The following is a 263891-nucleotide window of genomic DNA, read 5'->3' on the forward strand; positions in this document are numbered from 1 at the left end:
GAAGTTGTAAGGTGGTGAAATTGCAGCTGTCACATGGTGCTCTGGAGCCTGAGACCTGCTGCTTGAATAATTACGTGACAGCTTCCCCAGCTTCGCAGGGTACCTTGTGTGCTTTGGCACCACGCACCCAAGAGCCGGCACCTTTCACCTCAGCAGCTTTCTCGTGCCCCGAGGCGGCTGCGGGGAGCAGCTCGGCCGTCCTGCCGTGACTGACCCCAAGCATTCCCTCAGCCCTGCTCTGCAGCCGGCTGCCCACACGCCCTTGACCTTCTGAGGAGGGGCTGAGCGCCGCTGCCTCGCCCGGCGCGCACACGCGGGTGAAAGGCTCGCCCGCCCGGCAGCGCTGCCCCGAGGCCACGGGGTGGCCGCGGGGGAAGAGCCGCCCTTAGGCGGCGGTGCTGCTCTGGGCTATCTTTGCCCGGTGGCGTAGCGACCACGGCCGGTGGACGAGGCGGGGGGGCGGAACGGTGCCGCGGGGGTGCCGGTGCGTACGGCCCGGCTCACAAGAAAGCCCCGCGGGCGGGGCGCGTTCCGCGGGAGGACTACAACTCCCGGCGTGCCCCGCGGGCCGTGGCCGCGCGGGGCACGCCGGGAGCTCGGCAGCACCGCGGCCTCCATGATCTTCCCCTGCCGCCGGCGCGGCAGCGCCCGCTTGTCTCGCGGTGGGCGGGGCTTTCTTGCAGCCGCCGCTCTGAGCGACATCCACACCACTCTATCAGCGCTGGCTGTACCACGGCTGTAGCCAATCAGCGGCGCGGAGGGGCGGGCCCCCGCCGCGGCCGGAGGTAGCGGTAGTGGCGGCAGCCGGAGTGCAGCCCTGGGGAGCGTGGGCCCCGCGTTGAGGAGCGGTGAGGTCGCTCCGGAGCTGTGCGGGTTCGGTGGGGCCCGGGGGCTCGGTCACCGGCCCCGGGGGGCCGCGGCGGCGACGGCATGGAGCAGACAGCGCCCAAGAGGTAAGGACCCTTCGCGGCGGCCCCTTCGCCGCCCGGGAGCGGTGGCACGGCCAGGATGAGGCCTCGGTGCTGGGGTGTCTGAAGAGGCGGTGGGACAGGGACGGTGCTGAGCCTTGATTAGCGGCCGGAGGGCTCTGTCACGTGGGGAAGAGTCTTCTGTAGGGTGGATGCCCCGAAATACAACCTCCAGTAAATGCCCCGACGGAGGCGAACCCTTGGGGGCTGCTTGAGTTCACAACAATTTTAACATGAAGTGAGGGAAACTTGGTCGCCGAGCAGAGTCCCCTGCCCTGAGGGTCCCTCACTCGATGTTTCAGGTCTGTGGCAGGAGCACACATGAGTCGTTCTCTTTTCACGCTGGAAAGTGTCCTTGTGCTCTGCTGCTGGAGGGACGGATGCTTGTGGGGGTGGGCGTTGCATAGTTGCAATTGCAAATCAGGGAGTGGGAAGAGGCAAAACCCAGGCATATTCCCACAGTAGATGTATTTTCTCAAATATATAGGCTATCAGGTTATATTAATTACTGTGCTCGTTTTTAAAAATAATTTATCATTTGACTTCTTAGTGCATAAAACAATTTTGCTTTGTGTTAAATTTAAGTTTAATCATATATTTCTATTGGAATGAGATATAGTTGTACAATACACAGACTGTAGTTGTGTAGTGTACAGAATGTAATTATTTGGTTGACATACGTATTTACTGTCTTTGAGCTCTGATTTTAGTTTTACTTCCTGATAATGAAAAAGTCTAGGGGCTACACAATATAAATTTGTGATAAAGGATATCAGTTTTTGCATTCATCTTTAAGACCTGTACATTCCCCATTCAGAAAAAATTCTTTAAAAGCAGCTTCCTGTAGGATGATAGGACTTAAAAAGAATGTAGTCTTAAACATCTGATGACTTCTCCAATAACACATCAAGTGACAGTACCTACTGTGGAAAACTTTGAAAATGGATTGGTTTGTAGTTACTATCTAGGGTGGTTTTAGCAGGCACTGGGGTAAGAAGGGACAGGCCTACACTGTACTTTCAGGCTGACAGTGCTGCATGGCTCAAGTAAAGGAAGTAGGAGAGGCACCAGCAAAAATTTAGGAAAAGAAATGGAAATGTCTGGGGAGTAATCAATGTCACCAGCAGCAGTGGAAACCTTGGGAACTGGTGGTATCACAGGACAGAAAATAAACTGTGAAGTTAGCATAACCTGCCAAATGTTTTGGGGTAGATGTGGCATTTGCTGTAACTTTATTGCCTAGCTGGAGGTGTGTGGCTGGCATAACTGAAACTAAGAGATTTTTAAATCTTTGGATTAGGTCAGAAAGAACTAGATTTGGGAATGTCTAAACTCTGGCATGTTTTTATATTCCACATGGGTTTTTAAGCTTATTTCTGGAAATTTGTGATGAGAACTCAGATTTGTTTCTTTAGTGGAAGGGAAAATCTGTACTCAGTTTTTTGCAAGATATTAACTCATGTTATTTCTTAAGATTAGAAGCAAATTTTTTATGGCTGTGCGTAATATCTGCTTTATTGGCAGTTTTGTACAGTTTCCCAATTGTTGGTATTCCCAACTTTATTCTAGGCTACCCCCTTTTTCTGCAAGTCCAGAAGAGATGCAGATTATTTTTTGTGGACTGAGTTTTTGGTGCTGTCCTTAGAGGCGGTAGTGGTGTGAAATGGACCATGTTTACTTGGCAAAACAGATGTGAACACCAGAATTCTTTACTTTGGTGCCTGTTGTTCCCAGGAGCAGTTACTGAGAGGGATCTCTTGGTATCGTATCTGTGGTGCATCTGTTTACAGGTAGCAAGAATTTCATATGTACACTAAAAAGCTGCAGGGATGTCCTAGAATCCCAGTGTTGCCTTACAGGTATAGGGCACTTTTATCTCCACTTCCTTGTAGAGAAGGACACAATGCAATTGTCTGTTGCATAAATCTGTAATACAGCCCAGAAAGCAGCAATGATGATGCCCAAATGACATTCTAGGCCATTTTGACTTTTCAATGGAGGTGCTGTCAAAATAATTCAGTTTTTTCCCTTGACTAACGCTGCACTGCACTGCAACAGTTACAAAAGACTTTTAAGGAAGAGTTCTTTTCAGAATACTTTCTATTTTAGAAATAATTTAGAGTAGATGTTCTGATTTTATGCTGAACAATTTGCGCAGTAGTTGACACAGTGTTTTCTTGCATCTTGAATCTTTAACTGTACTTTAGATGTGCTCTATAGTTTTTTTCTCTCACTAGAAAGATTCGCTCTTGAAATAGTTACGAAATTTGCCTCTTAGTGTTGTAATTTTTGTTTGTTGTTATTGTTTAGTTTTTCTATATCGTTGGCAAGCTCACATGTGAGGATACAGGTTACATACAAGGGAAAAACAAAGTAGTTATAGACAGAATTTTCTCAAGTACTTAGTTTTTAATCATGCCTATCTCCTGCATGCTGCTGCCAAATGAAAGGCTGCTTAACAGGCATGGGGAGTGTTAATGAAGGTTTTCCAGTCCTTTCTTAAAAAACTTGAGTTTAATGTTCACTGAAAAGCACAACATTTCAGGTTTTGTGAGAAGAGGAAGAACTTGTTCTTAGAATATGAACTGTTTGTGAAAAAATTGTTTTTTAATGTTTGTGTCGGTGGACATGTTGGCAGTTGTCAAGTTCCTCCTGAAAATGATGGGACAAAAATGTTTGGGCTTTATTGGCAGAAGGCTAAATGTAAGTACACAGCACAATGGTGTTAACTGTCTTCATCTTGCTTCTCCTTGTGTGAGTGCTGTGAAGCAGAGCAAATGTCTCAAGGCTTCCACGTGCTGCCTCTACTTCAGATGACTGCAGTGATTTCTCCTGCTGCCTTCTCTTTTAATATATCAGTATAATTGATCCCAGCCATTCTTTTTAAATGTTTCAATGTGCTAGTGCTTCTGCACAATAAACCACATTTATTCATGTTTCTTGGAGTGGCTGTCCAGGTTTTTGTAACTCATGACAGTAATTGATGGCTTTCTATTCTTTATTCCAGCTTTATTTTTATTTTTGAGCTTTCAGGGACTTTTTTTATCCCTACCTCTATAGCATACCACCAATTTATTTTGTGAAATCTATATAAAATGACTGTGGAGTACTGTAGTCATACTTTTTCTTTCATTTTTGGGGAGGAAATCTCTTGCTCTTTCATGTTGCAGTTCAGATTTTTCTTTATGCTGGGATTGAGTGCCTCTTAGGTTTTCCTTTGCTAGAATTTTGCTGATGTACTCAATGGCAAATAAGATTCTGGTCAGACTAGGAACTAATGTTTTCTCATATAAACTGGATTTATAAAAGTATAATTATCTGCTAGGATGTATTTTCCTTGTTAAGAGACTAGATGTTATGTGGAAAGTCAAACCTTCTTGGAACAAGAAAATAATTTTCACAGGTCTTTCCCAGAAGTGTAGTTTACTTAGTCCTTCTGATTTAAGGAACAGCTTCCCTTCTGGAAGACCTCTAAAATAGCTCATAACCACCACCTCATACTTTAGATTCTAGAGAAAAAAAATAACCCAGAAGAACTTTCTGTCCAGGTTTTATACTCAACTTCTTTGCATCTCCTTTGGACTTTCTCATATATGGAGATCTATATCTCACACACACATATGGCACTTGAATCCTTTGGTCAGAGTAAAGCAGTGCCTGGATTTACTGATTTATTTGTTCTGTTTTAAATGCTTGTGTTATGAAAGTAGAGGCTCAATGAGGGAGAGGGGAGTGAGACACATTCTGTCCTTCTCTCCTATTGCTCCTGTACCCTTTGTCTCTTCATTTTTGCCTCCTGCCCCCTCTTCACCTTGCCCCCTTCCCCCTGCCAGTAAGAGCTGATGCTGAAGTCTTAGATGTGTTTCTCTGTCCCAGGATTGTTGCTTGCTTTTAACCAACAAGATACTATTTCTGGTCTCCTCTTGTATGCTGCTTGGTGCTTTGCAGCCAGTTACACCAGTCACCACCTTCTTCCTCGTTTCTCCCAGAGTTTTCATAAGTGCTGTCTTCACTGCAGCCCTTCAGGATGTGTCGCGTGGTGTTCTGGAGTTCAGGAACTGAATATTCTATTGAAACATCCCGAAACAGAAATCATTAGAATGTCTGAGTCATTAGGGTTTTTCTATGGTTCAAAGACCTGTGGTTGTTGATGCTACCACTTGAACACCGGACCCAGCATCTGAACTGTTACAGTGCTTGTGAAGGAGTGGGAGGTGCTTTGAGCAGGGTATTTGGTGATGACATTCCTGAGGCCACGTACCTTTCTCACTGGAAATAGGCTTTGTATTAAGCTGCCTTAGTGTTAAGTGTGATTCGGTACTGTAACGTGTGTCAGGGTTGGATAATATGAAAATAATTTAAAGCTACAGAATGCTTATTTTTTTTGTCTCCTGGTTGCTTCTCAAGTACTCCAGATAAGGTTATTTGACAGTGATGTTGGTTTTGATCAGTTTATGGCTGTTAGTGATTGTTTCACTAACTCTTCTCAAACACTCACAATGCTTTGCCATTAATGGTGCTGTTGGAACCCTTTTGGTATGCGTTTTTCATTTTTTTTTCTTCTTTCTCATTTTAGCAGGTGTTAATGAGCAGGTGGAAGTGTTCTCTTTGTGGGCATCTCCAGTCAGGGGTGCTGTGTACTTTCTCTTTTCTTGCTAAAAAGTTCAGGCCCTCTGCTTTTCTGTTTAGTACATCTTTTGTTACACAGCTCTTTGACTGAGAGTCAGCTAAAGGTTATGCTTTTTATTTTTCAAGGCTCTGCTTATATTATAAACATACTGTGCATGGGGTTTTTTGGTGGCAAGAAGGGGATGATGGCAGCGAGTTATTCTTGAATGCAGTCTTTAAGGCTGCATATATTCTGTTCAGAGAGGAAAAAATTTGGAACAAAGAAACAAAATGAATGATTTATTACTTTAATACCTACCAGCAAAATATTTTTTCCTCTTTGATTTATCTCAACATATGCTTTTTCAGTAATGAAATATATGCTTCTCTGCAAAGTATAAGTTCTGTCTTTCCACTTTCTAGTGTCTAGCCAGCAGAGAGTGAAAAAGAAGACAGTTTTGTTCTTGTAGGGCAGTTTTGCAGACATTACTTAGTCGTTTTCATTTGAATTTTTTTGCTGTTTTTCTCCATGTTGATGAGTTGTGCCTTTCCTTTGCTGTGAAGAGTTTTATTTTCCCTAAACACACAGGCTTTCCAGCTTCTTGACTGTTTGCTGTAGCAAACTGCATGGTCTTTATTGTAGTTAGTCCACCTTTTCTTACTGATTGTGGATGCTTTTTGTGTTCATGTAATTACTACATCTGTGAAATTGTTCCTTGATGTATAAATGTGTGCACCCTTGTTTAACACCAATCCATATGACTTGTGTGCTTTTACAATTACTTTAAATTCTTTGCTTTTACAAAGAATGGTTGGCAATTACAAATCTATTTTGACTCATGAGTTCCCTCATTGGTCACTCACATTAATTTTTATTGATTTTGTCTATCACAGAATTGCATCTCCTAATATGAAGGGTTTTTTTTTTTTCAGATCTCTGTTCTTCCACTATTAAGACTTGTCAATCTTTTCTGTCCATGCCCTTCTTCCTTCCCCTCTTCCATATTTGTTTCTAGAAAGTGTTGTGGGATAACTTACTTTCCATAAGTTCTTAATGATCTGCTGTTCTTCAAAGTTTCCTTTTTTTCATTCCCCTTTTCCTCCTCCTGCATATGGAATACATTGGCTATATTTAACACTACAGCACCAGCTTTTCTTCAGCTCATCTTCTACTTTATTAGAAGAAGGCTGTCACGTAGAGTCAACTTGTTACTTCAGTCTTGCAGCAGAATTCCCTAGAACTTTACGGTGAAGGATTTACATGTTGCAGCCCCCCATCCCTGGTGCAATGTGTGTGTGGTTATATTTTCCTGTGCTGTGTTCACTGTTAGCTCTAGTGCAAGCTTGCAGCTGAGTTGTGTTTTGAGATTTGCCAGGAGTCTGGAGGCCTGGAGAGCTGGGAATGCTAGAGACCAGGGAAAGGCTAGGACTGCTTGTAAAGGCTAAAAAATGGTGGTAAAAGGGAGTTCAAAGTGCTGGAAGAAATCATAGGGTGTTACTGAGTGATTTGAGATTGTATGAGAGAGAACTAAGGGCAAATACGGTGGTGTTATGTAATTAGAGATTTTGTTGCATCCTGTCCCTGTGTGCATTTACTGAGATGCAAGAGAAGCTGCCCCAACAGCTCTTACAGTACTCAGCTTTTGGAATTTCAGTCTTCTGCTGCTACCTGGGAAGTGCTCCCATATACTCCCAGAATCATCTTGACTTCAGAATTCTGCTTTTAATGACGTCATTCAGTGGCTGATGACAATTTAGAAACTGAGTACTTCATGTGGGTGAAGGATTGGTTTATAAATAGAGAACAGTGTGGCATCCCCTAAGCAGTATGGGGCATGTGTTTGCATGCTGTTTTTTGAGGGAAGGTAAACTTTCCTGCATTCTTTGTCTGTTTCTATTTCAGCAAAGGAAGTAGTTTGAAGAGTGAATTGGTCCCATGCTGTGTTGAATTGAGCAAACATTAATGGGAAAGTGATAGTGACAAAAAATGTCATAACTTAACCAACTATCATATAAGATGAATTAAAATTTGATTGCTGTTACACATTAAGTATTTTATTTTCATTGGAATATATTTTTCTTTGTAATAATTTATTCTGTCTGCTTGCTTGTGTGAAAATTTGCTGGAGTTCTTTCTCCCCCCCCCCCCCAAAATAAATAACTTTTGTCTTTCTTTTAGCAAACTGAAAAAGCTAAGTGAAGATAGTTTAACTAAGCAGCCTGAAGAAGTCTTTGATGTTCTGGAGAAGCTTGGTGAAGGGTAAGTACAGCTATTTACAGGGGCATAGGATCAGAGGGAAACAATACATAAAGCATATGTTGGAATATTGAGTTACAGAGAGAGAGACTGTAAATGCCTCTACAGACAAGTTTTACTACTAAAGCAAATGCATGCATTGGTAGATTTCTACACTTTCCATTATATATTTATGCATTTTTGATGTCTGTTGTTTGTTAACACAGCAAATGTACTTGCACCTGTAATGGAATTAGAAACTCTTAAATCTTGACAAAAATTTCTGCTGTCTTGACAAAGCATTCTTCTGTCTTTCCTGAGGTCTTGGTAGAACTGATCTTTTTGCAGCCTGAAAAATGCTCACACTTCTGCATGAACATATGGCTTCTGTGGCTTTTTGTGCATAATGGAAATCAGGAGCAGTTTGCCTTGTTTTTTAAAAAAATTGTCTCGTTTTTAGGTCTTATGGTAGCGTGTTTAAAGCAATACACAAAGAATCTGGACAAGTTGTAGCAATTAAACAGGTCCCTGTGGAGTCAGATCTTCAAGAAATAATTAAAGAAATCTCTATAATGCAACAATGTGACAGGTAGGTATGACATTTCTACTCCCTTTCTAAGAGTCTATGTGAAAATGTATTTCTACTTGTGAAAATAGCTGAAATATAAGCAGCTGCCAACTTTTTAATGGAAAGTAAATTGTCCAACATAGACTTTTTTAATTAAAGGAACCACTTTGTCGATCTCCTTCTCTCCTTACTTTGAATTGAAGGAAGTACAAATAGTGTACATAGCAAAAACTGTTGAAAGAAGAAATACTGGCCTCTGCTTAGAATTCTCCGTCCTTGCTTCATTTTACTTGCACTCTGAAGGCCAAAGGTTACTGTTTCCTTTAAATGTCTTGGGCTTTGTGAAATTCTGTCTGCCTGTTTCAGAAGATTGATAAAGATGTTTCTAGCAGAAGATGAATGGCTAGCAGTTAACTTCCAGAAGAATATTTTCTTGGCTGCCATTTCCCTGTGAGAGCATCCCTTTCAAAATGTGAGCAGTCTTGTGAAAGTGCTGGTGGATTGTTACCTTACACTTGTTCACAGATTTTATGATTGCGGGTCTTGTAAAAGAGGAAGCCTTAATGCAAGGATGCAGAAATTACTTTGCTATTTCTGTTGTCTATGGAGTTTTGGGCTACAACTTCAAAATCAAACTTATTAGTGTCAGTCTTTAGGCAAATATGAACAGTGTTTTGAGATTTTGCAGCACTTGATGTTTTGAAAAGATCATCTTGTCCTGATTGATAATAATACCCAATTGTTGCTGGGAATCCTGGCATAGTGTAAATCTGGTAAGAGATGGTCACAAAAATCAGTGGGTTTTCTTTAGAAGTAATACAGCCTTCCTTACTTCATGAATTTATAAGGAGCAAGATCAATGTGTCATGCTTGTAAATGGTGGACATTTGGACTAGTTAGGAGGAGACTGACCCACCTTTCCTTCTGAAAAGGTAAATTCATTTAGTGCTAACAGTTGCTCTTAAATGAAATAGTTTTTGATAGTGTTGACCTGTCTTTTTGTAAAAACAAAATGGTGTTTGATTCTACCCCATAATGTAGGTGTTCTGATGAGAAACCACTGTCTGATATCTCAGTATCTCACTTCCTGACTTTGTGGGTGATAGATGACAATCGAGCTGTAGCCTTCTTTGTGGGTGATAGATGACAATCGAGCTGTAGCCTTCTTTGTTTCAGTTCCTGCCAAAAACCCCACCCCAAACCTTCAGTCTTGTATTTCCCTAAATACACCATCTAATAACTTCTGAAGGATGATTCTTTATATGGTTACCACATCTCTTTCTGTCTTTCTTGTGCAAGTGACTCCAAGGAAGCATTATGTTAAGTGACAAACTCATGAGTAGCAAAGCAGTACTTTCTGTTTGTGACAATACTATCACTTCTCATGAGATGCTTGAGTATGAAAAGCATTTGCAAATCCAGCAGGCTTCAAACCAGCACTAGATTCTCTTTAATAAGAAAGTCTAGTTCTGTCCTTGAAATAAATTCATTCTTGCAAAACTGGGAAAACATGGTTGAGTTTCCATGTGATTTTGCTCTGGAGAGAAGAAAACAAGGCAGTCTTTCTAAGAAGAGAAGCATTCAAGAGAGGTCTTAGAGGAGGGAAAAACAAAGCTTTTTATCAGATGACTGATGTTTGGGAAAACTTGGTCTGTATTTGAAGATTGTGGTAAACTTACATACATAGTAGTGCCTTTATAATTTTATTAAGTAATCATAATTTACTCTAAAAGGGCATTAGTTAAGCTAGTTACAAATTTAAAATGTATTTGGTTGCATTTTCTCTTTAGCTATGTCAAACAATTTTTAACAACAGGTGTGCTGGTGATTTTTTTTTTTTTGTCTTCTACTAAGAATTCATCTATTTAACCTTTTTTTTTCCATTTAGTCCTTATGTTGTCAAGTACTATGGCAGCTACTTTAAGAACACAGATCTATGGATCGTTATGGAATACTGTGGAGCTGGCTCTGTTTCGGACATAATTAGACTGCGTAATAAAACGGTGAGTTGTTTTTTTAAAAAATATAGATAGCAGTTCATAAAATCAACTTGTGAATTAAGTTTGGAAGCCAGAATAAAAGCTGGAGTTACAAGACAAGATCTTGGCTGATACCAAGGGGCCTATCTGTGCCTTGCTTCCCAGGAAAAAAGCTCATGCAGTTTGACTGTCATTGTGCATTCCTCTCTGGGAGAGGAAGCAGATACATTTTGAAATGTATCAGCAGAAGCAAATACATTTTGAAATACAAAGATCTTGGGAATTTCTTAAAAAGTTACTGCTTTGTAGAAGGCAAAATTGTGGCTTCTTTCCCCTACCCCTTCCACCTTACAGTCTGTCAGCAGCCACTTAGTAGCTGCATAGTTTGGAAACAGGTGTATAACTGTCTTGCTCTCACTCAGTGGTTAGGGAGCATGAGAAATAACTGGTATTACTCAAGGAATGAGAGGGGAAAAGATGCCAACTAAGGAATGTGAGAGAAAACCAAAATGAGGGTTGTATGGAAGTGTCTTCATGGACTTATAACAGCAATAATATAGAGGAAGCCTGTAGGAAGCAGGTATTGTTAGTTCTCATGAAGAAACAGCTTCTCTGAAAAGTGTTTTGTTGTAGGTGTCAAGCAGCCTTGAATTCCTTTGAGTCCATTGTTTTCAGTAATAAGTTGTAACATGAGGTATTCTTTTTACCAGTAGGTACCCTGAGGTGACACTACTTGCTGGGCTTCACATTTTGTAAACACTCCTTGAGATGTTCCTTGCACCTTACTTGGGAGCAGAGGGGGAAAGTAAAGGAGAGAAAAGCAATGTTTAGAAAACAAGACATAAAAGAAAATAGAATCAGGTTTATCAGGAAGTTGTGGTGATGTCGAGACTAAAGGGAGCCCCTTTGGAGAAGGTGGATTGTATTGGGGCTGCTGTGATGTTGAAGTGATGGGGAAAAGACAAAACCAACGTGAGATTGCTGGAGTTCTGCAATCTTCAAAATTGGTGTTCTTGCTGTTGTATGTTATCCAAGGATCAGTAGCTCTTGTAAGAAATGGCACAAGCTACTCGAGAATTTAAAAAACCAAAACAAACCATAATCCATTTAAAACAGAATTTAAGAAAAGAAAAAAAGGAGCAAACTTGTTTGTGCATTGATAGAAAGTGCTTGCATTTTTATTTTAAAAAAGGTGTCCAAATGAATGTGTGTGTGTACTTATATAAAATTGGGCTATCTAGTTTTTCTTAGATCTGTTGTAGGATATTGACATAGTAGATGAATTAAAGATTTGAGGGGAAGGGATATTGGAGTCTAGGAGCAAATGCATACTGATGATCAGACAAACTATGTCTTCTACTGCTGTTAAGGTCCATATGATTAAATAGCATGAATTCTGTTTTAAGACACAGAATAATCAGTAAATGCATGGATACCAATGATAAAGCTTTTTTAAAGGCAAGTCATGGAGTGCATGGCTAGTAGAGTTCTGGGAAGGAGTTGGTAAGGACACATTTAATACTGGCTGATGTAAAGTTGGTTGGATGTGCTGAAAGGTTTATGGACAGACTTCCACACCAGAGGCTCTTCAAGCAAATACAGCTGTAATCTGGAGTAAGTGGGAAGTTCTGTCACAGGTGGGTGATTGTTTCAAATATAAGAAAGAGGGTGTTTTGGCCTACGAAATGGATCTGTGCTGTCCTGTTTCACAAAGAGGGTAGAAATACTGGTGACAGAGGTTGTATTCCTAGCAGTGGAAACTGGCAAAGACTTGCAAGGTTTTGTGGTACTGAGAAAATAAGCACAACTAAGTGTGAAGAAATAAATTTGGCTTGGTGAGGAAGGCAAAGCCTTTATATTGAGGTTCATGAGTGCTTGAGCTTAACTTTCAGAAATAGTTGAATAAGTAAAGTGGTTGTCAGAGGTTACAGTGGTATCAAGGACACAACAAAACTATGGAAGTTAAAGAAGGTAACAAGGGTGATCAGAAGTAAAGACTATTTCTCTAGAAGCAGATAGCCAGATGCATTTGAATATTTCTGTGATGAGAAGAGGTACCTGGAGGGAGAAACATGGTGAAAGGTTTTGAAAACGAGGTGTAGCACCAAGAAAGTAAAATATGGGTATCTTACTGTTTATTACAAAACAAGAGCTCACTTGTCACAGTAGATGCAAAGCAAAAATTTTTTCTTTGCACATGATGATGAGGGTCACTGTATAGTTGCAGAAGTTTGTGTAGGTGCTGAGAGTTGATTTTCAAAAGGCAGCTAAATAAGACCAGGAAAAAATGACTGTGCACTCAAATGGGTAATGACTGGAGCAGGAAGTCCATGTGCTTCAGATCTCTGGGAAGACACAGCAGAGAACTATGACAGTTTACTTGGCATGTACTTATATTCAGGAAGGTTACCAGGCTGGACAGAATTTTCATTCTAGTGTAGAATAGGGAATGTTTTAGTGCCTATAAAAAAAAAATAATAAGCAAAGCAAACTCCTTAATTTCTCCCTTGCTATGCCTCTGTCTTGCAAGTTTTGGAATGTTTAGGCAGAGGCTTTGGATGTGTTTGAATGCTCTTGCTCTTTGTGGAACAGTGGCCTGATCACTCAGACTGTGTGGTGGGAAGCTTGTGACTATTACTAGAATGAGGCTGCTTAAAGTACTTGAACATTCTGTTGATGACCTTACATTTTATTTATTTATTTATTCATTCATTAAATGGAAATAAGAAATAGTTTTGTAATAAGAAAATAAAGATATTTACTTGCAAACAAGGAGAGAGTTGTTTCTTATTTTAGCAGAATATTTACTGAATATAGTCAGACACATAGAGTTATGTATTCTGTAACTTTCTTAAATTGTCAAATGAAGACTGTGGTTGGGCCAAGGAAAAGTTTATTTCCTGCTTCTCATATTTAAGGAAAAGAAATAAAGAAAGTTGAAGTAAGAACCCTTTAGTGCAATGGCCATTAGGATTATCATTTGGACTTGATCTTAAAGATCTCTTCCAACCTAAATTATTTTAGCATGATTATTAAGTCAGGTCATAGGAGAAGATGGATTTCTTCTCCTGTTTGGAGAGGAAACGTTAATACATGTTTGCCTTTGTTGCTTGTCTCTAAAACTAAGAATTTATTAATCATCTTCTGTTTTAGTGGTTTCTGTTTTTCAAAAATTGTGTTTGTCTAGAAAGCGAGCAACACTGGGCTTTTTTCCATTGTTCTAGTGGAAAGAAAACTGAGGGAAACAGAATCCAAAGTTAGGGTAATTTTTAGTGACTGTTTGGAGCCCATTCATATGGAGAAGTTTTCAGCTTAGCAAGAGCAGGTTCATGTCCAAGAGGCCTGAGCTATTAATTTGAAGTTAAATGGACCCCCGCAATTCTGCTGGAGTCTTCTAATGTGCCAGGCAGATTAGCAGCACTTCAGCAAATCCTGGATGGTGCTTGTTAGCTCATCCAGGGTGTGGTGTTCATCAGTCCTGGGCAGCAAAGCTTAGATCTAGTTTTGTCTGCTTTTCTCAGAGACTGGTTTGGGAGGTACATGTATCTTATGCATTCAGACTGTGGGCTGCTGCCAGGAAGGGCAGTTCTGCTGCTGTCCTCCAACCTGATTGGTGTGTTCCTCCTGCCTTTTCCATGCCTCAGATGCAGCGATTGTCTGTGGCTGCAGGGTGATCTTCGATAAGCATGATGATATCATGGGGAAACTTCCTCTCTCTTCTGTCCTCCCCACCCTCATGAGCTAACTCTGGACTTACTGTGGCAGCGCAGTGGCTTCATCTGATGCAAGGAATGAGCACTGTGGAAAGGGAAGGAAGAGCGTGTCAGAGACTGACTTTCAGTGTCAATAGATGAGATAATTACAGTGTGAAGCAACACTCACCGGCTGCCCTTAACATAGGGGAGAGTATTTACAGACAACCATCCTTGTCTCTCTAATAATTATTGAGGGTGCATTTGCTCATCCACTGATCATGATTACTAAGTCATTCTAATCCTGACTCTTTGGGGACCAAATTCAGCTGACTGAAACATACCAGGTAGTGGCTATATTGTAGGGTTATCAGACAAACCTGTCTTACTTGGGTCAGTATTTTAAGTCACGAGTGTAGGAGTGGATCGCTGTGCAGTTGGGCCCAGAGATTGTTCATTTTGTATCTAAAATTATTTCCTTTACATGCCACTTTTTACATATGTAATGCCTCATGTACTCCTAATGATTAGCTTCTGCCATGTTTTCTTAGCTAATTACTTTTTTTCTGTGTGTTTAAGCTCCACTAATTCGAGTGAATAGTGTATCCAAATCCCTGGATGCTGTATTTAAATGTCCTGCTGGATTTTCTTTCTCTGTATGTTACCATGGGGCTCCAGGGTAAATCTTTTGTTATCTGGACTAAAGGCATTTTGCTCATAAGGATGTTGTTTTGCAGTTTTAAGCAGTCATGTTTCTCAGTAATTTCACAGTTAAAATATTTCCAATTTGTAGGCCTTTGCTTCACTAAAGTTCATGTGATTATTAGCTGTAAAGCAGCTGTCTAGGGCCTAGTACCTCTTGTACATTCTAAGTAGCATCTATCGCAGTATCACTTCCTCAGTTGAACCCACATGGATTAATTAATACCCAGACAGTCCATACACAAAGGTTGAAATTCCTTCTGCACTGGCTCACTTGCTTATCTCATCTTGATGTCCATGGACAAGTCCTGGCTGTGCTGCTGACCATGTTCTGGGCCTTTCAGGTGATGAATTGACTCAATGGGCTAATCAGCTGTGTTACTCTTCAGAGACTGAGCTTTAGGCCAACATTCTTAAACTACTTTTCTTTGCAGGTTGAGGAAAAGGAGGAAAGAACTTGATCACAAATGTCCTGGTTGCCTTGTTCTGTGTTTAGCCTTACAAAGCAGGTTAGCTTATACTAGCTTCAGCAGTGCAATGCTGAGATTATTCAGTGCTTGTCTAATAAAATCCTTACTATGGCTCTGAATGATTGACTGCTATATAAATGCTGGGAATTATTTTTCCTTAGTTCTTTAGAGTAGCATTGTAAGTTCCTTAAAAATGGATTGTACTGTCTGACTCTCAGAATGATAGATCATTCTTTCAGTGTTGCATTAAACTGTGTTTATCTGCTTGGAAGTTTGCTCATGAAAATTATTTTTTTCCCTGAGCTGAAAAATCTTTGTATGCCAGAAATAAGATGCAAGTTATGTGTTGGCTAATTTTTATGAAAGAAAAAGAAACTTGAGCTACACTGGTATTCATCCATTTCCAAAATAACTATGTATGTATTACATGCAAATGGGGAAGTTTCAAAACAAAGATTGGCTATGCAGCATCCTCTGGTAAATGTGCTTTGGGATACACTAACTGTCCTCTCTTCCCCTTTTTCTACAGTGTTAGCAGATCATGCTCACTCAGTGAGGACTAGTATGCTATTAAATTATACATCCTCTGAAGTCCTGTGTTTCTTTGTAAAATGCTATAACAATTGCTCTGAAGACAGAATTATCTCTCCCCAAACTTTATCTGACCTTCCTCTTTCCATTAAAAGAAATACTGTTATTAACTTGTGCCATGAACATCTACCAGTCAGTTCTAAGAAGAATTTGATTCCTGGATGATTTCTATATTTCTGTGATTTCCTACAGGTGCATAAAATGTTGCAGTTCATTTTATGGGCTGTCTTAAAACTAGCCATGTAATACTAAAATGCTCAGCATCATATAATTACCTTCCTTTTAAAAAATGTACTTCTTGGAAGAAAGTTTACAATACTACTTCAGTTCTAATGGTTGTATTTCCTGGGTTTCACAATGTTTATATTTGCTACTGATCTCTTTGCTGTCAGGTCACTGCTAAAAGATGAGCAATGCTATGGTATGTTGAGGAGGAGGTAGGATTTTCATATTTTTTCTGATCTGAACAGTCTGGTTAGTTGCACCGTCAACAGATCTCCTTTGCTTCTTCACCCATGTTTCAGAAAATCTGTGGAACTTCTGGGAGAATAGCAGAAGTTGCATCTGTGGTTTGAAGTCAGTCACTCAAATAATTTTTCAAATAAAAAATTGTTAGAATTATTCAGTGCAAGCAGCAGCTTTTTTCCCATCTTGTAAATAATTTTCAGTTAGTGCCAGTTTTAAGTTGCTCAGACAATGAAATGACTGTGTAAACATAGAATATGAAGAAATTTATAATAAAATCTTGCAATAAAAGGTAGCTGTTTAAATGAATGTTTCATCAGTCATCTACTGGTACCCTGTATATAACTTGCATCACAAAACACACATAATCTTATTCCTATTGTAGTAAGGAGTGGAAGTTTAACCTTATTGCCTTCCCACACTGCTCTTTCCTCTCAAAAGAACCCCATCATTGTTTGCGTTGGAGAGACAGAAATATCAGCTGAATTTTTAATGTATTTCCAGTTTGAGTCAACCTCTCTGCATATGAAGTTGTAATTTGGGCAATAAAATTTGTCTCCATTCAAGGAGTTGAGCCAAGTTTCATTATGGTCTTCCATGTGTATTTTATTTTACAATAAAAGAGTCTTTAAAGTTTAGGTGGGTTTATTGCTATATATTATTGTGGTGAGGAAGCAGATGAAATGTCGAAAAACTGCAGGTAAAAGAAAGGCTACTGTTTTCAATTTGGATGTCTGTTTTAGAGGTGGCAAGGAAAGAGGTGAACAGTGTGCCACTGATTTGGAATAAGTGATAATTTTAATTTGAAAGAGACCTCTGGAAGTCAGCTAGGTGAATCTACTTTTCCAAGAAAGGAAGTCCAGTTGGTATTTAGGGCCTTGTTCAGATCAGTTTTAACAATCTGAAAAGTGTGAGACTCAACAGTCTCTTTCTCTAGCCCCGAGAACTTTTATTTCTTCTTGTATGCTCAGTGAGGATTGTTTTGGTTTGTTCTAGCCCCTCTAGTCCAGTTCTAGCTGGACTCTCCAATATGTCAGCCTTTCTTTTATTGCAGCCTGGAACAGCGTACTGTGCTCCAGATTTGTGTTCACAAATGCTAAATAGAGGGGGATTTTTACTTGACTTGACTGTGCTTTCCTAATGAAGGCCAGTCTATGTTTAGGGTGTATTGCTGATGTTGCTGACTGATGTTCAGCTTGTCTTCTGGGGCCACCCAGAACCTTTCCTGGAGGAATGTTCCCTGCCACGTGGATTCTCAGTCCCTACTGCTCATGGCATGGGGTGGTTCTCTCCTGGTGTGGGACTCTGCCGTTGTTGAACTACTGTATTTGTTGTCAAGCTAATTCTTCCAGCTTGTTGAGATCCCTCTACATGGCAGCCCTGCCCTGTCTGTAGTGTATTGGCTGTTTCCACCTTGTTTCATGTCATCCACAAACCACGATGGGGTGTGTTCCTCCTCATTGTTCAGGTTCTTGATCAAGATGTTGGGAGTATTCACCCTATGATCAGTCTCTGAGAATATTGCTTAGAGCTGGCTCTTGGTTACATGTTGAACCACTGCTGAGCCTGGCAGTCCAGCTGGTTGTTCCTCTACATCTTCTCCATGATTCCCCAGATTTAGTTAAAAACATAGATTGGAGGCTGCCAACAGCCTTGTTAAAGTCAGACAAAATGACATCCTCAGCTTTCTCTTCACCCTCATAAGAAAGTGACCAGGTTAATTTAGCATCATTTCCTTCTGGTTAACTTGGCTGGCTGTTCCCAGTCACTTTTTTATTGTTTGTGTCTAAAAACACAAACAAAATTAGCTTCTGTGTGGATTTACCCCATAATACCTTGGGGTCTGAGAATGAGCTGATCAGCCTGTAGTTGCTCAGGTCCTTCTTTTTGCCCATTTTGAAGATGATGGTGTTGTAAGGGACACCCTCATTGCTGTAATCTTTTAAAGTTGATAAGAGGTAGCCTTCAGTTGACATTAGCCAGCTTCTTGGCACCTTTGGATGTATCTTATCTGTTCTCATGGACTTGTATTTGTCCAATTTACTAGAGTAATTCCTAACTTGTTCCATTTTGCTACTAGGCAGAGACAACTGAGAGTCAGAGAAACCCTGCTAAAGACTGATGCAAGGAACATGTTTGGGAGATTTCTGCATAGCTTGTTAACAGACTGACCACTCAACACAAAGTCCCTCCCTCCCTCCCTCCCTCCCTCCCTCCCTCCCTCCCTCCCTCCCTCCCTCCCTCCCTCCCTCCCTCCCTCCTCTTCCTGTCTCCTGTTTTGCTCTCCAGATGCAAGTCCACACTATTCTTGGCCTTTGTAATTCAGCTCTTTACTATCCAGGCAGTGCTTCTTTATTTATCTTTAGTAATCTGTTTTTGTGCTTTGCATGCCTTATTTTCTGTGCTTCAGCTCAGTTACGAGTTCTCATCTCTCTCTTTGTTCAAGATGGCCTTCTGCTGTATTTACTTACCTTGCCTGCCAGGAAAGACTATTTTCATACTTCTAGGAGGTTGCCCTTTATGCTCAGCCAGTTCTTTGTTGGCTTATAAGATTGTGCAAGGTCTCTCTTGGTGATGCTGTCAGACCCAGTGGGGATGGTATGAGCAGGTGTGTAGCTTGTGAGCCAAGTGAGCTGTTAGCAGATGTGTTCCCTATGATGGTAAAGTTGATTTTAAACAGTGGCAACTTAGATAGGTGCTTCCTGTTAGAAAGGCATACAGTTGTATTGTTTTAGCAGACCTGTGTTAAGGGCTCCCAGTGCAGTTCTTGACCTCATTCTTGTCAGAAGAAGACTTTGCACAACCAAATTAACTACATTGGTGCTGATCACAGCTCTGTGTAGACATGCCAAATCATGTGCTACTGAGTCATAGTTAAAATCTGCACTTAGTGCAGTGCTAAAAGGGTTCTGTACTTTTCTGCTTTACTTCTAAGGTTGTGCTCAACATCTGGCTCAGTACTTCATAGATATTTTCTAGGAAGCTGGGACTAGGTAATGAAGGGCTGAAGAGTCTGACTTTCATATTCTGATCAGTTCTTGATCTGCCTGTGTCTATGTATTAATGTTAGCTAATGTTAAGCATGAGATTTCCTGTAATAGTTTTTCCTATGAGCCACTAGGTATGTTTTAGGTAATTTTATGCTGCTGCTAGGGTGTAGTAATTTTCAAACTACACATAGAAGACTGAGGTGTTAGCACTACCTTTAATAATCCAGTACAAAAATGCTAATTTAAAGGAAAGAGAAGATGAGGTCTCCTGCATATTATAGTCATGAAATACTATTAAATTTATGTTACTGGGATTATGAAAAACAAATCTTAAAAATACTAACACTGATCATCACCTGTACAGTGAATGTTTGTAGTTATATTTATTGCAGCATATTTTCTGTATGATTTTATTTGCAGCTTGGGTCTTATGGCAGTGAGTTCTTACTCTGTCCATTACTGTAATATTGAGGTGTCTCCTTAGATAGTATAGGATTAAGTGAAGATTATCTGGCAGATTTAGACCAAACCTTGTTGTCCTAAGTAATGCCATGATTTGGTACTTTACTCCAAGACAGAGGCTGTGGTTTTGTTTGAAGAGCACTATATTTACTCATAGCATATACATCTGCTCAAAAAAGGGTCTAACTGTCCTGAAAGGGAGGCTCAGGGAAAGCAATTTCAGGACAGTGTAGTTTGTAACAGGTAGTGGCAACTTCTTCAGGCTAGAACTGTAACAACTCTTTTTCTCTCTGAAGATTTCTGCCTACTTCCTAAGTGAGATGTCAAATACTAGAAATGGGAAGGGTATTGTGGGAACTGTCATCTCTTCTTCCCAGTTTATTTGCCCTTCTCTCCTGAATTTCAGGTTTTTTCTTAGTCTGGCCTTGTCTTTGTGTAAATGAAGAACAGGAGAGAGGTGTGTGATGATGATAGGATGTGAAATGTTTGAGCTTCATAGCTTCTGGTGGAAGAATGGCTCCTTTATTTGCCATGAGAGTGGATCTACCCAATGTGTTCAATCTAATCAGAGTGTTTAGATGCAGTAATCTGATACTTCCTGGAAGCATCAGATTTAATGTGCATGTATTAGTGTAAAAAGAGCAGCTGGGAATGGACTTAGTCAGTTAAAACAATTCAGCTGACCCAGACCCCTTTAGAGGGGCCTCAGGAAGGAGAATGTGTGCAAGACAACCTGTGGATGAGTTGTCCCAACAGCTGCATGGATTAGGTGGTGTGTGATGGACTGGATAAACCCTCATTCTCCCTTGTGTGTGGCATCCATAGCCAGTTAGATATAAATATGTGAATTAGATGTCTGTTATAGTCTCCTAATAGATGTGGAACACTAGAATTTGCTGCTTTGCTCCAGATTTTGATTTTTAAGATTGTCCTCATGTCTAATGTATTTTATGTAGGCTCTAGAGTTGTTCACCTTTATCATTCACATTCTTTTTAATATATAATCTGCATGTGGTTTTGATGGTGAAGGATTAGAAGCTTTCCATGGCTGACTCTTATTTAGAGGGTAGCACCAACCTGTCAAAGGGACAGCATACAGGATTAGAACTAGCCTAAGATACCAAAGAGATAAGTGTTCCACAAGGGTTTAAGTGAGGATCTTGATGTGAACAGAAATCAAAAATGAAGCAGAAAGATTGTGACTGTGAGATTATACTAAGGTGCAAGGTATAGAGCTGTGCTGATGGAAGAATGATGCTGTGCATGGAAAATCTCAGAATAAAATTGACCAACTTGTTTAGGAAAAATACTGCCTATACAGATTGATCAGGAATAGAATAGTGTCAGAACCATACATCTAGATCAGGATAGCAGCATTGACTGGAACATAGTTTTATATTAATATGAAATAGTTTTGTTTCTTTTAATTGTTCTGTGTGGTGATTATCAATGGTATTGCATGTATGTCAATATCAAACTACTTCTAGAACTAGAGAGTACTGGGTATTGAGTAGATGGCAAGTTGTGTGCTGTGACAAAGCATGTAATGGTCTGGTTCTGTACTTAGTGTTTGTATGTTGAAAGTTGCTTGTAGGGACACAGACATGACACTACCTAGAGAGCGACTTCTAACCATGCTTATGAGGACAGATTCTGATTTAAAGAAGGGAAGAGACATAATTAGGAAGCATTTTGATGTGGATTTTAAGAGTTTATTTGTGGTTTTGTGAATAAATGAATAGTTGTAGGAGCTTTGGATCTGTTTTTATGTACTTTGGTCCCTTGTTACTTCCAACAATTGGTAGGCTATAAAAGTGTCCTCCGTTTATTTCCACAAATTCCATCAGGTTTGCATTAGTTTGTGTGTCAGCTAGTCTCTATGCTCTAAAGAAGAACTGTATGTTATTTTTTATCATGTTAAAAAAAAAATCATTATTTCCCCTCCTCTGGACACATTCTCATCCTTCACCCTCATTCTTCAGCTGTGGGGCCCAGAGCAGCACACAGAGCTCAAGGAGAGGCTGCACCAAGGCTGTACAGCAGGGCAGTCACCTCTGTCACCAGCTGGGGATGCTGAGTTTGATGCACCCCAGGAAGGGGTTTGTCCTCTGGGCTGCCAGGGTGCATTGCTGGCTCCTGCTGAGCCTGCTGCTGACCAGCACACACAGATCCCTTCCTGCAGGGCTGCTCTTGAGCCATTACTCTCCCAATTTATGCTTGTCCCTGTGTTACCCATCCCAGATGTAGAATCTGTCATTCAAGCTTGTTCAGTTTCTTTCTGTTCATCATTGCCCAGTGCTCCATTCTGTCCAAATCCCTCTGCAAGACTTTTCGTTCAAACAGCATCTCCCACTTTGGTATCCTCAGCAAACTTTACTAATGGTGCATTCAATTCCTGCATCCAGATTATTGATAAAAGTAGTGAACAAAATTAGCCCTAGAATTGAGGGTACATCACTGGTGACAGGTCACCAGCCAGATGTAGCTCCATTCACTACAACCCTTTGAGCCCTGCCCTTCAGCCTCCAGCTCACTGTGTGTCTGCTCATCTTACAGAAGGATGCCATGAGGTAAGTAAGCCTTACTTAACTAAAAACCAGTGGATGGGTGACCTCATCATAGAAAGGTATCAAATTAGACAGGATTTCTCTCTGTGAACCCATGTTGACAGTGCCTCATGATCTCATTGTTCTTTTGAAGCCTTTCAGTAGTACCTAGTATGATGGTCTCCATCAGTTTTGTAGAAACTGAGATTAGACTAACATATACATAGATTCCTGGGTCTTCCCTCATGCCCTTTTTGTAAACTGGAATAACACTGCCTAGCTTTCAGTCAGCAGGGACCTCAGCCACTAATTTTTCAAGAACTAAAGCTAGTGATTTTACCTCCTTAGGAACACACACTTGCCTTTTGTTGTTCAGACAGATAACTAACTTACTTATTCTTTAGTAGTGATATATTTTAGAATTTGTTTATTTTGGGATGATATTCAAACTTTAAATATAGACAAGTCAGCTAAAACAAACCACCCATGATTTATTCAAATTGATGTAAAATGCACCTAATTTTGTTCTATGGAGTTGTAAATTCTACTAATACAGAATCATGGAATGGTTGATGTTAGAATGGACCTCTGGAGGTCACCTGGCCCAACCAGCCTGTTAAAGAAAGGCCATCTAGAGTTGGCTGCCCAGGGCCATTTCTGCATGGTTTTCAAGGAGGGAGACTCCACAACTTCCCTGGGTAACCTGTTCCAGTGCTTAGTCACACTCACAGAAAAAGTTTCCTGCTGTTTAGAGGGAACCTCCTGTGTTTGAGAGTGTGTCCATTGCCTCTGTTCCTGTCATTGGGCACCACTGAAAAGAGCCTGACTTCATGCTCTTTGCACCTTCCCTTCAGTTATTCCCATAAATTTTAAAAATTCCCCATGAGCTTGATCTTCTCCAGGCTGAATGGTCACAGTCTCAGTCTCTCCTCCTGGGAGAGATGCTCCAGTCCCTTGATCATCTTTGTGGCCCTTTGTTAACTCTCTCTGGTGTGTCCATGTCTCTCATACTGAGAAGTCCAGAAGTGGACCCAGCACTCCAGGTGTGGTGTCAGCAGTGTGGAGCAGAAGGGAAGGATCACTCACCTTCCTGCACCTCCTGGCAACGTTATCTCATGCAGCCCAGGATACCATTTGCTTTTTGGCAGCCAGTGTACAAAATACTTAAATACCATTATTGTGTGCAAAAACCTCTGCACAAGATGTTGTGGTCTACAGGAACAACATAATGGAACTTTTAAAACAATGTTCAGTGCATCCAATAAGGGAAGAAATTATGTACTGCATTTAACTGTGCAGTATAGCTCAGATGCAATACTGCATAGTTAAAAAGTGTTTCTGGATTTAAAAGTATACATGTGGAGAACTTTGTAATTTATATGCTTTCACTGTTATCCATAGATGGTATGGGTTCTGCAAAAAGTTTAAATGGCACAAAAATAATGAAATTAATGATTTTGAAATCTTTTTTTTAAATACTTTTTTTTTTCTGATGATTGCATGGTAATGTTCAATATGGCAGTGCATTATTTTCTGAAAAGGTAATTTTGTCTAGGGAAGGTTGAGTGTACTTTCTTTGCTTCTTGTGTAAGGCTGGAAATTCATTGCATCCTTCTAAATAATAGTAGGTATTAAAGCCAAACATTTTGTCTAAGTATTATTGTGTACATACTTGGCCATGTTCAGCTACAGTATAAGCAGGAGTGATTTTAATGACTGCATCATGTTATATATATGATGATTATATGAAGCACAAGTGGATAAATCTAGGATGTCTCGAGCTGGAATTGATGTGTCTTGGAACATCATAAATCTGTTCTTCATTCTTTTTTCCTGTGCTTTCCTGTTACTGCTGTTTGTGATAAACATGACTTGTGCTCTCTGCCTACTTCTTAGAGGTGGTATTCACTTCTCTGGGCTTTTTTGACCACTTTGTGTATTTGGATGTGTAAATACTTTGTTCTTCTGTAATATTTAGCCATGGTAGAGCTTTACTTTGCTGAGGATCCCCAGATAGTGCATCAGGTTGCAGTACTCCAGGATTCTCTTTTGGTTTGCTGGATTCTCACTCCATAGCTTATTTGCCAGCTTTTGGTTCCAGTCTTCCATTAGCCTCTCCTTTTGAGAGCTGGACTTTGTCACGCAATTACAAAACCACTTCTCCATCTTGAGCTGATGATCCAAAGATCTTCATGTGGTTAATTTTTCAAGAACTAAAGCTAGGTGTTTACCTCCTTAGAAGCACAACATATTGAGGAGCGATCTCTGCCATGTCCTCTAAGCACCATTTTTCATAATACTTGTTTCTAGATGAAAGTGGGAGGGAAGTTGTATGCTTATCTTGCTATACATTTGTCAGTGCTAAGGGTCATTTTCTATTGCATGTTCAGGATTAGCTGCATGGAAGGCTTTGGAGATTCACGACATTGGATTGTTTCTGAAATTGGGTGGATTTGGTAAAGTTTGGGCAGAAAGTGTTACACTCAGCATGTCTTAAACCATTCGAGATACAGTGTTCAATAGCCAGGGTTTAAATTGCCTGAAGTGTGAGTCTGCAGATAATTACAGTTTTAGTGATTCACCATAGAATTTTTAGCTCACATAATGAGGATTGTCTCTTTCTCCAAATATCTTTTTGACCATACTTAAGTTTATCTTACAGTTGATTTGAAGTCCCTTCTTGCTTGACTCCAGATCAGGTAAATGGTTTTACTCCCATGGCACAATGCCAGGAAAGTTGTGTTATTTGAACTGTGTGTAACAGGGTTTTCAGTTCTTCTGGCATGCAGTCCTTTGAAGCAGCATAGCAGTCAGCATAAAGTAGCACAAGTGAAGGCTTTGAGCCGTGTGCTGCTGAATAGAAGCAGTGAAAGATCTCAGAGATAAATGGTGGGCAAGGAATGCATAATGCACAGCAGAGGCGGTAAGTGCTTGGCTTGGAGCTAATACACCACCATCAATTTCATCCTCTGCTTGCATAGGAAAAGGTTTATAAAAGTCTCTGGAACTCTTGGGGTATATCAACACATGCACTTTTTTGAAAGCAATGCCAATTTGAGCAGCAGCTACTTTGCTTTGTCCTTCTTTACTGTGCCATGAGTTGAATCTAGGAACCGTTTTGTTGGAAAAATAATTTGGCAGACAGATTTGTTTTCAACTAGGATCTGTCTGTTACAATTGTTCAGTGGAAGGAGGGCTGAGATACTGTGAATTACTGCAGTAGGTTGCAGGGAAAGGAGGGACTGGAGCTTGGGACTCCTGTTTAAATAAATGTGCAACTGTGCCCTTGGGCTCCACACCTAGGTTTTGTGAGACTGGATAGAAGCTGCAACAGGGAAGTGGTTCTGGTTATTAAATAATTAAAACTTGTGAGCAACTCAGGTGCAGATAATCTTGCTGACTAATATTTTTTTTTTCCTTTTTGTTCTTTCATTCTTTTGGCTTAGAGTGATCACAAGTGGGTTTTTTGTTTCTTACGGGCTTTTGGTGATGGTTGCTTTTTGGAGGGAGGTGTGGATGTCTACCAACACTTTCTGAACTGAAACTGGAAGGAATTGCTAGTGCTTAATTTATTTTTTGTGTAGGATTGGAAAAGTAGAGGAAAGAGGGGAAAAACGCAACCCAGAATTGCAGCCAAATCAGAGTATTCATCTTCACTTTTCCAGTTTCTTGCATTTCTGAGAATGTGTGAAGTTCATTTTAGTTCTTCTATTGAAGCATCAGTGTAGTGTAATTAATTGGCATTTCAGTTGTATGGATAATTTCTTTGTATTTCCTTGAGCAGTTGCATCACATGGAATGAGTTTTATGTGCATGTTTGTGCTTTTATTTGAGAACAAATGTTGATGAAGAAGTGTTCTCAAGGGGGTCTGGTACCTGAAAAAGAGACTCTTGCTGTTTCTCTGATAATGCTTGTTCAGGAGCTTGTGTTCCTATTTTGTTGATCGAAAGTGATGAAAATAAACAACTGTTAGCTGATGACTTACTCAAGAGTTGGTGTTATTTATGAAGCAATAAAACAAAATATGTCTCAGTTTTTTTCACGCTGTTGTGTTTTCTTTCATAAAGAAACGTCTGTCATCTTTTTGCCAGTTGACTTGCAATTTATTGTAGCATTTGTAATGGCATGTGACTCTGCACTATATTAGAATTAAGAGAAGCATTTTGGCCTGCCAAGTCTACACAACACCTTTTTTTCTCTATAGTTGGCATTTAATAATTTATTTTTTATTCGGGGTTTTTTAGCTTTAAAATGCAAGTTTTTCTGGGCTGCTAAAAAAATAAAGTCAAGCATTGTGCTCCTTACAATAATCACTACGAAATGATCATGATTTAAATAAGTCAAATATATGGACCCTATGTGTATACCTGAAAGTGGTTTTATGTTTTCTTGCAGCTAACAGAAGATGAAATTGCAACTATTTTGAAATCTACTCTTAAAGGACTTGAATACTTGCACTTTATGAGAAAAATACATAGAGATATAAAAGCTGGAAACATCCTTCTTAACACTGAGGGACATGCAAAATTAGCTGATTTTGGTGTGGCTGGCCAGTTAACAGTAAGTAACTGTGGGAAGATAATTTTAAAATGCTATAGTGCTCCTAACCTTGTTCTTTCACCTTTGTCCTCTGCCTTGAATTTTGTGTCTGAGCAGTCTCACTGCCACTAGTGGTAGTGGCAGAACTAACATTCTTTATCATGGTGAGTATTTAACATGCTGCAGGGCTATTTAGTTTCTAGTTGTTTGTTTTTATAGCCCAGTGCATCAAGTGCCTGATGATCTCTTTAAATTTTAGTATGAGGTTGATTGTCACCTCTTTGGCCTCTGTAGGCTGATGGGCTGAATCTGTTTGGTCTTAATTGGAAGTCACTACCATTTGACCTTTGGGTGGATAATTTAACTTGAAATATAGAATTGATATAAAAGTAATCTGAAAATAAGCATCCCTGGTTTAATGTCATAAAAAATATAATTACAGGATACAATGGCAAAACGTAATACTGTTATAGGAACTCCATTTTGGATGGCTCCTGAAGTCATACAAGAGATTGGCTATAACTGTGTGGCAGACATCTGGTCCCTTGGTATAACTTCAATAGAAATGGCTGAAGGAAAGCCTCCATATGCTGATATTCACCCAATGAGGGTAAGTGTGTTGGTGGCATTTTTTATTTTTGTATTAAAAAAAAACAACCCTCAAACCCACAAAACATTCAAAACCCCCTAATACTGGAATCATAAAGCTGTAAGTTTATGAATAGAGATTTTAATACTAACAATTTTTACTTTCTGTATTGCTTCCTCTTGACTCCAGTTTGCCTGTGTTTTAACACATTTCTGTAAGGTTTTTTTTCTGTATCTCCACTTGAGAGGGAGCTGCATCAGGATGCTCTTAATTGGCTTTGAGGTAATATATAGAATCTGTTTCATACTGCACTTGGAAATTTGCATCACCAAGACTCAGTCTGCTTTTGAAAGGCAGTTTTGAAATAAAGATGACCTAAAGAAGAATTCAGAACTGTCCTATGGGAGTAGTGCTAATATTATTATTATTACTTACACCTGACAGCTTTTATTTATTAGTGACTCCTAAGGTCTCTTAATGAATGAGTTTACTTTTTGCAAAATAAAATGTAAATAGAATTAGTTGCTTTATGAGGAGTAGCAGTTACAAAGGAATTACTTAGAGAAGCTAATGGGGATCAATGTTTATCTAGGGATAACTTGACACTGTTAGTCGTGCTGCTGTTATAATGCTGCTTTTGTAATAAGCTATAGAACAGCTATGCTGATTGCACTGATGCTCCATTCTTAAATTGTTTAAAACCCATTTTGAATTAAGAAGGCACTTTATGTTGCTTAAAGCATACCTTTCTCCAGAAGAATCTTACAAATTTTGCCGCAAAATTGTAGTGCATATTAAATTATTTTATTCAGTTTTCTTTTGCTGGTGCCTCATGTATCAGAATCTTAACAGAAAGAAATCATCACTATAGAAAGAGAAGGTACTGTTCATATACAACTACTGTAAGGTGATGCACATCTGAATTCGAGTGTATTTAGTGCTATTTTTGTTTGTTAGGTTCTTGATTTTTGGTTGTGTGTGCTCTTTGGAGGAGAGGTGTTTCCTGAAATTTCTGTTAAAGCTAGTGAGTGATTTTCATTTAGAACCATTACATAATTTTGGAAGCAAAGTTTAGTTGTTTTCCTGCAGCATATTTTTCTTCATGTAATTAACTGTTTTAAAATTACAATTCAAACTAAAAATACTCAAGTGAAAGCTGAGAACAAAATAAGTATCTCTGAAGCTGGATTTTGATGGGAATTTAAGGTGAAATAACCTGTAAAAATATTTTGAAGAATGATGACAAATTAACTACACTTGATCATGCTGGGATTTTTGGTTATACTTCTAACAAAAACTCCTTAATTACATCTGAGTAACATCACTGTATGTAGTTGCACCAGTTATTGAAAGGTGAAGACTACATTATCAGAGAGGATTTTTATGTGCATGACAATAGCTGCTTATAAATCAAAGGTCATTATGTTTGAATGCTTGTGGATCTGTTTAATTCTTGCAATCAAGTGAATGCTATCAAAGGCCAATGTAATCTAACACAATTCTGGATTACATACAGCATGTGTTCTTGTTAATGAATTACATTTAAATTACATTGTGGTTTTTAAGGGCTTGTATGTAGTTAGTACTCTTTCGTATATTTGATACCTTCAGTTTTTCTTAATTTTTATTAGTGAGTTGTTACAGTGGTTAACAAGAAATACACAGATTTAAGTTGCAATAGTTTTTCTGGTGTCATATGATACAGCTTCACAGGACTTTTGGCCATATGTAGATGCTTTGTTTTAGTTATGATACAGAATTGATACAGGCAAGCATGAAAGCTTGGGCAAATTTTCATTGCTTTTCCTAGATGTTGCTGGAGTTCTGTGGTATTTATGTAAGGCACAATTTTGTTGCCTGGGAATGCATAGTGAAATTACCATGCACACTATTTTGCTGTAGGCTGGTTGGCACTGCCACAAAGGTAATGCACTGCCAGTAGGCCATTTCCTTGTCAACTGTATTTACAGTTTAATAGAAATATTACATGACTTCTTTAAACAAGTGTTTTGGCAGAGAGGAAATAGCAGATTCCATGCAAACAAGCATAGCTTCCTCTGCTTAACCACACTCTGACTTCTCCAAAGATTTGTACTAGTTTCAGATGGGAAAGAAGTAGTGGGGGGTGCAAAATGGAATTTCAGGTGGTTGGGGGAAGAAGAAGCAGGTTTTTTCTGGTTAAGCATTTCTCTCATAGTGTATTTGACTGTAAGTGTCATCCATGCTATTTCTCACAAGCTTGGAAGAGACCTTCAAGATCATCAAGTCCTACCCAAGCCCTAACACCTGAACTGAACCATGGCACTGAGTGCCACATCCAGTCTTTCTTTAAACACATCCAGGGATGGTGACTCCACCAGCTCCCTGGGCTGGCCATTCCAATACTTTATCACTCTTTCTGTAAAAAACTTTTTTCCTGCTATCCAACCTATATTTCCCTTGGCACAGCTTAAGATTTATTTCGCTTCTTCCTGCTGCAAACTTGAGTTCAACAGGAGCTGTAGTTGTCACACTTGGTTTGAGGCTCAAAGGTCAAGAGCAATTGCCAGCTCAGTAGTTTTAATGCTTTATTCACCTAAGAATTATGGGCTGTCTCAATACTCGATGTCAGAGTCCTTTTCTGCTTTTGCTAATGATGAAAAGTGAAACCTCTGTGTATTTTCTATGTTTTTTTAAAAGGAGGAGTATTTTCAGGTAGTTGTAATGGAGGGAGAAATAGAGATGTCCTCAAGGTTGCCTTAAAACAGGGTAATACAGCTGCTAGAAATAGCAAGGAATTTGCTGATAAAAAAAATCATTCAAACCTAAATAATTTAACCCATCTAGCAGGACTACAAGCATGTTGATTGCAGCAGACTGTGCAGCACCCAGGGTTAATGTGGCTAACAGTGTCTGCATCTGCCTTTGATTGCTCGGCTGTGATGAGCAGTTAGCAATTTATAGTGGAGCTAATTAAAGGGGACTTCATTGTGGTTCTAGGTCAAGACTCAGTCTCTTCCTCTGAAACTGCAGTGATGTTCTAACAGCTGAATTCCCATGTCCCCATTTACTGCAGCATATATGCTGTCCTGTCGTGATAAAATATGTATGTCCTACCCCAGACAAAACTTAATTCAAACCATTAACTGTTTTGTTCAGTCACTCCTCTGCATGTGATATCTATCCTTAGTATTTCTAAATTTGTTATTTTTAATCTGTGACGAGAGCACAGAGAATGGGCTGTTTTAGTGTAACAGTTGTGATTTTGCTCTTTTTCTAAAAAGTGTTAACATGCTTGTGAAATATCCTCTGTCTTTGCTAAACAAACCATGATTTCAAATTTTCATGTAAGAATTTTTTTGGTGGAACATCCTTTAAGCTGCATAGTTTTCATATGATCCTTCTGCTGCTGGTTGGCTTTAATAACACTTTGCCATAAAGCTGGTCTTTAAACTTAAGCATGGCTCTTTTTGAGATCTTTCTCTAGGCCACCCTTACTAAAATTTTTCCTCATATTCATGCAGTGATGCGATCAGTTATTCCTGCAAGGCTGAGATTTTTATGATCAATTTAAGTGTGGGCTGCTGCTGTTAGAGGAATCCTGTCTGTAGCCAGGAGTTCCTGACCTTTCTGTTAAGCAAACACTAATGTTATTGTGTCCTCACATGGAGTTGGATAAAGCAGCTGATGTTCTGAAAAGTTAACGTGATAGAAACCTCCTAGAACTGGGCCAGAGAAGTTGTAGGAGCATGTAGTGGACAGAGGAAGTGGGCTGAGGGGAGCTGCTGCTTTTGAGCCTTTTAGAACAACTGTAAAATGGCAACGTGTGTGTTTTATAAAATTTCCTCTTCTTTGCAAGGTGAACAGTTACTGACAGGTTGGTGTGCTTCAAATAAATGCTGGTAGCTCTCTTACAAAAGACAAGGAAATAAAAAGACTAAAAAAGCCCAAATGCTTTTCTTTCATGCTTATCAGGCAGCTGCAGTAATTCACATTGCTGTGGCATGGAAGAAGCTGGTGCTAGATGTGTTTTTCAACACTTCACAGTATTGGTCTCTGTTTCTTTATGGTGAAGTTTGTTGGAAATGGACATGTGGGCATCACATGTTCTGCAGTGAATTGGAGGAAGCCAATCTGAACTGCTTCCATTTGCCTTAAGTTCAATCATGATATTTATTTTTCCATGGCACTTACCCAGATTATCCATGCCTCCTGCTTAGCCTGTGTCATTTCCACCCTGGACTAATCTGTTTGTAATAACCTTTTATTCCTGATGTATCTTATAACAAACTACAATTTCCCTTTTTTTTATTCTCGACATATTGCATTAAAACTGGAGATTGAAGTGAGAATTGTTGCTCTGTAGGGCTCTAAGAAAAAAGAGGTGTTGTGTGGAGCATGGCAGTCAAATTGGGACCAGTTTTTCAGCCATTAAGAAGACACTTTTCTATATGCCTTTTGTGCCAGAAATTGAGGAAAGGAAAAAAAAAAAACCAACTTCTGTCTTTCTGTACAGTCACTCTTGCATTTCTTCTCTCCAACATGTGGTGTTATCTCATTTCTGTTATTTTCTTTAGGAGTTCACCTATCTTATCTCAGCATTACTGCTTTTAAATTAGACTAGGTTTGTAAAACTATATGGTTTTCTTTTTTTAGTGCTTTTGCTTATCTTTGCAAAAGACTTTGAATTAACTTCTAAAAGTCCTTTACCTTTTCAGAACTTTCTATGAGATGCTGTTAATTTGTAACTTGATGTCTTCTTGCCTGATGTATCAAGATAGAGTGAGCTAATATTTAAAGAGTTTAAAATATGGATATTTGATTGTACATTATTGTTCATTATTTTACTACTCTTCACAATCTTGTGGAAGAATGACAGTGAGCTGTGCTGTTTTAAGGTGCAAGAAACATGTGTTTGCTGTGGGGACCCCAAGGCACTGATGTGATAGGGCTGTGACAGTAGAGGAATTGGAGGAGCATGTGTTCTGTTTTCGAAGAGCTGTTGTAAGACCTTTGGCCCTCTCTAGGCTTTAAACGGTATTTTTGTATTTGCTTTATACAGACCTAAATGCAGGCAGTGGGTGCAGAGGGGTGGTATTCCTGCCTGTTTCCATGCATTTCCATTTCTGCTGGAATGAGTGTTTAGGTGGTCACATGATAAGCTGGATCAGAAAACTAACCAAGTAACAAGAAGTAGCTTTCAATGATATTGTTAACAGGGTACTCCAACTAGGTGGGGACAAAAATGTGTGGGTGGTACTGGTAGAAGAAATAGGTCATCTATTTTTGGGCATCAGCCAAGTTGATTTAAGTAGTTGCAAAACCAGAGTCTCAGCTGGCCATCTGTAAATTTATTATGATTAAAACTTAGTAATTATTAAAGGAAACTGCAGAGCTTTTCTGAAGTTGACCCTTAAAAATGCTTGTCCTAAGGGACAAACTGGTATTTTTGTAGCTGTCCTAATTGTCCTTTGAGGCTTTTTCTGGTTGGGCATATTGATAAAATTAGACAGAATTCTAGATCTTTCATGGCTGAGTGTTCCCCCACAAAGCCTTCCTCCTTCTCCAGCTCATTCTGTTCTTCCATCTTTAAATGCTATTGCTGTGATACAGCAGAACTTCTTGGAGGGAAACTTCCAGTGGTCTTCAATTTGCATGCAGCTGAAGTCAAGTTTTGATTCATAATACATTTGCCTCTGGTACTGTTTGTAGCCAAAGTTTCAAATAGGTGTTACAACTTTATTAAAGAAAAAAACCCATAAGCATTGTTTACACCAGACTGTATTTGTCTAACAGAAGATAAAGTACGTTCTCTGTACAGACTGAGGAAAAAAAAACGGTTTTAAAGGAATTGCTTTCCACATAAATCACCATGAGAAATACAATACATATTCTAATGGCATATGGAACATTTTTGCCTGGAGTGAGTAGTAGTAGTAGTAGTAGTATGTGGTTCTGATCAATTGCAGCTCTGCTAATACCAGTGTTGATCTGTATCTTTGGTAGTTTTCAGTTTTTGTTCAACAACTTTTCAGGACTTAACTCTAAGGAAGTTGACGTACTTAAGAGTTCTTAACAAAGGAAAGCTTTAAATTTTAATTAAATATGCTGCTAATTCAAATTAGTAAGCAATCTATCCACCTGCTCTGATCAAAATATGAATAAGTGCTGTGCAGGAATTTTTGTATGAATCAAAAACCAAAACAGATGAAGCAATACATTAAAAAAAAAAAGGCACTAAATGCTTTTTTATTCAAGATTTATTTTATTTGTCAAAGTAAGTGTATTCACTTAATTTACTTGTCAAAATAAATGTATTTACTTATTTTAAATGAATGGTCAATTTTTATAGTGTGTGAACAGACCTCTTTGCCTGAACTGCTGATGGTGTGGTAAGTAAAGGCTGAGGTGCAGACCAGATCCTGATGCCCTGTTCATGATTTGACTCCTTTCAACATGTCCTGTTCATGATTTGACTCCTTTCAACTCATCTGGAATAAGATGATAAATGTTGGGCAGAATAAAGTGAGTGGTTGTGTACATTTGAACGTGCATATCTGTGCATGTTTCCATTTTTTGTGAGCAAATACCTGAGGTGCTACCTAAGTGAAATATTTGCATAGAGTTCGCTGGAGTCTTAATATCTAGATAATAGATCTACTGATCACCAGGAGAATTGCTATAATCGTAACAACAATTGGACTTGATAACTTATTTCATTAACTATTATTCTTTAATTAGGTGCATGCATGTTTTTGATGCATTGTTGTATATGCCTTAATGTGAGGAGATTGATTTCTAAATTTTCTGGAATACAATTAAGGCAACTGTTAACTATTACAGTAATGACATTTTTACTAGATAGAAAGAAGAGTTTTTAGGTACTTTTTTCAACTTGACATTACTTTTCGTTGTGGTTGAGTTATTTTTAGTAGTGAATTGAAAACTAAATAAAGGGCAAATTGTGGTCCCACAGAAAAATAATTTTCTGTCAAAGTTTCACTTGTGGCTCTTGGGCAAGTTGATCTTGGAGGTGCAGAGATCCTGCTCTGTAGATTTTTAAAATTCTTTTTAATTTCAAAGTGTGTATAGGTCTCCAAACTCAAAGTACGATTTATAATTTTAGTTAAAATATGTTTGGTGTTCACTCATATATGTAAGGTGATTTCAAGTGCTTTCTTCCTTAAGCTCTTATTTTTCATGGAAATGCTAGTCATAGCTACAGACATAGTACCCTTTGAACATAAGTTCTTTTTTAATGTGTAATGCCTGCAGGATTAATGCAGGCAGTGAATTTCCAAAGGATTTAATTTGCTTATTTGTTTGTGATCAGCCCTCCTATGGCCTTGCTGTAGAGGTGAAGGGGAAAAATTCTTATGAGTGAGGAAGTCAACCCAGGGAAGTGCTTTAGGGGTATAGTCTAGTTTCTTGTGATACAGAAATACAATTTCTTTCAGTTTTTCAGTGTGCCCAGCATAGAATTTTAATGAAAATTCCTATGGTATGGCTTAGTCAAAATATATAAATGGACTGAAAAGAAATGATGTGTGAATTCTCCTCAGATACTGAAGACAAGTTTAGAAGTATCTGGTTGCAAAACATATGAAATATAGCATGTGATATTTTATTTATTTCCTTAAATTGCAATCAACAGTTCATTGCTTGACTTTACCAGACTCAGTGATGAGTATTTAGCCTCCTAGGGAATGATGTGCCAGCGTGGCAGCTTCCAGTTTCCAAGACTGGACAGCTTGCTATGCAAAGGGACTGTATGTTTAACATCAGCCCATTTTATGTGAAAGAAAGATTCATAATACCACTGTGAAAGCAAGATAGGAAAAAATACCATTTGTTCTCTGGCAAAACTTCAAAGATAGTAAAATTTTTCTTCCTAATAGGCCAAGGAACTTTTCAAAGAGGTTCTGCCACATGGCTTCCCAAACAAAGGATTGATAGATCTCTCTGGTTTATTGAACTCTTTAATGATAAGGCATTAGCATTGATTTGCAGTGAAAGCACTAGATTACTTGAGGTGTGCTCAGTGATTAAACTGGAGGATGATAGCATCCTATTCCTGTTCACATTAAAGCTTTTCAAACAGTCTACAATCTGATGTGTGTAATTGTTGTCTTCCTGCCTTTATTATTTACCCTCCTTTTTTCTTGCATCTCTCTATCTTGCTTTTCTTTTCAGTGAGGAGATGGCTTGAAAGTTCATGTAACAAAGCTATATAAATAAAGTGCAATTAAAACTATGTAAACTGCAAGTTTATATAGTGCAATTAAACTATATAATTAAAGTGCAATTAAAGAGTAGTTGCAGAATCTAGCATACATGTTTGATTGTAGCTTAGAGAATGAGTTGTCACTCCTTCACATCACCAGAATTTTCTTTATGTCACTAGAATTTTTTGAAGTAGAATTAATGTTTATTACTGTTAAAAATATAAATTCCTTGCATTTTTAAATTATGTTGGGTTTGCTGGTGCATATGTGCAAAAAGGAAATGTTAATCTGTCATGTGTAATAAAGTAGCAGAAGCAGAAAATATTTGAAATTTGTACTCGAACTGGAGTTTAACTTGAATTAAATGGGAAACATTTATTGCATGCTTCTAAATGAGGATTTAATTAAATTAAATTAGTGCATCTTTTTAGACTTTCCCCTGAATAGGAAATTTGAGACATGCTTCAGTTGATGGTTGGTTTTCTCTGACTTTGATTAATCACTTTCAAAGTAAGTGGAGGATCAGTACAGTAATTTCACAATTACACACAAGTGAGTTAACTCGAAACTTTTAACTAAAAATAACTGTAAAGGGAGTTTGATCTTGGTTAGTTTCATGTAATGCTGTGCATCTTCTGTGAGTGATTCAGATCCTTAGTAGTGCTAATCTGAATAAAGGACACATACCATGATGCTACCTGTTTATTTACAAGATGCTTCGGTGGTAAATGTTGGACCTGGAAAAATTATTTTTCTAAGATATTGGAACAGTAAACAGAGGTGGAATGAAGCCATGAAATTAATGAAAATATGCTTTATGACTTGAGTGAGCACTGGCTCAAGCCCTATGCCTGTAAACATTGTTAAAGGTTATTTGGTAGAACTGTTAATGAAGGTAAAGCCCGGAATGCGTTCGGCAGACGTAGCATGGCACAGGATAACACTACCCAATGTGGCTGAGCTGGCTGCTTTCTCCTGGGCAAATGTTAAAAGCAAACAAGCTGACAACCTTCTACCAAAAGGCTTATTCAGAAGTTTTTTAATTGCTATAGATTTGCTAATTTGTGATGTAATATTGTAAACATAGATCAGAGTGCAAAGCAAAATTGGTTTGCAACTTGAAGATCTCAATAAAATTTTATTTGGAATAGGCAATCATCCACAGTCATTAAATCTAAAATGACAATTTTATCATAACAAAGCTTTTCTATTAATGAGCTTTACAGCCATTGTTATTTAAAAAAACCAACTTTCCATTATTTGTACATGTCATTGTATGCTGAATTTATTCAGTTTCTGTTTAACCTGCACTATGGATGTGGAAAATAGTTCAGCAAGGTGTTTATGCACAGATTTAGGAGAATTAATTTTATTAGCAATTCTGTAATATCTTCCAGGATATTGTCAAGTATACCACTTTTAAGTCAAGAGCTATACATATTAGCTACAAATATACTTCCATTTCTTTTTACTATTATCTTTCAAGTTCTAGGGTTAGCACTAAATATACAAGGTTAATTTTTATGCAGTCTGGCAATTAGCTTCATTAAAGAGGAGGGAATCTGTATATTGCTTTTAATTGAAATGTCTGTTTGAATTTTTTGTATACAACTAATGTCTTTTTAAGCCAAAAAAGAACTCGGTAAACAATTTTAAGACATTCTTAAAATGAATGTCTTGAAACTTGAATTAATATTTATTTATTTATTGAAGTGAATTGTATGTTCACTTTTTTAAAATATGTTTTCTGTCAGTATAGCTATTTGACCTGGATGAAGTGCTTTAGAGACTTGACTACTGTATTGTCAAATTCTTAGCTCATTATTACAAGTTTTAAAAGCAGAAGTGTATTTACTTGGGTTTTAGTTAAAGTGATATTTAATTTTTTTTTTTTAATATGTGGGGGAAAACCACAATCAAATTAGGAGGAAAATATTAAGCTTCTGTTGCTACTTACCAGAAGATTTTTATATGCTTTGAGCCTATACTGGTTGTTTACTTCATAAAGAATCTGAAAAATTGCTTAGGTTGGGAGGTGGATAAAATTTGGAATAAAGAAAGCTTATTAAGACTGCATGTACCCTGTTTCTGTCATGGTATTATATTGCCTTAAAATGTACACTAGGTAATTTTTAAAGAGGATGATGCATATTTAATGAAGAAATTTATTTATTTAAAAGGAAGGGTTGCCAATCAGTCTAAATTTGCTTCAGTTAAAACTTGATGGTCTAAAGACTACTTATAATCCTTTTCTTGTTGTAAAGTATTGTCAAGTTTGCAGTAGTATCAGTTAAGTTTATGGAAACTTTGTTTTAAGGTGGTTTAAAATAGAAGTAAATCTTTAATTTGTATTTGATGGCACCTGTTTTCATTTTGTTTCCCTGGCAACACCAGTGGTATCAAAAATTGCCTGTAGACCACCCTGGTTTTAGAGAAGAATGAAATCAGCCTGGCTCAGCCTTTGATTTTACTTACTAAATACTTAGACAAAGCTTTAATACACAGTCAGTACTTTACAAACTAACTCAAATTATTTGGGTATACAATTTGTGATTTTTTTTAAATTAGAATTTTCTGTACTAATGCCAGTTTTTATTGTTCTGCTGTTTTTAAAATGTACTGAAATACAGGAAGTATTTTTGATACACTGTCTCAAAAAGTGTGTTTGAAAGCTGTAATAACTACCTGTAGAAAAGTAGAGCAAAAATTCATAGTTTTTAGATAACACAATTTGTCTGCTTTTAAACTCTGTGGATCCAGGGTTTTCTTCCAGATGTAAGTTGTCATTTGCAGTCCCACAGGAAACAAAAGCAACGAGTGTTACCTCCAGATTCTGCTTTTGTCTGTGCTTCTTTACTATGTCTGAGAATTCACCTTATTAAAATTACGTATGTGGTGTTCCAAATGTTACAAATCTTAATACATTATCAGTTTGTGTTTCAGAAACACAAACATGGACATAATTCTTCCGAATACTGCTTATCATTACCTACTTGCCTAAAAAACTACTGACAGAAGCCTCACCTGTTGTGAGGAGCTCCTCCTCTGAGCTCCGTGCTATACTATTGACAATTAAATAAGGAAAAAGTTGTTGTTCTGGTGGAGCAATTCAGATTTTTAGTAATAGTTACAGGAACACTGGACAGTCTGAGAAGTTTAAGATGTCTTACATTTTCCACTCTCCCCCAGAAACTTAGAATAATTTTGGAAGATAATGAAGTAATCTGTTCCCAGAAAAGAGAGTACCTCTGATGGAGTTCATGGGTACCTGTGGTGCAGTACTTCCCAGTGTCCTGCTGCTGGGACTGGAGGCATTAGAGATGGCAGCCCAGTATTTTCTCTGCTGCTGCTCCTTTCCTCATGCTATGAAAATGTAAAACAGGTAGCATCAGCCGGCACAGGATTTGTTGGCAAACTGACTTGCATGTGTTTAAACAGTCATCTGTTTCAAGTGGGATGTTCCTTAAGAAATGTAATAATCATGAACTCTAACCTGGGACACAGGGCCCTTCTACACTGGGCAGGTACATCCAGACACAAGTGAACTTTGCCTGTACTGTCCCCCTTTCAGTTTTCTCCAGGAGTGTCTCTGGAGCAACTGTGTGCATACTGTAAATGTCTTGCTTTTTGTTTGTTTCTCTGAGTAATATGACTAATTTGTGCAAGCTGTGTTTTTTGATGTTTAGAAGTAGCTAGCATTTGATTCTTGTGGTGAAAATGAGCATATGCAAGTTCCTAATTTGTAAAACATGCTGTTGTTAAACAGTCAGAGTAATTAAATTATTTAGAGAAATTGGCACAAAGTTTCTTAGAACTTGATCCTTCTAGCAGTCGTGTGAATTGTCATGTATAAATTGTGACTGTGGAGCAACTGGTTGCATTGCCACTTCCTGGTGTGAAAATATGTGGAGTGTGCAGTAGCTGGAAGGTTCTTTTTAGACTGGAAATGTTATGGTAAGCTGATGGTGCTTGAGAAAGGTCTTACTGCTGTAGGCCTGGGTGAGCAGTAGGACAGGCTAAAAGCCAGAGGATATGTCTGTCTGTCTGGATGGGTGTTGAAAAGTTGGGGGGTGCTCTCTCCGACTGCCGTGCTGGCTGAGGGCAGGACGTGATGTGGCTCCAGCTCAGGAGCAGTGCACTGCCCTGCCATGCCTCTGTACCCAAAGTCATGTACCTGGCCTCTGAGCTTGTTTCCATGTTTACCTCTCTCTGTGTGGAAGATGCCTTCTGTTTCAGGCTGTAATTCATAGCCTTTACTACAGAATTCATTCACAGTGCCTGGACTGAGTGTGGACACAGAAGTGCATTTCACCAAGGGGCTAAAGCATATGCTGCAGGATTTCTGCTGCTGGCTTGTTGACTTTGTGCATGTTCTGGTTAGATTAAGGTTCAGTTCAGCATTAAGTTAGCTGATGCAAAATTTAACCTATTAGTTGTTTTTTTTTTAAAGTTACTTACTGCAGGAGAAGTGGAGAAGTGTAATCTTCTGCGGTGTTTCTGATCTAGCATTATGATTCCTAAAGCTGCTTTAGTGTTGTCTGGAAAGAACTTTGATAAAAATCAACTAGACTAACATGCCCATAATATAAGAGTTTGTTCTTGACCCCTTAGTACTTATAGATTAAGTCAGTAGGTATAATGTTCATTTTCTTAAGCCATTAAGTCATATATGTCTTCCAGGTATTGTTTCATACACTGACCATGTTCTTTTCCTACTGCTTTTTAATAGTCTATCTGGGATGCTACCTTAACTCCTTACCTGTATTGAGAAAACAAAAACATTGGCTCAGCTTTCTTTCACACCTGAAGGGAACTTTTTTTCTGTAAAATTGACCTTTAATGTTAACAAAAGAAGAAGGTGTATCCTGAACATCATAATTACATTTGTTAGGCATTTAATTAATGACAGTTATGAGAAGACACATAGTGAGTAGAAGGAAACTGCCAAACCTGGCATTGACACAGGACCTTTTTTTTGCCTTGTGCAACACAACTTTGATCAAAAGATGCTCTTGATGCATGTTGCTAAAATAACTAACTTTCACACTCCAGAATTGCAGCAGTTGACAAAAGGCTCCACCTTTATTGGTTTCCTTTGACAGTTATATTTATAAAAATAGCCTCTCAGAGGGACTTTAAAGGCAGTAAACTGAATTACTAGGGGCCAAGACAGCACATCAGGAGCTAAAAAAAGACACTGAAAATATCTTGCTTTGTGTTTAAATTTGAGAATTGTTACCTAGGCTCTGCTACTGTAGTGTACACACAGGATGATTTGACTTCTGCATTATTCCCTTCTCTAGCTTTGTTTTGCTTTCATGATAGTAATCAAAAGCTCTATCATAATTTCATAATTGCAATGGCCAAGATGGGCTTTAGTTAAAAAAAAGAATTTAATTATTTATTTGTATTTCACTACTTATTTATAAACATCTGGGGAATTTTAGTATTATGTTTGTAAGAACTCTACTAGATTTTTGATGTTGAAATGGGAGCTTTTGGTTGCTATTGAGGCTTCAGAATTTATTAACAAATTCATCTGTAAGGGAAATTTGTTTAACAGAGTAAAACATTATGTTTCTAATGCCTTTGCATTTCAGATGGTGATGGTTTAAATTATGACACCAGCCCTGTGCCTTAGGGCTTGCAATTCTGTAACTTTTTTCAGATGCATCAACTAAGCATTGCCTAATTTGTTATGAAATTGGAAGAAAAGTTGTTCAGTAATTCTTACTAAGTTGTGCTGCTAACATCTGTTTCCCATAAAATACTGGTAATATGATAAGAATTGAAAGAATTGTGTGATTACCAGTTTCAAATAACCATTCCAATGATGGTCAACCAAAGATGGCTTTTCTTTCACTGAGGGAGTCATTTGAATGTATGGGGTGTTAAGTCCAAATGGCAGAGAAAGCTAATGCTGGTGGGGTGATATGCAAAGGTAAGCTGTGTTGGTTTTGGATGCTGTTCTTTACAGAACCTCTGGCAAATTTAGGAGTTAAGTTATATGTTTTCTCTTCTTAAATTTATCATTAAGTGTATTTATAATTTAACTAAAGAAATTGATTGAGTATTCACTAAAAAATGAAGTTGACTTCTTGTTACAGACAGTTTAAGTATGTGTGGTTGGATTTTTTTATTTTTAATTGGTGTTTTTAATATATAAACAGTGGTTCTTAAAAATTTTTTTGCCATTTGGCAGGTATAAGGATCTGTTTTAGAAACTGAAGGTTTTAAGTGGCCCTGTTTAGAGCCCAAGTAATGGTTGGCTGGTCCCCTACCATAAGTTAAAGCCAAATTTTGATACTTAGTCTGGATTGTTTAGGTCAGGCAAGATGTGCTCAGGAATATTCTTTCTTTTGCCGATTTCCACATGAATTTTCATCTCTTCCACCTCCTTTCATGTCCCCAGTGCTTTGGTCAGGCAAAGGGCAGCTCTCCAGCATGCAAGCAGAGAAAAGGTAAGTCAAGCCACAGGAGTGAAGCTTGGCGAAGCCTCCTTGAGAGATTGGAGTTCTGTTTCACAGAGAAAATCAGAACCCAGCCATGGCAATCCCTTCACTGGGGGAGCCTCTGCTTTCAGATTTTTCTGTAGTAGTCGTTTCACTTGTATTTTGTTGTCTCTGCACACCAGCTTCTTAAAGAGAAAAACCAGTGAGTTCAGGGTGTGCATGTGAGTAGCTAATGGATGTGACTGATGTGTTTTGAGAATTCACCATTCCTTAACTGCTGTACCTTGTGCTCATGTAACCTAGAGTTATGCTTCATCTCCAGTACTAACAGCCTTGCTAGGGAAATAAAGGCAAATCTTTCTCAGAGGCAGAGCAGTAGGTGTTAAAAACTTGCATCTAGAAGGGGATCAGGAACTTTAGTATTTTCAGACAAAAATGAGCATTTTATTCTTTGTATTTTTCCCCATGATTGCAAGCTATTTCCAGACTTGTGGAAACCTGCTTCCATTGAATGAAGATGAAGAAAATAAATTTTTATTGTTACTGGGTTGTTTTTTTTAAATATCTTTATCTGTGGAGTTAGTTCTTTGAGAGGAATATATGTGTATATATAAAATCCATAAACATATCTCAATATCTATAAAGAAAGAGCTTAGTTTTTTATATGCAGGAATACATATTTACATATTGATTTATCTCTCAGAGAACTCTGTATAGATACACAGGCACACAAACACAGAGGAGTTCTTTCATTCTATATATTTGCAAATAATGCCCTGTTAAAAATGACTCTTTTCAGTCATGCAGAAAATGAGTATTTGTTTAATTATTTTTTAGTGTCCATGTTTAATAACACTTGGAAGGCATTGTTTGTTCAGCAGCTTGCAGATGTCTCCTTGGTGATCATATAAGTGCAAACTGTTGATTTTTATACAGTCCTTCACAAAATGTTTATACCTAAGAGCTCCAGTGGACTTAAAGCTGTATGTGATACTAAACCAAGACACCCTCAGTTTTACTGCCAAGAGTGGATGTCCAAGCAATGCTTAACTACTGTGTAGAAAATGAGTCTTCTTATGCATTTTCTGGATCAATTGGACATCACATAGGTCATTTGGAGTGGAATTAGGCAGAGAACCTGGTAAATCATCCTGTATTTATCTGTACTGCTAGGCAGATTCCCATGAAAACTTTCAGTCTAGCAGTTTTTTTTTATGAAAGATGTGATTACAGGCTTTGAATTTCTGAAGGAATTTATCCTGTATTTATCCTATCTAAAACTTTTGTTGCTTTTTAAGATCAGCTTCTTAGTTTAATGTGTGCTTGAATTTCAGCTCAAGCACTTGACTTTTCTCTTTATATTGTTGTCTTCTAAATCATTACCTGTGTTAATCTAACATAGGGATTACATAGCCCAGCAGTCTGTAACAGGTATGTTCATAGTCCCTCTATTTTTCTGTGTAAAGAAAAGGTGGAACAATCTCCCATCTCCCTTTCCTTTTGTATGTCAGGTGACTTTGACTTGACTGTGGAGTTTGCTACTGCTTTAAATAAAGGCTTGTTTAAAGTAAGTGAATAATTTCTACAAAGTGAGTGCTCTTTATTTTGGTTGGGTGGCTTGTTTAATTGTCTTTATGCCATTCCTAGTTATGCTTTTATGTTCCCTTTAACTTATGAAGGCCAAGTTCCTTCTTCAGTGGGTATATCCATTTTTGGACAAAGAAAATAATTCACTAGACCTGGGACTTGGTGGTGGTCTTGGTTATGCAGTGCTTGGGGCTCTGCTACAGGAAAGGTCCTTTAGAGTGTGCTGTGCTGCTTTTGAGTCATTGTTTCAGTCCATCACCCCCCATAGTTCCTTAAGTAGCCAAGAGAAACTTCAGGAGGAGTGATTAAGATACCACCCTCTGCACTTTCTGGTGTTGCTGTCTGTTCTAGGGAAACTTTGCTTTGTGACTTGCATTCAGTGCTTTCAGGTTGAGTGCTGTGTCTTCAAGCAGTGTGCCCAGCCTTTCTCTGCCTGAAGTTTGAACCAATAGCCTTCAGCAGCTTTCCAGCTCTTGCTGTCTTCCAAATCAATGGCTCTCATTTCTGATTTGAAATAAGTTTGGGTGCACTGTGCGATCTGGTGTTCAGCTAAATATGTAGGGGTGCAGAGACCAGACATAAGCTCTAAATACAATGATAGAGGAAAGAGTGTTCCTGAAATACATGGCATTCTTCATGCAGAGTTGTATGATGGCCCTGTTTTATACTAGCATATTGCTTTGGCCTGGATGAGTGGGCTGTATGTCTGGAATTTGCATTCACCCTGTGCTAGCTTATAGGTGACTTTGAGAATTTATCTGAGACTCTGGTTGCCTGGTATAGCTTCAGTCTTTGTCCTGTTCTAACAGTGAGGACATCTACCTCTCATCATCCACATCAGAAACTTTAGACATAGGAGCTCCTCTGTGGTCTGAGGACACTGTATGTACAGATGACCAAGAGGAGTGATATTGTGAGAGGGATTGTTTTTTCCCAGGTGAGGATCAGTCTCCTGAGAAAGAAAGAAGTCAAGTGAAGTTCAAGTCTCTGTGAAGGTCTTTGTTCCTTAAGCTCAAGAGTGTAATATTTGTCAGGAATAGTTTTTGACACTTTTCAGGAAAACTTGAGTCTGGAACAATGCTTCAAAACTTACCCTTTGAGATAGGGGACTTCCAAAGGAGGTCTTTTTGCCTTGGAAATCCACAGGAAATAATGATTCTTCCTGTTTTATGTCAAGCTTTTCCTTTAGGATTTTTATCACTTGTGTTACTTCTCCGTGTTTTAGCTGCCATGAGGAACTGCTAACTCAGTCCCTCTCTATTTGAGTGCTAGGAGCCCTGTTCAGCTAGGAAGTGTTCTGGAGCATACTTTAAGTACTCAAAAGCTGTCTGGACATAGTCCTTGGCATCTGCCTCTGAGTGGTCCTGCTTGGTCAGGAGGATTGAACAAGATGACCTCCAGAGGTCCCTTCCAGTATCAACCACTCTGTGACTGTGGTGTCCCTCAGAAATCCTTGTATCCATAGTAATTTCCTTCAATCTGCACCTTTTAATAGAGTCTTCCTTATTTGTTGACCTTGGATCTGAGGAGGAATGGAGGAGTTTGATAACCTTTGTGACTCTGTGTGGACTTTTATAGGGATTAGCTTATTATTTTTTTATGCTGGGAGTCTACCAGCTGATACTCCTTTCAAATTCCATGTGTCCCTCAGGTAACATAGATATCATTCATGCTTTAGTTTCCTACTTTGCTTAGGAATATTTCTTGCCTCTATTGTCTCTGCTCTAAGGGAGCTTTCTAGATACTCTTAGGCTGGATAGAGGAATTTCTGTGAAGCTGCTTGAGTGGAATGAATACATACAATTAGAGCAAGAGAGATGCAAGTTCTTCACCATTTTCAAAGTGTACATTTCTCAGATCTACAAAGCCTTCACTTGGTAGTTGCATATATATGTTGTAAAGTATCCTGCTATTCAAAGGCTGTTCAAGCAAGATGAATCTTGAAGATGCTTTTTGGGATGCTTCATGTGAACTATGCAGTTTACTCAGTGAATAGTTATCATATTGCTGGTGGAACCAGGAGTATGATTGCTAACGTATCGTTTGTGGAGAGGAAAGGCCATCTACATGTAACTGTATATGGCTGCTGTGTCTTGAAGAACCCTTGCATTCAGAAATCCTTTCCCCTGTCTGCCCTGAGGTATTTTGGATAAACTGGGGACAAGCTGTTAGAAATTAAGGGTATGATATGGCCCATTTATACAATATCAGCATTTCTGGTCAGTGCTTCAACTATTGCTATATTGTTTGCATACTTGAGTGATTGCAACAGCCAAATTGCTAACCTGTAATTTTTTCAGCAATATAGGCTATAGATTTTTGTTCCTAAACAGTTTGTGAAGGAATGTGATTTCTGTGTGTACCTGTAGTAACAGGGCTTTGCTTTCACTTGTTTTTTTTCTCTGCAGTGTCAGTCATTGTAGAAAAGCTATGATACATGCCTTGAGGTGGAACAAAAAATGAAAATATGATCAGTAAGTGTTTGGACAGGGCAGTAAAACAGAGGCCTTCTACCCAACCCCAACACTTATGAAATTGTTAAAAATATTCCAGGCTAAATAATGTAGGCCTCTTGACTGTAGATACTTGCTATTCTTTTCATCTTTCTTCAGGTTTGTTTATAATTTGGTTTAAGCAAAGAAAAATAGAGGCAAGGCCAGTTCACATTGTTGCAGATCTTTTCTCTCAGTGTCTGTATGTTTCTGGCTTCCAAAATATCTTATGCTCTGATTTTTTTTTCTTAATTATGAAGAATTTTTCTCTTCTGTGTCCTTGATATCCTGTAGAGTGAGAGATGACCAAGTCTAGTGGACACCTAATTAGCATTGGATGCCATTAGCGTAATGCAATTTAATTAATCTGTTGTGTTGTGCTTTGTTTTCCTCTGTTGGGTGAACTTTGTTGAAAGTGTAGCAGATCATATTGGTAGGAATAAGAGGTGGATACAAAACCTTGAGATGATACAAATAATAATTAATTTGTATAATTCAGGGTGTTACAGAATACACAAATAATGAGGCTACTACTTTATAATATGCACTACATTTTATTTTAGCAATTGATAATAGGGCTTGAGAGGTGGATAACTTCTGGGGGAAAGAAAAGATGCCAAGGTCCAGCAGACATGATTAGAAAGAATATCACTAACTGATTTGCAGTCAGGTGCACTAAGTCTAAACTGTTTTTTTTATTTAATAGCATAGATCTTAACTACTGTTTTATAGCTAGTGTTTTTGTCAAAAGAGAATCAGCCCTTGATCACAACTAAAGCATTAAGAAAGACATATTGTTTATTTCTTTCTTGGAGATAAGCTTGATGGTTTTCCTACTCCTCTGGAACTAGTTTCTCTTCATTATCAGTAAAAGTTATTGTATGGCTAATTACATGGCAGTTTGGGTTGATTGGAGAATACAGATGTTGCAGAAATAGAAGAGGCTTATTTTTAGTACTCAGTAAATCTAGGGTGCTAATGTTTTTCTTTTTTACTGTGGTATGTTCAAATGAGCAGGCTTGAAAAGGTTAGTTAGCCACTGGGGATATTAAAAATAAAGTGGAAACTAAATTGTTTGTACTACTTAGACTATTAAAAATGTATATTTTTAAACTAAGTAGAGAAAGCAGGAAAAACAAAAACTTTGAATCTGTTCGCATCTATCACCTCAGGGTGGAAAGAGGTGACTTTTAAATTAGTACATTTCAATATGGGAAATCTAGAAGGCATGCAGAAAAAAAATGGTAGTTTTTAGCTTCAGTTTTGTGTTTGATGTAAGTCAAAATGTAATTCAAGCAATTGTGTTCTGTAGCCACTGTGTGACCTACCCAGCGGCAACCAGCCCCCACCTTAAAAAAAAAAAAAAGCCAATTGGCCTGTGTTTAGCTTACTAAATGTCATCTGGATTCAGTAAAATGCAAGTGACCTGCATTGAATTAGTATAATTGTAATACAAACAGAACATCTCATAGTTTTGGTCTCATACAGGAAAAGAGAAAGTTGGAGAGATTTTTCAGTTTGATAAATAAAACTGAAGATACAGAGTTAACTTTGGCTCACAGTTCATTTTACTTTTTACTGTCTCTTAAAAAAGATACATGGCATCTGAATCTTGTGTGTACATTTTCTCTTTAGAACATTTTCTGGTTTTGGAAGAATATTCCTGAGGATGTTTATCATATCACTTTTTAAATCATGAGCAATTGTTAACAATTCCAGTTTCCTCAGACACAGTGCTGTTTCAGAGATTTTTTTAAAAACTGATTTACCTAGCATGTCCAGAATTTGGTATATTGCTTTATCTCTGTCATTTGGTAGGAATTCCATGGCTTTTGAATAGACTTCTGAATTCCATGATGCAGTTTATATTTTTCACACCCTGTACCAGAGAGCAGTGCTTACACATACCAAGCTAACACAGTGCCTTGAAGAACTGAAGTATCAGCTCTGGCACTATATGTTAATCTTAACTCTGACTATGACCTTGTACTACTCAGTTTGGTTTAAGAGTGTTAGTTTTTTCAAATGTAAGATCAGTGTAATTATGAAAGTAATACTATGCCTTGGTTGTACTTCTCTTTTCATTTGGACACTCCCATGTCCAGATTTTACTTTGTAATGCCTTCCACTGCATCATGGCCTATGGAATAGCAAAAATAGTTTTACTGTAGTAACTACATTTCCTTACAGGAAAGAATGTGGCTATTACACTAATCTAGCAATGAAATTTAAGGCTTTACAATATAAATGACATTTATTTGAAACTAGTAGGGAGAATACTGGAAGCACTAGCAATGCAAGGACAATAGCACTGTTTTTTGTATGTACCTGGTAGATGGGAAAGCAACACCATTGAGTCTTGTATTCTCTCAGTACCTTGAGAGTCACTGTAGCAGAAACAGGAGGGGTTTTCATTCTTCTGATGAATGTAGACTGTGCTTTAAGATGTAAGAACTCAATTACTCTTTCATAGACTACAAAATCTGTAATTAATTAGTTGTTTTCATTATGTCTGTAGGATGTTGGCATTTAATGTCTGGAATTTTGTAATCTGTCAGTTTAATTTTAGTTCTTAGTTTGCATATTGCAGGTGAATGAATTGTTTTGCTTTGTGCTGGTGGTCAGCTTTTGCTGTCACCTGTTCATCTGTTATTGTAAAAGGTGAAGTAGGAAGCAGCAAACACTGTTGAAAGGCATTGTTCCTTTGTATTTCATGTTTCTTGTGTTAAACATAACATGGTCATTCTGTTTCTGTACCTGGGCTGACCAAACATGATAATCCCCCCCCGCCCTTTTTTAAAATACTTTATTTTTAAACTTAATTTTATATGAACACAGGGCAAATGGGAAGGTGGTGGTGCTGAAAATTATCTTCAAAACACATGATTTTGATAATGAAGTTCTGAAACTGTGTTTGTTTATATTTTTTTGTAGAATAAAACACCAAGTTCTGGAACTTCTTGGGTAGTTTATTGGCAACTTTCCTACCATGTAACTTGAATATTCCTTGTTAAAATTTAAACTCATTAGCTCCTCTTCGGTTCTTTATAGACTTTGTCCCTCTTTGAAGTGGCATTTAACATCTTGGGGACTGTTACCATATCTCTCACTGTATCCTCCTCTTTAGACTGAGCAATCCTAATTCATTCAGTCTTTTCTTTCCCAGTGTGCTTTTTTAAATATCTAAGCATTGTAGTTACTCAATTTCAAACCATCTGAGGTCGGTTCACATCTCTGAAAGTTCGATGCCTGAAACTGAGCACAAAAGTGCTGCTGGAGGTCTAACATACCCCAAATAAAGGAGAACTGCCACATAGTTCTTGAATGCCTTCTTTCATTACTACTATGTGTGGTTATGTCAGAGATTTCACATTTAAAGTCCTGTGAGTTTGCTGCAGCTTTTTCTCACAAATATAAGTTACTCACTTCTTGATTCCTCTACTAGTAAATATAATTGCAAATGCAGTTTTTCCACTTCCTGTCTCATTAAATGTTAGTATGTCTCTGGATGTAATCATTGCCTCGTTTTCTCAGAAACTGCAGAAAATAGTGTGGGAAGAAGACAAAATATTTTTTTACTAAAGTAAGGTCTATCATTGAAGTTTTCTTGGCGGGAAAGTAAGTTTCATATTCGGGTAAAAACTTGGAACCTTCTAGGCATAATGCGTATGAATTTTCAAGATAGTACTGAATCAGGAGTAAAACAAACTATGGTGAAAGAAGACTAAATTAATCACCAGAGTATTCCCTGGATTCTGTTATACCGTGTGCACTTTCTGAACCATTTCCTTGTTCTGTAACTGATAAGAAAGTAGTTCAGTGCTGAAAAAAGTTGTTCAGTTTCAAGTTCATGTTCTTGATCTCATCTATTCTGTGATGGGAGTGATAGCGGTGATTATGGGATAGCAGGATGCTTCTGGCTGAGAGGTACCAACATTCACAAAGACATCTCTTTTGATTCCTGGCCACCTGTGTGGCTGGGAGATGTTGTCCTTTAGGCTGTGAGGTGCCTAGCTCTTGAGCAAGGATATGCCATAATGCAGGATTTAGTCTGAGAGACACTTTAAGTGTTGAAGTCTGAGGGTTTGAATTGAATTGGGCAGTGGCCTGAAGTGGCCCCATATCTCTGTTACAGTGATTTTGATTTCCTCACAAAGAGGAGGTGTTGCTCGTCACTATCAAAAGGAAATTTCCTCCTATACAGCAGTATTTAAAAATACTTGTTTTTGCAAGTCTGTGTTAAGTAAAAAATCAATTAGAAGTTTAAACCACTACAACAGATACTTCTTTCTAAACTAAAGGTAGTTTAATATCTTTTTTTTTTCCTATCTCAACCCCCTTATTCACAAACACTTCCTCCCCTCAAAAAAACCCTTAAAAACCCCACATATACATACATGCAGTACACCCTTCTTTTCTTTCTCTCTCTGATAAAATGAATCTTGATCACCCAGTGCTGAAATTGAAGGTACTTTTCAGAATAAGAATAATGAAATAAATTTCAGCTCATTTAGGTTTTCCTTTTGCTGAATGAAATTATTAGAAATACTGTCCTAGATGGTGTCTGAATGCTGCAGTTCCTTTCAGCTATTTGAAACTTCTGTTTTTTTGTAAGATTTGCTGACTTTCACTGTCTTTTTTTGCACTAGTGCTTGGATTTTTTTAAGTCATCAGGGTTCAAATTTTTTTTTATGTCCAAGAATACTAAAAATGTGTAGGCTTTTAATTATTGTGGATGTGAACTTTCAGTATAACCTGTCAATAAAATGTTTAATACTTACACTTTTTAGTACCTGTAAGGGGTTATTTGCAATTAGGTATTTTCTTCTGAAAATACCTGTAGATGTCAATAAAAATTCAAAACTGGTAGCTGACTGGGTAGTGTAAACACAAATCTTGAGTAGCCTGAAATTATTTTTGTTTTCACTTGAAAAATTTCACTTATCTAAAACACTTGCCCCCCTCACTCCAAAAAGAAAAAAACATGGAAAAAACCAAAAAACCCCAGTGAAACCAAAGAAGGATTCAGAAACCTCCACACAATTGCAGATTTTTCCATGCTTTGTTTTTCATTTCTACAGACTTCGAAAAGGCATTTGTTGCTCTGCTTTCAAGGATCTAAATTGAAGGAGGGAAGAATTTTGAGGAGCAGGTTGCTGACTGTGTCTTCTTTCTTTTGAAATGTCACTGACACCAATGACTTGCACCTTGCAGATGAAATGGGAACTTGAAGGTTACATCCCTAAACTAAAAGGACAACATTCAATTGAATGGCAGAATTCAGGAACATTTTCTGTTGAAGAGCTGAGCTCAGGAAATCAAAATAACCCTACTGAATTGGACATAAAAACTGAAACATTCATTTCAGAATAGAAAATGGAAATCTAGGACAAGATAATAGTAAAAAACAACAGGCAAAAGTAATGAAGAGTTCCTCAAATATTATTTAAATATATTTGAATAAAACCTGGAGAAATACTGATAGGTCTGCTGGGCTTGAAGGGAGGGGGAGAAGAAAGAAACAAACATAAGGAGGTCAGTGCAGATAAACACAGTTCTTTCTTTGCATACAACTCCTTTTTTTTTGTTGAGTAGCTTTCAGATATCTTTGGATAATACAAGTGATGGGTGTAAGAGTTCAAAAAGCTTTGAAAAATGAAAAAAAGAAATAGATAAACTCGTAAATTATTCAACTGGCACTAAGTCAGCATGCTGAGGTGATAGTTCTGGGAGCAGATTGGTGGTAATAAATATTTTTGTTACTCATCTGATAAAATGGTTTGATAATGAACAGGCATATATGCAGATACCATGATCCTTTTAGCTGAGTTAGCAGGGGGAACTTACTCTTTGTCTTGATAATTACATAGCAGCCAGTACAAGAAATTCTGTCCTTTAAATATATCACTGGAGGATATGGTAGAAGTCAGGAAATGTGATGGGACTTAAAAATCAGTTTTGTAAGTAAGCGTGTTTAAAACCAGTTATGAAAGACCCCAAACCGAAGGAACTTGTGGCCATAGAATGCTAACTTGTTCAAGCTGTTGTCACATAACAAATGATCTGTAATACTCTTTTGAAATTGAAAGCAATTTTTTGGCATCAAAGAATATGTCAATTTGGAAGGGGCCCATAGGGTTCATTAGTCCAATTCCCCCCTCAGTAGGAAGAGTAAACTCAGAGGTGAATCTGAAGGCACCGTTCTGTTGCGTGACGGTGCTAACGAGGCAAGGGTTGATTCTTTTCAATATATTTGCAATTGCACTTACTATTGCAAAATATTTCAGATCTGTATCTTTACATTCTTGACCTGTTGTAATGCTGTCAGTATGTTATGAGCTTACTAGCAATAATAAATATGCAGTCAATGTAAATAGCTTATCTTTCAGTAACCCATCTTTGCTGTTAATTGTGAGAATAGTCTTCCCATTATGTATCTTTTCTCTCTGTTTATTACTTTATTACTTTACATCTTAAGTGAATCATACTTTGATTTGATCATCGGAAGGTCATTATTCCAGAGAGAAGCTTATGATAGTGAATGGCTGTTAAAAGTTGGGGTTTGTTTTATTCAGTTTGGTTTTTTTTTTTCCTATGGTGTTTTATTTTATTTTTCAAGTGCTCCTAGTGTTAATACATGTAATTTTATAATAAAGTCATTTAAATGTAATTTTAACTTATGTAGTGTTGTGTACATGGTTTAATCAGTGGCCATTACTAAAAGCTGTAAAAGTAAGCACAGTAGATTGCATTTTAAATGTCACACATATTTCCCCTCATTAGGATGAAAAATTTTGTCATTTATTGTTTGTCCAGAACTTGCCCGAACTAAAGCTTCACTTATCCCTTTCTGCATTTAATCCTGTATTGATAATTCTAGTAAGAATCAACTTGGATCAGGGATGCAATAGATGTTTGATGGAACCAGATTTGTTTGTAGTTCTGCACAAAAGGTGTGAGTACACTAGATAATCTTCATCATCATCTGTGTTTGCAGATGGAGGAGGAAGCAGTGATTTTTAGGATGCTTCTAACAAATAAATCTATTATCTACTATGAAGCAGATTATGAACCGACCTTCTTGACTTTAAACACGTGAGATGTTGTCCAGTAACTTTTATTTTTCACTGTGTTGCAATATTGTAGTTCTGAATGAATAAAACCAAAACAAAGAGAAAACCTCCCAAAAAGCCACACCAAGAAAACATGCTCAGCAAAGAAAATCCAGTTTAGAATCCTGCTAGTATTTCACATTCTCCATGCTGATGCTTCATTCTTAGACAGCTGATGAGTTGTGCAACTCAATCAATGGTGTTTTAGTTGTCTTTTTGAAAGCTGTTCAACAAAGGACGGAGGTTCTATGATGTGCCTCACAAAGAAGAGAAAAATGTCTTTCAGGTGATTCTTTGTTTCCAAAGTTATTAAAATTTTGCAGTAATCAATATTTAACTCTGCCGGATTTAAATAGGTTTTTGTACTCTGAAGTGTTACAGAGTTTAAATGTGCTTTGGTGTTTGTTTCCTATTGCTGAACTAAGTAGTATAATTGTGCTTCCAAAAGCAATGAAGTCACAAACTGATGTTATGTATCCTTATCCTATTTATAAAAAAGTTTTTCTCTGTAGATACTAGCAATGAAGCTTCACAGCATGAAAATTATAAAATCACCACAATATAGAAATCTTTGTTGTCCTCTTCAGTAGCATTTATGATAGTGGGGAGATTTTCTGCTTTTTATTACAAGCAACTTATTTCATCTAAATAATAAGAGATAAGTTATTCAGGGAACTAAAAGCCAGAAGACATGGTACTGCTACAAAATTGCTGTTGATCACTTAATGTGTTAGTGGACTGTGTGAAATACAGATATATTACTCTGACTGACTAGAAGAATGAGCTGCAAGGATTTTCTGATTAGGAATTTCCATGTGGGGTACATGAGCATCTCATTTTTCTTTTGGCGTTTCCTAATTCATCATCATCACCATAATTATATTTTCACGCCAATAAAATTGTCTGTAAAGGAACCTTCATACTAAAAAAGCCCCTGTTTTCAACCTGGACTTAATTTAAAGTACTAGGTCCTTTAAGAATAATAAAAAGAAAATCCTGGGCTGACTTGTGCATTTCTGCTCTCATTTAAGACCTGGTTCTCAGTCTGGTATTCATTCAACTTAGTTGTAACTGCTGGTGATTGAGCATGGAAGTGCTACCTGGGAACAGGTATGGTAGAAACTGTTGGATTGTCCAGTGCCCAATTCAGAAGTGGCCCCAAAAGCTGCCCTGGATGATTTTTTCTTCCCCCCATCTTTTATCATACATGTATTATAATCTGCCTTGAATTTTGGTTTCACTGCAAGGTGAAGGATTTGTCTCTTACCAATGTGTGAAAGATGATTCAAAGTAGAATTGGGCTCAAGGTTGAGAGGGGGAGGGACCAGTTCAGGACAAATTTGAAATTGATTCTATATTATACACAGGTGAAGACAAACACAGATTAAGGTGATCCTTCTTGCATCTTTAGAGATTTCTTTCTCTTTTTAAAGATGATTGAATGGTTAAAACTGAAGACTGAGTCATACAATCTAATTCTTTGGTTGTATATTTGCTATGTTAATTGTGTAAGATTTGTCCTTCTGTCTTAGAAATGTAAGGCAATGTGGAAGGTGATGGTGAGGGTGGGAGAGAGAAAAGAATCAGCCTCAGCTCTTTTATAAGTATGTCAGAACCTGCCCCATCTGTTAAACAATTTCCTCCTAACATTTCCTGCAGTTGGAACTGCCAGTTCAGCCCATGTAGTTGGGTGGATAGTAGCTTATATTTGGTGTTTCTTTTTAGCAGCATTTGTCTAACACTGGCTGTATGAGACTGTCCTCAGCCCCAGTGTGAGAGCTACACTAAAACAAATAGCTCTGGGAAACTTCTGAGAAAATTACAAGTGGAGTGGAGGTAAAAAAAATACTACAAGTAATAGTTTGGGAAAACACAGGGACTGGAGAAATCCAAGGTAAGATGAAAGAAACTTGAAAAAACCCCAAGTATTTCCTGCTTCCATTGGCACCCAGAGTGATTGAAATAGCTTAGTTTTGTTTTAAAATAATATATAGTTATTTTAGGATAGAAATTACCTTTTGGACAAGAAGTGGAAGCAAAAATGAGGAATAAGTTCCTGTCAGATAAGTGTTTTATTTTTGTTCCTGGAGATTTGGGACTAGCTTTATAATTCTCCAGTAATTGCTTTGCGAGCCTCTTGAAAGGAAACAAGGTAGTGAAAGCTAAATCGTAGACTGTTTTGAAAGAGGAAAGGAACTTAACTTTTCTGCTGAGAAATAGGCAAGCCAAAATTAGGTAGTAGAGAGGGAAGATGGAATTGAAACCCAGAATTTTAGGTTGGTTAATAGAATGGAGTGATGAGAGCTGGAGGGAGCTAGCACGCACTAGCAAGTGCATGGCATAATTACCAAGTTGGACTGAACAATAAGTAGTTTCTGTATGGTTTCTTGTATTACAAAAATGCATCTGATTTTTCTCTTCAGCTAATACAGCTCATGTGGCATAGTAGGATTTAAAAAAGCCTACAGTATAGGCATTACATAGATATACAGATTTCTGAAGTAGGTGTTTTCAATGAGCGTACAAAGCATACCTGTGGATTTAGAACTCCTAACACTTGAATATCTCCTTTTGTGGCTTTTGTTGCCTGGCATAAAAAATGATTCACTAATTTCCTCTTTCTTCTCATTGTCCTTTGTGAATGACAAAGAAGTCAGTTCTTTGTCGTGGTTCTTAACTGCTGTGTATTTGATGAAAATAATTGGCCAAGGCAAACATTTTTCCTAGAGCTGTGGAGCTGAGTAGGACTCTGTAACTTATGATTGCTTACCTGTGGGGGGAGAGGTCAATGTTTATGATCAAAGAGGAGGTACCCATTTTGACACCACATAAACAGAAGTTGGTAGCCTTCTTTTATAGCTGTGTGTTTTCAATAGCTACTGCAGATTTCGCTGTTAAGAGTAGCTGAAGATAAGATCAAAAGTCATCAGTTCAAAGTTCAGAAGAGATCATTAATTTCAAGGACAGAAACTGCTGAATTTGTTAGCCACTGCTTTTTGCCAGAAGTACTTCACGTGTACTGACAATTAATCTTGCATCACAAGTGAATTAGATAAGGCCAGTTACTGAGTGCCACGTTTCCTACCTCAGTCTATATATTTGTTTGGCATGGCTGCCCACTGAAAATATAAAGCTGCTGTTGTAGCATACAATTTTATTAAACAAAATGGCAAATTTTGTAGATGTTTAGCAACTATTCCGTACTGAACTAATTTTTCATTAAAATGGTAGTAAACAGTTTTTACATCATTTTGCATGGATTCCACTTTCTTTCAGAATATGAGAAGAATTTTCTAATGAGGGTTTGATTGAGTTCAACCAACTTTCAAGGCCAGTCAGACTTCTTTAGAAGTTATGGATAGAATCTCATTAAGTTCTCTCTACCTTCTGCCTATGTTTCAGACACAGGCTGAAGCTTCTAGTGCTTCTAGTATATTAAAAGTGTGTAGAATCAGTTTTTCCCCCTTTTCTGGGTTTGTATTTCTGCCTATGCTCATAGAAAAACAAATGAAGAACTTTCACTCCCTGTGAGTTTGGAAAATGTGGTTGAATTGAACCTGGGTTTAGAAGACAATAATAGCCTGTTCTTGTCAATAGACCTAGTTCTGAATAGTCTGTTGCTATCATGTGTAAGTCTTAAGTGATGATATTGGATGCATTTATTACATAAAAAAGTTCAAAAATTTTCATTATTTTGCAGTAGTCTGTTAGAGTTGTATGGCTGTTTTTCTCCCTGCTGCAAGTGTGTATTTTTAGAGGAAAACCTGGAAATAATCATATAAAAAATGGCACAATAGATAAAATCTTAGAGTAGGAAAAACTTTTTTAAAATATAGGATGAATATTTTTTCCCAGTTGAAAAATCTGTCTGCATATGGTTCTCAACAGAAGAAATTTTTGTTATATAGGTAAAATGGTGCATTTTCAATTCTGTGTAAGTTTTCAATACTGTAAGACTTGTTACTTGATTATTTTTTTTTGTCATCTTTTAGTGTTACCTTAGGTCTTTTAGCATGTGTATCTAAATCTTACTTGGCCAAGCAAGTTTTAAAGCTCTGTCTGATGAATGATGAGTGCAGAAGGAAATAGCATTCCTCCCAAATTTCCGAAGCAATTCTCAAATAAAACTAAGTTCGCTTAAGGGAGGAGAAGGTGAACTTGACTGTTCACAGCAATTTTATATGTGTGTTTAAACAAGCAGTGCTGTAATTTCTGCTAAGAATTTTTGAAATAATACAATCATCTCTTCAGATTAATGTACAGCAGTAGATTAAATAAGGAGTCTTGTGCTCAATGGGATGCAGTTTAAATAGAGAAAATCTAATGGGAAGTAGTTATATTAGTAGCAGATGGATTTACTTTCTGAATCTTGATCTGAGTAGAAATCCTTGCATACTTAAAATTTGTCTTCTAGATTCTTAGCCTGATAAGAAAGGTGGATAAAGCAATTTCTTTTTTTTAGCTTGGCTTCAGCTGCTGTGGTGATGTGTTTTGTTTAGACTTGCTATTGTTTGATTTTTATCTAGGCTATTTTTATGATTCCTACTAATCCCCCTCCAACCTTCCGGAAGCCAGAGCTCTGGTCTGATGAATTCACAGATTTTGTGAAGAAATGCTTAGTGAAAAATCCTGAACAAAGAGCTACAGCAACCCAGCTGCTACAGGTCAGTACTTAAGTTACTGAGGAAAAGCACATTTTATGTTTGGTTTTTGTTTTTTTCCCTCAAACACAAAATGTTGTGAAAATTTGTAAGTGAAAATCTTATTTTAACTATTATTATGCCTTATTTCTTTTTCACTTTTACAGAGCTCCTGTATCTCTGCCCCCATTTTATTTCTCTTCTTGCTGCTTCTAAAATTAATCATTAAATAGTTTATGGCTAGTTCTTGCAATTAATATTGGATCCTTGCTTTGTGATTTGAGACCCTCGGTAGATCTCAGGATTTAGACAAGTGTTTAGTAACAGAAGTGAGCCCAGGTTACCCCTTTGTGTGGACCATGCATGGGATATATTCAGTCCTTCCTTCTGGTCATGTCAGATTGAGCAGGCAGGTGGCTCTGTGTCCTAGAAAGGTCTGATGCAGTATCATGAGTTTGTTCCTGGGCTGAGTTCAGCCAAGTGGGCACTTGCCTGTGTGAGCCACAGTTGGCAGTGTAGACCTTTGGAGCAAGGCAGGGCATGCCAGGCTCTCACTTCCTGTATTACTCTCCTACTAGATATATTCCGTGTTGAGCTAGCAATAGCAGCTGTTAAATTTTAAGTTCCAGTGAACTCCACTACAAAGAGAACAAAAATTTTGCAAAATACTTTTTGGTAATAAATCTGTCAAACTGGTAGATCATGCCATGAAATTGGTAGGTTGTGCTATGAATATTTAATTTTATACATTGAAAAATACAAAAATGTAGACCACAAGATAAGTAAAAATTGAAAGTTATAAGTGTCTGTGTGATGTATGAACCAGTACTTGAGACCTTCAGGATGTGAAGTTTGTATGGTTAGCTGAATACAGACAGCTGGATAGAAGAGACTTGCATTAATGTGGGCAAGCAAGGAGAAACAAACAAAAAAAGCTTCAGTGTACAGTTTCTTTCCCGTGCTAACTGACCAGAAAACCAGATACTGTGTTTGTTCATCAGGAGTCAGTGTTGTCCTTTTCCTCAGCTGGAATTGGAGCATATGTGATGGAGCTGGAGATGCTGTGAAAATGTTTGAGTAGAAATGAAAGTACTGCTTCTGAGCAGAAGTCCTGGAATGAAAAAGAGAGAAATTGAATTAATATATCAAGGGAGAAGATAGATAATAGATGTAGTGCATGAGGCTTCATCAATTCTGTTCTTCATGGAACAGTTTTTAAATATTTATATTTTTATGAGGTGCTTAGTTGTCTTTTGCCTAAATTGTATTTGCATATAATGATGCAAAAATCAGATTTTTTCTAACAGCAGGTGTTTATAGGCAGCAAAATGTGCAAATGGTATAATAAATATTGTCTTAAATTAAGAAGTAATGTTTTAATTGACCTTGAATTAAAAATTAAACTTCCTGCTAAAAGTTAGGGGTTTTTTACTTGTTCCACTTTTCAGCATCATAGATCAAGAAATATTTTATGACATTTAAAGTATAGGTTTGTTGAAGTAAGCAGCCACAGATGCTCTGGTTAGAGCCATTAATTTATGCTCTCAATTTGTTAAGATTAATTAAATTATGAAACTGAATATCTGAAAAAGTTTGGTTTTCTATGTCAGATCATCACCACTCTATTTACAATTTTCTGCATGATTTCTTTGGAAAATTGTATCCTCAATCATGAAACAGTTATTAAGTGATTACATTTCCCAAGGCTTGAAGTTATTAAAAATAGTTAAAGTAAAATTTTAGTTACTAAGGGGCTGAAAGATACTATACTGTGTATATTGTGTAGGTGTAGATTTTGGTTACTGTGAATGCATGATACTGTTTATCACTGAAATCTGTGGTGTTGAGTAGGACTTGTAATTAAATCTGAAGCACAACTGCTTTAATGATATTACATATTTCAATGATTTTTTTCCCCCTAGCATACATTTATTAAGAATGCTAAGCCAGTTTCAATTTTAAGGGACCTGATCACCGAAGCAATGGAGATAAAGGCAAAGCGACACGAGGAGCAGCAGAGAGAGCTAGAAGAGGAGGAAGAAAATTCGGTGTGTACCCATTTTTCCTATAATCACCTATACTTTACAGATAAGTTGCTGGTTTTCCCCTACTTCCTGTAGTTGTGTTCAAATACTTTTTTTTATCAGTTTTCTGTGTAGTTTTAAGCCTATGAATTTTGAGTATGCCACTCTTTAATTATGAATTAGGCTGTATAAGCCAGCTTTCAGCACTATTCCATGAAATGTCTTAGTAAAAAGCTTTTTTAGGAAGTGGGAAAAGAAACCATGTCAACTTCAGCTATTCAGACTAATATTAAAACCCTCAAAATTGTTTAAGGTTCTACTTTCACAGGTGGACTTCTAGACAAGTGGTTTAGTTTTTAGTTCAGAGCACTTTGCTTGGTGTTTTGGTTTTTTGTTTAAGCCTAATGCACAGAATAATTAATGATGACACTCAGTAAGCAGTGATTGCAGTGTGGTTTGAACCTAGTAACATGAAAATGGTGACAGCACTTCATTCTGCAGGTGACATTGTCAGCATATGTTTGAGGAGAGAAGCAGGTTGTGTGATAAGTAGGTTGCATTTAAAATTGTTTGGCAGTGTTCAGAATAAGTCTGTGTTCCTGACACTATTATTCTTCCCTACATAATTTATTTCAGGTTAGTCTTGTGCAGTGCAGCAGAATGTGCTTCAAAGAAGTGTACTACCATACATACAGTATATGGTCATTCAAAAAGGGCACAAAGAGAAGATGGAGACTGGAATGTTACAGCTTTGAGCAAACAGAAAAGAGCAGTGCAGTAAATGCAGTTTGTCCTATAGCAAATGGTAGAATCCTTGTTACAGAGTGCTATGTGATGATCTATAGATCATCACATAGCACTATATGTGATGATCTATAGGAATACTTTCAAGCAGATTCTGTGCAATCTTTTATATATCCAATAATCAGTGTGGTTGGCTGCATTTTCTTCTGTTCAAAGAGTGTGTTCTAAGAATATTGATAACTTATTTTTATAAAGGTGGTTTACTCTGAATTGTATTTACTTACTCAGTAATAAACAGGCAGGGAAGGCTGAGATTATTTTTGTTATGTTAGGAAATTTTCCTCTGTGTGACTTGACATGCAGAGTTGATGTTTGTGACTTATTGAATAGTTGAAGATTACTGATTTATTACTGACATAAAAATCTGATATCTTTACTAGCTTGCTTTCATCTGTGCTATTTCCTTCTGAACTGGAAGGAAAATCTTATTTTAATCGTCCTTATTTGGGCAATGTTGATGTCTTTTGCATTAACCCAAAATTAAGTCTGATTACATCTGATTACTTAGTCTGAGGTTCAGATCACATTGCTGGGCACAGTCTATGCCAGCTAAGGATGTGGTGTATACCTCCCTCTCCCTCCCCTGCATGGAAGGGTGTAACACAAGTTTGGTTCACCTCAACTGAGGCGCCATTTAGCAACTCCTCATGGTTCTTGCATGGTACAGAAGTCAGAACCTAACACTGCACTCCCCACTCTGCCAGCCCCCCAGACTCCTTCCTTTCATACTTCTCCCAATTTAGTGTTCAGTGTGAGAGAACCTCAAATCCAGGATTGAGGCAGCAATCTACCATTACCATTGTAGTCGCTGGGAATTCTGCCATGAGCTTTTGTGGTGCTATAAGGGAACAAGTTACAGTAAAAGTTATAGTAAAAAAGACAGCAAGAGTCTGCTGGTCACTAAGTACAGAAGATAAGTGCCTCAAATCTGAAAGTAACAGGACTATCTTTGGTTTACAGGGCTGAGAAAACAGAATCACAGAGTGGTTGAGGTTGGCAGGTACCTGCAGAGGTCATCTTGTCCAATCCCCCTTGCATAAGTAGGGCCACTGAGGTTTGGCTGCCTGGGACCATGTCCAGACAAATTTTGAATATCTCAAGGAAGGAAACTCCACAACCTCCCTGTGTAGCTTGTGCCAATGCTCCATCACCCTCATGGTACAAAGAATGTTTCCTGATGTTCACAGGAAAATTTCTTTTCATTATATGGCCATTGCCTCTCCTCCTATCACTGGGCACCACTTGAAAAGAGCCTGACTTCATCATCTTTGCACCTTCCCTTCAGATATTTACACATACTGATGAGGTCCCCTAGAGCTTTGTGTTCTCGAGGTTGAGCAGTTCCAACTCTCAGTCTCTCCTCCTGGGAGAGATGCTCCAGTCCCTTGATCATCTTTGTGGCCCTTTGTTAACTCTCTCTGGTGTGTCCATGTCTCTCATACTGAGGAGCCCAGAAGTGGTCCCAGCACTCCAGGTGTGGTGTCAGCAGTGTGGAGCAGAAGGGAAGGATCACTCACTACTCTGCACCTCCTGGCAGCTTCGTCTAATGCAGTGCCTAATTTGTCTAATTAGCCACTATTGTTAAAAGGTTGGTTTGCTCTTAAAAATGAGTGCTGTTGTAATATATAGAAATGCTAAGTCATTTTTTAGCTTACGCTAATAGAATTTTAGGGGCTATGAATCATATAGCAGTGCATGAGCAACAACAAACCAAGAGCCAGAGGTCAACCTCTGCTTGAAGAAATTGCTCTTCAATATAAGGCAGAAGGTCAGAGCAGTTGGCAGCTCAGCATTTGCATACCTTGCTCAATTTTTTTTGTGATCATGATGTAGAGGAGCTCCAAAGGCCAGCCTTACAGAGGACTAGAGGCAGCCCTGACTGTAGTTGCACAGGATGTGAGAAAAGAGTAAAGGTTTGAAAACTTCACAGGTGAGAAAGGGAAGAGGCAAATTTGAGGCAGAGCTGACTTCTCAGTACTAAATTGTGACAGAATTGGAGAAAGCCATGAAAGTGGGCTTGTGAATGAGACTAGCTAGTTCAGAAAAGAAAGGTAGTAGAAAAACAGAAAGAAGAGCATGACTTCAGCACAGTGAAAGACAGAAAGAGAGAAATTGGAAAATGAAGCTTTGTAGTATTTACCTTCAGTGGAGGGATCAGTAGATGAGATTTTAAGATGACAAAAAGAGAAGGATGATAGAGTCTGGTAAAAACTTCAGCAATATGTTCTTTCAGAATGCTTTTATCATCTTTTGTTATATGATGTTGTGTACTTCTTTTTATTTTTCACTGCGGATGCTGACTTCCAGGCTGTAATTGTTTAACTAATATTAATAATTAGCACCAAATGATTTTTACAAGGCCTATTAAGAGACATGCAAGAATATCTTATAATGGACAAGAGGATGTCCAGGTGTTTTTGCTGTTAAGTTTATATTGAAGAATTAAACATTTTCAAGTTTCCCATTGTAAAAAGATCAAGTAAAAGAAGATTTTTATACCTACTATAAAAAATAATTTTGTGTATTTTTTATGCTATTGAGATTTTTTTAATTCCCTAAATTTTCCCACAGTTTTATGGTTTAATAAAATAATCTGTGACAAGATTTGTAGTTAGGATGAAATATTTAACAGTTATTAAAACTGGTGGTATTTGGTAGTAAATGTGTCTTTTGCAATCAGTAAATGTATCTAATAATTTTGTGTTGCTTAGTAAGCCGTGAGTGAAAAAAGTTTTGAAATACTTGGCTTTAATAGAAAAAGTGAGCATACAAGTGTTTGAAATGAAGAATATTGATGGTGAAGTGAGGAGGGATTTCCTTGTTGACAAAAACAGTTTTTGGAGTGACCTATGAATATATTTTGTGTGTTACAATGCAGAACAAATTTTGTTCTGGTTTGGTTATAATAGTTGTTTGGTTATAATACAGACTTCCTATGTCTTCCAGCAGTTTCAGTGCAGTGCATTTCTTACATCATTGTAAGAAATTCCAGTTTCATTTGAGAGATAACCCAGAATCTTCTACAGTTGCTGTCACCAAAGGTTCTGATCAGCCAGAAAGGCGAACTCATCCAAACTAGGAAATGGCAACATAAACTTGTACCAGTGCCTAGGGGGCCTACAAGAAAGCTGAAGGACATTTTTCAGGGGCATGTACTATAGGGGTGATGGCTTTTATCTGAAGGAAAGTAGATTGAGGTTAGATATTAGGAGGAGTTCTTTGTGGAGAGGGTGTGTTACACACTAGAACAGGTTGCTCAGAGAAGCTGTGGATGCCCTATTCATAAAGTGTTGTAGGTCAGGTTGGATGGGAGCAGTCTGATCTAGGTGAAGGTGTCCCTGCCCGTGGTAGGGGAGTTGGTACTAGATGGTCTTTAATGTCCTTTCCAATCCCAAACATTCTGTGATTCTTTGAAGCTGTTACCATTTTCTTTTCAATTAAAGACATTCTCTGTAAGATGTTTCTTGAATGCATGTTGCTCATGTACTGCATAGTAGAAAACTCCTGAACATGTTGGCTGTAAGTGAAGCCTGCAATAAGTGGTATTCTGATTTTAGTTTTGTAAGCATACCAGGCAGAGGTTAATCAACAGACCCACCAATTATTAGAGGAAACCAGGATAAAAATCTGGAAGAATAAAATGAAAGCATTACAGTATTTGTGTTTGTCATTTTAGAAAAAGAAACAATCAATCCCCCAACCCCACACTTCACTTCAAAATAATGTATAATTTGACAATAAGCTCAAAGGTTGTGTCTTTCATTTAATTTGGAACTTGTTTATGGAACTGCCAGAAGAAGAGAAAACCAATTCTTTCTGCACTTCTGAGTGTTTATGATTTTGCTTTTGGAAAGGGAAGGCAGATAATACAAGTACCAGTTCGGTATAGTTGGTATACAGTTTGGTAGTGGATGGAGTCAGCAGTCCAGCATTCAGGGAGGGATAAAGATAAATAACCCTTGCACATGTCTCTTCCTTATATATCAGTTTCAGAGAATCCCATAAGAAATCCAGGGCTGCTTGTATGTGGTTTACATGACTACATGATCCTATAGTTCAGATGATAATACAGGTCTTGATAAGTCTGCAGTGATGGCAACAGTCCTAGAAGGAGCTAACGACAGTCCCTTATGTGTTACCTTATGTAGTAGTAGTGACAGTAAGTAATAAATGTATTTCTTCATATTTTAATATGTATAAATGGTTTTAGACTGTGTTTAGAATTGGAGTCACTGTTCAGTTGCAAAGTAATAGCCACTTGGCACTTCAGTTTTGAAAAATAACACCTCAAAAATGGATTTTTTTCCCAATCATACTACTGTAAAAGCCTCCCTGTAGAAACAGACTGGAACTTTGAGAAATATGTATTTAACAACATCTAAAAGCAAGAGCAAATATTGGTGTAAGTAGAGTCTATTGAGGTTAAAGTTCTCTCATGGGCAGTGAATTGAGTCCATATACTATTGAAAAAGAATGGTTTCAGTTAACCTGTCAGGGGCTTGAATTTATTGATCTAACCCCCCAGGAATTTCCTATGTAAATTGTGAGGAGTTCAGCTTGTTACTCCCTAGTACATGATTTGAGACCCATCAAGAAGGTGTAAAGTGTTCTGACTGTGAAGTTTCTTATGTTAGGAAACATGTTTAACCCTAACAGTTACATTTGAATACATTTTTGTGCTTTAATACCTTCTTAAAGTCACTTATTGTACAGTAATAGGCACTCAAGTTAAAAGTGACTTACCTAACTGGAAGTAGTATGGATTGTGTGGATTTGAAGAAATAATCAGATGCAAAGTTTTCACAATTATGTGCTTAATTTTCAGGATCAATTCAGTTGTCCTTCAAGTGAGGAAGAGTCACTTTCCCCGTAAAAATTTTTTCTTTTTCACCACCGTCTGTGAACATTTTATAGCATGAGAAGTTGTAAATTGTACTGTAAATATTTTTTACTGTTCAAAACTTTGTATTATAGACCTGTAGATAGCTATCCAGGCTGAATACAGTCTTCATGTCTGTATCCTTCCTGAGAGATATATCATTATAAATAGCGTGCTCAGAATTGATTTTATGCCTGTTATGAGAGCTGCTCATGTGATGAGAATGCCTTGTGACAAACTGACATGTTTTGATAGGTGCTGAGGTAGTTGTACAGCTTTTTTTAATTAAGCAAAAACCGTAAGTGTTGTGTTCTACAGAAGGTTAATCCCAATATCAAAGTTTAAATGTTAGTTTAGGCATTATGAGACGTGACCAATCTCTTCTCATGCATTTTTGGAAGTGTGATGTGAAGTGGATGCTCGGGCTGGGCAGCTATATTATGGGAATGTAAAGTAACTCGTTGCCTGGCAGCTTACAGAAAACATGTCTAAATATTTGTTTGTGTGGACCTTTAAAGGAGTGAGCTAACAAGCAGCTCTCTGTATCTTTTCTTTTACATTTTAATGTTGCTATGATGTGAGAAACGTTGAAGTCTTTTAGAATATTAAATCAAGGAATTACTACTTCAGTGATCCCTTTTTTCTTCTTGGGTACTTGATGGTTGACAATTATCAACACCAAAGCCAACTGTCAATAATCAATTGTTCCTATATGTAGAATTATTTATTCATTCAGACAAAGGGTTATTTTGTTAATCCTATATTAATTATGAAAATATGTCATCTGTATTTTGAGACTCTAAGAAATAATTGCTGTAATTATTCTTTTATATTTTTACAATATTTTTAGTGTTGTTGTAAAGGAACTAGTGAATCAGATGAGTTATTTTGTATTTTAAATCTGATACACTGTGCTTTACTTTTCTGAAGGTTTTTACATTTGCTTTCATGCTTCTTTCATGCGTTGGCATGTATATGTTGTAGCTATATTTGTCTACATATACATGTCATTTTACATGAAAGTGTTAAAACTTTCTCTTTCCCTGCCATTTTTTCTTCATGCCAAAGAACACTTGACATATGTGTTAATTAGATTTGATTGCAATCCTTTAGGTGTCCTGAAGTTAGAAATACAGCATATTGTTAAAACCCACAGCAGTGTGGAGCCAGAAACTGGTTATAGGAAGAATAAACCTGGGGAGGTACAAGCATGCAGCAGGGCTTCATTACCTGTAGGTAGAAAATGTGCTTAAGTGCTGTTTTGTGACAGATGTCTGTTGAATGTGGATTTGACTGTGTGCTGAAAGTTAAGTTTTTACCTGTTTTACTAATGGGTCTAATCTTTGTGTGCTCAGTATTAATCATATACACAGGTTGAAGTTTGGCTTTGTACGTTAGGAGCTATTACAAAATCCTTGTGCTTGACCAAACTAAATTGTGTGTTTATGTAGCTACTGCAGTGATTTAAAAAAAGATAGCTGTGACTACAGCTACATTTTTCAAAGGTGATGATGAGGTGTTAATAGTAAATGAAATTATTTTACAGGATACTAAATTTTGCCAGCATGTAAATAAATCTTCCTTTAATACCTTGCAGCCGAGTTGGCCGTCTTTGCTGCCCTCTAGTGTTCTTTTAACATGCCAAACCACAGGCAGAGAGATTTTAGCAGTAGCTGCTGCTGTATTTGCTTCTCTTGTTTAGTTTTTTATCAGTCTTCATCCCTACTGATGTTTAAAAGGCAACAGAAAAATCCTTTAATCTTTATCACCTCGGCTCATTCACTTCTGTACTGATGTAGACTCTGGTATGGTCTGCAAGGTCAACTTCTCCGAGAAAACTTCTTGTGTGATGAGGTCTTTTATTTTACAAGTATATAATGGAGTCTTGGGTGTGGTTTCTGCTGAAGTCTTTTTGAATTTTCTATCCTGATAATCAAACCTCTGTGATTGCATTTTTATGCTCTAAGGGTTGATTTTGTTAATAACATCATTGTGGTAAATAAGGAGATCTGGACGGTTAGTCTCATAGGATTGCAGGTTTTTGCTGGTACTTTACTTGTACTTTACATTATGATGTTACTCAGAGTTTCTGTAGTCTGTTGTTATTCTGTAGCATTTCAAGAGATTCTTCCTTGTGCCTCACCTTCTGTTGCTGTACAGTGGTGTAATTGAAACCCCTTCCAAATACAAATTTGGTTGCTTATTACTTGTACACAGGAGAGCAGCAGACAGTTTAACTCCAGAGTTAGTTGTTTTTATTATTTGATTCTTGTATCTGTTTTCATAAACAGTATGAGAACATGACACTTCAGCTTTAATACTTCTCTTTTTCTTCCTGCTTAAAATTGCGATTGTGTTTGTTTTTATTTAATCAGTGTGTTTACCTTTATAACAACAGATCACAAATTCTACACCAATATTTATGTACCGCAAAGCACGAATCAGAATTTGTATGAAGAAATCACTTTCATCTCTCATGTAAATGTGCACATCCATAACTTGGATCCACTGCATATTTTTATTAAGTTACATTTTCAGAACCAGTGTAGTCTACTGCCATATTAGCAGAATCTAATATTTGTGAGAAATACTGGAATGACAGTTCTGGAAGCAATCTGTGTTAGCTCCAAAATTACATATTCTGGGCTGTGCACAGGCCACGAGAAGTTTGATATTGTTCTGTCTCAGTACATCATTCCTGATATAAGGAAAACACTATTCATCAAAATTGTGTACTTCCCTTTTTATGACAACTGTTCTTCTAGTACTAAGGTGGGCTTTTGTGATCCTTATTCTCCTAGGGGCTAAAAGATAACTGTTTTCTTTGCTGAGAGACAATACTAAGACAAAGGCTTTTGGCAGTCAGACTGGAAAATGAAATGCTATTCTTTGGGCCAAGTCCAGGTAGTTGATTTGACTGAAGAAATAAAAGATATTTTTTCAATTAAGCAGAAGTTATGAAAATGGTAATTTAGGACTCCATTTCATAGTTGTTGATATTGTTAGCCATCACCTTTTCCCATTAATTGTACAATAAAAGTTTTGAGCTCCAGGAAAGTGTTTGTTTAATTTCTTATTTCAGCTTAGGTAAATTTAAGGCCATATGCACTGCAAGTGCATATTAATATGGATATTAATATTAGTCAGCCTGGTCTGTAAATCAGATGTAACTGTGCCTTAAACTCAGGGATTTTTATGTGAGAGATGCCACATTTGTAGTGATTAATAGGCGAAACACCAGTATGTTGTGAGTCAATTTTATGTTGTACTGCAGTACGGAAAGAAACACTTGTAGGTTAACTGTTCTGGCCCTTTTAAAATACGATGCAAAACTACTTTTTTTTCTGAGTACCCTATTTAGAAGTGGGAAAATGCAATTCATAGAAAATACCGGGCTTAACAGTAACATTTGGTGGTAGATAGTAAAGAAGATTGAAGCTGCCACCAGGAGGAGCAGTACCAAAATATTCTCATTTTTTCACTGTCACAGTTGCCTAGTGCTGCAGCTCTAAGCTGTCTGTATCTTTGGGATTATCACAATTTTTTTAAGGGTAGGGTGCTAAATAGAATGCAACGAAAAAAACCAAACCAACAAACCCAGAAAGAATGCAAATGAAGAATTCAAGTATTTTTGTAAATTATAATCTGGAAAATAATTATTCTTTTGATATTTGGAAGTTTTCTTTAAATCTGTTTAGTCTCTATCCTGGCTTCATTATAGTATGCTGTTAGCCGGACTATCAAAATTAAATCTGATATTGTGTCTCTTAGTTGAGATATAATAGAATAATTTTCGGGAGCTGGTATTACTGCACTCAATTTTCTATATCTACCTAGACCAGGCCTTAGTGAAACAGGCACTCAGGGCATGCAGCTCATGTGTCTGTGCGAGAGGCAAATTGTCTGCCATGCCAGGGAGTGAGTTCAGTGAGAAACAGAAAGTGCCAGACCTTGCAGGGGTTTGAGTCTGGGCTTTAGTTCTTCTGACATTCTGACTCTGTTCTTCCCAGCCCCTGCACTTAGTTACTTCATAGTTTAACATTTAAAATCTATAAAGCAATGCCAAGATTTAGGAAAAAGGGGAAATTTGTTAGTGGGTGAAGACTTGTTTTAATGTTACATATTATCCTGAATGTATTTAGAAGTCTTGTAGATGTGACATTTAGGGTCATGATTTAGTGGTGGACTTGGCAGTGCCAGATTAACAGATTGATGATTTTAGAGGTCTTTTCCAAACTAAAGAATTCTGTGATCCTATGTAGCAACAACATGTTATTTGTAAGGGGTAAATTAAAAAAAAAAAAACAAAACCAAAAAACCAAGGGTTATGTAATAGTCTTCCAAACTATGTAGCTAAAATATTTTGTTAATCAGGGATAAAATTCATTTATCAAGGAACTCTAATGAAATTTTGACACAATAGAGGAAATGGATGCATATATGGTTATAGAACTCATGAAAGTAGCAATTGTACTTAAAGTACAACAATTTGACATAGAGTAACTTCATAGCGATGAGTATTATTGCTTACATTTAATCAACAAATGAGAATAATTTTTTTTTTACCTTGAGTAATAGATTTTATTCAAATAGAAAATGTGTATAGTCACAGTCCATCACATTACTCCTGAAATTCTGTGATGTTGTGTGTATAATCAAAATCAGATTTTGGAAACCAGTGGGATTTCCCATTAGTGTTTTCAAATATTGATATTCCATATGAATTTCATGTTTCATTAACTGGATTGCCATTAGTGCTCTGTTTCAAATTCCTGACACATCACTGTTTACCAATTCAAAATGTTACTTTCTATCTCCTTGATGTTATCTCCCCCACACTTAGTGGGTAAGTATGTGCTCAAGGACTATTTTTATGTGTGGTATTAACAAATTATTTACTCACATTTGTAACAAAGATTTTAAAATGGCAGTAAACACTTGAAGTAAGTCAAGTTGATTTTTTGTTTCTGAGAGGGACTTCAAAAATTCTGTTGGAGATTGTTTAATAGCTAAATTGAACATGAACCTATCATCTGGGCTCTGTACGTAATGTCAGATGCTGGGCACGATCCTAAGTTAAGGGTGGTCAACACCCTTTGCTGACAGTCCCTTGCAAAACAGCAAAATCTCTTTCTCTAAATTGTGTTAGTGATTTTTGGAACTCAGAGAGATAAAGTGGGTCATGAAAATCACAAAGATAACTCAGACCTGAATGCTAATGCAAAGTGAATGTGTGGGCCATGTTAAACTTACCCTGCTATGCATCTGTGAGAGAGAGAAGAGTTTGTGTTTTTGTTTATATGGAAGATTTTTTTTTATTTTGTGATTTCTTTTAAAGTTTTAAGCCTGGAGTCCAGCAGTACAACTAGGTCACAAAAAGATAAAATACTAATCAATAAGTGATTGCATCTTACCTTTGTTTTGTTTTACTGATCTGCTCTGTCCTGGCAAACGTTTCCCCATAGGATGAAGATGAGTTGGACTCTCACACCATGGTGAAGACCAATTCAGAGAGCGCTGGTACCATGAGAGCCACCAGCACAATGAGTGAGGGTGCTCAGACAATGATTGAGCACAACAGCACCATGTTAGAATCAGACTTGGGGACCATGGTAATCAACAGTGATGATGATGAAGAGGAAGATGGGACCATGAAACGTATGTTGTTAATTTGCTTTCTTCTAATAATGTGTTTTCTCATGCTGCATGACAGTGTTGTATCATGAAAGGCTTTAAAGAGTCAAATTCTGTGGTTAAAACAGGGGGAGAGGGGTTTTTGTGTCTCTAAGCACTCTGTAATTTGTAGAGAGAAAGTTGACTACAGTGGGAGATTCAAAGCAGAAGCCTGGTTTTGGTGCTTTGCTAAGATTCTCTAGAGGACTCTCAAATTGTCCTTCTGTGAATTGTACTGCTTGTCTCTTTGTCTCCTGTCCCACATACAGCTGGACCAGTTTCTTGGAGCTAAACTGGTGTGATTATGTGAGGGGCTGCTGTTTCAATGTCAGTGGTCCTGGGAATGTATCATGACTCTCTTTGGGGTCAGCAATCAGTAATATATTTTGCTGCAAAATCGTTTTGTAACTCATGATCACTTAGCAGATCTGTATTTTTTAAGCAAATTATTATTTGGACTTTTTTGGAATGTAATTCAACAATGGTTGATTTAAGGCAACAATCAAAAGATTATTGAAACCTAACTAAAAAGTTCTAATTGATTTTGGCAGCATGTGAGGGAATATGTAAAAAGGAGAAAAAGAGATGTGAATGTTTAATGTATAAAAATATAACTTATACTGAAATATCTATAAATACACATTTTAAAAATAGTTAATTTACATACTTACTAGCTGATATGCTCATTGTTTGGCTGAAGACTACTGCAGATAGAGGTCCATGAATTTTAATAGAATTATTTGCATGATTAGGCAGCATCAACAGATGACTCTAACTCAGGCTGTAGCTGCCTGATTTCATGAGGCACAATGTAATATTTAACTCCAGACAGTTGCAGGGAGGGGAGGCTGTGGGAAGTTGTGTGTGTGTAATATAGAGAGCTGATAGCTCAAGAGTGGAATTCAGTGCCAAATAAATAAGTTTGTAGTGTTTCCTAGCAAATACAAAGCTGCATTTGTGTTTGAATGTAGATGTAATTTGCTCAAGATTACCTGATGTAATTTGCTCAAGATTATTTGGAAGTGCAAAGCAGAAACTTTTTTGTGTGTACAGGAAGTTGGAAGGAAAAAGGGGTTTTTTAGATGTTGCTTGTTTGGCTTTTTTGTGGTTTGTTTTGGGTTTTATTTTGTTTTTCTTTTAGAGTTCTCAGCTGTGTGATAAAATAAATGGGGAAAGATAGTATGAAAAAATTTAGAATTAATTTTTAGGGTGGAAGTATTATGAATTAGGCTTTAGTGCAGTTTCTATGCAGCTTGACAAATCAGTCTTTATAAGTAAGTTCTGTGAAAGTAGTTTACCAAATTGCACCACACTACCCATGCAGTTTTTATATATGCTGAGAGGAAATTCCTGTTGCTAGGCCAAACAGATCAGAAGGGTGGCATTGGGTTTGCATTGCAATCTCTTAATCTGTGTTTTATTTGTCTGCTGGGGACATTGCTTTTAAAATGTACTGTTATTTTCAATTTTTAATTGATTCCAGTTACAATCTGTAGTGAGAGAGTTGCCTTTCTACATCTTCACATTTGATCAGTATATGTCTTAATCCCATTCTTTTTTCTTCTCAAACAAGAATAATCTTGGGATTATTCTCCTTCCCCTCCATCCTGTCCTGTAGATGACTGTCTTGAGCCCTGTAACTGCAGCAAAGCAAATCCAGCAAACTGGAGGTAGTTTGCTTCATGACAAGTGATGTTTTAATCATTCAGCTGTCAGGCCACAGGTTTGGTTTCACCACTTACTTGCTGAAATTTCTTGTATTTTGCATTAGGCACCCATTATTTGCATTTTTTACATTAAAAACTAGAAATAATTCAAGAATGGGACCTCCACATCTCTCAGCTAAAGATGAATATAAATCATGTCCACTGTAGCTGGTCCTCTGGTTCTTTGATTGTTGTGCTGTTGGCTGAAACAGGAGCAATAGCAAGTTTCCTAAAGAAATGTCGCCAGGAAGGAACATAAAAATCCTTTATGTCCCTGAAAGGCAGACACAGATTTTGTGTTTCTTTGTACTCGACAAAGACAGGAGATTTTGGAGATTAGTTGCTTTTTCCAATGTACCTTTAGAGGCAAAGTAGGCACTTTCTGGATGTTTGCGTGATTTGGTTATAGTAAATCAAAATTAGTATCTTAAAAATGCTCTTTGATACTGCTGAATAACAGAACATTGCAAGCAAGAAGGTTGGAGAAATAAACTTTGTGAACTAGGGAAGAGAGATTTCATTTCCTTCCTAGAGACACAAAATATTTATGACAAACTTCTCATTTAATTGCTGTTGCGTTTAGTTTCATGTTTTGTTTCCTTCTGCCTTTTGTTTCCCTGCTCAAGGACAAAATAAGAAACAATAATATGTTTTTATTTATAAGTACCCATGCTTAGAGGCCTCTGGGAGCCATGACAGAAGATAACTAAAACCATATTTTTTTCACAAATAGGGAATTGTGCCCAGATAAAATTGGGATTTGGAACAAAAAGAGGCCTGTCCTTCCGCCCCAACATACATTATACAGTCTAGTAATAAACAACATTTATCCTGTCTTGCTTGGTATGCCTGTGCATGCTCTGAACAGAGACTGTGGTACGTACCTGGATGCAGGAAAGAAAATGAAGAACATAGGAGAGTTGGGAGGAACTTTACTTTAGGAGGTTTAACGTAGAGTAGAGGAGAGATGAGAATGATGGAAATATTACCTCTTTTGTTCGGTTGCCTGGGTTTTACTTGTTTTTGTGTAGAAGCCTTTTCATATGTCAGTGGAGAGACTGGTGTTCAGACCAGCTTCCTCACATTCCCCTTGTGGTTTTTCAGCAAGGCTTAGTGTTAGGGCTTTCTGGTGCACCAACAATACCATACCTGTCGTCGTTCTCTTTTCTCTTTTTTCACTAACATGCCCCTGCTTCTCTTTTTTGCCCTGTTGAATTTATATTGGCTATCTGCATTAGGCTGGAAAAGAAATTGTCTCTTGCTGCAGTTTGGGTTTATTGTGGATTTCTAACTGTTGCTTCAGTCTTTGGTGAAACTTAGAGATAGTTTGTGGTTGGTAACGAATGTATTAAAAGACAAGGACAGAGAAGTCATGAGGTGGCATTTGACAGCTAGCATGTAGAAAAGTAATCAGGCTTTGTTTTATTACTTTTTGCCCTATAAGACATGAACATTTTAGGTTTAGTCAGTATAATTCTTAAATGCATTCTTCCTTCTAATCAAACATAAGAATATAATCTTTGGGACAGCAGGTTTCCTTCCCTGTGCTTCCCCCCTCCCCGCCACCAGATGACTGTTTTGAGCAGCATAACTCCAGCAAAGTTGGCAAACTGGAGATAGCCTGAGGCAAGTGATGGTTTAATCATTCAGCTGTCAGGCAACAGGTTTGGTTCCAGCACTTACTCTCCTGTCTTATTAAATATAATGGTATTTTTGATTACAGTGGGACATGCACCATGCTGTGGAATCTACATTTTGATAGAAGAATTCATTAATTGGTTTATTCAGTATTTTTAGTGATTTCAGCATCCAGGGTAAGAGACTGTTTGATATTGTAAGTCAGTCTCCTCTGTGATATGAGGTGTATGCTTGGATAGCTCTGGACTGGTGCTTCAAAACTCTTACTTCAGCTGGTGTTTCAGCTGACAAGCAAAAGCTGGTGAAACATGCTTTATAACAGCTTATGTCTTAATTTCAGTAGGAGTTTTGTAAGGAAACTCAATTATGGGCTGGTTTCAGTGTTGCTGTTGCCTAGGTATTTACACTTCACAGATGTATTTTCAGTCAGGCATGTTTACTGTGCCCCCAGTAAGATGGTTTGCTTGGTGCCATATATAGGTGTACTATATAGGTGTATATAGCTGATATAGAGCTGATAGATGTTTACAGGTCTGTATTGGTTCTCAAGCCATTTTCTGTGACTGGTAATAAAGTTGTTCATTTATGTCACTAGTAGTAGTATATTTTTTAAATGGGAATTTTTCTTTTTAAATAATATTGTTGTCAATTCTGCTTTTGAGAGCTGTTGCAGAATGCTAGTTTAATGTGGATTTTCTTTGTTTTGCTAAAACCAGAAATAAAGTGTAATTTGGCTGGAATGGATTGATGGGAAGTGTTTGAGCAATGCTCTCGGGCACATGGTGTGATTCTTGGGGTGTCCTATTCAGGGCCAGGAGTTGGAGTCTATGATCCTGATGAGTCCTGTCCAACTCAGAATATTCCATTATTATAATAGTCGTATCATTGAATATTTTTTTCTTTTTTCCAGGGAGTAAGGGTGAAAAACCCCAAAAATTATTAAACCAGTTTTACAAGTCTTATTCTCAAGAAGCAAAGACATGTTTTGTGCTAGATACTTTTCCTCATTAAAAATTGTAACTTGGGTTCATAGTCCTTCAAAAAGTCTCTGAAAGCTTCAACTTGAAGCTAGTTGAACTAGTTGACAATTATGTGGATTTTCCATTTAGATGCCAGTTGCAACTACTTCTGGTAAATAGGTGTATCATACAACAGACAAAAGACTGGATGAAGCCCGATGCTGAATGAAGGCTTGGGTGTGTAAGTCACTGTGATACAAAACCTGTGAGCTCAGTAACCACTTTGTTACACAGCTCTCAGAAGTGAAACATTTCTTAGATCTGTCCTGTGGTAGAATCCCAGCTGCTCTGGCCTAAGTAACTGATACAGTTTCTACTGCTGCTTCCCTGTGGTTCCCAGTAGCCTGACCTCTAATTCTTTCAGGTGGTTGCTTAATGGGTGAGTGTTAGCAGCAGAACTTTCCCACTCATAAAATACAGTCACAATTCCTGCTAAAAATATGGCTGAAGGAGGTGGCTGTGCAGCTTTTCATGTGGTAGTTCACTGTTAGATGCATTTGCCTGGAGACTGAGGTCAAATTGACATTCTAGGTTTCTGCCTCCCATTTCCCAGAATTACTGCCACTGTGTTGCAGGGCACCTTGTGAGGGGAGAGAGTAGTGGTAGGAATGAAAAGAATACAAAACTTGAGTAGACTATGATGTTGTATAAGCTCTGGTAGCCTTTGCAGCAGGGGTGAGAGCATATAGGTATGTACAGGTCTAAAGAAGGCTGAAAAGCTGATTGCTTTACAGCTTCTGACTCTTAATAGTGACAGAGCAGTGTATTTTGAGGGAATAAAAGATAATGACAAGATGTTCACAGAAGCACTTCAGACAGGAGAGCCAGATCCCTAACTTCACCAAGCAGCTGAAAATGTTCCTCAGTTGAGGGGCAGATGGATGTAGAAGGCTGTGCAAGCTCATGGCTTTTGGCAAAAGGAAGAAAGCTTTCCTCCATAGATATGCAGCTGCAAAGAGGTCCAGTGTCCTGGTAGTCACAGAGTGAGAGAAAGACTTATATACTTTCTACTGGACATTGTAAACCCCCCACTCCAAAATACCAAACAAACAAAATACCAGCACCTGTGCCCTCCCAGGAAATTGTAGTGGGAGTCTCCTTTCTGTAGGCGATGGTCACCCTCATCTGCTGACCTTTCTTGTTAACTAATGGCAGCACTTATAAACAGCAGAACTTTTAAACTGGTTTAAAATCAATTTGATAATAATATAATACTTTTCTGTAGGAAATGCTTCACTGCAAAATAATTTTTCATGGTAGATGACATCAGTGGAATTTTGCCAAAACATATTAGAGTGGAGTGTGCATTCCTCTTTATTTTGAAATGTGTGTTGAGAATTATTTGTTTTATTTGTGATATGTTTTTGAAACAGTGTCATAGAGTTGGTGTTGTGTTGTTACCTCATCCATTTTATTCAGGATACTTTTTGGAAGAAATGTGCTTGCATAACTATTTGGGGACATCCCTATTGGCTGTGTTCCTATCGGGGTATTGCTGAGGTAGAGTGTTTTCAGCACCAGTGGTGCTCTCTGTGTTTTATGGCTTGCCAGCAGTTTCTGACTGTTGTTTGTTATGGCCTTTTTTCCCAAGCTGTCTTTGCAGTAGGCAAGTTGTAGGGATGGTAGAAGACAGATATTCTTAAATATTGGAATGGTGAAAAACATTTTTAAACATGATCATTGCTTATTGAAATGCAAATATTTAGGAGAACTGAAAAATCCAAATCCTTCTAGAATGGAACAGGCTATTGCACAATAAGCTTTCAGTGGAAGTGTGGAGTGATACTGACTGTGCTGCAGATTTTTTGTGGCAAATGTAACTTACTGAATAGATTAGTGAATTAATTGTCCTTAAGGGAATCTTCTCATATTATACTTCCAATTTTCTTGGTTTTTGAAAGATGTTTGAGACGATAACATTACTCTGTTATTCATGAAAGTTTAAAAAAGTACTTTCAAAATGATCTTATTTTGGGGAGAAAAAAGAAAGGTGCAACCTTTATCAGTTTGCTCTGGCATAAAGATCCTGAGTGTTTTCTAATGTAAATAGAAAAGAGACATCAACTTTCACATGGCCTTTAAACTGGTAGATGTCAACCCATTCCTATGAAACACTAACTGAACCTGTTAGGTTAGCTAGAGATTGAAACAGTGTCTCTTTTTTCATTTATTTATTTATAAAAATAAAACAAAACCTTAAAAATTAATCTCTAAATAAATTCTCCGGGGTTTTTTACATTGGAGGAAGAAACAAAAAAAAAAGCTTGAAATACCTCTGGTCTCATCATTTTGCAGTCACATTTCTGGTTTTCTGTGTGACTTTTTGTATTTGCAGTGAAGGTAAGCAGCTCTTGCTGTTTTAATTGGGCTAACTGACTGTATGCTCAGTTAAAACCAGAAGTGAGGTCTAAATTCTTACTTAGCAAAACATAAAAGACACTCTCAAAGTAAAAAAATAAATTTTCTTTGCTTACCTTGGAGTAATTTCAGTCCTGTTGACCCAATTTCCATAATATGCATTTGGTAGCAAGGAATTCAGAGGGGTTGGTTTGTTTTCTGTGTGTAGGTAGTCTTCTATTACATGTGTAAGGAAGATTATTTATAATAGTTTTAAAAATTACAAGCAGAATAGTTTTAAAAATTCTGAGCAGTGCTTGGAAAATCTTTAGTATTGCCTTATATGTGGGAGAATGGAGATTTCCTTACCTGTAATGGGCAAACATTCTGGTACTTGGAGTTTTGCACAGAGACACTGGCAATCTTTTTGTTTATAACTATGTCTCAGGGATGAAACTTAAGTACAGCCATCTCAACACAAGAAAAAATTGCTTGTGAAAGGCCAGCAATGTGGTGTCCTATCTTTTTTGGTACAAACATTTTCAGGGGTTTTGGGCAGTAATCACTAAGTAATGAACAGTTTGTACTAAGAAAGTGCAATGTATTTCTCTTTTTAATTCTACCTCCTTCATGCTACTATCTTCTCTTGGATCTGTTTTCTAAATGTGTGGTTTTTTAAAATTTAGGTTCTTCTATTTTTCTCCTGCCCTACTCAGCTCTCATGAGACTCCTCCTGTAATACTGTGTTCAGCCCTAGGACCCCCAAAACAAGAAAGACATGGAGCTGTTGGAGCAAATCCAGGGGAGGACCATGAGAATGATCAGAGGGGTGGAGCACCTCTGATATGAAAACTGGCTGAGACAGTTGTGGCTGTTCAGCCTGGAGAAGAGAAGACTCATTCTCTGCATGAGTTCCCAGGGAGACTTTGTAGGACCTTGCAGTACTTAACAGGGAGCCTACAGGAGAGCTGGAGGGGGACTTCTGACAATGGCCTGTAGTGACAGGACAAGGCATAATGGCTTTAAACTGAGAGAGAGCAGGTTTAGAGTGGGTATTGAGAAGAAATTATCTGCTACAAGGGTGTTAAAATGTTGGAACAAGTTGCCCAGAGAAGCTGTGGATGCCCCATCCCTGGAAGTGTTCAAGGCCAGGTTGGATGGGACTTTGAGAAGCTTGATCTAGTGGAAGGCATCCCTGCCCATGGAAAGGGAGTTAGAATTAGATGGTTTTTAAAGGTCCTTTCCAACTCAACCCATTCTATGACTATGTGCTGTAGTTATTTGGCATCCCTGCTGTTTACTTCTCATCCCTTCCTCAGTCCCAGAGGAATGTGCTTCAAGTGATCTTGAGTTTAGTGGGGGCAAACTTGGGAGATTCTAGAGAAGAGGTGTCTGCTGTCTGGTCAGTTAAATTTAACCTGGAGTTTAGTTCACTGAATTATTAGTTGTTACTAATTAAAATATGGTGAGTAGAGATCTGGGATTAGAAAAAAATACATGAAAAAATGTGGCAAAAACTGAGAGAAAAGTCAGCTAAAAATGTGAGGAAAAGAAGGTGTGTATGGAAATAACAGATTGACTGAAGGAATCATTTTGGAGTTGAAGGGAAGCAGCTAAAGTCAAAATCACTAAAGCTTAGAGCCTGATCGTATAGAAGCACACATTAAAAAATGCCAGAAGAAATCTTACTGGAACAGAAAAATTTCAGAGTAGCAGAAAGAAAAGAAGCAATAAATCAACATGCAGTCTTGGCTTCTATCGAGAATAGTGTGGCCAGTAGGTCCAGGGCAGTGATTGTCCCCCTCTACTGAGCCCTGGGGAGGCCACACCTTGAATCCTGTGGTCAGTTTTGTGTCCCTCATTTGAAGAAGGACATTGTGGTGTTGGAGTGTGTCCAGAGAAGGGCAGTGGAGCTGGTGAAGGGTCTGGAGCACAAGTCCTTTGAGGAGCTGGGGTTGTTTTGCCTGGAGAAAGGGAGACTCAGGGGTGACCTTATTGCTGTCGACAACGACCTGACAGGAGGTTGTAGCCAGCTGGGGGTTGGTCTCTTGTGCCATGTCTCAAGCAAAAGAGTGAGAGAAAATGGCCTTAGGTTTTGCCAGGGGAGATTCAGATTAGATATTTGAATTTTTTTTTTTTACAGGAAAAGCAAGTAAGCATTGGAATGGGCTGCCCAGGGAGGTGGTGGGGGCAACATCTCTGGAATGCCTGGCAGTGTCAAGAAGTGTCTGGATGTGGCACTTGGGGTTGTGGCACCATGGTTGTGGTGTTTCTAGGTCAGTGGTTGGACTAGATGATCTTGAATGTCTCTTCTGGCCTTGATGATTCTGCAAAAAGATGGCAGTACAAAAATAAACATTAATGAAAAAGCAGGCTGCTGTTAGCCATGCAGCAAAATTAGAATGAATTAGAAAATCTTTAGACAGAGGAGATGGAAAGAGATGATGAAATAAGAAGTGGAAGAGAAGGAAAAAACCCACTTAGTGAATGAATAAAAACAAGTGTAAAGCCAGATAAGGAGATTAGCAAGTCCTAGTAACCATGTAAAACACAAGCTCAAAATATAATTTCAGTTTTCCTTTTCACTTGTAAAAATAAATATATGAAATAAAAATTCCTATTAATTTGTTATGCTTGTAATTTAAATGTATAGTTTTGTCTGATTTGGTGTTAGGTCCCTCCCACTCCCCAGTCTTAGTTATTTGTCCTGTTTCATATTTCATTTGTGGAAATGTATTTTATATATCTTCATGTCAAATGTGTTACACTTCCAGGAAGTGACATGACACATTTAATGTATCAATGCTATGCAGAATATGGTCTCTGAGGTGACAGTTAATGTTTATTTATTATGCTATTTAGTAATGAATTTGCTTTGAAATCCCACAAATGAAAACAAATTTCAATAATTTTGGACTGAAAATTTTATTTTTTTACCTTTAGTTTTGTGAAAAGGGTAAAAGAGCAGGAGTTCATGCTGATCCCTGTCTGCTTCATAAAGCTTTTGCAGCTGTTTGATGATGACAAAAACTCCCCCAGGATATGGGGACAGGGTACTTTGCAGCCATCTGTAGAGGGTGATCCTGTAATTTTCTGGGAATATTAATTGGTAATGAAATAAATTAGGCAGCATCTAGACACAATTTATGTAGCTGTATTTTGCAAGTTCTTTTTCTAAATAATTATTAAATCCCACCTTTAGTGAAACTCTGTTCCTTTTCTACAAGTGCCTGTGGACCAGGCCTCGGAGTTGGGGGATTCAGCACCCAGAGGGATGCTTAGCACCTCATGTTATTCAGCCTCTATAACAACAAATTAATACTGCATGAAGTGACTTCTCCTGTTATTTGTGTGTGCAACACTGAAATGTCTTGAACATTTCTCCACATTATATCTTGCTTCAAAAATATCATACTTTGACTATGAGCTTTTATGCCAGAGATCCTCAGGGGACAAACAGATGCTTGCATCACATACAGATGACTGTATTAGTTTCTGCAAACCCCAGGAAAATTAATTAGTGAAGTTTAGTCTATAGTGCATTAATACTTTAATCTTTGAATAGTTTTTAACCTTTTTTGTCTGTTTTCTTTCAACTAAGGAAATGCTACTTCACCACAAGTTCAAAGACCTTCTTTCATGGACTACTTTGATAAACAAGATTCCAAGAATAAAAGCCCTGAAAACTGTAATCAGAACATGCATGAACCTTTCCACATATCCAAAAACGTTTTCCCTGATAACTGGAAAGTCCCCCAAGATGGAGACTTTGATTTCGTAAGTACTTTCTCTTGTGTGCAGTTTATTTTATATGTGCCAAAAATAGTTAATACCTTTCTATAACTATATTAATACAAAGAAAATAAATAAACTCTCAAGAATAATGCCCAGATATCTAATCTTTGCGCCTCATCCTGGTTGTTGAAGTAAGTACACCTGATGAACACAGGCTTTTCAATGAGGAGTGGTGTAATTACTTTTTGTAATTACTTGTAATTACTTGTAATTACTTTTCAAAAAAATGGTTTTGGTTCCTTAAAATTCATGTGGTATCACAACTTTAAAATTTGACCCAATACTGTTAAGAAAAAATAGAATTGCTATAGACATGGAATATTGTTGTCATATTTGCTGACTATCTCGTAAAATGATAAGCATTTTAAACTGGATTGGAGCCATTTAATCAATCCCCTTGGAGATGTTTAAGACCACCTACTGTTTTGCACAAGTCATCTTCTTGGTACCATTCCAATAGCACACATCTCTTTACATAGAATTATTCTACCTAACACAAGTTCATCTATTTTAGGTTGGAGTTTTTACCCTCCAAAATATTTGTAGTTTATTTCATTTTGCCTATGTCACAAATTATAACAAGATCAAAAAGAAAGAGTTCCTAAGTTATAGGTTGCACTTAAAATGAAATATATAATTATGTAAGTAATTATACCTGGTTTTCACCTTGGCTTATTTTTTAACATGTTTCAATGAAGTCTTTGTTTATCTGTTGTGGATGAAATGTTTGTAACTACAGTGCGGTAGCTAAATATGATCACATGGTGCCTTTTTGAAGCACACTTGAGATTTCAAGAGAAATGTTGTGTTTAATTTTAGGTAACAGCTGTAGGTGGGGAATTTTCTTTCCAGTTTTCACTTGCTGCATTTCTACTTAAAGCTGACTCTTAAATTTAAACTATTGAGGTAAAGCCAGTTAAATAGCATAGTACAAGCTGTTGCTGCTGGAGAATTTTGATTTAGTTGGATTTTGGTTTGGGTGGATTTTTTTTAGGTTTGTTTTATTTTTTTTCCTATCAAATGCAGCAATTAGCATCCTGATGATTGACTAACAAAATAGTTGCACTATTCACTGGAAAATAACTGGCCATTGTTTCAGTGGGGTTATTATAGTGGCAATAAAGTTGCCTTTAGAACAATTTTAAATTCATCCTGTCTTTTCCATTACTTGTGAAGAAATGCAGGCAAAAATTATTCTTTTTGTAAATGCTAAGATGATAAGTCTGTTAGTACCTACTCATTGATAACTCATACGTGGATAATCATGTGGAATTTGTTGACATTGCTTGTACAATGAAGTTGCCTTCTTGAAATAGGAATTTGTCCTAGAACAAAACCCAAGCAGTTCTGATCTTCAGAAACTGAACTGCTGAGTTTTATATGCAAACCTTCCCAGTGGTGGTAGACTGGCAAGTACAGACTTGAGAATCCTAGAATGGTCCTCTCTAAAGGAAGGGACCTTTAGAGGTCATCTAGTCCAGCTTTCCTGCTGTGGACATGGTCATCTTTCACTAGCTGTTTAAAGCTGTAACCTTGAAAACTTCCAATAATGCGGCATCCACAACTTACCTGGGCAGTTTGTTCCTGAGTCTGTTGGAATTTATGTGATGTGCAGTTTGTCCTTGGCCTCCTGGAAAGGCAGTGCTGTGAGGCTTGTTGCTATAAAATTATTCTGATTGAAAACCAAATAGGATTTTTTTAAAAGTGAGTAACTATTTGTATGATCTCTGTGTGGGTGATGGTATTTTGTTTTAAACGTGAAGAAGAGATAAACCATCCTAAGAAAAAGTTTAAGAAGATGCTTCAGTAGTGGATGTACTGCTTCAGAGTAGTCCACTCAAAAATACATTTCTCTAAAGCATCTGGTACCAGCTGATGTTGCACAGGATATGGGTGTTAACTGCCTGCTGATTTGAACCACTGGCAATTATTATTTACTTATATGTTCTAGAAGCACTTCTGTTTATGTTTTAGACAGTGAGTGGCAGTATTGGCAAGTGGCCTGCAAGAGACTTTCTCAAAGGATAAATCAGTGGGCAGCATGGATAATATATTGTCTGTTCTTTGTGAGATCAACATGAATGTTTTCAGTTGCTGACATGAAGTCTTTAAATGAGTCATCAAAGGGATAAATGATGGAAACTTTTTGAACGAAATAATTCCGTGCTGTTTTGTTTGAAATTAGCCTTAATGGGATCCAAAAAGATATCCAAACTGTAAATGATGACAGTCATAATTTTATTTAAAAAAGTATACTGAAATATAAATGATCAAAATACAACTTAATACTAGTATATTCTAATAGTACTCCCACTTCCTGTGTAGAAGAGCAGGGATGCTGTGTAAGCCAGAAGTCACCAAACTCATTTGCAGAATGATATTTATTTCTTACCCTTGTAAACCAAACACACCATGGCAGTTCTGGCAGCCAGTGAGCACTTCACTTGTGAGCCAGGGTGAATGACAGGGTCATGCTAAGAAGAAACATTTAAGTGTATGGGATGGAAAACCCTACAAATTCATTAATGTATATGTCTGTTCAAGCATAAAGTAGGAAAAAGAAATGCATTGAGGTGGGAAAGAGAAGGGAAAAGGAAGTGAAAACAAGCTTGATAAATCCCTGCAACTAATTAGTTTGCTTATTTCTGTATATTTTAAGGTGAAACATGAAGAATTGGGAACTAATTCCTATAGTCAAATAGTATATTTGCTTTAGGTCACAGTGATGTTTTATCCTGTTCTTAGTCTATCGTACTGTCTGATATAACAGTTATTTGTTGAAATGTATAAATACATGTAATGTGTGTAGAGCTGTTAATCTTACATACTTGCTGATGTTTTTAGATAATGTAAATAAATGATACAGGAAACTGTTCTCATAATGTGGATAAACAAATATATAAAATAAGGCAAATGAACTTAGCGCTAGGGCTGGTTTGAAAGGCTTGGTGTGAGCATAGTTTTCTGCCCTGATGTAAATGTTTTAAAAACTAGTTGCCAACACAAATATAACTAGAAGACTTTTCCAAGAGAATAACATGCTTGGTAATCAATCTGAGCTTTAAAATAAAGTAAATTTTAGCAGCATTATTTGTTCTATAAGTAGGTATTTATAGTTTGGTTTTTTCCCCTACTGAAGTACATATGTTTTGAAATTTAAAAGCTGATCTTAATTCTTTTTCACTGATTCCATATGGGAATTTAAGGTCTATCTCTGACTTTTGGTCCTGTGGGCCTTCAGTTCTGTGATCAGACTGTGCTGGTTACTGATGTCATGTTCCAGGAATTGACAAGAAAAAATTGTCACTTCAGACCTTCGAGAAACATTGCATTGAATCAGGTATATTGCAACTAACTTTACCTAGACTGAATTCAGTTACTGTATACTCACCTTTAATATTACATTATTCCAAATTTATACTGTTATTGTTTTTCATGTTTGGAATTTTTCTACTATGTTTCTTCTTACTTTTTAAAAAGAAACAATGACCAAACAAAAACATTCAAGTTCAAGCACTTTTGATTATTTTATTTTCTTTGAGTAGGAATTTGTATAGAATTGCTGGTTTTAATATTTGTTTTCTGTTATTCTACTGTTCGTTTTTGATGTCTCATGATTAATTCTCAAACCTAAAAGTATGGGCCTTTGATATCAGTGAATATTAGGGAAATGTGTATCCGGGGAAGTACTTGTAATGTTTTGTTTTGCTTCTTCTACTTCAGCCTTTGAAGTGCAGCTGTTGAAGCTCTGATTTGTTATACAGCTCTTTCAAAAAAACTCAACTAATGTTTATTCAAACTTCAGCTTTTATATTAAATTGTTAATCTGTATCTCACACTGAGGATCATTGTGGAATTTTGCTTTCAATGAATTTTACCAATCTATAGGCAGTTCTCTTACACATTTTAATTCTTTTTAAGAGACGTGGCAGGTGGCATAATTAAAGCAGTATTTTAAATCTTAATTCTGTCAGTTTTACTTGGGGTTAAGTGATGCTTTATGCACGGCAAACCTTGATGCCAGTAAGTGTAATCAACAACAGAGTACTCATTGTGAGGAATAGTGGCATAATCTCATTGAATAAGTAAAAAGGCAGTAAAGCTCTGTAATGTGTGGCTATGAGATTCCTAGGAGTATTAATAGTGCAGGGTATAAGCAGCTTTTTCATGAGGAAGCTTAACTGTTGACTTTTAGTTCTAGCTCAGAAGTCAGCAGTTTGGATCAGAATGAGAGCAAATGTTTTTGTTTCACCCATCTGACTGGCGAGTCCTTTTAAAAACAGCTGTTTTTTGTAGGTATTTTGTATTCCTGTGGCCATGTTGCTGTTATGATAGCTTTGTTCTTTCCATGGGGAATGTTTCCCATGAAATAGGTACATGCTGGAGAGAGCTGTGTATTAAATAAGTAGTATAACTGCAGGGTGCCGTTAAAGCAGCTTGGTTAATTTTTTTTATTGTCTTTCTCAGTTGAAGATTTTATGTTGTATAACATTTATAATAGAAATTAGTTTTCACCAAGAAAAGGTGAACTTTTAACATTTTTGTTATGTGGGGATACTCAGATAAACCTTAGCTTGTGATGGATGTGCAATGTGTACATGCTGTGAAATAACCTGCTGTTTATATTTTTACTGTATCATGGCATTTTGGATCTCATTAAGATTTAAAATTACCCTGTAAATCCTTCTGCCCCTTAGTAATGTGTGTTAGAGTGGGACATGATATTAACAAAGGATTCACATGAACCTAATTGATGATAACCTCTGAATTTACATTAGTCAGAATGAGTTGCTAAACTTCATTTGCACTAATTAAATATGTTATTTCATTTTAAATGAGTAATTTACTTTTAGTTATGAGACAATAAAATGTAAAAAGGCAAATCTGTTTATTATAGCAATGCTAGGGTAATGATTTCTGTCTCTAGTAGAATTATTTCCAAACAGGAATGGTATCCAGATTGTTAAATATTAAACAGTGAACATGTAGATCATGCTTTGCATAATAACTGCAGCATCATGTTTAAGTAGATGCATTTTGGGTGACTTAAAGATTCTGGAATAGCAACAAAAAAAATAAAAAGCCATCTGTTACTGTAGGCAGAATATTTCCCTGGGTTTCAAAAGGAACAAATACATTAGAATATAATAATTTTGGAATAGTAGTACTGCAGATACTGAGACTTCAGTTAACATTTACAAATGTAAAATGTTGCAATTGATTCTGTAAAAAAAATTAAATAGCATAAAGTGATTGAAGACTATCTAGAATTAAATTAAAACTTCACTAATAAAGCTAAGCTGAGATAACTTCATTGGAAATACATCTTTGTCCAAAATCTTGGCTGGATTTATGCTGACTTTATTTAAGCAGTGAATGAGTTTATTTGGAACAGTTCTTTTTCTGATTAATGGGAATTAACATATTTAATCTATTTTCAGTAATTTCTGATTCTCTTCAAAGATTTGAAAATTTTAAATGAAGTACTAATGTAGATTCTTTTTGCTTTGTTTTTAATTAGTTGTTGAATATCATGAAGCATATTCAGATGCTGACAGGAAGAATATTTTCTTAACTTAGCAAATATGAAACTTAGGTTTCTGTGTTTGCATGGGCCATACACCCATGAGATAAAGATATTATTGGTGCTGATAGTTTCCACACAGAATTTCATTCCTCTCAGTTCAGGCATGGCTAAAAGGGGAGAGACTGTAAAATGAATTTAACGAAAATTACATGCTTTATCTAGGTCATTTTGTGAGGACACTGTGAACCTCAGCAGTGGAGATTTTCTGTACCTTTTAAAGTAGGTGGCTGTTAGAGAAACTTCTTGTGTCTTGGGTGATTATTTACAAAAAAATGAAAATTATGTGTGTGGGTAAGTCAGTGGAAGAGGTATTTGTATTAGGAATCTACAGAGGATGGTTTGCATGTCGTGGTTTGCTAGGTTTATCATGCTGCTGTTCAGGAAGGGAGTTTTTGCCAGCCTGACATGTAAACCAGAAGTGTAGTATTGGTTGCTGAGATTTTATAGGCAAAGATAACAGAGCAACTTATTACACTTTTTAAAAAACTCTATAAGTCAAATACTTACTGTTTTAACTCAATTCTGTTTGTATATTCTCACCATGAAAGTAGAATTATTTTTCATGCAGAGAAGGGGAAATACAATGCCTGAGCAGAGTGTTTCTCCAGCTGGTATTGAATACAGCATCCTTTCTTTTTGAATATATTCCTTCTTCTATTAGTATGTAAGTAAATAATTGAAAATCAATTCCAGTAATTTTTTAGGCTGTATATAGGATCAATACTTTCTGTTTATCTTAAATTTTAGGACTATTATAAGGCTGCTACTCTGACTACTGAGTCATGTGTAACAAAGCGCCAGTGCTATACTTCAGCAGCTTTGGAAAGGGAATTGTGCTGTCTGACAAAGATTATAGAAATTTTTGTATCTTAAAAGAGCACAGGAAACACCCTTCTAGAACAAAAAGCTTTTTGCATTCTTGCATGTTAAACAGAACAAAAGGCTTTTATTTATCATTGACATACACTCTGAAGACAAGGCAAGCGGTCAGGCTTGAATTGCAGCAATTTATTTGAAGTTGGATATAGGAAGAATGGATAACTATGTACAACAGCAGACTGCATTGGAGGGTTGCAGAAGTTGCCATTGTTGTAAGTGTTGAAGACCTGGTTATATAAACACATCAGGAACTGTTTTGGTGGAGTTAATCCCACTTGGAGCAGAGGGTTGTTATAGGTGACCCGCTCCTGTAAATGTTTCCGATGGCCTTATTTCCTCTGGCTTTTTCAACTACTGCTAATGCCTGGTGTTTGTAATCATAAAAGATGTTGAGAACATTTATGTTTTACAAGCTTGAGCTCTCACAGATAGTGACATATTTAATTTGTTTGTTAGGAGCATCAGTGTTTTGGAGGAGCTAGAGCTTGAGTAACCTTAATCTATTTTGCCATTAGCAGTCAACTGTTATTTCCAAACATGAGTCTTCCTCTGGAAAATTTCAGCCAAGATTCAGTCAGTAAGACTTAACCAGGTTTTCCCTCCCAAAACTTTACAGGATCCCTGCCATCTTATTTTATCGCATCAAAAAATTTCAGTGTGCAGTTGTTTTTTACTTACAAATAGTTTCTAGTGAGAAAACATTTCAAAACTTAATTTTCAGCCAACTTTCAAATTCTTTGTATAGAGTTAAGAATGAATCTACTACACACCAAAGAGTTCAAATGCTTCCATCATCTTAATGCCTTCTTTTTTACCTCATTAGCTTGAATGAGGAAGATGAGTTGAGAAACTGAGGCACAGCTCTAGTATGTATATTTGGTTATATAGCAAGTCTGTAATTTGTGCATAGCTTGAAAAGAACAAAGGAAAGACATGAGTGAAGCTGATGAGCTGGACAGTGCTGCTGGTTTAAAGTAACATCTTGTTACCTTAGTAACCAGTTGTCTGTACTAATATACTTCTTTAGGATCATTGTGTAATAGCTCAGTAATATGCATAGTTTTGAGAAACTTGTAAAAAGGCAGTTGTGGCTGGACAAGTTTTAAATGCTCCTTTTTTGTCCATCAAACCAGTTCAGATTCAAGTCTCTATTCTGTTTTCCCTTACAGTTAAAAAACCCGAAACAGGGAGGGTATTTAATCCAAGGAGCTTTTCGTGTTCCGTGATTCAGTGTGCCACACCTTTGTGCATAATGTCTGATCTCCACACTGAATGTTCACACCAAGGAGTGCTTGTTCCAGCTCAGGCTTTCTGTAGAATTCTTTGAAATCATCTCTATGTCAGTATCATGCAAATTTACCACTGGGAAACAAAATCTGCTCTTCTGCTCTTTGCTATGATAATTAATGCTAATGAAAAGGACTAAAAATAAAACCTGTCTCAGGAGAGTGGGTGACTGGAAGATTGTTTTAAGTTAATTTTTGTAGCTTCTTATTTTCAAAGAGGATTTCTTCATCCTGAGGTTTGGTAAAGAAGGGGATGTTTTCATCAGTTTAGGGGTTTTTGTGCCAGCCCCCATCCCTTTTTTTTGGACTCAAATGGGATCTTCGTCAAATAAGATTCTAGCAATTTAACAGAAAAAAAAAATTGGATGAGCTTAGTGACTGTGTGGCTGACTCTGAATAATCACAATGCTTGTATTAGATTTCTGTGCCTTGTGTTTTGATCAGCAGCCAGTAAATACCATGTGTAGACTCTATATTAAGCATAGATATTAACAATATTTCGTAAACAAAATGCTGGAAAGTAAATGGCTGACATTTAATACTATTGTGCTTTATGAGGAACAGAAAAAAATCTTTGTGGTTTTAGTTTGCAAATATCTTGTAGAATTTGAATAAAGACACTTGTGCACTAACACATTGACTTGAAGCAGTGGGCTCAAATACTTGGAGTTATTTGTTATTTTTGAATTAGTATCTTCAGATATATGATTAGATTTGTCTTAGTGCACATATATCAAGGCCAGGGATTGTCCAAAATATTTTGCCTTACATGTATTTTTTTTTTCTTACAACTTGCATAACTCAGAGATAAAAGGGAACTTCTGTGAAACCTGAGAGCAAAATCTGTATTTCTGTACTTTCTGAATAAGTTATTATTCTCATTTACTTGTATTTTTTAATGTATGAAAAGTATATGTTAAAATTATCCAAATGTCCTTCTTTTACATTAGATCTGTGATTAAATATGCATTATAATCCACATTTACTATTGTTTATTGGGAGTTGCAGCATTGCTGTGAACTAGTAATTTTATTTTTGGTGAAAAAGGTAAGATGTGTGCATTGTAAATTTGTAATCAAACTGTTTGGAGACTTGACTTTTTTTTTCATTCACTGTTGTGCCTGGGCAGACATAGTTTGTTTGTGCCTGGGCAGACATGTGCCTCATGGACAGCACCAGTACTTAAAAAGGTAAAAAACTCCCTATGTGATATCCTCTGGTGTGTGGAGGGTACACCCACACACATGACAAATCCAACAAAGCAAAAAAATAAATTTGAAAAGTTTTTATACCTACTTTATATTTTTACATGAGTAAAAATTTAAAAATAAAGCTATGCAAGCCCCGTATACAAAGCTGTGGTTATTGGCAAACTCTTCACAAAGACTTAATCTCATACTTGCTAAAGTCAGTGGCAAAACTCCTACTGATGTCAATCTTAAGTTTCACTGCTCAGGCTGTTAAAGAAACTACTTTAATTTGTGTGCCTAAATGTGAAACTGCATTTATATTTTGGGTTAGAAATTTGACAACTTAGACTGTTTTTCTTAGCATTCCTTAGTTTAGGGCAAATTCACCCCATTCCTAAGAAAGAAACACTTGAAGAATTAACACTTTTCTGGCCTCTGTCTAATGATCATGGTATTACTTACATTTGTGTTTGACATTAGGAATTGTACTGATATAAGAATGGTAATCAGATAATCTGATTTGTTGACATAAATGTTCCAGGACAAAATTGTTCAGTAGGACAGCTCTTAAGGTACGGTAGCATGGCTATAGCTATTTCAAGAAGCTGCTTGATGCTCAGCTGAGCACTCTGACTTCATTTCCATGACAATTTTTAGTGTGCCATAGTGAGAACTAAAACAAGTTATCTTAAACCATTTTGAAAAATGTAACTTCCTTTGCATTGCAGCAGACTAGGGTGATGGGCAAGGTTAGGTCGGCAGCTGAGTAGCAGGAACTTTGTAACCTGTGCAGCCTTGACCATATGATGCTGTATGACCATGCTGTAGTGCTTGTAGATGTGAATTTGGTGCAACCTTCTAAAAACGTTTAATTTTTTTTCCCTCTTGGTGTCAATACAGTCCAGTATATGTAGTTGTTTTTTATATTTCAATATTATACTTTAAAGTAAGAATGGAGGAAAAGGTGTTCTTCACAGACACAGACCAAACTTTCGAATTACCCTAAAAAGTTACCTAGATGCAAGAAGTTCTGTTACTAAAAATGACTTGTCCTGAAATGACAGCCTCTTTTATTTTGTTGTGTCCTCTTTGGAGATTGTGCTTTTTGGCATGGAGAATTACTTGAAGTGTGAATGGAAGTGGAGGCTTTCATTTGGGTTACTTTAAGATTGCCATTAATTATAGTCCTCGGTTCTAAATGCCATCCACACACAAAAAGAACCTGTATTCTACAGAGATGGAGAACCACTTAAAGATGCAAACTGTTGTGCTGATAATGTTCATAGAGATAGAAATATGGTATTTCCATGATGCTTGTGATATCTGTGTATAGGATGAAATGGGCTTTTTGTTTTGCTTTTGCAAAGTTGTAAATTTAATCACTATTTTTGTCTAAAGAGTTTCCATTAACTATTAAAATATGACTATGAGGCAAGATGAAGAGACCTGTGTAAGTACACCTACATTCAAGCAGGTTCACATAACAAAGACATGAAATTAAAAAATGAAACTAAGGCTTGTCCTTTTATATTTTTTCTGTGGCTTAAAATTTGGCAAGATGTGAGCAACTGTGTGCAGTCCACCTTCAGTGCTACTTTAGAGAAACAGAGAAGGAATTGGCAGGAGTGTGCTGGTTGTATAGTGCATGCTTGATGTGTGCGTGCTCAGCTGTTTCATTTGTTGTCTCAATGACTTGTCTTGACCTCTCTTTCTTGTCATGGGATTTAAAGGCCTCGTTTGCAGTGATTGTTCTTCCTTACATAAAGTTTTGAAAAGTACTGTTATGGCCTTTTGAAGGGATGATGTTACGGCCAAATAATTCATCTTTCACTTACACTCAGCGGTTAACAGGATTTAAATCTAAAATTTTGCAGTGCATTTTTATGTAAAAAAAGAAAACTAAAGATCTTAAGTCCCAAACAGTTTTCAGAGTAAAGAATATTTGCAGAGAAAAGGAGATGGAAAAGAGCTGATACCTCTGGAGGGGATTTCTAAGGGATTTAGGGAGAGCAGTAGGTGGAGGGAGGCCAAACTCCATGTTACTTACGCATCCCTGTGAAACTCAAGAGCCTTGTTTTCTTCTCTCTGTGGGTTGATGACTCTATAGCAACAGCCCAGTGATTATCTCAGAGGTGGGCTAGTTCAAAACTACAGAGGAAAATAGTGACATTGGAAACAGTGGTTAGTTTGAAACTACCTGACCTGTTTTCCATGTTTTAAAGAGCTGTTGCTATGGCAACAGCAGCTCACTGAGGATGAGCGCTGTGAAGTTTCAGAGGTTCGGCAGTCATGTGTGCGTGGAGCGGCTGGATTGCTTCCAGCATCAAAGTGTGCTCCCTGCACCCACCTTTTTTACAGATTCCTGTGCTACCCTAGAATTAGCACAGATGCGTTAGAAAACATATTTTCCAAACCCTGCTGAGCAGTTAATTAATTTAGCTTGATTTCAGTTAATTTCTTCCTTTGCACATCTCATTGCTGCTTCCCAAAATAGAACACTTCCAAAGAGCGATAGTACATTGTGGTCTTCATACTGTCCTGTCACCAAATACAATGGTAATTTTCTTCTGCAGTTTCATATCCCATATTATGGAAGTCAGCAAACATAATCTGTTAGACCATAGGTTAAGGTTAAGGAGAAATTAGGTATAGGTTAAGGAGAAATTAATTCCAGAGCTGAGACACATTAATTGAAAAATTACCTGACAGTTCTAATCTGTGAATTGCTATCTGAAATTCCTCTACTGCTGGCTGTTGCTATTATAACGTGGTGGTGAGAGGATTTTGCACATGGCCAGTTCAAGACACTATTTTACAGTTTTAAATTTAAAATTAGTGCAGTGAACTTTGCCTGGCATCCAGAGTGTACTGTGCTGCTTGTGAGAACTGTCACTTAGAAGATGGACAGCCATATAGTATAATAACAGAAAGGTTTGGTTAGTAGAGGTGTGATATAATTTTCAATTTAGGGCATTTTCATGTTACGGAGTTAGAAGAGTGGTTGTAATGTGACCAATGTCTAAAAAAAAAGTACGTTCTTGCCAAACATAAATTTCAAGAGGAAGACCTTGTTTTTACTGCTCTTCAAATTCACAGGAGTAGTTGGGACCCCAGCAAAGCACCTTAGTTAAGAATAATACTGGAGCCTTTGCCTTACTGAGAGGGAGCTATGACAGAGTAGAATACTCTAGGTAGCTGCTTTTTGTTTTATTCCCCAAATCTATCGGCATTATTTTGGACTTGTTCTTGTTGAGCCATGGATTGAAAGTCTTCCTTCACCTCTAACAAGCAGATTATAATACCAAATATGAAGGAGAATGTTCATCTGTGATCTTTAGTTTGTTGTTTATGTGGGAAAAAGTAGTATTTGTGAAGGGTTCTCAACTAATCTCACTAAATGCAAAAACGAGTTTAAAAACCGTGTTCAGATGCCAAAATCAAATGGTCAAAATTTAAGGTCAAAAGTTAAGGAGCGATACATTTATGATCACTTGACCCCTTATGGGCTCATTATTTAGCTAAGTTTTAACCCATAGTCATGTAATTAAAGAATGTGTTACAGTGCAATAATTAGGAAAAAAAGCAAAATTAAGGTTGCCTAAGGAATCGTAAGATGTTCTTCCCTAGTGTGTTTCAAGTATTTGACTTAACATTCTTTCACAATTTTAGATATAGAATCACAGAATGTAATTTCATATCAATTTATAAAGGAAAAGGAGGGAGAAAAGCAACACTTATTCCATGCACACACAAAAGCCTTTCATTACACAACATCAATTAGGTCTAAGCACTGAATTATTGACTACTGATACCCAGATCAGTTATGCTGACTGGCAGAGAGAGGAAATCAAAAGGAGGAATAGATTACTGGGAGCCTGGATGGAGGCAACAGGGAATACAACAAAACAAAGAGGATCACCTTAGTCTTTCTGCTGGTCATGAGGTGGGATTAATATGAGCAAATGCTTTACTCTGAACAAGACACAAATGGCTTTGACCAGCAGTCGTTGTGGCAGAGAGTCCAGCCTGGCGTTTGTGTAATAGTGCACATGTGATGGAGTTGCCCAGTAGGTGTGTTACAATGCATGCTGATGTGAGACTAGGGACTGATAAGTAAGAAGTGAAATCATGTATCAATTATTTCTGCTTCCATGAAAGTGGAAGTAGCCATAAAATGCTTTTTTAAAAGGGAGTTGGGTTATGTGGTCTTTAAATGTCCCTTTGAACCCAAACCATTGAATGATTCTATGAATATTGCATTTGTGGCTCAGACAGCCATTTGTAGCTGCATAAAAAAGCACAGGCAGCAAGTTCAGGGAGGTGATTCTTCCCCTCTAGACAGCTCTCATGAGTCCTCACCTGAAGTGCTGCATCCAGCCTTGGAATCCTCAATGCAACAAAGATGTGGATTTGTTGGACTGGGTCCAGAGGATGGACACAAAAATGATCAGAGAGAGAAAAGGCTGCAAGAGTTGAGGTTGTTCAGTCTGGAGAAGAGAAAGCTGTGGGGAAGACATACTGTGGCCTTTTAATATCTATGGTGGAATTCTAAAAAAAGATGGAGAGAGACTTTTTACCAGGGCCTGTAGTGGAAGACAAGGTGCAATAACTTTAAACTGATTCAGTGAGCTGCAAGTGCATTTTCAAATGGAAAGATTTTTTTATAAGTTTGCTGAGACACTGGAACAGATTGCACAGAGAACTTGTGGATGCTCCTTTCATGGAAGTGTTCAAATATTGGATGGGGCTTTGAGCAGCCTGATCTAGTAGGAGATGCCCTTTCCTATGGCAAGGGGGTTGTATTACAGATGTTCTTTAAAGATCTCTTCTAGCAGAAATCATTCTGCGATTCTATGAGAACTATGAGGAGGGAAGGAGTGGCAACAAGGAATTTTTGCTGACTGACTATAACTGTTCACCCTCCATCCTTCTGTGCTGATGGGTGAATAGTAGCTATGAGTAGCAGAGTCTGTAATGAAGGAGTGAGTCAAGCTTGGGAAGGGAAAGAGACCAGGTGTTGCTTCAGTGGTTTTCTGTTGTTGGTTGGCTCTGACTACACAAATCTATTTATATTGGCAATAAATTTACTCCATGTCAAATATGTTTTGCCTGCAGTGATAAATGGTAAGCAATCTCCCTATCTTTATTTTGAGACACAAGCTTTCTCATCCTATTTTCTCCCCCATGTCTCATAAGAAAAGGGACAGAGTGAGCATTTGGGTGGGCATTTGGCTGTTAGCAAGACTTAACCCACCTCACCAGCTAAGACTCATTAGAGGAGTCTTCTATAGCTAGAAGCTCATCTTCATCTCTGACATAAGAATAAGTTTTCATGATCTGTGTCAGGTCTTCTCTCTCTTTTCCTGATACAGCACTTCTGTCATGCAGTCACAGCTCAGTAACTAAGAAGTGCCATTGCAGATGCTCGCTTTATTGGAAAGAGTGCCAGGTCTGGTTCCCCCTCAGTGATCTAAAGCACAAATACCATCTGTCCTACAGTTAAGATCACTTCAGTGAGTTTCTACATAACTGCTCACACATGCCAGATACAGAGAATCAGTCTAGCTGCTTTTTCATTTCTTTTTTTGCAACTGTCCTCAAATTGCCCCATGACACATGTACAGAAGTACTGCTTCCAAATTCCTACTCATTAAAGTTGTCAGCTTTCTCTGGAACTTCTTAGAGTAAGGTCTTGTCTGCAGTACAAGGGCTACAGGGTGGCCTGAATGCCTTTCTTGGCTCTTCACTGGAGTGACTTACTGTCTTCAGAATTGTGATTGTCAGAGCTGGCTTGGAGCTTTCTTGGTATTTTGCAACAGCTAGGTGCTTGGCAAGTAGGTACACTGGTGAATGTCTCAGTCTTACAGCTGGTGATGTTCATGAGACAGGCATGCTTTGTTCAGATACACCCAAAGGGCAGTTGTGGTTGAAGCAATTGGTCCCACCTGGCCCATCTTACCACGTTCTCCAGTGTTGTACTTGAGTCGTAGGAAGAGTCTAAGCCTCTGTATGTCAAGAATGCCAAGAACATATCAGGGCAATAATTTCTGTGAACAAAAAAGGAGGCATGAGATCTTTATGCTCTGCAGAAAAGGTGACTATATGTGGAATTATATATCTGTATAAGACTCATATTGACTAAGCCTCATAATATTGAGTAGTGGGGACTGGAGAATTTTGAGTAAACAGGCTTCAGAAAGATACTCAAGCCAGTTTTGTGGGACTTGAGATGCTTAAATGGGCCCATTTTTTCCCTGATAATGAAGAGGAAATATTTTTTATTAGGTGAATAAATATTTTTCATTGTGGTCTGGTTTATCCGCAGGGTCCTATTTAGATACTTCTTTAATCCGCTAGTCACAGTCATTTTACTCATCTCTTTCCTGCAACTTTATTTACAGATTTACAAGATATTCCAAGTTGGAAGGAACCCACATTGAGTCCAACTCTTATGTGTATGGCCATATGGGGATCAAACTTGCAACCTTGGCATTATTAGCACCATGCTCTAACCTGCTGAGCTAATTTTGGGGTTGATTATTGGTGATCCTTAGAAAGTTACAGTATTCAAAAGACCTAAGTTATCCCAAGCTTTGTGAAGGCAGTTTTTATTCTACAATCTCTTCTCCATGATAGCAGCTAATTTTGGGTTTTCAGGCTTATCATGGGACTTTCATTGCGTAATGCCTTAAGTGTTACTCCAGATTGTGGAAGGTCTCCTGATCCTACACTGGTCCTCTGAGAACAGCCATATCAAAAAGTGCTCAGAAGTTCACTAGATGTACAGCCACAGCCAAGTGAAGCAATTTCTGTGGGTGGTGGCCAGCTTTGTACTCTATGTTTTAAAGGGGAAGTCTCCTTCCCCTTGGTCAGAATAATTTTTTGAAAACAAAAAAAGCAGTTTTTCTTTGGGCACTCTTTAGGGGTACACCTTGTTCCTGGAACAAGTTCATTGTATTCTTCAGCAAAATTTCCCAATAGGAAAATATATAATAAGAGTTCTATGAACTCTATGAATCTAATGAACCAGCATTTAACTGAGACTTTAATGTTACCTTTACATCCCCTTATGGATCATCCCTCTAAGCTCATGGCTGTGTGATCACTTCTTCAATTTTTTAATTCTTTGAGTTCAAATAATATTTTCTAGTGATTGCCACATACTTAGGAAAATATATCTTGAGTCATACTGGCTTTCTTTACGTTGGAAAAAACTGTGTAAGTTTGCATTTTATGTGATTCCTCCAATGTGTGACTGAAGCCAGGAAATCACCCTGCCTGTGTTCTTACTAAAGTCACACATCTGAGATACCAGGATTTTTTTAATGTGGACAAGAAATTTTAGAAAGATTGTTCAGCTTTTCAAAGAGATGGCAAAAATGCCTCTGTGTGTGGTGATTTCCCTGCAAGGAGATAATGTGGTAGCATACTGGGTCAGGATCTACTGCAGGAGGACCAGAGGTGTGATTCATGTACATCTACATGAGCACAAGTGTGCTTTGAGATGAGAAATATGTCAATTCCTGAGAATTGCAGATTAGTCCCTATAAATTCCATATGTGCTTTTGCTTTTTTGTAAGCATGGAACTATCAACGGGGGCTTCTGTGCATGGTGCAGCTCCAGTGGTTCTTAAGTACTGCTTTCCTTAATGTTCTTCATATCCTCATCAGTCAAAACCAGTGTGTTCAGCTTGGAATGGAACTTCTTCAGGAAATTGCATTCATGTGTATATTCCTAACTCCATATGAGGTCTCATTAAAAGTTGCTGGGGATTCTAGATGTGAGGAACGAAGGGCACGCATTTACCAGTTGGTACCTCACATATGCAACCTCCACAGCATGACATAGCATGTCATGAGTATTTCAAAGACCAAAAAACCCCAATCTTTCTAGGTTTGTGTATAGAGCATCACATTTCAAGAACATTCTGGTTACTGCTCAGTAGCTTATTTTGGGTGGTGCTGTATATTATTATTTAAAAAAAAAGAAAAAAGGCCCTTTGAGAATTAAACAGCAAATTTCAGGAAGGATACTTTTGCATTCATCCACTAGTGGAATGAAATAATAATAATTAAAAGAGAAAAAATGTAAATTCAGAAAAAACCTTCCATTTGAGGAATCCTACATCTAAATGTGTGGTTCTTAGCATAGCAACCACTCAGTTAAGTTTTGGGGTTGTTAATTTCACACACTATTGCAAGAAAATGAAAATAATAAAACCACCATGAGGCTGCAAGTCTTCTAGTAACACTGGAAACTATAATGCTTGTTCTCTTACTGCCAGGTTTATGGTTTTGATTTTCTATTTGGGCATTTAGAAGAACTGGGATTTCTGTTCAGGAGCAAGGCATTCTGGGACAAAGATGAATGGAGAAACTTCAGCAGCAATCAAAATTAGAGGAAAGCTCGGACTGCAGTTATTCTCCATGGCAATACAATCTAATTGTAACCACATTAGAGATGCAGAGTTGTGGAGGTAAATAGTTGGTGTAATATATTGAGTTACACATTTACACATTAATATCACTATGGAAGACATTTACATTCTCTTATTTCAGCAGCTATTAGTATTTTGATTAAAACTAAAATTCTTTGGATTGCCATACAGTATGAAAAAAAGAAAGGCTAGAAAGCAGATTGTTCTTGAAGTTGAGTAGAAGGTGGTTGGAGTTTTTTTTGAGAGGCTGCTTTGTTTCTGTTGGAATTCTGGTGTCAAATCCCAGTCACCTGATAACTCTCTAAGTCAAATACAGAGTCAAAACCTGTTCTGCACTTTCCTGTGTAAGACTAATGGGAGCATTTGCAACCCTTGTTTTAAATGTTTTTTTTCTTGCCTTTTGTTTCCTCTTGGTGGTATACAAACAGATTCACTTTTTCTCTTCATTCCACCTTTTCATTCACTAGAAATGATAAGCACAACACTGTGTGGTACCAGTTAATGAATGAATGATTAGATCAAATAATTTGTATTAAATGAATCCCTGTCAACTGTGATTTATCATGTTTTTCAGTATGGACTCTGAAGATTTTCTAGCCAATAATTTGTACCTATCAACTGTTTAAGTTTTCTCATATCTGTAAGGTTTATCTCTGGCTTTGCCCCTCTAAGAATACCCAGTGACACTCCTTGACTCTCTCATCCCTCTTTCTTTGCTAGTATGAGGTTTCTACCTCTAATTCAGCAAAGCATTAAGTGGCTTGCCCATGTTATTTATGTTGTGATGTACAAATTGTGTCTATAATAACACTTCTTTAGTCAAGAGTCTATCTTCAGTTATCTTGCAGGAAAAATCTGCAGAGTCTCAAAGAGTAGTGTGCACCTGCCACTAAACTGTGAGTAGACAGGGTTACTGGGAAAATGTGGAAGTTTGCAGGCAGCCCTGACATGGGAAGAGATGAGAATGTTGACTCCATGTTTCAGAAGACTGATTTATTATTTTATGATATATATTATATTAAAAGAAAAATGATATACTAAAACTATAGTAAAGGAATAGAAGAAAGGATTTCATCAGAAGGCTAGCAAGGAATAGAAAAGAATGATAACAAAAGCTCTTGACTCTCAGAGAGTCCGAGCCAGCTGACTGGGATTGGCCATTAATTAGAAACAACCAACATGGACTGATCAAAGAAGCACCTGTTGCATTTCACATCAGGAGATAATTATTGTTTTTCTTTTCCTCTGAGGCTTCTCAGCTTCTCAGGAGAAAAATCCTGAAGAAAGGGATTTTTCAGAAAATATCGTGGCTACAGGAAAACACCTTGCATTTGAGGAAAACTTGCTTCTGGTGCTAATTTGTGGGCAGGCAAAGTTTTTCCAAAGACGTGTATCTAAATACATTGCTGCTTGAGGATTATTGTTTTCTGACCTTATCTCTTTGGAGTTTTCCAGAACAATCTAGAAAACTTGACTCATTGAGTTGTTGGGGAAGAATTGTACATGTTATTTTTTTCCTTCAAATTAAAAACAGAAAAGTCCAAAAATATCATAAATAGACAGTTTTCTTGCAAAAGATATAAAAGATGATCTATGTAGACTATCATGGTTTTTTGTAGTCTTTCAAAATTTTTATTTCAGATTAACTGGAGTTTCACTTTATGTTTTAAATGAGACATTACATAAAGAAAGCATTAAGCACAAAACCACACAAGTCTACTGGTAATATCCAATATAATATCCAAAATGAGAAAAAATGTTTTATTCTTTCAGTGGTTTTTGATCTCCTTGTACTTGGGATGTGTTCACGTGGTAATTTGAATACATGTGGGAGGTTGTAAATTAGCAACTAAATATTGATTCCAGTAGTTTCTTTTCTTATCTTTTACTCTATTGTTTTTATTTAGTGAGGTAGTTCTTGTCTAAACTATTATTAATCTGAAAAAAAAGAGATTAAAATTCTTTAATTCCTTCATTCCTTACTCAATGATCTTTTCTGTATCCCTGCTAAAGTAAATGTGCTACCAGGTACTTTTTCCAGATTAGCTTAACATGTCGAAGGTACTTCCATTACTTTCCTTGGGGGGGCTGTGTCACAGTTTTATAGATCTGTCAGCTAAATAATATTTTTTTATCTTCAGTTTAAAATTTTATGATTTTATGCATAGCTCCTTGAACAATCTTCAACAATTCCTACTCCTCCAAGGAAGAATAACTTACTCAAGTTATATAGGTTACTAAATCTTCCCTTACATGTCTGCCTTAGGGAGAAGAATACTGTACAACTAGAACAATACATATATGAGTGTTTAAATACCCACCCCAGGAATTATTAAAAAGATTTGGTATTTGTGTCTACTTTGAAGATCCCTGAAAGACAACCAAGTGATCAGTAGCAGTAAAGAATATGATTGGTTCCCCATATGTTGATTCTGTACGTGCATCAGGAGTGTTCACAGGTGGGAATAGCTGGCTCCCTGGTGCAGGACATCTCTCAGCAGAACATTAATTTCAAACTGTGACAAGTCGTCCCTGGCTCTGGAACCATAGCACAAGAAACCCTTGTAAAAACCTTGTAAAAACCCTTATAAATGCCTTGACAGCAGCCAGGAGAGATTAGCTGGGCTGTGTGTCATCTTCTTGAAAGAGCTACTTTTTCTCCCTACAGTTGAACAGACTCTAGACAGACTCAGAAAAAGGTTTTTGAGCTGAGTCTTTTTTTTTTTTGACACAAAGACAAAATACTGCCAAATGAAAACCAACCAAAAAAAACCCCTCTGTTGTTTCATGTGTAAGCTGTTTGTAGATACCATGTAAATAAATTACTGGTCTCCCAGAAGGAAGAGGTTAGCCACTGGCAGACAGCAAGGAATTTATCCTTAGGGATGCTGCCAGGATTATTAAAATACTTATGTATTGTAGAAAGCAGAGATGGACCCATTATCTTCAGTCTCAGTGTGTCATTCATGTAATTTGGTGGTTTGTAGGAATGCTTTTTTTATAGTGAGTGATTTTTGCCTTGGACTATATTGAGATCTTATTTCTGGTATTAAGGGCTTTAGAGAAGAGAGTATCTACTACTATACATCTTGAGATAGGTTAATTAAGTTCACTTCTATAAGTATGAATGCCACCTTAACGAAACAGAGTTTGAAACTTTTAAGTTCATCTTTTGGTTCCAGTATAAATGAAGAAAAGGTAATAGGGATGAATTTGCACTCATTTTTAGGATTGTATTCTTATTTTCACTATAGATTTCCCTTTCTTGCAATATTTTTGACAACTATATTGTGCTGTCGTTTGAAGTATAATTAACTATGTGCTTTGAACAATTCAGAGACTAAATAATGTCAAGTTTTTGGATCAGATTTAATTGAACAAAAAATTTATTTTAAATTTCTTGTATCATGCTTGTGAAATGGTGATTTTTATTTTTATTTTGCTATTTAGGGAAATAATCTTCAGGAGAAACAATCATGGTTTTCAATTTGTAGTTAAACTGTATTTTAATTATTTGTGTCCATTAATTTCAGAGTTTGTTAGAACTTGGCTATAGAGTATTTTGCCCTGCAGAGTCTCAAGGCTTTTTTCCAGTTTACCTTTTTAACTGCTGGTGTTGATTTTATTCCTCTCTGCTAATGTAACATGCCTGTTTACTCCAGGTTGTTTATGTCACTAACATTGTTTGATGGACAGGATTATTTCCGTTTCAAAGCAGCATAGCCATGCTAGATCTGAAGAGAATGAAATACTGTTTGAATTTATGACGTTAATTTTGTAGTATGTTAGCGGGTGCCATGTTTGTGTGTTTGGCATATAGCCTATGTTGTGAAAACAGGATTTTCTGATAGAGCTAAAACAACATAATTGCACTGACAGAGACCTTTTGGTTGAGAGAGCACAGTGAGAAGGATTCAGATCTGAGTATTTATTCAAGTATTTATTCCTTAATTATAATATAGTAATGGGAAAAAAAAAATAATAAATGCTGTTGTCAGGAGAATGATGACAGAGAAACAGAAAGTGAGTGATTTCACAGTGAGTTCATAGCAGAGCTGGAATAAGACACAGGAGTCCTGCCATCAGGTTTCATGTGAAGTATAAATTCTTCTCACTCCCATGTATCTCGAATCTTCATTTTCGAAGATGTATTACTTAGTGACAAATCTCATTTAGATCATGTCCCTTCCTGGGCAGTTTGCAATGTGTCTGTGTCAGGCAATGGAGTCTTGTTTGGACAGTATTGCATTTCAGTTAAATAATTAGTGATATATATAATTATTTAATCACAGTCTATTACATACATGGTTTATGTTGTAAAATCTTTTCTTACTTTTTAATTTATCTTAATAGATTTATTGAATTCTGTCAGTGAGGTATTAAAAGTTTAGGATGCTTTTCTCCTTTAGACAGTCATTATTATTACTAGTTTGCCAGCCAAGTAAATTAAGTGATGGATGTTTGTCAACATTCATGGCAACCCTGAATATATTTGCTTATCTATATAGGATACTTTTATATGAATTAGTTGAAACTATTAATTGGTGAAGAATTATTGTTTTCAAAAAATACTACCTATTCAGACCTAACATTCATGCAAAACACTAACTTTGTCATCTATTTACAAAACATTGGCAGTGTCAGCAGTGACAGTAATGTGTTCCTATGCTGAAACATTGTCAAAATCTCTAATAACCAACTTCTCTGCCTTTATGTGCTGGAGTATTCTGTTTTGAAAGTATGCTGTGGTCAGCAGTATGGAACGTAGACCAATATTCCATGAGTACATCTTTAAATGCCAGCTCTTTGTTTACTAGCCAATAGTTTGGGAGATCTTTGTTGAGCATGCTCAGATTCTAATTCCTGTCCTTCCTTAATATTGTTTTTCACATAATTTACCTCAAATCCACTTCACATTTGCTGCACTGACACGTTTAGGTGGGAAGCTTAAGGGCTGTAAGAAGAATCAATATAAAATGATACATGATCTGGTTATATTACAGAAATTTTAGGCCTTACTGAATTTTGAGTAGGCATTACATTCTGTTGACTTTAAATTCCAGATGCTTTAATAAATATGCTTCTTAGCATTACTTGATCACAAGTAGAATTAAAAAACATTATCAGATGTGTGAATTCATTATTATATTGAAACATTGTTCTAAAACCAATCTGTCACTGAAACTCTTCAACACAGCTGAAAAGGGAATTAAAGCAAATATTCAGTTTCAAGCAGATAAGTAACCACATTACAACAGTAGAATCCCCAATGTATTTAACTAAGTTTCTGGTATTAGAACCCTTTGTTGCCTCTTTTGTGGCATGTTGTCATGGCTATTGCATTGTGTTCCCTTTGTTCATAGATGCAATAGTCATACAAAAGCACTAAAAGTAGTTCAGCTTCAGCTCCTTCAAGCTGTTTTTTGGCAAATCTAGATCTGGTGTAGTCTAACACATTAAACTTATCAGTAGTGCAGACTTGGTGTTTACCTATAGAACTGTTTATAGCACTATTGAAATCTAAGAGGGATTTGCATTAATAATGAGGAAAGCCCTAAAGGGTGTGTACAGATGTTTCCTAATGCAGTAAGTCTGTTGCTCTAAAGGTGTATGATCACATTTGGAAAATCACTATTGCATGTCTTGGCAGTTCGTTAAAAACTGAAAACTTAAAGTTAACCATTATTTTGATAGACTAAGTTCAAGGTCACCCTTTGTTTAAATGATGTTTTGTTTTCTGTAATTAGACCATGCCAGGTGTATTAAGTATGTAATTAAAACCAGGAGGTTTGGCTAATTCAGAGTAAATGAGAACCAAATACAAGGTCATTATTCGTCTCTAGTGAGACTCCAGAAGAACAGCACACATGGAACTGTTTATAAAACATTTTGCATGGTCAAAAATTCCTTTAGGTTGCTGTCCATGGCTTTTAAATTAAACTGCTCACAGATTTTTACTAAAGTACCTGTAGCATAGAAATGTATTCCCATGCATAGTGTTGAATTTGAATGGAAATAAAATATATATAATGTATAATTTTATGGCATAGATTTAAAAAAGAAAAAAGGGATAGTAGGAGAGCCTATGGAGCAGTCTGTTATTAGGGTGAACTTCCACTGACAGGCACAGTACTGAGCAACTTGTTCAAAGTATCACAAAAAATAGCTGAAAGGGAATGACTACTTTTTTATTAGTGAGTTGAATTTCTTGCACTGTAAATACTTAGTGTAATACAACAGTGGCAAATTTGCTCCACTGTACACGGTAATCAAACCTTAATGGAAGCAAAATTCATAATTCAAAATTCATAATGATATTCATTGCTTCTGGACCTCTGACCTCCCCTGAAGCCCCTCTATGGGGGCTGGAGTGGATTTGAACGATGGCTCTGACCCGCCCAGGGCAGAGGAATTTGGAATTTGGTTTATCCAGGGAGACTTCTGTGGTCTTCCATCTCCCAAGATATGGAAGTGGGTTTTTTTTCGTACCATGTATATTTTTGGGAAGAGTTGAAAAGAAATAAAGTATGTTTCTTTAGTTTCCTATATGCAAATGAAATCCCTTAGATTTGTCATACAAAAATTGAAATAGCCCAAAGCTATTTAGGCTAGTTCTTACAGAAGTGATAGGTGTCTGGCTCTTGGGGATTTTGTGGCTGTTTACAGGGAGTTCCGTTTTTTGGGTTATTTTCTTTTGGGGATTGTTTTTCTTCTTGTTGTTTTGGTTTGGTTACTTGGGGAGTGGGTTGGTTTTTTTCCCTGTTGTTGTTTTGTGTTGTTTGGTTGTGTTTTGTTTTAGTGTTTTGTTTTTTTTAAAGAAAATTGGGTTCATGCTATAAATATCATAATTTGGAATATCACAAGTTTACCTCACTGAATTCAGGTGAAACAAAGAATATCTATACTTTGCTATTTTGAATATTACGATGCAGTTAAAATTAAAAGAAATAGATTGTTTGTTCCGTGTTTTCTTCAGGCTACAGTGTCTGAAGAAAAGACGCTGAAAATGCTTTTCAGTGAGAGTATCAGTATATTCACTCTGTTTAAAAGTGACTAGGGACTGAGAAGTGTCTTAGAAGAGAAGCCAGCCATGTATATGCAAGAAGCACTCAGCCATGTATAACTCAAGAAGCAAGTTACTGAGCTTCATGCTTATACCTTGTTTCCTGAGGGAGGAAATTCAAAATACTTACACAGAATAGCTGGACAATTCCTTTTACCATTTGTTTTTCTTTAGAGGTAGGACCAGAATTTCAGCAAGCCTGGAAACTGTGACAAATGACTTAGCATGAGGGGATAATTCTTAATCTTTGGTCCATATTCCATTATCTCTTCTAGAACTTAAGCTTGTTAAATTCTCAGATGAGGAAGAAGGAGTACCATGGTGTTGCTGGGCTGGTTTAGTTGTAGCTGTGGGAATGTGATAATGTTTGGCATTACTTTCATGTCTAGATGGCTGCTTATTTTTCTAAAGATACCCTTATTTCTTTTCATGGATTTGCATTTTCCATGCTTACAGCTACATAATCAATCCTGATTCCTATTGTCTGTGATTTTGTTCCTTAATCTTATTTTCTACTTTAAATGAGTTCGTTATTTTTGCAGTTTGTCCTGACAACCTTGGATCCACAAAAGTATTCATTTCTTGGAACCTGCTGCCAAACAATTGCACTGCATTCTTATTACATGATAATCCTTCAGTTAATTTAGAAAATAAAGCAAGTGCTCTAGGCTGTCAGTGGTGAAGTGTCTCCCAAAAAGGCAGCAAAGGTGGTGGAATGCCATGTGGCTCTGGCTGTGGTGGGTGGTACCTGCAGCCCGGGCCAGGGGGACCTGACGTTCACGGCCACCCTGCACGTGTCCATGCCCTCCAGACATCCCCCTGGCATCCAGCGGGGCTCTGGCACGGTCTGGAGCCGGGAATCTGCAGTCCCTTTTGCAAATGTGGCTGTTGGTGTCAGAGCCATGGGAATCCTCTATTCCCAAACCATGATTTGTGGAATGAAGACTGGAGTTTTTCAGCTAAAAATCAAAATGAGTGCCTGATGAATAAACCTACTGCGTCAGGAGTCCGGTGATCCTGCCGACTGCTTTTGCAGGATTGACTGCTTTGAAAACATTTAAATACACCCCCAAAGCAAGCAAATAAACAAAACCAAACCAAAACAAAAAACAAAAAACGAACAAAAAATCCCCAAAAACAAAACAAAAGAAAAAAAGAAAGAAAAACAAACACCGCCACCACCCCCAAGAAAACCCCACATAGCTATCAATCTGGAATGCAGTGTTCCTGAGAAGATACAAACATATAGCCTAAATCATAATTTAAGTAAGATCTGGTTTGTTTCCTATTATCAACAGTACAAGTTTCTTCAAATGAGCAAAGATGAAAGATTAAAATAAGACCTATTCATTTTTGAAGTTAAATGAAAGCATGTTTGTGCTTGATACAATGGGAAATAGCTTGAAGAATATTTTGTTCTTAAGAAAGAAGGAAAGAAAGTAAAATGGTATTTTAAAGCTTCAAAGAACTTTGTATGCAGGTGGTTGACAATTGAGTAGGTGTCAGGTATTTAAGTGAAAGCTGCCTGTCTTATCCATATGGGTTTTTTCAGGAGTAGTTGTATTTTTTTGTCTGATTATGCCATCAAACTTCATGCTTTGTTTCACCTTATACTCACCTAAGCACATGATACCTATTGCCAGACAGTCCATGATCACAACTAACCTTTCAGGAAATTTAAGTAGAATTGTCATATTTGATGCATTCATGAACATGGAATATCTTTTTTATGTTTGAGTAATGTCTTATATGCTTGATGTATTCTTTGAGTTTTTCTCCTTGCTGTGGTGGTTGCTATTGACTGTTTGCTACATTTATACATTAAAAAAGCATATGTTGATTTTTAAGGACAAAAATACAGACTAAAAATTGTTATTTTTACTACCTTTCTTAATAGCAACCATGTCTACCTGTAAAGCAGGCAAGAGAATTTTGCTGTAAAGACAGCAAAACTTGTATCAGTTTAGGGAAATCTACAGGAGACATGCCAAGAGTTTGTTAAATGTCTTAAGACTGATTTTAGTAAATGATAGGCTCATGCTGACACTGGTGCTTTACAAGTTCTTATCTATAGGAATCATTAATTGAGTATTTCCTGACTGTTCTGTACCAAAATTTCCTTTCTATTTCTTCCTTCTAGAGTGGTTATACCAGGCAACTTCACATTTAAAGTATAGAAGGGCTTCTACTTTTAGTCTGTGGGAGGCTTCTGTTAAGAAGTCATATCTTACTTTTAGAGTATACATATTTAAAGGTTAAGCTGAGCCATGTTCAGTCAGAGCTTTGTCACTAACCATAGCCATGTAAGACTTGTTCTAATTTCTAAATTTTCAAAGCAGCCCCCTGGAATTAGTTGAATCATTTAAATTAGCACAAATGTCATGAGGATGTGATACAGGGAATCTAAATACAGTTGGGCTACACTTCAAACTTTGCTTTTGGAAAAGACATCTGCCTTACAGGATAAGCACTGTGATAAGTCATTGTGTGGTCCTGGACCATGTACTGTGCTGGGTGCCAGTGGGTGAGAGCCTCCCTTTCCCCACTGCCTTTGGTTTCCGGTTCAGGTGGGCAATAATCAATCGTAGCTGCTCGTTTTAGTAACACCTTCTGACCTCAGTGTTACATGCTGGATAACATGAAGTAAAACTGGATGAATGGTGTAGTCCTCATCACTCAAAAGTGTCAATTATTTCTGGGGTAAGGTAGGTTTTCCTAGTGGTGCTGCAGAATCTCCGTGTTTGGAGACTTTTAGTAGGCTCTGTGGTAACTTACTTTGCAATACCTGCAGATTTCTTTTCCCCTGTGTTTTATATTCCATAGGTCTGCAGATGCCTTTCAGTTCACTGGACAGAAAATTTACTAATAAGGATTCACTTCCTGGTGAAATATCTCCTCATAGGACTGTGAATGTTACTTAAGCTTTTATTTTAATTAGTTGTGTTGTTTTTAATGATAATCAAAATCTATTGTAAAAAGTAAAAATAGCAATTGCTTCACTGAAACATTTTAATTAAAACATTTTTGAAGTATTAGGGTTGTCACATATTCATCAGTGCTATCACAACAGTTGTGGACTCTGCTGTTTGTATACTGCTTTTAAATTTATTGTAGTTTTGATAAAGCAATGCTTTTGCACAATGGTGAGAAGGTGTGATGCCAAGTTGCTGGAGGCTTTTCTGAGAGAGAAGATTTTGAATGCTTCCAAATTAAACCAGGGTTGCCTGAGCAGTTAGTTGAACAAGTCAGAATGTCAGTAGTAACACTGAAGCAACATAAGGATTCAAATAGGTGACACCTGAAACCTTTATTCCAAAGATGCTATTTCTTTCTCTTCAAGAGTGTGAGGGCTTTTTAGAAAAACAATTGATAAGTTAGATTGTGCTTTAAAATTCATTGTTGTATAACTTCAGCACTTCAGTAGGTCACCATCTACATCCACAATTGGGCCTAATTCATATTCTTCTTATAAATGTGAGAAGATAAAATTTATATAGAGAATAAATTAATATGATACTCAGCTCTTGTTCTATTGGAACAGGGAAGAAAAACAGGAACACAAGAAACTATTGCAATAGGTTGCATTGTAAGATGATGTTATAAAAAGGTTTTCAAAAGCATTTATTGTGTGGTCCGCTGAAAATGACTGATGATTGTAGGTGTTTGGCATTTAAAGAATATTGTGAAGTAAGAAAAAAGTTTACAATTTCATTTTCTAAGTCTACAAGAAATAACTGGTACAAAAGCTTTGCTTGCTGGTACTACATTTTCACTTGTTGGGTTTTCAGATGTGGTGCCATTTTTTGGTATAGGTATTGGTATTGTTATTTTGCTGTCAGATATACTGTGAATCCTAAAATGTGCTGAGGATACACCATCTCTGTGTTTCTTCTAAGGTGCTGTGAATACCAGAAAGAGAAAAGCTGCTGTATTGGTTGACCCCAGCCCTAGAGAATCCCCCACTCTTGCATTTAAATGACTTGTTTACAGTTTTGCACACAGACCGAATTTAAGGAAACTACTAATCCTGTTCCAGAGCTTTGGGGGAAATACTTTATATGATTTAGAAGTTGTACTGTATAAAATCAATTTTATTCACTTTGTCATAAAAGCCCAGTCATCTTTCATATATTTTTGTGATCTCTCCCCCAACCTATACTTACCAAAATGGGATACTTAGTCTTGCTATGTGCTTTCTGCTAATAATTTAATCATACTGGTGTTTCAAATTTTTAATCACCCAGTACAAAGATTATTTTTGTGCTATCTAGCTGTATAATATTTTTTCATCCGTTTCTTGAGGAAACTTCTATTATTGTGCTGTTTATCCTGATAACTTTTGAGTCATATTGACCAAATTTGACCTCCAGCAAAGGTGGAGGTTTCAAAGGAAGTTAATTTGCTCTAAGTTTCAATACTACTACTACTAATTTGCCTCTTGAGAAGAGGGATCCAGAATGGTTACCTGTGCTGGAGGATGGGTTGTAGCCTGAAGCCCCTAGTCAGCTGTTGTCTTTGCCATGCTGAAAGGTGGAATGTGGCCTCAGTAGCTTGGACCAAGGATAGAGGGGTGGCATACCCAGGAGATGGGAGCTAGGAAAAGACTGAGGCATGACAGAAGGGCACACTGGCTCATTTCTGTTATTTCCATGTATCAATCAAGCTGAGTCAATTTGTCATGCTCAAAAAATGTCCAACTCCCCCCTGTCCTCCTCCCTCTCCCAGCTCACCCTACAGTTGCAGAATTGGTAGATTGTCATGTAAGGTAGCCTGAGGGTTTCACACAGCAGGACTGGCCCTTTGGCTATCTCCTGTGATTCGATCAGATTTTGTGTAGAATGAAGCTTTTTCTTCAGTCTCTATCCTTTTTTATGCTACTCCTAAGATTCTTGTCTTTCATTAAGTGCCTCTCACCTGAACATTTTATGCAACAATTCCCTTCCTTATATAATGGTTTCCATATGTTTGCTGTATCAGATTTAAATATACCATCTTTGGGCTCCATTTTGATGCCATCTGCTTTTTTGTCCTTCTTTGAAACAAGAGAGGTGTAATAAGAAAGTGGTTTTCCTTGATTATGCTCTCAGTACAAGGCAGTACTCCATCCAAAATGAAGTTTCACTGGAGGAAGGTTCGATTTTGGCTTTATTAATTCTTCAAACAAAGAGCTGTAAATATATTATTTCTTCTCCTGTACACAAAACTTTGCATTTGACTGCTCTGTGTCTTGACTTTAGCTGTGATACAGAGATATCTGTATAACATTTTTTCTTTTAGGAGAAATAAATGCGTTAAAGATGTTTTGCTCATAGGTAGGAACGTCATATTATCCAGCCTGTATGACTTCCATGTTAAACAAAATTCAGGCTCCAGGATGTTTTCTCTGAAAGGTCGTTGGAAAGGTGAGAAGCAGAGATGAAATGATATCATCTCATGTTTACATTCATTATTCAGTGCAGTCGTGGGTTGACCTACAGGAAAATAGGTCCTACATTTGAATTCCTTCATAACTTCCTAAGTCAATTGTTAATTCCTTCTGCTGGAGGGAATTTTAGAAAACCATGTAAAACTGGCAGCAATTTAGCTATTACTGTATTCAGGTTTTGAGGGCTTTTGACTATTTATATTGTGCAACACTGCAGCAGTATTGTTATAAGCAGAAGGTTAAAAAATCCTCAAAAAGTAAAACAAGTTTCTGTCATAATCTGTGCTGAATTTTTATCTAATGTGCTTTAGTTTTCTTAGAGGTTTCAACTAATCTGCATGTAATCTCTGTTGGAGGACGCTGGCGCTATGCCATACAACTAATTTTTTAATTTTCCAACATTAACTGCCCTTTTCTGTTTCTCCACCTTTTCATAATTCTGTCCATGAGCTTTTCTGTGCCTAAAATTTTCCTTAAGGCTAGAACTGACACAACTTGTTCTATTCTTATCTGTTTCTATGGCATTTCATCCTTTATTGCTTGGTATTTTCTTACACAATTTGCTATGGTTGTTATGGCAACATTAAAAATAAATCTGTTAATTTTCAAATTATATTGCTTTCAAAATGTTGTATGATATATTGGTGAGAAAGAGGTGAAATATTTTCAGCATAATAAAGCAAATTAATGTGATAAATTAATTAGCCTTGTAGTTTTGCAATGTGGCTGCTTCTAGGCAACTTATTATGCACTGTGGTTCTACTTAGGGAAGTATAGATAGAATACATTTGTTGAAGTAGGAGAAACTGTTAAATTGCTGAAAATACTCCTTTGCTATTATTATTCTAATGGCCAGGATCTGGTAATCGTGACTGGCATTCCAACAACATCATCACCAACCAGATTGGTAGGCATTTAGTTCATAATTACTAGGATTCCTTGTGTAATACAGACCATCAAATGACATAAATACACTCCTAGAATGGAAGATATTTGGAGACATTAATGTTAAAAATCAACAGAACAAGATCTTTCTCTTAGACTGTATTTAAATCAGTAAGAGATACTGATGGAGGAAAGAGGAATATGGTTTGAAATTGAAATGGGCAAGAATCTAAAACTTCTGCAAATGGAATATAAAGTCAGAATCAGTAATGAAAATGGAAGCACAGTTACTTCTTTTACAAAATTAACTGATGGGCCAGGTCCACAAATTTTTTTGTATGCAACTTTGTAATGTTGCTATTTTAAAATACCTCTTCCTAGGTTTTGGATTTTAAAAAATATTGTGAAGTCATTATTTGCATTTTGTGTCTTTTAATGGAGCCTTTGGTGAATTTGACATTCATTGCGACAAATTATTTTTTTACATTTTCTCTAATGTATTTGATTTTACAGCATTGTCAATTCTCATAGTTTATACAGTATTTGTACTTTCAACTTCACGCACGTAGGTGTGTGTGTGAGATGAAGTTAGGACTATTATAATGAAAACCTTACCTTTTCAGTGATGTCAAAAAACCCAACAAGACATTGCTTTCTTCATGTCTATAGCATTCTTAAATTACTAACAGAATTTCTGTGGTGATAGGGTGTTGGGACATCTAGACTTGGATTGCACTCTGATTTCAGACTGTAAGAATGCAAGTTTTTTAGACATTAAACAGAAAAAGTATCATTTTTCCTCCATCAGATCTGAGCTGGCATTACGTTTCTTCAAGAAAAAATAATTGGTTAGTGGGTCCACTACTCAATATGTGGTGTAGTTCAACCAGGCAGTTTGTATTCAAAACCATGGCTGCTTTTCAGAAGATGGTGGCTTAATGCCAAAAGCAACTTCTCTGTCACTGATAGAATGCACCCAGAAAATAATTTGAGTTTCAAATGAAAACACATCTCTCTCTTTGGGTGACAAGGGGAAATGATACTGGGGATTCTTTAAATAATTACATTTTTGAGGCTCTTAGCATTTGCTGCTATATGTTAATGTCAGGTTTTAAAATATCTGAGTTTTTCTCTTTGTGATGGGATGTAGAAGTTGTAAAGATACTCATGATTCCTTCCTTTTGCATTCCTGCATCCTACTGGCACATAAGATGAATTTCTTTTGTATCAATTCCATGATGTATGCTGTACATTTACTTCTTTCTGAGGGTAGGGTTTTTTTCACAGTAAATCCTAGTGTTCATGTCCAGACTTGTGCAATAACTGGAACAAGAAATAACCCATGTGCATTGTTAAATTAATATTTAAAGTCCAGGACAGATAGGCAGTCTTTTGACACTTACATTTCTTGCCTCTGTTTAAGCTCATGCATATCCATCAGATCTGTTGGTGATAAGGGAGTTATTCACCCTCTTTTTATTCTTACAGACTGAACAATGACTCTAAATACATGACCAGTCCTATAAATTTGTACTTTGTCTGTCTTCAGTGTTGTATCTCTGAATGCAGGATACTATTCAAACTGAGGAATAGATGTTCTGTAAGCAGAAACCCCAGTGATGTATTCTAACTAAATTTTGAGGGCATTAAATAACCTCAGAGTTTGTATTTTCATCTTTTATTTTGGAAAGGCACTGCTATGAAGATGGTCAAAGCTACTGAACTGCTTTTACAAGGCACTGCACACTGAAATACACTTTTTGGCTTTTAATCATACTTTTATTTAGAGCTGAGCCTGTGAATTGTATAGCAACTGACTGCATTGAGCATGGATTTTGTTTGAGTACTGACACCTTGCATTGGAGGAATGCATTTTTCTAGCTCACATTTTTCGTATGCTTTTTGTGTGGTCTAGGAATGTGCTGCATGGGAGTTCACATTATTTCCTGCCCTGATAGTTAAGTTTGGAAATAATATAGGTGATGCCTTTGCTTCTACTTCAGTTTCCAATCTGTAAACACAAAATCAATTCTAAAACCTGGATTGAATTCCCAACAGTTTTTCTTGAGATGTTTCTAAACTAGAAGCTACAGACACTAGAAGTTTACCAATGTTCTGCACTTGAACATTACCAGCGTTTTCAATGTTGATATACTTTGCAATGGATAAGATTTTATGATTATTTTCTTTTTCTTTATGGAAAAAGAAAATGGATTTTTAAGTCTAGAAAATTGAGCCCTTAATTGAACCCTAGATAATCATTCCAGAGATGGGTTGGAATACCAGCAGAGAGGCCAGAAAGATTCAGCTGAGATGTGTTTCACATGATGAGGGTTTGCAGAGCTCGTACCATTCCTGAGTTTGGGCTATGTCATCATCATCATTCACTCCTGAGGTGCAGGAGGGGAGTGGTGAGCCTTCTAAATTTGAATGGGGATTCAAGAACAGCATTGGCACAAAAGCTTGTACAGTACCTGTTAGCCTTAAGTAGTGAGTCAAAACTCTATCTGCAGATTATGAAAAACCCAATTGAATAAACTAGTGTTGCTCTGTTGTCTGTGAGAAGGCAAATAGATAAATATTCTCTGGATCTTCCTAGGAGAGAGTTCTGTGAAGGTAAGAAAGGGCTGTGCTAATTGTTGGCTTGATCACACTGATGTTTGAGTCACAGACAAAATGTTTGATAATAAAATATTTCTTTGGCACATGATTTTGGCAGTTCTGGACTCAGTAAATGAATATGCCACTGAATCGTTGAATCTTAGTGAATAACTGTAGTTTCTAAATTCATAGAGAATGAGCATCACACTTCTCACAAAGGTGGATTGTGTTTTAGAGACTAGATTTAGATTATGGTTATGTGTACTGTTCAGTGTCTGGATTCCCTGGATTTCTTGTTCATTAAGATGAGTGGTCTGTTTTTTTTAATTTAGCATTGCTTTTAGTTGTATGTAGGTACATGGAACTCTTGATTAATGTGTGCTGACGTGATAGATTATCAGTGATTATCATGTTCTGTATTTTTGGGATATTTTTTTTGTATATTATTTGCAATAGAGTGGTCTACTACATGTTTGTAAAAAAAGAGATCCTGTATATTATTTAAAAGCTGCTAGCTAAGTGGTGTTATTCATAGATTATCCCTTTCTGTATTTGTTCACTTATTTTAGATTTAATTTAGTCTGGATTAAAAGCAAGCCAGTAGATGTCTGCTAGATTTAGCCCATCATGCAGTGGATTTCATCAGGTTCATTGATAGTGTTTATTTATTATGTGTTTTCCAAGTATGGGGCTGGTGCATTTTGACAAAAGAAAAACCAAATCCACCTTAATGAACCAGCTGAAACTCTGTAGTGCCTGATTGGTATGATTTATAGATAGGCAGCATTGGAAACAGTTAATAAACTATTGTTTTGGTGTAAAGAGATTTTTTAAAATCTGCTCAGTTCTTAAGCCTGAACAATTTAAATCAATTTTCATAACACTAAAACTTCTGTCAGCAAATGAGATCTCCATCCCCTGTGATTCAGGAAGCTGCTGAATGCCATGCAGGAGTGGAACAGTACCATTCATCTTTGGGTATGCCATGGGCCAGGATGCTGCTACTGGGCACCCACATCTTTTAGGAGAACTGTGAACCACATCAAGCTAAATACTGTGAACCACACCAAATTAAATAGTAGTCAAGTAGTTCTGGCAGGGGAAAAAGGATTTCCAGAAAATGTTTAAGGAAGGAATAAAGAACTTTTGAGGAAATGTGTCTCAACACATTCTTTAAAAGCCAACAGTGCTTCTCTTTGATCTTTTAAGTTGTACAGAAAAGAAAGCTTGGTGCTGTCTGGCAAAGATGCTACAGGCTGGGGGATTGATTCTACCCTTGCAGTTCACTGCAGTCAGAACCTATGTGCAGCATCCATGGGCTCTGTGTTGGTGTTTAAGCATGCTCGATGTGCTTGGCTGTCATCCTCCTCCAATCCCTCTCCCAAGGTAACCTGCAGGCCTTCCTGAGGCAGGGTTCTCCTCCCTGCTAACAGAGATTAACAGCTCAGTTAAATCTTTCTGCTTAGCCCAGTCTTTTTTGAGTTGCTGCAAGTTCAGATTCCACAATTTCTGAGGTTTTGCAGGCCTCTTTCAACTGATGCCTCAGTTTTCTTTGGAGTTTTTTGCTGCCTTTGCTGTATTTTCTTCCTTCTTCCAGTGATTAATGAACCTGGCATTTGTTGCTCATAAATTGCCCTGAGTTTTTGGACTATAGGATGACTTCCAGAAACCTTTCTGCATGAAATAAACCCCAGCAAACAATATGTCTATCATTTTTACATTTATTTTAGATAATTTGTTATTCCTTGGTCCTTTCTGAATTAGCTGTTCTAAACTAAACTGAATTTTTTTCCTTATAAAGAGTATAGCTAAGTCAAGGTTTCCCAGCAAATAAGATACAAATTCGTGTGCACGTTTTGGGTTTGGGGGTTGAGTGTCTCTTCCAACAGACTTTTCCTGTTAGGAATATTTAGTTTTGTTGGTTTAGTTTTGATTATCAACCTTTTATGCTTCTCAGGAGATTGGGATTCTCATGTATTATCCCTCAGTAGGACACTTAAGGTTTGATGTTTAAAATTCTTTTAGCCTCTTACATTGCTCTTCAGGTTAAATGCTTTTCTCAGTCTGAGGGTTATTGCTGTGCATGCATTGTGTGTCAAAACTCACTATTAAATGAATTTCCATATTTCTTTCTCTTTTACAAATAATCTTAAATGGACTATTGAGGAAAAATAGCTTTAAAATACATCATTATGTATTCAATGATTTTTAGATTTTTAATACAGCTTTTTTTAACCTCAGGGCTTTTACTTCAAGTTACTTATGTCTTTACTTTTCACTATATCTTTGTATTTACAAAATACTTTAGCAAAACTAGGAGCATCTTTCATTTTTTAATTTATTTTTGCAATGTTTTGGTGTCTTCAACAAATGGGGTTTTTCAAGTGTTTCTCATCCCTAATAGCTTATATCTTTGTTCTTAATACAGCATGCACATATGTGTAGACGAGTAGAATTTTACAAAAATAAAATACTGTTCTTTTCTGAATATTTTTTAATGCTCTTTTTATGGAAGAATCAGATGTCCGGGAGGCAGTGGCTTAACATGCAAAAGCTTTTGGATATGAGGGCAACATTTGGGTTTATGAAGCTGAATGACAGCTGCAGTAGCTGAAATGTGATATTTCAAGGACACTGTAAGATACCTGCTGATGGCTGAGCTCAGGATGAAGGATTATTTAGAAGCACTTGCCCTGGAGAGCTATAGATTAATAAAGATAAAATGCTTTTAACTTTTTGATGCTACTTACTTGCTATGCTAAGAGCTTTAAATAAAGAGTCCCTCCTCCTTTTAAACCTTTATATCCTTGCTTGGTAACATTTGAAAGGATGTTTCGGGTGTTATTTTAGGTGTTTTGTTTTTTTTTTGGTTTTTTTGGTTTTTTTTTTTTTTTTGCAAAAGCTGAAGGGGCTGGGGGGGGGAATCCTGCATAGTTTTAGATCAGGTGTAGTAGCTACTTTGCCATCAACACTGTGTGGATATATTTGTAAGAAGTTTATACAGCATGGTGAGTATCCAGATGGAGTGTTTTTCCTCATCTTTAGCTTATTTACTCTGTTGGGAGCTTCTGTAAACATTTGTAGTATTCTTCAGGACAAACTGTACAATTAAACTTGAGATTCCTGGTATAGAAAATCACAGGATATAAAAAGCCACCAAGATTTTCTCTAAGGGATTCCAAACTGTGAATTTTTGCCTGTGATACTCTAAAAGTAGTTTTTAAAATGTCTGTGATGGATGATGAAATTCTAAAGAGAAGGTGATAGCAAATTAAAGTGTCATGCGTCAGTAGACCCTAGCATGTAGTGTAACAACACACCCTTTGTAAATGGCATGGGAAAGAGAGACACATTTATTTTTTACATTTTCTATGAGATACTAAGGATTTGACCTTGAAGATACTTATAATGGATGTTTACTGGCTACAGAGTTTTTGAGATACATTGCTTCAGTTTATTTTCCCATGTTCAGACTCTTTCATGGTGCTCTATTTCTATTAGTGAGAACTATATGCCTAAATAGCTCCAAGAACACCACATGCTATAGTAGGTAAAACTGATATAAACTATATTTGAAATGCTTAGGATATGATAAAGCATCAATGCACACTGCCTTACTGTTTTGTCAGGAACTGGGTAATATTGCAGTAGACATTATTGCTAATTTTACACTGCTGTTCATGATAAGCTCTGCTTTTCCTTAGATTTCAGTTCCAATAATAAGGATTGCTCATTGAAGTTTTTGACTACTAGATTTTTTTCCCCCTGAGCTTTTTAACCTTTTTAATTGCAGAAATATTTAGATTTTATCTGCATCCTGATGACTTAGAAATTAATGGGAAAATAAAAAGACACTTCCCTTCTCTTAAAAACATCTTATTTTAGGAATCTATTTTTAAGGATAATTTAATGAAAATAGATGACTCAGCTCATAATTTTTGAATTTTAGTACTGGCAGTATTTAAAGTGCTCAAAGGAGAGCCCTGAGTGCTATTCAAAAAAGCATGCAGATGACAGTATGAACTAATGCTGCAGAAAAGTTTGTTTTGTTCCTAGTGGTGATTTCTATTGAAATGTCACTTTCTATGAAGCTGATAAAAGTCTCCTAGAGCTGAAAAATATTGATGGTACTGACTAAGATTTAGCTTTGTGTTGCTAAAATTACGTTCAGCTTTAATGTTAGAGCAGAGAGAATTCTATTAGTAAAAATAGGAATTAATAATGGAGAAGTTAAATACAATTTTATTCCTAGAAAAACAGTTTAAAAATACATTACCTTCTCTATCTTTAATTTTCTCTTATATGTGCAGTTAGGAGGATGCTTAGGGTGCTTATTTTATGCCCCAAGATGCTTAAGGTTACTGCAGTCCTGTGGAATGAACTTTGGCTTTGGACAGTTGTCAGTCCTTCTCTCCTATAAATTGTTACAGTAAATAAGTTCCTTTTTATATTTGTATAACTTTGTGCATTGCCACAAGCATTCTTGCTCTTCAGACACCCTGAAATAAACGCCCTCATTCCATTCCCCATCCCAGTTTTTCTCAAGACTGATTTGCAGTGACAGCAGGGGTGGGGATGGCAACAAGTCAGAGCTCTGCTGTGTGGCCAGTGGGTGCCTGAGACAGCTCATCCTCACCTGGCACTGCTTAGGCAGGGTCAGCAGGATTTGCTGTGTAAGCAGACATAAAGCAGTTCTCCTCCTGTTGCTGCCTGGAAGCAGCTGAACAGACAGCAGTAGCTGGGGAGTATTTCCTTGCACACAAGTGTGTGACAATGTTTTCACTATTGAGATTCACAGATTTTGGATGTGAATTCGTAGTAGAGATAAATTGGGCAGAAAGGCCTACCTTGTACCTTTTGGATTCTGACCCAAGTTTAACTTTTTATACCAGTAAAAAAAAGGAGTTTGAAGTGGAGCTCATTCCACTAGAGAAAAGAAAACTCTGCTTGACAGAGGGAAGTGAATAGCTGGACAGAAAAGTTTCTGTTATCTTAACAGAAGATAACACACAAGAAAATCCAAGATATGCACTGGTTAAATCTTAGAAGGTGCTGTGGACAACCCCCTTTTGCAATTGCCATTGATGCAATAATTGTTGTTAGCCATTCTGTTGATCATACTGTAGGAATTGCTAGCAGATGGGAAAATAGATGACTCAGAATATAGTATTAATAATCCATATTTTTTAATCAAAGGCCCCTAATAGGCATGTTGCATGTAAGACTCATTTAAGCAGTTGCTAGGAAGAATTTGTTTTTTCAAGTAAACACAACAAACTTGATAGAGATTACTTTTTGGTTGAATATCTGTTTTCTTAAAAATTTAAACCCTGAAAATGCATTTGCTTGGTTTTGGTGCACAAGCTTAATAGCAGTATTTCATAATTTACTTTGATAGACTGGAGGTTTGCAATGGTAACTCATGCATTATGGAATTAATAATGGAATCTACTTTTATCATATTGAAAACATGATTGGCATAGAGGTTTTATTTACTTCTCTTGCTGTCCAGAATGGATTAAGATTATAGTGTTCTACATCCACCACAACTTTGGCTTCCACCCCCTGAAAAGTTTGGATGGCTACAGATATGAGTTGGCCAAGTGTGCCTATGGAGTTCCAGACCCCCTCACTTTAATCCATGGACTGCAGGTACCACCAAGTATCTCAGATACTTGGTCCATCCGTCTGGCTCCTATGCTGGACACGTGTGGGATCCAGCAGTCAGGACTTACATTGTACTCTTTGACTTCACCACTTCTGAGAGTCCATTTTTGATTGTACTTTATGTCCTTCCTTCTGAGCTTATTGCTCAGAACTCAGGTCTGTAGACAAGAATGCACACCTATTTTCCAAGTGCCCCTTTTGGCCAGAATTTTGACAAGGATTGTAAAAAAATATGTAATACACAGTGTGGGTCCTCCTGCAGGCAGTAGTATTGATTGCAAGTAATTATTCTTTGGTTTGCTGAAAATAGTGATCCAAATAAACCTAGTCCATATGGGATGCAAGAAGTTAGACCAAAAGACAAAAAAAGTAAAACTTGTTGCACTTCCCTTGCAGAAGTTTGGTTCTGGGAGGTGAGTGCATCACTATGTGAGAGAAAAGTTCCTTGTGTCTCACTGAGGACACATAAAAAAACCAGTCACCTGAAACCAGTAATGACCAGAGTAAGAATGTATTTGGCATAGGTGTATTGTGTTTGTGTGGCCAGGTTTTGGTAGCTGGGTGGCTTCTGTGAGAAGCTGCCAGAAGCTTCCCCCATATCCAGCAGAGCCAGTGGCAGCCAGCTCTGGACCTGCTGCTGGCCAAGGCCGAGCCAGTCAGGAATGGTGGTAACATCTCTGTGATAACATATTTAAGAAGGAAAATAAAGGTATTGCCAGTGGTAATTGTGGCCAGAGAGGAGCAGAGTAAGATTGTGTGGGAGCAACAACTCTGCAGACACCAAAGTCATGGGAGAAGAAGTGAGGGAGGAGATTCCAGCTCCAGGCGCTGGAGCTGAGGTTCCCCTGCAGCCTCTGGTGAGGCAACTGTGCCCCTGCAGTTCACAGAGGTAGATGGCAATGCAGAGATCCACCTGCACCCTGTGGAGAGCACGGGGATGTTGGAAAGGGATCTGTGAATCTGTGGGAGGCCTGTGCTGGAGCTGGCTCCTGGTGGGGACCTCCAGACCTGTGGAGAAAGGAGCCCATGCTGGAGCAGGTTTCCTGCTAGGACTTGTGATCCTGTGTGGTACCCATGCTGGAGAAGCCTGTCCTGGAAGGCCTACACCTTGTGCAAGAGTGACTCACATTGCAGCAGTTTGTGCAGACTGATGCCCATGGGATGGACTCACATGGGGGAAGTTTATGAAGGACTGTCTCCCGTGGGAGGGACCCCACACTGGAGCAGCAGAAGGACACCTCTCCCTGAGCAGCAGCAGAAGCAACATGAGATATACTGATCAAAACGTCCATTCCCTGTCTCCCTCCACTGGTGGGGGAAGGACATACAGCTGGGAAGGAGGGAGGGGTGGAGGGAAGGTGTTTCTATAGTCTGATTAACTGAGGAAAGATGTTTTAACAGAAGTCCAATTGACTTCTTGTTATCCTGCTCTGATTTAGTTATAAGTAAATTTAATTAGCATCCCTGATTCAGTTCTATTTGGCCCATGATAGAATTTGGTGAGTGGTCTCTCCCAGACCTTATCTCAGCTCGTGAATCTTTGTTACATTTTCTCTCTCCTGTCCAGGTGTGGGAGTGACAGAGCAGCTTTAGTGAGTTCCTGGCATCCAGACAGGGTCAGCCCACTAAAACAAGAAGTGTTCTTCTGATGACATGCTAATTTGTATTCAGCAAACCTTGCATGATCATGCTGGATTATTTTAAACTCCTGGAGTGATCAGCAGTGGCTCCTGCCACCTTCCCACAAGGGCAGCATGCCTGTCTGTGGAGCACTTGTAGCTCTGACCTGTGCTCTGATGGCAACTGGAACACTTCATGCCTGGAGCTTCCTCAACTTTTGGATTTTTACTGTATCCCAGTGTAATGAGGACAGTCACATTAAAAAAAGCTTGCTAATGATTCCTTATCTGTTCTGCTCCTTTTTAACATCTACATGTGGCCTTTCCTGGAAAAGCCTCTAACCTATTACAAATAAGTTGAAAAATGAGCAAGAAGGAATTAAATTATTAGTGTCCTATTTGCTGGAAGTTTGAGATAAAGTGTACTATGTTTCCAGACTTACTGGTCTCCCAAGTGTGTGGCTGAGTTGCCTTTTCCAAAGATAATAACTGAAAATTGTAGTTCAGTTAGAAGGTTAGTTATGCTTTTATTGTATTTGTCCCATCTTAGGTTGGTACTGGTGGAAGATACTTCAGCCCCTTGGGAACTTGGGTTGATGGAACTCCTTCCTGAAAGTTTGCCTTCCACCAGGATTTCCCCCCGGATCAGGGAGAGGAGAAGGTGGAGGCAGGAGCTGCTGGCACTCAGCTTGCAGCACTGGGAGCTTTTGTCCCATAAGGATGACTGTTGTCTGGTCTCTTCATAGGCAAAGTTGATTTCCCTTGCCGTAACAAAGCAGAGAATTTCAGTGAGGCTTCTTTGCCTGTGACTGTGTCTTGAGAATATATTAGCTTTGAGGAGAAATTATTTAATGTCATCTGGCTCTGGCGTGGTTTGACTTCCTTGTTTGATTTGCTTCCCTTATGCATTGTATCTCTCTTTAATGAGTAGGTTAACAAATACACTTTAAGGAGAAAAGTTTTATCATTGTACACCTAATCTTTCTTCTAGAAAACTGGGTAAGTGTACTCACTCTAAAAGGCTGTGTCTGTGTGTGGCATTGTAAGTTGGAGTTTGGACTATTGCTTTCCCAAATCCCAAATGTGATTATCTGGTGAAATAAAGGGTCCCAGTGAAGGCAAATGCTGCTATCAGAAACTCCATTAAGACCTCTGTCTTGGAAGTGGCCCTTCATGACACTAATTACTGTCTCTTGTGTGGTTGTGGGTGTTGGATCTCTGAAAGGACACGATTCAGTCCATTACACGGAGTGGCAGAAATGGAATTATCTGTTATTGTCACACAAATGCTATCCTGATTACAAATGTAATTGTAACAATTTGTTACAGTTAACAGCTTTTAAAAAGCTACTGAAATGTAAATCCTTTCAGAATTCCTGTAGCTTGTGCTACTGACTGCTTCCCTCTCCCTCCCATTAATGCCAGTAGCCCCAGTAGTTACTGCTACAAGCTACTTGGTGAATTATTTATGGCAGTTTAAATTGGAAACTGTTTGCAAGTGGAAGTGAATGAATGCTGAGCTCTATTGCTTTAAGAATTTGAACCAAAATATTTATTCATGCAGGGCAATAAATTACATAGGAGTAATGAAATATCTTGTTTGAGATATTTCTACACATATTATTTGATATATTTGCTGTTGCATTCAGTGTTTGGATTATTGCAGGCTTTTAGGGTTTTGAGGTAATACCTATAGCACAGACAGAAGTCAAAGAAATACATTTTTTAATTTGTCAAGGAAACGTATGTGCACAGACACACACACATAATTTCCCAGATTGAGCTATGGCTGAATAAGTGGTTTTCTCATTTGATGCCAGATAGGTGAGACCTTCCTAACTCTTCTGTTTTCTCCCACTTCCTTCCTTTAAATGTCCTGAGTATCAGCTGTTCATATAGATGAGTACTGTGGCTATCTGGATCTCCTGGGAGACATGTCTGAGATAATTCTGAAAGTTTCTTGGTCTCTGGCTTAAAAAACTAATTTTCTTTGTATTTTAATATTCATCCCAGCTGTCTGTGATCTTTAAAGAGTAGTTAATTCTGTTTTCTGGCTCAGTTTCTTGATTGAAATTTAAATAAAAACTCACCCACCACATTCTTCTCTGCTAATTTATGAAAAAATGTTTTTCAGAGCAGAATAATTATGTAATTACATCAGTTGGAGTCTATTCTGTGCCGTTTAAGCTTGATGTCTACAGTGGTGACTGAGAGTGAATAAGTGGCTGTCCAGACTGGCCAAGAGTGGGTAGGGACTTCATCACTGGCAGTTCTCACAAAACACGCACACAAGATTATTCAGTGTCTGCCTTAGGCATTTGCTGGTCTGTGGAGCCCCAAATGCATTATTCCTGTCACACGTGCTAAATACATTATTTCTGTCACACGTGGGTTTATTGCTCCTTTCATCTGTGCTCTGTTGGGATCAGTTAAGCAGTGGAGTTGGCACTGACATCTCTTCCCATTATACTTAAAGTCTCTGACACTTAACTCCTCTAAGAGAATATCTTCATGGAAAAGTGCATCATATGCTAGTTACATATATCAGTAAGCTAAAAATTAAATAGAATAGTGCAGGGTTTTAATCTTTTCTTCCTCTGAAAATGGAAAGGTGTTCTTCTGCAAAATTCTTGGTGAGTGAGGAATTCCTTTCCCCTATCTTTTTTTATATGTTAAATGGGAGGAGTGCAATAAAATGGATGATATTTGATGCGTTGGGAGGCAACTCTTTCCTTCATAAGGAGAAGAAGAGTCTTTGGAAGAAAGCAAGGAAGGGCAAACAAAGTGTCATAAGGAGGGCAGCAAAGAAGGTGGTGAAGGGTCTGGAGGGGAAGCCATATGAAGAACATCTGAAGTCTCTTAGTCTGTTCAGCCTGGAGGACACTGAGGGGAGATCTCATTGCCATCTACAACTTCCTCATGAGTGAAAGAGGAGGAACAGGCACTAATCTCTTCTTTGTGGTGCCCAGTGACAGACTCGAGGGAATGGCCTGAAGTTGTGTCAGGGGAGGTTTAGGTTGGACATTTCAAAAGGTTCTTCACCCAGAGGGTGGTTGGGCACTGGAAGGGCTCCCCAGGGAAGTGATCACAGTACTGAGCCTGAGTTAAAGAACCACTTGAACAATGTTCCCAGGCACCTGATATGGGACTCTTGGGGCTATTCTGTGCAGGGCCAGGAATTGGACATTGATGATCCTTGTGGGTCCCTTCCAGCTTGGCATATTCTGTGATTCTGTAAGACCAACATTGCTGAGCACATCTGAAGGCTCATACAGATCTTGGGATCTTTAGTCCTCAAAGATATTTTGACATGTGGGGTTTAATCCCCTTCTTCATTAGGAACCTTATGGTTAAAATTATGTTGCATGAGAATGTGCATCTTTTCCATATGCTCTGTTTCGCATTTCTGATATGCCCACTCTCTTTATTATGACTTTAAATTATTTGTTTACTATGTGCAGTGTAGTCTGTTAGTGGAAGTCATAATGCTAGGGTTTGAACTCTATGTAGCAAGCAGTATGTGTTGCTAATTTATGTGCCTCAATTGCTGATAAAAATAAAGATCAAAAGTAGCAGTTAATTCCTCAGGGAAAACAGATCAGATTGTGTTGATAGAAGCCTGCCCTAGATTCATGAATGAAGCATTGACTCATTGGCAGTTGATTCAGAAAAGTTTGGGTTTTTTTACTCATGAGTTAGGTACTGTGCTTGTTTGCTTGTTTGCAATGTCAGATCATTTGCAAACAAAATAAAGATTATCCCTTTTGTAAGAGGAAATTATATGTGCTATTTTAAATTTGCTGACTGTTTTCACGCTGGTGAATAATGTGACTGAATGGCACATGGGCAATTCTAACAAAAGAAAAATGTAGAATGGCACTAAATTACATCAGGAAAAAAACACATAGGCCAGACAAAGAACACATTTTAAATGCAGATGATTCCATGCAATAGCAGGTGGAGCATATTATATTTATATATTTATATATTTATATATTTATATATTTATATATTTATATATTTATATATTTATATATATATATAGTGCCCAACATGCCCCAGTATCTGATAAGACTCCAGCCTTTGCTGGCAGCAGCAAGTAAGGCAGTGAAGTAATTTATGTGTTGTATGATCACTCACTTGAAATGAGTGCAATGTAATGGACTGTTAAACATTCTGAGAAAATATTTTTGAGAGAAAATAACTTGGTCAAAGGTAACTCCCATGAATTCAGGAAATTATTTAATGTATTACTTAAAACACTGTTATTTGTTTTGAGTAGTTCTAACAGCAGTCTGTTGAGGAAGATGCCTTGTCCTTCTTATCAGAAAGTACTCCTAAATATCTCTCAAGAATATTACTTACAGCAGCAGTGTATTTTTCAGGCTTCTATATGAAGTTCAATAAGAAGTACTTGATTATGCAATATAAGTTATATATATGAAGTGTATATATATATGTTTGTATTCTGTGGCATGCTTTTTTCAGCCTAATGAGTTAAACTCCAGTCTTGTATTTATTTGTGATTTATTTGCAAGGTTTGCTAAGGGTTTTTTTTTATTTTCAATTAAATGTACTATGTGTGTTTGCTTTCATAGGCTGTTATTTACTGTGGAGCACAGTAAGGCTTTTGGCTTTATCAACAGTTATATCCATATGTATACATATGCTCCAAGTGTGTAAAAACCCTGCAGCTGTAAATTAAAGGTTTATGAAAGGCAATGATTTTCTTTTTTGTTGAAAACAGTTTCTAATATTTTTGTGGAATTGTTTTTGTTGTTTTGCAGTTAAAAAATCTGAGTTTAGAAGAATTACAGATGAGACTAAAGGCTTTGGACCCTATGATGGAACGAGAAATTGAGGAGCTTCGTCAGAGGTACACTGCAAAGAGGCAACCTATCCTAGATGCAATGGATGCAAAGAAACGGAGGCAGCAAAATTTCTGAGTTTGTTTTCCTTTCAAACATAATGCTAGGAGTCAGTGTGGACACTGGTAGCTTTGTAAGCCAGAAGGAATTTGATTATGAGAGTTTTCAAAAATCCAATCTGTTAAATTTTCCTTCATCAGCAGTGACAATTGCAGCAGTCATGAATATTCATATGGTGTTCTGCAAAGGCAGCAAAACACTTTACCACTTGTTTGCATTTTCAGATGTTTAATGTAATAGAAGTTTAATCTGTTACTTCCCAATCTTTTTCAGGTGGGTAGTGGTAACTTGGTGTTGTACATTGGGAGTTGTGTTTTGGAGCACCTGGAATGTTTTCTTGATTGTGCAACACTACCGAGCCTTATATTACAATGTATTTTTCTCCCACATAGTAGCATATTTATTATGTAATCTTTGGTTATCTTATTTATTTTATGCCTGTTTTCTGTTGGGAAGTATTAGAATAATACTGTGGAGAGCAGAGTCAAATTAGATAAACTTGCTATTGTAGTATAATGAAAAGCTGCTCACCACTGTAGTATCTTTTAAAACTCCAAATTCAACACATATCCTGATTCAGGACAGCACTTGAACATGTATCCAGTCCATTCATAGCAGTAAAATTTAGGAATAAAGTAAGTAATAGGCACATGTTTTTCTGCTCTCCTGAATCAGGGACTGTTGTACAGTACAGTTGTTACACTACAGAGCATTCTTTGAGAGAGGATTTCTGTCATTTGTACGCACACTAAGTGAGCTGTCATTAAACAAGAAAACAAGTGCCTAATCAGTTTTAATTTTTGTTATTCAGGAGAAGCAATACTTACAGTCACTCCTTAAGTGTAAACTTCCAATTGCTATTGCAATTCTGACCAGTATAAACCTCTATTTTGCACGGTAGTTTTATAATGAAGTAACAGCTACACTTTCTGGATATGTTTTTTGTTTAATTTGGGGTTTTTTTAATCACTGTTTTGAGGGGAGAGGGGAATTATTAGTGCTTTGGGGTTTGTTTGTTTTCATATTGTAGCTACAAAGGGATAGTAATTTAAAAACCAAAGAAAATAAATTGAATACTTATATTTAATAAGTACAGAAAAGAAGCAACATTTAATAGTTTTCTGGGGGTTTGTCCTGCAATTGCTAAACATTCAAAATTCCTATAGTCTTCTGTTGGTAGATTTTGGGGACTCAGAAATGCAGGACCAAGCTCTTAATAGCTTTTTATAAGTTCTTGTCTGGTTTATGTTGTGGAATATCTATTGGTAGAATTTACAACGTTGTAAGATATATTTCAGACTTCGCAGAAAATGTGATCCACTCTCTAAACAATCTGCTGTGTTCTGTATTGAAATCTTTACTATCATTGCCTTGTATGTAAATAACTTCACTGTGGTAGTCATACTTCTTTAAACAATACAGCTGAAAAGATCTTTACATTCAGCCTTCGGCTCTTAAACTTTTAATGGTGACTACTGTATGGGCATCTTCTGTTAAACGTTTTCTGGAAGTTAGTAATCATCTCATACCTCTTAACATTAATTGTCAACATATGTGGACCATTTAGATGGAATAGTGCCAATTTTGGAAATGATGCATTATGTCACAAAGCTTATGCCAATGGAAACAAAAAGTTCTTAGAGGATCAGCATTCTGCAGCCATGCTGGTACCAGTACTTGGGTTTGAGCCATATACAGCCGTCGCTGTCCTTGTCATTCTCTGTGTGTTTGCATGCACACCACGCTCTGACATGTAAACCCTAGAGGCAAATAAATCTTAATTGTGATTATTAGAACGTCCTTATCCTCAACTCTCTTCATACTTCTTAGAGCAGTGACCATTCCTTGTGAAAATGTAAGAACACAGAAGATCCATAAAAATTACTTTAGGCAAGATAAAATGCACCTGGTAGTCCTATGCCTCACATTTATACAACTAAATGATGTAAAGTAAAAAATGGTATAAACATATCACTGTGTCATTAGATTATAATCATAATGCAGGAAAAAAATAACAGCACCAACTTCCCCCATTACTATGGTTCTTATTTATTTAAAGTAATTTCTACTTCTTGAACTTTCTGTTCTCAAAAGCTCAAAGGTGTGTGTTCATACATTGATTTGTGTAGATATACACACATATATATTCATATCTATATATATAAAAGAGAAAATATAGAACAGGTTTAAACCATCAGGAGAGGAACCTAGCTTGCCTTTTCTTGGTGTGCCTTTTAAGCAAAGTATCATTGTCTAGACACTCTTACTTGCAGTCTCAGCAGCTAGATTTTCCCTTACTCAATCTTAAACTTTTCACACCAAAAATAAGACTTTGAGTTTGAGTGATGTGGCTTTACAGTCTAATAGACAATAATATAAAAGGATCACAAATTTCTTATTTTGTGTATTTTGAAAACTTCAGTAATGTGGTACCCTAAAGATGAACTGTGTATCCTGTGGGGACTCCAATAAAAGGCTGTTTTAGACTAGAGCTGTTGCAGTCTGACATCTGATAGCTATCAGAAGGTAAATGACATCCTTTTTTTCTATCCTGATGTGTCTACATAGAAACAACTCAGACTTTGTGCACATGCATGCACACAGAAATGGAATATACATGTATGAGGAAAATCTGAATGGAATGAATAAAACAAATAAAACAAGCTACTGAAAAGGGTGAAAAGTAGCATCTGATGCACTGTAAACTGGGTAGGTACAGGATGTTTGTGACCAAAGAATACTTTCATAAATTAATATGAAATTGGTATGGTGCCGTTCTGGTATGGTGCAAACTGCAGTCAGTGTAAGAGCTGCCTTGGGCTTCAGCAGCCAGCATATGGACCTCTGAATCCTCTGCAAGCATCGACATTGTACTCAGAGATGGATGCAACTCATTTTTTCTTTCCTCTGTTTATATAAATGAATCAAATCATCCATGTTGTTGACTACACATCTCTACTGGAGGATGAGCATCTCTGTAAAAGAAACCCAATAGAACAATAAATAAGATATTTTAAAAGCAAGGCTTGCAGGAAATCTAATAGAACTACTGACAAGTTAACCTTCAATAAGATTTTAACCAAGCAATTTCTTGTTTGCTTCTGACTTTGTATGTTTAGGTTTAGTAAGTTAAAACAATTTTGGAAAATCATTGCTTATTACTAAACATTTTTAATAAAAGCTAATTTTTCCTGTATAATTGTTGACTTGTTCATTCTAACTGAAGCAAAATGATCTTAATAATAATCATTAATGTTCATTTCCGTAGTCATTCCTCATGTTTTGTTTCCTTTCTGTAACACTGTGAGCACAGAAACCCACGTCTCTCAAAGTCAGCTCTGGAAAGGATTTTTCCAGATCACAACAGTGCTGCAAGAATTAGAAGTCTGAGGATCCCATGGAAATGGATCAGGCCAGAAATCCTCAGTACTCTGTGGAAGTCTTCTCTCTGCAATCTGATGTTGCTGAAGGCCTAATCCTGAGACAGCTGAGCATCACCCAAATATCTTGGCTGTCTTCTTAAACTTGGAGGTGCTAGTGGACATAAGGGGTGTGAGTTGTTCCTTTGTTGTTCTCATGATACTAGAAAACCAGTAGGCAATGGATAGACTTGAGTAGAAAAGTGGCTGCATTTAATGTCTGGAGTATAATTCCATTGCCTGTTTCTTCTGATTTTTTAAAATTATTCTCTTAATAACTTGCCCACAAATACATTTCAGTAAAAGGAACTCATGACTGATGCTCCTTAGTGAACCACAGTATGTTTGAAGTCACAAAAATTTGCTGCTAATCTGAATTAATCTGACATTTATTGGATATTGTAATTATTTACTACTTATTTACAGCAAAAAATAGCTTGTCTGCATTGCACAGTGTATTTTGATGAGCACGCACAGTGGCTTTGGGCTGCTTCTCCATTCAGTGTGTTCAATTTTCAGATATAAATATGGCTCATGGTGAGTGAATGCCTGCCCAGGTACATGGGATAGCCTGACTCACCACGGAAAGGCACTGGTGCTTCCAAGCAGAATGTGTACTGTACAACTTCTGTGAAGCACTTGCTCTGCATATGGCTCTATCAGTGTGGTATGATGAGGGTTACTTTTTCTTAAGTGTATACCTGGTTATAAAGCTCATCAGAAAGATCTCATGAAGTAAGAAAGTCTTTATTTCTTTGCATTCTTAAATACGTGAAAATTCTTAAATTGGAGTCCAGCTTACAGTGACATTTCTTTCTGTGTTTCCAAAGGCAGTGATACATGTTAAATAGTTTAGCTTGAAACAGATCTAAGATTATCGAGTCCAGTGTTAACCCAGCACTGCAAACCCCACACTAAACCATGGCCCTAAGTGCAGCATCCACGTGTCTTCAATACCTCCAGGGATAGTGACACCACCACTTCCCTGGGCAGCCTGTTCCAGTGCCTGACAATCTTTTCAGTGAAGAATTTTTTCCCAATGCCAAATTAAGACCTGCCCTGGTGCAATTTGAGGCTGTGTCATGCAGCTGGCTGGGAAATTTGCTGTGGGATATTTCCATGCCAGGCTGTGATGCAGCAGTGTTATGCCCACTATTGACAATGAAAGCCTTGGACACATCCTGCATAGCCCATGTTGTTTCTCATGATTGTGTTGTGCCAAATGGATATTAATAAGCCAATTAATAGCTTAAGCTTTTTGGAGAAAGCCTAATTACATTGATGGCTTAGTGTGAAGTTATTAAGTTGCATTTGTGAAATACTTTTTCACAAAATGCGTTTCTCCTCTTTGTTCAGTGCATTCATTCTTGAAAGGGCCTATCTTTTACATGGTGTGCTCTAATCCATTTTGATTTGGTTTAATTTGTTAGCGTTTTTAAAGCATATGTGAAAATTCCCCATATTTTCCTCCTTCTCTTCCTCCTGCTCAGGAAAATGAATGTGGGCATTACTTTTTAGGAGCATCCCCTGAGCCAAGTGTCCTTTGGACATAGTGGGCACATGCAAATGTCAGCAAGAGCTTTTATTCTCTTTTTCTATTCAGAGATCACTGAAGTCTCAGCTGTCCTGTTTTTCCTTTCTTTGAAAGGATGGGATGTTCAGATTCTGAGCAAATCTTTCAGAATAATTGTTAGTCCCAGACCAACAGATGCTTTATATTTTTTTCCATTATTTGCTACACAGTCCTCAGGACAGATTCACACTTCATTTCACTAGGCCTTCAGAGAGTCGTCTGCATTGGAGAAGAGTAGTATTTGTCACAGAAACAGGAAGAAAGAAACAATTTTTAAAAGTTTTCTTTGGGGAGAGAAGAAAAAGAATATGGCATCTGCAGCTGGCCAGGTGGCTTATGAGGCTAACTGTGGATGTGAGGAAAAATGTGTTGGCTGAAAAAAGCAAATCAGGTAGTCATCTGTACAACTTACTGCTCTGTGTTGATATTTCACATCTGATTTTCTTCCATTGATGTTTATTGTCTTCGATGTTCATGCTTTATTCATCCTGTTTCTACTTTAAAGATAGAAGTTTTAATTTTTTTTAAGCTTTATATAAATGGAAACATACCATAACAGTGCCAAGTAAATAAAAATTAAAAAGAACCTAATCAAAGTCACCAAAGTGGGGTTGTTTTCTCCTCCTTTCTTTGGGGTTACAGAGGCTTCTGATGGCAAACGTTTGTCTGTGCATGGAGAGACTTTGCATGCTCGAGCTCTGGGCAGACATGGATGGAGATGGTTTTATTGGAGGGCTGGATGAGCTGTGCCCCTGCTCAGGATGTCCTGTAAGTGTTGTGCCCTGCTGGAAGCCGCTGCTGTCCCCCTGCTCCCCTCCCTGCCGGGCTGTGCTGCAGGCACTGGGGCTCCTGCAGAGCGCCAGGAACCAACACAGGGCAGGGAGCCCCGCTCTGCTCAGAGAGCAGTGTGACACTGGAAGCTGTTGGTCCCCAGCAGGGCAGCACTGAGCTCAAATCAAGGCCTGTGGTCTGGGAAGCCTTGGAGGAGCCAGCTGTTACCTCAGGGACAAGGCCATGCTGTGGTGGCAAACAGCTTTTGATGCTGCTTTACTTGGTTGGCTGGACTGCAGCATGGCCCATGACCCTTGGGAAAGATAAAGTTCCTTGTGTCTATTTTTTATCGATGTACAAAAACTATTTAGGAAGTGATCTCAGTGCAGTGGAAGAGTTCAGCTAACAACCTCTCCATGCCCTGTGCCAGGACCTTTCTTAGTGCATCAGCACTATTCCTCAGCCTCCCAAGTTCCTACTGTGGGTGCTGGCTTTAGCTTTGCCACAAGTGATGGTGGGAGCAGGAATTTTTCATGTGCTGTTGGCAAATTGCCTGATGCTGGTACTTGTTTGGTGCAAACAGGCCTTTCTAAAGGTCACAGAAAATTCAGAGGGGATAAACTGGGCACTAAGTAGGGAGCTGCCCAGGCAGCAAGAAGAACTGGAAGGAATTAAACTGTAATCTGATTCTGGGCTCAAATACAGATTTTCTGTCTGTCACAATGGGGGGAAACATTAATGGCATTCACCATTTACCATGGCTCTGCAAACCCCAGCATCCTTAAAAATTTTTTCTTTAGGTATCACAGCTACAGAAATGAAATTTGTAAATATACATGGCTGCATGCTAATGTACCTGCTTATATTTTCCTCTGTCAAATTAATTAAGCCACATGTTGTTTACTAAAAACTGGTTTTCTCTCCTTGTGGATATTTCTTCTGAGGACAGATATTGCAGTATCTCTCCCTAGCTTCTCCCAGAGAAAAGCTCAGCCCTCCCAGTCCTGTTTTGCTCCTCTGGACAATATTTGGAGCTGACCAGGATAATTCTCACAGCTGTTCCTTTGCTGCATACAGGTGTGCCCAGAAACAAGCACCCTACCCCCGCATTCCTCCTTTCATTCCCTCGGTGTCACTGGAAGGATTGATGCATGAGAAGGTGGCTGTGGCCCTCAGATGTTTCTAGCACTATTTCTTTTCCCCTATTCAGATCTTTCTGCTGCTTTGCACTCCTCCTGGCTCCCAAGGCCTGCATGGTTGCTGTTAAAAAAAGCCTCGCAGCAAATACATCAAAGAGGGATACCAAAAGCTTTTGAGTTGATTTATATGACACTAAACCTCTTGTGTGATGCATCAATTGATATTTCATTTTTATTGCAGTACAGTGGGGTATATGGGCTTAACAGCAAGAGGTGTCCTTTTGATCTCTCATCGCACATGAAAACAGGTGTCATAGTCCAGAGATTATGGAGGTCAGAGATTATTTGAGGAAGGAGTAAGTAGTAGTACCATTTTTCATAGCAACCATATCCAAAAGCATGAGATTCTTTTAAAAGTGCAGCTGTTATTTCAGTCTAGGTAAGTCGTATTTATTTGTCATATACCAATTTTTCCTGCTGAAAGAAGACTAGAATTTTTCAAAGTGTTTTGTATTAAAAATGCAGAAACAAGTCAAATGCTTCACTTGTAAGTATAATTAATAAAATAACTTTTCCTGAAATCCAGAAGAAATTTTGTGTTGCTTTTCCTGTTAGTTGATCTTTACAGAAAATGGACTTGAGACTATTCAGAAGATAATGGGGTGATTGTATTAATGTTCTGCACTGCACCAATTTATATGCACATACAATTGCTTAGTCCAAATCCGATTTACCTCAGAAAGTTTACAGAATTCTCTGATGTGATGAGTACTGGTTCAGTATTTCAATAAATTTTCAATAAATACAACTGAAATATTTCTCTGACTCATTCTAAGAGTCTCTCATTCCATTAGAAACTCTAAAACCACCAAAAGCAATTTGGTAACCCACTATAGGTATGTGGGTTCCTCTCCTGCTAAGGAAACACATCCACCACTGATTGCTCAGCTTTTATAAAAATAGATTTGTTTTTGAGGCTGTTTACATTCCACAATGTAATGTGGATAAAATCAATAGCAACAGTGTTCTATTAGATTCAACAAACCCAAGAGGCCTGTTTCTCCTAGTTAATGTAATTATAATTTTGTTGACAAGCAGATGTTTAAACAGCCCCCAAATATGTAATTATTAAAGTAAGGAATTGAGGATCTCTAGGATTATAGGACCAGCAATACAGTAGTCCTGCATCCCAAATTTTAATGCAAATTTATTCCAAGAATAGGTATAATTTTGAAGCCTTTTAAGTGTAGTTAGTGTTGATTTATTCAGTCCATCAACTGACATAAGTTTATACATCTCATAGCACTTGTCTTCAGTTACTGCCTCCACAAAAACCTCAACAGTTTGGTCCTATCTTTCAGCTAGAGTAGGATAAAGTCTTATTTGCACAGTGTTTGACTAATGTGAACTGTTTAGTTCAGCTCTTCGCTCTCGAATGAGGAGTAACCATTCAGGCTTTTTTAGAAGAACTAGTGCTGCATTTCTGAGCTGTCTTCCAGCTTCTGTCCTGCTCAGTGGATCAAGGGCTGAATGGGCAGCTGCTGTGTTCCCTCATCACAGCAAGTGACAGAACCTGCATGGCCTTACCTCCCCAGTATTGTCAAGCTGCCAACCTCATGTTTGGAGTGCCATGCTGCTGACCCAGGTGAGGATATGTCTAACACCCCTGGCTGTGCTTAGAAATTTGAAGTTGAAACTTTTGGAAGGGGGGCTCTGACTTTTGGTCCAGATCTCTAAATGAGACCATGCAAGACATGACTGCCCTGTGCATTTTGCAAGGAAAGAATTGAAACACTGTTCTGTTGCAGCTTTGTTTTCCCTTCAGGTTTGTTCTTTTCTGGGCTGCATTGTATTAATGCTTTATTTTAAAAGCCCAGAACTGAAACAAGCTAACTTTTCATTCCCTACGGCTTTCTTCTCATCTTCTCTGGCAAGATGAAAAGATGCATTTATAATACTGCTTTCTCAGGATGGAAAATTGTCAGGTGTTTTATTTCAGGTATCATTAACTGTCTAGCAAAGACTTTTTCTTCTGTATTCTTGGTATGTATAGACTGACCTTTCTCTGAATCTAAAGGGATTCCCAAGGAAATCAAATGCACCTGTCACCTCTGTTCCTTTCCCAGCATGTTAAATTGTTTTGGTGCTCTGGGGCTCCTGCTGAGTGTGAGGAAGCATATTTGTATTTTTGTGTACTGGTGGATGGGCCAGTGCTGTGTTACTCTGCCTCACATGAGGCAGAATCCTTTGTGTTCTCCAGCAGTGCACTGGTAGCACTGGAGAGAGCACCAGTACAGTTCCAGTTTGGGGAATTTGAGAGCCAGGAGTGGGGCTGCCCTCACCAATGTATAAGGAAGGCCCAAGCATTTTTGCCATCAAAAGCATAAGCAAAATTTCCCTCTAATTATAAAGCATTTCCAGTACTGCAGCTGAGATGTCCCTTGCAAAAATCAACTGCCAGACCTGGTAGTTCACTTGCCAGGCTGAGGAAGGAAGGATTGGAGAAGGAGCTGCATCCTGACTTTGGCTGGCTGAGATGTCCCTGTTGTGGGGCCTGTCTTGCCTCTCAGATGACCCTGCAAGAGAGGGGGAGACACATAAGGGGAGTAGGATGGGGATAAGCCCCTCTCCTGGAAGGTGCTTGCAAGTGGCATCACCTCTTCCCTGCTTTCAGCTGTCTTCTTCAGAGCATGCTCCCACAGGGAATGCTGAGAACCAGCTCACCAAAGAAAAATGCATCCAAGGCTTCTTCCTTCAATAATAGGAAGGGATCAAAATGTTAAAAAATGATCATGCTAACTGTGGCAGTAGGAAGGTGTACCTTGGTATGGAAAGAAGAATGAAATAATGTAGAGAGTAGATTTTTCCCAAAAGTTAACCACAATTTTCTCTTCTGCCATACTTGGAAAACCTAACACAGGGAGGTGCTAGCTCATAGTCTGACATGCCTAGGCACTGATACAATGGAAATAAATTAGAATTTACCTAATGGTAATCAAATGGATGTTCCTTAAGGGGGCTATGGTAGGGTGTCAGTATTCAGAACATTTCCTAGAATGGGATGGAATATGAATTTCAAAAACAGCATAGTAATTTGAAAGGATAATTTCTACTGAAAGTTAGTGGGGATGATTTTCCTAATTCAGGAACTCCAAACCCCCATTTTGCTGTGTTATAACCCCAGCACATCACTTTTTCTCATATGTCATGGAGGCTGCAGGAATAGCCACATCAGGCTGTGGCAGACAGAGAGGGTGAAGCAGGAGGTACAGGGCTTGGGATGGGCAGCACAGCAGCTGCTGGCAAGGAAACTGAGCTGCTATGTGAGTACCACTCATCTTCCAAGTAAGATGAAGAGTTTTCTTTGAAAGTCAACAGCGTCATCAGTGGAATTGTCTGCTCAAAGCTACACAGACTTTTGCACCACACAGAACATCTGCACATCCACAAGCAGATGTTGGACCGTGCATCTGAAAATGGACAGCTCTTAGGCTGCTTTAGATCTATAGAAGGAATTGTCAGATTTATAGCACTCTGTCCAATTCCTGAAAAACTTAGCCCTGTTTATATCTGAACAGGGATTTGTGAGAAGCCAGAGCCCATTAGTACCCTTAAAGAAAAAAAGCAAGAGTGGGAGGTGCTGATGTTTCTTTGCACTTCTGTGAAGCTGAAATGCTGGATTTGTGCCACTGCCTCTTATGGCAAATTCATGTGTTTATCCAAGTGAGGACTTACATGATTTAGGGTTGTGTGTAAAGGGTGAGGCGATGTCAGGCAAACAAATTTCTGCAGTGGGAGGTCAGCGTGAGTCCCAACACCTGCAAGATGGTTCTCCATCCTCATTTCCAGCAGGGCAAATAAATTCCAGAGCCAGACCTTTGCCAGCAGTGTCATGTGATCTTGGGAAACGCTTTCTAGACTGTTTGGAGGTTGCTTCCTCCACTTGACAACCCATAATTTTATATCTGAGGGGTGAAGAGATCCACAATTTTTAATGAGAGTTATGTTTCTTAGCAGCTTCAATGATTGCTCTGTAGAACTGTTGCTTTGAATAATGTATTACCCATTGCTCTATTTTTAACCCCGTAAATTATTCTCAGATGAGAAGCGATTTTTTTTTCAGTAAAAAGGCAGAATCAGTAAAAAATGCTTCAGAAATCAGATGGGAACATTCTTTTATCCTGTCTGAATAGTGTGCAACTTGAAAGTTAGTTACAGGAGATCAAATTAATTTCTGATGTAACTTAATGGGAAGCCAGGTGCATAAATTGGAAAAGAAAATAAGAATAACATAATGAGAAAAGAACAGTTCTGGCACAACACCTCACCAAGGGATATGACTGGTGCCTTGGGTTGAATGTTGTTTGAAAGCACCATCAAAGGTAGATTAGAGTCAGGAGTATTGTGGGAGGAAATGGATAACCAGCACAGCAGGAGCAGTTACTCCAGGGGCTTTCTGCTGCTTATATGTGCACAGCTGGGGCCTCTAGGGATGGGGGTTATTTTGGAAGAGATGAAAGGTCGTGTCAAGTTGATTTAGTGCCTACAAATGCTGGTGGTATGTTGTTTAGTCCCTAATCTGTCAGGTAGAGAACAAGAGGCTTGTACTGTTTGTTCAACTGAAAAATGTGGGTTCCCCACCACAACCACCAATTAAGAGCATTTCTAAGAATAGAAATTGAGCCTGATGTGCATGTTTAAAAAAACTTATCTGCACAACGAGGCTCAGGCTTCTCTGATTATAATATTTACTCAGAATGTCCTGAAACTTAAATCAGTTCTAGATCTCTGGTAAAAGATAATTTTTTATGCATTTAATTTCCATTTTGTGGCACAAAACTGAGTTATTTAGTGCATTACACACTACTGGGACAAGACACACAGTACAAAGAGCACCAGATACAGTAGTTCCTTGCAGTCTTGTAAAGTTCTATACAAAAAGGTACAAATACTAGAGGTATTAAATTTGGAAAACTAAATGCAAAGTTTTTTGGTTTTTAAGTTTGCAGTGTGAAGTAGCCCATGCTCTATATAACATGGGAGGAAAAACCAGTCTGTTTTCAAAATGGAAAGTCTGCAGGGAAAGAGAGAATTAGCAACTGATGAAAGCAAATGAGTAATAAACCAGGCAATAATACAAAATCTGAACATACATAAAAAGCTTAATCACAATCTATATATAGATTTTACATCTCAGGAACATAATGTAACATTTTGCTTCTCAAGGGCATCTCTGACTCTTATAATACCCTAGATTTGTGCTAGAAATCCAGATTCTCTAACAGTTTATTCCTTGCAATAAAGCAAGTTACCCCATTTGAAATATTACCACAATTCTCATTTAAAAGATACAAAAACTCTCAGATGAAAGGGAGTAGGCATTTTCACTGGTGCCACAAAGGTGACTGTCACAGGCAGGAGGAGCACAGGCTCCTGCAATGTTCTTCAGTAAACTGCACATCCATCCTGAGCAGATTCCTGACCAACTCTGGAGAAAGTGGTCAGTTAGTCCTCTCATCCTTCAGTCCTGACCCAGTGGTGTGTGGCAGTGCAGATGCCCTGCTCTCACACAGCAGTGAGTGAGGAAGTCTGGCAAAAGTACTGACTGTGCAAAAAGTCTCTTCTCCCCTGTGAAGCTTTGGAGAGATTGCATCTTTTCTTCAAAGTGTAATATAAACATTTTCCTGTAGCTTTTATTTAATGAGAGATAAGTTTTTGCAGCACTTACTGCACTGAGCCCTAGAATAGACATTACTTCATAAAATGGCAGGAAAGATGTGCCCTGTTCTTCCTTACCTAGATATTTTGGGGGCAGCTAAGACAGCAATGTTTCTTAAATCATTATTCTGCTCAGTAAAAAATTCTGTTAGTCATAAGCAAATATTAAAACTGCTGTACAGTACTGTCCAATGCTCAAACATAATAAATCCAAGCAGGAGTAATGCAAAAAAAGGGCTACATCCCCTCGCGTGGCCAGGAGAACAGGACTTGCAAAAAGAAAACTAAAAGGAAGCTTGAGAGGTATAAACCTGTGAAAATACATATGTAAGGCCATATGGTTGCTGTCTATAAATACACTAAGAGGAAAATGAAATTTTTAAGCTAAAGAACAGTGTTGGCAAAAGAAAAAAAATGCTGGTATAAAGCAGCCATTAATAAAATTGTGCTAAAAGTTGTGCAAGCCTTGGAGAGCAGCACAGCTCTGGAATGGTCTTCAGGAGGAGGGGGGAGCAAAAATGTGACTACTTTTAACATGGGGTCAGTTAAGTTTATGAAAGGAATTCCTGTGCACTGTGTAAAGTAATTGCCATGATAATAAGAACATCTTAAATTTCAGTACTTTATTTATTTAGTGTCTTTGATCAAAAGCACTTATATAAAAATGCAATAATGAAAATTCCTTTCAACCAGTACAATAAAAGTTGGAATTCCTTGGGTATTTCATTTTCTTTAGTGAAATGCAATTTGAACATGTTCCAGTCAATATTTGCAGAAATGATGGAACATCAGCCCTACAAATAATAATAAATCTAGAACATAAGATAAGCTATAGGTTATTGAAATGATGTGTTGCAAAGTTAAATCCAACCTTTGCAATGTTTAACAAGCAACAGCTGAGGGAATTTGTGGCTCTTTGGCAAGTCTACAGGTCTCACCAAATAACTGCTCTCAAAGTCTCTGGTTTTCAGCTCTGTAAATCTACTGTTTATGAAACTCAGGTAAAACCACTGCTTGGAGCTGAGTTCTCCAAAGGCCCCACCCAACAGAGTTTGCAGTGTCCTTTGCATCAGTGAGAGAATTTGCAACCCTTGCAGCATGTAACCCGACTGGAGGGTATGTGCTGCCCATGCCCACCTCTTCCTCCCCTTGTTTCTTTCTTCGTGTTTCAGTTCAAGGGGTGACCTCGCGCTGCTCCGTGTGCCAGGTGGCTGGGTGTGGGTGTGTCATAGCTCACACATGCGCAGTATGAATCAGGGACAGCAATGCTGAATTTATGCCTGGGAGTCTGCATAAATGGAATTGAACCGGCCCTATGCAGAAGTGTAAACCTTAGCAAAATGTTTCAAGTTTGGTCACCAAATTCAGGTTATCTAGGTCTAACTTCAGGACCACGTGTATGACACTTTCAGTCTCAGGGATAGCAAGCAATGGCTTGCCAACTGACTTATGACTTGTGCAGGCTGTGTTGAAAATTGGTAAGGTTGGAAATGACCTTTTCCCCTCACACTTCATGGCCTAAATCAGCTACTGATGTGAGGGGAGGGTGTCCAACAGAAATGGTGGTGGGGGGGAGAGTAAGTTATTTCACACTGTGTATTCTGTCACAGATCACTGGGCAAACAGAAATGTGATCCTCAGCTTTCTGTTTTTTAAGTGGAGCTGATAGGGCATCAAAGGATCCAGACCAAGCTGCAACCTCTAATAGCCTTAATGAGGCAATTACCTATTCATACCATATTTGCCTTATTTTGTTGGTTGAGCCACCCTTTGTCATGGTTTAAAAACACAGTCTTCCAAAAAGACAATTTCAGCTTTAGTATTTTTTCTTCTAACTAGATTGAATTTAATTTCTGCACCTCTCTAGTCTTCACAAGTAAAACTAACAAAAAAATTAATTGAAACATTATATGTAATGAATGGGATGAAAAAGCAGTAGGATCTGAAGAGAAATGCTGTTCTGCCCACTGAGTGCCAGTAGTTTGTTTTCTAGCACAGATGTAAAAAGAGGGCAGCAGTGGCTTCTGCCTGTTGACTACAAGTGTTTGATCTCCGTACAATTGCGTAAGGGAGGAGACTGAGCACTCAAAAACCAGCTCTATGCAGATTCATTATTACTCTTGAAACCGCATATGATCTGTTCTCTTGTGTTTTGTTTTGTTTTTTAAACAAGTACATGCCAGCCCTTGAAAGGATTAAAATTGACTACATCACAGAAGTGGGTAGGAGGATCTACCCACAGATAGTGCAGTATTAAGCTCTTTATCTGTTCCCTTCTTAGGCCCTTATACTCTCCCTTAGCTGTAAATTGAGAGTTTCTTTCTGAGTGAAAATGGTTTTTTGCTTAGAGATTCCTTGGCAGAAATTTTAATGGAATTGTCTGTCATCAACACCTGCTTTCAAGCTTTATCGATAAAATTAGATTTTATATCTCAGCATCACATATGGCATCTTTATAATTAGTCTTTTTGCAGTATATGAATGTCAGTTCCTAAAATGCTGCCTGTACTGTTCATGTGGGAATATTTCACTTCATTAATCAAATCCAAGTTTTTCATTGGTGCTTCTAATTGTTTAAAGCCCACATCTTCATGTGTCTAATCTCAAAACCTTTTTGATGCACTGATACAACACATTTGCAGCTGCACTGGGACCAAGCTGTGAGCAGATCCCTTCTGGAAATGGGATTCTGGAGCTCTAGATGCGCCTCCATTCCTAGACTCACTTGTGGAAATGTAGTCTTTGAATATGTAGCTATCTGAAAATGAGGGCTGGCCTTTTTTAGAGGGCTCAGTATTGATCTAATCTTGGAAACAGAGGAAGGTCTATGCCCAGAAGATTCTGAAAAATATTATTATACATAACATTTTAGAACAAGAACACACAGATTTTAACACACATACTCAAGAATAAGCAAACTCAGAGGTGTTTTCAGGCAAGTGATGATCAGAATTACTGGTCAGTGCTATAGGTAGAAGTGTTCCCGTGTCAGTGACTCACAGGCGGCTGTTTCAAACTGTTGTAAAATGCATGGGAAGTCTTATACTAGTACAGACACCAGTATAGGTGATAGGTGATTTTTTCATTACTCATGTCACAGCTGAGAATTTTTATTCCACTTGGGTACATTCATTTCTCTGCTCATATGAGAAAATGCACAAAGCAACAGATCATCACTATACCACTAGTAGTAATGGCATGAAAGTGGTAACATTTGTATGGAAAAGTCAGCATTTAGTACCCTTATGCAACAGGATGAAAATGTGCAAACTGTTAACTTGTAATAGAAATGTCTTTAGTTTCTCAAGTGCAAAGTGCAGTGTCAGCAACACTATCTTCTAGGAAAAAAAAAAAAAGACAAATAGGAAAACATTTATAAACACAGCTCTTGATAACTCTCATGCAAATTGCTGTCAGACTTGTACACTAATGCAGTGAATCATTCAGGCTCAGCTCACTGGGGGTACTCCTGCTCATATTGGTCAGACTGGCCATAAGGGATTTAACTTTATAAGCATAGTAGTCCCTTAAGTTGACAGATGGAACTTCTTTCATGCCATCACCAAAATCACAGCTTCTCATGGCACTCTCTAACTGCTTCTGACGCCTATAGAAGTGGGAGAATTTATTAAAGATCAGTGTAATGGGAAGCACTACCACTAGGATACCAGCTAGGATGCATGCAGATGCCGTCAGCTTGCCAGCAGTGCTCCCTGGCACCACGTCCCCGTAGCCAACTGTGGTCATGCTAACAGTAGCCCACCACCAACAAGCAGGGATGGTGGCTAACCCCTCATTGTCTTCTTTCTCAATGGTGTAAGCCACTACTGAGAAAATGGAGATACCAACAGAGAGGTAGAGTAAAAGAAGCCCCACCTCTCTGTAGCTGTACTTCAGAGTGGCTCCAAGAGACCTGAGACCTGTGGAGTGTCTAGCAAGCTTTAATATGCGGAAAATCCTCATGAGTCTCAGGACTTGTGCAACTCTGCCTAAATTTGCTAAAGTTGGACTACTTTCCACCACCAAGTTGACAATTAATGTAATATAAAATGGAAGGATAGACATTAGGTCAATCAAATTCAGGGCATGCTTGAAAAATTTTAAAAAGTCAGGAGCTACTGCAAATCTTGCCACCAGTTCAAAAGTGAACCATGCAATACCAAAATGTTCCACGATTTCAAAGCGAGGGTCTTCCTCGGTGTTCCCGTTGCTGTCAACAATCTGGAAGTCTGGGAGGCTGTTCAGGCACATGGTCACAATGGAGCCCAACACCACCACTATGGAAAGGACACTGAAGATACGGCTTAAAACCGAGTACCCAGGATTATCCAAAGCAAGCCAGAGCTGCCTCCTGATGTTTCCAAAGGGCTGTTTGTCAAATTTAGAGGCATCATTGTAGAATGCCAAAATCTCATCAAAAGAAGATGTCGTACTTTCCTGGTCACTTTGTTCCTCCCATTTCTCTTGGTCTGGCTCCATTTTCCTCCCATGGTAGCTATAACTGCAGCAGGAGTCTATAAAGAATTCATTGATTCCCCAGTATTCAATCTCCTGGCTGAAAGAAAAGACACAGAGTTCACCCATCACATGGAGCTTGCCAGTGTTATAAAAATGTAGCACATAAGGAAAGAGCTCGGGATTTCTGTCAAAATAAAATTCATTCTTGGTGTCATCATAGTCATCACAAAGCTCCAGTATTGACTCCTTTGAATGGCAGCTCAACAATTTGCCCAGCCTGGTCTCGGGGAACCTTAATAATGTGTTGGATCTCATCTTTTTCTTAAAGCCTCCAACGTTGATGCTGATCTCATTGTCTTCAAAATTCGCTTCAGATAATGTCCTCAGACTCTGCCCTGTCATAGTGAGCTCCTTCCAAAGGTGGGTAGGGAATGAAAACCTAGGATACAATTACACAGAAAGTTGGCAAAATGAACAAATCTACAGCATGTTCACCTATTGATGTTTCATTTTCTTTCTTTTCTTTTTCTCTTCTTTCTTTTCTTTTTTTTTTCTCTCTCTCTCCTTCTCTCCTTTCCTTCTCCCCCCTTTTCTCTCTGTTCACTCACTTTCCCTCCCTTTTCCTCCCTCTGCCCCTGTTTCTCCCCTTTTCCCTCCTTTCTTTTCTCCCACACCCCATGAAGACCTGGAGGGAGGCTCCTTTGTTCCCGCGGCAGGCTCCTGTCCCTCCCCTCGCCCTTCACCTGGGCTGCGGCTGTTGCTCCCACCAAGCCCCCGTTACTCACGGCCTTTGTGCCACCGGGGCCGCGCGGACCTTTCATTCCCTCCCGGCCCCGCCACACAAGGAGCCCCCGCCGCAGCCCGGGGTCCCGTCCCACGCCGCGCCTCAGGGGCCGGAGCTCCGCTCCTGCCCGCGGGGAGCCCGCCCCGCCCGGCCCGGCCCCGCGGCTCTCCGCGCCCGCCCTACCTGCTGCCTCAGCGGCCGCGGCGCCCCGCCGGCGCGCCCTGCTGCCCCCGGCCCCCGCCCGCCATCGCCGCCGCCCGCGGGGGCCGCCAGGGCTCGCCTCGCTGCCGGGGCTGCCGGTGCCGGGGGAAGCCGGTGCCGGTGGGGTGCTGCTGCCGGGGAATGCCGGAGCCGGGGGATGCCGGTGCCGGGGGATGCCGGTGCCGGAGAGGTGCTGCTGCCGGGGGATGCCGGAGCGGGGGAATGCCGGTGCCGGGCAGGGCAGGGCAGGGCAGGACGGCCCCGCCGGCCGCGCGGTGCTGAAGGGACAGCGGCCGCCCCGCTCAGCGGCGGGAGGCGGCGGCACGCCCGCTCGTCATGGCGACGACCCCCGCGGCTGCCGCCCGCCCCCGCCGCTCCCACCTACCCCCGGCCCGACCCCGCCGGCAGCGATCGGGCCGGGTGGGTGGCCACCAGGGCTGCGGAGGGGCGGCCCGGCGGAGCCGGTGTGCCGGAGGTGCCTCCGCTCGCTTTTGCCCCCGCGCACCGGCGGCAGCGGCGCCGCAAACTCGGGTTTCCTCCCCGCCGCGATCCTGCTTCACGCCGGCTCCGAGCGGCACAACCTCCCGAGGGGAGACGGGGGACGCCCACCCACGGCCGCAGTGGCTCCGAGCACCCGCGGACCTTCTGCCGAGGGGCGTCGCCCGCCCCTGCCCCTCTCCCCCTCACCCTGCCGGGAAGGGCCCGGGGGAGCGGGCGCCGCTATCCCGCCCGCCCATGGCACCGGCGGGTCCTCGCTGTGGCGCCTGAGCAGGGTCCCTGCCGAGACTGACAACAGGAAAGACGGGGACACCAAAAGTCAGAGCAATTCGGTGTGAGGGGAGCGGAGCTGCGTGTTGCAGCCGCTCGCCACCCCCTCAGTCGCCTGCTGGGAGCCCCCGACCCCCGCACACAGCCCTTCAGCCATTTCGGGGGGGAAGTCGTGAGCGGCGGCACCTCGAGCGGCGGGGCTGGGAGGGCTGACCTTGCGCTGCTGCTGCTCTTGGTGGGTGCACTTTTCGTGCTCGCACATGCAGTAGTGTCCAGCTACATAGTCAGCGATGGCAGTGTCCCTGCCCACGCTGCAGGCGACTAGGGAAGAAATCTCCCCTCTGTTGCTGATCCCGGGGTGAGGCCGAGTTTCTCGGGGGGAAGCCTGATCGTGGCAATCCCTGCGCACCTGACCCCGCCCTGAGCAGGGCCGGCTGAGCAGAGCACAGATGCTCCGAGACAGGTGCTTTGTGCCGGGATAATCCACATCGTCTCCTGCCAGCTGCCTTGTGACCCCACGCATCTGAAGTCCGGCTCCCAGAGATGCACTGCTGTCAGTGCTTTGTAGGGTGAGGGTGTGCAGGGGGATGAAGACTCCTCTCTTGCTTCCCCCCAGCCCTGTCAGAGCCCTGAGCACTCCAGCCCTATGCATCACCTTCAGCTTGTTCCTCAAAGCCTCGGTGAGGAAGAGAGGTTATAACGTCCAAGCCCAGCCACAGGTAAACCTCATTTACAAGGAACCCCCAGTATTAATGGTCAGCCCTTTAAGAGCCTAGGAAACTGAGTACAGACATGAAATGGGGCAAATAAGTCCTGGTGTAGGCCACTGGCAGGTCTCCAAAAGCCTGCTCAGCTTTCCTACCTGGGGTGTCGTGGGCACCCCACCATATCCCACCAAGGCTGGTGCATTGTGTGGCCACATTCCACACCTCCTGGGATACTCCCAAGGCGGTGTGCGGCGACCCACAGCGTCCTCAGCCCCCCGGAGATGCTTCCGACGATCCGTGCTTCAGGGATGCTACAGATGGTCTCTCTGCTCTCCTTTTCTCGGGTGGTGTGTGTTTTTGCTTTGCTCTGCTGCTGGTGAGTGGCTCCTGCCTCCCTTTCCTACAGATGCCCTGGGTCAGGGCTCTGTGTCCCAGCATGCGTCACTGCGTGTCTGGTGACATCCCAGGGGACGCTGAATCCACACGGAATTACGGACACCAGGCTGCTCTCCTGGCCAGGGAAAGTGCTGCGCCTCTCAGCTCGGTCCCTCCAGCTCTTCCCCTGCTGGGGAGTGGCACGGAGGAGACAGAGACTGCACGTAGCAGGGAGGAGGCTTTGCAAATGTAGTGGCACCTGTCCTTTTGCCTGTACCAGCGGTGTTTCATGTCCAGAGAGACAGCTCTCCTGCATCCCAGTGGCACTGTAGCTGTTGTGGTCGTTCGTGAGAGCCGCCTCCTCTCAGAGCTCTGCTGGCGAGCTACTCATTGGGGAGCTCTAATTATACTGGCTTTTAATGCCTGGGGCAAGGGGTAGCAGGACACAGGACTGAGAAACCACCACGTCAAAATTTTTGAGTTGGATGCCCCACCATGTTCCCCAGGGCTTGGATAAATCACGAAACTTCTCTATTGTAATTTCCCACTCACTCTTAGGAGAACAAAAATAACTCACATTCCTCAGTAACATTACAAAGAATAGTGAGCTGCTGCTGGAAGTGCATTCAAGCGATGTCCATGCTTTTCCAACAGCTCGGCTATCCTGGGTGGTTGGTGGGGGCTTTAAATATATTGAAACATCCTCAGCAAACTTGTAAAAATATAAATTACTTTTGTCTCTTATACTTAAAGATTTTTTCCCTAATGCTGCTTTAGAATAAACTAAGTGGAGATATATTTGGAGGATTTCCAAGCTTTTATGGATTGTTCTCACTTTCTAAGTCACTTGGCTGAGAAAAAAGGTTATAGGCAGTCTCATTACTCATTTATCAATCTCCGATCTTGGAAAAATTGCTGGTCACTTTTCTAAGTTGCATTTTCTCATTAAAAAACACATAGGGATACAGCTCTCACTGGTCTCATATAACTGCTCCTGTAATTAGGGCTAATAGACTCAGTCCAAGCATTTTGCTAATAAGGCTAAAATGATTCCAGCACCCAAATTAGTAATCCAAAATCCATCTGATTTTTTTTTTCTTTTTTTGCAAAGGTCACACTCTGCTCCATGGACATATAAGAGTTACTGTTACTGACCTAATATTTTTGCCTTTCCCAGCAGTAAATACAGAAAAAATTGCTGTAAAAAACTGGTGTAATCTGAGGCAAAAGATATGTCAAAAGAAATCAGGTATGTCATTTTTGCACAAAATGAGCTTGTGATGTGTCAGATAAGAGCACATTTTGGGATGCATTGGTAATACACCAAATAAATACAAAACAACTCTTTGTTTACAGTGTCTTGTGGACATTTCTTGGACTGTAGAGAATGCAAGACCAGTGCTGAGGTGGGGCTGGGCTGGGAGCATAAGGAAATGTGAAAGAATTGCCTGTTGGAGTGGGGAGATGAATGAGTGATTCATATTACCCTAGGGCAATGTTACAAAAACTAAACTAACTTTGGGTTTGGTGGTTATAGTTTCTGACTGAGAGTGTCAAAAAGAGAGACAGGACTTGTTTAATTGGTACACGTGGTACCACGTTATTTAAGGAATATGAGAAGGTGCCAGTGCTGCATGAAAACACGGCGTGGTACAGGTGCCCTTCAGGGCTGGGGAGACACAGCAACTGCAGTGTTTGACAATACACCCTGCATGGGGTTTGTGCTGACCTGAACTGTGAGGGAATGTGGAAATTATTGCCATCCTCCTGACTGACTCAGTGTAGGAAGCTGCTGCCTGAGGAGCCATGTCCTCAGACAACATCCCCTGTCCGGTCCCTGTTGGCTGCCCTGACACCACTGCAGTGAGCCAACACTGCTGGGGACATGTGGCACTCTGTCCTGCAGGCACAACACTGCATCTGAGATGCATTGTCACCTTTGGAAGAAATGGAATTGCTCCAAAACTACTAAATCTACAAGTGTTAATGAAATACTCAATAGGGTCTAAAGGAAGTTATGGGACCAAAGTCAGTAGTTTTATTGGCATGGTGGATATGGTGGATTCACTTTGAACTTGAGGACACTACCATCTATTACACTGAAGGTAGAACTTTAGTCTGAACTTCATATTTACTGAAAGGTTTCCCTCTGTCCCCAGGGCCAGATTCAAATGTACATTCTTGTTGACTATTTCCTTTTGTTCCAGACAGATTGGAAAATCCCGGAGTCTTAATGTGTTAGTTTAAGATCAATAGGTAAGACCTGTTTTTCTTTCCAAAGATGGCTGAGACCCTTCTGTGTGGGCATTTCTATTGTCACAACTGTTAACTGTGGCCAGTGAGTAAATACCGGCCACAGTATTTAAAAGAAGTAAAAATAGCTTTGCATATCATGCTCAGTAGATACTAGAAAAGGACTGTTGCAGAGCATCACCAAGTGTATAAGAATGAAGTTGAAAATGTATTTAAACAAATTCATAAAGACTACATCCATTTCTGGATATTTATCCAAATAATCTGAGTACAGCCTCAATTTGACAGAAATTTGAGAGAGAATATTGCAGAAGAGGGATCCTTCCAAACAAACTTTGTTCTTACCTCCCCCATGTCAGCTAGGTAGCCACCCTCACGGTGCTTGGTTCCTGTCAGTCTGTGGCCAGCCCTTTCTCACTGGAAGTCTAACAAAAGCTGAGATTGTCCCTGCTTTTTTCATCATCCTCAAACCCTCATAACCACTGGCAGAAAAGAAGTGTCATTTGTTTATGAGTCTGCTTCCCCTGTAAGTGCCCTGACTGACATGCCTGCTTTTCTTAGGAGGCAAAGGCTTTGCACAAGCTCTGTGGCATTTGCAGTATAAAATGGGGGAGGGAGGAGAGTCACTTTACTAAGCTCTAAGTTCACAAGGCAGTGATAGCCATGTCTGAAAACAGACCTTGACTGTGACACAGTGGAACTCAGTGGACCACAGAGAGACCATCTGTCAGCTGAAGAAACTGAACCATGTACTGAACATGAATGAAACATTTCTTTTTGTCTGACAGCACCTCAACAGAGTGGCAAATACTGATATTTTGTGGTGCAGTGACTGCATGAGCATTGGAGTTTTACTGTGATGACTGTGGTATTCTGCCTTTTGTTGTGAGTTGACCTCCTTAGTCACTTCTGTCTGCTCCACCTGATTCTTGAATGAGGGACATGTGGCAATATTTGCTTTTGCAAGCCCAGTGGGGAGCATTGTCTTCCTTAATTAAGGCACTACGTCCCAGAATCATGGAATGCAAGGGAAAAAAAAAGATATTATTAGATAATTGTGGCTTTCTTTTAGATAGGCTGTAGAATTTCAACCTTCTGTCCCCTACTGAAAACTGATGTCTGAGATGGATGAGATGAGCCATACCTACAGACCCCTAGACTCCAGCTGAGCTGCAGCAGTAAGCATTGCCAGTAGCAATGAGCAGTGGGAAAGAAGGGGTATTAGAGCTGCATTTTTGGATGTTAAAATGACCAAATGCTGTGCAATGGTCACTTTCACAGTGGCACGTGTTGCAGACAGCAATGGGCATGGCCTTTTAAATATTTGTCTGAATGGAGGTGGGGAGAAAGAGGATCTTGCTTGGATGCAGGTTATGGCTATTAGTTCTCAAATGTGACTAAAACGCCTAGTTCTGCTATGCCAGTCAGCTGACATGGAGCATTGGAAGGTTATTTCGCTTGCTTTTCGAACGTACTTATTTGGAACTTGGATCCAAGTTCTTGCTTGGAAACACAGTATTCAAAGAAAGCATGAGTATGAGAAAGCCCCTCCTAGATTACAGCTATTTCAGTGTGGGAGGAAAACTGATTTTGATTATGAACCCAGCATGCAGGTAGCCTCTCGAGCTGGGTGACCCAGCCTCACAGACTGCTCTCACTGTCAGCACTGAGCAGCAAAGGGCCATGCCATACTTTACACAGGTTTGTAACCTCCAGGCCAGGTGTTGCAATGCTGGGCCAGCTCCAATGTTGTTACCATTGCCTTACATGTGGATCAGTATTATCTCCTTCCTTCTTCCTCACGTTTTTGGGGGAGTTTGGTGCTAGGAGATTCTTAGCTAATCCTGTGTTTTTCAAATAAATAGGAACAACATTGAAATTGTGTTGGTAACAGCCAGAAGAGATTGCTTCTGCTGCCAAACACAAATTCTTAATCCATTGACTCTCCACCCGAACTCCTTAGATGAGTTTCTGCTGGGTGTCCAAATCTTTTCATCCATTTAGTCACCCCATACAGCACATACCTAGGCATGACACCTGCCACACTGCTCTTGCCTTTTGCTGCCCAGCCTCATCACTAGGGAGATTGGCAAGGGCAGACTGATCATTTCATGGCCAGCACATCCACAGAGTGTGAGGCCAGTCTGCAGGGGGCCAGGTAGAGCTTGGAATCATAAGCATCTTTACTAACCTTAAAACAAATTAGAGGAGCGTAAGAGAATCTTACTCTTCATCTGTCCAAATTATTTATTTTGCAACTGAAAACCTTAATGCCCAGCTAGATCAATGAGTGAGATAAAACAAAGAAGCAAAGGAAATGGAAGGCAGCATTCTCTGCACCTCCAAAAGGTTGTTTCTACAGGCAGAGGGCAGAAGATGTGCTTTTTGCTTTCCATGTGTGAGTTGCCACTGCCATGCCTCCCTGACTGCCCAAACAATGACACAATAGCTTGATGATACAATATCTGGTCTCTATTGCCATATTCTGGCTTGAGAGAAAGCTTTATTGGAGCTTCATATAAGGCCATAGAGATTTAACTGGAAAGATTTTGGAGAGCTGACTTAATTAAGACCCAGTTCTGACCACAGAGGACCATCAGGGGCTCCAGCCTCCTGCATCCCAATATCTGTGCAGCTGAGCACAGCTTCAGAAGCTACTGTTTCCTGGCTTCTAAAACAAGGTCTCAGCTTCTAAAATTTGAAATATTACCATTGTCTGTTTTTATGAAGCCACCCAATATCAGATCCTTTGTTTTATCTTTGTGCTACTTGTAAAGGATTTAGTTGTTGCCCTGAGGGCTCTGGTGTTCACAATTCTTCAGTATCTGCTTTATTCATGCTGGTTGCTTCATCAAGAGAGGAGCAGTGTTTGCCTCTGAAGTGCAAAGAAACTTAAGGATCCTGGGTGCCTAAGGAAATAGCAGTGTGGGTCTGAAAAGGAGTGGTCCCAAAGTGGCAGTACAGGTATATCCATTTATATGCAGCCTAGCATCACCAAAAAGGAGCAAGTGAAAGCACATCACACTTAAATGGCTTCCTGAAGCTTCCCAAAGCAGGCACTGTGAATAATTTCTCTCAGTTTGTGTGAACCATTCACCACTGCCTCATAAACCACCATGTGCAGAGTTTGCCAGCTGAGATAAAGGTAAATCAATCTCCCCTTGAGATGCTTGTAGCACACTATCTGGAAGATATATGGCCATCATATACTGCCAACAAAATATATTTCTGTACTGTTATTGCCTCCAGCACCTTACCTTTTTTTTTCTTTCCCCCCCACCCCTTTTTTTTTTTTTTTTTTTGGTAACAGCTCAAAGAGAAAGATTTGTGCTGCACCAAGCCCTACTGGGATTGAGGTAGTGGTTTGGGTTTTAAAATTCTGTTTAGTGAAAAACAATCAGCCTTAACCTTATATTCTTTAACAACTGCATACACAGCAAAAAAAGAATTTAAAAACTTTCTCATAATCTGCATAATGCTTATGTCCCATTGTTTAGAATGGGTGCCCTCCACTTCTTTAGAAATATGAACAAATTATTTGCAGTACCAGTCTATCTTGGAGTCATTTACTGTAACTTTGCCATGGCAATACTTTGCTTGAAATGTATCTCAAAAGCAGTTTGGTCTGTAATTTATCCTAAAGGTCAGGCTTGCCTACCTAAGTATCTGATTGAGACTGTGTACATTCTTATATGCTTCCAAAAAAATTCTGGTTATAAAGAGGCCTCTCACTATTGGATAAAGGATAAAGAAACTATTTCCTTTGGATTTGATTCACTATGATATTTTTGGATCATATTTAAAGCAAGAACAAGCCAATTAAAAAAAAAAAAAAGAATCACCAAATAAGACTGTAATTAATGTTTCCCACTGTTCCCATTGCTATCGTGGAACAAAAGGTTTTAAAATTTCTGAAACGTGTTGAGACATCTGTGCTCAGTTTCTATACACAATGCAGAAAGTCCAAAACATCATGGGAAACCTTATTCTGAAGGGATGCCAGTCCCGATCCATGCTCTGAAGAGTTTCATATGGTTCAGATCAGTTTATAAAAAAAGCCTCTGAACTGTTTTATCCTTAGCTAACATGATTTTAAACATCAAATTTTTAACCTCTATTCAAGAAAGCACTTAACAATATCCTTAATTATAACCCCCCTCTGGTTCCCAGAATCATGCTTTTCTTCAGTCTCCTGGAGTTTGTTATTCCTATAATAAAGAGTGAGAGGAAATAATGAAGTAATTTTTTTCAAGAGCATATACTATAGAACTATGAGAAAACAGCAGTAGTTTAAACTTCACCATTTGGTTTGCTGACTGATTCATTTGGTAAACAGTCAAGTGAGGGCCAGCATGTTGTGAGGAAAACCTGAATTTTGTTTTATTTGTTTTTCTTTTGAAGCTGCTGCTTTGTGGAACAATTCTGAAAGTCACTGCAGTCAGAATATTACACTTACCAGCTGCAGATCAAAGACTTCACTGAATCTAGGTCAGGTCTAATTTGTGAAGCTCACAGAGTTAGTCACTATGGCAGCTTTCTGAAAGGTACAGATGGAGAATCCATGAGCTGTGGGAACAGAATTATGGGCCTTCTTCTCACCATCAGTTTTAATGCAGTTTGTTTTATTTCCTTTTCCAGGAGTTTCTTTTTTTAGAGTTCCTAGTAAAAGAGAGATTAAATGTGACAGCCACATCTGTTTTAGGAAATTCCTGTGGAGATATCAGATTGGTAGCTGGCTCAAGTAATGTTAAAAGTGAATGCTTCTGGTCTGAGCAGGTGGTCTGTGAACGTTATGAAAAATCTGTAGCCTTTTATAGTGACTTTTATCTCAGGATCTCAAAGTACTCTGTAAATATCAGTTGATCAGGTCTTACAATATCCCTGGGAGGTGATCACTGTAATTGAAGGGAGTGGGTTTTATGGCTCACAACTTTGCTGCTGGCTGTGAAATCCTATTTGTGACTCACACAATCTGCCACAAGTAGAGCAGATGTATTGCTGCTGTGCCTGGGTATAAGAGCTGCTTGAGAAGCAGCAGTGCCTTTGCCACTGGCACACAGGCTGTTTCTTTTCTTTTCTTCTGGTCTGCTTCACTGTCCCTTGTTTTCCCATTCTCATTTCCTGCAACCCCCTGTCAAGTGACATTGCTTTTGTAAGTCATCTTGAACAAGTATTTTCTGGAGAGTGCTTGCCATAGATACATGCTCTGCAGATTGTTTTTCTGCAGTTGCTAAGACAAAACAATGATAAAATGTACTTCAGCCAGTCTTTTCCCAGGTGTAGTGGGGGAAATGCAACTGGGCTCTCCCTTTGCAGTATTGTTTGGGTTAATTTAAATGGGTTTAAAATTTAAATTTAGCACCACAGAGACTACACGAGTAGTCAGAGAACATCTGTCTGAACAAGCCCCAGCAGACAGGAGAAGCTGTCTTGTAAAGTGTTCCTCCTGACCTACAGATGGGCTGGAGCATAGGCATCACCAAAGGCAGGTTTGCTTCAGCGAATATTACTTCTGTAATTCACAAGAAACAATGGACAGGCTTATTTCAGGGTATGGTCATAATAGGAAAAATAAAATTTGTGTGTTGGCATCCACATATACGTGTGTAAGCACTGCAGCACTGCTTATATGGTAACCACTAATACTTAGAATTTAGGACAAGACTTTTATACAAAATGAATCTTCCTGTGGTTTGTTTGGTTTTGTGGGGGTTTTTTGGGGGGGTGTTTTTTTCAGTTGTGTGGTTTGGGTTTTTTTGGGTGGTTTTTTTTTTGTTGTTGTTTGTTTTGTTTGGGTTTTTTGGTGTTTTTTTGTTTATTTTTCCTATAGCAATAGAGGCTATTTGTGTAGAGCATACTTTGACTTGTACTGAACATACTTAAAATTCAGTCATATTCTAGCTCTAAGTGTGACATCTTGGGATGTTGATGTTTGGGTCCTCCAAACAGAGTGCTACTTCCTTTAGTAAAACCTGGATGAAGGGCATGGATGAAGATCAGTGTTTCCAGATGAAAATACATGCAGTTGCTTGGATAAGGACATGAGATTTTGCTGTTTGTGTGATAACACTCAGATTATAAATATCAACTTTTGACAGTGTTGACCCACTATCCATGATGTTGGCTGGAAAATCATCACCATTTGTTGTTTTAAGTATTCTGGAAAGTATGATAGCCATCCAAGGCTGAACGCAGAGTACTCACCACTGTTAGTCTGGAACTTGTTCTGCATATTAGACCTCTTAGTATAATAAGGTTAATAATACCAACTCTATCCCTAGCCAATATTTATAGCACAAAGAAATTCTCAAATGCAGAGATATTTGAGGGCTTTAGTATTACGCCAGAGGAGAACTTGACATCAGACATTCAAGTGGTTATAATTTTTCAATTTGCTTTGTAAAGGACTTTACCTTCCCATTCTCACAGGAGACCACATCTGGATCTCCACCCTGACAGTGACCTTGGATATTGCCATAGTATAAACATTAAACAAAGATAATTATTGCTAAAAAGTGGGTAGCCTAATTTGTTGCTTAAAAGATATCCATAGGCATGTGTTGTTCCTAATCTACAGATACCAACAGATTAATACAATGATCAGTGTGTGAAAATTGTTCCAGCTATTGCAAAGAGTTCTCAGCTCTTTTAATGCAGTGACACTAAGTGCCCTAGTTCAGCTCCTGCATTTTGGCTATATCACAACATTTGTTTTAGCAAAACGAATTGAATGGTCAGATGGAATGGAAAACAACGTGGAAGAAATGGGAAATTTTACTGGGGCAGAGGAGGAAATCAGGAGGTTTACTATTGCAAAAGTTTGTTCTGTCCCCTAAAAAGGCGAATAAGGAGAAGAGTTTCTTGGAGATTAAAATATGTAATAGCAGGCAAACCTTTGTACACTCAGAGTATCCATTTCTCAACATAGCAAACAGGAACATAGAAACATATGTGGTCAGCAATAACACTCATAAATCTTAAGAGATTATGTGTTCCTAAAGTAAGACTTCAGACTGATCTATTTTGTTAAGTGCCAAACTTCAGCATGATTCAATCAAGTTTTGCTTAATCGGAATTTATTTACTCTTTGTGATGATGAATCACTGAACATGTCTGTAGTCCAGTCTGTTGAACTAATTTATCAGGTATTTTGATGGACTGGTGATTTGCCTTCCCTGAATGTTTCATGGTTTATTTATTTATATCATCTGGACTGTGTAAAACAAGAACTGGAGTTCTGCTAAGAATTAAACATTCCTCAGTGATGCCTTTAGTAACAGAAACACTCTCTAGATAGGTAGTCTTGTTGCAATACAAGGCAAACAACTAAGCCAGGAAAACTCTTATCTACAGATCCAATATCACTAAATAAAGTAATTTTGTGTATCTTTTATGTTGATTATAGATTCAGGGTGGATTTGTATCAGAGACACGACCTGGCAAAGATGAAGGGACGGCAGTGGTGAGGTTTCTCTGTTCAGGACACAGGGATTTCCTGGAGGCTGGCCCAAGAACACAGGTCATCCCAAGGAAAAAGAAGACATGGAGGAGTTGCTCACATAGCCCAATTAACATGCAAGTACTGTGCAGAGAGGCAGTCTCACACTAGCTGTTCCCTGGTTCTCATGGATAATGATAGTATGAGACAGGCCAGGCTGGACTTCACCGTAAGTTGGCAACATTTGGACATTCCCCAAACTGTGCTTGAATTGATGTTCTCTACTGAGCCATGTGCCACTTTGACCACACTGCTGTGGCTGCATGCTAAAGCTAACTTCAGAATAGCTACGAGCAGCTGGCAGGTATGTGGCTTTGGCCTTCTCTTTTCCAAGGGAATAGACCTCATCAGGTATTTTTTGGAAAAACTTCCAACGCTCTACCTGTGAAAGAGTTAAAGAATAAATACATGGAAGTGGCAAATTATTTCCCAGAGTGGAAAGTTCTGATTTTCTGTACATATAGATGCAGAATAAGAATCTTCTGACTTCCAAAGAACTGCAGTCTGCTAGGTCTGGGCTTCCCAGTGCAAGAGATATAGATGTATCTCAGGTGACTCCAGTGAAGGGCCATTGAGATGTTTAGGGGACTGGAGCATCTGGCATATGAGAAGTTGTGAGAACTTGGGCTGCTCAGTCTGGAAAAGAGAAGGCTCCAGGGTATTGCGCATAAAACAGCTGACTGGGTAAAGAGATGAATAAAAGATGCAGCCAGAATCTTACAGTGGTGCTTGGTGACAGGACTAGAGAAAGTAAGAAAAAACTGAAACACAAGAAAGTTACTAAAATATAAGAAAAGAAAATATGTAATGCAAGGATTGTCAAGTGTTGCCACAGGCTGCCCAGAGAGGTTGTGGAGATATTCAAAACCTGATTGAACATAATCACAGGCAACATGACCCTGGTTTGGGCAGGGGATTGACTGGAGGCTCCCCAGAGGTACTCGCCAGCCTCAACCATTCATCACATGAAATAAAGAAATCCTAAGTATTAGTGCAGATTTTCCTGAGAATTTATAGTGGCAGGTAGAGCATTTCAGTTTCTCAGCTGAGGGTGTAAAAAGAGGCAGAGGTGTGATTCAAATACCAATTAGATGTGCTTCATTAGCTCCCATTCAAGGGCTGGTGTTTCTGCCATAGCACTGAACTGGATCAGATTTTGATCCCCTTGCATGTTGCTGCTGCTTCATGGGCTACATCAACCCTGGTCTTTGCTGAAAGCTTTCCTCAGAATAGTCTAATTTAGGGATGATACTAGTCTAAGGAAGTCTCACTAGAAACAAAGAAACTGTCAACATCTGATGTTACATGGATTTATGACATATGTCACTGGAGCTGAAAGTAGCAATAGACGAAAACTTGTCTTTTTTTCATTTGATACTTTCTTCTGGCCTTCGAGTGTACTGAATTGCTCTGTAGGCCAGCTAGCCCTAAATAACAAAGCTAATCAGTTTGTATCTGAGGATAAAATTCTCCTGAGATATCTCAAACATGCTTGGCATGTTTAAACACATCCTTTCAACTTGTCATCTTTCACATAGCTTCTAAATGATGCTAATAATAATATCATTTATTTTGCTTGATTGGTCCCGTGATTCTTGCTTCTACATCCCAAATGCAATACTTCCAATCTTAGCTTCTTTTCTTCTGCAGGGAAATGCATAAGACTTCTTCTAGTTATCTAGCTATTTAGAGCCAGAAGACTGAGACCCATTGATGTACAGGTCTAAAGTTATTAAACAACCAGAGGTACTTCAGATCTAATTGCTTTATTGGTGCTTCTGTGTTGACTTTGATTGTGGTAAGAGATTTGCACTGCCAAAAAGAAGAAATGAGTTGGGCCTTTATGTACAGATATGTATTACAACATTTGTGAATTTTTAACATGAGAAAACAGCCATTTTTAAATAAATTTTAAAAAAAGTATAATAGTGCCGTTACTTATTTGAAATTAACTCTTTAGGGTTATTAGACGTATATAAAACCTGTAGAAGGTCAGAATGGAGATCTATGCTTTCAGTCTTATTTTAGATTCAGAAGAGCAGCACAGGAATGATGTCTCTGATACAAAAAGGGGGTACTTAGCTTTCCTGTCTAGTTACAAATCCACTATGGGTTATTTGGCCCTAACATCTACGGAGACCATTGCTTTGGGTTTTTTATATCTGGAGGAAAGCCAATATGCTGGTATACCCATAAAATGAAGTAAACCTGAGGGATGAAAGCTGGAGTAAGAACAGGAGATTTGTCTGAGGACTACCTTTTTCAAGGAAAGAGGTGCCATGTTTTTCCTGTGGAATGCACGAGTCATGTCTGAAGACGTGCAACTGCTAACACCATGTGAGGATAACAGAGTATCAGTATCAGCAGTTATACTGCTCCTGTCTCTCCTCTCACCCGCTGAACTGTGATGAGGATATGAAAGTTCCAGCTCCGCTGTTTACCCAGCTGTGGAGCAGCTGGTTCCATGTGAAGAATTTGTCTTTCCAGTTTGCTTTTGTAAAAGCTTAAGAAACTCCTTGAAATGATAAAAAAACAAAAAAACAAAAAACCAAAAAAAAACCCAAAAAAAAAAGGCCAACTCAGAAAAGACCATAATAATTGCCAAGCAAGGCTAAGGAATGCCAGAACTAAAACTGCAATAATTCAGGTCCACTGTGTACATTATCTTCCAATTTCTAATTGCATGACCACAAATTAGTGGTTTCTTGGCCTTTTTTTTTTTTTCCTCTCACTGCAGAGGATGGACCTGCTGTGGGATGAATCATGGTTACCTTATTGCAGAAGCTGTGGAATTTGGAGGGTGATGGCCAAGGACTTCAAAATAGGAAAGGATTGTACTGTGGTTTGGGAAACTGAGTGCTCTCTTGGTATTGGATTTTGTTGCTATTATGGATTTTGTTGTTATTCTACTTCACCTCATTCCAAATGTAATGCTGGGCTAGTCACTTAACAACTTTTCACAGATGGTAACTGATTTTCTGGAAACCCTGACAACTGGAATCTGATATGGGATATGCAGAAAACTCACGATTATGGGAAATTTGAAGATATACTTTAGATGCTGAAAAAAATCTGTTCTTGAGCATCTCAAATGAGAAGCTAGAGTCTGTGGTTTCTTTTGGGAATTTTAACTCAATGACCATGAGTAAACATGGAAGAATACTTTCTTCTCAACTTCAGGAATACTGGGAAGATAATTTGTCAGTGTTTGTAGAACACCATGATCCTGCAGAGGAGAAGACCATAAAATGCCTTTTTTGGAATAAGTATCTGTGTCTCACAGTGTGTGAGATGATAGGTGCCATTCCTAGAATAAGAGGGTAAGATTTTTCAAATATCAATGCCATTATTTTTGTGTAGCGATGCAGTAGAAAACCATGGCAAAGGCCTTGACAGTTCATTAAATCCACTCCTCTGCCTGAAAGCAGGATCAACTAGGCCTAATATTTTCCTGTTAGATACTTGTTTAAGTTCCAGTGACAGAATTTTCACGAGTGCATGATTTTCCATCACTTTACTTTCCTTACCATTAAAAAGTCTTTCCTCCAAAGAGGAGCTGAAATCTCCTCTTTGCTTGCCCAGTCCTCAGGGCCGAGAGAGAAATGTTCATCAGTGGGACTGTCCCACAGCACACATGCAAAGGGTGCAGAACTGAGAGGATCCCTTTATTTCCAAAGAGATTAAACCTGGTGCCAGACCTGTGGGCTGCAGCAGGATGGGCTGGGGGCTGGTGCCACCTGCAGAGCAGCTGCAGGGGAGGGCAATGGCCCTGGGGGGCTGCTGGATGGGAGGGTGGCCCTGGGCCAGCTCTGCCCCTGCACAGAGGCCAACAGCTGCTGGGGCTGCACCAGGCAGAGCATTGCCAGCGGGCTGAGGAGGAGGAAGGTGATCCTTCCCTTCAGCTAAGCACTGGTGAGGTTTGTCTGAACTGCTGGGTCCCCGTACAGAGAGATTTGGACATTATGGAGCTGGTCCAGTGAAGGGCCATTGAGATGTCTGAGGGACTCAAGCAGTGACATACAAGACCAGCCTGTGAGAGCTGTGGCTCAGCCTGGACGTGGAGCCTTATCCACGTGTATAAATACCTGAGGGAGGGAATGTAAAGAAGATGGGACAGGACTTTCCTTTACAAGCTGCCCAGAGAGGTTGTGAGGTCTCAGTCTCTGGTAGAGGATCATCATCCCATGACCCTGATTTGGGCAGGGGACTGATTAGATGATCTCCAGGGGTGCTTGTCAGCCTCAGCTATTGTGTGATTCCATGCCTCCAGGAGCCATCTATGGAAAGCATGACCCTGGCACTTACCTCCTGCCTACTGAAGATATTGTCCAACCATTCTTTGCATTAAAATTGGAAATGGCTATTTCACTCATGAACTGCCTGTATAATAAAGAGAATCAAAGTGGAAATACCTCATGTTTGAATACCTTTTATGATTCTGTATGGTGAGAGTTCTCCCTTCTCAGAAGGATCTGAAGTTTAGGTGTCTTCACAGCTTTCTGTAGTAAGGAGTAATTGGTTTTGTTTGTTTAAAAAAATTATTTATATGCTTCTGAGATTTTTCAAAAACACTGACTAATACCTAGGTAAAGAAATACAGCTTACTGACAAGTCTAATGTTTCCCTCACCAGTGATTTATTAAAATGCTCCTCGCTTTCACTTTTGTCCTTATCTTCTTCAGACAGCTGGGAAGCCAAGTCATGGTGTCACATGCTTGAAACATGTTTTTCAATAGATTTCTTTTTTTCTCCCCTTCAGCCCAAAGCATGAGATATCATTTGATAATGCATTGTAGCTACTTCTCTGGGGAACAGAATTATCTAAATTAAGGTTGATTTTCCAGTATATTCTGGACATTCATCTGGCACAGGAGAGAGGCTTAACATCTTAAAACAATGAACCTGTAAGAAATTAGTGCTAGATTAACTTACACTGGAACCAATACTACACCTCAAAATTCCTTGCTCTTTCCTCTTAAGCCTCATGTTGCCTAAATTCCTGAGCCATCTGCATGTCTACCAGCCAAGTTCCTCTTAATCATTAGCTTCTAGTCCTGCCTCCAGGGCCATCCAAATCCATATTGTGCTGAGCAGTCAGCTTTAAAGTTCACAGTCCACACTGCCACCCTACCCTTTTCTTCTGCTGAATGTTTTTTTTGGATTCTCTGAGCATCCTCCTGACTCCTGGGGAAGAGACTGGGATGGGAGGATTGGTAACCTTGGTAGCCTCTCCCAGGCTATGTGGTTAGGGCAGTCTTTGGGCAGCTGGAAGGTGTGGGCTCAACTTCAGTCTGATGAAAGGAGCAGAGGGCTCAGGTTTCTCTTTTACCTGTGGAATAATCCAGCCACTAAGATGTGAAGTATTAGGGCCCCTGATCTGAATCTTTTTCCCTGCTGACAGGCCATTCACTTTAGTTCTGTGGCCTCTCTCTTCTCTTGTTTTTGCTTCAGCTATCCCCTGGCTTTATGTTTAGTTTTGGTTTTTTTTCTTCACAGGCAGTTTTACTGTGAGGGCAGTTTAGGAGAGAGAGAGAGGCTCACTTAGGATTTTACAACAGACAAGACCCATTAGCAGACAAACCCAGGCTGCCATTGCCCTCTACATCCATTCAGTCTCTCCTCTCAAATACAAAAACCTGTTTCCTGGAAACTATTTTCTCATATGTTTGTGTGCAATCTATTTTTAAGGGATTCAGAGAAAGAAATGTCAGACCGCTCCTCAGGTAGCTGTTTCACAGGGCAGTACGCCTCACCCTGACCGTGAATCAGCCTGTATTTCTTTTAGCTTGTTTTTGACCCTTGCTCCTCCTCAGCCCATAAATCAGTCCTTCTCCTCCTTTGTGATGTTTACACTGTCAAATATATAGACATCCCCAGGGTATTTCTTCACCTCAAGCAGATTGTCTCAACACGAACGCCTGAGCACACTCTGCTCCCTGCTCAGCTGTGTACAGCCAAACTCGTCTCATTGACTTAATTCCTCATAAATCAATAGGTCCAGATACTTACCCCGTTGCTTCCTTTGGGATGAGTCTGCTCCACAAGATCACAGTTTGTTGGTCTCTGCTGTTATTAGGACCTTCTGCCTCCCTTCTTTAAGCACATTTCTCTAGTTCCATGTCTGCATTTGAGGTTGACCCTCCTCCTGCAGACTACTGCTTTGTGCCCATCCACTTGGCTGTTGTTTTGTTATTTCCAGCCTGTCTTACTTTCTTTATGTTTGTGTCTGTCCCCATTAGTTTACACAACACCTCTCTAACTCATAGGAGTTGTTACATCAAATATAAATTGAATGAATGTGGTGTTTATTGCTTCCTTCCAGATCATAATAGACATTAAATAAAAACAGACTTAGGGCAGATTTCTAGTCCTCCTTTCCTCCCCTCCCCACACCCAATCCATGCCCCAGATATTCTCCCATCAGCTCTTTATGTTCATGTTTATCTTTTGTTCCTCTTTGTTTATGGACTTACAGCCTGTGTTCAATCTCTGTGACACTGCTCATTTCCCAGCCAACTTACATTCATTTTTCAAGTAATTTTGTAACTGAGGCTTTCTCTGGACTGGCTGTAGGCTGCTTCTTCATTCTCTTTATCAGCTGGTTTTGTAAGTCAGTAAAAGAGGAGTGACCATGTTTGTTTGGCAAGGTTTAGCCTTTGCTGACTCTCTGGAATGATTTTCATGCTAGTCCTAAGAAAAAGCACAATCACTTGGGATGGGAGACATGCTCCCTTTTACACAAGCAGTGACATTTCCCTGTGCTCTTTACTAGCTAATTTTATTCATCCTGTTGTTTTTATTAATCCAGTCCCTTAACAATGTAAAATATGGGTCACGATGGCCAGCTGGTTGTTGTGCAATGCTGACTCTTACCTACCTCCTACTAGCAAATACTTAATCCATCTGCTAGGGAACAACTCAAATTTATAGCAGGAGTAAAGAGACTGCCATTGAAAAATTCTGAGAAACTAATTATGACAGATCTAGAAGGGTGGAGGCAGGAGGGAGATTCACATGGTGAAGATGTCCTCTCCAGCAGAGCCTACAGAGGACCTGTTGTGTGGCTGCAGCACCCTGTTCTCTGAAGGCAGGATTGGATAAGAGGAGCCTCTGCACCCCATCACCTATGGTTGGCACCCCACAGCTGTGGCTCAGTGGTACACATTGGGGCAGAGAAGACACTGAGGGGAATCACTGAGATCTTTCAGGAGAAACAGGCACATGATGGGGCTGAGCATCACTGAAGCCTGATGTGGCATTGTGAAGAGGAACACTGTGTAGCCTTTCCACTCCACAGGTTGGTGTTTCTGTTCATTTTTCTGTAGTACATCAGACCTGAGAAAAAGCAAGTTAAAAGTATCTTGTCTTTCCACAAGAAATACAACTTAGTCTCCTGCTAGTCTCTTCTTGCTCCTTATCTTGGGGCAGAGTTCAAGCCTTTCAGCTCAAAGAACTAATATAACAGTCATGATCAACCTGATCAGTGTTAGCTCAGCCCATTAATGGGCTACTTGCTGCAAGTGTTTACTGGGTAGAGGACTTGAAAAGACAGGATTTGCAGTTCCAAGGTGAGCAGGGTACATGGGTGTTTATGGATCTTGAGTAAGAAAAACTGATGGGTAGTATAGGAAAAAGTGTAACTTTCCAGACCCGGGGAATGAATGGAGGGATTCAGTGGGAGCAGAAGTGTGAGCCAATGCCTATTGGAGTGCTGTGGTGTAACCAAATGTTTGATCCTGCATTGAGCTGGGTAGGGACAAGGGCCAGTGACCACAGTTCAGGCAGGGTGATACCCAGAAGTTTTTAGTGCAGGGGCACCATGCTCAGTGGTTCTGTGCCTACAGCTCTGTCATTAAATTAAATGTGTGCAGGCTAAATTTTGGGCACTGAAATTAGCTGGCAGAGGAGAGGCCTTAGGTTTGCTTATCTTCCAAAAAAGGATGACTGCACGCAAACTTAAACTTGAGCTACATCCCAAAGCATGCCTTCAAACTGTTTAGGAGTGTTTGTTGGCACAGACTCGGGGCACGATGAGGATTATTCTTACTATGATTGAGTTCAGTTCCTAGGAAGAGTCTCTGGTGCTTTTCGATTTACTTACTCAGGTGATGTTTTATATGCAGAGTGTAGGCCAGGGTCAGGAGCATGTCCATCCCTCACAGACACACACATGTCCCCCCCAGTCCCCTGTGCATACCACAGATCCCCAGGAAGGGCAGACACCAAGCCTACCCAGCAACTCACCCTTGCACCCTCTTGTCTCCAGCTGCCTCCTGCCCAGACACTTGCACACACACATGTGTACTTGCACACACATGACTCTGAGAGCCCATGGTCTCTTCAAGAGTTGTCCTGGATCTCCTGGTGCCTCCAATAGCCAGTAGCCAGTTACTCCAGGCCTCACAGATATGCATGTATCCAGCCCAGGCTTATGGCCACTTGGGTACTTGGCTTCCAGGCCACTTCCTTCTGCTGGCTTGTCCAGCCTGACAACAGCCAGCAATGACACATTGTTGTGTGGACACTCCCTCACTTGCTGGGGTTGTTGGCACCCCAGGCACAGGAGCCTTTGTAACTTGTGGTTCAAATCTAATTGCTGGCACTTAGATGTCAATGCACACTCATGTATACGGAAAAGAGTCCCTCCCCCTTCAGGTAAACAGAGATGGAGGTTAATAGGAAGACAAGAAAGACTGTGCTGCTCAGGTGCAGGGCATCACCCAACAATATCCTGACCAGCAACAGGTTTGCATGCAACCAGCTCCTTATCCCTGTCTGCAGTCATGCTTATCCCTGTCTGCAGTCATGCTTATTTCTCCAAAACAACCATGGTCCATCCCTTTTCCCACCTGTGGTCCTTCTAATTATCCCATAAGTCCCAGCCTCAGCTGGATGGTCCTTGACTTTCCATCTACTCACCTTCCTGGGTGCTACCCCTGACCCTTAGGGCTGCTTGTGCCCTCGTGACAGCCCCCCAGAAGATTTGGGTTAGGGGCTCTGTTTCTCTGTAAAAAAACTTAACAAACCTAAAGCAGAATTCCATGGTACAGGTCATGTTTTAGAAATAAAATACAGAAAAAATAGCAGGAAAGTGTGAAGGAGTGTATGGATGAAAAACTCATAAAAAACCAGATTTAGTTACTGATTGATCTGTACTGACCAAGACAGAAGGGTGGTCTCTTGGGCCCTCCCCAAAAACTTGATGTCCACTAGTCATATCTACAAAACAGGCTGAGATGTGGAAGTCAGCTCTGCAGTATTTTCACAAAGCCAGCAACTGTCTGGGTGCTTCTGGCTGAAACTAGGAGGGCCTGTCTAAATTCCAGCACCGTGTGTTCCACTTAACCCACAAACAGCTGTACAGTTTCCTTATGTCTGCATGGTTGGGACCAGAATATTATTTTAAAAGTTGCTCAGACAGAAGCAAACTTTAACCCTTTCACCCTCTGCCACTGCTCTATGGCTGGGAAGTCAGGTTAGCAGTGAACAGGTCTAGTGCATCAGGCTCTGTGTCTCTTTCCCTGCAACTGCATGAGGACAGGCAGTGGACTGGTCACCTTGTGACACGCTGTTTGGGAATGTTGGGCAAGGAAGCTGCTGGGATGAACATGCATGGAAATGAATGAAAAGAGCATTTTCATACCTTGCATTGCACCACTGAATGCATGGGTGGGTTGTTTTCTGTTGCCTGAGTTGTGGAGCAGAGAGATCATAGACCTCCTGTTGCTTTGTTCACAGGTGTCACTGTGATGCCTTAAGTTTAAACTTTCATATTATCCAGATTCTGTACTGCATTAGTATATAACCCTGAACTTCATATAAAGTGCTAGCAATTCTCCTCACAGTTTAGTTAGACAAAAACAACCCTTTTCCAGCCTGAGAACCAAGGGCACTGTTGCAGCTTCAGGCCCAAAAAGTATAAACAACAGCAAATTGAGGAGAGCAAACTGGGAGGATGGGACTTACAACCTGAAGCCGTAATTGGACAATTAACCCCAACATGTAAATGGACCAAAACTTATAAAAGTGTGAAAACTCATAACCTGGTGTCCATCTTGGTGTAGCCTGGGCCAGGCTCTTGTACTGCCCAAGGTGAATCCTTTGAAGGCCTTTAAATAAATATCTACTTTATTCTTTTAACACTGTCTAGCCTCTGTTCTAGGTAGCCTCTCAAGGCATCAACTGTAATGATGGAGGTATTGATTATCACAAATGAGAACTGGATCTCTTGGCCTTAACAGAAGTCTCTTTGTAGAACCACAGACTTTCTGTAAGAATGCTTCAAATTATAAGGCCTACAGTCTGAAGATACTGCTTTTGTGAATGAAGGATACTGGTGATTTTGTCAGTCCTGTGTAAAAAAAGCATGTGCCAAAAAAGCTGTATCTGCAGATCCATCAGCTGAGGAATTATGAGACCAGGAACTTATGCTTTTTGGCACAGGTAGAATAAATGTTGCACAGAGATCCTGGTTCTTGAATTACATGGGAATAACAATGTGTAAAAATCACATTTCCATTACTTTTAGGGAGGAGATTTTCAGCTTTACTCTCTACATAAGCACATGATATGAATAAGCATATTAAGGTAAGGGGGTGGGTGGAGGGCTCTGTCTTCTAGTGAATTCTTTAGGAGTTAAAGCATTAAATGGTATTAAGCTTCTCCAACTCAGTTTGAAGCCAGAGTACAGCAGAAGATTAGAATCCACTAACTAGTCCCTGCTGTCCCTGATCCTCAGTTTTACTAAGTAGTCTCAGCTGCTAGGGAGGGTTTGGACTTTTCTGTTCACCAGGGAAAAATGTTCTCAGGGACCACACTTTGGAAGGCACAGAGCATCAAGTGCACTAAGCCATGTAGCCAAAATGCCCTGTTTAAATGAGTAAAGCCACCCATGGTTTGAGTGACATCTGCAAATGTCATTAAAATGCTACTCTTCAGCCAGCATGGTGATTCTAATGAGAGAGTCCCTAGTGCAGAGACTCAGCTTTAGCAAGCTGCCAGTGCAATTCCCAGCCCCACATTCCCATCCCCCTGCACTGTGCTGAAACCACACCTGCAGGAATGACACCAGGCTTGGCCTGCTGATGTGGAGAGTTATAGCCAGCTCTGGTCTCCAGAGGGAGGAAAAGGAAAGGTTTTAGAATGACTTTGCACCTGTGAAACAATGTGCTGCTATTACAATGCCCAGCACCAGCCAGCCTTTGCTCCAGGGAGGGCTGGAGTACTTTAGAAAGCTTTTTGCAACAGCAATGGTCACTATAAACACATACAGAGGAAGCAGCTATTAAAAGATTTTTGAAAGGCTCTCTGTTGCTTTCTGCTGCTGCCTTTGGAAAGGTTAAAGATGCAGTGAATGCTGCATGATAATGATAAGCTTTGCAATTCTCAGCACTCCCGAGACCTGAAAGAAATCTGCTGGCAATTGTTTTAAGCTAATGATTCCCTGCAGGTTGATTGGTGCTTATTTGCTGAGGGGTGAAAGGCTGTAGCTACAGAAGTTATGAAAACAAATTGCCTCTGTGTTAAGGAATGCCAAGCTGCCTGCTCAGTCTAACCCACTTCTATGTTTTTTATTTTAAGGTCTGTTTGCAAACTCTGAGCTTGGTTTCTGCTGATTAAATAGCCCCCTGCTATGATTTACTGGGATAAATATCTGAACCACAGTGAAACACTGAAAGCAGGATACTGTCTTTCCTAGTTAAATTAAAGAGGACTAATAGGTTGCATTTAATGCAAATCACATTTCCTATTTGGTTCTTGGGAACCTCTTTCTTTTGACAATATAGGGGAAAAGATGATTTTTCAACATAATAAGTAGTGTTTATTCCCTCTCTGTGACTAATCAACTGCCTCTCAAAGGTATTGGGTGTGGATTGAAGCTGGAAAATCACCTGGTCTCCAGAAAAGCCAACAAGGAGACTTCATTCTGGGGCTGGGCTCTCTAAAAGACTTGAGTACACGGGTCCTGGCTGTGTCAGAGGACAAAATGTGATTCCCAAGCAGCCTGGCTCACACTGCCTGGCTCTCATTGAGATGCAGTGAGTGCACTAGCACTGCCACCTCCCAGGACATCTCAGTTCTTTTGAGACAGGAAGCTGACATGACTTCTGATTTAGAGTTGGTTTTAAACAGATATGTGTGAATAAAAACAAGGTCTGAAAGAAGACAGGGAATCCTCTGATGGGGGAAGGTTCTTCAGAGCATTTTCCTGAGAGTTAAGCCTGGCAGTCCACCCAGACCAGGCAGAGAAGAAGACTGCTCCAGTGAAGGGATTCCTGCACCCTCCCACAGCCTCATGACCAGCAGTGCCGCAGGCACGAGTGCTCTCCAGGAACATATTTGCCAGAGAAACCCTGTCATGCCTAAAGCAAGGCACTAGGCTGGAAGACTGATTCAGTGGCAAATCCTGTGCTCATGTGGCCACTTGCCCCAGCTGAGCAGTAGCACCTCGATGTTGGTAATGCACAACTACTCAGTAAACTCCAGAAGGCAAAGTGGGAGCAGGTGGACCTGCAGGACATCCAACACCAGAAACTCAGGCTGGCTAGCAAAGAAAGCCCAGGCTTACTAGGCAATATAGGCATAACACCTGGAACTCCAGCTTCCTTTTGCAACTAGGTTTCATTTGCTCACTTGTATTTTCAACGGTCCATCAGTAAAAGTGCAATTCCCATCATTATTTCTAATGTTATGTTTCTCATCATTATGAGCCTCTGCATTAGTTCTAACACAAGTGCTGATTTTTTTCCATCATGTGCAAGCATTGAAATAATTCTGTAAATGCCTCAGCAAATAGGACACAAGCTTCTCTGGGAACCTGTACATTTTATGTAAGATGAGTATGTGATCATTTTGAACTCAAAGGCTATTTTTGTGATGTGGGGGAGAGAAAGGCAGTTAGAGCAGAGAGCCTGGATGATTTCAGAGGCGTGCTGAGCTTTACCAGGGGAGGTGAACTTTTCCCCTCTCTGGAGCTTGAGACTTACAGTGCAATTGCTGCTACATTTTCTGATGAAGCCAGCTTTGGGAAAATGTTTTTTATTATCCTCTGAAAGAAGAGAGACATAGATGGTATCTACACACAAGAACATGTTCTTTTCCTGAAGAATTCAGACTGATCAGAGTGGGAAGCAGAGTCTTGAACACAGTATTATTATTCAATCTGTTGACATAAAACCTGCTCTTTCAGAATCAGCAGCATCTTCACAGGCAGCTGCTGCTTAAATAATGCAACACAGACCAGCAAGCCAGCTGAAGGCAAGAATTGTAGATTGCCTATACATTCATACTTCTCTTTAAAAATTACAAATTGATTACAATCCTCTCTGAGAAAAATTCCTACCTATGGCAACACACTCCTCATCTATATCCAGGCATAAGCTTCCAAGTCAAATAAGCCAGTAAGTGCATACACATTTATGTTTCTCTAGGTAATCATGACCTTTCCCTAGTATTCTGCATGCAAATGCTCTAGCTGTCAGTGATATAATACAGATGCAAGCTTCTCTGTCAAATAAAGCTGTGCACTAGACATGCAATCTCATTGCTCTTGAAATAAAATCAACATGGAAATATTGTTATTTCTACAGTAACTTTAATTAGCAGAAAAATTACAACTGACTATAATCCCTAAGCAACTACATGGCATGCATTTTGGACTTGCTTCTCTAGTAAATTGACTACTGCAATCAATATGGTCTGCATCATCTACATAAAAACACTGCTTTCTTCCCATTCTTACAAAAAGGCACAAAATCTCTTCTTGCATGCCAAGAAATCCTTTGGCAAATGTACAAACAAAGAAATATAACAGCAGAGGCTTATAACAAACATCTGAACAATTTCAATCAGTAATGTTTTTGTTGGTATCTGTCACCTCATTTTAGATTCCATTAAGTGATTATGTATTACTGACGAAAAAAACCCTTAAAGTTATCCATTCCAAGAACATCTCTCTTCTTATTACACTTGTTAGGAGCTGATACAAAGTTTTTAGCAGCTCAGTTCATAGATGCTGTTCATAGGGAACAGCATCTCAGTTCATAGGGGATTTCTAAGCCTGGAAGGGGCTGCCAGTAGAGCCTGACCTCTTGTCTGTCTCCAGATTTTCAATTACTTCCCACTGAGTCTGAGTCCAACTGCTTTTTTTATAAATGAAAATTTAGCATGCAGAAAAGCAAATTCAGACTTGAACAGGGGACATTAGGAAGAAATTATGGAAAATCCTTCCTTTCCAGTTTTTTTGCTTCCACTGGTTAATTGTTCTCACTGCTAAGACTCTGTGCTTTATTTCCAGTGTGAATTCATTTGGCTTCATCTCCTCTTCATGGTTCTTGTTATGCTTTTTTCTATGAGAAGTGCCCCTTCAGACTGTGTATTTTCTTTCATTAACATGCCTGTAAAATAGTTCTTTCTTTCTTTCTTTTAAATCAGGCTGATCGCTTTAAGTCTCTCAACTTTAAGCATTTTCCCTGGCCCTTCAATATTTTAATGTTTCTTTGCATCCTCTTCAGTTTTCCTGAAGCCTTCAAAAAAACTTGAGAAAAAGAATGTTGATGATACACAGTATTGTGGTTTTGGTGCCCACACTCTGTGTCAGACTTCAGTTAGTTTTGCTCACCATCAATTCCTCTTCAATATTGCACAGGGAATTTCTGGTAAGGTATTTCTTTACTGAGAGAAATTCTGAGTCACCCACCCCAGACTAGGATACCTCCTCTCTTCAAAGATTTGGTCTCCATTCCTTGTTTAGCAGTGTACAATGTATTAAGGAGTGTTTAGACAGAATGAGCACAGTCTCAGTCTTGCATAACTTCCAGCCCACACAACTATTTACTTTTCTGTTACCAAATATCTTATTAGCAATGATTTTATGCTTCCAGATCACCAGTGGAGATATCAAACAGTGCCAGACTCAGCACTCGGCCTGACAGAGCCTTAATAAAGCCAGCCTGATTTGATAATCAATGTCACTGTGATGTGTTGGTTGCTCAGCAGCTTAGTCTTCACTTTATTGATATTTTCTAACACTACCATCAGAGCATTGTGTAACATTAGATCTAATAACTTGCCAAAGTTGAAGTGTATTATTTATAATACACTTTGCTTTTATAGACAAGATGTGATAAAAAAAAAGTGGGATTGTTGGAATAGAACTGCTCTTTACTCTCATATAGTTGCAACCTTGCTGAATAAACCTTGATCAGAGCTAGAAATTTAAAATGTAATGTCCCTCCACTCTGTAGAGAGAATAACTGCTCAGTGTGTGTCTTGGTGGTGGGGTCCTAGCCATGAGCTTATGTTCAGCAGCTCCCAGAATCTGCTGAGGCTCAGCTTCCCCCTCCAGAGCCCACCCCAGAGCAGCTGCAGCCACCATCGTGCTCCAGCTGCTTGTCTCGCTCCACTTGGGCAGGCACGGTGCCACTGTGCAGGGCACTGCTATTTACCATCTCTTCAGTTGGGAAAAGGTCACACAATGGGGGTTTACAGTCTTGTGCTGTCCTCTGGGTACCTGTTTAGCCCCAGGACAATACTTTCTCATCTGTGGTTGCCTTTTGTGAAAGAGTTTTCCCTGTGAAATGCCCTCTACTTCCCTAAGAGCCAGAGAGACTTAGGCAGATTTTCATAGCTCTCCATGTGACCTTCTCTGTTCTTCTGCAATCACAGAATGGTTTGGGTTGGAAGTAACCTATGGTTGCTGTTGGAAGGATCTCTGGAGATCATCTAGTCCAACCTCCCTTTTAAAACATCTTTAGCCAAAGCAGGCTGCACTGGATTGACTTCAGGTAAGTTTTGAATATCTCCAGAGAGGGTGACTCCACAACCTCTCTGGGCAGCCTGTTCTCTGTGTCCTCTGTCTCCCTTACCTAGAACAGTGTATTATCACAGTGATGATATTTTGTCTCATATTTAGACAGAACAACTGGCATTTCATATTGTGCCTGTGCCTTGTTCTGTCACTGGGCAGCACTAGAAAGACTCATGCCCCATTCTCTTGACACCTGCCCTTAAGATACTTGGATGCAATGATAAGGTCCCCTCCCAGCCATCTCTTCACAGCCCTCCACTGGACCTGCTCCAGGAGTTCCTTGTATTTCTTGAACTGGAGAGTTCAGAACTGGACCCAGCTCTCCAGATGTGGCCCCACCATGGCTGAGTAGAGGGGCAGGATCACCTCCCTTGACCTGCTGGCCACACTCCTGCTACCACCCCAGGCTGGCCACAAGGCACACACACTTCTGGCTCATGGACACTTTGTTGTCCACAGGACCCACTGGTCCTTCTCCACAGAGCTGTTTCCACCAGCTCAGCCCCAGACTGTGCTGGTGCATGGGCTTATTCCTTCCTGTTTATCCCTCCCCAGGGCAGGACTCTGCACTTGCCTTTCCTGAACTTCTCTCCAGCCTGTCCAGGTGCCACTGAACAGCAGCACAAGGCTCTGGGGTACCAGCCACTCCTCCCACTATGGAACCACCAGCAAACCCGCTGAGGGGACACTCTGTGCCTTCATCCAGGTCATGGTGAGTGAGGCGAACAGGCTGGGCCCAGCACTGACCCCCAGGAGCACCCTGAGCTGCAGCCTCCAGCCAGGCTCTGTGTCTGAGCACAGCCTCTGAGCTCTGCTCTCCAGGCAGTGCCCAACCACCTCCTCTGCCCACCCAGCACACGCTCCTGAGCTTGCCTAGGAGGGGGTTATGGCAGGCAGTGCCAAAGGCCTGATGAAGGTGAGGAAGACAACACCCACTGCTCTCCCCTCATCTACCCAGCCAGTCATGCCACCACAGAAGGCAATCAGCTGCATTAAGCCAGTTTTAGGCTACCTTTGGAGTGCTGGACTTATTCTGTTAGCACCACTGGAACTGGAATTTGCTGTGTAGCACTTGGCTGGTAAATGCAAAAAACTTCTGAGTGGCCAAAAAATATTTGCATGTGTGTTGCAAACCATGTGAAGACCCTTTTCTTCACTTTGAATTTTGTCCCCCAGATTTGATGATTTCTCCTTGCCAGCAAGGCTCTGCTCTTTTCCTTTGTAACTGAAGAAATTTATTGCTAGTTTGTGGGTTTCTGAAGAAGTGCCACCCTTTATTGCTCATGTGCAGCCATGATATTAAAAATAAAACAGCCAGTTGTCATAGATCAGAAACACACATATGAATTAGAAACAGACAGTAAGCAATATCTGGGAAAATCTAAATCATCTAAAGCTTCGAGGGTTGTAGTCTAGTTCAGTTAGGTCACAGGTAAAGCTATTTGAAAAGAGGATCAATAAATAGGTTTGTATGAACTGTGAGTGTATTTTTAGTGAAACAAATTTTAACTCAATTTAACCATTTTCCTGTAGAATCTGCAGCCAGAGTGAGCCCTGCCATGCTAGGTTACTGTGGGAAAGGCAGTGAGAGGAAATTGAGCAGAAATGAGCAATAAACAAAAATGAAACTAACTTGATTATTCTAAGTCCTGAGCCTGAACATAAAATGGATGCTATTAAAATATGGAAATTTTACACCAAGTTCATTTATCTTTCTCGAGGAAAAGTCTGAGGAATTAAAAAAAAATTCCCCCTCACAGAAAGTTTAAAAGTACTGTTGCTGACAGTGAATATTCAGCATTGAATGCTGTCTTCTCTAGAGGATGTGATACCCTCCTGTTGAAAATACAGGATATATATATATATATATATATATGTATAAATCAATGTGGTAGCTCTTCTGAGAGCTCAGCTCTGTGCAGAGGCACTCTGGTGCTTAGAGCTTTTCCTCAACTATTAATGTGATGTGAGGACTGTGGGAGAGGTTTGGAGGGGTTATGACAGGATGATGTCAATGGGTCTTAGTGGCTTATCTGCTCAAAGAAGTTATGCACCCATGAAGCAAAGGTTCATTTTTCTCATCCATATGACAACCAAGGGAATTTATCTAACAATATAATAAAAGCTTGGAATAAAGGGCAGTTAGTGACCAGGCTGTGCTTCTGTGAATAAACTACATCTTTCTCCATATTCTGGGTTAGCAAAGTTACTCCATGTCATGGAAAAATTCAACAAATGAGACAGTGCTGCCAACACTGATTTTAACACAAATCTCATTAAATTTGTTTACTGTTTTGGGGTTTTTTAAAAGCTGCAGAAGAAAGTATGAGTGAGAATCTTAGGCTTTCTTTAAAAGGAAGGACAGTAGAGAAAGGACTCAGAATATGAAGCCCACACAGCCTCAGACAACGGAGAAACAAAGTGACAGTGAAGGCCTTGATTGATCTGTTTAAAATCTCCAACTTAAACTAATTTAATTACTTCTATTTTTCCAGTATATCTCCTGAGTGTTTGACAGCCTTGGGTGTGTCAAATGCTGGGGCAAGAATCCAAATGGCAAGCAACAGGGGAACCTGGGTGAGTGACCTACCTTGTCACGGGCATTCCTAGCAGCCCAGGTAAGAGAGCAGGCTGGCTGTATGAGCATGCTGGCTCTCAGCCAGATCTGTGCTTATGGACACTGGGGGAGCAGCTCCATGCCAGCTGGGTGCAGGCCAGGGTGTGGCTGCCTCAGCTGCGGCCCTGGCTGGAGCCAAACCCAGCTCCTCCTCGAGCTGGCCCCAGCGCACGAGTGGTGACACATGGGGAGCTCGCGCAGACCTTGGGGCTCGGAAATCGCAGCAAAGGTCTGGGAACACGAGCTGGGTGACACGGTCTGGTGTGAAAGAGGACAGAGACTCCTTGCCAGCTTCCCTGGCTCTGAGCTGCTCCTGCTGGATGGGCTTGGGCAGAGGCAGCAGCCCTTTCCACCAGCAATGGGCCATGAGTGGTATGTCTGGCCTGGGAGAAACACAAGTGACTTGTGTCCCCAGCTAGTGGCTGTGCCAGATCTCCCTGTGGCAGCTGCTGGTGGCCCTGCCTGCCCTGCAGGGACATTGTGGGATCTCTGCTGCCCACCTCTATGGTCCCTGGGCAGCACAGTCCTGCAGGGGCCAGAGAGGACACTTGTCTGTGACAGGGGCAAGTAGGGCTGTTGGGTGAGTGTTCCCCTTTTCCACTCAGGAGGCACAGAGATGCAGACTGTGGGTTGCCTCTTCAGGCACTGAAATGTGGTGAGCATAGGGGATGGCTACAAACAGGCCACAACCAGTTTGGGTAAGGAAATGAACTCACTGCCTGTAATAATATCAAAAGAACAGTAGAAAAATTACAGCTGTGCGCCTGGAATACAACACAAACACAAAATAAACCATAAAAGCTTCCAAAGAGAACTGCAGAGGTGCCTCCACCCTTTTAGGTTGTCAGCAAATATCTCAATGGCAAAATGAGTGGAAGGCACTGAAATGCACTCAGAATTCTGCATCCCTCCAGGCTCACAATGTATGCACCTCGTAACTCAAGAAATGCAAGCACCAGCTGAATGGGCAGACAACATTTTTTAACCTCTTTTTATGTAAATATGTTTTTGTCAATAAGAGAAAAGAGAGTGTTGGACTAATGTATTACCAGGCTTCATTAATTTGTCTCCTTGAAGGGCAAGATGAATTAAAAACTCATGCTCAGTTATTTTCCAAGTCAAAGAATAGATTTAAAATTTTCCTTACACAAACAAAATTAAGGGGGGCCAGAATTTGTCAGTTGCTGCTGGCAAGTCTCTTCCAATGAAAATAGGTGTTCTTCACATACCAAAACCCTGCACAGAGCCAGAGCCTGTAAGCCTTGCATTTCTAAGCCTTTTCAAGCATGGGCTGTGATCATGAAATCTGTAACATAAGGACTGTGGTCTGATTCACAGCATGGGGAATAATTGGCACTGCCTGACTTGCCTGGTGAATACTACTGGCCTCCAAGTAGACTTGCCCCAGCATTCTGAAATGAGTTCAGTGTGAGCTGCTCATGCACAAGGGTTTGCATAGCTCTGGCTTTGCTAACTCGGTTGGAAGGAATTAATGGTGTTAGCATTTGATGCTCAGAATTCAGGCTGCAGAGGTCTCAGGAGTTTCTTCCCTCCCTTGGAGCAAATGATTTGTGTTGCTTTGGAGCCCAGTTACAGGAAGCATTCAAGCATGTGCTGATCAATGGATGGAGCTGAAAGCAGATTCCCAGGATAGAAGTGTGCAAAGTTCTTTGTTTCTCCCTGTAATCTTTGCTGATGCTGCCCCATTCTGGTTCAAAAGCCTGCAGATATACGCATTGGCCAAATTCAGTGCTCCAGGCAACTTCCTTACCAAATTTGCCAGAAATTCATGTTCCAAAAATCTCATATTTCAGTTCTTAAAAAAGCATGTTTATAGTTCTCATTACTGTGGAATAATGTGAAAAATGTATAAAATATATCAGTGTTATATTTGGATTTGACAAGTGGAACTCATTTGATACTCTAAATGCTCAGAAGGTCATGAATAATTCCTGTCTCCCAGCTCAAACAAGCTTCAAATAAAGATCTGGGACTACATTTCTACTGTCTTGTAACAGCAGTATCAGTACTCCCATCCGGCAGGGTTGTGCCAGCCACCCCTACTCCTACACTTTTTGACATGATCAGAGGTTCAAGCCACACAAATGCTCTGGGAGATGTTGGAATACAAGTCCAAACACATCCACATGGTCAGCAGCCAACAGAAGTGGCTGGCCAGTGGTCACTGTAGCAGCCAGGTGATACAGAATGCAGGGGCTGCTGAGTCCATCCCCCTTCAGAGCCATGTAGACATTGACTGTGAGATTAAATGCCAAAATCATGGGGAAGACAGATGAGTAATTGAGCCCAAAGTCAACTGAGATGGAGCAAAGCACTTAAGAAGAGCAGCAGCTGGGCAAAGCACTTAGCATGCACTTAAGCCTATAAGCAATTCATTTCTGAGTATTCATAACTATAAGGAAGCAGAAGAAGAAAAGCTGTCCTATATTATATTGGTGAACAGATTCATATGCAGTATGTTGTTCTGAGGATGGCCATATATATTCCTTCCTTATTTTGTAAATTTAGACCAGCCAGAGCTTTAAAAATATTTTGTTAATAATTATCAGATTGATTAGTAGTTACTGAGAAGGAAAGTAAAATGATGATTGGGTCTCTGTTCCTCAAAATCCACCCAGTAAACAGCCACTCTCCTTCCTCAGGGCTCTTATCAATGCTCCTCTGTAACACTGTATAACTACATGTCTGTGAATATATAATGCTGAAAGAAACTCCAGCCCTGTGCAGTGTACAACCCATCCTTGCATCTTTATGCTGTATGAGTCACAGTGCATTTAGAGATCTCCTTCCATCTAAGTGGGATCTATTTACAAGCATGCGTAGGTTTTCCTCATTTCACAATAGCTGACAGAAGAGCATAATTTATCTAAAAAATGTTCTGGCCTATTTGCTAGTCATGTGAGTACAGATTTTTTTTCTTCCTTTTTTTTAGATTCAGTGTCTGACTCTAAATGCAAAGTAAAATTTTGATCCAGCTCTGTCTGAGGTGATTTGTTTTCAAGAAATTTTCTTCTGACAGGCCTTTGATATGGTGTTTTAGCACAGAATAAATGAATAAATGTGAATTTCATCCTTGTATTTTTTTTGTAGAATCTGCTATCTCTATGTACTGTGCATATTTCAGAAGTCAAGGGTATAAAGGCAAATAAAAGCCACTGGATTGTGCCTAACACAAAGCTGGTACAGAATATAACTTTTACAAGCCTCCCAAGATTAAATTAGACTCAGAAATCTTTATTATCCTCATTCCTTTGTTGAAAGTAATAACTGAAACCACAAACTACCATCAGAAGAACCACCCAAGCAGTGAGTTGGTCCCTGGCAGATCTTTTATATTAGACAACTGGGGCTAAATTCCATTTGTGTTTCTGTGCTTGATGTTCCTATTGACTAGCTCCAGGCAGCTGCCTGCTTACTGCCTTATTTAGGTCCTATGAATCACCCTCTGTGGCTCCCCCACTGCCATAAGGAGGTAGGTGAAATTTAGTTTTTTCTACACCTACTCAAAGACAAGGCCGGTTTCAGCGCAGCTGTGCATGAGTGTGGGGCTGGGCCCACACAGCTGCTGGCTCTCTCTTCACTGACCTGGCTGCACAAACTCTTCCTTGCAGGTTCTCCATCTGTGTGTTACAGCACAGATGTCCTCTTAGGTTACAGCAGCAGCCAAAGACCTCTCTCTTTGTCTTTTTCTCCTGAATTGTATCAGATCATATAAAGCCGTGAGCTAAATTGGAAATGTGGAAATTCCAGGGGCTATAGAAATAAAAAAGATTCTTGTTGCCTTGTGAAACATTTTGAGATGTATTGTTGGAGCATCTGATATATAAAAGTTGGGTGCTCTTAATCACTGTCAATGACTGGTAATTCAGCAAGACAATAAATTCAAAAAATGGAGCACTATGCAGAAAAGTGGAACTCTCACTTTGCAGATCCTATTTACATTCACAGGCAGCGTCCCTGGAATATATGTGCCCCATAGATTGGGTTAGCATTAAATAAAGAATAGCAAAAAGAAGCCCTGCAGTGGAGCATCACCAGTCATCTCCACAGGCACTGGTGGCCAGGCTGTGTGATGTGACTCAGACACAGTCCCTTATTATTCACCCCAGGTACCTGGACACAGCAGGGTCTGCCTACACCTCTTTTGTGGAGGTATTGCTGGGGTGTGGGAGGGTGCAGTAATCATCTGTAGGCAGCTCTTTGCCCAAATACAGAAGAAGGACACAGCTTGGGGGTGTCCAACAAGTCCAGGAGTTCCCACACAACATGTGGAATTTTTTTTATCAAAAGAAGCAATTTCTGCCCTGAGGTAGATGTTCACACCTCACCCTTTGGAGTTTATTCCTGCATATCTGATGGCAGAATTTAAACACAGCACAGATCTACCAAGTGAGAAACCATGAAGAATCCCTTTCATGAGGCAGCAATCCCCAAATCCCATGAAATAGCTCAGTGAAAGCCTCCTGCAGCCAACTGTGCAGATAGTCTCTCTCTGTGGTTTCAGGCAAGTAAGAGCTGTGCAGTTCTCACCCTGTTGAAGTAAATAGAAAAAGCCTCAATGAATAAGTGCAGCCAAGATTTCATCCAGGAATTTAAGCGCTGCAGTGCTTTATAGCTTCCAATCCTGATAACTGAAACATGGACAACCACTTGTTTGGCCCTATTTAAAAATAAACTGTTGAAAGGGAATATAAAAGTGTTGCTAAGACCCTTTAGGCATCCCCTTACTCGTGTCATAAAACAGACACAGAAAAGCAAAAGGATGTTTCTAAAGGTTCATGCTCTTTGCTTCATACTCAGCAATAGCACCAAGTGCTTCAGTCATATTTTGCCAGGAATAGGAAGGCTGATTTCTTTGCTGCTGTTGGAAGTGCCCTGTCCCTGCACATTGTTGAATCATTCTGTTGATGAGGACATATTTTCAGGGACCCTGCCTCTTATATAGAGGTGTATTCTGCTTTTTGGGAAGGCTCACCTATACCACATGGCAACTATTTACAGCTGAGGGGAAAGTGACCCTGAGCCTCCACTCAGGTTCTTACAAAATCCATTTCTAGCTCCTTTGCTTGTGCTCTTCGTCAAGAGTAAAAAACTGTTCCATATTTATTTTTCTGATATTTTCTCTACAGAAATGTATCCAAGTCAAAACTTCTCAGACACCAGAGAGGTGAGAACATTGCTATATCTAAATCTTGAGCAAAACTTGATAACTTACCTTAAATATTTTCCTATGGCACACCATTTTAAAAACATATCTAACAAGGAAAACGCATGCAGACACATTTGTGATACTGGGGAGCATTTAACTTTGGAGCAATTTATTTAGGGAGGTGTTTATGTTGTTAAGTCTCCATAGGCACATGTTCAACAAAAAGTTTGAGACATGATGCAGAGATCAGCTCCTGAGATTTTGTGTGTCACACAAGATTCAGCTGCATGGTGTAAAGGTATCCTCCTATTCTTAGGCTCTACATCTGTGTTGCCCTTGCCCTAGAGAGAAAAAAAGGGTTGAAAGAGTGCACATGAAAAGAGTTGGCACACACACACTGTGAATCAAATGGGTTGGGGCCTGAGAGAGACAGAATCCTTTATATTTATGTCTGAATTAATTTTTTATATATTTTTCCTTGTTTGTTGTATACTTTTCCATCTCCTGTGCTCTCATTGCACACCACAAAGTGTTTTTTTCATTTCTTCAATTTTGAGAACTACTGCGTGGATGTGAAAATTTTGGAATAATTTGGCAATATTTGTGTCATTCTCACAAAAAGTAGCTCCAGTCCAAGTCTATTAATTTCCTTTTCGGTAGTCAAGCACGTAACTCATGCAAATATCACTGGGATGCAGTTCATAAGAAGTCTGTGTGTATGCCAGGGAAGGGGATGATCTCTCTTAGGTGGCCTCTTTAGTTTGGAATAAATTCCTCATTTTAGTACTGCGAGTCATTTTAGCATGTGAGTTTTGTTGTGTCACTAGAAGCAATCCAAACCTAGAAAATCTGAGGAAAAAAAATTGTAAAACACTGTCTTGGAACAAATTGGCCCAAAAACTTTTTTCTTGCCTTTCCTGGTTACTTTCAGGAGCTGCAATAGTCCCACCTTCCTATCTTCCTGTGTAGACAGAATCACTGGGGCTTGTCTCAGTCCTCCCAGGTCCTGGCTATGCAGCTGGGAATTGGGCAGCTCCACCTGAGGCTCTGTGGGATGCCAGCATCCTTGCCTGGACACAGGGAGCCAAGACCCTCTCTGAGGCAGAACTTGCAAGCTTCTCCCTTTTTGGAGTCCCTGGGTGTCCAGGCTCAGGATGTGCTGCCTGGCACCCCCCTCTCTGTCCTGCAGGCCAAGGCTGGCTGCCAGCGCCACTCGCTGCACAGCCACCCTGCCTCCAAGCAGAAATCCCAGCTGGACCCTGCCTCCAAGCAGAAATCCCAGCTGGACCCTGCCTCCAAGCAGAAATCCCAGCTGGACCCTCCCTCCAAGCAGAAGCCCCAGCTGCACCCTGCCTCCAAGCAGAAATCCCAGCTGCCAAGAGCCCGTGGCAGACCCAGCTCTCTGGGCTGGCCCAGCATCACAGACCCAAGAGAGGGGCCCTGCTTTTGTGTAGACTGCCCAGAATCCAGGCAGGGATTTGCTTGTTTAATTTGGTGAAAGCTTGAATGAATAAGAGACTTTTCAAACAGGAACTTTGCAGGAGTAGAAACAAAAGATTTTCCCATGAAGTATAGTTCTGTCAGGAATACTCCTTGGCATATTTTCTATGACTAGGGTAGCCTCCAGAGCGAGTAAGGTGTTTCTTGTCAAAGAATGCACATAGAATCTAGGATATGGAGGAATGAGCCCTCCTCACTGGTGTTTCCTATTAGCCACTACAGCAATCTGTACTACCTTTCTCACTTCCCACAGATTTTTAAGAGATAAACTATTCCCATCATGATAGAGCCTCACCAGTCCAGACCAGATGCCCCTAAGAGCAAGGAGTTGGTCTGAGGATTCTTTCTCATCCTCAAAGGTTTGTAATGCAAACCTTTCATAATTGCACTGATCTTCAAAGAAGGGATGTGAAAATTCATGATGGGGATGTCAAATCCCACGAATTGATATTTTAAAATATATATCATTTGCCAGGACTGCCAGCTGCTGGCCAGACCCTGAATTAGCTGCCTTCCTCAAACAGAGATGTCCCCCATCTGCTGAATAAAATGCTCCTTTTGTGCACATTTTCACAGCTGAGGTTTGAACTAAATGCCTTGTGGTTTGCAGACATCAGCTTCACAAAGACAGCCAAAAAGTTTCTTGCTCTGGACTAGACAGGCAGGAAACTAAAACCTTTCTCAGCTGGAAGCATTCTTTGCCTATCTCACAACATCCCTTCCAATCATATAAAAATCTTTGAAGGAGAACATCTCCCTGCAATCCTTCACAGAGTGAATCTGCTCAGGCAAGGCATATTTTGGGGAAGGAGCCAGATTTGCTTGGTGGTCCTGGCTTTTGGCATCTACCATGACTCAGTAGGGAAGAGAGAATAAATAAAATACTATTAAGAGGTACAACAATGTTACCAAATGAGATTGTGCCTTTCCCAATTAGAGTTGTTTTTTCTATCTCCATATGTTGCATATTACAGAGCCCTTTTGTTGGTAAACATATCCATGGCTCTCTGCAGGGGTGCCAGGGCCACTCACCAGCAACTTGGAGACTGAAATTGTGCATGACGTCTGATTTGCCATGCTGGGATGGTCTTGTTTCCATGTGTACTCTGCTACAGCACAGAGAGGCTCTGAGAATCTGGAAGCTGTGGCCTCTTCCACAGATAACTCTCCCTAAGAGAAATGAGAGAGATTGGGAATAGCCTTAGTGAATTTTGGTTTTTTGTATAGTAGATCCACAGTAATAATACAGCAACTAAAAATTTCCAAATGCCTCTGAGCCCTCACCCAGGCCTATGGCAGCAGTACATTTGTGAGTCAGGCAATGCCATTGCAGTTTGTAGTTGACAGATGAAGAAGCAAAGTGATTTTTCCCAGCACTTAGATACAGGAGATGGTAATTCACGTGCATCAGCAGAGCTGTGTCTGTGCTTCTGCTCTCAGCCCACAGCAGATCCAGCTTAACTGTCTTTGTGGACCAAGTGGAGCTGTTTCCTGGTCTTTGGTGGCAACCTTTGAGGTTATAAACACATGTACAGGCACTTACTGGGGCTTAGTCATTCCATGATTATCTGCATATGATGGTAACTCACTTTTGTGCTAAGCTTTGAAATCACCTGGCACTTTGCTGGCAGACCATGCAATAAAATTCCCAAATCCTCATCCTTGGAGTTATGCTTTAAGCACTGGCCTGTCAGTTCATTTAATGCTGCAGCAAGATAGGCACAACTTTCTAACAAAGCTTGAGCATGAACTACAGGACACTGAATTTTCCAGTGTAGGTACAGTATGGGCTTTGAAATAAGATCTGTTTCTGACTCCAGCTGTTTCTTCATTAGCTGAGTAAAAGCTGATGGGCACCAGAAAATTTCTTGTCATCTATTTCTCCGTTAATTCCTTTGCATGTGTGTGGTTCAAGAGTGATGTAAATCATCATCTCTCTCAGTCTATTTATCTGTTTCTTCAACAGGCTCTCATGGTAACCAACAACTGCTGTATTTAAAGAATGCACTGTACCACACCTACTCGGTACAGCACTTTGCAATGGAATAGTGAAAGAAAGAGGGAAGGAAAGAGACAGGAAAAGAGAAAGACAAAAAGAGTGAGAAAGAGATGAAGGTAAAAGAAAAAAGATAGAACCTCATGTCCTTTATTAGGAAAAGGGAAAGATTAGACTTATTTCTGCAGTGACTATGAATACCAGATCAGCTAACGGCAGTTTAGGAGGTCTTTCTATATGGTCTACCCAGTCCCAGTTATTTTAATTCTCTGTTGCCAGCTGGCCTCTGCAGAAATCTATTCAGGGTTCAATTCTAAACAGTAATGTTTGGGAAAAGCACAATCTAAAACAGACAGATCTGTATGTGTTTAGGTTTTGCTTTCTTTCCACTTTTAAATATTAAAAATTGACTCCAGCTGTGGGGTAAAGTAACGCCCAGCCTATAAAGACACCGACAAATAAATCACAATGCAATTTGCTGTGCATTTTCTGAGGTCTAAACACCAGCTCTTGAAAGGAATTTTCCATGATTACATCCTGGGAACATATCTTAACTACCAGCAACTTGTTTGACTTTTATACTTCTTAAAATTTATCCCATTCCAGCAGGGCCAAAGCCTGCCATAACTTCTCTGTCACATATCTCAGGAGTTAACTGAGCCATTGGATACTGCTGAGGACACATGCAAAGCTTCCCTATCTCTATCTAGCATGCTGTTAAGCAGAATAGTTGTGTGTCTATATTCCTCTTTTTACAAGGATAAATCACTGACTGACTGGTCACTCCCCTCAGCTAATCAATTCTTGTTTGTGTCCCCCTCTTTGCTGTGGCAAGTTTAGGCAGCTTTGCCTGAAGCTAAAGTTTTTATTACTGCTCATCTTAAAGTCACTGAAGAGCAGAAGGTTTTCCATTTCATCAGGGCGCTGCCCAGAAAAGTCAAGTTTAGCTCCTGAACTCTGATCCAGCTTACCCTGGCATATTTTGTGGCTCACAGCAATCAGTCCTGCCTATCCTACATTTCCTCCTCAAAAAGCATAAATATTTAGTGTTTGAGAAAGGAAGAAGACAGAAATTCCATCCTAAAGGCACCACACTTCTCTTTTTCAGGGTGCAGCCATTAATCCACAGAGTTCTGTTAATCTACACAGCCAGAATAATAATCTAGAAATAGCTCTGATGTTGCTATCATATTTTTAAATTTATAAATTAATTTACAATTGAAAAAAGCTGGTTTTGAACCAAAACCCCATGAACGATCCTATTTCAATTAGTTACAAAACATCAAAAAAAGAAAGTTTCTGGCCAAAAGTTTACAATGTAGATTTTTTGTGGGGAAAAATAAGTTAAGTAAAAATGCCTGACCAGTTCTGCTCTACATGGCATTTCACTGGTGCTTTCTCCAGATCTGCAAGTTGGTCTCCCCTTGGGAGCCAGGTGGAGTGCCTGTCCCACCAGGCAGGGGATTTAAGAGGTTCCTGCTGTTCTCTGCCTCCAGCTGTGCCACCACTGCCTCTGTGCCACTGGCTCCATGTTTTGTGTCGTTTGCTTCTGGACCACATCAGCAAGAAATACAAAGAAAAGCCTCTGCTAAAATATGTTTTTGTATCGACTGGATCAGTTCCCTGATGCAGCCTGCAAAGCATTTCATTGTCCTGATGAGGGCAATGGGAAAAATTGCTATGGAGCATCTTGCACATCTGCCTGGTCACTGGGGGAACCTTGAAATGCAACTTTACTTTTAAAACATATTATTGGGCCTACAAACTGGTTTTGTCCCAACTCCTTTGCCATACCTGTTCAAATACACATAGATTCACTCCTGGGCAGTGCCAGACCATCCTTCAGAGCACCATCCTCCCCCCATTCAGCTGAATTTTTTAATTGAGTTTACTGTGCCTTACCCTCAGTAATTGTGGTTACTCCTCCTTACCCTCAGGAGGAGTGTTAAGACCTCATCTTCATCTGGAAATCACAAAAGGAGAAACAGGAGCATGTTATGGAGCTGAATAGAAACTGCAACCATAAGAATAAGGGAACTATGGAAAAACCTGAAGGTTCCAAAGCTGTTGCCAACTGCAAGAGTTGAAAAAATATCCAAACAAACCAAAAAGGTTGCAGTGAATGAAGATGATGTAGAAGGTGAAGAAATCCTACCAAAAAGACAAAAATGCAAAATTTTAAAAGGATGCACAGTGCTTTTAATAGTAACAAGGGGACAGTGTGTTAGAACAAAGCAGGGGGGATGTGTATGAGGTTTATTGTGATAAGTTAGATATTTCATGCAGGACAGTTTAATAAAACTTGGAAGACAAAAGGAATTATCAAAAGCAAACAATAACCAGGAGCAATTTACATTGTGACATCCAAATTGTCACATCCAAATGGTGACAATATGACAGAGCTGAGAGAGATAAAAATACCTGCCCTTAAAAAGGGTGAGAGGTGGAGAGAGGGTCTGGAAATTTACAACTTAGAGAGCTTTGCAATGATTTAAAGTTATTCAAATAAATGCACATATTTAGGAGCACCTAGAGAAAAAATATCATAAGAAACAGGAGCATGGAATTGTCAAGAACAGATCATGTTAAAGTAATGTATATCCCTCTTTGAAAAGAAATCTACATCACGGAAAAGGGGAAGTAGATGTGATGTGTCTCAACTTTAGTAATATTTTTTACATTTTTCTAATGTTCTCATGCAGAAACTTAGCAGTCTGTCCTAGCTGAAACTGGGAAGGGTGCACAAATACTTGGAAAATGTAATTAAAAAGGTACTCAGAAATCAGTTCTTAATAACTTCCTGACAAACAGGAGGCTTCATAGAAATCTGTCCTAAGCTTGGGACCATCCTGCATTTTCATAATGACTTGAATGATGGAAGGCCAAACATACTTGTGAAATTCACACATGACCACCACATTGGCAGCTTTTGTGGGGGGCAGGAGAGGAATTTAAAATGATCTTGATAAATTTAAGAAATGGTCTGAAAGCAATTAGGTGAAATTCAATAAGGACAAGCACAAAGTCCTAGACTCAGGACGGGAAAAATCCATCACATAAAGACAAAATAAATGCAGGAATGCCTCTTTCCAAAAATAAGGCAATTTTTGAAGCAGGAAGGAATCAAAATTGCAGTTCAATTTTTGTAAATCCTGTGGGCATTGAGAGTATCAGGTAATAAATGGGCACTCCTCTAAGACTTAAGCCTTAACTTTCCACCTCCAGGAAAGATCACAGAAGTTCTCACACTGCCATTTCCTAAAAGACTGGAAAGGGGCAGTAGGCTGGCTTTGTTCTTCCCTTATGTTGAGACTCTTCCTTACTGTACTACTGCTATAAGTTAAGGTGCATTTGGAAAACCTAGGAGAAAAGAATGAGGAAAAATATATGCCTTTTGTTTGCTTCATAAATATCAGTATCTCAATATCACGATCCTCTCGATTTTCCTGGCTGATAATATCCTGCTTGCATGGAGTTAAATCAAAGCAGGCTGTTAGTGAGAAGCTAGCAGGAAATGAAACAATGTAGGGCCATAAGTAAATATAAATATATGAGGTCCCATCATGGAGAACACTGAGACTTGCTGAGAAAGCAGTGGGAACAGATCCATGAGACCCAGACCTTTCCATGGCTCTGAGTGTGCACGAGGTTTGTCTCTGAAGAGAGATTTTGTCTCCTGGTGGGGAGGCATGATGGCCACCACAAGAAATCTTTGTTGAATGCCAGCTTTGCAGTCATCCCAACATAAGATCAAAAGGAGAGCAGCAGGCCAGGGGTACCCTGGTGTGGAAGGAGATCTGGGCAGGGGACCTGGAAGGAGCTGCTGCAGGACAGGCCATCCCTGGGGAGGGGACAGGCACCTGTCCTCTGCCTGAGCAGCGAGGAGGGAGCAGCTGCTGCTCTCACCTTTGCTGCTCTGCTGCCCAGCAAGAATGAAGAGATGAAGCTTCCTTTTAGTGGTGTTATTGATCTTGACTCCCTCAGACTTGTTTATAGTGTCAGCATTTTAAATATCCTTCCACAGATCAAGGCAAACTCAGCTTTTAGAACAGCAGGAGGGAGACACGGGAGGCTTTCTCTGCAGAGCAGGATGCACTGCCTACAGCTTCCTCCACTCCCCGGGGACTGGGTGTCCTCTGCCTCTCCCACTTGGTGTGGTGGGGCTCTGCATCTGCTAGAGTTTAAAAAAAAACCCCAAAACATTCTCGTGGCTGTGCAGGGCGTAGGCATTTCAGAGACCTTGGGAGTTCAGTGGGTGTAGGAGATAGCGTGTATGTCCTACACAGACCGGCAGAGAGAGGGAGAGACGGTGCAGCGCTGGAAAAACTGAGCAAGTGACAAATGTTCTCTCTCTTAGTAAATGAGTAAGCAATAAAAGAAAATAAATACAATTCACTGGCTTAACTCAGAGGCAGCTTTTGCTGGCTTTGGTGTGCATGCTTGTTCCTGGGCACTGCAGCCTCCAGCACCATGCATTTTTAATGATGTTTCTGCAGGCACACAGATGAATTTCGAGAAGATCAGTGGGACACATGAGTTGCTACTGTCTCCTTTGCAACCTATAAGAAATTTGTGGTAATTCTGCAAACAAGACAAAGATCTCAATATTAATATGCCACTTAAAGCCACTTAGCAAATAACACCCACTTTTCCAAGGACGCTGTTAGATTAAATAAAAGCTTCCATCAAGCCCTAAAAGAATCTCAGTATTGAATCCAGCTATATTGCAAGCAGTGGCACATTTTTTCCTTGTCATTATGCTTTTATGACAAAATAGAGAAAATATTTTACCTTCTATTAATTTCTCTGGGTTTGATTACAATATTAGTCCTGTAAAGACTGTTAAGTGCCTCTAGAGAGAAGCAAGTTCATGGCAATATGACTGGCTGATCTAAGTGAGCTGTGGCTGTGTGGTCAGATGTGATGGTGTCAAACCAGTATTTGCTGCCTGAAGAGAGACACTATTTGCAGAGGAAACTCTTTCCTCTGCAGAGGTGTTTAAATCTAATTCAAGCACTTAAGATTTTGCAGGTGAGTGATTTTCACTCTGTGTGTATTTACCTTCTCTCCTGCTGATACCAGCTGAAGAGAGATCATTGCTGTCAGCTCTGAAGTATCAAAGTGGATTGGAGGGGGAAACATCACCTGAGGCTCTGGAGCCCACAGCCCTGCAGAGCAGCACTGCAGGTGATGGGGATACCTGCACCTGGCTTTCCCTGCTGCCACTGAGCACTGCAGGGAGCGAGCTCAGGGCATCAGGCAAGGCCCACAGGGCTGCAGCAATGCTTGCAGCCTGGCAAAGAGACGCTGAATTCATATAAGGTATAAAGGAGATGCATTTTACTTGCAGTTGTGGGTAGGAGAGTGCTGAAATACAACCACCAGCCTTTCTTACAGCACCCCTTTCTGAGTCCAGGTTTTCTGTGTTTCCACCATAAACACAAATATATTGCCCCTCCTAGCTGCAAAGTGTAAGAAGTCCAAATGCAGGAGTTGTGGTATCAAATGCTATGGAATTTATGTTTCCTAAATTCTTCAGCTAATATCATGGTTGTGTTCCAAGACCATGCTGTCTCTAGAGGTATGGACTTCAGGCTGTGGTGCCTTTGCTTGCCAAATCTAAAAGAAAAAGGAAGGCTAAATTAATCTCTTATGTGCTGAGAATGTGTTCAGCGAGCCACCTAGCTTGGAAGGGGTTTATGAAAAGGCTCAGTTCTACAAATATTTATTGTCATATTACTGTGCTATTGTTCTGACACAAAATGTGGGCTTCCTATCAATTACCTAGGAGAGAGAAAAAATCCTAAACCAAGATCTTAAGTCTAGATTCTCGTTTTTCTTTTGAGGAGTAAGTAATTGCAACAACTTTGGCTTTTATTTGTTCAGGTCTAAATCAGTTGTAGTCAATTAAATTTTATGTAAGGGAAAAAAAAATTACAAATGAGACCAAGCAGATCAGATAATCTCTTAGTCTCCCTGTGGACAGGGTGAGGTCAGTTCTTGCTTTAACCTTGCACCATACTTATTTCAAAGTATTATTATTGTTGTTACCGTAATATCTTTTTCCTCCTGCAGAATGCACCCACATGGCAAGATGCTGAGTACATCTAGGTGATTTTCCATGTTCCTTCCATGCTCCCCTGCTTTGGCTTCTCTGTCCCCCACCATACTGTCCTTAGATGATTCTTTGTCACATGTAAATGTTCAATTTTTTGTAAAGCTGAGATCTTGTGATTTTGAAGTACCTGCTTTTGCTTGTGGGAAATCATTAAGCACACTGGCCAGCTAAGCTAAAGAGTTGGGGGAATGTCAGTATGTGTTGGTGTACACCTTATAAGTCATAAAGTAACATGTGTAAGTGCCTTCACTACCTAGGTGAAGGTTGCAGCTAAGATCCCTGCTCTCCCTTGCTTTGCTCACCCTTGGAGGGTATTTAGTGTGAATTTCCCATCCTCTGCAGGGACAGACATCCTATTTAGGATCAGCTGTGTTGATGGAAAAGCAGCACCTGCTCACGTCCTCCATCCCTGTGGCTTGCTCCTGGGGATGCAGGTAGATGTGCTTTGGAGCCTGACCTGGGGATTGGCTCAGGCCAGCAATTTTAACTGTCTTAAGTCATACAGTAGGATTTGGGTTTGCCTGCTTGGAAGGACAGGGGTGCTTATGTCCCCTTGGGTGCTTACAGAGGGGAGGGCAGCAACCACAGCTGCCCCCAGAAAGGCAGGCTGCAACCTTGAATGTGACAAGTGCACTGGCTTAATGGAATCCATTTAAAGCTGCCATAATTAATGCAGATGCAGAACAGATGTGAAGTTTCACCTGGCATTTTACAGTTGCATCAAATAGAATTTGAAGCACATGAGAAAAGAGCTTGCACCTTCCTTGCACTGGCATCTTTGGACACTCTTGCAACACTTAGGACTGAGCCCAACATGAATGTTGTTTGTTGGTCTTGAAACTGGAAAGAGGCATCAGTGGGATAGTTTTCACTGGGAAATTGCATCATGTTAGAACATGTTGCTGGAGACTCCTGGTGACTACTACCACAGTGTCACTTCCTGCCATAAACAAGACCTGGCAGGCAGCTGTGGGGAGGCCAAGCATCATCAGGCTGGGCTGACCTTGGTGTTGTTTGCGGCTCCTTGGGCAGGGGGTGACTCAGCTGCAGCCAGGACAGGACTGAGCCCCAGCCTCAGCATCATTCCAGTAACATCGTGCAGGCATGCTCTGCTTGCTGCCTGTAAGTGCCAACAAGCTTTTTGTTTGGTTGGTGGTTTTGCTTTTGACTTTAACAGCCTATAAAAAGTAGATCATGCTTTCTTTTTTAACAGTCTCAAAACAAGCAAAATCACCCCTCTTCTAAAAAACTTTGCCTATGAAACCTCTAGTAAATTCAAAGTTTTTGTCTATGATTAATCTCCACTGAATAAAGAGGAAGCATAAACTGTGAGTAAGAGTTTAGGTCTTGTAGGGCTACAATACTTGAGCCATCTCTTTGGGAGCTTTCTGTACTTAGTTTAAAAACACCTCCCTTTCAATTCTCTTGTGGTGATTATCACACACAATTTTACTGAGAAGCAGCACAGACTCAACCACTTCAAAGACAACACTACGTTTGCAAAGGAAGGAATTTCTCTCTGACAATTCAGCAGCATCAGCATGTCCTGGAAAATAAGCATGCATCACAAGACAGTGTGCTACACATGGGGAATCCTAAACAAAAAAACTGCTTATGATGAGACTGCACTCAGCGAGCTCACATGATTCTGAAGTAGCTGCTTTCAATGCCTTGGATCACTGAATTAAACTGCTCAGAGCAAAGAGAAGTTGCTCTTGGGCTTCATGTGAAAATCATTATTAGGGAAAATAATTATCATTTTGCCATGTTTGTACAGTGGAGTCTCAATCGGTGTTGCCAGAATGCAAATTTTTAACAATAGCAAACACCAAGTGCCCCTTTCTTTCTGGAAAATATGGGAGTTACAACTTCAGATAACATATAATTCATCAACTGGCATTGAACCAATTTATTGCAAAAGCTTGATACTTGCAACATGCTATTTAAAACCACACACAGGGAACACTTGCAACCCATACCTGAGGCTGATGGGTCATCTACAAATGCTAAAATGACTGGCAAATATATTTTCCTTTGGCATTTTTCAAATTACATATTTACTTTTCTTCGTTATTCTTTCTCTTTTTTGAAGGAAGATGTGCTTTCCTGGCCAGTGTTTAAATGTTAATTTGGAAACCTGAGACTGAGTTCTGCTTTTTATTAGGTTTGATTTTAAAAACAAACAAAAAACATGATTACAAAAAAAAAAATTCCATTTTACGAGCAGCTTTACCACTGCTATGAGTGCTAATGGTAGGAAATCCGCATCTGAGGACACGCAAGACAAAAATAGCTCAAGGTTATTTTAGACCACTTAGACCTGAAGGATTGTGCAGCGCTACAGATCCAGTCAGATCCCACCCAGCAGGCTGTGCCCGACCCCCATCCTTGCACCCTGCAGCACCCCAGGCAGCCTCCCCAGCAGGCTGCAGCAGAACCTGCCATGCAGCAGTGCCGGCTGAACGACAGTGTGCCCCACATCCCCTTCCCTCTTGCCACCAGGGATGTACACCCATATTTTGACTAGGAAAATAGGACTTGTGACACTGCCTTGGTGCCTGCCTGCCTACTGGGTTTTCTTGTCTAACCATGCAAAACTTTTCACTAGCAATTAGAATTGGTTTTTTCTTCTTCTCTTCAGTAGTCTTTGTCTACACTTGGAGTTACAAAATTAGCAACCTCAAGGCTAAATAAAAATGCTATCCCAGAATGATGGGATTACATATAATGCTGTAATTTATAAAGGATGGCTCAGAAGCCATGTTCAGGCTTAAGGGCATAATCTCTACTTTGCCAATCCTATATCCCAGGATAGAGGGGAAAAGGGGGATGTATACATGCAAACGATTCATCCTGACATAGCATAAAAATAGAAAAGACAAAGGGCTGAGACAAGACTTTACAGAAATGACAAACACAGCTTGCATTCAATGTAAAGAGTTATGGAAAGCCTGTTATACACTGCAAACTCCAAAATACTATTTCTCAGAGAATTAAAATCACCCTCTAGGAAAAAAGGAAAAAATAAAACCTCCTCAAAATGTCAAAGCCACGAACTCCCTCTGGCTTACAGTTCCTGTGTGGATTTGAGCTATTTATAAAGGCAATCTCCACGGTTTCTGTCATGCATTGCTGTTAGCATGTCCTGAGCTAGCAAACCAGTGGATACAAACCTGATCTATATAACCATGGCAATAAGTGGAGATATCTGTGCACACTCCATGTTGTGCTTATTAAAATAACAGGAATTGCTGCATTTGATTTATAAAGAGATGAGTAGGTTTCTGCATGAAACTCTACTAATAGTTGGAAAAGCCTGTTCTACTATGGACTGAAAATGGTCTCTCCCCACCCACATGTTCATCTGGGATTTGATCACCAACCTTTGAGAGAAACTCACAAAACCTATTCCACTTAGCAGATTATATTACAGGGCAAAGGAAAACCTTGCAGGCTCAAGATTTGGGTGGAATCCATTTATTCCACATGTGCAAAGACTGGATGAGGAATTGGAGGATCTGCAGCACCAAAACCTCTCCATGTGCTACACACATAAGCCACTCTTCATTGAAATCATTTAAATCTTTTCCTTATATAATATGTTTCCTTGTCTGGTATAGCTTGATTTCAATTTCAACTGCTCTTATTTTTCTTTCCATCATGTTCAAAACGATCATAAACAGTCTGTAAACTCTGCATCACCAATGGCTTTTTAATTATAAAAAATATATTTTCAAATGAAAGATCAGTTCCTTATGTTCTAAGTTGAAAAAGGGACAGTGTCATTCAGCCGAAGGTTAAAAAATCTATTAATCTTAAAATTATAATAATATCGTAAAAAATATAATAAATACAGAAAGGAATGTTCTGCAGACTCTAGACAAGGAACCAAATTTCTGGCAAGAAAATACTTACTCCAAAGAAAGTTAAAACTCATGAAACGTCCATGATGGAGGTATTTTCTATATATATATATATTATTTCTATTCTATTTTCTTGAATACATATTCTAACAAAATGGTCTGTGTCTAAAAAATAACCCACACCACAGTCAAAAGTATTTTTCTCCACTAACAATGTAAGGTTCCTCTTCAATGAAGTACTTAAAATCCATCAATTGCCTGAAGAAAATGTAATACACCCCCATGACATACCCTTGCAAAATCCTGTTTACTTTCTAGGGTGATAGTATTCCTCACCAAAGCAAACATCTGCACTTCTGCAGCAAATGCTTCAGGGATCTCTACTTGCTCTTTCAGGAAACATCTGTGTCAATGTACCTCATTGAAGATGTTCCCTGCAAAAGAAGTCTATCACCATGTTCTTGATTTATTATTATTTACTGTTGTTCTCTCCAAATAATTGCAAATGTTATCTCCATCTCTGAAGATCTGTATGTCCTTTTCTTGCTTGAATGGTTTTACAAGGATGAAAGCAGCATTTCCAAAACACTACAGTGAGTATTGCTGTAGTTACAGCAAAAAAAAAAAGGGGGGACTTTGGTATTTATAAAAGCTAGTTTATAATCAGAATATCTTATCTGTCCTTAGAACACAAAATAGTTCATTTATGAAAACAGAACTCTTATGGAAATAAACTTATTTGATCTTAATTTAAAATGCAGAGGCATAAGAGGGTTTTGTCCTTCGTAATGTGAAGAAAGCTTGTTTCCAATTTTTCAAATATTTTAACAAGGAATATTGTGTATATACAAGGTTTGTGATATCAATTGACTGGTTATTAAACATAGTTCAGCTCTTCCCCTGCTTCCAGCACACTCACAGACATATGTGATATTCATGTTAACAATTTATTTCTTGGAGGGAAGAAACCAGTGTGTTCTCAGTCCAGTTATCCCGGAGGTTGCCTCAGGTTATTTTACTTTTTATGTTTAATATTGCAGGGATTTTATGGATTTACCAAAATACCATAATTTTTATTTTTAAATCACTATTTTTTAAAACAGATTCAATCCAGATCAGACCTTATCATACTCTGTTTCAGTTCACTGCCACCATATGTAAGTGTTGTCAAGGCTGTAATACATAAAGTATCTGGCTCCAGGGCTGGTTTCAGTGTGGTTTTGGAATACAGATTTTATAATATGCAGTTTCCTTCCTCTGAAGTCAGTGGGCTATTCAGTGGAATAAGGTTTCTGAGGCACAGGTCAGCTCTTCAAAGGCACGTAGGCACCCAAATCCTGTTTAAGGATATTCCAGGGATTTGAAACAAGGTGCCTGCCTTATTCCCTCCAAAGAGGGGGGATTTCCTAAACCATGGATAGAGCCAGGTTAAACAGGCAGTCAGGCACTCCCCAGGCAGTCTCTCGACTACTTGTCCCCTACCCTTACTGCCAGGCCACTTACATAAGACATAGGCAGGACATGCCCTTCTTTTGAGACTCTATTGAAGCAGGACCATCCTCAGACTGATCCAGCTCATGCCATGGATCAAACTGAAAGAGCTGATGGATTTTTGCCCTTGGATTGCATGAGTTTCAGTGATGTTACTGCATTCACACGTGCAGTGAGCTTGCTACACAGACCATCTGCATACACGTGCCTCTGGTGTGGACATCTGGTGCTCCTGGGAAACACCACATTTGCTGAGCTGGAGCAAAGCAGCTGAACAGCAAGCAGGCAATGGCGTTGATAGTGTCCAGAAGCGCTGTGCTTTTTGTGTCTTCTCTATGAATGTGCAACCTCTGAAGTTGCCTCAAAGCATCGGATCTGCTCTGTTGGTGTGTGGTGACAACAGCACGTGCCTCCAGCAGAATTTATCTGCTGCAGCACAGTAGTCACGGCTGTGAAGTCTGGAGGGGTGCCAGTGCACTTGGAGCTGTTGTACTGGACCTTCAAATAAAGCTGCTGTACACCCAGAAAGTCAGCCAAATACAGTAAAATCCTCAAAACTAAATTGAGACTCCAAGACAGAAAAAGAGGACATGTTTTGGGAAACTCAGATGTATGGCTTTTTGACTCACCAAAGGAATGTCATTTTGCTCAGCTGTCCCTTGGGTTCTGACTTTCTTATTTGGACTTTCTGATAGACCAGTGTTTTGTGACTTCTTGGGATGTGTGTGGACAATGGCAGACCTAGGGCAGAACTTAGGAATAAAGGTTTCAGCTCTGTACATGCTCATTAGGGAAAGCTGTTTTGAAGGGGCCTTGTTGCTTTAGCTGTTTTAAATGGTGCATATGACTGGAGGAAGAGGAAGACATACACACAAGATGTGTGTATGTGTGTACAGAACTTAAATCATCAATCCATCAGGGTGTGGATTGGGCATGTTTGGTTGTAGTACAGGTCCTGCCATAGGACACAAGGTAATAAGAAGCAGGGAAGAAGCCTTGCAGCAGGTTACCTTACTCTGAAGAGCTGTGCCATTGATTTCAATAGGAAAAAATGCAACCCTCAGATAATTAAACCTATATTAAAGTAGAAAATTTGAGCAGATATTAAACTGGGTCATCCAAAGAACAGCTTTGGCCTTCTGGCATTTTCCAGAGTGGGAAGGAGTATGTCAGAGAATTAAAAAATTGCATCACAATTTTCCCGCTGTTCATTTTTTTCCCTAAGTCATCGAAAAACACACTCTGTGCGCAACTCCTTGGTGAGTTCTCATGTTCATTCATAGCTAGAGCAGATACTGCTGCAGTATTTGGGGTAGGGGTGTATCTTCCATAACTACATATATGAAAAGCAGGATTCTGGATCCTCAGCAAATTCCCCTCTCCCCTCTTGTCCTGGATTGGAGGAAGATGCAGGTCTTTGGGTCCTTTGGGTCCATGCTAAGAAACCCCATGAAGCTCTATGTTGAGGACAGGACCAAATCAGGCCTCTCACAGACCTCTGGATGGGGAGAAGGATTGAAGGCAGAGCAGATGGGCACGTTCCAAGGGCGGAAGAAGTAAGCAGATATTTGAGCAAAACCTCACAGGCAATTTCTTCCAGCTAATCCCTGCCATAATTCTTGCCCCAGCAAAGCTGATCTGGTTCATCATTTCCATGAGGCAAAAGGCATTTTTGTAACTGCTCACTTCTCAGAGGTCTTAGACACTTGCTTTTAATCATATAGTGTATGCTGACATCTGGTGGCATTCAGCAACAAAATCTTCATTAAACAAATATGTTTCAGTTTTAAGGAGTCAGCATCCTTACTTTCCCTTAGCTGGCTGCAGAGAAGCATTCCTCCCAGACCACATCAGACTGGGGTTTACTGTAACACATTAGTATGGGACTGGCATGTCCTGGAACTCTTGTGGGACGTGTATGTGAGCACTGACCTCCAGATAAGGAAGGGACCATCAGCCCAGGGACCATCAGCCAAGGCACCTGACTGTGCTCAAATGCAGTCACAAAATGGAGAACATGGCATCTTGTCATTCCTTCTTCTGAACACAGAGAAACAATGCACTAAAAAGAAAGTGATGCAAAACTACCATGGGTTTTAGCAGGAAGAGAACCGCTGTAAAATCTTAGGTGGTAACACTTCTGAAATTTATTTTATCCTTATTTCAAATTGGAAAGAAAGAAACAAAACAGTGTGTATGAATATCCAGAGGGATTTAGCAAAACCTTGTTTCAGGCTATGCAATAAGTAGCATGGAATCAGCTGTCATAGTTAAAAGATACCCATGATGTAGCTGTTCCATTAAAAGTTGGATTAAAATCATGTTTAAATTTCATTTCCTTCAGTCCTTATCCTGCTTTTGATTAGTTTTAAGAGCAGTTGATGGTCTTATGATTTGAAGATTTTGCATTTTAAATTTTGTGTACATGGTCTGGAATTTTATGTGAAATTGTGTGTTTGATCTTTGACCTCTGTTTACTACAATCCTGATTTGCCACTAATTTGATAGCAAGACATAAGAGCCTACTGTAAACAAGCTGCTCACTTTACATAGCTATGTTTGGCTCCTAAATGAAGAAGTATGTATGGAATATACTTTGGGTACTGTAGCCTCCTAAAGAAATAATAAAAACCACATCACTGCTTAGTTCTCCAGGTAACATTTACATTAGAGAAAATAAGTTGCATGCCTAATAGAGAGAGAAAATGTAGTTCTTGTCCATTTTGGGTTTGTTTGCTTAAAATTATTCTTTAAAGTATTTGAAAGCTGAGGCTGTCTCTTTTGAAGTCAGTGGGAACTTTGACATTGATTTTAAAAGGATCAGGATTAAGCCTAAATTGGTAGGGTCTAGAAGGCAAAAATGAAAACATCCAAAGTCTACAAATCTCTCACTGATCCACCACGCAGAAAGGAAGGACAAAAGCCTTCTCCAAGGTCTGTAACATACATCTTGATTCCAGAACTTTTATTTTTTTGTACATTTGTAGACTTCAAGATGGAAAGCAACTTTCCAACGGACTGTAATTGCTAGCATATGAAGTAGTACACACTTGCACCATGGTCTTGTAAAGATGCTGGGGGAAGGGAGATGAAAGCTGCTTATAAAAATCAACTGACTGTTGGTACACATCTTCCACGAATTGTCCTGCACTGTCCATTACACAGTGCTCCCTGCCTGCAACCCACTCCAGGCAGATCTCCAGCCCACAGGTACAGCCTTACACATTGACCAGCAAAAGCCTGCTTGTAGACATTTAACTCAGAAACACGTCTGATCATCCTGCTCAAGCTCAGCATTTTGGCACTCATCTGGCACTAGCAGCTGGGTAAAAGCAAGGTCTTCAACTCTCTCCTGCACCATCCTGCTGGAACCATCTGTCCCAACACTGAACTTCCCATCACCCAGGGATCTATCCTCACAGGAACACCTAAATACCCTGGACAAAGGGAGAAGGAAACCATTTGGCAGAGAAAGAAACCATTGACTCTTTAATTTTCTGTCCTGGGAAATCTCAGTAACTGGCCAGAGCCGAGTAGTCAAGGACAGGGACTCCTCAGCTGAGAGTGTGGCTCATCTAAAATGGCAAAGTGTAAGCTCAGAGAAGTGATGGGGCATGGGCAAACACACATGAAAAGCCCTCTTCTTTCCTCTTCAGACACCCAAGTGCATTGAATATCCCAAATGCAGGGGCACCAGGTCAAGCTCCTCATGGACGACTTCCAGAGGCTAAAGCAACCAGGGTTAGGAACCTGCCTATTCTGTTGGTTTATGAGGTCCCAATGTCATACAAGCCAGAGTTCAGGGACACACACAGATCAGGCACTGTCCCACATCATCTGAACCTGAAGCTGACAAAGCATCCATTACAGTCTCCAAATCCTCATGACCAAACAGAGGAACATTATCCGTTGTTAACAGCAACTGATGCTTGGCCCATGCAGCATGCAAGTGAGGGAATCCATGAAATGAACACTCAAAACAGTCTCTTGCATCTCCATTGCTCAGAAATATCCCAAGATGTTAAAAACTTGATGGGATGCACAAGCGAAGGTGGATGTAATCTCCCAGGCTGTGAAGTCCCTTCTCTTCTACCCAAAAATGTCAGGCAATAGAATGAGAGGGGTCAAACACTGACACCTGCAGCTTACTCTCTTTAACCAGCCTTGAGATTTCTCAGCAAATCAACTCAAGAAGTGTCTACTCCATCTTCACAGGTGCTGCCTTGTGCTGTGTGCTACTCCAAGGGAGTGAGGTGCTGCTCACAGGGAGAAACAGTCCTGTCCTGATACTGATGTGGTCAGCCACCACAGAGACACAAATCTGCTCATCTATTGCCTTTGCCCATGTGTAAAAACAGACAGTCAGGTCACCTTTCTGAAGATATTTTTCTTGAGGTAGTTTTTTGAGCTACTGCACAGTACAACAAATACAACAACCAAAGATACACAGACAGAGATTTGTACATGGTGTGTTCTGCACATATCCCCAGTGAAGTGACCTTGCTAATGTGTTGTAGTACCCACTGAAAATGCCGTATATTTCCATGTTTTTGAAGTGGCTGTAGTCTATCCTGCTGGCCCAGCTGGCAGAAGACACCCCTGATTTGAAGGGCCCTCAAATGGAACTTGACTTTGGGAACAAACTTCCAGCACAGCTGTGTGCCACTGAAAACTGGGAGTAATGTTCTCAGTTAAAACATCTTGCAGATCCCATCTTCTGCTTCCACTTCATGGGACATTTCCTCAGGATATTTCAGGATCCAGTCCTAAGGACTTAATACCTTTATGCCAAACACCTCAGCATCACTTTTAGCCTGAAAATAGAAATGCACAAATATAGGGACTTTGGCACACAGTTAGTTGTTTTTCCTAATGGAGGGTAGTAACTGAGCAGAAATAGTTTTTAAAATATTCTTCAATATTTTAATAGGGCTGGTTTACAATGTAAAGTTAAATTAATCAGAATAACTGAATAATGGTTTTATATGCAAGACAATCAGAGATCTTCAATAAATAAAGGTTGCCATAGGAGCCCCTGGCATGTTTAGACTGAGTTGGTATGTCTGGAACCAACTGTGGAAGAATGATCTGTCACTGTTAGATCAACTTTAAAAGCATTTCAACAAGGGCTCCATGTAGACAGCATTACAGAAAACCTGTTCCAATAACTTTCTTATGCAAGAGAAAACCACAGTCATATTTGTATTTTAGGCAGTGAACCAACAAGAATGAAGCAAAACAACAGCAACTGTCCCCAGGAGATATTTTGGGCTGCTCCTCTCCTCCCACTCCCCTTACACTCTTTTTCAATCTCCTACCAATCTGGGCATTTTTGGCAACAGAGAACCATACTGAAAAAGTCATTGTCAGGCTGATAGGGACCACTGTGTCTTTTGGCTACCAAAGACAATTTCTCCAGCCTGGCCGAGCATCAACCTCTTCGCTCCCTATTTTGAGCTGGGGCAGAGGTGAATGTGTGAAGAAGGGTGAGGAATGGGAGAACTTTCCTCAGCTCAGCAACCTTTGACAATCGCTGCTGCTTTTCCTCTTCATCCCAGGATCTGCTATACAACAAGTGCAAATTGAGCATGACAAATAAGAGCATTAGCCTGGTGTTTCTGCTCAAATGATTTGCCTTGAAGTAGCTGATGTTGACACTTAAATTGTCAGCAGACTTCTAGTTTGGCACTGCAGTTAGAAGAATGGGTCCTTTCACACTTCCCTCTGGGCTATTGTTTCAACTCTCTCTAGACAGGGCAAATATCATTGTAGCAGTTTACACTCCAGTTTCACTGCACTGGTTATTTTGCAGTCATAACCAAGATTGCCTAGAATTTTTTTCTATAATGTAAACTTAGACTGCAGAGAATAATTACACAACACTGTAAAAATAATCTGCAGCAATTTACACAGCCATGAAATACTGGAGCTGTTTTTTTCCATCATACCTATATATACATGGCTGCAGCTAATTCCAATATTTACAAAGGACTCAATGGAGCTGTGATCACAGAAACTGGTATTTCAAGTTAGGCCACACGCATGAACAAAACATTTATTGCTATAAGACAAGATTTTGTATTTTGGGGTGTTATACCATCATCTAACTGAAGAATTACCTTGCCACTTCTGGCTTTTCTAAATCCCCTTCTGTCCGGATTCAAATAAATCCTTGTGGCTAAGATATTATGCGTTCAAGTTGGAAAGTATTAATTTAGCTACAGTTTCTTTCCTGTAATTGTGTGTTTCTTCTATTTTTGACCTAATTAATCATACTGGCCGTCAGCTTTGCTGCTGCTCATTTCTATTAGGGATCGTATCTCCTTGCCTGCTGGAAGCTCAGCTCCCAGCCTGCTATCCTGCATGCTGACTTGTCCTCTCTCAATGCAGCTTGCTGATGGTAGCACTACTGGGACTCAGAAATCAATGCCAGTTCTTCTTAAGAGTAGGAGAAAACCAATATAGCAGGGAGCAGAATAATTGCCCACTGACCCTTGTCTGCTGCAATAATTGTCAGGACTTTGGGTTTCAAACCCAGCTAAGCAAAGGAATGAATTAATGCAAGTCGGTTCCTCCAAGGTACAGGATGAGCTCTCTGGATTGCATGCAGTTGTATTGTCAACAGCCTGAAGATGTGGTGTCTTAGTATTTCTTTCTATGCTTCTCTGGAGAGGCCTACTTCTGTCTCCTATGTAATTCTGCCAAGCTCGTACCTTGCCTGCTTTACACTCACTTTAATGAGCTTGTTTAGTCATTGTTTTCCCCAGAAGAAACAAATGATCAAATCAAAACTAAAAGAATGAATGAATAAAGCCACAGACTGAGAATTAACACATTGACTGAAGTCTCTGAAAAGAAACTATTCAGGAAATAATTAGAAGAGAAAAATACAGGACATAAGTAAGAATTTATGTAAGTGACTATCTGCCTTTGGGAACAACAACTTCTAAGTTTTGCAATCTAGCAGTGAGGAATTAATAGTTAAGCATTAGGTTTAGGCAGTGATTTGAAGGAGTTAAATTCCCAGGCTGCCTCTTCAGAGGAGGGTGGGGCATTGGGGAAGTCAGAGACCAAAAAAAAGGCACCTGAATGTCCTGGGAAGGAGCAGCAAAACCTTCTGTCAAGGTCCCCTTCCTCTCCTGTGCTCCAACTACTCCAGCTAAGGGTGTCCGGGTGCACACCAGCAATCTGCACACATCTGCATGCGGAGAGGATGTGAGGAGCCTTTCTCACATCAGGAAGAGAGTGCCACGTCCTGTTCACCTCTCCTCAGGGCCACCCCTCCCCACTGGTGTGACATTGCACGGCATGGCCAGTGGCTGGGGCCTGAGGGCAGGGCCATGGACATCATCCCAGGCACCTTGGAATGAATCCTTTGGGGGAGCAGGATCTGGGAGCGGGCCCCTGTCTGGGCCCTGGTACAGCACACACAAGGTAAGTGCCAGCGTGCAGCAGCAGCAGGGCTTGGGGAGAGGGGCACTGAATTCAGCTTCTCTCCTGGGTCCTCTGAAGAGACCCATTCCAGCACCTGTTTGCTGCTGGCTCTGCTCCCTCCTCACCCCATAGTTCAGCCTGTGCCGCCCTGGCTCCCTCTCCAAGCAGTCCTTTCTGAGCAGGAACTGGGCAGAGCTGTTCTGTTCTCTGCTAGAGCAGCACTGGTTTTTGTCATCTGTGTTTCTGTCACTGCTATCAATGGATTTAGGCAACTGCAAAAGAGAGACTGAAGCGGCCCCTAAGAGCTAGCAATTTGAAGCATCTGCTACCAATAAAAATTAATTGGAGGTTGCTTAAACCCTTTACCTTTTATCTGCTTTTTGTTTAGAAGGCATGGAAGGATACCCAGCATTCTTGACTTTCTCTACATAAGAGGCAAACCACTTTGTCATGATGGAAAGTATTGATATAAATTGTGCATAAAAGGCTTGCAACTAGCTGGTCCCTTTTTCTAGGAGCAGCCCAGTAGCAGGTGATAGCCTGAAGAAGGTTCCAGAAACTGTCCCCTCTGGATTCTGCATTTGCTGCTGGGTGGATATCCATTTGGCAGGGTGCATTTTTCAGAGCAAAGGAAAACTGAGAATTCCTGTGCACAGGTCCCTGGAGCAGCAGGACTCCTGGCTGATGGCTGGTGGCAGTGCTTCTCAGGACCAGAGCTGAGGTCTCTTACTGGGAGATAAGAATGTGGAGCCAATGGTTTTACTGTGGGTTTGTGAATTGGGGTCCCAAGGCTGTGAGCTTGCCCACCTGCCAAGAAGATGGCAGCAACAGGGAATTCCCTTGGCATGGGGATACCCACCTGCATGTCAAAGTGGGGCGTTTCTGTTTGCTTGGAAAACCTCCCAGTCCTGCTCCTGTACTCCTTGGGGTTGTTGCATGACTATGGCTGTTTTTTAAACGTGGTCGCTTTCTGGGTAGACCTTAATAGTATTTTAGAGCTGCTTGGGTGTCTGTGGGTGAGACTGATATTCTGTTCTTTTATTTACTTTAGTTGTAGCTTTGGAGCAGTAATGGGTAGCTATGGGTCATATGTTGATGCCAGCCCTAATTTTTCCAACAGTTACATTCTTCTGTCCACCCCCTTTTTCACATTTTACATTTTTGGAAGCCTCAGAAACAATTCCCTCCTCCCATTCGTGGCTATCCTGTGATTCAGTGGACCATCCCATTTTCAGGTCTTTGCACAGGGGCTCTTTCCCTTCCCCTTTTCTTGAGGTAATTTTGTCCTGTTGGTTTGAAAGGGAGCTCTTTGTTTTCTCCCTCTACAGGAGACCATAACTGCACTGGCTCTGATCTGCCTGGGAGCAGCCCAAGACAGCTGAGGTGAATTACTTTTGGGAGAGTATTTTTCAGCCCCTTCAACCCCATGAGGAGGTGAAAGAGTGAGATCCCCTTTCAAGAGCCATAGACATGAGGGGCTTGGCACAGCTGCCAGTTGTGGTTGCCTAGTGCCACATGGGCATCAGACACATCCACCCAGGAGCAGCAGATCAGATATATTCTTTAGGGAAATCCATGGCACTGGACTAGGCCTTCAGTGATGTCTGTAAACACTCAGCTCCCTGGAAAACTTTAAGTGGCTGTGTCCATGTGACTGTGTAGTATAATGCTGCTTTGTGTTGGAATTAGTTTCTTTGTCTTTTGATTTAATTGGGATTATTCTCCCAAGAGGTCCCTGATCAGGCTGATTGTATGCTAGCTGTTGGCATAAGGGTGGAAGGGGGCACACATGGCCATGGGGAAGAGCAGTGGAGGTAGGATTTCTCCTTGCCATCAGCATAGCTGATATAGCTTGGCTGATACTGCCTGAGGAGCTGCATCTCTGAAATCAGCAAAACCCAGGCCATGCTCCCACAGCCCTCCCTGTATAGGCAGGGTGTGTTATGGGACACGAGTGTGTTTAATGGGGCAGTAAAATCTGATGAAATATGTACTTAGTTACCTGAAGTATTTCCTGCAAACTAATATCGTAATATTTTTGTGTGTGCTGGAGCAATGAGTGTAGGAAGCCACAACATGTGGGCTTTGTCTGCTTAATAGAAAGTATATGTAATTGCCTCAGTGTAATACATTTTTATTTCCCTCAGGACTTCTCATAGGTTTTTACTTATTTACAATATTGTTGTTTATGGATAAAAACAATTTGCAGGATTAGTTGAGATTATTATCTACGGTGCTGATCTTGGTTTGAGTTTGTATTATCAGAGTAGGTGAAAACATCTGGATGAGAACAGTCACTGAGAGCTCAGATAAAATAGAATCATAGTATAGTTTGGGTTAGAAGGGACCTTGCAGGCTGGCTAGTTCCAACCCCCTGCCATGGGCAGGAACAGCTTACACTCGACCATGTTACTCAGAGCCCCATAAGAACTCTTCTGTAACTCACCATTTCACATGTCTGTTGTGTGTAGACTCTGTGTGTAGTTATTCAAGTGCAGAAGCTGAGCCAGAGATAGAAATTTATTTCACTTCTGCTTCTTTTTCCTTCTTTGCCTGTCACTTCATAGACTCTGAGTTATTACTGGCTGCCCAGACAGCCACCTTGAAAGATTGTCTTATGTTGTGGGTTGTAGGAATAAATAATTTCTGCTCTGTATTTAGGGGTTGACAATGCTGACAGTTCCTTCAGATGGACCTGTGGCCTCTTGTCCCTTCAGAGTCCATCAGAGCCTGCCAGGTGGTGAGTGTGTGCCTGATGCCTTGCGGGGTCTCATCAGCCAGCGGTGGTGGCTGCTAGCAGGTGTGAGAAGAAATCCCACAGATTAAGCAGATTCTTGTAGAGGTTTTTATACTCTGCCTTCTATCATATAGATGAAATCTAGATTTTGTGTGGAATGCCACAATTGAGGTTTTTATCTCATTCTGTTCAAGAGAAACATCTTCAGTGCTTCAACTCAGGGCTTGATGTCTAGTGCCACTGAGCCTCAGCAAGGTGGTCCCATTTTTTCCAGTGCCTGCTGGTACTTCTGATGCCATGGGGACTGCTTCACCTGTGCTATGAGGGACCCAAGGCAGGAAGGCAGGAAGCTGTCTCCATGGAGAGAAAGATCTTCTCTCCATTTGCCTTGGCTCAGGAAGCACCCCAGAAACAGTGAGGGTCTCTTCAGCTGGCACCATCACCAGAGAAAAATATTGTCATGGTAAATCCCTACAAACAATCACCAGGACATTTTAAATACTTAAGCAATGGCATTTCCAACCATGGCTTTCAATTAGGAAAAGCTCTAAGCAAATCAAGGTGTCCATAGGAAATGTGGGTGGGAGTCAGAGGACAGCATAGCCACAGCACAGGTGGGTTTCAATCAGGACATCTTTCCTCTCCAGGAAGGAAGAGAAAGTCTGTTGAAGTTGAAGGCAAACCCTCCTGGGGTTTTTTATGTTATTTTTTCTGTCTCTGTAGGATACCTCAGTCTCCAGTCTGCTCCCTCATGCACTACAGATGTTACCTTTTACAGGTTAATCAGTAAACCAGTCCCTGAGCATGGGGAAAGTAGAGACAAATGTCCTCACCCGGCTTTCTGCTGGTGTACTCATCTGTGAAGACTGCAGTGAAGTTTTTCCTGTTCAACACCATCCCTTCAGCTCTTTATTCTAAAACCCTTCACTGAAAGCAAACAAGAGTATCAAAACACTGACTCCATGTCATCCTGTTGTCCTTTACCTGTGAGATTTCAGAGTTCATGCAGTTTCAGTTTCCTTTATCTTATTGGGAAATGTGTTTGGCAGAAAATGCATACAATTTCTTAGGTATTACAGAAATGTATGTTATTTTCAGCCCTAATAAATCAAAACTTAGGAAGAGGACTTTCTTCAGCCTTTCAAATGCAACTTTTTTAATCTCTTATATGGGAATTCAAAACTTAAATCTTATAATGAAGCACATGATCATAGAATGGGTAAGGTTGGAAGGAATCAGAGAATGGCTAAGGTTGGAGATATCTGGTTCAACCTCCCTGCTCAAGCAGGGCCCACTAGAGCACATTACTCAGAATTGTGTCCAGAAGGCTTTTGAGTCATTCCAGAGAAGGAGACTCTACAACCTCTCTGGGCAGCCTGTTTCAGTGCTCTGTCAGCCTCACAGTAAAACAGTTCTTCCTATGTTCAGATGGAATCTCCTATATTTCAGTTTCTGCCCACTGCAGCTAGAAGCAAGAAGCATTGCACGATTTTCCAGTGTTGTTCTGCTGTCAAGAATCCAGCAACTTTCCATGGTTTTATGCCCATTTAACTAGTTTCTGCTAGAAAACAATTTGTGGCTTTAGCTCATAAATGCAGGACTCTCAACTGGGCTAGCTTGCACACAAGCTCTCAGGCTCTGCCAGAGCTACAGGTCTGATCTGCTGAGGGTTGTGTTCTGATTAGCTTTAGTGTGACCAAGAAGCTGACACAAGAGGGCAAAATTGAACACTGGTTAGAAAATATTGCCCATATCTTTTTTTAACCTCATACATCTGTTCTGCTGTGCTGAACATCAGCTGCAGATGCAAAGATCACATCTCTGATGGGAAATGAGCACACAGCTTATAGACTGCAGCCTCCAGCTTAAAAAGGGAGATCAGCTGCTGTTGGGGAACTTGCTCATGACTCAAAGGTAAGGGAAATAAATATGGGAAAGCATTACCCCTTGCCTGTCCTTTTCCACAACACTATAAGCATGTCTGTATCATCCCAGTTATCAAATTCCATAGGGAAGTATAGGGGTTTTTTCTATCAACCACTGCAAGCAGAGTGGGAGCAAACCATGAATTCCTATGAATATAGAGGAGGCTGGACATGGGGCAGCAGGTCTGGGACAATGGGGGTGTAGCCCAAAGACCGGAGGCAGTATGCAGTTTTATCAGCCTGCTTGAGGAGTCACCTGCTTATCTGGTTTCCACCAGGCACTTCTTAGGGTCCCAGAGCAGAATTTCCTAGTGTGTGCTATTGGCAGGCCTCTAGTATCCTGCTTGGGTTCCCCCTACAAAGCCTGGAAAGAGCCATGTGCCTGTGGCAGTTTCCTGCTAAGCCCAGCGTGGTGCTGGGCATCAGAGAGCAGCAAGCCAACCCAGCTCCACATCCTGAGCTTGGGGCACACACACTCAAAGCAAATGCTGATGGTGGGAGAGCTCACAGTCCATCTATTCTGGACATTTTCTTCTCTTCAGCATTGCTGGCAGAGCTGCTTGCAGGAGTGTTTCCTTGCCTGACAGACAACAGAAACTGGTGAGCAAAACCCTTTTATTTAGGCCGATGGCTCACCATTCATTTTGAAGAAGTCTTGGTAGCTCTTCCTGGACACCTTATGCAGGACATTGGAAATGAATGCTCTGGCAGAGCTGGGGCCATGCTAAGCACCAGCTACAGCTTGTCTGAGTGTCTGTTTTCTGATTCACATTGGGCTATTTTTCACAAATCTCTGACTGTTCTCCATGCTTCCCTTCCCAGCAAATGCTATGGTAAAATGAGTTTTAATTTTTTTCTGAGGACATTAAAGAACATTTGCATTTGATTTTTTTCTTTTTTTTTTACTGATGACTGAGGTGACTGCAAGTTAAACAGGAGCTTTGTAATTACACTAATCTGTTTTAAGAGGCGTGATAATGTTAATTAGGAAATTTCTAGGCACTAAGGAACATTACAATACAATTGTCATTTGTCAGAAAGTGGGGTGCAGAAGACAAATGCAAAGAAACTTGAGTCATTAATTATACAGATCCTACCTAGTGCAGAATTTAGTTTTGCTTCAGACTGCTTCAAAATGGAATGTTGAAGAAAAATGGGGTGCATAGTGCAGGCTGTGTCTGATATCCAGCTTAGCACTGACTAGAGGGCTTAAACTGTGGAGCCAGCAGAGCAGGGCAAGTCCTTCCCTTCCCTTAGTCAGCATTGAGTGGGAAAGAGCAGGCATGGCCTGAATCTGAATCCCTACATTCCTTTGGACGTGCCTGGCTCAGTGTAGTGCTTTGCCCTTCCTGTCCCCATCTTCTAGGCTAGTCTACAAGTAATGACTTTCAGTTAAGTTGGCTGTGGCCACTGTGTTGATTTTCGAGTCTCACAGCATGTCTGTGAGTTGCAAAGTGATGTAGGGTGAGAGTCTGGCTGCTCATGCAACACCTGTCTGTTCCTGAGATTTCACGAGGTTGCTGTTTGGATCTGGGACATTGCTGTCACACAAAGGAGTAATGTTGCTCCCGCCTTGAATCTGTGCTTCTGGTGCTCCATTTGCCTTAGCATTCATTTGACTCCTTGATGAGGGAATTTGTCTGGTAAATTGACAGGAAAATACTCATGGATATAATTTTTAAAATAAAAGTTGTCTTTCGTGTAAAATCTCACCTGTAACACCAGCCCCTTACGATTTTGTGATCCAAAGACTGCATTGCTCTTCAGAGCTTAAGTATGATCCTTTTACTATGGTCTTGAAGTCTGCTTTGGGCATTGATAAAAAATATGTCTGAATCTTATCCTTGCTTGTCTCCAATAGTCTGCCATATCTGATTAAGTCCTCTTTGAAGGAATCAAAAAAACCCAAAAAAGGCTTTAGAAAGATGAACAAACAATAACTGTGCACTTCAGTGATAAGGGAGGTGGGGACCTTTTACTAACCTGGCAACTGAAGACTGTGATTATTTCATTTGGAGTTTTGGTGACATGTATAAACTGTTATGCTCATGTTTATAATGTCACCATGGATTGTCCCAGAAAAATGGCATTCACTAATGTGAGCAGTGGGGAGATATGCTTCCCATGCTTTGACTAATACGAACTTTGAAACAAGCAGCCAGCAGCTTCAAAGAACAGCCAGGTGGCGTGCGAATCAACACCAGGCCTGGAGCAGAGCTCTTAAGGAAGGGATATTTGCAGTGTGCTCAAAAGTAAATAGTGACCATCAAACTGAACAGGTGTGTGCTGCTTGGACTGAGGTTATACTGGTATAGCTCCACTCTCCTCGATGACGTTCATGGCTGATTTACATCATCTAGGCTAGAAACTTTGGCCCCATTTGGTGATATGAACTGTTTTGCCCATAATGGGGAAATGAAGAGAGGTTATGGAGCTATGATAGTGAGAAGTCACAGAGTTGTTAAACTCTTGGATGAGGCATACAGCCACTCTCTGGCTATATTTCCTTTGTATCCTGCTGTGGTTTGCAGAACAACCTGTAATGTAGAGGTCTATGGTGAAGTGCAAGGTTTGGAGGAAGTCCCTCCACACACGAAAACAATGACTCAGAGCAAAGCAAATACTGGCTCCTTGGACAGGACTTCATGGTGGTGAGGTGAGGTAGTAACATAGAAGTGCATGTCCCTCTGTGGACAAGTCTACCTCTTGCTGCCATTTAATTCCCTAGAACCAAATCAGCCTCACGGGAGCTGAAACCTCCACTAGAGTCCTAGCTAACATGTTCGATGATTTGACTGTCATCCTAATGGAAACAAAGTAATGTTGTCAGCTGATACAGATTGTACTTGAAGGCCTTTTCTTCAACAGCCAAGGGTATCTCCACTGTAAATATGTTCCTGTGAAAAACAACCAAAATATGGGGTTTGTGTGCATAACAGACTTGTACCCACACAGTTAACTCTCAGTTAAAGCCTAGTTTAATTTTTTGGGCTCCAGCTTGGGAGTAAATAGATCGTGACTCCATTTACTTTGCTTTATGATTCTAACCTACTATTTCTTAATGTTTCTTTTCCATTTTTATTGGGGGTATTGTTGTGGGTTTGGGGATTTTTTCTGCTTTGTAATTGTCTCAAGGTTCTTTTATTTATTGACTTCTTATCACATTATTTTCTTTCCTTTGTTTCTCTTTCAGTAACAGTCTTTTGCTCTCAGCAGTGACTAAAGCACCATGAACGTTTTCATTGTGTTTGTGTTATCATGCAGCAATGACTCAGTCATCATGTCAAGATGACCAAGAGCAAAGCTCCTCTGTCTGCAAAAGCTTCTGTCAAACAAATAACAGCAGCTTTCACCTGATCAAGTCTCTAGCTCCATCTCTTGACTATTGTACTTTTTTTCACCAGAGTTAATGTTCTTCATAGTAATTTGTGTGGTCTGTGTTTTGGAGTTATGATGAGAAAGTACTGCTAGCAATCAGGATGTTTAGTTACTGCTGAGCAGTGCTGGCACAGCATTGAGGTGGGCTTTGTTCCTCATACTGCCCCATCAATGTGTAGGCTGGGAAGCAGGAAGGGGAAGGGGACACAAGAAGCAGGAAAGGGGACACAGCTGGGACAGTTGACCCCAAGTTACCAAAGGAGTATTCCATACCATATGGGGTTGTCCTCAGCATATAAAGCAGGGGGAAGAAGGGAAAAAGGGGACATTTGGCATTGGTGCTCCTAGGTAACCATTACTCAAGATAGAGCCTTGCTTCTGTAGAAATGGTTAAACACTTATACACCAATGGGAAGCAGTGAATGAATTCCTGACATTGCTTTGCTTCTCATGCAGCATTTGCTTTATTTATTAAACTGTCTCTATCTCAACCCACAAGTTTTTGCACTTTTACTCTTCCAATTTTCTCCCCCATCTTGCTGGAAGAGTGGCTCCAGCTGTGTGAGGCTGAGCTGCTGGCTGCTGTGATAACCACACATCTGAGGCTGCCAGGACAAACTGAAGAGCAGTGCATGGTTTAAAAAGCATGCATGTGAGAGATAATAGCATCTGGCTCATGAAAAGGATACTCAGTTCTCCTTCATCTCTTCAATTCCTGAAAAGGAATTTATCTTCCTCACCCCATTTCCATAGTAATCCCTGTCAAGAAGAAGCTCTATAATCATTAAATCCTATACTAATGCTAAAATAGCAGAGAAAAGAGACAACAAGTTCTATATTGGAGAATCCACATAAGATACAGTTGCTGAAACACCAACAATGCTCAAAACTAGGGGAAAAAGCATCACCACCTTGTTATCTCTGTAAGTACAACAGAGTATATAAAAAGGTGTTAAAGGTACATAGAAGGGATCATTCAGCTACACTGGTCTTAGTTTCCTCTTGCAGAAGGCAGATATAAACTATATGCTTTGGATTTTTGTGAACTAAACACCTACTCTTTATGTCAGCATTCACTATGAGTTACAAAATGCCAATAATACTTTTTATATTTTAAACCTGTAAACTGCCAGTAAACTGGTTTGCAGTAAAATGTCAAAATGTACAACTGCAATGTGTCACAGGGAGACAGTGGAGCAAACATGAGCCTGCTACCTATATCTCAGGCCCTTGCAAGAAACTTGCATGTGAGGCCATTTCTTTCGAGTTTATTTTTTCATTCCAAGATTTTCATCTTACAGTTTTTTTATCATAAGTATCTGCAAATTAAAAGCATCCAGCTGTGTGTTTATGTGTATGCACCCATCTATATACGTGTGAATATTTCAGGCAGTGCAGGACCTCTTGTTTTAGGTCACCGCTGATAATCTAGCAGTTGTTTATATTTAAATGAATAATGCTGCTAAGCAGAAGGTTCTGCCTTCTGGAGTCCACTCATTTTTTTTGCATTAGGAACTATCTGTAAATGATTAACACTCTGGAAATCAAACTAGGAGAGCCAAGTGCGAGAGGTGCAGGAAGGAAAGCAAGAGCAACCCTCCTGTGCAGGAACAGCAGACTGGAAGGGCAGCTCCTTCCCCTGACATAAAATCAAGTAATTCTTTTAACAGATGGATCCAACTTCATTCAGGTCTTTTCTTTTTTCCCTGCCCTGTTGTTATTCCTGTTAGAATATTTCTGAAGTGCCACTGGCTTGGGAGCATCGTGATTTCCTGCCTGTGTTTACCCCTGTCTGACAAGGGTGACTGTGTTTCAACAACTGAGCATGTGCACTCAGGTTGTGACATGGAGAAGCATTTTCTGTGAAGATCAAAGGAAGGGTTAGTTGCAGCTAACAGAAGATTATTTGAGTTAGGATGGGAGACAAGCCTGCCTTTGTTTGAAAGGGATGCTGGAGAGGTGCATGTTGGAAGAGGCATGCCATTCCTCTCAACTGGTAAAGGGAGATTCTTACATAAAAATTCTTTTGAGGATTTGCTAAATAATGTATTAAGCTGGTTACATTTCTCTCAGGGTTTTCTGTTTCTGATTGAGGTGGAGTCAGAAATAGCTCATTTGTACTTTAGCAAGACTTGTACTACAATAACAGGAGGGAACGAGCTCTCTGCACTTGGCTTGGAGGCCCATTTGTGTGTACAAGCAAGGTTTGTGTGTGCATGCAGAGTGAGACATCTCTCTGAGAGTACTCCTTGTGCCTTGCCCTGCCTGCTGTGACACTGAACAGCTCTGTTTACTCATTGTTCAGGTAGCTCCCTTTTGAGCTTGCCTCCAGCTTGCCATAAGCCTTGTGTCACCTCCTTAGCTCTCAGTTTAGGGGTCCATGGAGCCACATTAAGCATGTGGTAGGAACAGCACAGCCTCTCAATGTGAGCCAGACTGTAGCTTCTGAGGATTCATATTCCTAGGCTTGGACCTTACCTTGTAGACCAGGAATTAGCCTGGGTCAGACAGGGATATCCAGAAAGCCTGCTCCTAGGCAGCAATAGAAGCATATCCCCAAGCCAACTGGCCATTTTGGGGGAGAAGCTGGTCAGGCAGTGCTAGTTGGCCTCCCTGTTTCTCCTGTGTCACCTGGAAACTGGCAAAAGTTTACAATCCTATTCTTGCTTTTCCTGGTATTTAATTTCTGTAGTTGCCATGGAGACGATATGTGATGGTACTTGAGAAAATCTTGTATTAAGATGTTTTCAGCTATGATTGATGTTTTTATACAGTCATGGGAGAGGTTTTTATTTTCAATCTAGCAGGCATTATTAAAAACATGAAATGGTCTTTGATTATGCAGTAAAATATCCTAGGAACTAAAATGTCCCAAAGTATCACAGGCTGCTTGTGGAAACAGTGTAAAAATCTATTCTGCCCCTTCTCCATTCTCCCATTTATTTCTAGTTTTAAGATTTCATTCCTGAGAATAAGAAATTGTAATGTAGAAGTGACAGGTTTAGTTTTAACTCTTCAAAAAGGAATAAAAAATTGCTACTCATAGTGGTCTCTTAAAAGTACCTGAAAGTAGGTTGTGGTGAGGTGGGTGATTCTTGTCTCCCTAGTAACAAGTGATAAAACAAGAAGAAATGGCCTCAGGTTGTGTCAGGGAAGGTTTGAATAGTACAATAGGAAAAATTTCTTCCCAGAAAAGGTTCTGAAACACTGGAACGGTCTGCCCAGGAGGGAGGTTGAGTCACCATCCCTGAAGGTGCTTAAAAGACATGTAGATGTGGTGCTTAGGGTTTAGGTGATGGACTTGGCAGCACTGGGTTAATGGCTGGACTGAATTATCTTACAGGTCTTTTTCAACTTAAATAACTCCATGATTCTAGGCTTGTTAACAATACAGTGGGTGGATATGTTTGTATATAACTTTAGTAAGCACATAAAAAGTTACTTTAGTTACTTTATTTCACAGTTCATATTCTCCAGCTTGGTTTGCTACCTGCTATGTATATGAATTAAAATAATCAGAGTGATGAATATAATTAGGATCTCAGGAAAGAGATTAAAACCCAGAGATAAATAAAAGAGTCCCATTTCTGCAGCTGCTGTATCCTCTGAAGTTCCCCCACCTTTTCATAACTTACCATACTCTCATTCCAGCCTTTGCAATTTGTTACTTTCCTGAAAAAAGATAAATTTTAAATTTGTGAGGTAATGTAGTTACCAAGTCTCCTCTCTCTATTCCTAACAATGATGATGCCAAATGTTTTAACTCTCTCCTTCTCATATGTTGAACAATGCCCCTTTTCTTTTATGTCACAATGAAAAAATCAAATGCATTTTCATTTCAGGTTCCCACACTGGTAATTGCCCTTTTACTCTTATTTCAGCTGTCCTTCAGTACTTCATATGGACCTTAACTGATATCTGAGTATATGAATTGCACTATGAAAACCATTGGAACAAGGACCTTGTTTTATTTATACATCTGTGAAGTACTGAGTACAGCCAGAGCTCTGTGAATAATAATAGCTAAATGATAAGCCTCTCCCAATTCCACATGGTAGCTCTTTGAAAAATATGGTTTTTGTTAAGGACTCTGAATTCCTCTTGCTTCAGAGTTAACTCATAATTGGAAGTTTAGAACATGTTCCACCCCTTTCTCTTCTTTTTTTTAATAAGATCCATTGAGGTCTGAAAAAATCCCAGTTATTGGAAATGGTGCATAGCTTTTGAAACAGTACACACCATTAAATTTGTTGGGAACACCTTTAGATCACAAATACGTAGAGGAATCAACAATAAAAAAGGAGCAACACTTTAACTAGCCTTGATGAGTGAGCAGGCAACAGACATTTAAAGTGTTTGGGGTTTTTTCTGCTCATCAGTTCAATTTATAGGCATAGCAAGTTTCCATAAATAATGGCATGTACCTTTTAGTCAATGCAAATTATGTTCCTTTTTCTAAGTTTTCATTTCACAGACCTGGCAACTGCAGTTTAATGTGCTCTAGGAAGGAAAACACACATGTAATATGGATAAATTGCATTTCACCATATAACTGAGTCTCCAATGCAGATTTTAGTCTGCAAGTGATAAACTTAGTGGAATTATTGCCAAAGATTTCAGCCTGGCTTTCATTTGCCATAAACCCCTTATTTTACTTTGATAATAAATAGAGACTTTGCATGTAAAATGTCACTTTAAAATACTGTCAGAATGATGTGAAAAGGTTCTCTGGTAAACAAGCATCAGATCCTGCCTGAGTGCTGGGAGCAGGACCATACCCAGCCAGTGCCACACTGCTGCTCACTTATTTGGAATAGCAAAATAGTGCTGCCACTCCACGTGACAAATGGATTTCTCCTGGCTGATGGTTCAACCCTCCCTCCCCCACACCTCAGCTTGTGCAGGAGTCTCACGTGGCTGGGATGGGAATGCCAGGGAGTGCTGACGGTGCCTTGCTTGAGGCAAATTTGCCATTTCTTGAGCTCATTTACCCCAGCACCCCCTGTACAGGGGAGTGTCACTCCTGACAAATTGCACAGGGTCACCAGTTTAAAACCCTTGCTGTGAATTGTGAATTTTGACCCTCCTTTAGTGTTAAACATTGGCATGCGGCTGATAAAGAACATAATGGTAATGGGGTATGTTTTGGATGGTGTGAGAGTCTGTCTGAATTTTCCCTCATCTGCCTCACGATCGTCATTTGGGGACCACTGAAGAGAAGACCCCCCTGTCTAGAATCTCTGGCTCTAAAGGAGAAAGTCACACGCCGAAGGCCCTGAGACCTGAAAGCACAGGGTTAAGTTACTTGTTTCCACAGGTGTGTTTGCTGTATGCTACACTGAGAAGAAGAAGGGGCACCGTGCCCTTTTTGCAACAATAGCTTTGGTCCCACCTCTCGGCCTGGCTGGACTTCTCCTGAGTTCAGGTGGTCTCCCACAGAAGACCCTCACCTGTTTTACAACCACCGTGACAGACAGACTGAGATGTAAGAAGCCTTTCCATCAAGGACTGAGACATGAAACTCCTGTGTGAAAAGGCCCCTCTCCTCCTTCCAAGGACTGGGACTGAAACCCTCAGCCCGGGGGAGGTGTGTGGGGGAGGCAAGCTGGCCAAACCGAGATGTTTGCCTGCAGGTTGTGACCACTGGACCAAGAAAACAGTGGCTCTCATTTACTGCTGAGAACATAGACTACCTGTTACAGCTATTCCCTAGTACATCTGTTTCCCCCCCCCTCACAATTTTCCATAATAAAAACCTCTGAGTTAGCTAGAGATTTTGGGATCTCCCAGCGTAACAGGCGGATCCTTGACTGGACTGGACCAAAGGACTTTGTCTCTCTGTTGGTAGCTATATCCCTCTCTCTCTCTCTCTTCTCTCTCTTTCTCTATCTTTTTCTCTCCCTTAATCCCTCTATCGCATTTTGCTGTGGTCATTCAATAAAGGTGCATTTGTTTTGATTATTACTGCAAACCCCCTTGTACCGTGCCGGTTCTTTTGCACCCTGAGGTCACCCCTACGAACCACCACGACACCCGTTCGTAAGGACGGATTGTGACAGATGCATTATTTCAGGAACTCGAGCAGGGCAGTGAGGGAGCAGCAGGCCAGAGGAAAGCATTCCTCAAGCCTCTTTGCTACCAAGTAAAATGCTGGCAGATCCACAATCTCAGTCCATGGTCTGTGTGCTCAGGGGCTATCTAGGAAGGACTTCAAAGTGGGTAGGTGGCTTTAATGGCTTGTTCCAAAACATATTAAAGTGAAGTAAAATAAATGTCTGTATTGTTTTTTACTTTCTGGAAAACTTAAGTTTGTTTCTCTGACAAGCCTCATGCATTTGGAAGCACTGGAAGAATATGTCAACAGTTTGAAATCTGGGGTCTGACAAAGTGGCCTGTATGCTCAGACAGATGTTTCAGTGATGAAGAAACTTACATTTTATGCCAACAGTTTTGAATATTTAAAGCTCTTTCCTGTAGAAGTCCTTAGTTGACTGAAGCAGTACCATGGCTCTGAAGTTGTGTCTGCAACTGAATTCCCCAACTGAGGTTTGTCTTGAGACTTATGTGTGGGAAGCTCTGCAGTGCTGTGGATGATATCACAACTGGATATCACAACTGGAAACTCAGAGAATATCATGTTTATTACTTATTAAACTGGCTGTTCCACCAGTCCTTTAGCCTCTGAAGGACATTAAATGGCAGACACTGTACAAATAATGAAGCCTTTCACATGATAAGATGGGAACAGAAGGGCTCTGGTGGCTTTCAGGGCAGTACAGCAATTTTGTGATCTGTCTTCAGTTGCAGGTTGTCTTTCATGAATGGTTTTCCTAGCCTGAGATATGCTTTTTCTCCTCTGAGTGCTGCTGTATGTGGTAACCCTGGTTCATTAAAAATTGCCTGCTGATTTGATTCACTCTGATTTGAGATGTTTGCAATGTAATTTTCCTCTTTACTGCATTTCCCCCCATTTTTTAATTTAATATAAGCACATGTGGGTATGAACCCACATGAGACAGTTTTGCCATGCTGTAGCTGCAGGGTGTTGCTGTGCTTTCATCTCATCTCCCTGAATGGATCCATGTGATGTTTGACCTCCTTAGGGCATTGTGCTCTGCTCTCAATCTTCAGGGGTGTGTCCAGCCCTGCCTTTGGAAGCATGGTGCTATCCCCATGCTGAGCAGAGCTCAGGAGCCCCTGTCAGCCTGGAGCAGGCACTGCAGTATATATGCCAACAGCAATGCTCAGGTGAAACATGTGGTCATTGCCATAAGGTGACCTGAGCCATGGGGGTGAGGTTTGAACCCAGCCTGCTGCCTGTACACGTGCACTGCTTTTCCTTGGGTGCAGACCAGGAGGTTGCTTAAGTTAGGCACAGAGGAGTGTCACAGGATAAGGATTTTAAGCTGAAAGTTGGTAGATTTAGACTAGATACAAGGAAGAAGCTTTTCACAATGAGGTGGTGAGGCACTGAAACAGTTTGCACAGAGAAATTGTGGATGCTCCATTCCTGGAAATGTTCAAGGCTGGATGGGGCTTTGACCAGCATGGTAGAAGGTGTCCTTGCCCGTGGCAGAGAGGTTGGAATTAAATTATATTTAAGCTCCCTTCCAACCCAAACCATTCTGTGTTTTTCCAAGAAGAGAATTGACCTTTGTAAGATTGTTTCTGTTCAGACACAGGCAGGTCATTGTGATAGAAATCTTACGCGTCCCACAGTGATATCTGAGCCAAGCTCACAGGTACCTGGTGAAGCAACCACTGTGGTGCAAAAGCAGTTGCTGTTCTGGGGAGGACACCCAGGATGCAGGGCATTGGAAAACCCACTGCTGGAGATTTGATTCACAGCCTCTAGAGGCACACACTCAGGTCATCATCAGTACCCACACATGGATCTGATTTAGCACATTATTTTAGATGACCAATGGAACACATGACCTCATCCTCTGCTCACCAGCTGCATTCAAGAGCTGGATGGAGACCCTCTTGTGGTCTGGCTTCACATCAATGGTGTTTTCTCTGTGGTGTGTTGGTTGCCTACTGAGTCCTGTGCAAGGTTTGTGACCCCCAGCTGAATACTGGGAGGAAGGAACTGCAAGGGGTTGCATCCAGAGATGCAGCCATAACGATAGGATCAGCCTCTGGAACAACAAGAGCCACAGAGAGACTGAGTTCTCAGCTGGGAGTAGTGGGGATTTGTTACAATTACTAATGTAAGTGCAGTAAAATGATGGGGTAAATGAGGGGGCAGATTCTGTTTTCTATTCCCTTCTGTCTCCTTTTTCTTAAACACTTCATGACAAGGCTGACAAGGCCACTTCTCCACCTCCTCACAAGGGAGCATGTTGTCATTTAAAAAGTACAAATCTTCGGTAGCAAGAAAACAGTTTTGATTTAGTTGCTGTTTTTTGAAGCTGCTGTGTGGGCAGGATGAAGTGGTCAAACTTTGGGCAAGATCAGTGCTCAGGATTTGATGCTACAGCATTAAGGCATAAGGAAGGAAAACCCATCCCCTGTGCTTCTGCAGAGGGTGGTGTCCATGTGGCAGCATTTCCCCAGAGTGGAAGGAGGCTGTGTGTCCCTGTAACAGTGGGTGCTGATCTCTGCAGGGACCTCTGGTCTGAGGTGTCCCAGGCTCCAGGGAGGGGTGTTCCCAGAGCATGAAGAACACAGTGTGTGTGTAAGAGCCCAGAACATGCTGCTGGATCCCACTGGAGGATCCCAGGGAGAGGATGCAAGAGGGGAAGGACCTCCAGTGGCCATGCATCAGAGGCTATGGGCTAAAATCTTGAGTAATGCTTCTCACTGGATGCTTCTTGTATGCAAGCTATGGCACTGATGCTGTAATAGTTAGCAGCACTGCCTTGCTGCTTTCTTGTCCCTGAATCCCTTTGGACCCATCAGTCATGTCTTGGTGACACCTGGCAGGCAGCCAAGCACTTCTCTCAGAGCAGTTCTGTTGTCGGCTTCTCCTGCCAGCTCCAAGCCACTACAGAAACAGAGGGGCTAGAAACAGTTGGGTTCTGCTGCTTGGCTTAAATATTATATTTGATTTGTAATAAGGCTGTTGTTTCTTCACACTTTTGGGGATGCTTTTGCTTAGTCTGGGAACTATCTAACCACAACAACAATTCCCCCTCCAAGTGCTTTTGGAAGATCATGTTGCTCTTTATAAATGTTGAAGGGTAGCAGTCTCTGGGGCTGCCTGTTCAGAGCTGCCCAGGGACCTTTTGGGTAAGTATCATGAAACATGAGGCTGTAAGCACAGAGTTGGATGCTGCTTTACAGCCTGGAAACAGTTGTTATGCTGGGTTATATTACCATGACCTTGTTTATAAAAACTGATGGTTATGTTTGTCTTCTCTACCAGCTAATGGGGATCCTCACAGCACTATAGAAGTGACCTTGAATGGGTTTTTAATACACTTAGGATGGCTTGCAATGTGTTGGAACATTTTGACAGTGGACAGGAAGCTCTGTCAAGTACATGTTGTTTGACCTTGCTGAAATGGCATCTTTAAACAACTTCTTTCCAAAATAATGAATCCTGCTTGAGTGTTTTTAATTTCTTGGCTTCATAGAAAGCTTGCAAATCTTAGTGAAATTTAGACAGTCTGATTAGGAAATTTTTTAATGAAGTAACACAATACATTAAAGACACTTTCAGGACACCTACGTTCCTGGCTGCCCTGTCAAATAGTGGATATGTTAACATGTAAGATAATTGTGTTCTGGTAGGAATGGTTTGATTGCTGATGGTTTTCCATCTGGATAATGTAGAAAACTAGGTCCTTTTTTGGGGGAAAAACCCTCTTTGTGGTTTTCAACTGTGTAGTTTTGTCTTTCATGAGATTGAAGAAGGTTTTCTACTGAAGGACAGCAAAACCAGCATGCCTTTCCATTCCCACTTGTTTATTACTTAAGCCCTAGTCAACTATGCAGAGATATTCCTTACCACTTTACTCACTGCAGCATGAACTCAATGACTGAGAAGTACAATAATTTGGTTTTGATTGGGCCATAATGTGCTATCAGAAAACCACCATTATATTGTTCTTCTTAAACTAATAAGTATTTTTGTATTTCTTTGCCTTGTGATTTGCAGACTCAGCTGTTTGGAGTTTTACTTGCTGCTGCTTCAAATTTTCTCATCAGTGTCTCTTTGAATATACAGGTATGATATGGTTTCTCTTTATTCAGAGTTATGTTTAGCAAGTACTTACATCACATTTGGTTTTGATGAAGTTCAAAGTGCAACTTTTGTAGCATTTATTTAACCTTCTCTCTTTCATTAACTATAATCTAGTGCCCTGCTATAATTGCTGGGAGATGGGAGTTGTTGGGAGCTCTCAGCCTGTTCTGTGCTGTGATTGTCATACAGGAATAGAAGAAATATTCATAAGTCCTCCTCCTTTCAATGTGCCAGAAAGAAACACCAGTTGTGAGTCACTTGTGGTCCCACTGAACCTGGGATTAAGGAAGTGTACTATAAGAGACAGTATCAAAAGCTTTGCTGAAGTCCAAAAAAATTACATTAACTGGCTTTCCTAGATCAGTGAGGTGGGTTACCCTGTTACAGAAGGAAGTCAGGTTTGATAAGCAGAACTTTCTCTTCATGAAGCTGTGCTGGCTGTGACCATTGACTGTGTTGATGTCAAGGTGTTTCTCAATACCTCCCAAAATAAACTTTTCCATTATTTTAGTGGCACTGAATTGAGACTGACAGGTCTCATTTCTGATTCCTGTCTGACTGACAGGAATTTTTCAGGGTTCTCCTTCTTGCCCTTCTTGAAAACTGGGACAATGTTCACCACCTTCCAGTCAGCTGAGAGATCAAAATCAAGAGAGATTTTGCAATGACATCAGCTAGTTCTTTGAGGATTCTTGGATTAATCCCATCAGGCCCTATAGATTTGTAGGGATCCAGCTGGAGCAGTACAAGTTCAGAACCACCTGGAATTTGATCATTCTCATAGCCATGGTCCTCCAGCTCAGAGCACTGAGACCCCCTTGGTCCATCATCTGTGTTGAAGACAGAGGCAAAGGATGCATTAAACACCTCTGCCTTGTCCATGTCCCTGTTTGTGAGGTGCCCATCCACATCCTGTAACAGGCTGATGTTATTTCTATGCTGCCTTTTGCTATTAAATATCTGAAAAATCTATTTTTATTGTCCTCCACATTTCTGTCTGTCTTCAAGTTGAGCTTTGGCCACAAGAAGTTTTTCCCTACAGTGGCAAGCTGCATCTCTTATTCTTCCAGGTCACCTGACCTTGCTTCCACAGGGCACACACCTTCCTTTTTTGCCTTAGATCCAAAAGAAGATCCCTGTTCACCAAACTAGTCTTCTGCTTGACTTCTGACACTGGGGAATTGCTGCTCCTGTGCCCTTAGGAGGTGATGTTTAAAAAGTGACCAGCACTGGCAGACCCCAGCACTACTGAAACCTATCCCAGGGGACTTTTCTAACTAGGTCCCTGAACAGCCTGAAGTCTGCTCTCCTCATGTCCAGAGCTGAGGTTTTGCTGTACTTTTCCTCCTGTCAACAAGGATTTTAAGCTTGATTATTTCGTGGTCTCTGTGGCCAAGACGGCACCAGTCACCATGTCACTCATGAGAGCTGACAGGCAGCAGATCAAGGAGGGCACCTTTCTGAGTCACCTCCTTCAGGACTTGTTCCATAAATGCATACAGACATACAGGTTTTTACAATATTGGACCCCAAAACAACTTTGGCCAATTTAGTTCTTCTTTTGCAATTAAGATAAAATAATCTGAGTAAACACTATTTAAATCATAAAAGTAAAGGAAGGTGTTGTCCTTACAACTGTGGTAAAACATTGTAAGATGTCAATTATAAAATACTTTCTGTTTTAATAATTAGAATACATACTCAGTAGAAAGTTACATTTTTTATTATAGTCTGTGTCTTGTAGGCTTAGTTGCATTTTGAGGTCTTCTAACAGAAGTTTTTAAAGCACAGAAGACATTGTTGTGTAAATTGTTCAGAAGAAGTATTTTTGCTAGCTAGTATTTTAGAAGTTGTGCTGGTCTCATATAAAGCTACTTCTTGTTTTTTCTGTAAAGAATGAAACAGAAAGTTGTGGAATATGAAAGTTTCTGTTCATAGTAACCCGATTTATTAAAGCTAGAAGGTTCTTGTCATGGTTTGACACTGGCACAATGCCAGTGCCCCTATGAGAATACCCTCTTCCTGGTTTCTGCTGTGAGATGTGATCAGGAATAAGCAAAGCAGGCTCCCACTTAGGAAAAAAAAAATTGTTAACTAAACTACAAGTGAAAGGGAAAAAAAAAAAAGAACACACAAGGAAAATGAAAACTTCACAAATACATCTCCTCCTCCTCTCCACCAAATTCCCAATACATCCCCCAAATCATCGACTCTCGGTCCGGCACCACCCCTCAGAACACTCAATCCTCAGTTCATCAAGAGGAGAAGGAGTCCTTCTTGTGCCAATGGTGACCTCTTCCTTTCATGTCCAGCGCTCTCACCACTGAACACAGACCAGAGCTGCTTCTAGGGTCGACTTTTAAGGATGCTTTGTCCCACTCCAAAAAGGCACAGTCTCTCCTTTGGGACATCTGTCCCCCCCATATTTTTCAACCCCTGGGGCCGAGGGGTACCCACACCGAACCCTCTTGGTCCTGAGGCATTGCCTCCCCCTAGAATGCAGTCTCTGTGTCACAAGGAACACGGCTCTGTCCATGGCTACACAAAAAGAGTCCAGCATAAGCTACTCCATCATCTCTTCCACCTGAGTTCTTCTCTATTTCTCTCGTGGCCCATTTCCTCTTGTCTCATCTTTATCTCTCTTCTCATTCAGCTCCAGGAGGATTAGCATTTGTAATGTTTCCATCATCCAAGAAAAGGGTTAAAAATCTGAGGCTCTGTCTGTCCAGAACTCCCATGGCTGCCCAGCCGGGCACCTTCTCACACCTCCCCCCCCCTTCTCCTTCTCGGCCGGCCACTATTAAATTTCAAGGTGGCACAAGCACAGTGTCTCTCTCTGTCTCTCCTGGGGCAGAGGGTGGCTGCCCGATGCCTCTCAGTGCTCCTCCACCCTTCCATCCTGCAGGGGCCTTCCCCTCCCTTCTGTCCAGGGCCCGGCCTACCTCACCCGGCCGCATGGCTGCCCCTGGGCCTACCTCACCCGGCCGCATGGCTGCCCCTGGGCCTACCTCACCCGGCCGCATGGCTGCCCCTGGGCCTACCTCACCCGGCCCCATGGCTGCCCCTGCCCCGCCCAGCCCGCAGCCAGGCAGGGCAGCTCTGAACCTTTCCCTGACCGGAACCCAAGAGAGCCTCCCAGGGGAGAGCCCTGCTTTAGCCCTGTGTTCTCAGAGGCGGATCCAATGTCCCAATGGCCACATTAGGTGCCAATATTAAAATCTGAGCACCCATTGGCCTGACCACAGCATCCCAGAAAACATATTTCCTGTCAAACCAGCGCAGTTCTTCAGTGATTGCTTTCTATTTAAACATCATTAGCTAGAGAATCCCACAGAAAGAAACCTGTTTAGCCAGAGGAGGTAGGCAAGTTGAGATGACTGCTGCCTTTCCAACAGGAATTCCAACCTACAGGTGGTGACAGTGCTAGGACAGGCTCTAGGAAAACCTCTGAAGTTGAAGTGGAAAGGTAAAGGTGAAGTGAAGAAAAGTGAAGGTGAAGTGGAAATTAAGTCTGGCCATAATAATGAGGTTGTTCAGAGTTCATATCTTTTGTCTGCTGAGGGTACTGGGTGCCAAAGTAGATGCTTTGCAAGGGGATGTACCAAGGCATACAAGCACACTTCCATTGACTTGTAATCATAACAGCCCTTACTGGATTTGAACGATCATCTTTTTAAATGTTGATTAGGGAAACCCAGTGGTTCTCATTGCCATATGACAGAAAAATTAAACTGATTATTTTTATCCTTTAAATTGGGTTTTTCTCCATTTAGTAACAATATCTTCTAAATATGAATAACGACTTTCCCTAGATCTCAACATTTCTTTTCACATCCTATTAACTGGACAGGCCAAATTTTTTTGTTCTGTCCCTTTCTGACCATGTAGACCATTATCCTGTTTTTCTTCCCTCTAGCAGGTTGTCTATTAAAGAACAGCTCATCATTTGCAATTTCAGCTGAGTTATAAACAGCCTCCACCTAAATACCATTTGCACACATCACTGTGCAAAGAAGACAGACATCTGGGGAAAGAAGGCTGTAGGGGAGTTGCTGAGCTCACCTTCCTGTGTTTGCTGCACACCTTTTCAATCTCACTGCGTCTTCAAAAGTTAATCCTACAAGAATCTGGGGTGAAAATACCCCTCAGGATTCAGTTAAGAATTTGTCTATTTAATTTTGGCAGAAACTCGGATTCTTGAATAATAATTTAGTATTGTTTACTATTAATTTAATTTGTATCTTTATTGGGGTTTTTTTGTTTCTTTGTTTATAAAAATGGAAAATCCATTTTGGATGGGTGGCACAAATTTGATTTCCTTTTGCTCTTTTTCTTCTTGGAAGGCTAAACTTTCTCCTAGAATTTCATCCCCTGAATATGTTACACAGCACAAAGCTGCAACAATGTGCTACATCTTCTCAACAAGAGCACTGGCGAAGACTATGGGCTATTACAGACATTGCTCTTTGTCCCATGCTCTGTCAAGTAGCCTACAGAGAAGGATGGGAGTATGAGGAAAATCCTTTACATCCTCTCCGGGCTCTGCAGGGAGACTTCTAAAATCAAATATCAAGTGATGGAGAAAAAAAAATTTCTTTTACCACCATTTGTACTGTAATAACTGTATCATTTGATTTCCACCTTTTTTGATCCATGTGCAGAAAGGGTGGAGAGTAATTTGAAAAAGGAAAATATAATCTGCAGAATTAATTTGGTAAACATTGCATCATTCCCAGTTATGACACTTTCTTGATGGAGACTGCGTGGACTCTGTTTCAGAGGATCAGTGTGATCAAAGACAAATTGTCTTGCTATATACATGTTCTTGCTGTACAGCCAGAGAAAAAACAATTACAACTTGTGCCAATGATACCTTCGTCATGTAACAGGAAGTGTTGATGAAGTATTACTTGAGTATATGTTATACCTGTGCCAACTGTTTTTTCTTTAGAAAATAATGTTTTACTTCTGATCTCCTTCTAAGGTCAAACAGGAGACTGTAGCCAAATCATAAATTCTATTTAATTAATTTAGAGTCCTCCCTACAGAAGGTGTGACTAAGTGCCACCTTTTTCATTTTGAAAGTATATTTGTGGTGAGGATATGTTTCACAGACAGGAACACCCTGTTGTCTGTTCCCGCTGTCCCAGTTTGTTGCCACAGTTCTGATTCTGCCCTGTCTCCTGCCTTTGAGTGTTTGCAGATTCAGAGCACAACTGCTGAGCTTTGCTTTGAGACAGGAGCAGATGTGTGCAGTGATACCTAGGAAGCACTAGCTAGTATTCACTTAGCATTTTTCAGGTTTATTCAGAGGCCTAATTTTTCAGCCCTTTCCACCACGGCTAAGAAAGTGCATCTGAAGCAGCACCAAGTTAACACAAAGCTCTGCAGCAACAAGCTCAAAGTCACGTTTAAAAAGAAAACCTTGATGCACCTGGAACTTGAAGTTGACAGCCCCCTAATTATGCCACTTTTGTCAGACATAAGAACACAATGGAAGTTTTTCTCTTCATGCCTGTTCCTGATAATTCCTTTTCTAGAAATGCGCTCACCTCCGGCTGGTTTGCCAGGCAGAGCCGAAGCCGTGCTACAGGAGCAAGCTGTGGTGCTGTGGCATTGCCCTCCTGGGGCTGGCAGAGCTGGGCACTTTCACAGCCTATGCCCTCGCCCCCATCGCTCTGGTGGCTCCACTGGGATCTGTTTCTGTTATAGGTGAGACCATTTGCCATTTCTTGCTCAGGTATGTGCTTCACTCTAGCCGCTTGCTTCTGGCTAGAGGAATGATACCACAGAAACTGCAGCAGGAACACAAGAGGAAAACGTTAATGTCATGGTTTGAAAAGAAATTATTCATATAATTACATGAGCTGACAGTTTGACAAAAACTGTCTAATTAAATCAAAGACTCTTCTAATATATTTCTTTTTCCATGGTTTTGTCTTTTGTGTCACTGTGCTCTGCTAGCTCCTGCCCAGTGCTGTAAGGGCTGCCAGTTCTGCAAGCTCCCAAAGAGGGGAACTGGCATCCTGCTGCATGCTCAGAGCTGTGCTCTGATCCTGAGTACCTACAGCACATTTTCTGTGTTACCATCACACCAAGTAGTTTCTGCTGCCTGTTCACCATGATTCATGTTGATGTGGGCAAACTTGCTTGACACTCTTCAGTGTGTGACAAAAAGGGCCTAGAAATTTCCAGAAATGTTTAGTACATTTATGGACATTATTAAACATGTTCATTTGTTCCTTTATGTACAGATTAATTGGACTTTAGCTGAAGTGACAGGATCTCACTCTTTACTTCATGTAGGGGTTTTTGTTATTAAGGTGCTCAGGTATGAGATGTCTGTTTCTTTGACAAAGTAACACACATTTGAAAATGTCCTTATGTTGTGCTAGTGTAAAGCAGGGTAGACAGGGCAATATTGCACAGAAGCTGTAAAAACAGGAATAGAGGGTGCAGCTACATCCCTTAACCTGCTCACTTCACGTCCACAGCTGAATCATCCAGGACTGAGAGATCTCAACAGTTCTGGATATGCTCATTTACTTGCTATTGGCAAGTGATTACATTGCATGGTCTCCAGCTACCAGTTACATGCTTGGAAGTGACACTGCAGTGAGTGACTCTCCATGGGAAGGTAGAAAAGATGAAATACCTTCCCAGTGGACTGCTTAGCTGTAGGGGAATGAAGCAGCTCACAATATGTAGGTGCAATTTAGCAGAGAGAGAGAGGCAAAAGGAAACTGCAGGCAATTTACTGCAACCTTCAATGCTAAATTCTATTGCAGAATTTCAGATATAAAGCCATGTTAGTTCATCATAGTAGGAAAGAGTTCTCAAAGAAAGGAATGACATATTACCTGAGATGAAAGTGTAACTTAATATGATGTATCCCAGTGTGATTTTGGTGGCAGTAGTTATCTGTAACAATTGTAGGCATTGTCAGAACTTCTCTGAACATCAAAGAACGTTGGCTGATCTCATTTGTTGTCCAAGCTGAATAAAATTATAGAAAATTAGAAAGAAAGAGCAAAAAGCAGTGAGTAGGAAGAAAAATCCCAATATTTATTAAACTGAAAAAGATGAGATCACATTTAGGGTTGATTTTTATCCGAGCTGATTCCTTCTTTGCTTTTGCAAAAAGTGAAGAAGTGTTGCATCTGGTGATTCCTTCATTCTACACTTCCCTCACTTACAATAAATACCAAGAAACTATTTTCCTAACTGTTATATCTTACCAAAATTCTCACCCATTTTATTTTTTTAAACTGTCCCAGAACACTTATTCTGTAAGATTCTAGAAAGCACTTTAATATCTTATATTCCATTCCCATAAATCAGCTGGCAGTGTCCATTTCACAGCCCAAACAATAGAAATATCTGAAATTTTATTTAGTCTAGAAACATTCCCTTAAAGAAGAGCAAGCAAAAATCGTGCAGACAGCCAATTACAGCAATAACTTCCCAGTAACACTTCCTACTACAAGATACTTTCCTGTCTTCTGAAATTAAAGCCAGAGAGAGAGAGCATCCTTTCAATTTTAAAAGAGTTCATCATTTAGGGCAATGACGAACTGCCCAAGTCATGTGTGCATCATCTGCTAGCAACTGGGCCAAGGGTAGTTTAGGCAGCAGGTTTTCCAGTTTAAAAGATCAAGAAATAGTTTTCTCATTAAGTTGTGACCACTTTTAAGTGGTGGGAGTGGCCTTTGTAGAGTCTACCTCACAGGTTTTTTTGAGGTATTGTTGAATGTCTTTCATAAATTAATTATTTTTAAATGAACAAATTAAAGTACTTAATAACAAACTCCAAATGCATACCTGAACCCCAAGTCCAACCTTCTGAGAAGCATTTTGTTCCCAAATTCAGTGTCAACATGTCCCATATGGTAAGGGCTGACTCTCAGTGCCATTGGAAATGCAGGACATATGGTGTGCTGAGGAGAAATGTCCTTTGCAGTATGTCCAGGCATCCAGGGGATTCTCTGCAGGTCTCTGGGTTTGCAGGGAGTTTCCTTTGCTTGGAAACCAGGGTTTGGAGGAGGAGAAGGCAGACTGGAGTCTCTGCCCAGAATGGATTTGGGCTGTACCCATCATATATCTCCAGACTTCTGAGACGGGAAGCATCTTAAAATAGATGGAGCCAACATCTATTATGCTCTGCCACCACATTTAACTACATCCAACTGGATTTTGCACTTAACCCGGTATCAATTAAATACTGAAAACTTTGTGCCTCGTTCTATTGAGCTGGATTGTTCCAGTGTCATATTTTAAAAAGAATAGAGCACCAAAGATCATGAATTGGCATGGTGCCAAGAGATTTAAATATATATTTTTTTAGAATTGAGATAGAAAAAAAATATATTTTTCTTCTTACACAGTGGAAGTATTTCTGTGTGTGGTTGCAATGATGCAAGCTCTACATCTGTTCAGGGTTTTAAATAGTTTGAGAAGACAGCAGTTGTTTTCTTCAAGAGGAGAAATTAGTAAATTTTTAATTTAAAAGTGGAGGAGTAATATATGTTTGATGTGATCATTAAGAAACTTTCTATACTTAAAAAGTAAAACTCATGTTTTTCACGTAGCTTGGGTAATTTTAGGTTGCAGTGGTTTTTAGCTCATCATCTTGCTTTTGCCTGCAGAAATGACTTGGGGATGGGAAAGGTGAGGAAAAGTCATTGGCATTGGAGACCATTTCTTCTGCAGTGTTCACCATTCTGTGGGGAGTTGTTTTACACTTGCTCCACCCAGGCTGACATTGTTAAGATCCCTTTGCATTTTTATATGCTCCTTGTAAACAGCAATGGAGGGCTTCAGTCCTAGGAAAGAGATAGTTTGGGAAGATTCTCAGATACTCTTGTAGAAATGGATTTTTCCCACTCACTGTAATGTAACATCTTTGTGGCCCAAGAACTTGGAATTCTGAGGACTCTGTTACTAATGATATCTAGGAAACATTCACTAAACTCTTCTTTAAAATACTTGATTTGTACTTGTCTAGAAAAAGCAAGAAAAAGGATATTCAGAGTTTTTCCTTCTCTCTGCAATGTGTATGTCCTATAATCCAGGTTCCAGAATTAAGCTCACTTTAATGGTCTCTCTTTTGAGCAGTTTCTCAGATGGGGAAAAATGTTTCATGTTTTGTTCACCACTTTTCCAGTACTAATCTTTGATCATGTTAGAAATGTTACAGGTTCAGTGTGCAAGACAGCTGTCAAGAGGTATCTGTAATGTCTTTCTTTGTATTCAGTGGAGCATTAATCTCCATCATATAAACTAAGAATGGGTTTTAGAAGTCAGTTAGATGTGATGAATTTGTTCCCAGGTGTCATTTGAGCTGCAGCAATGAATTGCACTATGTAACTCATTGTCTCTCCAGATTTTCCTGACTCTGTGGCAGACCACAATAGCTTCTGTTTGGGGATGGATTGAAGCATCTTCAAGTTTTCAGTACTGGGAGGGTCCTGAACCACTTCAGCTTGGAAGACAGGCTGAGGGTCTGTTCATAAAAAGCATATTCTGAGGTCACATCTTGGAATGTGACTGCCAGCAACTGCATCCTCATAACTTGAGCACTGCTCAAATGATTTAGGGCAAAATCAACTGGGTGAACTTAAACTGCTTGATTAGATGGAAGCACACCCTTAGGTTGCATAATGCAAAGTGCTTGGTCTCAAAGTGAAATATTGTTGTACAAACTGAGAGAGGTGCAATAATCTTTGAATTGTATCTAGTTCTCTTCTCTTGGTATTCCATCCAGACCACTGGTGAAGTGTTCTTCTGCATGGGTGAATTTAAATGCCTTTGCCTGACTGAATCTGTTAAGCTTAAGAGAATTAACATTTAAAGCAAATACGAAATTTTGTGATTTTTTTTGAAAACTGTTGGAGAAGACAGTAGTGCAAGCAGTCTTTGCATTTATAAGGAGAGCACTAATCTTTTTAAATAGTGCATAAAGCTCATCTGGGAATTGAAAAGAGGAAAAGAAAGAATATAATAATATTGTTATTAACTGTTATAAACAGTTATATATGTATATAACTGTTATGAACAGTTGTTACAAAAACTATTTAGTGTAGAATTAGACAGTAACAATAAGAGGTAAAAAGATCATATTCATAAATGGCTTGACTATTAGGAAAACAGCTCAATAGTCAATTATAGTGAAATAGTTTTGCATAGGAAAAATAAATCATGCACACACACTTGAGTTTTTTATGGCTGGATTGGACAAAATACACAGAATACATACCATGAATCAGGGTGTGTTTTCTATCTTTTATTTCTGTTGTGTATTATCCCTTTCTTAAAGAAACAAACACAACCCAATCATAACTGCAGCTTTCATGTCTAGGAAACACAGGAGTTATTTTGTGAGCTGGATTCTCACCATTCATTGTCTGCTAGTGGCAGAACCCACACATCACACTGCTCTTTATTTCTATTTGTGCTGGAGAAAACCTACATATGGAGATAATTGTGAATGATCACTCTCCTAAGAGAATGAGCAGCTGACTGAGCTATGTGTAGCACCATTACAGCCCTTTCTCAAGTCACTTAATTGCATATCATAAAAAACCTCAAATTTTTAATCATTTTTTTCAATTTACACTGAAGTTCACATGCTGCAATGAATACACATTTATTCAATATATGTGAATATACGATCATTCAATATATAATTAATATATTCATTCAATAATCAATGTAAACCAGCCTGGTTTATGCTGATGCGTAAGAAGATGAAGATTTTTAGATAACAATTAAGTTCCTGAACAAACCCTTTCCCCCCTTTTCCAACCAACAGTTTTTATTTATCATGATGATTTTGATGTAGTGTCAAATCATATTTTCCAGTTGAGTTTCATGAGCATTAAGAAAGGCTTTCTTGTATAGATACAAGCATTTTACAGTACCTATTTATTTCTCAAATTATGGGTATTAATACAAGCATGCATTCAAGGCATAAAATAAACTCAAGGATTACCTTAGGATGTGCTGGTTCTCTGATTTTAATCCTTAACAGATCATCTCACAGATTTTCTGCCCTTCTCTTCATGTAGCAGGCTACCATTGTCACTGGGAATGGGAGCTGGATCTCTGCCTACTTTTGGAAGTTTTACCTTAATAACTAGTGAAAAAGCTAAAAAATTATTCTAATTCACCTGAAAGTACACAAGTCTTCTCAGATGACCAGGCTTTGCTTTGATGTCTTGAAGGCTGATAATCCAGGCCTGAGGCTGTCCATGTGTTGCATTCCCAAAGCCAGTGGTTCAAAACCAGCAAGGCTTCAGAACAATGATAAATTGCTTGTTTTGTTCCCAAGCTACTGCCAGCTTTGACACGATTCTTTTGTCTGGGTTTCTGTATTGTTGTATTTTATTGCTAACCAATTAAAAAAAAAAAACAAAGAAAAAACAACAAGAAGAAAACTATTCCTCATTTTGACACAGATCTCAGTCTCTATGTTTCTTTTTTAAAAAAGAAAGCAAACAACAAAAAAGAAAAAACATTGCAAAGATGTATTCATACTTTGCAGCACAGCAATTGCCCAAGTTCCCCAGTCTATTCCCTCACAGACTTAAACAAAATGTTCAATAATTTATTTCTCACATCAGTATAATGTGATGGAGGAGGAGGAAGCACAGTTTCTGTGAAGGAAGAGCAAAAGAACTCTGGCATGGGAAAGGAAAAATTTGGGCTGAGTGGTAGGGAATTAAAGTTACACTGTAGTGATGGGGTGAAATCAAGGGGAAGTGGGCTAGGAGGAAAGTGTGGGGGTAGAACATCACTGGTAGAGAGGAGGAGAGGTGGGAAGATGCAAGACACCTCACATGTGGTCTGAGGGAGGGTAGGAAAGGAGAAGAGAGTCTGGGGAGTTTCAGTAGGTCTGCATTTAAGAACTGGATTTGGGATACAGTAAGGGCTTATATTCATATATCTGGTAGGCCTGGTTATTAGCCTCTGGATGCCCACTTGCTCTCTTGCAAAGAGTCCACAAGTCCTAGGAGAATTCAGGTTGGAAGGAACCCCAGGAAGTGCCTAACCCAAGCTCCTGCTCAAAGCAGGATCAGCTTGGAGGCCACCCTGCAGAGAGGAGAGCAGAGAGTGTGTGTTAGCCTTAAACTGCCTCTTTGGGAGGAATTCATGTCCTGAGCTACTGAGTGCACCCAGGGTTGTGAGTGGGAGCACAAAGGAGCTCAGGAGGAGGAGCAGAGCAGCTGGGAGGGCTGTGGATTTCTCACTGGCCTCCTGGGGAGCGCTTTGATGTCTGTCATTTGTCCTGCCAGCCAGAAAAGGCTGCAAAGCCAGCAGAAGGCAAAACTGGCAAACACCAGCCTGCATTCCCAGGGCTCCTTTTGTACTCCTCCTTCTTGACCCATCTGCAACAAGACAGTCAGCTCTGGGATTCTTTGCTTTAATCTGATTCAAGCCTACCTCGAAGGATATATATGTGGAAGACTATCCCCAGGTCAAACCTGGGAGCTTAGGCCCCAGAAAACTAACAAAAGTCAAATTAAAATATCACAGTCTCTTGGCCATGCTACCATAACTTACCTAAAGTTTAGTTCTGGAGGTAACAGCCAGAGTTTGTGAGGCTTCTGATCAGTCATGTATGTCTTCTAGCATCTCATCAGGTCTGTGCAACTGTTCTCTGCTTATTCTCTTTTATTTACCCCATTTCCTTTTCTTCTTCACTTGAGTGCAACTGGAGCATTGGCAGCTTACCCCAGAGACAGCTGTGTTGTGTGTTCAGAGTATCTCCTGGGTCTCATTCACCTTGGTGTTGTGCCTCCCTTCCTGCTGCAGCTTTTTCTCTACTCCCAGATGGTCTAATATGTGTTCTTAAACCCTCTCCTATTTTTAGATTCCTCTACATATTGCTCTACCTCATAGAGTATTAATTATACATAGATTCTGTTAAGCTCATGATCTCTGGTGCAGTACCAGCTATCTCTGGAGACAGGGCTTGCTGCATTTGAATGCATTATTAAAGCAGAGGGACAAGTTTCATTACCTGGCTGCATTCCAGCAACTCCTTGTGCCCACTGCCAGCCTCAGAGGCTGTGATCCCTGTAAGCTGACATTTGGGCATAACTCATCTTACCCCAAATTGGGTGCCAACAGTGGAATTGCATTTACTAGACCTCTGCTGAAGGCAGAGAGTCCAGACATGGAGTACTCAAAACAAACAAACAAACAAAAAGAACAGCAAAAAAATCACTGAGGTATCTGTGCTTTAAGCAGCAGCTCTTTGCTGTGACAGAGACTATCTAGGTGAGTGGTTTGAGGTGGGATTTGTAAAAGCTGTGAGAGCAGGGAGAGAGAACAGTAATTAATTCCTGCACTATCTTGGATGCTGCTGCTTCTTTACCAGTTTTTGTCCCTTTTTTCTAAACCTAGGTAGCTCTTCTATTGCCAGTGTTGCCTGGATACCATCAGTGTCTTCACTCCAGCAAAGTCATCCCTGTAAAATTGAATAAAGAAAACCATATCAGGCAACCTAATTTCAGTGAGGCATTTTCAGTTGAAGATCCTTTTATTGTGCTTATTCGTGTGCACAGATCCCCATCACTCTTGCTACAGTTTAATTTTATGACTTCTGCTCTCTCTGATTTTCTGCTGACTGGAAAACAGAGGCCTGATGCTGAATTCCAGTTCTCTGTTTACCTCTTGGTATGAACCTCTCTAGATTTTTCTAGAGTACATCTACTAGCTAACCACGAATTAAGTTTTCCATGAGAACAATAGAGATAAAGAGGCAAAGATAGTTGTAAAAATGTTGAACTGTTATTTCAAGAATAAACCAAGCTGTAGAGAAGTAGAGAGTAGCAGCATTCCATGAATTTTTAAATGTGTTCCTTCACTGTTCCTCCTGAGCAGCCTTCCTTTGAGGTTTCTGAATGAATCTAACATTGCTGATGCACCTCTCACAGAGGACTTTACTCATCTCTTTTATCCAGCCTCTTTTTCTTCTTTTTAGAGGTAGATGTTGTATGCTGGGATAGAGCCATGTCTCCCCAGTCTCATCCACCTAAGTTCAAAGCCCTTCTTTCCTCTCCAGCACATGTCCACACTGAGCTGCTAACCACAAAACGTGCCCTAACCACTGCTGCTGCTCATCCCCCACTGCTGCCCATCCTGAGGAGGCAGGACTAGGAGAAAAGAGAGAAAATGTTTCTCAGAAAACAAGAAATCATTTCTGGGACTCACAGTTTTCTCCTTCCTCAGTGCAAGTCACTGTGAAAGACCATGAAGAGTGCTCCAATACATGTGTGGGGTTTTCTCCCTCTCTGTCTGCAGCCATCATGATCACTTAGTTCATACTAAGTGAACTAAGTTCTTGCAGTGGCTTTCCTCTTCTCAATTGTACTGCTGTTACTTTGCTTATAAGCTTCTAATACATTGAAGACTAAAGAAGCAGAATTTTATTGCTCTATGATGCAATTTGCCTTGAGCAAGTCCATACAGTACACTTGGTAGCCAAATGGGCAGTGAAACAGTAAGGTTGATCAGTGCCCAGTTTTCCTGACATTTCCACATATGACTGAATCAGACCAGTTTAAGCAGTGTCCCTGTGTGGGAAATAAGAAGGGCATTGCATCTTTTCAACCACGTAAGAGCCTGCTGGATACATCTGAAATCTTACAGAAAGTGAGTTTTGGTGGCTTGCAGGAATGGACTGCTGGCTGTTTATATCATGGTATGGTGCAACAACAATGCCCATGAGATATATTTAAATTTGTCCCAAGGCAGGTTTTTGCTATAGCACTTGATATTCTAACAAATATATGTATATATAGAAAAGTCTTTATATATCTATTCTAGGTAGTGCATTTATTTCTGTCTTTTTCCTAAAGAAGACCATGAAGACTGCTGATATATTGGGTAAGTAAGCATTTGCTAATTTAGACATGTGTGCTGCCATATGCTTAGCAAGCTGTAACTCTCACACAGCCCCCCACCTTCACACTCCCACTTCCAAGCAAGTGTTTCAAGGCAGATACTTTCAAAATTGGGAAAAAGTGATAAAAAGGAAGAGAATCTTCAATGCATGAGGAAAAGACTGTATTCCCAAATCCTCTTACAACCATAACTCATTCCTTATGTGCCCTTATTGCTCAAATTTATTTTCATTTTCTATTTTTGCCTCTGAGGTTGTCTTTAGTATTATCTTTATGAGTTCAACACAGAATTAATAAAATCAAGGAAGTTATTGAGTTACTTATTCAAATATAAGATATTTTTTCCTACTGCATAGCTATTGCACAAAAATTCAAGCTCAATTTAAAGTGATAACTTCCCTTTGGTTTTAGTTTTATCACTTCAAAAAACAAATAATCATATTCTCAAGTGTTCAGCTGGGAAATGTGGTCTTCACTGTTAAAGTCTGTCAACTTTTTGCCTGTGTCCAAGATTTTTTTGCATATCAAGACTGCTCCCCTTGAAGGCAGCGATAGTGAGAGAAAAGAAGGTTTCAGGGTTTGGGCTCTACACCAAGCCACCTCAACTGGGACAGTGCACCTGATGCAGGGCACCTGATATTTCTGTGGGTTCCTAAAATCTAGGCTTGATTGTCCAAACTGTAGTGAGGACAGCTGTTCTCATGAATGTGTTGGAGAGATCTGTTCAGTATCGTTCCAGGAATACTATATACGATTTATTTAGGTTTGGAATCCAAGTTTGCCAGCTCAGCTGCTAAATTCAAAATCCCCCCTCCCTTCACTGATCATGTTTCCCTTATGGCCTTAAACACTGTGTGTTGCTTTAACTGGTGTTCAGCTGATTTATTTTATTTCTGTGAGTTTGACTTTGCAAGATGGATTTAACAATGTTGCTACATTCCATAAGAATGAGCTGTATGATGGGAAATATGGTGATGGTTTTGCAAGCACATAAATATAACACAGTTCTGCTTTTCCAAGGGAGCTGTTTGAGATAGCAGTGCCAACAAAACCCTCCGGATGTGCTTTGTTTTGTATTCCTGAGCCCTGCATTCCTCACCGATTTATAGGTTTACCAAGAATTTTAAAGATTACTTGAAAAAAAATTGATTAGCTAATATCTTCCTTAATCCAATACAGTTTATGGTCTTAGGATTATCTCACTTCTATCTTGATACTTCAGTGAACATCTGTGTTTGTCACAGGCAGATGTCCACAAGGCAGAACTTGCAGATTTTTATTAAAAGCATAATAATGCAAGTTCGACCTTGAAATGGGGCCCTGGCAGCCTAGTGGCTGAACAGTCTATTGCAAATCATCCTTTTATAAAACAGTTCATAGATCTGCAAATGCAACAGGGAGCAGCCAGAATCTTGGCCCTATGACAGCTTCACTTGAGCACTGGAGTGGCACATGTGTGTTGCATCTGATGCTTCAAGGGCAGGTTGGTGGCTTGTGCAGATCTCTGTGGCCACAGTGACTGGCACAGTCATGTTTATTTACACTGGTTAGTCATCTAGCTGACTGCACTAGTAGGAAACTTGTCCTTTCAGTTTAGGCTAAGTTTGTGTGATTAACTTTGTGCCTTGGGGAAATACAAAGGATTAATTCTCCTTTGTGATACACTTGAAATTGCATTGTTGAGTTGGAACCCTAATTCACATGGCTTTACTGACAACTTTTTTTCACATTTCCAAAATTCTTTGAGCTTTTAGTAAAAATTAGATTAGATAAGACCACAAATGCAAGGCAATCCAATTGACTAAGTATAGATCTGTTTAAATTTACTTAAATTTTCTTCTAGAAACTATTTCCTAATCAGATGGAAGTCAAGTATAACCATGATTACCAAGCACTGTATTGCCAAAGTAACGTGTCCTTTTCTTTAAAGGAGGAACGCTGACAATAACAGGGATATATCTGTTGGTCACATTTGCTCCAAATGTACCGCAAGAGCTCACAGCAAGACAAGTGCAGAATTACTTAGTGAGCTGGCCTTTTTTGGTATATTCAGTGAGTATCTGGTTCATGCTACTCCCTTACTCAGAAAAACTGGAGTTACTGGGCTTTTTATAGCAATATGAATTAGTGGTAGAAAAACTGCTCCTGAAGATAAATTGTGTGACTTTCAAAGGAGAGAAAGTCCCTCATCATCCTACTGAATCCAAACTGAAAACATGCAGCAACAAAAGATAACTTTTAACTTCATGTCAGGGGAAAGTCACAATTGTGCAGGATTAACAAGAGTGGAAAGATTTTGATATTTGGGGAACTTCAGGGAAAACCTGAATATTGGTACTGTTTAAATTTCCTGTATATGTGTTCATGCCACCTTGTCTGCCTGTACATATAAGTTTCAGGGCTTTTCTGGAATGTGGTGGAATTGTGCTTTTAAAAATTAGGCTATCTATATTCTTGGTTCTACGTTTTGTCTTTCATATCACTCTGTTTTATTCCCATGTTGTTAAGCCTTGCTGAAAGGAGTTTTGTATGGAGCTGAGATATGAAGGGATGCCCTACTTCACTGCCACTTAGGTTAATCTGAAATGAGATAGAATTCAAATACAAAAATACCATTTTGGTTAAAGTATCTTTAAACAAACTTCAAACACCATATATCTTCTTTGATGTATTTAATTACCATCAGGAACAAGACCAGAGTGAATAGGATGCATTTCTGTCCCTCTTTTCCTCTGGAAAGCTGAAAATGTTTTCCTCCAGCTGAATGTAAAAATGCAATATAGGAGCTTCAGAAGCAGTTACTATTTCCCAGAATAAGGACCATTCAAGTTAGAGTCTTAGTGCCCAGGCTTTTCTTAGTAGGAATCTCAGTTAGGAAGCCACTGAGTAGGCAGTTTGACCTTAATCTTTTAGCCAACTTGCAGACTTTACATGCATCTAACTATCCATTAACTACTGATTAAGCACAAATCACATGCTACCATAAAACACATTGATTCTCTCTTTTAATTTGCTGTGCATTTTAAACTCTCTTTCAATTTTTTGTGCCCTTTAAAAGATCCTGGAAGATGCTGATTCAGCTCAGTGCAAAAAATTAATATTCATGCTGTATAACTCACAACATGTACTTTTAATCAGGCAGTAGAGAGGCTTTTGAAGGCAATACCCAAGAGTTTTGGGGTACTCGGTAAGGATAGCTTCAGCATCTACTAGAGCTTCAAGAAGTCCATGCAATCAGCAGAGTAAGAGGAGAGAGTTCAAAATAGGGATATCAATGCTCTTTCTTTTCTACTGAATATCACCCTCTACCATGCAGTTCCACTTATAGATGATAAAGTAGCCTGACATTTTAGAGACTGATTTTAAATTGTTGATTCACCCGTTTATGTAGAAATGGTGGAGAGAGAAAACTCCCTATCTACACTGAGTGACACCAGAAATTTCTGTGTGATATACCATTCACATTTTCTTGAAAACAACAGGTTCCTGGAAGAGGGCTTTTCCCCACCTGAGGACTTTTTGAAATTAATTTCAGGACAAGTTTTCAAGAATACAATTGAATGTGTAGGAAGACTGTGCTATATTCTTCTTAGGAGACATTGTGAGGCGATAGTAGGTTCAGAAACCTCTGAACTTTGTTTCTCTTTTATTTCTTTTCCCTACCTCAGCCAGCATCTAAATCTGCATGTATAGCATAGATTGTAGGGAAGGACAGAGCAAATACACAGCAAATCTTGACTCAATAATGTTTAAAACTTTATGTGTTCCTTCTGTTCCATGCATTCATCTGTGTTGAGCTTCCTCTGACCAAAGAAAGGGGACAATCAAAAGGCTCCACAAGAGACTGAGATATCAGCCTGATTACCCTGGTATGCTCCTGGAAGATCAAGCAAACCCTGCTGTAAACATCCTCTTTGGGCAGGGAACAAGCTCGTCAAAATTGGTTGTAAAATGCCTAGCACAGGTTGGCTGTTGAGATATAAAAAAGTGTAGCAGAAGCTGCAGAATTTCCAGTCTAAATATACAATGAGGAGACAGTACAGAAGTATAACACAGTCCAATGATCTTTCTAAAAGTAGCCCCAAAGTGTGGTCTGCTGAGAAATACAAAGCTCCAATGGTACCAAATGCTCTCTGTGGGTGGTAAACCATCCCCATGTGGCACTCCACTGGTATATTCTGCAGAAGTAGCCTCTAATTCCCACAAGACAGCTTTGAGTCACCTTCTGAGACTCTGCAGTAGCATAATTATGTCTGAGCAAGAATGACTACCCTAGCTTGTTTTTTTCTCTTTTGCTTATGTGCACTTGGAATCTCTACAGAAGACATAAATCATAGATGAAGCTCTTAGGTTTCCCTAAACAGAAGCATAGTAAGAATTGGGTTGTTAATATTTAATCTCTGCAAAATCATGTTCAAAACACTTCTGCTTTTCTTTTGAAGTGCCTAGAAGACCATCGTCTATATGCCAGAAAGCATTTGAGGCAGCCAACGTGGTATTTTGTTTTGGTGCCTTCTGGTAGAGCTTAGAAACATGGAAAACATGATTATTAAAAAATGTTGATGAAATGTGGCCTTGAGGAGACCTCAGTAGAGATTAGTTGCAATAACAAAGATGATTGTAAGCAGGTAAAGTTCCTTCATTTCCTCTAAACAGAGTATGTGAAGCTGATATAATCTATGTCCTTCCCATTCCTGGACTTCATATTTATCACTACCACATCACACTATCAGGGATGAACCTAAGGTCTGTTTTGGGTAGTTCTCAGAAAACAATTTTAATCAGCAGCTGGGGCACCCAGCTGTGTGAGCCCCTGTTAGGAGCCATGGACTCTGCTTGCAGTGTAACTTAATTGTCACAGACTCTCCCTTGTCTTCTGATTAAAGATAACCTGTAGGTTGGTCACCAAGTGGCAGAGAACCACAGAAGAATAGTTAGGCTGCTGGGCAGCACTGAGAACTAATTGTTTGGATTTCCAGCTTAGCATGTGAGACTTGACAGAGCTGAGTAAACTTAAACAGCAGCCCTGAAAAGCAAACATCATTTATCTCCCTGGGTTTGGCCACGGGACTGCCATCTCTGGCCCTACACCATGGCTGCTCTTGGGGTTTCCCCAGGAGGTAGGGGTGGCCATGCACACAGACCTGTGCACCCTTTCCAGAGCTGTCATCAGGGACTCCAGTGTCCTTTTGATCATTTTGCTTGGCTGTTTCCTTTCAGATGTGTCTTCTTGGTGGGTTGTTTTGCTTTTAAGCAGGAGGAGATGACAGTGGAGCTTTATTGTAGCTTTAGCAAGAGAAGAGATGATGAAATGATGAGGACCAAGAGAAGGGTGATGGACAGAGCCAGCTATGATGACTTGGTTCAGTCAAAGCTGGTGCTGCTTGGCACTACCTGCCACTACCTGCAACTACCAGGGAGTTGGACTGAGGTAACAAAAAACTGAAGATACAAAAAATGCTCAAAGTTTAACTTTTGCTATAGCAGGAAAGATAAATGACAACAGTTGTTTGATAGCTCAGGGAACTGTCAATTGGTTTTTTTAGCAGAAGATATTTTATAAAGGCATTCTTTGCTTTGAACATACAGAGCAGCACAAATGAGTGTGACATCTCAAAGACTTTGAATGAAGCATTCGTTACATAGTTTCACAGCTCTAACTTTCTTTTCTTTTATTTTCAGATTTTAGAAATTCTAATATTCTGCATTCTCCTCTATTTTTACAAAAGAAAGGCTGTGAAACACATCATGGTTTTGTTAATGATGGTAGCTCTACTGGGTAAGAACATATTATTCACTTTAATGTTCCTGTCTGTTACTTGATAATTCCTTGTCACTCCATCTCTCCAGACACTTAAGATTCAAAGCAGTGTGCTTGAAGAAGAGTCATTGAAATGATTTCACATGATTTTTACTGTGGTCTCTTTCTGAAGAGAAAAGCTGATTTTTAAACATGGTTTCTACGCTTATTGCTGGGACTATTTCTTTTCACAGATACCCTCATATTAATATGCTATGTGTAATGATACTCTGAAACTTGTTTTAAATAAAACTTTAGGTTCTTTATATCCTGGGAAAGTGAACTACTCAAAACTTTGCTTTGGAGAGCAGGCTGTGAAAATCAGTTCTCTAAAACAGAGCAGCTGAAGACCTTCTAAGTGCTCTGTAAACAAGTGCAGTGATATGCTGTGACTGTACTACAACTTCTAATTATCTATGACTATTTGCATATGCAACATTTCATATTTTACAACCTTTCCTGAAGAAGAACAAGAACCCAGTGGACTACTGAAGTTTGTTTTCTATCATTGTCACCACAATCAATAACCAGGGAAAACAGAGGAGATAATTTTATTGGCATCTTTCGATAAAGTTAAACTTGAATCCATTTTGAGACATGTCAGGAGTTCATCTCTAAATCTCCTATGCTTGTAGGGTTATATCTAGAATTTTCACCTCTCCATGTGACAAATTCTCCTGTCCTTGTCTTGTCATTTCTCCATGAAACCCTCATGGGACACAAGTCTTTGGCTGAAGTGAAAGGTGCCATTGAAGTCAAATTATTTTTTCTCTGATTTCAGTGCGTGCAAAGACTTGCAGTCTGCAAAGACTTGCATTTCTAATGGAGATGACCATGAGGGTTTTTGATAAAATAGAATTTCACTAAAGTTTGCCAGGTACAAAATTTGGATTTAACTGAATGTAAAAACCCTCACAGATTTATTAACTCCATTCCTTCAGGGTAAAAACCCTGAGTGGTTTCTTACTCAGCTAAAAACTCAGACTTCCAGAACAACTTTTTGGGGACAGTCTTCCTATGTCGGTTTCCCAGCCCCTAGGAGTATTAGGATCTGTAGCTCTGCAGAAGCATTGCAGGATTTCCTTGCTCCCTGCATGAGGCAGAGATGGAAGAGCCCCCAGAGGCTTAGGTCTAACTGCTGTTGGTTTGGAGGAGGGAAGTGTGAGCGTGGCTATCTCCAGCTCCAGGCAAAGATGAGTGTGGCTATCCCCAGCTCCTAGCACAGCTGAGTGTGGCTATCCCCAGCTCCTAGCACAGCTGAGTGTGGCTATCCCCAGCTCCAGGCAAAGATGAGTGTGGCTATCCCCAGCTCCCAGCACAGATGAGTGTAGCTATCCCCAGCTCCTAGCACAGATGAGTGTGGCTATCCCCAGCTCCAGGCAAAGATGAGAGTGGCTATATCCCCAGCTCCTAGCACAGATGAGTGTAGCTATCCCCAGCTCCAGGCAAAGATGAGAGTGGCTATATCCCCAGCTCCAGGCAAAGATGAGTGTGGCTATATCCCCAGCTCCCAGCACAGATGAGTGTGGCTATCCCCAGCTCCAGGCAAAGATGAGAGTGGCTATATCCCCAGCTCCTAGCACAGCTGAGTGTGGCTATCCCCAGCTCCTAGCACAGATGAGTGTGGCTATCCCCAGCTCCTGGCACAGATGAGTGTGGCTATCCCCAGCTCCTGGCACAGATGAGTGTGGCTATCCCCAGCTCCCAGCACAGATGAGTGTAGCTATCCACCAGCTCCCAGCACAGATGAGTGTGGCTATCCCCAGCTCCTAGCACAGCTGAGTGTGGCTATCCCCAGCTCCTAGCACAGATGAGTGTGGCTATCCCCAGCTCCAGGCAAAGATGAGTGTGGCTATCCCCAGCTCTTAGCACAGCTGAGTGTGGCTATCCCCAGCTCCTAGCACAGCTGAGAGTGGCTATCCACCAGCTCCCAGCACAGATGAGTGTGGCTATCCACCAGCTCCTAGCACAGAGCCTTGGAGCTTTGGCAAAGCTCTCCTGAGCTGCTCTGCAGCTCCCAGCATGGCTGTGAGGAGTGTGGAGCACTGTGCACTCCTGAGCAAAGGTCCAGCCAGTCCTGGACTGGGTCCAGCTCCTCCTCCTGCATAACTGGAAGCCTGAAGATTTCCAGATGTGTTCCTCCACATCACTGCTGCAGTTGTGGGCTGGCCCACCATGATGCTGCCCCGAGCACGCCCTGGGGGAGCTGGGCAGTGGGTCTGGCCAGCCCTGCTGCCTCTGCCCTGTGTCCTGCCAGCCCTGGTGGCAAAGGGACACGAGGGACACGCAGAGCAGCAGCAGGGCTGCAAACCTGTGCCCTGGCAGGCACTAACTGCAGAGTCTGCTGCTCTGCCTGCAACCAACCAAAAATACATTTTCAGCTGGGGGCTGCTGAAGTTTTTGCGAGCTTATGCAACCTGAGGAAAATGTGTCATTGTTTCTGCTCTGTTAAAAAAGACACAAACAAGCAAATCCTGGCTCACAGGACCTTCTGAAATACTGACATTTCCCTTGAGCATGAGACTCAGAACTGCATCTGACTCTGGTTCCTGCAGCTGTCCTGGAGCCTGGCAGTCCCCACAAATCTACACTTGGACCACTCTGGTTGGTCTCTGACCTTTCTGCTGAGTGAAGTGATGGAGAGACTGAAAAATTGTCCATTACTTTGCTGCCAGCTGTGTGACACAGGCACTGCCCTTGCAAGGTCCTGCCTGCTGAGGGGGTGAGTGCTCATGGAAGGTGATACAGTCCTGGTGGAGTGTTCATACTCCATGATGTAAATTAAATGTGGAAAGGTTTCTTTACAGAGAGGGCAGCCTTGTGTTTCACTGCATATGCAAGCTACTTTCACCATCAAGAAAATACAGAGGTGATCACAAAATCTGATGAAGTTTTGCTTAGTACAATTCTGCAAATTCATTTGGTGAGAATCATTTTACCTCATGTATACACTCAGTTATCATAAGTTTGGGGAAAACATTTCAGATTATAGTGGGATTTCAGCTGGAAAGTGACATCATTTGTCACACTAGCTTTGAGGGGAGGTCATTCTGACAGAGAAAACAACTCCTGAGTTTGAAACTTGTTTGGGAGTTACTTTAACGAAAAAGATAATTTCACTTCTCAAAGAATAGAAACCAACCAACCAACCAAACCTCCTGGTGCTTTCATTTCTGTCTTGTTAATATTTTAAGGTGTGGAAACTGGTCTTTCATCAGAAAAAAAAAAATTAGCAATCTTTACCCTTAGCATGACAATTCAAAATACTAATTTTTTTCCTGTAAATGTTCTTTTAAAATAATTACTTTCCCATGTTAGAGTTCAAATCTCAGTTTTATGTTGATGTCTTGTTGGGGCTTGAGTGTATTTCTTGACTTTGTATCACAGCATTTGCACTACTGCAGGCCAGTGTTTGACCTCTGCTCAGTTTTACAGCTGTGTTTGTTAAAGCACTTCACCTGTTTCCATTACAGAGAGAGAAGTGAAGTGCTGGGGGGAAAGGTTGTCATGAAAACAGTGAATTTCATGGTGGTGAACAGGATCATCACAGGATGTATGCAACTCTTAAACTCCCTCTGAACTTTTGGACTTTCTATAAGAAAAATGCTTGCAATCAAACCCTCAAACCTGCATTCATTCTTCTTCCCCCTCCTTTTCTCCCAACCTTTGGCCTGAACCTTTTGCACAGCACAGGTCTTCTTGCCAATCTGAATGTTACAGGAGGATGAATCAGACCACTGAAATCCAACACTCCTCAGCTCTGCACCGGGGTGGAACTGGATCTCAGCTGGGGGATGCTGCTCCTGACAATTAATTACCTTTCTTCAAAGGTCATCTCTGCAGCCTGACTCTTGAATTTTTCAGGGTTTTTTGAATTTGTTACATTTTATTTGCAGGAATCTCAGACTTCTTGGGTTAGCTTCCACAAACCAAGAGCTCCAAAAGGAAATCTAAAGTAACTCTTAGCTAAACTCTCAGCCCCTTTTCTGAAAGATTTCTCTTGCAAAACCTCTCTGAACTGCTGACATGTATAAAACCCATTGCTTGCTGTCTGAAATTTGTTTGTGGTGATACAATGATAGTGATTAAATGGATTGACAATACACTGCTGAAATACTCTTTCTGTGGGATAAATCCAGTAAATGGTCTCAAGAGCCTGGCTCTTGAAATGAAGTGCAGACCCCTGTGTTGTTTGTCTGCTCTTCATATATGTAATGCATGGGGGGAGTTAGGTGCTTTGGGATGTGTTCCCAGAAGTCAACTTTGTCCAGCTCCTGTTTCAGAGGAGAAATCCTGAGGATGATGAGTTATTTGAGGCTACCAGTGACACATGCAGGCTGCTATAAAGAGGCATCCTAACAGCTTTGAACAGATAGCCAGACCTCTCAGATGTCTCCTGAATACTGTAATATGGGCTCCAAATTAGCTACATAAACTATGTGGAGCTAAATAAAGTATGTGTGGAAGATGTGGAGGCTGTTGTACCACCTTCAACTGGGAGTTCAGTGAGCTAAAAAGACTTAAAGGCAAAACACAAAGTGTACTTAGATCTAAGGCCACTGAGCTTAGCCAGTAGCTTAGCAAGCATTTATCAAATCATATACTTGTTTTAGGTGCCCAAGTCCTTCCTCAGTCTTATTTTAAGTGATCAGTCCTGTGGCTCTGACCTGGATCCTTGTCCTCCCTCAGTGATGCACTGAAGTACTAATCAGAGTCCTGCCCTGCTAATCTCTTCCCTTCCCTTCCAGCATCCCTGACTGTCATTGCTGTTAAGGCTGTGTCCAGCATGATAGCACTTTCTGTGAAGGGGAAAATGCAGCTAACCTACTCCATTTTCTATATCATGAGTGTTTTAATGGTAACTTCTTGTGCTTTCCAAATCAAGTAAGTGAGATTCTATTTACCTGCTAACCTTCATACATGTTTTATATGACAGTTTTATTTGGTACTGATGATTCCAGATACAAGTTGCAAATTAAGGCAACAAATTTTGGCAGAACCCCGACAGATGCAAAAATTGCCTCCAGCTGGTTGAATTGTTTATTTAAACTTTATTTCTTAGTTTGTAATTGATTGTTATGGACACCACCTCCTCTCATTATCACCTTCAACAAGGTCTTCCCAAATTTACTTGTCTAGTTTTGGCACAGGTCTTAACACACTAAGTGAAATTTATGCTTATGTAGTCGTTTGGGGGTTACTTTTAGAAATCTTTATTGCTGAATAATCAAATGACCATGATTATCCTCATTATCCATGTCTGTTCCCCAGCTTTATGGCCCTAGTCAGACTGGAGAAGGGAGTGTACCCCAACTTTCTCCCTGCCTCTGTTAAATCTGCATGTTGCACTTTGCTATCCTGCCTGACTGTACCTTTCAAGATCCCCCTGCAGGCCCCTGCTCTGTGAAGTGATTGGTTTATGCTGCCTGTGCAGATTGCTGGGGGTGGCAGCACAGTAAGATGTGTCTTGCAGCTGAACAGAGGCTGTTCCCTTTCTGCCTGTCCCTCTGCTTCTGGTGCTGATAACAGCCTTCAGTAATCTCATCTAGACTGTTCCAGTGTGAGCCTGAGTAGTTCCTTGCATGATTATTTTCCAGTAGAAAAGCCAGCCCAACTTTTTCATGGCAGAACATACCATTCCCATGTGGAATCAGAAAGTCCATGCATTATTATGCACTGACTCTCCATGGCTGACTCAGGAACTCCCTGGTAACTGATTATAAAGTGATTTACATCCAGCTTGTCTTCTCTGGGAGAACAGCTCAGGGCATTTACAATAGGAAATAAGAGCTTGGTAAATAAGAAGCTGCTGAATTAACCTCTCCATCTTTTTTTTTTTTTTCTTTCTTTCTTTTGCTGGCCAAAATTAAAGCAGAAGTGAAACATGCCCATTTCATTCCCTGGGCTCAGCATCCCTTTCTCTCTACTCTTTTGGATTTTCTAACAGGGACAGTGCTGTCAGTCTAAATTTTTCATTTTATTTGTTTGCTCTCTTATTTTATATGACTGTCATTCATTAGCTGAGAACAGCCTGTGCTCCAACAATCTCCTGGATCCAACACCGGGCCTTGCTATCACTGATTTAGTCCCTGTGACCAAGTTTGTTGCAAATGGGAGAAAATAATGAGGTGTTTTCAATGACTTCAAAATCCTGACTATCCTGTGGATATGTAGGATTTCTTTATTTTTAAAGCACCATGGAGACTGTTCAACAGTTGCTAAAATAACCACGCAATTATTTTAATGGCTAAAACAGATCCAAGCTTGGATTTTTACTGTGCGCATATATTGCACCAGAGAAATGTTCAAGTGTGGTTCTTTTTACAGGCTTGAATATAGTCTGCAGACTCCTGATTTTTCTCTCTGAAATGACCATTCACATAGCAGAATATCTACAGGTGCATCCACGATGTCAGCTCATGATTCATCACTCTATGGGTGAATGGTGATAGCTGTGATCTCTGTACAAGTGGGTTAATGACTTTGCCTTTTTGCAGACTGTGCAGGCTGCTCCCTGGCCAGTGTCTCAGTCCTGCAGGTCTCTGTGCAATGCATGCTCCTGTGGTCCTGCACACTCTTGCTCATGGTTCTGGTGAGAGGTCATATTGCTTTTCCGAAGAGCAGGGCAGAGAGTTTCCAACCCAAGGGGCTTGAAGCCACCTTCCTGGACTTTCCCTGCAGGACAGAGTGTTTCTGGGTGTGATTGCATGGATAAACATGCAAATAGGTGTTTCTGTCAAGCTGGAGTGAGCAGTAGCAGCAATGTGGACTTCAGCAAAGTGAAACAGTTCCTACAAGAACTCACATGTTCATGTCCATGATGCCAATGTACCCTTACACAACCTGTTTGAAGTAGAGCAACTTGTCCCTGGCTGCTTGCAGGCAGCACTGCTTCCAAGAACCAATGCAGATCATAAGCAATAATACCCCAGCATTCCTCCCTTATCTGTGGCAGAAAAAATTTTTCCAGCAATGCTTCAAAAATATGTCCATTGAAAGCCTGTGGCTAGAAGAATCCATGCCAACCTTATTGCTTTCACCTATTCATTTTTACTCTGCAGAGTCAAAACCAGAAAGTAAATTCAGTATGTGTATGCTGTCCAGGGCTACTTGCTATTGTGGTAAGAAATGGTCACACTTATTGTTAAACTGACAAGAAGTGGCCTAACCTGACTTAAAATGCAAGGGATCTCCTGTAGGCATGAGATACAATAATGCTTATCTTTCAGGTTCTTGAATCAAGCAATGCATCTGTATGAAGCAACAGCAGTTGTCCCCATTAATTTTGTGTTCTTCACCACCAGTGCCATCATTTCAGGTTTGTTTCTGACCTTCTTCCTCTACAGAAAGATTTTTTAAACATCAGGTTTTCAAGAACAGGAACCCTGTGAATAGAAACCCAAACCCGTCATATTTGTCCTCACAGAAATAATTTTTTCCTAAGTCATAGGTGTTTAGAGTGTTAGAGCTGGATCATCTTTAAGGTTCATCCCAACCCAAATCATTCTATAATTCTATAAAAATAATCAAATTCTAACCTTTCCAAAATAGATTATGTGTGATTCACTGTACCTTGCTGGCTTACTAGAAGTACCTGCATTTATCCTAGCTTCATACTGACATCCAGTAAATGCATTTACCATGTGCACACCAGTCTCTCCCTATACGAACTGGTAGAGTAATTTTAACAGCCTGGCAAACTACTCAAATGACAACCAGCTGTGCTTCATAGTAGTTAGCGTATATTCTGTTTCAGAAGGTGGAATTCTGGGTTAAGTGAAGGAAATAAAATGACTACAAAAACTTTTTAAGCATTTAACATTTTATTCTGGGTGAGAACTTTGAACTCAGCATTGTTAAAGAGGGACTGCAAATCTTGGAAATGGTGTGCAGTGCAAGAACATGAGCTGGGAGGACGACTAAGATGCTGTATCAGCAATGAGCCAAAATGATCATGTTGTTAGAACATTTATGACTCATTTTAACACACGCTGGGGGCTTTCCTGTCATTGCTGTGCAGGAGTTTCTCATGCAGAGCTGCCATTAATGAGAAGGGGAGTTAGCTTCACGCACAGATTGCCTCAACACCTGTGTTAGAAGAGACCTACACTTTGTGACCGAGAAGAAACTTGTGCCAAAAGGGGGTTGTGTTCCTGTGACCATATGGGGAATTTGGCCAGGTGCCTCCTTATAAGATCAAGTACCTATTCAGGAATGGCTTAATAGCTTTGAGAGTGGATACACATGCATTTGCACCAGGTTAGTTAAACCAGTGTAGGGCTTAGAAAAGCAACCTCTGCTGAATCTTGCTGGGGTGCTTGTAGAAGGTACCCGCTGTCATGATTCCCCCATCCCTAGTTACAGCCTTTGAAGACACAGTCACACTGCAGCTGCACTGGGTCCCACTGGCATTTCTAAGCAAAGCTCTGCTCATCAGTGGTTTTAAGCTAATATACTTGGCTGTTAATAGGGGCAGCTGAGATCCAGATACACATCTGGTTCTGTCACCTCCACTACAGAGGTACTAATTCCTGGAAGCGGGGCGAGCAGAAAGAGCTAGCGATCCCTTCAGACAGAAAGATTTGGCAAACTTGGCTGCTGGAGCCCTTCACTTGGAGTAAACCTCAGGGACACAGCTAGTTATTGAAAATCTGTTCCCAATTGGAGTTAAGATGTCCACATGCTCTGCTGGAGTAGCTTAACGAAGTCCATGAAGAACCTCTCAGCTGTATTGGTATGTCACTGCTTGTGAGTAAGACCTCGAGTTTGACCTGCACAGAAATTGTTGCTGACAATGCAAAAGATACAAGCATCTGTGCAATTACTAACCCAGCATGTGTTCCAGCCTGATTGACTAAATCTTCTCCAGTCCTATGCAGTATCTTGAGAAAGCCTAGCTTATGGAATATAGGACACAAAGTGAACACATCACAATGTGTATTAATACCTTATTTGGGATTTTTTTTGCTCCGTTTAAGCATGACACTTCTCCTGACCCTCCCAGCTGTAATTCATATCACTTGGAAGCCAGTCAAGATCTGCAATTCTTGTTTCTGTCACATTCCAGGGGTCATATTTTATCGGGAATTCCAAAGTGCAGCTTTACTGAGCGTGTTCATGTTTCTGTTCGGGTGAGTGTATCAGCCTAAAATCTGCACTAAGGTTTGTACTGAAAAAGCTTTGCCTTCTGCAATCTCTTCTTTTCTCAGTAAGCAGAAACCACCTTGTTATTAAAGTATTATGGAATAGCCATTATAGTAGGATAAAAAAAAACATTAAAGGAAAGATTGATGTCTGTGCTTTGGGAGTTTGGAGGCCTGGCTTTGAATCCAAATATGTAAAAATGTGAGACACTTGTGAGCTACTAATCTCATGATGGAATGAAAAACCAGCATCATCTGTTCCTTCAGCAGGAAGAAGTTACTGCTCTCCACCAAATATCAAATTACAGGGGGTGCTTTTACAGCTGTGAGACATCTCCTCCTATGTTACCTTCCCCTGGTGTGTCTGGCTGTTTTTTCCTGCCCCTAGGCATGGGCAATTATATGAGCTGCTTGCCTACAAGGCAGTACTGTAATAACTCTCCCCCATCTGCCTATATCAAGAAAGACACAGTGTGCCTGCAGAAAAATTCAGAGCATGCTAAATGTATTTTTGAAGAATGGCCTAGTTGTTGTGAGAGCAGAAACCTGGGTATCAGTACCACAACAACTTTTGGGAGAGGTGACCGTTATAATAATGGGCACAAAATGTTTAAAAGATCTCCTAGAACTGCTGGAGGTGTCTTGCACACAGTGCTGCCAAATAAATGGGGCTGATAGCTACAAACATCTTCATCTTCTGCAGTTGGGCTGGAGTAGGTGCACACAGCCACTATCTTGTCTGACTGCTGGAAAGGACACAAAAAATGGAAAAGAGCAACCATGTATTTGGCAGCGAGGAGTTAGGGGTTGTGTGTCCAACACACAGCAGAGAGAAGATGTGTCCAGCCATAGCAGTTTTTCACTGCTTCTGGCTCACAGCCTGCCCCTGAGACATGCAATCAAACAAGAAAAACAACAGAGATGTTGACTGTCCGCAGCCAGACTGAGTTGTTAATGAAACTGCACATGCTAGAGCGCTAACTTGGATGCTCTGGGAAGATTTGCTCAGGGATTCAAATGTTGAGGTCTCACACCCACAGGCATCTGATTAGGTAAATATTGCTGGAAGTGTAATTTTGGCTGTGGAGTCTTTGGAACTGATAATAAAGCTTCAGGAGGCAAAACTAGACTGAAAGAAGCCCAAAATAAATTTACAGAGCTGGCAGGAAGAAGCGTTTCTTTATAAACTCAGCAACTTGGGTTTGGAAGTCCTTGAAAAAGAAACATGGAAAGAAATTCTCATCTCAGATACAGTGAACTGTTTCTAATGATACTATGCCACTGTTATTTTGCAGGTGTCTCCTGTCTTTCCTTGGTGTGATTATAATTGCAAGAAATAAAAAAGAGGAGCATTTACACATCCCTTTTATTGACTGTGGACATATTCCTGGTAAGTAGGGCTTTTTTTCTGTCTCTGTTTAAATGAGGTTTCAGATAATGGGATGACCTAGGAGAATTGAGTCACAAATATGCTCTAGTCATATTTAATAAATATACTGTTCACTTGATTTCTATTCCTGTTCCCAACAGATTTTTCAAAGAATTTTTCAGGATTTTTCCAAGCTATTGTTACAACCAGTCAAATGAAAACAATGATTAGTGGAGCAAAGAATGTTTAAATGATGGATTGGTGGGGAATTTGTTTTATTAAAATTCTTCACAAAGTTGTTGTTTTTCCTTCTCTCACCACATTTCCTTAGGAGAAAATCTGACAGGCAAAATACAACCAGATTCTCATTGTTCATGCTATGGCACACTGAATAAGGAAGATGACTTGGTGAAAAGTCAAAGCTGAAAGAAGAAAGCACTTTACATGCCAGTTAACAGGAGGAACACCACTGGAACAAGGATCAGTAGCACCTTTTTATTGAACATATTCAAGTGTACATTGAAGTCCTGTATGTTGATGAGACATAGTATTATTTAATCCTAATTAATTTATCCCATGATTGTACCAAATGTGTCCTAAAGATAAAGGAAGCCTTAACAAAAACCAAATCACCATTAATGAAATGGAATATTCTCCTAGTATCAATGCCTCTTGAGGACATTTTTAGAGTTTTAATTGCTTTTAAATGCAATGAGCACAGAACAGGATTATAAAAATTCCCCTTTGGTACTCCTCAGATCTGTGTAAATGTTTAAAGACAAATGTGAGAAATTAGAATTTTTGTAAGTGACTTCCAAGTATTCTGTTATATATATAATCCCTTTTAAACCCTTTCCTTCCTGTTCAGGAGTCAAAACTGTAAGTATATATGCAGTAGACACAAACAGAATTGTGTCTACTAAAAAACAAAAATAATTTTGTATTGGGTGTAGAACAATCCTGATTATCTCCTACCATCAGATAAATTCTCTTACCCTCCAAGGAAATCAGTACTTTTGTGAGCAGTGGGAGGATAGTGTTTGCCATGAACACGGGCACGTGGGCACAGGGATACATTTGAGGTGCCCAGCCCAGGCAGGATTAGGGTACTGTACTTGACATTTTACATCCTCCCAGAGGAGTCCTGTGCACTGGGCTGCACTGGGCTGGGCTCTATGATCTTTTAACATAGTCTGGCCTGAGTTTTAGCTTTTGTTTTCAGCACAAGAAGGTTTTAGCGAAGAAAATGCATGGTTCTTCAGAGGAAGTGGGGTAGCCAGGCTCCCTCTCTTGGTATGTCTTGGAAAAATACCTCTAAAAAAGTAGGTCAACTCCCGTTACCACTGGTAATTCTGCATGAGGAAAGGCTGTAAAAAAACAGGACCACAAAGAGTCAACATAATTGTGCAATTTTCTCTTCATTAAATGGTTGTGTCTCCACACTGATTTGAAAAGCCAGCAGTGATGGGAACAATGACAGTACAGGCTTTGTGTTCAGATTTGGAACATCTTGGTGTCTCTCTGTCCCAGTGTCCCATCAAAAAAGCTTCTTCAAGGAATTCCTCATGGGTGCACTTATCCCTGCGTGGTACCATTGATCCACCTCAGCCAGCACAGGGGTTTTGGTCACATCCCCTGCATAAACAAATGAAAGTGCTCTTGAAAAATGTTCATGTCTTGTTATAGGATTGAATTAAGCTGCAGTTATGGGTAGGGGCAGTAATGGGTAGGGGCCATAGACTGCGTGTACTTTGTTTCAGGTCTATTTTTTTTCCCCAAGTAATTGTTTATTTAATTTTAAGCTGAAGATCCATAAGGCAGTTTCATTCCAAATGCTGCAAAGCACACACAGAGCTGCAGTATTTCGTGTGCAGCAGTGTCCCAGGAACTATGGCACTTGGGGACTTGTGAAGCTGTTTTTCAATATGGGGCTTTTCCAGCTGACACAGGACAAGACTCTGTGTCTGCACCTTATGGTACCACCTGCTTGGCTTGGCCTTCCTTTCCTGCCTAGCATCTTGAGTTCAAGTTTCTAAAGATTAAAATAAAAAAAGCACATGACTTTTACATGCTTTCTCCAGGGAGTAAGGACATGCCTGTCTTTCTTTTGCAAGTCAAATTTAAGCTGCTTTCTAAGTCTCAAGTGAGAGTATGTGCTAAAGATGGAAATAAGAGGCCTACAGGTTTCCATTCTGTGACCTGGGAAACAAATGGGTGAAAGGATTTGGTATTGTTGCTTTTTTTTAAATTAATGGCCTTGGGCATCTTTCTGAAATCTGTTTTCATGGCTCAGGAGGGCTGCAGGAGGTAATAGAGGTTACCAGGTGTAGGATTTTCTCTTTAAAGCAATAAATCAAATGTAAAAATCTGGGGCAAAAGTTATTTATTTTAAATTACTGGATTTCTTCTCGAACAATGTTTTTTTTTCTTCCTATGGGTTTATTAAAAAATTTTAAGAGTTAAAGTGTTTTATTTTATCTCTAGTGTATTTCAAAATAATTTGTGGACCAAAACACTGGTAGAAATTATGTGCAATTGAAAGTTGTGATTTGATATGAACCTTGAGATGTTAACATATTCCAACTAATTAATGTATTACAGGATTGGAAAAACTCAGTTATGAGAATTCGTTACTGCTCTGCCAAGAAACGGACATGACTTGTTTCAAGAATCAGTTTCTAACCAATGTTATTTTCAGATTCTGCTTGCCATACTTAGGTTGCAAACACCACAGACAAATGCCTGCTAAAAGAAAAGCCTTTGCACTGGAATAAAACAACATCTCTGGGGCCCTTCTCCTTAATAACGAGTTCTTTTCTTGCAGTGCTTTTCCTGACATCAAAAATGTGGGCCAGATAAGCTGCAAAACTTGTGCCTGCAGTCTGAATTTTCCTGAACAGATTCTCCATGGGATCTGCAGAAATCAAACCAGGAGAAGGTGTGGTAGGCAGGAAGTGTCTCACGTGGTGCCTCAGGCTCCAGCTTGGGATTTGTGACAGACCAGGACCAGCAGGAGTCATTTAGTGCTTGTTCCACTGCTGGTCACGCTGCAGCAAGAGATGAAGTATTAACTGGCCAGGGGCCTGGAAATGGGAGCTCTGGAGCAGAGCAAGACTGTTTAATTTTTACTGTAAAATATCAGGATTCATTTACCAACAGTTTCAGCTGGCAAACAATAAACTAAGTTTGGACTGGATTTGTCTGTTTGCCCCTGGGAGAGGCCTGGTGTTCACCTGGTAGGCTGGTTGCCTGCTACTCACTCCAGCCCAGCTTTTGGCAGACTCACATTTTGCATGAAAGGGCACTGGTCACCTAAAACCAAAGGAAAGAGGACAAACTTTATAAGGGTTTGAGTTTCTGTGCTTTGAATCTGTGGTTTCATGCACCTGGCAAGCTGCTTGAATGGATCAGCACTGCCAAAAGGCTCATCCTCTTTTCCCAGCTGTGAGGTCCTGTGGCTTCCTGGGGCCAGTTCAGCTCACCCATCCTGTAGAAAGCATCTGCACCCTTCTCCTTGCTGGGGTGGCTCTCTGAGCTGACCCAACCAGACTGGAACATGTGATGGGACAGATGTGAAAAGGGGGAGAGGGAGTGAGACCTCTCTTGCTTCGGGGGAGCCATAATATTATTTCTCTCTTTCTGAGGAGATTCTCTATATGCCAAGCATTCTGCTAAGATCACTCTTCTTATATCACCATGCCCCAAAAGCAGCTAAGAGCTTCCTGAAAGTCTCTTAAGTGCCAGACTCATTGGCTTGTGTATATGGAGTGATGAATGGCCCCAGGTGGGGCTAGGATAGCAGCTTGTGGCAACCAGCAGTGTCCCAAGGTCAGCTAAAAGCCCGGACACGTGTCTGACTATAAAGGATTCTGAGGGTTATTTTTTTTATTTTCAGGGACTGTTTGCAATAAGGTGTGTAAACAATGCTGGAAGGATGGACTGAAAGGTCTTCTATACTCACACTGTTCTCAGCCATGCAATATCTCCTTCCAGGCCTCTTTATGCAGGATCAATGGTTGCTTGCAGAGAAAAATCTCCCTTTTTTTAACACTGGGGTGCAGATGATTAGACTGACCTGTCTGTCAGTGTGCCCTTTTGTTAGTGTCCTCTGAGGCTTGACATTTTTCTCGTTCAAATTTGTTTGTTCATTCCTTCTGCAGAAATCAGCTGGACTGTGTTAGCAACTAGCTGAAAGGAGATAGAGGCTAAGGACCATAATTATTACTGGAGAGCCAAGCTGGAAGATTTACAAACCAAGGCCATTTCAGGAGCAAAATACAGAGAAATGTTTAGTGGTCTCCATTCTCAGGAGTTTGAGAAATCCTGAGTTTTTGGGTTCTGGGATAGAGTCAGGGACATCAGTGAATAAATAGTGATTTCATATAATTTTGTTGTGGTTTTAGTTTGGGTTTTGCTTTTTTATTTATTTCCCACCAGTTTAGGAGTGAAGGATGATTGTTCTCTGCCTAGAGAAGCAGGGAGGAAATACAAAATTCCCTTGGCAGATGGGAGATGCTTCAGCCTTTTGAATTTGAATTTTGGGGAATTTGTACAGGCACCACCCGAGCACCTGGCTGATGTAACCATTTGGTTATGACATAAAAGGAGGCAGCACTGGCAAATGCATCACTACATATTAAGCACTCCTGACCATGTAGGAAGGATCCTTGTCCTCTTGCCATGTGCTAAATCTGTTCAGAGCACATGTAGCCAATCTGGCCCCTGAGGCTGCACATAAACATATTTTTGAGACATGCCAAATGGGATGCCTTGAGCATCATATCAATGCCTCTTGGGCATGTACTGTCTTTCATGCAGAGCTCTTGTTGGGTCTTCCCTTTAGGGAAATTAGACTGTGTGATGTCCATACAACACAGGATTGCTCAGATGAGAAGATACAGTACTGCCAGAATATTCCCATCACCTGGGAAGTGTTTCTAGAGAGTGCTCAGCAAGGAAGTTGTGTAAACCTGCAGTCTTAGATTGCATTCCCTTTGCTTCCTGCTTACCACAGAGTAAGCATGGACAGTTTTGGTATCCACAGAATCTCAAGAATCTCCAGACCTAAGTAAAGGATTAGGTGGCTGCTGAGTAGGTTTTTTATTTAATCTAAATCCCAGTTTTGCAGTTAGGCCCCTAAAGCTTGTCCAAGACTTTCAAAGTGCATTTCATAGTACAAATCTCCAACAGTATTTTGCTTGCTAATGGACTCAGGCATCAGTCCCAGATGAATCTGTCAGTTCCCAAGGTAGCAATGAGAGGGATGCTGTTGGGCAGCAGACTTAGAAATGTGTTGTGGTGGCAGGAAAGTTTTGCATGAACACAGAGCAATTACTCCAGGGGACCAGTAATGTACAGTGGTCTCCTGGGCTCCTTTTTGACAGTGTCAACAGGGCACTTGTTGACAGTTTTCAAACTACAGCTACTGTAAAGGAATGATTAAACAGGTGGTGCTAACACTGACTGCTTTACATGGAGTCAGTATATCACTCTAGTCCATGGCACTAATACCTTAAATGTGAAAGGTGGCCTGTGGCCATTGATGAAGGAGCCAATTTCTGTACTTTGCTAAATCACTTTGGGAAAAATAGAAATGATTGATTTAAGCCTCCAGCACAAACATGCACTTGCCAGCTCTCCAGTTGAAGATTTCCACTCTTGGAATAGGCATTGCCTTGCCTAGATGAAATCTTTGGAGTCTGCTGCCAGGTCTTTTGCCAGAATCATTAAACTGCTTGAAATAACAGCACTGTCATTTGTCTTCCATCTGATAGCTTGTGGGCATAAATCCAGAGCAACATGAGCACAAGATCAGGAGTTTTCTCTCCATTTGAAAAAAAAAATTAAAGTTTTTCTTGAGTTTCAATAGCATGTATACCAGGTGCAGAGCCTTATGCTGTTTAATGCTCTCCAATGCCCTCAGCCAAGAGTAGGAGAGAATGCTTGCATGGCACAGAGGCTGCCAATTAGGGAGCTTTTACCTGTCACTGAAGGTCGTGGCTGGTAACACCTTGTACAGCAATAGAATACAACAACTACTGGACCTTCTATTGATTTTTCAAGAACTGCTGTTCTGTGCTTTACAATGCAAAAGGGCTGAGGAATATCATTTACTATGACCAAGCATTGCAGTTACCCATGTGTTTATTTTTGCTGACAATATTTAACAGTGAACAAACAGCACGTCCCGACAATGCTGCCGGGATTCCGGGTGCGTGGATGCAGGACTTGATTCAGCACTGGGAATAACAAAGGTTGTTGATATAAGAAGGCAGCTTTATGTCATCTGGCCTGGCCTCCTTTACAGTTCAAGTCAGGCAACCTCCTCCAAGCACTTGTGTGAACCCTTTGACCCATCTACAGAAGAAAACAGCCCATTCTCTCCTACTAGTCAAAGTAGAGGAACCACCAATGCCATTAGTAATTTTTACTAGTGATGAGTCATAGTTTGCTTTTAAACTCTGCCTTATGTCTATTTTAACTTGTTTAGCTTGCAGCTATTTGCCTTTTGCCAGTGGTTTAAAGCACTCGGTAAGTCCCTCTAGCAAAATACAGTATGATGGATTTTTCACTAAGCTAGAGACAAGCCTTCTAAGTCTCTCACCATCAGATATTTCTGTCAGCCCTCAAATTATTTTCTATGGTTGTTCTCTGCTTTCTCTCCATTTTTCCAGTGTCTGCATTTGGCCAAACACAAAGTAAAAATCAGATCATAGCAGCACTGAAGAAGTAGCACAGAACAGGATGAGACCCAGCATGCCATGGTTGGATGCCTGGCTTCCCCACTTCCCACAGCTGCAGCCCTGCCACCTCTCCAGGGAGGTGCCTATGCTTTGTTTTGACACTGTAATTTATTGTTGGCTGTTTTGCATGCCCAGAGATGCAGCCGCCTCACTTCTTTTCAGTGATTTGATTTCTGACTCATTGCTGAGTTTGGTGGTGGTCCAAAGAGTAGGTGCCCCTGCCCAGAGGTCTCCAGGAAGTCCAGCACAGCAAGAGGCTTTGAAAGATCTGCCAGGTACCACCATACCTGTGTCAGACCCTGGCCCAGGGTCTGACACAGGTATGGTGGTACCTGGCAGTGGTAACAAGCAACATCACAGAGCTGCCCTTTCTTCAGCACCTGAGAGATTTGAGAGCTCAGTCCAGATGTGGGAGGAGGGTGACTAATTCAGTGACTGTTTGAGGTGTGGTAAGTAAATACCACACTGGGAGGAGTGCCTCAATGTGGGGAGACCCTGCCCAGGTCAGCTGGTCTCTTCTCAAGGATGGTGAGGGTGCACCAGAGAGAAAAGATGCTGATATTTGACAGATGCTAATATATGACAAAAAGGTTTCTTCTCTCTCTGTCCCTCACTGCTCACAGCCTCACAGTGAGCCTGTGTTCTGAAAGCAGCATTTTGGGCATCTTCCCTCCAAGAGGACACAAGCATCTGGCAATGCTGACTGGGACATCCAAACCCCAAAGAGTAGTGGGATGTGCATACCAGCCCTGGCATCTTTGGATCACCATTCAGGTGATCAGCCATTAATTTACTCAGGCTGTGGATCTCCCCACACTGAGGTTCCCAGGGCACCCCACAGGGTCCAGCTCCTGGGTGGACCCTGTGCTTCAGGTCCTGCCTCCCTCTGAACAAGGAATGAGTGTCCCCCAGCCCTTTGGGGGATATAGGAGTTGAAATACCTTTGCAGTGGAGGGAATATTGTGGTGCTTTTACAGCCCAAGATGTCATGTTAAGCCACAGAACAGATGCAGCTATTTTGCTGGCAGCTTTACACAGCAAATAGCTTGGATCCAGTGCTCTGAGGTGTTTGGGGTGGTTTTTCTTTGAATTTTCAAATGAAAAGATCCCTAATATCACCTCAATTAGCCTGAGATAATTTGTGGTAGAGTTTTTCATTTAAAAAAAGTTTCCTTTAATAGTGAAGTCTTTGCAAAAGGCCCTGTCAGAGCACTTTAAAAGTGATTACAGTGACTCACATTTTTAATGGCTTTTTTTTTTAATCTCAAAAATGGCTTTCTTCCAAATAAAATCCTACAAGGCCTCATATAACAAACAAGGGTTACTGCTCTTTTCCACACATAACATGAAAAATATCCTTGAGAGGAGCAAACTGCAGCCCATCTGCTGTAGCTTGGCTGGCGTGCGGCGCAGCTCGCTGGCCATTACGCATGGCTCTGGGTAAAGCAAACCACCTGCTTCCTGCACCAGGGCCCACAGCCTCCCCCGTGCTGCTCCGAGCAAGAAACCCATCCAAACTGCTGATGGGATGACAACCTTGGCATTCCCTTTCACTGCATTTGTTCTTGTGCCATTTGTTGTTCACTCAAGTGCTCCGTAGACTTTCGTCTTCTTTTCCATCGAAACTAGAAAAAGGCAGGCTTTGCCAGGGATAAATAGACTCTTACTTTCCTGCCTATTGCATTTCCTCAATCTCCAGCTGCAGTCAGCAAAGTCTTCAGCTGGGAGCCCAAAAGGGCACCCATGAAAGGGCAGGGAAAGGAGAGAAGTCTTGGGGTAATTTTGTCAAGGAGCAACCAGAACATCAGCCCTTCCTCCCTGATCCAAGGTCTGATGCTGCACGTTTGACTGAGCTGAGCCTTTCATGTTTCCCACTTATGTCAAACAAGTACTCACTTTAATTCCAGAAGCATCCCTCACATGTACTTCCCAGACACATTTCCTAAACACTTATAGCACAGACAAACTGTAATTTTGCAAAGAATATGCTGAGTAAAAAATGGCATTTCCCCCAAGCTGCTTGCCATCATGCTGCAGAGCTCTGCCAGCACCATTACACTGCACATGCTGAGCATCCTCTCATGGCCATCACTGTCCATGAAGGGAAACCTCTGCTCACCTTGGCCACTGCTCAAAGCAGATGAAGGATGCATCACCCATCCACCAGCTGCATGGGCAGGGTGCCCTGCTGCCCTGGGCCCAAGAGGTGGGCACAGCTTCAAAGGATGCAGCACTTTACAAAACAAATGGCTTTCTATGGCCTAAGTGAGGTCAGGGTCCTCACTGCTCCAGGTACCTCTTAGTGGTCAAAACATTAATATGAAGTTTAAAAGTACAAGTTGAAATCCTTTCCCAGTCTGAGCTGGAGACTATTAGCAGTGTCTTCAGGAACTGGAAGAGCCAGACTATTGGGAAAAGAGCACTTCTGCTCAGCCTTGACTCTGCTGCAACAGTCTGGAGGGTGCTGTGGCAGCACTTCATATTGCCATCAGGACAAGATGCTTCTTTCCTTCTGTTTTAAAAAGAAATTAAATCCAGTGCTGTTGTTTTGCTAAGAAACAAACAGTTTTCACTACCTCCTTCACTGAACTTAAACCATACTCTTAAATTCATTGACTATAAACAACCATCAGTAGCACCCTGAGGTAAAGTCCTCATATGAAAAATTTCCTCTCAGATGGGAAAAATTTGGCACTTTTATGATCAGCTCAAAATGTGATCTTTACAGCAGAGAACAAAGCAGTGCTGCCAGCTGTGCCCAAGACTAGGACATTTTTCTTCTTGATATATGTGTTATTGGAGAAAAAAATGTTCATGGGTATGTGTGGTTAACTGCATACTTAGGTGGCACTGATTAACATTTAATTTTACTCTCCCTGTCATGTGGTTGTTAGAGTGCCAGGTTCCATGCCTCTCAGTGTTCAGAGTGCACCTTTTTATTATTTCTTTCTTAGAACCAAAGTTGTGCAGCATGCAGTAAATATAATTAAAACTCAGTTAAATTAGTTGTTTATGATGCATAAAAACGTTTTCTAGTGCAAAATAATATCACATTTTTAAACATGTCATTAACCATTGGCCAAAACAAAATCATACCTTAAAAATGCATCATGTTTATCTGGCCAAAACTCAAGCCTATGTTAATTCATTTTGTTATGCTAAATGGTGGCTTTAAACCACCAAGCCACTGGCAGAGTGAGGTGGCAGCTGGGCTGCATGGAACAGGGTAAAATGTGCAACATTCACTTCACTAAAGCACTGGTTATCTCAACATCAAACTACAAGAATAGAGTCCAAAAAAATTACAGGAATGGCCCTAACTCTGTTTCAGCAAATGTTGGTGCTCACAGAGTGCAGAAGCCACAGCAGATACCAGGGCCCCTGTGTTTAACTCCAGCTGTTTAATACCTAATAACCAAACTGCTGGGGTTAGCTGGGGGGTTACTGAGAGGCATTCAGACTCTTGCATGGGCCTGCAGTTACAAAATATTGTGTCCTAGTACAGGTAAGAGACTCTCCTGAATCCCTCACTGCTTGTGGGTAGGGCAGTCTTCCGGTTCTCTTTTCCAAAAAATTGAAATCAGATTAAGTATCTAATAAGTATCTGTCTATCACTATCTATCTATCTATCTATCTATCTTAAGCTCTAAAACCTGGCCTCCTCCTTTCTGGAGCAACAACTCCCTGTTGCCTCTTCCCCATGCCCTCCATTTGCCTTTCACAGCAGGGCTTTGGGGTAGTGCTGTGTCCCTGGTGATGAAAGAGGCACCAAAGCTGTCAGCAGTCAGGGCACCAGCTTGAGTCCTCTGCACACATTTGTGTTTGACATCTTCTGCTTACAGTGCTGTCCTGAATCCTTCTGGGCCAGCCTCATATGCAGCGTTTTTGAGTGCTCAGAGGCAGCTGGGTGTGTCTGCAGTGCAAATAATTCACTTAGATAAAAGGCAGCTGTGGAAGCTAGAAGATAAGGGGCCAATCTGTATGTCTCAAACACTGATAGCCAGATAGTTATGGAGCCAGCCAAGGATTGTTGGTAATAACCATGCCTGTGAGAAAAAACAGGATGTGTCTGGACAAGGGTGCCATACAGAGGAAGGGCAGCACTCTGCTGGGACAAATGCTCTTGTTCTGGCTCTTGGAAATAAGCACAGTGGAGTGCAAGCAAGAGAATGAGACTGAGAAGTAGGCATGGACTGTCAACCAAAGGTAGATCCAGTAGAAGTGGATCAAGAACACATCTGCCCCCCAGAGCACTCTGGCTCATTTCCAAAAAGGTCAGAAAGAACAGACTGCTCACAATAACTAATTTGCATTAAATGCAATAAATTTAGGTTCATGGCGGGAAAATATTGTCTATAAAAAGGCACCCCCAGGACCCTGGACAACCCTCATTCCCTCCCTCTTTTCCTTCTTTCCTCTCCCTCACTTTAGTCTCTTTCTCTCCCTCTTCTCTTTCACCCTACCCCTTATTCAAAATCCACCACAGTGTGCTCAGACTGGACTAACTGGGAGCAGCACAGCAATTTCCACAGGCTGATGGAGCTGTTAGGTGCAGTCTTGGCTTTCTGCAGCCACAAAGCTGTAATGTGAACTTCTGTCCATAGCAACAACCACCTCTTCTCTTTAAAGGGGAGCTGTGAGGAAAGCAGAAGACTTGCATTTGACTGGAGGCTACATGGTAGCTGAGATATTCCAGAT

General features: G+C 40.0%; 3 protein-coding genes across 5 annotated transcripts; 2 read left to right on the forward strand and 1 right to left on the reverse strand.

The window, feature by feature from the left end:
• The first annotated feature begins 794 nt into the window (after window positions 1-794).
• Window positions 795-127681, forward strand: STK3 (serine/threonine kinase 3). Its single transcript, XM_066565023.1, has 11 exons — window positions 795-953; window positions 7756-7836; window positions 8273-8401; window positions 10269-10383; window positions 26674-26838; window positions 27260-27427; window positions 57780-57917; window positions 59816-59941; window positions 71066-71258; window positions 81575-81750; window positions 127196-127681. The coding sequence occupies exons 1-11, from the start codon at window positions 931-933 to the stop codon at window positions 127352-127354; spliced, it is 1473 nt and encodes a 490-aa protein (XP_066421120.1). The 5' UTR covers window positions 795-930; the 3' UTR covers window positions 127355-127681.
• Window positions 127682-139030: 11349 nt separating this feature from the next.
• Window positions 139031-146447, reverse strand: KCNS2 (potassium voltage-gated channel modifier subfamily S member 2). 3 transcript variants are annotated; one of them, XM_066565043.1, is made up of 2 exons: window positions 146382-146447; window positions 139031-144853 (listed from the first exon to the last, which is right to left on the reverse strand). In XM_066565043.1, the coding sequence occupies exon 2, from the start codon at window positions 144814-144816 to the stop codon at window positions 143383-143385; it is 1434 nt and encodes a 477-aa protein (XP_066421140.1). In that variant the 5' UTR covers window positions 144817-144853; window positions 146382-146447; the 3' UTR covers window positions 139031-143382. The 3 variants fall into 3 exon arrangements, with proteins under 3 accessions (XP_066421140.1, XP_066421130.1, XP_066421132.1); XM_066565033.1 differs by lacking the exon at window positions 146382-146447 and adding an exon at window positions 145382-145483; XM_066565035.1 differs by lacking the exon at window positions 146382-146447 and adding an exon at window positions 145200-145270.
• Window positions 146448-202903: 56456 nt separating this feature from the next.
• NIPAL2 (NIPA like domain containing 2) lies at window positions 202904-253009 on the forward strand. Its single transcript, XM_066547768.1, is given in 12 exon segments — window positions 202904-202924; window positions 202926-202997; window positions 221143-221211; window positions 226770-226941; window positions 236062-236121; window positions 238069-238190; window positions 241821-241917; window positions 246687-246822; window positions 249168-249256; window positions 251006-251069; window positions 252377-252471; window positions 252782-253009. Coding segments are annotated over 12 exon segments (1092 nt in total). The 3' UTR covers window positions 252877-253009.
• Window positions 253010-263891: the final 10882 nt, after the last annotated feature.

Source organism: Molothrus aeneus, chromosome 1, assembly GCF_037042795.1.
Source record: "Molothrus aeneus isolate 106 chromosome 1, BPBGC_Maene_1.0, whole genome shotgun sequence".
Taxonomy (NCBI): Eukaryota; Metazoa; Chordata; class Aves; order Passeriformes; family Icteridae; genus Molothrus; species Molothrus aeneus.

Bases quoted from the DNA above. Each gene is read 5' to 3' on its own strand.
- STK3 (XM_066565023.1), top strand. From the start codon at position 931: ATGGAGCAGACAGCGCCCAAGAG. The intron at 954-7,755 runs GTAAGGACCCTT...TCTTTCTTTTAG, and splicing joins GAGCAGACAGCGCCCAAGAG to CAAACTGAAAAAGCTAAGTG. The intron at 57,918-59,815 runs GTCAGTACTTAA...TTTTCCCCCTAG, and splicing joins CAGCAACCCAGCTGCTACAG to CATACATTTATTAAGAATGC.
- KCNS2 (XM_066565043.1), bottom strand. From the start codon at position 144,816: ATGACAGGGCAGAGTCTGAGGACATTATCTGAAGCGAATTTTGAAGAC.